This window comes from Anas platyrhynchos, chromosome 18 (assembly GCF_047663525.1).
Source record: "Anas platyrhynchos isolate ZD024472 breed Pekin duck chromosome 18, IASCAAS_PekinDuck_T2T, whole genome shotgun sequence".
NCBI classification, from domain to species: Eukaryota; Metazoa; Chordata; class Aves; order Anseriformes; family Anatidae; genus Anas; species Anas platyrhynchos.
The window spans coordinates 3,012,828-3,256,620 of NC_092604.1; the positions used below are offsets into that span (position 1 = coordinate 3,012,828).

At 53.0% G+C, this 243,793-nt stretch overlaps 17 protein-coding genes across 31 annotated transcripts in view; 2 read left to right on the plus strand and 15 right to left on the minus strand.

Annotated features, from left to right (window-relative positions):
- Positions 1–4,169, minus strand: part of LOC106015462 (POU domain, class 5, transcription factor 3) — a 6,058-nt gene extending 1,889 nt beyond the window's left edge. Inside the window, exons 1-3 of the mRNA XM_027470873.3 lie at positions 3,454–4,169; positions 1,025–1,136; positions 574–704 (exon numbers count right to left, since the gene is read on the minus strand). Coding sequence (XP_027326674.2) covers positions 574–704; positions 1,025–1,136; positions 3,454–3,975 — 765 coding nt within the window. The 5' untranslated portion in view covers positions 3,976–4,169. The remainder of the gene's footprint in view (positions 1–573; positions 705–1,024; positions 1,137–3,453) is intronic.
- A 4,311-nt stretch (positions 4,170–8,480) lies between these two features.
- Positions 8,481–38,341, minus strand: NPDC1 (neural proliferation, differentiation and control 1). Of its 3 annotated transcripts, none has more exons than XM_027470874.3 (9): positions 38,181–38,341; positions 21,181–21,324; positions 12,904–13,011; positions 12,415–12,591; positions 12,202–12,268; positions 11,626–11,710; positions 11,395–11,474; positions 11,173–11,269; positions 8,481–10,375 (listed from the first exon to the last, which is right to left on the minus strand). In XM_027470874.3, the coding sequence occupies exons 1-9, from the start codon at positions 38,266–38,268 to the stop codon at positions 10,298–10,300; spliced, it is 924 nt and encodes a 307-aa protein (XP_027326675.2). In that variant the 5' UTR covers positions 38,269–38,341; the 3' UTR covers positions 8,481–10,297. The 3 variants fall into 3 exon arrangements, with proteins under 3 accessions (XP_027326675.2, XP_027326676.2, XP_071881561.1); XM_027470875.3 differs by having other exon boundaries at positions 21,181–21,321; positions 38,181–38,336; XM_072025460.1 differs by lacking the exons at positions 21,181–21,324; positions 38,181–38,341 and adding an exon at positions 16,969–17,171.
- Positions 38,342–40,959: 2,618 nt separating this feature from the next.
- LOC101790852 (lipocalin-15) lies at positions 40,960–43,375 on the minus strand. Its single transcript, XM_072025183.1, has 4 exons — positions 43,092–43,375; positions 42,185–42,250; positions 41,394–41,504; positions 40,960–41,167 (listed from the first exon to the last, which is right to left on the minus strand). Exons 1-4 carry the CDS (start codon positions 43,135–43,137, stop codon positions 41,043–41,045), a joined length of 348 nt encoding a protein of 115 aa, XP_071881284.1. The 5' UTR covers positions 43,138–43,375; the 3' UTR covers positions 40,960–41,042.
- Positions 43,376–47,006: 3,631 nt separating this feature from the next.
- LOC139999037 (olfactory receptor 2A25-like) lies at positions 47,007–48,290 on the minus strand. Its single transcript, XM_072025364.1, has one exon. It carries the CDS (start codon positions 48,252–48,254, stop codon positions 47,238–47,240), a length of 1,017 nt encoding a protein of 338 aa, XP_071881465.1. The 5' UTR covers positions 48,255–48,290; the 3' UTR covers positions 47,007–47,237.
- Positions 48,291–61,031: 12,741 nt separating this feature from the next.
- Positions 61,032–64,553, minus strand: LOC101800358 (extracellular fatty acid-binding protein-like). The gene is made up of 7 exons (XM_005014793.5): positions 64,394–64,553; positions 63,933–64,072; positions 63,201–63,271; positions 62,684–62,794; positions 62,107–62,208; positions 61,814–61,839; positions 61,032–61,202 (listed from the first exon to the last, which is right to left on the minus strand). The coding sequence occupies exons 1-6, from the start codon at positions 64,478–64,480 to the stop codon at positions 61,814–61,816; spliced, it is 537 nt and encodes a 178-aa protein (XP_005014850.1). The 5' UTR covers positions 64,481–64,553; the 3' UTR covers positions 61,032–61,202.
- A 1,066-nt stretch (positions 64,554–65,619) lies between these two features.
- Positions 65,620–68,487, minus strand: LOC101800226 (lipocalin-15). Its single transcript, XM_027471041.3, has 6 exons — positions 67,860–68,487; positions 67,179–67,318; positions 66,899–66,969; positions 66,520–66,633; positions 66,007–66,108; positions 65,620–65,893 (listed from the first exon to the last, which is right to left on the minus strand). The coding sequence occupies exons 1-6, from the start codon at positions 67,953–67,955 to the stop codon at positions 65,868–65,870; spliced, it is 549 nt and encodes a 182-aa protein (XP_027326842.1). The 5' UTR covers positions 67,956–68,487; the 3' UTR covers positions 65,620–65,867.
- A 386-nt stretch (positions 68,488–68,873) lies between these two features.
- On the minus strand, positions 68,874–71,696 carry LOC101800035 (lipocalin). Of its 2 annotated transcripts, none has more exons than XM_038165044.2 (7): positions 71,518–71,696; positions 70,423–70,562; positions 70,182–70,258; positions 69,876–69,989; positions 69,545–69,646; positions 69,324–69,349; positions 68,874–69,026 (listed from the first exon to the last, which is right to left on the minus strand). In XM_038165044.2, exons 1-6 carry the CDS (start codon positions 71,614–71,616, stop codon positions 69,324–69,326), a joined length of 558 nt encoding a protein of 185 aa, XP_038020972.1. In that variant the 5' UTR covers positions 71,617–71,696; the 3' UTR covers positions 68,874–69,026. The 2 variants fall into 2 exon arrangements, with proteins under 2 accessions (XP_038020972.1, XP_038020971.1); XM_038165043.2 differs by having other exon boundaries at positions 68,874–69,030.
- Positions 71,697–74,324: 2,628 nt separating this feature from the next.
- Positions 74,325–77,879, minus strand: C8G (complement C8 gamma chain). 2 transcript variants are annotated; one of them, XM_027471038.3, is made up of 7 exons: positions 77,689–77,871; positions 77,231–77,370; positions 76,589–76,659; positions 76,172–76,279; positions 75,375–75,476; positions 75,050–75,088; positions 74,325–74,604 (listed from the first exon to the last, which is right to left on the minus strand). In XM_027471038.3, exons 1-7 carry the CDS (start codon positions 77,818–77,820, stop codon positions 74,591–74,593), a joined length of 606 nt encoding a protein of 201 aa, XP_027326839.1. In that variant the 5' UTR covers positions 77,821–77,871; the 3' UTR covers positions 74,325–74,590. The 2 variants fall into 2 exon arrangements, with proteins under 2 accessions (XP_027326839.1, XP_027326838.2); XM_027471037.3 differs by having other exon boundaries at positions 74,559–74,966; positions 77,689–77,879.
- Positions 77,880–78,446: 567 nt separating this feature from the next.
- FBXW5 (F-box and WD repeat domain containing 5) lies at positions 78,447–91,470 on the plus strand. Its single transcript, XM_027471045.3, has 8 exons — positions 78,447–78,779; positions 80,834–80,991; positions 81,556–81,730; positions 82,634–82,782; positions 84,170–84,650; positions 87,204–87,351; positions 88,567–88,779; positions 89,440–91,470. The coding sequence occupies exons 1-8, from the start codon at positions 78,587–78,589 to the stop codon at positions 89,684–89,686; spliced, it is 1,764 nt and encodes a 587-aa protein (XP_027326846.1). The 5' UTR covers positions 78,447–78,586; the 3' UTR covers positions 89,687–91,470.
- A 436-nt stretch (positions 91,471–91,906) lies between these two features.
- TRAF2 (TNF receptor associated factor 2) lies at positions 91,907–118,713 on the minus strand. 6 transcript variants are annotated; one of them, XM_072025469.1, is made up of 12 exons: positions 117,802–118,145; positions 116,779–117,309; positions 115,646–115,866; positions 114,975–115,053; positions 114,474–114,572; positions 106,950–107,111; positions 104,079–104,153; positions 102,252–102,326; positions 101,152–101,529; positions 100,028–100,205; positions 96,425–96,573; positions 91,907–95,673 (listed from the first exon to the last, which is right to left on the minus strand). In XM_072025469.1, exons 3-12 carry the CDS (start codon positions 115,831–115,833, stop codon positions 95,455–95,457), a joined length of 1,602 nt encoding a protein of 533 aa, XP_071881570.1. In that variant the 5' UTR covers positions 115,834–115,866; positions 116,779–117,309; positions 117,802–118,145; the 3' UTR covers positions 91,907–95,454. The 6 variants fall into 6 exon arrangements, with proteins under 6 accessions (XP_071881570.1, XP_005014844.1, XP_027326847.1 ...); XM_005014787.6 differs by lacking the exon at positions 116,779–117,309; XM_027471046.3 differs by lacking the exons at positions 116,779–117,309; positions 117,802–118,145 and adding an exon at positions 116,461–116,712.
- A 480-nt stretch (positions 118,714–119,193) lies between these two features.
- EDF1 (endothelial differentiation related factor 1) lies at positions 119,194–122,617 on the plus strand. The gene is made up of 5 exons (XM_027470843.3): positions 119,194–119,318; positions 119,601–119,652; positions 120,697–120,857; positions 121,389–121,482; positions 122,043–122,617. The coding sequence occupies exons 1-5, from the start codon at positions 119,241–119,243 to the stop codon at positions 122,102–122,104; spliced, it is 447 nt and encodes a 148-aa protein (XP_027326644.1). The 5' UTR covers positions 119,194–119,240; the 3' UTR covers positions 122,105–122,617.
- Positions 122,618–123,720: 1,103 nt separating this feature from the next.
- On the minus strand, positions 123,721–135,613 carry MAMDC4 (MAM domain containing 4). 2 transcript variants are annotated; one of them, XM_013095021.5, is made up of 29 exons: positions 135,358–135,613; positions 134,598–134,711; positions 134,330–134,503; positions 134,042–134,167; positions 133,656–133,801; positions 133,449–133,533; positions 133,057–133,191; positions 132,674–132,817; positions 132,022–132,116; positions 131,573–131,731; positions 130,793–130,877; positions 130,129–130,278; positions 129,865–129,978; positions 129,502–129,633; positions 129,198–129,328; positions 129,013–129,118; positions 128,546–128,662; positions 128,146–128,280; positions 127,860–127,990; positions 127,530–127,746; positions 127,124–127,261; positions 126,842–127,002; positions 126,610–126,700; positions 126,319–126,465; positions 125,768–125,902; positions 125,363–125,490; positions 125,163–125,277; positions 124,625–124,800; positions 123,721–124,033 (listed from the first exon to the last, which is right to left on the minus strand). In XM_013095021.5, the coding sequence occupies exons 1-29, from the start codon at positions 135,395–135,397 to the stop codon at positions 123,986–123,988; spliced, it is 3,675 nt and encodes a 1,224-aa protein (XP_012950475.3). In that variant the 5' UTR covers positions 135,398–135,613; the 3' UTR covers positions 123,721–123,985. The 2 variants fall into 2 exon arrangements, with proteins under 2 accessions (XP_012950475.3, XP_071881569.1); XM_072025468.1 differs by having other exon boundaries at positions 126,842–126,963; positions 135,358–135,609.
- A 3,558-nt stretch (positions 135,614–139,171) lies between these two features.
- Positions 139,172–140,866, minus strand: PHPT1 (phosphohistidine phosphatase 1). The gene is made up of 3 exons (XM_027471075.3): positions 140,658–140,866; positions 140,344–140,468; positions 139,172–139,623 (listed from the first exon to the last, which is right to left on the minus strand). Exons 1-3 carry the CDS (start codon positions 140,821–140,823, stop codon positions 139,531–139,533), a joined length of 384 nt encoding a protein of 127 aa, XP_027326876.1. The 5' UTR covers positions 140,824–140,866; the 3' UTR covers positions 139,172–139,530.
- A 334-nt stretch (positions 140,867–141,200) lies between these two features.
- AJM1 (apical junction component 1 homolog) lies at positions 141,201–149,295 on the minus strand. 2 transcript variants are annotated; one of them, XM_038165046.2, is made up of 3 exons: positions 148,944–149,294; positions 146,373–146,446; positions 141,201–144,705 (listed from the first exon to the last, which is right to left on the minus strand). In XM_038165046.2, the coding sequence occupies exon 3, from the start codon at positions 144,641–144,643 to the stop codon at positions 141,386–141,388; it is 3,258 nt and encodes a 1,085-aa protein (XP_038020974.1). In that variant the 5' UTR covers positions 144,644–144,705; positions 146,373–146,446; positions 148,944–149,294; the 3' UTR covers positions 141,201–141,385. The 2 variants fall into 2 exon arrangements, with proteins under 2 accessions (XP_038020974.1, XP_038020975.1); XM_038165047.2 differs by lacking the exon at positions 146,373–146,446 and having other exon boundaries at positions 148,944–149,295.
- A 9,735-nt stretch (positions 149,296–159,030) lies between these two features.
- RABL6 (RAB, member RAS oncogene family like 6) lies at positions 159,031–215,855 on the minus strand. Of its 4 annotated transcripts, XM_013095019.5 has the most exons (16): positions 215,589–215,765; positions 211,631–211,671; positions 208,688–208,822; positions 201,671–201,718; positions 194,941–194,993; positions 193,291–193,382; positions 192,282–192,422; positions 191,050–191,155; positions 185,827–185,930; positions 176,115–176,473; positions 173,760–173,922; positions 166,878–167,090; positions 165,766–166,111; positions 163,796–163,967; positions 162,079–162,128; positions 159,031–161,132 (listed from the first exon to the last, which is right to left on the minus strand). In XM_013095019.5, coding segments are annotated over exons 2-16 (2,178 nt in total). In that variant the 5' UTR covers positions 211,632–211,671; positions 215,589–215,765; the 3' UTR covers positions 159,031–160,937. The 4 variants fall into 4 exon arrangements, with proteins under 4 accessions (XP_012950473.3, XP_012950472.3, XP_027326877.1 ...); XM_013095018.5 differs by lacking the exon at positions 211,631–211,671 and having other exon boundaries at positions 215,589–215,855; XM_027471076.3 differs by lacking the exons at positions 208,688–208,822; positions 211,631–211,671 and having other exon boundaries at positions 215,589–215,855.
- A 1,240-nt stretch (positions 215,856–217,095) lies between these two features.
- On the minus strand, positions 217,096–222,377 carry AMBP (alpha-1-microglobulin/bikunin precursor). Its single transcript, XM_005014781.6, has 10 exons — positions 222,180–222,377; positions 221,137–221,279; positions 220,920–220,996; positions 220,282–220,395; positions 219,728–219,829; positions 219,483–219,520; positions 218,744–218,822; positions 218,496–218,663; positions 218,159–218,335; positions 217,096–217,232 (listed from the first exon to the last, which is right to left on the minus strand). The coding sequence occupies exons 1-10, from the start codon at positions 222,285–222,287 to the stop codon at positions 217,201–217,203; spliced, it is 1,038 nt and encodes a 345-aa protein (XP_005014838.2). The 5' UTR covers positions 222,288–222,377; the 3' UTR covers positions 217,096–217,200.
- Positions 222,378–237,590: 15,213 nt separating this feature from the next.
- NRARP (NOTCH regulated ankyrin repeat protein) lies at positions 237,591–240,213 on the minus strand. Its single transcript, XM_013094986.4, has one exon. The coding sequence runs from the start codon at positions 240,048–240,050 to the stop codon at positions 239,706–239,708; it is 345 nt and encodes a 114-aa protein (XP_012950440.2). The 5' UTR covers positions 240,051–240,213; the 3' UTR covers positions 237,591–239,705.
- Between the last annotated feature and the right edge of the window lie 3,580 nt (positions 240,214–243,793).

Here is a 243,793-nt window from a genome sequence, read left to right on the forward strand (position 1 = left end):
TGGCTGCAGAGGTCTGGGAGGGATGGCAGGCTTTGTCCCTATGACCGTCTGCCAGCACAGACTCTTTCTGATCACCAGTGCAGAGATGCAGTAAAAGCTCAGACTTCACTGCTGAGCTTCACCCCACTGCAACTGGGGTCATTCCCAGCATCCTACCGCTGATTCCCCACCTGCATGGGCAGAGGAGATGGACACATCTTTCTGCATTACATCCCATCCCTCCAGCCTGCCCTCAGGGAGCAGTGAGATGCATCTCCAGCTCATCCCAGACTCCATCAGTAGCCAGCTGCTCTGAGATGAGAGCTGCCCCTGCTGTCACATGGTGCACATGGGGGAATTTGGGCTCCCACCTGACTGGCTGAAGGGTCTACTTAGCAGATCAGCAGTGGGCTGAGTACTCCCCTCCCTCTCGGGACCAAACCCATGGCTGTGAGAAAGGCAGTGAGCCACTGCCATGGCAAGGGAAGCCTGCTCCTCCCCTCCTCTCCCAAAAAGCATGTGTGCAGGGCAGGAGAGGCTGCAGCTCACCTGTCAGCACATAAACCAGACACCCTGCCCTGCCCAGCCCCATACCTCCTGCATGTTGTCTGTGTTCTCTGCTTCATTGAGCCAACGCTGTAGCAGTGGCTTCAGCTTGCACATGTTCTTGAAGCTGAGCTGGAGCGCTTCGAAGCGGCAGATGGTAGTCTGGCTGAACATCTTCCCTGCACGGGGAGGCAGGCGCTGTTATGCACAGCTCCCTGAGGGCAGCTGCCACCCCCAGCAGCCCCCCAGGGCTCCTCAGGGACCAGGCACCAGGAAGGGCATTTTCCCTGCTGGTTCAGCACTCAGAAACTCTTCAGAAACAGCTATTGTAAACCAGTTCATTGGTGTTAACAGCAGCTTTAGCAAATACAGGCTGGTGCTGGCCACTGCTTTTGCAGGTTGTTATGTAGCAAAAATCTCTTTTGCCCAGGTGACCTATCCCCCCATGTTGCCCTTTCCCCCCCAACAGGTATGGGGAGAGATGTGAAGAAAAGCTTACCATAGAGAGTGCCCAGAGCCAGCCCCACGTCAGCCTGTGTGAAACCCAGCATTATGCGCTTGTGTTTAAGGTCCTTGGCGAACTGCTCCAGCTCTTCTGAGGTTGGTGCATCCTGGCAGGGAAAAGCAAACTCAGAGGGAAAACTTGCACCCACCTGGGCTAGGACTGCAAAGAGCAGAGTCCCATCACTGGGGGGGGGAGGGGGGCAGTACAGGCCTGGGATAGGGACGAGGGGTGGAGATCCCTTGGTAGCACTGATGCACACCTGCGGTTGCCACCTAGGGTTGATGGGGTAGTGGCAGAAAGGATTTTCCCCAACCCCCAAACAATGGACTCCACTGGGCTCTAGACCCCTAGTGCCCTCGCCCCCCCCCCCACGCCTTGCTCCACACAGGAGCACATGGAGAAACCTCTGGCCCTTTTCTGGGACAGAATGCATGACGTGGAGCACCAGAGCCCCGAGGTGTGGGACGCTCTGCCCTGAGGTGTGGGCAGCACGTCTCTTCTGCCTGGGCTCACACCCACAGCCTGACCAAGGGCACCACAGACCCACAGGCAGCTTTGGTGATGTCCCCAGCATCATTCCTCTACCATGCACCCCACAGCATGTCCCCTGGGATGCAGGGCAGGCACCAGCCCCTCTCCTGGCTGAGCCCAATGAAGAAGAAATGACTCAGATAAAGTGAATTTTGAAAGAACATATGATTTGACTGGGTTTCGAGCACAATTTGCAACAGCCAGATTTCACTTTTGGAAAGCTGCTTACCTAAGTGCTTCACTTCCTCCCTGCAGTACAGTCTTGAACAGCTGTAGTGGGCATTTTGCAATCTTTTCACCAATTTTCACATTTGCCGCATTTTTCATATTTTACATGCATGCCTCCTGCTGGCCAGTCTCAGCTTTTAATTGCTCAAGTACATCGGCAACAAGAAGCCCAAAGCATCCCTACCATGGGGCACTCCGAGCCTCTTAGGAGAGAACTGTTCCTTCTGCCTCAACACAGCACAGGACGTGAACTGCAGGGCGGGCAGGAGAGCTGTGCCCGGCTGTGTAACACACACACCAGTACCCCACGGGCTGGGCTCCAACCTTACTTTGCCACTTACAGAGCAGCAACTCCGTGCAAAAACAAGAAACCCACACCAGAAAAATAAAAGCTCAGAAAAGCTTTGAAACAAACCACATCATCGTTGCTGCTAACCCCAGAGAGTGTTTGCTGGGAAGGATGCTTTTACATCACGCCACGAAAAAAAAAGAAATCCCCAAATACAACTGCCAGTCACGCTGCTAAATGAAGGTGTCTCCCCTCACCGGGGGCAGCCAGCAGGGCTGCTCTCGTCCCAGTGATGCCCGTGGGCGTCGTGAGTGGGCGCAGCCCCGCGGGGCGCGGTGCGGGGCAACCGCGTGCTCCCTCCCCGACCGCGATGGTTGGAGGTGGCCGCGGCGACCGGGAGCTGAGCGGGGCAGAGCCCCGGGCCCGACCGCGTTGCGCTGCCCCGGGCTCCCGACCAAGCGGAGCCCCCTCTTCTACAGCAGGGGCTTGAGGGGCGCTGGGCGCGGCAGAGCGCCGCCCGCGGGGCCACGAAAGCGTCTTGGTTGCTCTGAAGCACCTCTCCAAAGGCCGAGCCCTTCTTCCCTCGCCTGCCTGTAGGGGTGAGACAGCCCTGCAGGCCTGCGTGGCTGCCCCCGGTCTCTGAACTGGGGGAAGAAGGCACGGGGCTGGCTCCGCGGGCAGAGAAATGCCCCCCGGCCCGGCTGGCTGCCACCCTGGAAGTCTCCTCCTTCATCAGCGCCTCCCTGACTCCACGGGGGTCACGGCCGCGCTGAGGGGAGAGTTTGCCAGGCACAGGACAGATTAACGGGTTCCCACCCTGGAGCCCCGACCTGAGGGCAGGTTTTCTGCCGTCCCATCCCCTGACCTCGGGCCGACCTCCGCAGCCGCTCCGCACGGCTACCCAGAACCTCTCCCTGCAGATGTTTCCTCGAAACGTTAAAAGACCTCAAAGGTGTACTTACGCCGCAAAGCTGCACTTGCGCAGGCCCCGAGGACAGAGGGAGCTGCGATGCCGGAACGAGAAGGTGCTGCCGGCAGTCGGAGCCCGGGGACCCGACGGCTGCAAGCGCTCCCAACATCCCCGCCCGCCGGGGCCGCTCATTCCCAGCGGGACATGGGGACGGCGTCCCCGGTCCCGAGGACGACTCACCCACGTCTCGTTCCGATAACGCACTCCAAACCCGTCCCCGCCGACGGCCGTCCCGTCGACAGCTGCGAAGTCGGGACAGCGAGTCGCCCGTCCCGCGGCCGGGGACCGTCTACGAAGACTCGGAGCGCGCCGAGCACGCGGCGGGGCCGGGGTGGCGGGCGGGACGGGACAGCCGTCGGGGGGCGGCGGGGCCGGGACGCGCAGGGGAAGGGAGCGGGGTCTCACCTCGTCGCCGCTGTCGCTGGAGTGTCCGCCCTCGCTGGCGGCGCCGCTGGAGCTGCCGCTGCTGCCCAGGCTGGCGAGGCCGCCGGAGCCCGGCTGCAGGGCGGCGGGGCAGAGCCCGTGGCCGGGACCGGCGGGGAAAGGGGCGGCGGCGGCAGCGCTGGGGAAGGGCGCGGCGGCGGCGGCGGCGGCGGCGGCGGCGTTGGGGGGCGCGGGTCCGGCCCACGGCGGGGCGGCCCAGGCGGGGCCGCAGCAGGGCGCGGCGGGCGGCGCGGCGCGGGCCTCGGGGGAGCCCTGGCGGCAGGGCCGGCCCGGGCGCGCCTCCGTCTTAGCGGGCGGCCCCGCGGCCGGGGGCAGCCAGGCCCGGGCCGCCGCGGCGTCGCGGCCGCCGTCGGGCTCGGCGGCGAAAGGGAAGAAGAGCTGCTGCGGGGCCGCGCCGTCGTAGCCGCCGCGCGGGAAAGGCGGGCCGCCGTCGGGCAGGAGGCCGAAGGGGGCGGCCGGCAGCCCCCCGTCCGGGCTGAACATGGTGGCCGCGGCCTAGGGCTCCATGCGGCGCCGACGGGGCTTCGGCTCGGCCCGGCCGCCGCGCTCAGGCCGGGCGCGGGCCGTCGGCCGTTGCCTCCATGCTGCGGCGCCGACGGGGCCACTGAAGGCGGCGGGGCCGAGCCGGGCCGGCCCGGACCGTATGGAAATGGGCCCCCGCCCCATTGGCCCCCGCGGCGCGGCCCCACCGCCGGTGGGTCGGGCGTGAACTTGATCCCTTTGAGCCTTGAGGAGGGGGCAGCGGCCCGGTGGAGCAGGCCCCCACGTGCTCGCTGCCGCTGCTCGCCGCCATCGGGGCGCCCGTGAAGGGGGACAGCGACGACCCCAGCCCCGCGGGCAGGGCCGTACCCTCAGCAGCTCCTCGCCGGGGGCTCGTCAAGTGCAAGGGCGGCTCCGGAGGGGGCTGCTTTGGGGACGGGGACAGCCGCAGTGGTGGGAGCAGAGGCTGGGGCAAGACTGAGGCTTTGGGGACGGGCAGCCACTGGGACACTGGTGCCTTCGTGCACCGTTTGTCCAGCCCCTCCACCTCTGCAAGGATGTGGGAAACAGGATCCAAGTGGCAGCGCTTCCTGGGCAAGGCTGGGCATTCCCAGCTCCCTGACACCGTGGCGCGGCTCTGCTCTCCCTCACTGTGCAGTGGAAGGCTGTGCCGCGGAGGCAGGCTAGAGGCCCCAGAGCTCTGGGTGTGCCTCTTGGGCTAATTGCAGCCTTCGCTATCGGGCTGATCTACTCCACAATGGACGTGCTTGATATTTTCTCTATCTCAAGGGCTTTCCTTTCCTTGCAATGGAGTTATTGGGTCCCAGGTCGAGACATTTCCCCCTTTATTCCCTCCTCCCTGGCAGGAGCTTCCCAGGATGCTCCTCACAGCCTGCTCCTGATGGTCAGGCTCAAGCTGGGATGCACCTGCCCCATGGCAGCTGCTGGGGCCAGGCAGGGCCAGCCAGGCCTGGGACCTGCTGACCTGCTGACGGAGCTAGGGCAGGGGCAGCCTGATCCAATACCTTTCCCTGTTTATTAACCCGGATTACTGGGAGCTCTTGTTTAGCCTCTGCAGTCTCACACTTGAGCTATGCCAAGGAGATAGGCTTGAGGAGCACCCTCCCTATCACTGCATGCTGTGGCAGTGCTTCTGGCAGGCTGGTGATGAAAGCAGCTTGCTGCTGTTTTTTTGCTGCTGTTTTCTAATGCATGGTGGCTGAGCAGGGGTAGCTGCCCAGGGCTAGCACCCACAGCACCAGTGGCAGCCCATAGCCCAGCACAGGGCCCTGCTACATGGGGGGAGTGGAACTGGAACCACCCCCTTCTAATGGTTTTCATATAAGTGAAAAAATGAAAAAGTGAGGCGGATTTTGGGCTCTTCCTGAGTCCTGCTGGTTTCACTGGGCATTTACCAACCTGCCCCAATCCTGCAGTTCTAGAAGAGGACAGCAGACAAGGAAAATGACCAGGAAAAACTTGAAGGATGCAGAAAGCTAGTTGGGGACATGGGCAATCCTGAGTGAGTACCGTGTCTGCAGGACCTGCCTGGGGTGAGAAACAACAGGTGAGAATCCTTCCCACCAGTGCCCTTCAGTCTCACTGCTGCCCCAGTCAGGGCTGCAGGTGCGTGTTTCAGCCCGGCGGGTCCCACAGGCAGGGCTGCGGAAGTCTCACTGCGGGACTCCAATCGCAGCCATCAGCCCTGGCTCCTCCGGGCTCCAGCTGCGGCCCCAGGGTTTCAGAAGATGCCTCGGCTGGGCAGTAACTCCTCTTCCCTTTGATTTATTGTTCCTGGGCCGGGCCCCCTCCTCCTGCCAACCTGATCTTTCTCTCCATCCCCCCAGGAAGCAGCCCAAGCCTGCTGCCCGCCAAGGCCTCAAACACATTCCTGCTCCCTTTCATATACAGGCGGAGGGGAAGGGAGACGTTGACTTTGAACTGGCCCTTTGTAGGAGCAGGGCCCATTGTGGCGGTGATGGTTTTAGCTGGGGGATGTGGAGCGAGTCAGTGGGGTTTCTCAGTGTCCCCTGTACATTTCAATAGGGTGATCTCTGGGGCTGCGTAAGGTGGGGGTCAGTGTGTGCCAGTGGCTCGAGCTCAGCATCTCTTTGCCCTTTCAGGGCAGATCCTCCTGCTCTGTCCCCAGGCTTGGGCTGCAGCCCATCCTGGCAGGCCAAGCTCTGTGATCAGCCAGAGATCACTGGGATCCCACTAGAAAAAGTTTACTGGAAAGAACTGTGCGTGTCCTCCCCAGCTCAGTAGGATAGTAGCAAGCTGGGGCAACAGAAATGCAGAAACATTTGTCTCTTTCCTTTGCTGGGTGTGCTGGTTTGGCACCGGTTTGCACTGGTTTGGAGACAGAAGATATTAAAATATGATATGAGATAGAAGATCATATGAGATATAAGATCATATAAGATATGATCAAAGATAGTGTTTTATTCACTGTCAATCCACAACACAGCTGTCAGTTCTGTGCTGGATGCTGCAGTTTCATGCTTAGTGCAACCAAGGCAGAGTCATATGGTAGGCTGCAGCCCTGTACTGGTGGGGATGCAGCACAGCTAGACCCAAACATCACCATTTACACACCAGAATCATCGTGTGTGTGTGTGTGTGTCTGTGTCTGTGTGTGTCTGTGTGTGTCTGTGTGTGAAGCACAGCTCCTCCATGCCACTGCAGTTTGCTTGGCTGCACCAGAAGAGGTGCCAGGGCCAGGCATGCAGGGCCAGACAGGAGAGGGCTCTCAGAGATGGGGAGTCTGTGCCCTGGCCTGTGCCTTTGGGAAGGGAATTGTGACTGAGGAGAAGCATGTGTCCCACAGTGGTAGCAACCTAGGAGGCACAGCTGGGGAGAGGCTGCAGCCTCACATGCGGGTGGTGGGTTCTCAGGCTGCTAGGGTAAGTGTTAGTGGGCTGGGACCTTTCTGAGCTGAGCTGTGCAGCAGCTCTGCCCTTGTGTGCCCACCCTGCTGCCTCTGCTCAGCAGGAGCCCCTGCTCCCTGGGCTCTGTAAGCTGCTTCAGTCTCGCTGACTCCAGGAGGACAGGCAGGAGGCTTGGTACTTACCAACCCAGCTGAAATGGAAGTCCTGGAGGATGGTTTGGTCCAGAGCTGTGCCTTCATCAAAGAGAACCCTGCAGTACAGAGCCTGGGGTATAATTTGGGTATCATCCACATCACTGCAGTACCCAAACCTGCCAGCCCTTCCTCCCTGCCTTTTTACAGGTGGGGAAATAGAAGCACAGGCAGACGGACTGAGCACAGACCCTGTACCTGGCCGTGGTCTTTCCTGGGATGTCTGCATCATGGAAGTGATGTCCCAGGACAAATGAATCCTCTGTGCCCAGTCATGCAGCAGAGGCATGACTTCCTGGGGGACATGGGGCACCTGCTACTATGGGGCCCTGAGTAAGGGGGTCTTCCCATTGTAATGGGCTACAGGAGGAGCAGCAGGCTCCTACTCAAAGCTAAGACTTCCCCCAAAACTGGGTGTGTTCTGAGAGGCAGTTGGCTCTGAGAGCAAAGGAAAGATGAATCTGGGGACCTTGGAGGGGGTGATCATGCAAGGGCTGTGTTTTCCTAGGGGTGAGCCCTGGTGGGGCTTGGTGAGCAGGGCAGTGCAAATGATGGCCCTGCGTGCAACTGGGGACCCCGGTGTCCCCCATACAGTGTGCACAGGTCAAACACGCCAGGCTGAGACTTGGCTGGGGACCCAGCAAGTTTGGGGAGCCTGGCATGGTGGCAGGATGTGGGTAACGCTGGCCAGGTCCCCAGCCATGGGGTGGCCAGGACAGCCATAAGCAGGCACAAGCAAAGCACCCTGACAGTACTGGTGGTTCAGTGATGAGTCAGGGAGTGACCCGCCCAGGGCTGCACAATAGCACCCGACCCTGCAGCACCGAAACCTGGAGGAGACGAGATTCTATCAGTGTGAGGGGGCTGGCATGATCAAAGGGCTGGGAACTCCTATGGCTACACAATGGCTGGTGGGAGGGAGCACCGATAGCCCTTATCTGCCAGCCCCACTGAGGTGCGAAGGGCCCGGCCCTGGGGGGTGAGAGATTATCAGGATGGGAGGGTTTGCCCTGGGTGATTTAGGGCTGGGTGCAGGCAGACACAGCTGGGGGCTCCCACTCAACACCTCTCCAGGGAAATCTGTCCCAATGGAGTGGATGTTCTGGCAAACACATACATCTGAGAAGCAAGAAAGTAAAATGGTTCTTGCTGGATCTAGGAAAATCCCTGGGCATGGCCCAGAGAGTTGGCTCCCTGAGAGTTCTGCTGTTAGAGCAAGAGGGCAGGCAGTTACTCTTGCTCTCTCGGGGAAGATTTTGGGATGGGGGAATGGCAGCTGCCCTCCCTGCCCCTGGCATCCCCTCCTCCCCAGAGGAGACCCCCCCACACACAAGGGTCCCAGCACAGGACCCACATCCAAGCACCTGCAACAGAGCAAAGCTGCAGCAGGGCACAGCCCGCCTAGCCCCACAGCACACACTCACATGGGTCTCAAACATGGTTGTTTAATAAAATTTCCTTTTAAAATAACTACAATCCATACAACAACAATGGTCTTGGGGAGAGGGGCAGCAACCCACATGTAACAGCACGGCGAAGAGAAAGGATCTGTGCAGTGATGACTGCTGCCATTGAGCCCTGTGGGGAGACAACCCTGCACCTCCACCATGCTAACACAGGGCCACACCACTGTCTCCGCCATGCCATACCTGCTGGGGGGTGGCTGCGCTGGCAACAGCTCCTGCACTTGCAACAGGCTTCCCTTGTGCAGCAGGTCATCGGTGGCTATGATGGTCCACACCAGGGGCTGGACATGAAAACATCTGCAAACTCATCCCAAGCCCTATGCTAGAGGGCTTGCAGCAGGGACACTCTGGGACTTGGAGCATCAGGCTCTGAGCAAGGATGTGCTTGCAGCGACTGGCAAGAGCACAACTCATCCCTCTCCTGCATGCTCCACCCAGACATACAGACATGGGCAGAGTGTTCAGATGGGGCTCTGGACCCTAAGATGGACTGGAGGAGACTGTCCTCTGCCATGATGGGATGTCTGGAGAGAGCAATGGGCCAGGGTATGTGGGGATGCTGCTAAGGACATGGGCTTCACTGGGCAAGGGTGTGGGTTTGGACAAGGGCAGGGGCCAGGGGAAATGCTGGCATGTGGAGGGAGCATTTTGGCTGCTCTTGCTCTGCACTGGGCAAAGCTATGCTTGCCCCACTGTTCTCACTCCAAAGGCTCTGTGTGGCTTGGGGAAGCAGTGCAGGAAAGACATTGTGACTTGCTTACTGCTCCTGGCCGTCTGTGTTCCTGCCCTTCTCTCTCCTTCCTCCTCCACAGCTACACAGGTTTAAAACCAAAATACTTAACCCCTTCTGATTGTTCACTGCATTGATGCCTGGGGTGAGATCCCAGCAAGGAGCAAGGGCCTCTAGGGAATCCTCCATCTCCAGTGGGCACAGCCAGGGCATGGGGTCCCTCAGGCCCTGTCACCTTACTGGGAGGGGGGTTAGGGTGTGCAGTGGCACCAGGACTGCCAGGGCCTGCATCCCAGGGCCTCTAAGTACCAGCCCCAAAGAGGAGACAGTGCTGGCCCAGGGACCCGGGCAGACCCCCTCCTCCTGGCCAGGCATCACAGTGTGGCCTCTGTGGCGGCTGAAGGAGCACCGCGGGGAGCAATGCCTACAACCTGCCTGAGCTCCCTCCTGCTCCTGCCTTTTGCTAACATGGCTGGGGAGGAGGGGACTGAGCAGGTCCTGGTGCCAGTCAGCGCTGAAGCTCCCAGAGATGCCATCAACTCCTAGGAAAGTTTCAGTCCCTCCTGGAGGGGCTTTCAGCAGTTTGGCCCCAGCTGCAGCTGACTGGCAGCACCCACTCCTCTGGGCTGTCCAGGCATCTTCAACACTGTCAGCCCTGAGCCTGCTCCCCAAATCCCTCTCTGATCGTCCCCAGCTGCATTGGGAAACAGCCCTTAGCCCTCCTCAAAGCACAACACAGAGGCAGCGCCATGGCCCCGATGTCACTGGCACTGATTGCCCTTGGGTGCCCTGCAGGGCTGGTGCGTTCCCCGGAGCTGGAGCAGCGAACAGATGGCAGGGACGCGATCACATCGGCAAAGAGGACAAGGACGCTGGAAACGGGGGCGACCCCCCCTCCCATAGCTGTTAGTGGGTGTTTATTGGGCAGGCGTCGAACAGTCTGGCAGAGGGACCTGTGCCCCTCGGCCCAGCATGGGCGCCTTGTGGCGCCTGGGCCGTGCCGTTCCGCACACAGTCCATAGCGAGCTTGGGTGTGGGAAGGGGGGGATGTTACTGGTGCAACTTGGGGTTTGGGGGGTGTAGGGACGAGTCGTCAAACAGCGGGTTCCTCACTTCCATTTCTCCAGTCTGCAGAGTGGGATGGAGGGGAAAAGCAGAAGGTCAGGGCCGTGCTGTGGGGCTGAGCCTCCCCATCCCATGGGGCTGGGCCTGGACCCTAGCCCCAGGGCACAGCCCAGCAGCACCCGAGGGTGGGAGGCCATGGCCCCCCAGCTGGAATCCTCTGGCCAACCCTGAACAGCGGTGGGGTGAGGTGCTGGGCTGTGGGCCCAGAAACCCGTACCACAATGTCCAGCAACCTGGCTGGCAGGAATGGGGTTCATTGCCCAGACTGCCATCAACTGCCCCTTAATGGGCCTGTAAAGATGTAATGATGACCCTTAATCTGGGCCCTGATGGCCGGGCTCCGCAGCCATTACCATGTGAAAGGCTCCTTCGGGGCCTCTTTGTGCTCTTTGTACCCAGGGCTGTTAGGAGCTGCCCTTCCCCAGGGTCCCCTTCGAGCTGCAGGGTCAGAAATGCCCCCTCTGGGTCTGAGAGGTCACAAGCCAACAGGATGAGCCACCCCTTCGCGTGCCCATATCCCAGTGCAGCAGGCTATCCCCACTTCCCAGTCCCAGCCCCTTCTTGGGGAGCCCTGTTCCTGCCCGTTGGAGTCTGGTGGCCTGTTGGGAGCTGACTGGGAGACAGGGAGAAGGCAGAGGGACTGGACCATTTCAGGGGCTGATGAAGGACAAGTTTAAAAGGCTCTTTGTGATGAGCCACACATCCTGGGCATCTGATTGAGCCCACCCCACAGGCACAGGGTCCCCCCAGTGCACCCTGCAGAGCTCACAGGTGCCCCAGCCATCCCGTGCCCACCTTACCGGAGCCAGCCCAGGGCACTCGTACACAGTGAAGTCTCCATCCTCGTTCTCCTCATCGGATGATGCCGAGTCTGGCACCTTGGGCTCCTCTTTATGCCTGTGGAGAGAGGTTGCAGAGACACCACATGTCCTCATCACAGGCTATTAGGATCCTCAGCCTGTGGCATGGCTGTGGCAGCTCTGGAGCTGCTACAGCTTTGTTTCCAGGTAAAGGTTGCTTACTTCTCCATGGAGAGCATCTGCTGCTTTTGGTGCTGGTAGTGGTACATCTGGGCACTCTGAGCCAGCGTCTTGTCCCCAGGCTGCAGAGAGAGTGATGGCAGCTGTGAGGGCAGGGCTCTGGAGAGTCCCGGGCCCACGGCAGCTACCTGGGGGGGGGGGCCTGCCACGTGGGGGGACATATGCCTGGCCCAAGCACCAAAATCCCTGCAGGAAGGGAGGTGGGCACCTTACCGAGATCTTGTCATAGGGGAGAGGGCTGGCCGTTCTCTCTGCTGAGTAGTCTGCTTTCTGTGCCAGCCTGACCTCCTTCTGCAGCCTGGCGATGGGAGAGGACAGTAATGTCAGGAGTAACTCACAGAGGGGAGCCAGTGGTCCTCCTGGGGGCCCCAGCCCTCCCACACAGATCCCTGTTCTCTGTGATGGTACCTGTGACCAGCTGCACACTTAGGCCAGGTGGCTCTGCCACTGTGTGGGGACCTGGTCACAGCCACCTCCATCCTGCAGGCCATGGGTACACAGGGAGCTGGAGATGAGCCACCAGTATGCCATGGGAGTCAGCACCCAGTACCAAAATGATGCTCACAGCATGTACCAGTGCTCTCAGGAGTCATGGTCTATGCCTGGCGTGGGGGTGTCCCACCACTGCCCTCCAGCACAGACCCTGGTGGAGATGGGCAGTGGCATGTCTGCAGTGGGACAGCTGTTACCTTTACTCCAAGACTTCCCCACGCCCTGGAGAACGGGAAACGAGCTCCCCAGGAACAAGGACACTGAAGGACTTGTCAGCACCAGCAGGTTTGTGCTTACCTGCACCAGCAGACTGCAGCCACAATCAGAGCAGAGATCCCAGCCACTGTGCACACCACGATCAGCCCTGTGGAGGGGACACTGGGGTGAGCCGCAGCTGTGCAGCGCCCACCCAGCATTGCCCAGAGCAGTGCAGAACCAGCGTGGCCACTGCCAGCCTATGTTTCCCAGGTGAGGGTGTGAGACCTCCCACATCTGTCTTGCAGGCCTTACCAAGCACCACGTCGTCATTCGAAGGGATGGGGGATGCCTCCACAGGATACTTCGTTGCTGCAGTGCTGGTAGAGGTGGAGAGGGTGGCAGCTGCCTTGCTGCCAGCTGGGCCCCTCCGCAGAAGCTCCTCTCTCAACCTGCTGGGCACTCGCTGTCTCCCAGTGGTGGCTGGGGTGGCTATGGGACAAAGCTGGGTGTGAGCAGAGCAGCATGCCTGGTGCCCAGCTGCACGCCTGAGAGGGATGTAGTTAGGGAAGGCCTGGCCCAAGTCACTCAGGGCCAGGAACTGGGGAAGCAGGGGACATCCCTGCGTGGGGAGGAACAGCAGCCTCCTCCAAAAGCAGGGCTGTGCAGCGCCTGGTGGCTCCAAGCTGGCACTGTTGTTCTGTCCCAGTCAGCCAGGGACTGGCAGGAAACTTGGGTGTGATTTCCTGCCCCATGAGCTCCCCAGTCCTGAGCAGGACTCTACTGACTGGAAGTAGCACTTACTCCTGGGCTTGCCATCCTGTAGTGCATGGGGGCGAGTAGCGTCCTGCCTGGCCAGCACGTCTGCCAGAAGATCAATTTCTTCCTCTAAGCTGGGAACAGACGTCCTCCCTACACCAAGAGAGACACGTGTGTGAAATGGATGCCCTGGGACAAGAGCCATGGAGTCACTCCTGTTATGTAGGATGAGAGCCCAGCCCAGAGACCACACTGAGCATCTGCCTGAGAAGGGGCTCACATTGCTATTTAGAGTCCATCCCCAATCCAATGTAGCTCTCTGGCACACTGATGGTCCCAAAGCTGAGAAAGCTCCTAACCACTCTTTGTAAAGTTTTCATGCCACAAACTCCAGAGGCTGCATGTCAGGGAGCAACCATCCACAGCCACCACCACCTTAATGGAGGAGCCCGTGGTCCCTGTGAAGTCCCGCAGGAGCAGTCAGCCACCAGCATGTGCTGCTCAGGAGCCACCATGTGTCCCCCTCCATCACAGCGCAGAGCACAGGGACACAAGCCAGACTGCAAGAGGCACCTGGAAGCTGTTCCTCTGCTGTGGGGTGTGAGGGACAGCTCTGACAGGGGCAAGTCTCAGAACAGCTGCAGGCCCAGAACTACCAATTCAAGGCCAGTGAAGACACACCTGAATGCTGGCCTCAGTCCCAAACTTTCCTGTACACATCAGGGGTCTTGGAGTCACCCAGAGGGCTAGTGGCTGGGGGAGGCTGGGACCGTGCGTGCAGACCCCTGCTGCTGCGGCTTTGTGTTGCATAGGGCTGAGCTCCTCCTCACCTCCACGGGACTCACAGGTCACTCAGCCCCTGCCCAGGCAAGTGTTGTGCTCTGCTTCCTGACTGCCACAGGCTTCTCCAGTCCCATTAGCAATGGGGTAGTGGCCAGTTCCTCCCCTAGCCCCACGCCCTGTGCAGCGGGAACCACTAGGTATCCCCAAGGCCTTGGTGGGGATTTCATGGTGGGGCAGCCCTCAGCTATGTTAACCTGACTTGGTGAGGACCCGAGCCATGAGCAGTGTGCCACCCGCAGCATGGGGCATAGGCAGGTCCCTGCCAGCCTGGCGGTGCCCACCTGCAGGGTGATAACACAGACTGGCAGAGCAGGAGGGGAACCACCACCCCATGCTTGCAGTGCCAGGCAGAACGTATGCTCACGCATATGGCTTTTAACAGGATTAAACTCAACTTCAAAGCTAGAAGACATCCCTGCTCCTGCTGCCTCTGCCTCTCAATTGCTGCATTCAGGCTGTCCCCAGTGGGAAGCCCTGGAGGGTAAACCAAGACATACAAAGGCGACATGGTGCAGGCAGTTTCGTTCCCAGATAATTCAAGGTTATAACAATTACAGCTCCTCTGGAATTTGTCATCGCTTTGAGTGTTTGGAAATAAACACTGATTCCCTCCTAGCCAGTCACAAAGACCCCTCTGCCGCCCCCGCCTACCCCTGTGACTCAGAGCTGCTGTCTGTCTGCCCAAGCCAAAAATCAGTTTTAAACAGAGACACCGCAGGTCAGACAACCTTAACCCACAGGAAATGAAACCATGGCCAGGGCTGGTGCACCTCAGAACAGGGAGGTTGTGTCTCTGCACCAACATGACCCATTTAACCTGTGCTCAGCCAAGGGAGGCAAAGCCCTCATCCTGCCTGTGCTAGCACTCGCCATCATACGTGGAACCTCACTTCGGTTGCTTTCTGGAATCATGTGCTTTGCCAGGTATCTCAGCACCTGCTTTAAACGTGCACGCAGAAGGCTCCAAAATTAGTATGAAGAGCCACTGATCTCCCTGCATCCCTCCACCCCAGCTCCCCAGGAACCTTCCAGCCCAGGGCCCAGTCCCTGTCCCCATCAAGGGATGCTGCAGCTGGAGCATTGCACATGCCCATTTTGCCTGGCTCGTACACCTAGATTTCCACTGCCAAGGCATTTTGCAAAGTAGCACAAGCTGTGAAGGCAACAGCATGAGGTTTGGGTTCGTGCCACCAGTGCCAGGATGAAGAGGTTAGCATTGCAGTGCCAAGGTGCTGACATGTGGCCAGGCTTCCCTGCCAAGAAGGGGCCAAGCCGGACAGCCCCTGCATACCATGGGGACAGCCCTGTGCCCCACAGGGACAGCCCTGTGTGGGCTCTCTGCCACATTTAGGACAAGGACTGTTTCCATTCCAACATCAGCTGTGCCAAGGGACTCCAGGGAACAGCCCTGCCTATGCAGTCCTGTGGTCACCTTCAGGCTTAGGGAATCTGAGCTGTTATTTGTGCCTCTGGTAACGGGGTGTGCAGCCCATGTCATAGTTGTGCTGTTGCCCTTTGCCTTGGGCAGATGCTAAAAAGAAAAAACAACAAAATGCTGGAAGAACCATAAAGAAAGGGATGAAAGCAGCTCCTGAGGTGCTCTGGGACACAGCGCTCAAACCCTTTCCAATGTTTAAAGTGGCACTAAAATCATTAAAGCAGATTTGCCATTTGCTCATTTTCAGATTTGCTAGGAGATTCCAGGTCAGGTGACTCACCTGCATTAACCAGTTTTATTTCTAAGTTCCCTTTCAGCTGCTAAAAATCCCCATACCCCTATTTCACTTGGTTTGAAATGAATACAGACCTTTTCATTTTTGGCCATTAAATTTTAAAAGCATTTAATTTTAATAGCAGCAGAGATTTTCCCCAGTGATAACCATGTCTGCAGCATTTACAGGGCATGGCAAGCAACAGCATGGCACTGACGAAGGATCCCACTGGGCACTGAGAGCAGTAGAACTGCTGCAGTGAAGCCCCAGACCAGCAGCTGCTCCCCAGGTGATGGAGCTGTAGTCCCAAACCTGCCCTGCTGCACTGGCACATTGGGGAGACCCCATGTAGGGCTTCAGAGACCCCACCTTCAGCCCTGCCCACAGCTGGTGCCATGCAGTGGCCCTGCACCACAATTTGGGACAACCCTGTATGAGGGTGAAGGCAAACTTGGGGGCTGCCCTGTGTGTGGAAGTTCAGGGGGCTGGGATGCAGGGCAGTCTCTGGTAGAGTTTGCTGAAACTGAGGACTGAGCCTTGCTGAAGCCCAGGGGTGGAAACGGAGAGGCCAGGGAGATGCATGGGGGGTCATCAGAGAGAAGCATGGCCACAGCTGTCCCTAGCACCTGTGCCAGCAGCTGAAAGCAGCACCCACAGAGGAGGGCAACCAGGTACGCCCCCATGTTGCTGTCATTCCAAGGAGATACTTGCCATCCCATGCGCAGGCTGTCCTGCGAGCCAATACCTTGAGTTCCCCCAACGAAGCAGAGTGGGCATGCTGGGCAGGCAGCAGACATGCAGCACGCACCCAGGCACAGGGTGCACACCAGGCAAGCCCTGGGCTTGCACGGGGTGTGGGTGCCCTCTGATGGGGGCTGCCAGCACCTGCCTGCAGGCAGGCCCAGCCGGGCTGGCACGCAGTGCTGACAACCCCAGCCTGGGGCGCTCCCTGCCCGTGGTCTCCTGTGCATGACTCTGCAGCGCGCAGGGGTCTCACCGTGTAGGGTCTGAGTACAGCAGAGAGCAAGAAGGGACATGTGCAGTCTTCTGCTCCAGGTGGAGGAAACCTGGCATTGACAGTGTAAACATCCCAGCCCCCATGGGAAGTCATAAAATTTTTACAAATCCACTTATTCACACCATCTTGCTCCAGGTAAGCAGATGCCTTCCCAAGTGCAGGGCAGTGCAGCAAGTGGGGCTGGCATCCCCCCTTCCCCTCTTCCCAAAGCGCTTCCCCCAGCCTGGATGGGCTCAGCCCCATCTCTGCCAGACCCTGCCCTGCTGCAAGCTCTGTGCTGGTGGGGTTGCGCAGCAGCACGCAGCAGCAGGGACCTGACAGTACAAGCCACGTCTTGCAACCCTCAACACAAACCCACCACAGCATGTTCAAACGGCACATGGATTCAGCCCTGCTCTTCCCACAGTGCACTGGCAATCATCTGGGGGCTCAGACCCCATCACAACCCCGAGGTGACCTTGGAGCAGGGAGTGCCAGTGAGGAGCAGGCAGTCTGCTGCAGGATGCTCCACAGAGAGTCCAGTGCACCCCATCTCACCTCTGTGCTGGTGCTGCGCTGGGCACACCAGGACGCCCATGCATGCCATCACCAATGGGAGGAACACGCGGCTCACGTGCATCATCCACTTGAGACCCAAAGCAGCGCGTCTTGCCCTGAAAAGCCAAGCCAGCAGCACACACTGCTGCTCTCAGTGCCGGCCTGGCTGCCTGTGTGCATGAGTGGGTGCGCCAGGGAGAAGAGCCCTGGCTCCTGCCCACACTCCTGCCGGGAGCTGCAGCCAATCATGGGAATGGTGCTGCAGCGAGCACCGCAGCAGCTGGGATCCCAGGATCAGCGTCACTGGCAGTCGCAAGTGTCTCAAGGATGCCTAACCATTTAAAGGGGCTGCCCACACTGCGTGGGCAGCCCTTTTAAAGGTTTAGGCATCCTTGAGACATGGCAACCACCCTGTTTCCAAGCTGGCATTGTATCTTCCCCTCCACAATGCAGATATCACAGCTCCTCTGCATCCTTGCAGAATCTCCTGGCTGTACTGAGAGAGCTGGGAGCTGCTGCTTGCTGCCAGATGGAGATGGAGGGTCAGTGCCCAGGATGCAAAAGCAGCCACAGAATTGGTGCCTCCCTGCCACCCACTCTACAAAAGGTGCTTCAGGATGCTGCTGGTCCCCTGAATGCTAAAAGAGGATTTGGGAGGGTAATAGTTTTCTTCCACACCTTTGCTGCAATGCCAGGCTGGCCTGCTGCAAAGGGCTGAAGTGGGAGCCAGAAGTTGGTGGTGTTGCTTTAAACTGCAGCTGGAACAATGCTGGCAGCAAGGCCAGCAGAGGCACCTACAGGTTTACCCCCAAGGAAAGGATGCTGCTGCAGCCCTGCATCTCCTTACCAATGCTGGCACAGAGCAGGGTTGCTATGGAGATGTAGGCACATGTGCAGCCCTTCCTAGAGGGAAATTCACTCCCAAGACTTTACAGAACAAACCTCAGCCCTCTAGGAGAGCCGTTCAGCACCCCTGGAAGCAGAGTCTTTGTGTGGAATACCTATCTGTCTGTCGGACCCCTGCTTGCTGCTGAGCACCAAGTCCAGACCTCATCCCAGCACCTTCTCACAAGCACTTGTGTTTCAGCACAGTCCATCCCCTCTGACTGACAGCCAAAAGGCAGCACAGAGCCAGGGCCACTTTGCTTTGGTTTTCTTCCCTCTAATTTAAGGGGTGATCTTTCTACCAGGAGGTTGATGCAGGAGGTAGGAAGGATTGCCCCCTGCATGTCTGCATGCAGGAAGCACGGGCTGGGGAAGACATCTGCAGATAAAGACAGATGAGCCATGGGCTAGGGGCAGGGAGCAGAAACCTGTGCCAGGAGCCCTGTGCTTGAATGCTGCCCTGGAGGACTTGCCTGCAATGGCTGGGTGCTGCCACCTGCCAGGTCCCCACAGCCTTCATGTCCACACAGGTCTCACCGCCTTAACAGCACTACAGCAGGACCCCAAAGGTGCTCAAATGCACAACAACCAGAACTCAAACCATCCCCCTGGATGACCCCATTCCTCCACAAGGCAGCATGGATTTGGGGGAGCTGGCTCTGGGTCCTGCTGCAGCTCAGCCCCATGCATTGGGCCCTGCCAAGGCACGGAGCAAGCCAGCAGTGGCACGGTCCCTGCACTTGTGGGACAACCAGGACCCCTGGCCCTCCCCATCTCCCCAAGGGAGCCCATGCAACCACCTGCTCAGCCTTCCACAAATCTGGGGCCATTCACTGGAGGCTCGCTCCCCTGAATATTTCATGGTACTGCTTGAAACACAAACACTGCCATAGATGGCTCTGACTTAGGAGGTGCATGAGCACTCATCCTCCCCACCTGCTTGCCTGTCTCCTGCACAGCCTGGAACCACTGCTGTGGTCTGTCCCAGGATGTGACAAGCTGCCCAGAAGATTTTGGGTGCTTCCCTGTCCCTGGGACTGCTATGAAGGGCCGTGTCACGCGCTGTTGTGCTGTGCCAGCAGGGATGTTGTGTAGCAAGCCCCACCATGCCCCAACCCCTTGGGCCAGTGCTGCAAGGTGCCACCATGTACAGCAGCTGGGTGCCAGGAGGGACCCTGAGCTCTGCTGGCCATTGAAAAGCCCCCAATCCTTTAGCAAGAAGGTTTAGGGGCTGAAGGAGTGAAAAGCAAGTGAAAAGGAGTGGCTGGAGGAACACACTGGTTTGCAGGGAACACTCTTGCCCCTGACTGCAGCAGCATGACAGTTCTGTTGCACAACAGTTGCTTCAGTGTGGCTCTGCCTCCACCCTGCATTTCCCAGGAAGTTTCTGTGTCACACCTGTGGCTCCAGGGACCTGTCCACAGGGCAACCACAGGCACCCAAAGTGCCTGGCAGGTAACTGCGGCTGCACAGCAGGATGCTGGTACCCAGTGATGCTCTGATAAAGCTGCCCTTCCTTCCTCTGTATTGTTCCCAGCTGCATTTCCAGCAGCACTTTCCATGGGCAGGGGTCCAGCTCTAGTTGGGGAGCACTGCCACCCACCAAACTGCACTCACACATGCACCAGGTGCACGAGGGCCTGTGCAAAAGCATCTGGCACACAAAAGCCAAAACATGCCATGTGGCAGTGCCATAGCAGTGCAGAAGCCCCAATCGCATACCCAGATCATCCCCAGTGACACCAAGCAAGCAGTATGCGTGGGCACTGCCAGGTCCTGGCTCCTTCCCAACACAAAGAGGCTGCTTGATTTTAGTAAAAGCAAAAATAATTGGTTGGAGATGTAGTTAGAGCTTTATTTTGCCTGTATATTGAATCTGCAAGAAAAGCCATGGGGGCAGTGGTGGGGACAGAACAGAAGCTTGAAGCTTTCCAAACCACACAGAGTCAAAGGTCACCCTAGACAACTCACATACCTGGCTCCACCTGCACAGGCTGTGCGGGAAGACGGGTGTCTCTGTGCCGTGGGCATGTTGGGCAGATCCAGGGTGCAGAGTGCTGCATGCAGCCACGCTGGGAGCACCTCCATGTGCCACAGCACAGGGCTGAATGGCACTGGGATTGGGCAACCACAGGTTCCTGCTCCCTGGGGATGCTGTCATCATCTCTGCCCTCTGCAGAGCAACTCAGGCTGTGCCACAGCCCCATGGTCTCTCCCAAAAGGAGCAGGGGGACAAGGCACCCTGCAGCCCGCAGTGCCCTGCGCACAGCTGGACAGGGCTCTCACCCAGCAGACTTCATGCTATTGACTCAAAGCCTCCACATGCGAATGCCAGGCTGTTAAAACGTCATCAGAAGAGATGGCAGCCCAAAGCAGATCCTTGTTTCCATCTCACTATGACAGCTGCTCTGTGAAGAACGGTCTCCCTTGCTGGCTCCACATGCAAATGGAGAGGCAGGGATGGAGCAGAATGGGGAGGGTCAAAGCAGCACAGGAAAGAGCAAAGGTGAACTCTGCCATGAGCTACCATGAGCTGCAGCACTAAAGAGCCCAGGCCAGGCTGGGGGAGCCTTACCACACTCGGTGCCTATGGCACATAGGGGCCTGAACCACAGGCCAATGTTACCAGGACAGTGTTACAAACCAAGGTGAACCAGGTATTTAAAATCCAAATGCCAGCACAGATCAGCTCTGGATTGGGTGACATGGTTGTTCTAGCTGTGGGCACCTGCTTGCATCAGGTCTGTACAAGGCTCTGTGCACCCAGAGCCACTACTCTGCTGCTGCATGGCCTGGGCCTCTGTGCCACCACCTCTGCTCCTCCAAAGAGCCCCCACCCAGCACAGGCAGCACGGGAGCATCCCTTTGTCCACCCAGGCCTCTTCTGCCTCTGGGCCCTCAGGTGGCACCCATGGGTCCTGGCAGGGCCCTGCAGCAGCTGTAGTTTCCAGCACTGCCATTTGTGCTGCTGCCAGCCCAGCCACTGTAGGCCTGAGTGGCTGGAGGAAGGTGTGGAGGGGAGGGCAGTGCTCTGCACACTTGCTGCCAGCTCCAAAACCACCCTGCACCTGCGGCAAGGTGGGGCTTGGGGCAACACAGCAGAGGTGAGGCTGCCCAGGTGCTGGCAGGGACATGGCTGCAATGCAGTGGGGGTGGCAGATGATGGGCAGCAGGGGTCAGAGGTGGGGTCACAGGCCAACAGATGCAGTCCCAGAGCTGGGGCCACAGGCAGGGACATGGGAACTTGCCCCCCACCAGGGCACGGGGTGGGTGTCCATAGGGCAGGCAGAGGCAGGCAGGGGTTGCAGGACGGGTGTATGGACGTACCGCTGAGTGAGAGCTTCTTCTGGACACATCGTCCCTTGTCATCCTCCAGGAACTGGGGCAGGCAGGGGCCGCAGGCACCTGAGCCTGGTGGGCAGAACTCCCGTCGCTGCAGGGTGCAGTCCAGGCTCCGGGGACATGGCTCTGCTGCAGGACAGGAAGACACACATCAGGCAGAGCAGAGGGGTTGGAGGTGCCCTTGGGCCAGGCACCTAGTTGGCTCGCAAGCTGTCCCTGACCAGCACTGCTGCCTTCACAAACCACAGCAATTAAGCATGTGTTCTAATGATCAATGCAAGCTGGCATCGAGGCAGAACTGGGCAGGTTCTGCTCCGTGTACACTGGGCACAGTGGGATGGGGGCAGCACAGCTGGCCTAGCCCTGCTCTTCACCTCGCCATGCCCAGATGTGCCCACCCGTGAGGCACTGTGTAGACACAGAAAGGTTGGCCTCACAGAGATGGATGCCTGGCTCAGAAAGGCACCGAGTCCCCAGCTGGCTCAGAGCAGCAGGGGGCACCCTGCCACTGCTCCTGGGTACCACCGCTGTGGAGGTGACCCTGCCGTTTCCCCCCAGTGCCACCAGCTTTCCATAGGGCCCTGCGGGAGAAGGGCCAGGCCCAGCTGCCCCCCAGCCTGGTTATGAGTCAGGCTCCCAGCACCATCCCACGCTTTGGGAGCCATTCCTGTCATCCCTTGCATCCCCAAAAGCACCCAGCTGCTAGGGCCATGCTAGGGAATGTGCCCCCTGCCTGCTTGTGGGGATGGCAGTGCCAGGTCAGCCCTGGAGCAGCAGGGTGCTGACTTCAGGAGTACCCCATGAGAAGGGGAACACCAGCTTCTGGGGCTTTCCTTTGCGTCCCCATCCCTGCAGCATGCCCAGGACGAGCACAGGGCAGCCACTGCTGCACCCAGGCACAGCGCAGCAGAGGACTCTGACACAGGATAAAGGTGCCAGAGCTACCTGTGCCTGCATCACTCGAGGGCCACCAACAGCATCTCTGCCCCCCAGCGGGAGAGAGGCGCCAGGTGTGCTGTCACCCAAAGTGTCCTCGCCGTGGGGCTGTGTGGTTACCATGGCAGTGATGGCTGCTATGGCCCTGCACTGGCCTCCTGTTACCCCCTCCACGCCCTGTGGGGCACCGCACTAATCGCTCTCAGGCTGGCAGAGCTGCCATCTCAATTTAACGAAGGACGGCAGAGCTGCCTTTGCTGCAATGGTTTATTGTGCAGGCGGTGTTTTCTCAACATCTCCAGTGAGGCCCCATTAGGACAGCAGCCTGATCCACTGAAGCCCAGTGCCGTGCGCACAGCAGCAATCTGGTGTGATTTGCTCAGGGTATGCTCCTGCACGCCACGGCTGGGAAGAGGCTGGAGGCACTTAATGCAGATAGTTTAAAAGCATTAGGAGCATGAGAAGCAAGTCATAGCTGCTTCCAGAGCTTGATAATTTCTTCATTAACAGAAGAAAGCAACAGCCAGACTGAAAAAACGAAGGACAGAAAGCAACAGGGGAATCAAAAGTTTCAGAAGGCACACCTCTGCGAGAAGGCAGCAGCGAACAGCTTGCCCCAGCTGCTAGGCACAGGCACAGAGCAGGCTTCTGGGTCACAGGGACCCCTGTGCCTGCAGCTGGCCCCTCAGACACAGCACAGGGCTTGGCCATGCAGAGCACTTGTGAGGTGAATTAATGTGCAATGGAAAAATAATTGGGTCTTTAAGCACAGGAGCTGGACTTGGCCTGTCTGCTGCTTGCCTGCCCTGGCCTCCCTCTGAAGGCCACATTCATTTGACTTAAAATCACACACACACAAAAAAAAAAAAAAAAAAATCAGCATCTTAAGTGTAGGAGGTTTCAGGGCAGCAGAGCCAGCAGCCTCGAGGATGGGGACACCCCGCATCCCTGCAGGGTGACACCCAGTCTGAAATTCAGGTGACTGCTTCCCACAAGGGCAATAGGAAGCCATGGTCCTGGCATCCTCAGCCAGTGCCCAGCAACCAGTTAAATAAAACTCAGCCTGCAATATATAAAAGGTCGTTATCTTTGTTTGAGGAACAAGCTGTGCCTGTGCAGCTGTCACGGGTTGGGATTAGGAGTGAGACAGACAGGCACTGATCTAATTAAGCTCCCGATGTTCAATCAATCACTGGTTAGTGAGCAGATATTGCCATGTGGGCACACTGTTGGGGATTGGGGTCCCTGTTCTGCTGTGACAGCTCTGGGGCCCCATGAGCCCTCTGAAACCCTGCCCTGTGCACCAGCAGACAGATGATGGGGCGCACCTCCTGTTGCAGGGTGAACTGCCAGGATAGGACCCTCTGTAGCACTCTGTGACAACCTGGCACTGGCTGAGCCCCCTGCACGTGGACCCTGAGGCAGATGCCCACGCTGGCAGCCTCAAGCATGCACACATACAGCACGCGCTTCCTGTGTGCACCGCAGTAACAGACGTGGCATGTCCCCATGGTCACACCTTGGCCTCAGGCACAGAGCCCAGGATGGGGTGGGGAGGTGAGGCCCAGGCTGGCCCCAGGGTACAGGGACTGCAAATTGCTGCAGCTCTCCTGGCCACAGCACCTTCCCAAATCCACAGCACCCCCTGTCATGGACACTGCACAGCCATGCAGCCTAGCCTGCAGGATGGTACAGGCCAGCTGCCAGACACACAAGAGGAGCGTACCATAAAACAGTACCCAAAGCATGGCCCAGAACACCATGCCCAGATGTGCTGAGGAGGTCTGGGGGTGGGGGATGCTCCATCCAAGCCTCCTGTGCAGACAGAGCAGTGAGAGGCAGATCTGCCTCTAGCTCAGTGCAGTGTGGGCAAAGGCAGCACCTGACACTGGGCTTTGGGCTGGGACAAGGTGCCTGCCATGCTGGGGAAGGCTCCGTGGCTCCCCATAGACAGAGGCACATGCAGGAGCTGAGCCTGAGGACAGCCCTGCTGCCAGCCTGTGCAGGAGGGCCAAGCAAGCTGGCACAGCCAGTGTGGAAAAACAAACATCAGGGTGAACATTAGCTAAGAGCCTATGGGACTGGCCCTGTGCATGGGAGGAAACGCTGGTCTGAGAGCTGTGTACACACACACACACACACACACACACACACACACAAACACTCACACCAATACATTACCCGGGCTGGTAAGCTCAGCACAGCTCTCCCAAGCCCTAAGGACCCATGTCAGAGCCCCCAGCTTCCACGTGGGGAGAACCATCCTGTGGCACCCGCTGCCACCAGCCCCAGGGCAAGCAGCGCACCTGCCGCACTGTCCACCTCAGGCCAGTCTGAAGAGGTGCTGAGCTGCTGACACTTACGGCCCCGAGTAAAATGTTTTTTGACATTTGTGCCAAAACACAAATATGAAAAAAAAAATCAAGGAGGACATCCGGGTGACAATGGAACACAGGAAGTTCCCTTGGTGTTTAAGTCCAGCAGATAAAAGTTAACGTAAGAGGGAAATTAATTAGCACTGAAGGCTGGTATGAGCACTCACACTGTACACAGGTGACACCCAACCTCCCGGGCTAATGGGGCCCCAGCCCCAGCGGCAGTGCCAGCAACGTGAGCATGCAGTGCATGCACTAGTGCATCAGCTATGGCAGCTGTGTGGTCAGGGGGGCTCTCACCTGCCTCCTGCCAGGAGCAAAGCCACCCCAGGGCCACAGGTGAGGAGGGAGAAGGATCCGGCCCTGCACAGAAGCAAAGTGAAGCCCTCAGCAGGCAACAGCTCCCACCCTGTGGCCTACCATGACCAAGCTGAGTCATGGCGACACTGCAAGGGGAGAGACTGGGACTCCCTGGGGACAGGGGGCAGGTCTTTGCTGCCACCAGAGCAGCATAGCTGCCTTCTCTTCACGTCCTGCAGGAGCCACTGTGCTGGGATGGTCACATCTGGAAAATGCAACCCGTGGCCTTGTCACTGCCTGGCTGGGCTGCCGGGGGTGCTGCTCACCTGCCAGGAATGGGGACTACTTTGATACAGCCCCTAGAGACCTGTCAGAGGCCAGGAGGCAGCTGCTTCCTGCTGGAAAACTGCCAGTGCCTCTGCAAACACAGCCCAGCAAGTTCTCAGCAGGTCACTCCTCCTCCTCCTCCCCCAGCCAGGTGACGTGGGAGCTGCTCTGAGTCTGCTCACAACCTGCCTCCCTCATCAGTGTTCCCAGCAATGCTGCTGTGAGCTGGCACCAGTCAGGGCTTTCCTCCCAGAGCCACCTCTGCAACCCGCTCTGATGGCTGAGCTGGCCCTGAGCAAGGGGGTGGGCAGCGCTGCTGCTCTGTGCCGCAGACCATCAAGTGCTGGTTCCCACTGCAGCACTGGTTTGTCCGCGCAAAAGGGGGAGAAATGGCACAGGAGCTCCCATCCGTCAATGCAGAGGCTAACACTGCTCCCAACCCTGCTCTGCTGGGCCATGCTGGAGGCTGCAAATAAATCAACTTGCAGCTTAAAGCACTTGCCTGCCTCCTTGTTTGGTGGGTTTGTTCAAGCAACACCACCACAGCACTGGGCTTCCCCAGCCTGCATGCCTCCATGAGTGGCTTGCCTCAGGGCTTTCAGCTTGTTTGAGTTTTGTCCTCTCCAGACAGGCAGGTGCAGAGCTCTGGCACAGGCTGTCCCCCGAGCCACAGCCAAGTGACAGCCCTGCAGGGCTGGGCAGCCACAGGTGGGAGAGAACACAGGATTTGTGCCAGCTGATGGCTGCCTGTGCCAGCCTTGCAGACATCGAGATGGGCTCCTGGAGCTGTGTCCCCCTCCAGATGTGTCAGCTCCAGGCCCAGTGACAAGGTGCAAAGGCCAGGGCAGAGATGGGCCCTGACTCCAACCCCCCAGGGTAGCACAGGGCAGGAGAAATGCACAGGGGACAGGCCACCTCTGCCTGCCTTGTTCCTGGGGTGGGCGCTGCAGCAAGGACACTCAGGGGCCTTGCAGCCCTCCTGCAAAACAAATTCCTCCCTGAAAGGCTCCCCTGTGTTTTCAGCCTGTAAGGGTGCACTCAGAGGCTCACCATGCTGCTCCTCAGGAATAAGCTGTAATGGACAAGGAGTGAGCACCCATGGGTGCTGTGGGAGCCCAGAGTGCCAACACGGAGAGTCAGAGCCAAACCCACCCAAGATGCTGGTGGGGATGCAAAACCTTCGCTATCCTCAAGCCACCTTGCCTTACTTCAGTTTTCACCAAGACCACATTACCTCAGAGCTGGTCCCTGCAGAGGCACCACTTGCCATGCCCTGGGGCATGTCTCGGCAGCATCCCTGACATGCTGGGAAGGGACTGAATCTGCAGTACAGGGCTGTAGGGAGTGATCATCCTCCCTGAGGAGAGGGCTTTGGAGGAGTGGAAGAGGAGGATGGAGGATGGAGTGGAGATGGATGGGAGCAGTGCAGAGCGTGGAGTGGTGAGTTCCACACAGCACCTGCTTTGGACAACATATACAGTACTGCCAGAGCAGATCCTGACTACAAACACCTCAAAAACTCAATGAGCTCTTGTGTTCCTACTCCTCAGAACAGGGAAGGGGTAGCACCAGACATTCTCCCTGTGCTGAGCCGAAGGAGCAGTATTTCATTTAATTGCTACTAAAATACCTGACTGGACAGAAAAATTGCTATTCACCACCTTGGCAATTTGCCTGGCACATCAGGGAAACAGGAGCAGGATTAGATGGCACTAGGATGGATGAAAACAGCTCCTGTGAACCACAGCTCCTGGCCCCACTGGCCCTGCTGACTAGGTGAAGCTGCTGCTTGCTTGGAGATACCAGGGCAGGGCCAGAAGGCAGCGGTGGACGGGGACCTGGGACCCTTCTTCCCTGCCCCGCAATTGCATTGCCTGCAGCAGGTGGGCTGGCAGCTGCCTGGGGGGCAGGACCCTGCTCTCCAGTGGCCACAGGGGACCACTGCTACCCTGAAGAGCCATGCATTTCTCATGGGAGTGGTCGTCACTGCACCGAGCCTGTCTGAATTTAAGAAGAGATTGGACTGTGCACTTAGTCACATGGTCTGAACTTTTGGGTAGACCTGTGCGGTGTCAAGAGTTGGACTTGATGATCCTTAAGGGTCCCTTCCAACTCAGGATATTCTATGATTCTATGATTCTATGATCACGCCTAGGCACATGTCACACCTCACCCCTTCCAGAGCCACACAGGTCTATCTGCCAGGTGCATGGAATGAACTGGGGACACTGAGCCAAACAAGACCCCATCCTCCATCCTGTAGCCCTCTCACTGCTTCCAGCGGATCCCTAGGCAGCTCCAGCCCCGTGGGGGCTACACAGCACCAGGAAGATCAGGCATCTCCTCCCCACCAGCTCTGCAGCACTGAGGCCTGCCTCCAGCCACAAGTGATTTGCTTTACATATTCAGGAAGAGACTAAAAAAAAAAAAGAAAAAAAAAAGGAGGAGAAGAAATAGATGTTACATGCAATTTACTTGGTGCAAGCCAAGCATCATGTATCATGTACTGCATGCAGGAGACATTCTCCAGTCAAACTGATGAGGTACTCTTGGTGTGGATGGAGTTAGGGGGGAGTTGAACTCCCCTACACTGGGGATACCAGGCTCACACTGGTGTCACCCCATGCCAAAAAGAACTTTCTGTACTCTGCAGCTTAGAACATCCACCTTTGTTCTGTTTTATCAGGCTTTGCTCAAGCAAATACCAATTTATTCATTTTCCTTTTTTTTTCTGCGTGGACACTGAAGTTTGGGGGAGGGTAGACTGTCCCACAAGCTGCTGCCTGCAGGTGCTCCCCCCCGACAAAAACCCGGCAAGGGGCTGCCATGGATGTTCTCCTGATGCTGCCCAGCAGCAGCTCCATGCCCCAGGCCCCATGGCTCCAGCCAGCACAAGCAACAAGGCCCAAGTGCAGAGAGCAGTCAGGTGGGCAAGTCATAGGGCCCCACCCAGGGAGACCCACTCTTGCACCCTGTTATGCTCCAGGACAGCATTGTGCAGTGCTGCAGATTCTCACTGCGCTGGGGGCTGCACCAGCATCGCAGGGGATGGGCATCCCTTGCACCACTGCACGGCTTCACGGTGCTGAGCATGGGCCCTACCAAAGCCTCAAGCAACTGGACTTCAGTGGTCCCGCTCCTCTCCTCCCAGCACTGACCAGGCAGGCTTGGGCTGATGAGCAGGGCAGCCTGCTGTGCCACAGAGGCTGGAGAGGTACCAGGGCACAAAGAGCAGAACCTTAACCACTCTGTGGTGCTGTCGCTGCACCAGCTGCTGTGGGAAGGAAGCAGAGGTAAACCCATCCACCCTGACTGAGCACCCGAGGAGCTGCCAGACCAAGTGCAGGCATGGCCACAGCATAGAATCATCGAATACCCCGAGCTGGAAGGGACCCATAAGGATCATCAAATCCAACTCCTGGCACCACACAGGTCTACCCAAAAGTTTAGACCATGTGACTAAGTGCACAGTCCAAATGCTTCTTAAATTCCAACAGGCTTGGTGCAGTGACCACTTCCCTGGGGAGCCCGTTCCAGTGTGCGACCACCCTGTCTGTGAAGAACCTCTTCCTGATGTCAAGCGTAGACTTCCCTGCCTCAGCTTGACACCATTGCTGTGGGTCCTGTCACTGGTGATTAAGGAGAATAGGTCGGCACCTGCCCCTCCACTCCCCCTCACAAGGAAGTTGTAGACCTCAATGAGGTCTCCCCTCAGCCTCCTCTTCTCCAGGCTGAACAGGCCCAGTGACCTCAGCTGCTCCTCATACGTCTTCCCCTCTAGTCCGTTCACATCTTCGTCACCCTCCTCTGGACACTCTCCAACAGCTTAACGTCCTTTTTGTACTGTGGTGCCCAGAGCTGCACACAGTGCTCGAGGTGAGGCCACACCAGTGCAGAGTAAAGCGGGACAATCACCTCCCTCGACTGACTATCAATGCCGTGCTTGATGCACCCCAGGGTATGGTTGGTCCTCCTAGCTGCCAGGGCACACTGCTGGCTCATATTCAACTTGCTGTCAGCCACAGCCCCCAGATCCCTCTCTGCAGGGCTGCTCTCCCGTGTCTCGTCGCCCAGTATTAATGTATAGCCGGGGTTGCCCCATCCCAGGTGCAGGACCCGGCACTTGCTCTTGTTAAACTTTATGCAGTTGGTGATCGCCCAGCTCTCCAATCTGTCCAGGTCTCTCTGCAAGGCCTTTCCACCCTCAGCCAAGTCCACAACTCCTCCAAGTTTGGTGTTATCAGCAAATTTGTTCAGAACACCTTCTAGTCCTACATCCAAGTTGTTTATAAAAACATTGAAGACGGCTGGCCCTAAAATGGAACCTTGAGGGACCCCACTAGTGACTACCAGCCTGATGTGGCTCCATTTACCACAACCCTTTGAACCCTACCTGTCAGCCAATTGCTCACCCATCGTATGATGTTTTTATTTAGCTGTATGCTGGACATTTTGTCCAGTAGGATCCTATGCGAAACTGTGTCAAAAGCCTTGCTGAAGTCCAAAAAGATCACATCAGCTGTTTTCCCTTGATCAACTAGATGGGTGATCTTATCATAAAAGGAAATCAAATTTGTTAGGCATTTGTTCTCCATAATTTTACCAGGCACTGATGTGAGACTGACAGGCCTGTAATTGCCAGGGTAGTCTTTCTTGAAAATTGGCACAACATTTGCCAACTTCCAGTCTACTGGGACCTCTCCAGATTCCCAAGACAGTTGAAAAATAATTGAGAGAGGTCCTGCAACGACGTCAGCCAGCTCTTTGAGCACCCTGGGATTAATCCCATCCAGACCCATGGACTTGTATGGATCCAGGTGGAGCAGCAAATCCCGCACACATTCAGGGTTGGTTGGGAGTTTATCATTCCCACTGTCACGGTCCTCCAGCTCCGGGCACCCTGAGCAGGCACATTGTGCACATGAGTGTGCTTTGACTGCATGTGCCAGCACAGCTTCTAATAAATCCAGGAGCAGCAGGGCCATGGTTAAGCGCCACTGTGCCCACTGAGGCCAGATGCTTCCCTCCCACATCTTGCTTGCATCCCACACCTCCAGGAGACATTTGGAAGCCTTTAGTAAAGATGCATCAGGCACGATTTTGCTGATAAAACGCCCTCTGGCAGCTTGGAGGCAGCAGCACAGGCAGCTTCACTGCGTGTGGGGTGGTCTGTCCATCCTGCCCGCACTGTCTGACCCACATGCTGGCACTGGCCTCAGCATTCCCTACAGACCCTGAAGCCCTGCAGAAATGGGACCAGTGACATGACCAGTTATCAACAGGTCCCAGGGGACAGGTGGCACAAGCCCTATAGTACTGTAGCAGCAAAACCAACCCTTATGGGGCCCTGGGCAGGGAGCCCACCCATGCCAGCGCTCGACTGGACATGCACGGTGAAAGGCAAACGGAAAGGCCCGTGTCACCCTGTCCTGCCCTCGTTCAGCTGTCACACAGACTGCACCCACTCTGACTCAGCCCGCGGTGAGGTAGTGACAGAGCTGCAGGAGAGCTAGCCCTGTGGGGCTGGGGACACAGGGGGGCTTCCTGCAACCTGGGCAGGAGCTGGACCTGGCCCCAGGCCCTGCAGGAGGCACAGCCGTGTCCGGGGTCTGCCTGTGGAACACAGCACCCTGGGACTCCAGGGTGCTGCAGACAGTGTCAGAGCAGCAGAGGAACCACATGGAGATTTCCTTTGTTTTTTTATCCCCCAGGAGAGGCAGACAGCTCAAGCAAACCTCCTAATTTCCAGCCAGGAAGCCAAGAATTAGCGCTGCCGGCAGCCAGCCCCACGCCGGGTCACATTACTGGCAGACTACCGGGGCCTTTCTCTCTGATGGCTTAGCAGGCAGCTCGGAAATAATCCCTGGCAGACACAAGATGATGAGCTGCTCAAACCAGAGCTTCTCCTCCCACTGCCCCACGGCACACCAGAGCTGTCAGCCCTGAGCAGCACTCCCCAGCAGCCCCAGACTACAGAAATGCCCCAGCCTCAGCCAGGTCCAGTCAGCACCCACGGTGCTGCCTGCATACAGGGCCAGTGCCACCTTCCCTACATTTTGGCCTTTGTTCACCTCCATCCCCCAGGAGGGAAACCAAGGCTTAGGAGCACGTCAGGAGCACCGTGATGGGCTGGGCTGGCTGCCAGAAAAGCTCCCTGTTGGCACGTCACCCGTGTGTCACCTGCCTGGGCTGGCAGGGCTCAGCCTGCAGAAAGCAAACTTCCCTCCTGCTGCTTGAGCGAGGGCTTTGCCTGCCCTGTCTGTATTGGAGAGGCCTCAGAAACGCTCTGCTGGGCACACTAGCAGGCAGCTGCTGCCTTACATTGTGCTGGAAACAAAATGGAGCAACTGGGATCGCAGTGCTTCACTGATGGGAAGGGGCAGGACATTAAATATTACCTGCTCTTGGCTGCATTTTCTTCCTCGAATTCAAAGCAGACAATGGAAGGAAATGGAAAATGCCCATGTGGGAACAGGACACAACACAACACACTCCAGTAGCCCACGTGCAGTCCTCAGACAGGAAACAAAACATTTGATCAGGGACTGTCAAAGCCTTTTGACATCCATTGTCCCAGAATCTCCAAAGGCCCCAGGCTCTGCTTTTGCAGAAGCGAGAAAGGCCCCACATGTGTGCAAAGTAGCTCCTGGAGCTTCTTCCCTGACATGGGCCCGAATAAACAATGGCCTGGTGACCAGGGTGTGCCCGGCTCTAGCCCCGCACCACTCCTGTCAGGGTGCCCGGAGCACGCAGCGCTGCCTGGGCCAGGCACTGAGCTGCCCTCTGCAGTGTGAGCCCAGCTGTCCCTCCCAGAAATGGCCACTATGAACGCTCCCAGCACTTAACGGCCAGTTTCTTCTCTAATTGCAATTATCCTTAGTTCATGAAATGGCTAATTATAGGCTTGCTGCCTCTGTTCAGTGCTCTTATTACCCTTGCAATAGCTGTTGTAGATAAAACCACACTGGGCTCAGGCATTGCTGAGAGAGGCGATGTGGTCCTGAGGCCAGGCAGGTAGGGAGCAGTGCCCTCAGAGAGCAAGGACACGAGAGACAAATGCCCCGTTGGTGGCACCAGTGCCGGGGCCATGCCCTGGTGCAAGTGGGTCCAGGCAGCAGTGACCCTGAGGAGCACCTGAACTGGTCAGGTATCAGGGACCACGTGCATACTCCTGTAATTAATGCTCAGCAGAGGACTGATGGCAGCTCCTGTGGTCAGGGACCAAGAGCCTCACGCCTGGGGAAGGGCTGCCCTTCCTGTCCCCATCACCCATCCCACCCTGTGCCCCCTCCTGTCCCCAGTGCCCCTGCCATGCCATAAGCATGGAGCAGACATAAGCCGATTATGTCCCTTAATACTCTGATGGCCTAGAAAGGCAGTTTCAGGCAAATGTCTCAAACTCATCTTTGTGTTTGTGCTGAAGAGACTCGTGGAGAGGGGGAATCAGCTCAGCAGGGGCCTCAGCAGCACCAGCAGCCTCCTCCAGCAGAGCAGCCATGGGATTACGCCAGGGTCTTGCTCCCAAAGAGCAGCACACTGAAACCAAGCCATCAAGGCTGCCCACAGACTCCAAAAGCTAAACCCAGGTCCAGAGCAGGGAGCTGAAGGCACCCAGTGCTTCTGCCCCAATGCCTGGGGCTTTGCCCTGCCCAGCCCAGCCCCAGGGTGCCCTGGCAGAATGCTGAGGAGTGTGCAGGGCTGTGAGTCCCCGGTGCCAAGGTCCCACTGCCCTGCAGACTGGCTGGGAGCAGCACCCGTGGGGCCCTGACTGGCCCTTTGGGACAGCACTTGGTGAAGTTGCACATTTAAGAAGCATCTCCCTGCATGGCCCCAGCCAGCGCCTCCCCATACCTTGGGATGTGGTGGATGCAAGACCCTGCCCTGGCTGAGGCAGGGTGCAAACATCATGTCCAGGAAGACACACTATGAGGGTCCCCTCAGCTACAGCAACAGGAGATGACAAAGCAACTTCTGGAGCAGGGACCGGGACCAGGGTGAGCACCAGTGTGTGGTGCTCACAGGACAACCCCAGCGCAGTTTGTCCTCATGCTCCTTCCTGCCTCCAAAGAGACATGTGGTCTCTGAAGCGTTTTGCCTCCTTTTTCGTGGCAGGAGACCAGGTCTCACAAGGGTGGTATTTGCCTGCGCTGCGTGGAAGCCAAAAAGGGAGCAGGAGAGTCACGGCATCTCTCCCATAAAGCCCTCTCAAACCTCTGCCTTGGCAGTGAAGGGAGCTGGCTGCATCAGGAATTGCGGTGAGTGGGGGCATCAAGGAGATCAGGGGCGTCTTCCCACCCATTCCCCCTCCCCATGCCTGCAGACCCTTGTCCAACAATGCTCCCCAGAGCAGGCATCAATCCACAGAACCCTTAGGGTGCCTGAGCACCTCAGTTCCTGCTCCCCCTTTGCTACCACACCTGGGCAACCCAGGAGGAGTCATTTCTCACAGTAGGAGCAAACTGAGCATCCCAGCTCCCAGGGACACATGAAGACACACATGAACTACTGGGCTGCACCATTGTGTGCCAGAAGATGTCTCAATGCTCAGCCTAGGGGGGGTTAACCACAATGGGGTGGCTGCACACCGCAGGGATGGTCAGCAGTCCCCAGTCATACCAGGTTTTCAGTTGAAGTGCCATCCACAGTACAGGCATAGAGCTCCTCACCGCCAAGTGGGATAATTGACCTCCATGACCAAGATGACTCAGATGAACTTCTCTGCATCTCAAGAAAAAGCAGGGAAACCTGAAAGCCCCTGCTCTCTGCAAATGAACCCAGCTGCCAGACACAGCAATGCAGGGACCTGCAGGATGTGGGGACTCAGAGACCATGCCTTGCTCACCCACTGTGCAAGCTCTTGAGAAGCTCTCCAAGACAGAACCGTCACTTGCAAGGAGTGAGGAGACAGTGATGGGTGCAGAACTGGGCACAGGCTACAGCCCACCTTCTGCATGCTCCCAGTTTCATTGTTCAGGATCAGCTGATCCCACAGCCCTTGGGGAAGCCTGCAAGTGCCCAGCTCCTTGGCACTTCTCCACAGGCACAAGGAGGACAGTCCCCTAGGCCAGCAGCCTTCTCTGCCCTGACCCCACGGCAGCTCCCTCCCCACCAGGGTAATTGCAAAGCAGACAAATTAAAAACTGAGCAACTGACAAGCCTACCGTATGGTGAGCCATGAAGGCTTCACAGGGCAAAGAGCCAGGCAGATAACTCCTGCCTTGTTTTGTGCAGCACGAGACCTTGAGAGCTCCCTGCACCACCACAGAGCTGGGAAGCTGCTATCAGTAAGCATGTTTGTGCTCTCACCTCCATCCCCACAGAGGTGGCACCAGGAGGAAAGGGAACAAGGAGCTTGCAAGTCACACCCATCCTCCCAGGAATGTTGGGCCAAATGGGTCACTTGGACCCGAAACGACCACTCATGCTTTGCTTAACAGCGTCTTTGGGCAACTCCTATGCAAGCTGCTGGCTGAAGCAGCAGGGCTTTTTTTTTTTTGGTCTTATTGAAAAGAGGTTCTCTCCTGCCATCTGATCTGGAAAATCTTTTTGTTTATAGTATTAATAGATCAATTCTGGCAAACAAATTTCTCAAGAAGGGGTGAGAAGTCTTAATCTTACTAACGCTCCAGGAAATGGAGCCAGAAAACTAGGTGAGGCAGCACAAGCATTTCTGCTAGAAGCTGTGCACACTGGATAAAGAGACACAGAAAAAAAAAAAAAGCAAAACAAAAGAGTACTGGCTGTACCACCTCCAAAGCCAGCTGCTGCCTCATCTCAGAACAGGCCCTCAGCACGACAAGGATGTAACTGCGCCACATGCCATCTGTGTCCTGTGAGACGCCATCTACTGCAGGAGCCTTTTGGTCACAGTGCAGGAGGCAGAAAAATCTGGGGAGATGTCAGCCTGTGCCTGAAGCAGCAATCTTGAAGCTGCAGAGCCGGGGGACACGGGTGTGACGGTCCTGGACCTTCCCCTGGCTCTCTCCTTGACAGGGTCTGGCACCACCCACACGGCATGGAGCAGGAGATGTTGCTGGGCCCTGCCATCCCCACCTCACAGACATTTCCAGAGCAAGCAGAGCTTTACCCAATCCTCCCAAGAGGGGAAATTTAATAACGGAAAGAAACACCCAACGCTTCCCCTTCCCAGCTGCACTTGAGGAAGAAGGCAGCAGTGCCCACAGAGTCCCCAGCTGGACACCAATCAGCTGTAACCTCCCCCACAGCAAGCAGGGGACAGGACCAGCAGAGGGGACAGGACAGGGCAGAGTAGAGACACTCTCCAAGGCTGCTCCAGAAGAAACTAACCCAGAGCTCTTGCTGCGTGCCCACATCCTGACCTCCCGGTTGCTGGGTGCCATGCAAAGCTGGCATCCTGGCAGTGGGATGCTGCTGTCAGCATTTCCAGGCTGTAAAATGACATTATTGGAAACAGTGCAAAGAAACTATCCCTAGCCTTTGCTTGGGGGAAAGCCAAAAACCAGCAGAGACTCAGGCTGAGTCTGAGGACACCATGCTGCAAAGCTGCTGCACTGCTGTGGAGAAACCTCATGGCAGGCACCTGCATCTGGCCAAGGCGCACACCCTCCCTGCAGCACTGGCAAGGGCAGGCAGCCACAGCCCAGAGCTAACACAGGGCACCACTGGCACACCTGCCCAGCCTGAGCACAATGCACTCAGCTCAGGCCTGAGCAGAAAATAAGAGCTTGAGTAGTGCCCCCCAAATTACACCCACTTGTGCTGAGAGAGTACAACAGCCCAGCTGACAACCCCTCTCAGCCTGCACTCACCTCATCTCAGGGAAGCTGCCCTCTGACGGGGCAGGGATGGGAGGGGAAACTGCACAGGTGACACCAGAGCAGCCCCCTCGAGAGGTCCCCCACCTGCATGGCTCTGCCAGCACGCCTGGCCTGCCCCAGGAAATGTTCCTTGGAGGATACCTCAGGAGGGTGAAGCTGCTGCCTTGAAGCCCACAGTAGTCTCAGATGAACCACCATGGCTTTGTAATGGTCTTAAATTCAGAGCCAGCAGATTATGCCAGATCACTGGTGTCTGACCAGAGCATCTGCAGAGCCACCCAGACCTCATTCCTCCTTCTGCAGCATGCATCATGGTCCCCAGGTGGCTCTGCTAACTGTGATAACCCTGCAGGGTGATACGGGGCTGCACCCAGCCCTGGCCTCCATGTGTGGAAATGCCACGCATGCAGCAACCACACGGAGGGCCTGCTTAGCCACCCCAGCACAGAAAGGTCTGAATGTTTTGAACCACTGGGAGATTTTCAAAAATTGCACCACCCAGAGGGCCGGTGGGAGCCCAGTGGGGTCATGCCGGCACCAGCCCATGCTGCACTCCTGCCAGCATCCACCCCGTTGCCAGCAAGAACAGTGCCTGCCCATGAACAATGCTGGGAGCAAGGAGGCAAAGCCTGGCTCCAAGCACCCGAGTGCTTTCTGCAACCAGCGAGGCAGAAAGCACCTGCCAAGAGAAACACTCTGTCCCACACACAGGGACAGGGACACCGCCGGCTTGGGGTCCTGCCCATGGCAGCCCTGCACAGCCCAGCAGTGGGCACAGAGCGAGGGACAAGGTACGTGCCAAGGGCTGGACCTGCACACATCAAACCCCACGAAGATGCATGTTGTTCAGGGAGACGTGCCAAATGAAACTCCAAAACAAAGCAAAGCCCCCTTAAGAAAATAGAAAGCAGGCCAAATGCAGAGCTGCTGTGAGGGAAATGAAAGCTATGCATTTTCTCTTCCCCTGTAGAAAATCATAAATGCCTGCTGTCAGTATGTCAGCCCTGCAGAGTGGTGGTGCTTCTTGAGGAGAGTGGTTCTTCTGCCAGGTGAAGTAAACAGCAAGCTCCTGCGCTGTTGGTGTAGCAGAGGGCAGGCAGGCGACTTCTCTGTGCCTGGACTGACGCATCCCCATGATGGCTCGGTAAGATGGCTCAGTCATTAGAGCAGCTTTGTTTGTTTGTTTCTTTTTTCAATAAAGACACTCCACCACAGCAACAGCACAGTGTCTTCCCAGCTCCCTCATGCTCTGCTTGGCCCCACACAGTTCAGTTTCTGTTGCCAGTCTGGGAACAGTCCCTATACCTGCGGGCACCTCTGGCCTCAGGGCACAGCCTGCACCAAAGGTACCAGTTGTCAGGGCCTTGCCGGAGGTACCCAAAAACCCAGTGGGGAATGCGATGTGCTGTGCTCCCCCTTGCTGAGCCCCATCCCCACACCTGGGCTTGCCCAGTGCCTGCAGCAGCTCAGCCAAGAGTGAGGGAGCAGAGGTAGTGGGGAACAAGTGGCTGAATTCACCCTGTCCTTGGGCTGGCTGTGCTTCAGCGCAACAGCGGGAGAAACAAGAGCCTGCAGGACACCACGGAGGAGACCAAGGGACATTTTCCATCTCATTCTCACACCTCGGGAAGGCACGGTCCATCGCTCTGCACCTAACATGGGAACCCTGCAGGAGGACGCTGGGAACCCCTGACTCAAGCAGAGCTGCTTTGCCAGCTCCACCGCTCCCAAGGCATCCCTTCTGCAGCCCAGCACACCCCGGGGGGAGTGCACATCTCTCAGCTGTGCACCCATGGCTTCAGGCCACCGAGGTTTCCAAGCCAGGCACGGCGGAGCCCAGGTGCGTGGCACCCTGGGAAGCAGACACCGGCCTCACGAGGCGTCTCGACCCCGGCCCAGTGGGTTTCAGAGCTCGTCCACCCCAGGACCGCGAGAGGCCCGGCGGCACCTGCGGGCTGCTGGCTCCCCGCCCCGGCTTCGCACCGCCCGCTGCCCCTCGGGGGGGGGGGGCACAGCCCCTGCCCCGTCCCAGGGCCCGCCCCGGCGGGGGGGGGCACCGCTCCTCCGCGGGTGCCCGGCCCCCGGGGAAAGGGGGACGAAGCCGGCGGCCGGGTCCCCGGGGAGGGGGCAGGAGCAGGCCCGGCCAGAACGGCCCGGGGACCCCTGGGCACACGCAGCGCGGAGCCCCGAGGCGACGCGGACACGGACGCGTTGGCGGACCCGCAGCCAGGCCGCGGCGCGCACTCACCGGCGCGGGCGGCGCGGGGGCGGCAGGCCCCGAGGGCGGCGAGCAGCAGCAGCAGCAGCAGCAGCGCTCCGCGGCGGGCCGCCACCATCCTCCAGCGGCGCGGGCGCGGGCGCGGGGCTGCGGGCGGTGGCGCCGGGCTCGGCGGGGCGGGGCGGGGCGGTGCCCCCCCCCGCGGGGCGGTGCTGGCTCCGTACCGCCCGCCGCCGGGCTCGGCCGGGCCGCGCCGCTCAGCGGACGGCGGCCGCGGGGCTCGGAGCGGCGCGGCTCGGCCGGGCGCTCTGCGGGGCGTGGGGCGGCCTGGCGGGGTCGGGCCCCTCGGTTCCATCACAGCTTGTCAGAAATGCGGTCCGCACGCGGAAGGAGAAGGCGTGTGGGGCGGAGATGCCGTGCTCGCAGGGTGCCGGGAGCCGAACCCGGGAGCAGAGCTGAGGCAAAAGCAGCGGGTGTCGGGATTAAGTTCCTGCCCTGGCCCCTCAGAAACCACATGAAAGGGGGCAAGGGGTTGTGAGATCCCGTGCATGGGGATGACAGAATCACAGCATGGCTGAGGCTGGAAGGCACCTCCGGGATCCTCTGGTCCAATCTGTGCCCCAGAAGGGCCTCCCAGAGCAAGGTGCCCAGGACCATGTCCAATCCATTTCAGACATCCCACGACCTCCCTGGGCAGCCTGTGCCAGTGCCCTGTCACCTGCACAGCACAGAAGGGCTCAGAGGGAGCCAAGTCCCTGCTTCTGCCCTGCATTGTCCCTGTCACCAAGGGACAGAGAGGCCAAGCTCAGACTCAGGTGAAGACCCTGCCAGCTCCCCCCCAGGTGCCTCCCCTGCCCTGTTCCATGCATTGCCAGAGCCAGTGCCCCTGGCTGCATGCCAGGACTGGCGTTCCCCAGGTGCGTGACAGTGCCATCTCCACAGCAGGGTCCAGTTGGGATCCCCTTGCCCACAGAAATGGGCAGGTCCCTGTGCTCCAAAACTGACCTGGCCCTGCCATGTCCTCCCAGCACCTTACTCCTACACAGGACTCCAGAACTCCCTGACTACTGCTGTTTTCCCCTCTCTTTGCATGAAGGAAGGAAGAGGCCCTGCTTCCTGCTTATGTGACTTGGTTAATTGGAGTCTCCTAATTTCTATATTTCAAGCATTTAGCACTATGTAGGACTAAGCCTGAGGAGTTGCAGGCCAAGAAACATCTGGTGAGTGACAGCTACCCGTAATGACAGATGCTCTTGCACCCACCGGAGGCTCCACCAGTTCATTTGCTATTATCTCAACCTTGTTCCCTTTCCCTGCAGCAGGGTGTTTTGGGTCTGATCTGAAGAGGTCTGAGATGGGGTCTTCAGGGCAGCTCTGGGAGCACCCCCAGACTGGTACAGCAGGGACCGCAGGAGGCAGCACTTCTCCGGTGGGGTTAGAGAGCAGGGGATGGAGTCACCAACTAACCGGGAGCCACTGAGGTCATGGGATGGGAGGGGATGAGGTGCTGGCTACTGGTGGTGTGAGGAGCACAGGGACCAGGGCTGCAGTTACAAAGCTGATCTGGGCCATGAGTCTGCAGTGTGGCTGCAAAAACAGGGGCCAGGACATGGAAAAGTCACCACTGCCAAACGGCTGAGATCAGGCAATGGCTTTGTCCACAAGTAAACCCAGCAAGTGCCCAGCCAAGCATGGGAGTGCTGGGGCCAGGGCAGCCCCAAACAGGGGGATGCACAGGCTGCTCTGCAGGCATAGCACTTCAGGAGAGTGGTTTGTGGGGGCCAAGCAGGGATGGTAGCACAACTGCTCTCCTGCAGACTGAGAGCCCTCCTCAGCCCCTCGCCCCCTTCCCCCCCCGCCCCGGGAGGGGCCTGAGAGTGATGCTCTCTTGGGGGAGAAGAATGAGCTGCTGAGGCTGAACCCAACCTCAGGGGGTTGCAAGACCCTGTGCGGTGAAAGCCTGAACCTGGGCTGACCCCATGGCTGGCCCTGTTGTGGCAAGTGCTTGGACTGCAGACCCCCAAAGGTCTGTTCCTGCCCGGACTGGAACTGCCCTGTGATGCCCTGGTTCTGTTCCCAGTCCGTGGAGCAGTGCTTGCTGTTTGCGAGAGGCAGACTCCCAGCAGCGAGGCGGCCCCAGCTCCAAGGGCTTGTCCCATTGAAAGCAGCTGCTGGTTCCCAGCTTCTCAAAACTCAGATTGAGGCCACATCTGTTGCTATTGCTGAATTTCAGATCTTACAATTTACTTGGCTAAAAGCTTAAAAAAAAAAAAAAAGAAAAAAATAAAGAAAATTGTATTTTCCAGCTTTTATATGGTGCTAAGTCTTTCCCCAGGAGCTTTTGGGCTGGGGTCAGTTTTGAGCTGATTGTGCATAGTTGTGCTGGGACAGGCTGTGCTCCCAGCTCAGGGTGGGTGGGCAGGAGGACACTGGGGCTCACCCAGCAACAGGATGGAATGGTTGAAGCTCTAAGTCACCTACTCTGATGGCAGGGTGCACTATTCTGGAAAGAAAACAAGGAATGAGGCCCACCTCCTTTCCCACAGAGAAAACTGAGGAGTAACGTGGCACACAGGAGAGCTGCTCAGCAGATGTACGGAGGGATGCACAAGCTAAAACTCCTGCAGACCCCAGTTTATCGCATTGTTTCTGCCTCACACCCTGTGTACTGCCTGCAAGGGCTGCACCTGCCCCAGCTCAGTGCATGGAGCATTCCAGGGCACCACCACCCTTCTTGACCCATTCTGCACTGCGTGAGCCATAGTTATCAGTGGTCTGCAGTGAAACAGCTGTGGGGAGGTGCCACCTTCCCCCATCCCACACCCCCACTTCAATGCTGCTGTGTGCAAGAGCCGAGTGCACAGGACCCCACTGGGCAGGGAGAATGTGGGGTCAGGTCTGCCTCTTGCTCTTACCGGTCTTGGGCAGTACAATCATCTGCTCCTCAGAAAGCCCCATCTGGCTCATGGTGTCTCTGAATTTCTTTAACATGTGGGGTTTCGCTTCAGCATCCCTACCTGCAGGGGACAGAGTGGTGGCTGCAGCCTGGCCAAAACTGTCCAAACCCTCCTCCTTCCAGGCATAGAGAGGCACATCTGGGTGCCGTGTTCGTGCCAGAGCAGACAGTCCAGACATCCCCAGAGTGACCAGGTGAAAACTTTCCTGCAGTTCCCATCCCACTTACTGAAGGGTCTGCCCCATACACCCCTTGCCTCCCCAGCTCTTGCTTTCTCCAAGACTTACTGTAGAGAAACAGCACTGAGATGATCCGCCCCTGGTACTCGCGGTCACTGAGGAGGAGGATGTGGTTGCTGTAGTCCGTATCTAGCAGCCTGCAGCTGGGGACATCTTCCTCTGCAGGAGAAAGCAGAGGGATACAGAGCTGGCAAGGAGAGAGCTCCATGCCCCCTTGCAGGAGGCAGGGAGATGTGAGAGGACTGTGAGCCATGGAGGGACGCATTAGGTGTGGGATAGGGAGGGGTGAGCTCTGGGCATTGCCTCCCATTGGGCACAGGCTGAGCGTCCCCATGCCCAGGGCTGCCAGGGTTCCAGAAGTTGCCATGCAAGGCTGTGTGCAGCTTCTCACACATCTTGCCTGCCTCAGCCCCATCTTGCACCCCCTCTGCCTCCCACACCCAAGCTTCTCCGCCCTATACACCTGTACCCCTCCTCTGCACCCCCTACCCTCTGCTGTAACCCTCTCCAGCACACTTGTACACCCCTTATACACTCCCTGCCGTATTCTGTTCCTGAAGCTAGCACCACTCCCAGCCTGCATGGCTCCGGCTGCCACAGGCTTTGCTGAGCTGCTGCCGTGCTCCCCTTTCTGCCTCCAGGGAGGCTCCCTGCACCTGCTTGCTGGCACAGCATGGGATCCCCATCACACCAGCCTCATCCCCAGTACTGCCTGTTCCACTCTCTGGCCGTGGGACGTGGTGGTGTCCAGCTCTCAGCTGGGCTGTCTCCATCTCAGGGTGTTCCCGTGGCCCCAGGACCAGCCAGGGCTGCATCCACCAAGAGTCAACAGTTCTTACCGTGGTTGTGAGAAGTGCCACTTCTTTCCTCAAGACCATCATCAGAGCTCCTAAACCCAGAAAAGCCTGAAGAAAGTCATTTATTTAGTCCTGAGAACAAAGAGTACTTTCAACATCCAATCTCTGCAAGCTCTCACCCCTCCAGTGGGCCCTTGTGGTACTACATTGCACCATGAGAGAGTCTGGGGCCCCCCAGCACTACACCCAATCTCTTGCTGGAAGGAGGTTAGGGCCCTCTCTGAGGATGCTCCTGAACAACCTCTCCCCAGATTAATCTCTTCTGGGACACCTGGTAATGTGGCTCCATTGTATGGTACAGAAAAAGGACCCTTAAATCCCAACCCTAGCATGATCAGTGGAGAATGCTGGCGAGCTGGAGGTGTGCGGGGCTGGGCTCTGGGACAGGGGAGATGGAGGTGTTCACAGGTCACCCAGGAGGCCTGGTGCAGACAGCCCAGGGCCCTTTCCCATCACTCTGGGATCGGGGCATCTCCCAGAACCACCGCCAGGCCACAGCAGCTCCGTGGCTTGGTGGTGACAGGTGAGCTGGGCATGGGATCAGGGCCAGGCTGCGTGGCAGAGGTGTGCTGGGGGTCTGCTGAGTGGCACCAGCCCACAGTGAGGGCTGGGCTTGCCTGGGGAGAGGGGAAGGCATCACAGCATCTCCATTAAGGGACCTCCCTTGGCTACGGGGTCTATGCCAGCATCATCCTATGCTTTGTGACAGGGAATCCCTAGCTCCTGCTGGTCTGCTCTGCGGTGGTACATATTATTGCCTGCATGCGGGGCAATAGCCCAACTTGATGTCAGTGCCACAGAGGGTTCCTGTCCTGGGGATGACTTAAACCCTGCTGCTGGGTCAGGAACAGATCTCCCAACTCTGCCCTTGTGCTCCCCTGGTACTTACAGGAGTTTGTGTGTTGACTAGGTTGATCATTTTTTTTTAGGACCATTATCCTCTGCTCACATCCTTCAGGGCTGGGGAGCAAGCAAAGACCATCAGACTCTGGCTTATGGCATGCAACCCCCTCGGCTTTCCCAGTGCCCCTTTAGCTGGAGCAGCTCCACCACATTTCCTTTGGTCTCCTCAAAAAGTGGCTCAAGAGGTCATTTGGTTGCTCTAGCCCAAGTAGCTGCAGGGAGAGGCAGGAAGATGCAGCTGGGGCTTGAGCTGAGACAATTCCACTCAGAGACAAGGCACACCTAACAATGTCAGGGGTGGCTGGGCAGAAGCTGTCAAGAAAATGTTATGATTTTCATCCCTCATCATCCAACCAAGACTGGACTCCTTTCTAGGAGGAAGAGGCTCATCAATCTGATTTTTTTGGGGCTGACTGAAGAGGTAATGTGGGCTGTGTGGCACCCTCTAGTTAGTGCTAAAGAAAAGAAGAAATTAATTTTAAAGCATGTGAAGCCACATCATTCTTCTCCACTGGGAAGAAGCTTGGTTGAATTTGGCCTCTCTTTTTAGGCACACAGAATGACAAGTGAAGACAATCTTGCACTGGTAAAGATAGATTAAATAGAAAAATGTTTAAATTTTCTTTGATTTAGTGACACTTCTCCAATCCCCTACACAGCCTGGTAGTGGAGCAAAGACAATAATCCTAAATCTTTGCTCTCACTGTTCACTTAGAGGTGCTTTACAAACACCCATGGATACACTGATTCTTTGGCTCCACCTGCAGCTAGAAGGAGCAAATCTCCCCCACCAGGCCAGAGGGTTTACTTGCACAGTTCCTTGCTCCATTTTTGCAAGACTAGGCTGTACTTTAAGTCTGAGTCAGCAGCAGGAGCAGATGTTGGACATCTCCTGCGTGGGCACATAACACAGTAGCCCCTCTAGTCTCACTTCTGTAGTCTCCAGCCACATGGCAGATGTTTCCATGTCCACTGTATTTTTCTACTTTTAGTTAATCACTGTTCAAGGTTGGAGGATGGAGGCCAGCTCTTGGAAACTCTGCTCCATGCACGCAAACAGCACACGTGTTACCACGTCAGGAAGCAATGACCTCCCCCAGGGGACCTATGCAGTTCTTCCTATGTTTTTTGAAGAACTCAAGAGCTAACTGAGAGGCTTTTTCAGAGCAAAAAGGAAAGGAGCCCATGGTGAAAGCCATAGCAAATGAGATTTTGCAGTGCAGCTTACCCAGAAATTAAAGTTGTTATGATTATTTCACCATTCTGTTGTGGTTTTACAGTGCTCACAGCCATCTTCGCATTTCTCTTGAAGTCCTCAATCCAGCTGGAGTGGGAAGCTATGGCAATGGTATGCCACTTCCCAGCAAGCTAGAGAGAATAGCTCTACACTCATTAATACAAAAAACAATGGGAGGTTCAGGGATAGAGCAGGAAGCCCCTAAAGCCTCCTCAGCTTAGGCTGCTGATGGGGTAGAAAAGCATTTCTTCTGCAATGCAGAGCAGTGGTCTGCCATAAAGAGCTAACCAGATGCAAAATCCACTAGGACAAACCCAGGTACTCAGTAATACTCACTAGCCATCTGACTGCCCCATGAGGGTGCTTAAGCACCCAGATGTTATGATTGTAAATGCCAGAAAGCCTGAGGGACTCTGACTCCCAGCAGGAGCTGGGGTCCTCACAGAAATGTGCAGGTGGGCTTTGTCTGATCTCTGCTCCCTTACGAAGGCTGTATCCAAGCAAGGCAGCTTCCCCATCTTCCACCATGAGAAAATTCCCTCCAATGTCATTACCTTCTCTGCATCAAAATATTCCTTCTGAGGGATTTTTGCCTGGGCCTGCAGCACTGACAGAAGCATCAGCTCCAAGAGCAGGAACATGACCTTCATCTTCAGAGCTGGCCTCTTTCCAAGCACAACCTGGCAGCCATGCAGCACACCTGTGAGGACGTTGTGCTCCATGGGGACCTCCAAGCTTTTATGCTTGCACAGCTCCTCAGAGGCAGCAAGCAAACCTGTCTCTGGCCACACGCATGACGGCTGAAGACATTGCACAGATAACATCGGCAGCCGTGGCCTCAGCTGGCACTGTGTTTGTTTTTGCCTGCACCCGAACAGTGTGTTCCTGCCGGGTCTGGCACAGGGCGATACGCTCAGCTCTGCGGCCAGGGGCAGGGAGAAGTGGGGAGGAATTCCCTGCCGCTGACAGTGTCTGCGGGACCAAAGCAGGAAGCTCTGCAGAGTCATGCAGAGCCCCAAAAGGCACCTTCGGCACCCTTGGGTGCATCCCACCTAGTCCCATGGGCTTCAACTTGTCTGGTTTGCATATGTCATCCTGACTACATCCCTAAATCTTCCTTTGCTGTGGGTAAATCTCCACTCCCCCAGACTATTTTTGCTCAGATGCATTGTTCTAGAGCAGTGATCTCCACACTTTTTTAATCATACACCCCTCGCACTAAAAAGCTTTTGAGCATATACCTCCAATATAAATATAGTTATTTACAAATTACATACATGTAATACTACTGTACATTATAGAATATATTAAAAATGGAAATTAAGAAAGGATGAGATAAAGATGATGTTTTAAAACAGTATTAAAATATTTTATTTATTAGTCGTACAAAAATATTTTCTTCCTTTACCCCAATGCATTGTCTTGCACACCCCTGGAGTGCACACACTCCACTTTGGAGACCATTGTTATAGAGAAAGCAGAGATTTTTCCCAAATAAATAAGTATGATAAAAGGGAAATATATTTATTTTATCTTTTGTAGCAGACATTGGCCAAACATAGAGCACACTTAGGACTTGTGGTGCATGACCCTTCCCTGCCCCATGGGTTCTTCATCATCTTTTCCCTGTCTGTCACCTCAAGAGATGCATACTTGGCCAAATATGAGAATAGCTGTAACTGGCAGGAATAATTGTGAAAATGAACCCTCCTGGGTTTCAGCATCAGTAGCAGGGGGTGGATATCTGGCTCACATGTCCTGGGGACCATGGGTGAAAAGGAATATGCAATTCCCCTTTTATTGGCAAAGGAGCAGCCAATTTTGTATCTGTCCTGCAAACTGGATTCCCAAATTAGCTCTCCCTTGATGGTGTGCTCTGGGAGGGTGTGTCACATCCTTGCCTAAGCTGGATAAAGCACACTGGGTTCTGACTGGGAAACTCTTGGTTCCACCAGAGGAGGGGTTGCTTCCAATCACAGGAAACCATTTTTTCCCATAATTTCTGCTAAATAGGAGCCTTACAGAAGCTTGCAAAGAAATCACAGCCCAGCATTCGGCTGAGGTCCAAGAAGGATGTGAGGATGTTTCACTGTGCCTGTAGGCGTATCTTCTTGCACACAGTGAGATACGGTCACGGTGTTCTTCCACATCCCTTTATTTGTGGCCACCAGGCAACGCCTTCTCAGCTCTGTGTGGTGCCAAGAGCCCTGTGCACTCTTCCTGAAAGCACATCATGAACCAGAATAATCTGCTCTCCCAGGCATGTTCAGGTGCCACCTACACTCCTGCCTTGTCACCACCATTTTGCATGCGGAAACAGATGTCTGTTCCTAGGATTGGCTTTGATTCCTGAAACTACAAAGATCAATCCCCTGATAATGGTTTTCCTACTTATACATATTTTATTGCATTAAGAGAAAGACATCCGGCTCTGCAGTGTCTGCAAGTCCAGCCCAGACAAGATTATCCACCACTTAGCAGGAGATGCTTACAGCAGGGCATTACTGCTGCACTTTGCAGTGTTTCACCTCAGAAAGAGCTTTGCTTAGGAATAAAAGCTCTTTCCAGGAAGCCTGACAAAACCTCAGTGCAGATAAATGATTAAAAAACAAACAAACAAAACAAAGCAAACAAACAAACAAACAACAACAACAAGGATAACCAAGGACACCGTCACAACAAAGGCATTTTGTGGAGGTTCAGTACTGCTTCTCGACCTGGACAATACCTATTTCTTAGGAAAAAAGTTCACAGAATTGTTTTTTTTGGGAGAACTGTGACCAAGACCTAATGGTTTTATGGAATCCCCTCCTGGTCTATTCACATCTCCAGAGGTCACCCTTCTGCTTGCCACTGGTCCAAGAGAGCCCCACTGTCCCCCATCATCTTGGGTCATCAACAGCCAAGCTCCATGCATGGTGAAGGCAGAGGCTGTTCTGCAGCCCTGCCTGTGTCCTTGGTGGATCTCTGTGACAACGCTCTGTGCAGGGCTTTTCTGATGGCCCCCTGCACTTCATTATTTCTCAAGCTGTAAATGATGGGATTCAACATGGGGGTTATGATGGCGTACAGCAGGGCGAGGACCTTGCCCATCTCCTTGGAGGTGCTGGAGTGGGGCAGCAGATAGGCAATGGCCCCAGCACCAAAGAACAGGAACACGACAGTCAGGTGGGAGGCGCAGGTGGCAAAGGCCTTCTGCCTCCCTGCTCCCTTCTGGAGGACAGCCCAGAGGATGTGAACATACGACACGAGAGTAAGGAGGAAAGAGCCCATGGCAATAGTCCCAGCCAAAGCATACAGGACAGCCTTGTTGAAGCGAGCATTAGGGCTGCAGGACACATTCAGCAAGAAGGGTATCTCACAGAACAAGTGATTGATCACTTTGGACCCACAGAAGTGTAGGTGGGCTGCGAGAAAGGCCTGTATCAGAGATGAGAAGGAGCCACTCAGCCATGAAACAGCCACTAAACAGTGGCAAATCTTCTTGCTCATGAGCACTGCATAGTGAAGGGGGTGGCAGATGGCCAGGTACCGATCGTAGGCCATGGCAGCCAGGAGCACACACTCAGAGCCTCCAAAGCTAAGGAAGAAATAGATCTGTGTGATGCAGCCCGCAAAGGAAATGGTCTTCTGTGATGAGAAGGAATCCTTGAGGATCTTAGGGAGTGTGACAGAGGAGTAGCAGATATCCAGGAAGGAGAGGTGGCCCAGGAAGTAATACATGGGGGAGTGCAGGTGAGCATCCAGCCAGACGAGGTTCATTATGAGCAGGTTCCCCAGCAGAGTCACCAGGTAAATGAGCAAGAAACCCAGGCAGAGGGCCACCTGTGCGTTGTAAGTACTGGAAAACCCCAAGAGAAGGAATGAGGTGGGGCTGCTGAGATTTCCCCCCTGCAGGGATTCAGAACTCATCTACAGGGAGAGCAGGAGGACGTGAAGGACAGGTGGAAGCAGGGTGAGCACTCACCCCTGCCGTGGGATGTCTCCAGCGTTCTGCTCTGTTGTGTTGTGGGCTGAAGCCATGACACAGCCTCTGGCAACCCTCGCAACTCACATCGGGCTCCAGGGGCTCTGGGATGGGAAATGTCTATGGGGGAAGGTGATGAGTTTCAGCCCAGGGGGGTTCAGTCCTCAAGCCAACCCTGCAGGAGCCCACACCTGCACGGCCATGCCCATGTTCCCACTGCCCCGTAGCTGTTTCAGCTGGCACAGGGGCAACTCTGGCCCAGTGCTGCCAGTGGACTCTGGTAGAAACCTGACAGACCTGGCTGAAATGGTTCTAGCTCTTCAGGTACTTGTTTGAAGAGCCCATGGCACAGCAAAACCACTTCCCTGTGCCTCTGTCTGAGCTGGGGCAGGACCTGGTGATGAACGGGACAAAACTCTGCATCACCTGAAGAACACCTGAGAGCAGGGACATCACCACTGTAGTCCATAAGGATCCCAGGAACTGTTAAATGAGAACAAACAGGAGCAGTCCCTCTCTCCCCTTCAGGTTTCCTGGGCTGTACCTGGAGTGTGGTCTAAATATCCCCAAAAACATGGCAGGTTCGACTCTGCCTTGCTGAACTATTGCTGCCCTTCATAGTAGCAAGGTGTGTTTACATTGTTAATGAAAACATAGAAGGACCACAGACTGTGGGAGCACATCTCATCGTTCTGCTGGAAAAACAAAACAAAACAAAACAAACAAACAAAAACCTCAAATCAAAACCAAACCACCTTTAAAAGTTACAAAGACAGTGTCTGATTGCAAATACGGCACTGTAGTCTCATGAGCACCTTGAGAAAGCACTGTAGGGAGGGAATTCTGAGAGATCACAGGACCAGAAAGGCATCTGAAGGTGATTGTGTTGTTCAAGTAGTTTGAGGGTGGCAAGGAAAAGCAGAGGCACCAGCCTGCAGGAAAAGGGAAAGACTCTGAATCTAATTAGAAACTGGAGTTCAGGGATACAGAAGATATTGAGTGCGAACCTAAAACTACTGAATTCTTAGGAAGAGCAGTAAGGAGACAATCAGTGATTTATGCTCAAACTTGCAAGAGGCAGTGTGTCACTGCTGGGGCTGACAGGGCAGTCACCAGGTTGTTGCAGAGGGAAGTGTGGGAGCATCTTCCAGGAGCGAGGAAGAGGTGGGTACCAGGCTGAGAAGGCTTGAGCTCCATCAAACAACATTGCAAGTTCTCTGCAAAAGACAACAAGGACATCCCCACAATGCTGGGGATGAGCTCCACAATGTGGAGATTCAGGGATGGGCTGTACGTTTGTCCTGGTACCCTGCAAATGGGCTGGATATGTACTTTGGGAGGGAGGGAGGTGCAGACAACCCAAAGTTTGGTCCCACAGGCAAGGCTGGAGCACTGGAACAACTGCGAGCTTCCATGTACATGCTCCTCCTAATGCAAGGAGGTGATCCATCAGGAGGGGAGAATCTTTCAGGGATCCAGGCTGGGAGAAATGACGTATCAGGCTATGAACCACAAAGGGACTGGTGGCTGAAGAAAGGCATGTACTCTCCATGCTTTGTGTGGTATGTGCTGTTAAACAAGGGCAGAAAGCAGAGACAGAGGAAAGGGAAGCAGCTGTAGGGATAAGTAGCTTGTGTTCATGAAAGGACCTGCCTGACCAACCTCATTCTGGCTTGTATTAGGAACAGTGCAGCCAGCAGGACCAGGGGGGTGATCATCCCCTGTACTCTGCTCTGGTAAGGCCATACCTTGAGTGCTGTGTTCAGTTTTGGGCCCCTCACAACACAAAGGACATTGAGACCCGGAAACATGTCCAGAGAAGGGCTACGAAGCTAGTGAAGGGCCTGGAACACAAGTCCTGTAAGGAGCGGCTGAGGGAACTGTGGGTGTTCAGTCTGGAGAAGAGGAGGCTCAGGGGAGATCTTATTGCTCTCTGCAACTACCTGAAAGGAAGGTGAGCTGGAGGTCAGCCTCTTCTCACAGGTAACCAGTGATAGGACTACAGGGAATGGTCTCGAGTTGCACCAAGGGAGGTTTAGTTTGGAAATTAGGAGATATTTCTTCTCTGAAGGAGTGGTTACACATTGGAATGGGTTGCCCAGGGAGGTGGTGGCATCACCGTCCCAAGGCGTGTTTAAGGAAAGGTTGGACATGGTGATTAGGGACCTGCTGTAGTTGGTGACATTGGTAGTAGGGTGATGGTTGAACCAGATGATCTTGGAAGGCTTTTCCAACTTTAATGATTCTATGATAAGAGCAGGTGGGAAAATGGTACAGCCAAACAAAAGGCTGGTCTCTTCTAGCTCAGGAAGAGCAGATGATCCATAGGAAATAATACAAATGGTTGTGGCTTCAGGCAAAGCTGGTATGGAGCAGCTCAAACTGCTACATGGAGCATCCCATGACAACAGATATTCCTGGAGGTCAGTGAAACAGTTGGTGTAACCAGAGCAGACAATAGAGGATGCAGGAGGAGAGTGCAAGAAAGTGAGATGAGGAGGATGGGTAACACAGCACAACACATTGAAAGGCACCATCAAAACATCTTCCTGGGTCCAAATCACCTTGGGAAGAAGGGAAAGGAAGGTCTGCCCTGACAGATCCCTCAACCAGACTGGGGCAAGAACAAAGCCACAAGAGAGAAATTCTGCCAGGAAGAATAACTCCTTGGAGAGGGGAGGCTGTAAATCACAGTCTTGTCTATAACGACCATTCCAGAAAGCCTAGAATCATAGAATATCCCAAGCTGGAAGGGACCCGTAAGGATCATCGAGTCCAAGTCCTGGCACCACACAGGTCTACCCAAAAGTTTAGACCATGTGACTAAGTGCACAGTCCAAACGCTTCTTAAATTCCAACAGGCTTGGTGCAGTGACCACTTCCCTGGGGAGCCCGGTCCAGTATGCGACCACCCTGTCTGTGAAGAGCCTCTTCCTGATGTCAAGCGTAGACTTCCCTGCCTCAGCTTGACACCATTGCTGTGGGTCCTACCACTGGTGATTAAGGAGAGTAGGTCGGCGCCTGCCCCTCCACTCCCCCTCACGAGGAAGTTGTAGACCTCGATGAGGTCCCCCCTCAGCCTCCTCTTCTCCAGGCTGAACAGGCCCAGTGACCTCAGCTGCTCCTCATACGTCTTCCCCTCTAGTCCGTTCACATCTTCGTCACCCTCCTCTGGACACTCTCCAACAGCTTAACGTCCTTTTTGTACTGTGGTGCCCAGAACTGCACACAGTGCTCGAGGTGAGGCCACACCAGTGCAGAGTAAAGCGGGACAATCACCTCCCTCAACTGACTATCAATGCCGTGCTTGATGCACCCCAGGATATGGTTGGCCCTCCTGGCTGCCAGGGCACACTGCTGATCAGGGCACACCCCTGGGTATGTCATCTCACATGTTTTTACCACGTCACAGCATGAAGTGAACTGATGGGGTTCTGGTACCTGAGTGGCTGGTAGAGCAGGGGTGTTGGACCAGCTGGCCTTCAGAGGTCCCTTCCAACCTCAATCATTCTGTGATTTTGTGATTCTAGCAAGCAAGTAATGTATGTGCACTGAGGAGGACATTTGGAATTAGTGGAAAGTCTGCAAGCAAAGAAAAGATCTCAAAATGCAACAAGAAAACTCTATAGTGAAAGACGAATGAGTGCAGGGAGACCATGAAAATGGTGTGCGGCCTTATGAGGTTAATATACGTGCTTCAGCCATATATTTGAAGGAAAGGCAGCCCTATGGCACTTCTCAGTTCACCCAGACCCAGAATCGCCCAAACCCAGTTTTCCAGGAAGACGATTTATAGCAAAAGTGGGGTTGCAAGTGACAACATGAAGGTATGGGGACAGCAGCATCAAGCAGAGAGGAAAGTCCTCAGAGGTTTGTTGAATACCAGTGGGGCTGCAGGAAGGCTGCAACTGAATTTAGGAAGAATTAATGCCGCTTCTCCTTCAGTGAGTATGCAAAGCATCTTTGTGAGGACAGCTACATCTGATAGGAGAATAAGAATCCAGCACTGGACATTTGCAAGGTTTTAGAGGAAAGAAAAGTTGAAGTTACAGTAAAATGTAACCCAGGCTTCCAAGGGGAGATTGTACCCAAAAACCCATCTGTCCAGCCCTTGGTTTCTCCAGCAGTGGGAATGGCACAATTGTCACTTTCCTGGATCTCAGAAAAAGATGTCTAAAATCCCATGTTAACCTTGAGAGGAACAGGGGTGAAGGGGCAAGGAGCAGTGGGGAAGCTCCTGGGAGACCTGGGGGGGATATGCTGGCCCCACTGAAGTTGTTCCAGAGCAGAGCACCATGCATTGTGATGTGCTGGGAAATGGGAAGCCATGAGCTGGGAGTTGCCGATGAGAACTAGCTGGGCACAGGAGCTCTGTGACTGTGGAGCAATGTGCTGGCCCACAGGGATATCAGCAGGACACCCAGCAATCTGGCCAGCCCAGGATAATGACAAATCATGAGTGTGGCAGGGGAAGGCAAACTGGCTGTGGGGACAGGAGGAAAGCTTTCCAGTCTATGTGCGAAAATAGTGATGCTGAGATATGTTAGTGAGACCTTGCCAGGTGGTGCGTAGGGAGCCCGCTTGAGGAAGAGGGAGCTGTTCTGCCATGGCACTATGCCTGCAGAAGGGAGAGCCCCTGGGGAGCACATGTTGCGATGTGGTCAGCCTGGAGCAGCAAAGCCCAGCAGGGAGGCAACTGCTGCATGGGGGAGCAGAGCCATTCGCTAGAGCATGCTGCTGTGGGTGGGCCTGGCACGGACAAGCCTGTGTCAGCTAACAGCTTAAACCCAATTTCAAAAATGATTTGTACTTGGGAATCACATCCTTAGTTCTAATGCACCAAGATTTGGACAAGGAGTCAAGGTGCCATGTGGTGCCTTCTCATACGGTTTAGACCCCACAGTGATTACATACCAGCGTAAATACAGGAGGAGTTTTGGTTCCTAAATGTTTGACACCAATTAAATCTTTTCATTTTACCTAAAATAAATATGCTCTGACTGTAAGTAGATGTCCACAGAGCCTTTAGTGTCAGTTTACTGAAGTGGAGGTAGAAAACTACATGCCTGGAAGTTAGCACAAAGACCAGAAACCCCCAGCTCTCTCCCTGCATACCACGGCCCTCTGCCCCCCCACACCTGGGAGCATACCCAGGCCTCCGGTCTCCCCAGAGGATCACCACAAACCAGCTTGGCTTCTCTGGCACTAGTTGGGATATAAGTGGCATCTTCGTTTCATTTTCCAGTAACTGTAGGGGTTTGCCATTAAGTTTGCTGATCTAATAGCCATTAACTGGATGATCAGCCAGTCACTGGAAGTGTCTGTTTGCCTTTCTGTTAATTACATACCTTTTGATTTCCAATCAAATCTAATACAAGACAAGTGAGCTCAATATAGAAGCTGATCAGTGCTGCTCTTTGTGGAGCACACACCAACCCTATGGTCTTGCTGAGTTTGCAAAGCTACATCATGTCAAGACTGGGAGCAGACAGCAAGCACTGTGACATAAGCAAGTGACACATCTGCTCCCAGGCAGAGCCGTGTTTGCAGGAGGGGCAGGGCTCGCCTGGTGCTGTGAGCAGGCGAGCTGCAGCGGTGTGAACTTTGAGACATGTCCCAGGCCCCTGGGTACTCAACAAGCCACTGGGCCATGAGCAGCACTGAAAGGGCCTGCATCTGCCAGTCCTGGGAGAGGGCGACAGAGCAGAGCTGGCCTTGCAGGGCTCTGCATGGGGCGAACGCCGGCCCTCCTCGACCCTACAAGCTGTCCTGCCCTTGAGCAGTTCCCCCCACATCAGCTGGGGACATGAGAGGACCCAGTGCCTGTACAGCTTACCTTGAGAAGATGCTTCTTCTCCTCATGCCAGGTGTGTATGGTAGCAAAAGTGGTTTGGGATGCCAGGGTGAATTCAATATACCCCTTGGAGGCACATGGGAAAAGATCCCCTGTTACAGCAGAGTCCGTAATTGCTCATGCACAGCCCCTTGAGCCATTCCTGTTAGGATGTTGTGGGAGCAGGGAAGCACACTGCGAGTGAAGACAACAGAGTCCTGTGGGCAGTGTCAACCAAGAGCACCCCCATGAGGCAGCCCCAGCCCTCCAGAGGCTGGGCCTGGAGGCAGGTCTGAAGCTGTCTGAACGTCCCAGCAGCTGCAGGCTCTCAAAGGGGTGGTCCTGTTGTGCGGCTGGGGTAGTGCTGTAGGCAATGCAGCCCAGTTGATTCAGAGACACCTGGGAGCAAGAGCTTGAGTCTGGAAACATGTCAGTTTTCCTCACTTTTTTTCCCTCACTTGTTTTCCTCACTTTTGCAACCAAGAATGTACTTCCTGGCCTTCTTGGATAACCTTGGTTTCTTCTAGACAAGCTGGTCTGGATTTAAGAGTGATATAGGGGGGGTCTAGCAAGTGCAAGGTGTGTTGTTTCTGTGCTCAAAGAAGCTGTTCAGAGACCTTTCACCTCTGAGAAGTTTGGGACTCTGGAAAGGAGGTTTCCCCCCAGATTCACCAGTCTTCAAAGGCCAGTGTGGGGCCTGAGAACATCCACATCTTTGAAGTTAGGGGAGTGATGGGGAAGCTGGCCAGGAACAGGAGCATCTCTCTCTGACACAGCACTTCTCCCTGCCCCAATGAATGCCCCAAACTGGGCCTTGCTCTCCAGATGTGGTCTCACAAGTGTTCCTGGCCACTCTTTGCTAACCCAGAAGAGGATGCACTCGGCTGCCTTTCCTGCAATGGCACCCTGAAGATTGATGCTCATTTTGTTGATGCACAGGGCAAAGCTGCCATCTCACCCACAGGCCCATACTGCCCTGTTGCTTGCGGCTAACCTCTCAAGAGGCAGTACTTTGCATATGTCTTGGCTGAACACCAGGAGGTTTGTACTACCCCATTTTGGGGGGCTGTTGAGGTCTCTTTGAATGACAGCCCTATCTGCCAGAACAGCAGCCAGTCCCCAGAGCTTTGTTGTCCCCAAGACGCACATCATCATTGACAACGGACATTGCTTGGAGTGACACATCTTCACACATTTCAGGAGATGCTGGACCTGGCAGGTTGGGAAGTCCACAGTCATGTGGCTCACCACCCTCAGGTCACCCAACACTTTGCATCAGCTGTGTTGGGTCAGCTAGTCATAGAGCCAAGGTATAAAGTCACATCCTGAGATGACCCAAGTTGAAAATAGCTACGTGCTTTCAACAGTGCACCTGGAGGAAGCAGGAACACCCAAAGTCTGCCATTTTTTCTGTGCCAGTGTCTCATGAAGCTATGGCCCAAAAGGGCACCTTGCTGCCCCAGCAACAGTGAGTTTTTTCTTTACTTTTAACAGGTCTCAGTTGGTGTCATTAAAAGTTTCTGAACTTCTGCAGTCTCAACTTCTGAAAAGGCTCCAAGGGCCTTGTTGTGCCACTGCAGTGCCTGGAGACAGGAGCTATATTTGCCCCTTCCCAAACTCAGGAACAAAAACAGTGTTTATTCTTCTGTTGGGCTTGGACGCAGCACAGAGGTGTCTTTAAGCAGTAATTAGCAATTTAGAGGTGACTCACCCCTCACCCATGAGATTTCAGATAGTTGCTGCCTATGCCACAGAGCCATTGCCCATCAAGGCAAGACCCCACAGGGGACAGACCTCAAGACCAGGGTGCTAAGGAAAGGCTCAGCTGGGCTGGCACCAGATCCCAGGTACAGTGGCAGCCCATCATCTCACTTCATGCAGTCCAAGATGGACAGACAAGATCTGACAAGATCATGCTGCAGTAGTGACTCCTGCTGCAACAACCATATTGCCAGCTGACAACAGCGGTGCCAGCACCAATTGCATGCAATGGGACATCCACAAGGTTCTAACACAGATCCTGAGCTTCAGGGGGAACCTGATTCATGGGGAATCAAAGTGCTCTTCTCAATACGGCGAGTGCTATGCTTAGAACCAGAGATGCTCCGATACATTTACATTTTATTTTTAAAAGGGGGAAAAAAGTAAAGTCAAAAGGGTTAAATGTCACACGTAGCACAGAGATTGTTTATCTTTGCTCTGAGCACTTAAGCTGTTATTAGAAAATACAAACCTTAAACAAAGTCATAAAGGGAAACCAGTGCATTAAAATCAATTTAAAGAAGCTTGTTGGAAATAAGAGAAATGTTCTTAAAATTGCATCCATATGAAGACAGTAAAATGAACTCTAGGAAGTTGATTAGCAACAAAACAAGACAAGCAATGAAGACACCAAAACTTGTCCACTTGCTCTGAGGAATAACATCTGCACTTACATATAGTCTTTTCTTCAAAGGCTCCCAGAACAGGAATTGAACATTAGGATCTGTTTGACCAGTAGCTGGTCAGATTCAGATTGAATATACAAAGAAAATAAACTGATGGAAAAGCAAAGAAACTTGGCAATTGCCTTGGATGAGAAGGATCTTTGTTTGAACCCCAGCCTAAAAGATCTCTTTTAAAAACACATTAAAGGGTCTGTCCAATCAAAAGAGAAGTCCATTTCAGTAGTAAAACAAAGGAGATGGCATTTCCAGTCAAAATAAATCAAGTATGAATTTCAAACTTTTCTCTGTAGCATGTCATCTGCTGCTTATACTTGCATTTGGTACCACTGGTTTTCACCAGAAAGCTAGAGGAAGTAAATATTATGCCAGATTTTAAAGAGGTTCTCAGAAGTAAAGAGACTACAGATAAGTAGTCCTACTATGGAGGCACATGCTTGTAAGGCACATGCTTGTAAGAGCTGTAATACATGGCAGAACTAATTAATGCATGGTCAAATTACGTCATAAGGGAGGTGGAATCCAACTTTTTCATGGGAAAGTCACACCCCACAAATATAATTTCTGGAGGAGTCAACAATATATGAGTATTGGACATTCCTTGGTAATCTGGGAAGGGTTTTTGTCAAAGCCTGTGGGGGATAAACTGCCATAGATGGGGAGGAAGATCCTCACCTGCTAAATGAGTGGCTGAGAGAGAGAAAACCAGTCAGTTTTCCAGGGGATGAAGATCACCCCTGTAGCCTCATCAACACGTGCTAATGCACATGCTGGCTGGTGTGATACCAGGTGACCTAGAAAGGACGCTAAACATGTTGGGGGCAAGGTCTGCCCCTTAGCAGGGCAGTAATGCTGAGGTCCCAGAGGAGCAAGTGTCAAGGCAGTGACACAGGACAGAGCTGTTTTGTCCCATCCCAGGGCTGGTTCTCAGCCTGCTGCTGCTACACAGAGAGCTCACCATGCTGACGGTGGATCATTAAACATCTCACCCACATGCTGTAGGAGGTGAAAGTGGCAGATGCAGCATGAGGAGGAGGTGTTAGGTGTGAAGTGGGGAGCAGGAAAAGGCACTGTTCAACTCCAATGTCTCACTCACATCTTCAGGGCTGGGTAGAGGTCCAGATCCAGTCACTCAGCCTAAGCAGGGGAGGGAGAGAGAAGGATGAGAGGCACAGCACAGGTCACTCCAGCTGGGAAAGTGAGGAAGATCTGGATCAGCACAAAGAAGATGAATAGGGAAGCTACTCTCCACAGTACCAGCAAGCACTACAGCCATTGGCTGTGAAGTCTCCAGAAGAGCTTCTCACAAATGCAATGCTCAGCACCTCCTGGCTATTATGCACACGGGTCTCCCTTGCCCCACCACCACTCTGTTCTCTCCCCTGAGAGCCTTCCCCACCAGCTGGCACCTGGGCTGAGCTCTGCTGCACCAATCTGCTTCTAAGTTCAGGGTGCTGCCAATGGCCCAGGACACCTTTAGACAAATTCATGGAACAAAGTCCCATGGAAGTCATTAACTATGTAACAGTATCTGGCAAGGCTTATTGTGAAAATAAAGTGGGGCAGGTATAACCTCCTTTTTGCCCGTCCCCTGTGCTTCTCTTCGCCCCTGTATCTGCCTGTAGCTGAAGGCAGGATCTGGGAGGGGATGCCTGGTGCATCACAGCTGCTGTAGGTCATGGCAGGGCAGGGCAGGAGTTCTGCCCTGGCACCCAGCACCCCAGCTCCCAGCATGGAGCTGCCAGGATGCTCAGCACCCGACTGCTGAGCAGCACTGGGCTGGGGAGGACATCATGGTGAAAGCTCCCTTGGTACAGCAATAGGCTAGATGAAGGCGGGGGGGGGATGCAGTATGGACACCCCACCCGTCTACCCCCACCCCCCACTCTGCATGGAGGGGTGTTGCACCCATGAGAGAGTTAAAAATGCAGCTTGTGTGCAGACCTGCTCTGGGTGGCCAGTCAGGCATGGAGAGAAAGCAGACAGGCGAAAGGGAAATGGAAAGCACCGGTGGCAGGGAGAAGTGATATCACCACTGTCTGCCTGGACAATGTCCACACATGGCAGGAAGGAAATATTTGGCTGGAACACGATGTGGAAACACCGGGACTCCCTGTCACACAGAGCCCTTGGCGAAGGGCGGTGCTAACTGCAGGATGTTGTGAACCACACGAACAAATGTACTGAAAACAAGCCTGAGGCAAAGCTACGTGTGGGAGCAGCATTCTAAGGAGCACAGCAGATAGCAAGTTGTTCCTGTCCAGGAACAGTTGTTCCTGTTCAGACTGGGCAGGGAGAAGTCCTGCTGGAAACACTTGGCTCCTTCCCAAAGAGGATGGAGATGAAACTGGCTTGGGAAGTCCCAGCAGGCTCCCTCACCCTGCCGCTGCTGGGACGCGACCAGCTCTCGCCCTGCTTAACACCAGGATCAGGAGGGGAAGTTTCCCAAATGTATTTTCCCTGTGGTGGGGAAGGAACAGCTGAGAATATCCTGATGGGCTCAGCACTCGGACAGAACTTGCTCAGCATTCTTCCTACCAGCACACAGCAAGGAGGCAGATTGTAGGCTGAAATGAAAGGCTGTGTTGCCGGCAAGGCTGGCCAGGAACAGGCAGTGTAGAAAGTCAAGTGGAGAGGATTTCTGCACTCTGCCACACCTCAATGCTTGAGTGAACACGAGATGCTGGCTCACAAGAGCTTTGCTGGGGGTATGGCTTGTCCTGGGTGGGTTGCTGTTTTTCATATGTGGATCTGGGGAGCTGAACAGAGCAGGAAATTCCAGCATGTGGAAGAACAGGATGAATCAGGGTTTCAGAAGTATGAATCCAAAGGAATATGGCCTATGGAGACAGGTCTACCACCACCAGTTGATCTTTCAGGGTGGGCTGTCTGTGTCACTATCTCTCCAGAGCAGCCCTCAGTGGAGCACAGCCCGTGCACAAGCTCTACAGGGACGGCAGTATGAGGAGATGGCTCTCAAAGGATGGTGAGGTCCAGCCCTGTGTCTGGGACTTGAGGGAAGCCCAGAGTTTGACTAGGGTCATGCTGCTTCCAAAAGGGACCTGGACAAGCTAGATAAGTGGGACCATGTGAACCTAAGGAGGTTCAAGAAGTCTAAGTGCAAGCTGCTGCATCTCGATCAGGGCAGTCCCAGACATGAGTACAGACTGCAAGAAAGCACTGTGGTGGTTTTACCCAGCTGGGCAGCTGAGCTTCACCACTCTCTTATTCTCTCCCTCCTCAAAGTAAAATGGAGAAAATGCAATGGAAAGGGCTCAAGGGTTGAGATAAGGACAGGGAGATCACTCATCAATTATCATCATGGGCAAAACAAGCTTGGCATAAGGAGATTAATATAATTTTTTATCTATTACTAGCAGACTAGAGCAGTGAAAAACAAAAACAAAACAAAACACCTTCCCCCATCCACCCTTTTTTCTATGTTCTCCCCCCAAGTGGCTCAGGGGAATGGGGGATGGGAACTGTGCTTCTCCACCGCCACTCCTACACCTTCACTCTCTGCCTTCACTCCCCTGCTCCACGTGGGGTCCCTCCCACGGGATGCCATCCTTCCCAAACTGATCCTGCATGGGCTTCCCACAGGCAGCAGCTCTTCAAGTACTGCTCCAATATGGGTCCACATCACGGGGTCCATCGCCCAGGAGCAAACTGCTCCAGCATAGGTTCCCCATGGGCAGCAGCTCCCCCCAGATCCCCTGCTCCTGTGGGGGCTCTCCATGGGCCACAGCCTCCTCCAGGCCACATCCACCTGCTTTTTCTGACGCTGCAGCTCAAAGGGGACCCTGGGGAAGAGCAGCCCCTAACAGCCCTAACAAAGAGCACAAAGAGGCCCCGAAGGAGCCTTTCACATGGTAATGGCTGCAGAGCCCAGTCATCAGGGCTCAGATTAGGCCTGCAAATCCAGAGGGGTTGGAACCAGATGATCTTTAAGGTCCCTTCCAACTCAAGCCATTCTGTGATTCTATGCTTTGGGGCTCACAGGGTCATGCTGCTTTTCTGGACTCGGATCCAGAGGCACACCTTCAGATATCCCCACTTCCCACCAGCCCTGGGAGCACTGCAGTCAGGGGGCTGAGAGGGCCTTGAGCCTTGTCCCTGCCCTGGCCCAGCCTGAGCTCGTGCATGAGCTGGGCTTCAGATGACCAGGGGGCTGCAGTCACAGCAGGGTGAGCAGAGGAAAGGTCATTTGGAGAATGGACATGGCCACAGGTCCTCCACCCCTTGCCTCACCTCACCCTGGCTGTGGTCCTGCTCTAGGAGCCAGCCCAGCCCCTTGGGCTGCTGGGCTTCGAGAAGGCGCTTGCTTGGGTGAGCTCACTGCATTATCAGCCCCTGGTTGTTCTCCAGCCACCAACCCCTTGAGGACAACAAGGGGCAGCACATCCCCAGACACTCCAGATTCTCCCCAGATGCCTACAACAAGCTTTTGGGGGTGGGTTCTCTTTATTTGGTTGAAAAGGAGGGACCATGTACTGGAGAAGCAGGAGATGCATCAGAACCCTGAAGAGGGACAGCAGAGCAGCAGCCTGGAGCTTTGGCACATCGGTCTTGCCTTGCATGGGGAGCAGCAGCATTATCCAGTCATCCTGTGCCTCCTAGAATACAACCAGGAGAGGTGGGCTCAGTATTTAAGGTGGGGAGGCCAACAGAGTGGGCAGGGCAGGGCTCTCCACCAGGATCAGTGTTTCCTCTTCCAGCTCTCCCCAGGTCTGTAGGCTTCAGCCATCACCAGGGATGGGTTTCTAGCATACTTCCGCAAATGAATGTGCACTGGTGTGGTGGAAATCATGTGCTAGGTCTGTCCAGTGGGCCAACAACCTCTACGTTTTGCATGGTGAGATATCAACCCAATTTCTTGCTAGTTTTGCTGATTCACCACAGTGAGTTCCCTTTGGTAAGAATCAGCGTTTTGGACCTTGCTGCTGGATGAGCTCAGCAGCTGTTTCTCCACTGAGCTGGTGGGTTTTGGTTCAGGTGTCCTTGCCCACTGTCAGGCAGCTGCATCTCCATCAGGGGGCCCTGTGCCCACTGCTGCAGAGCAGCTCCAAGAGAAATGGTCCTACCTGGGTGTGACTGTCAGCACACGTTCAAACAATGCGGTCCCCAGAGTAGCGCGAGGAGTTCATGGTGGCCCTCACTGGGGCACCAAGGGGGAAATTTTCAGGTGAGGACATTGCAAATGCTGTGTCTCACTGCAACAACTCACCTATGGTTCATCGACTCTGCATTCATCTGTGAAAATAAAGAGAAAGGCTGAGTGCAGGGCTGTGGTCTGGCTAGTCCCATTTAGCACCCACAGAAAGAGGCAGACAACCGGAGATGGACTTGAGTAAGGCAGAAGTCATGGCATGCCAATCCAGAGCACCCCTCACCACTGGCACTCTCCTGGCTGCCCACCCCATGCAGCAATGGCAACGACAGCCAAACAAGCCCCTGCAGCACATTCAGGTTTCCCATAAGGACTGAGCCAGTCTGAACACGGTGCTGGGCCATGCTCACCCTGGCTGGGCAGCATCTTGATCATCTCGTCGGTGAAGCTCTGCTCCTTGGCAAACCTTCTGAACAGTGCCATGACTGCGGGGCTCACCTCTTGTCTTCTGCCTGAAGTCAAGGACAGGAGTTAGGTGGGTGGAATGCATGATGACCCCTTGGGGGGCAGGAGGTGGTGGTGGAGTTCTCAGGGAGCAAGGGACCTCCAGCTGAGTGCCTGGGAATGTCATTCACCTTCCCATGTGCCAAGACAAAGCGTATGGGCTGGTACCAGTGTCCCCAAGCACCACAGCATCTCATCTCCTAGTTCCCATCTCCACAACTTCTGACCTTCCCTTGCAGCAGGACCCCCACTCTTTGCTCCATTTTGCCAAGAGTCTTACCTAAGGCTGTGGACTCCTGGCACAGAGCAGAAGCCTGAGACCCAGCCCCAAACTGTAGCCCCTTTCCCCTACTCCCCCTCTATGTGGGGCCAAGCAGCAGCACTGCCCCCCTCCTGCACCATAGCTAGCACATGGGCAGGGGTGATGCAAGGTGTCCCCAGGACCCCTGAGCCCTCATCCTGCCAGTCAGACTGGACACATACTGTAGAGCCTCAGCATGTGCAAGGTCTTCCCATCCTTCACCCTAGTTGCAAAGATTACTGCGTAGCTCTTGTAGTCTGTGTCCAGCACCTGTGCCATTCTATCGCCTCCCTCTGAAAAAGAACATGGAGAAAAGTGAAAAATTAATTATGTTCCCCTGAGAGCTCCTGTAAGAACAGTAAGAGTGTGAATGCCTGTGAATGGAGCCAAGGAGCCTGACCTAGCCAGACTCTATTTCTGCTGCACCCCCACTCCTAGATTGTCCTCTTGGAAAGGCTCCTCCAAAAGCCTAGGGGAACCCACAGATGATGGCACAGCAGAGTGACCAGGGATGGCCACTGCAGGCGGCAGAGCAGCCTAACCAATATTGGACTAGCACTTGGGCTAGGGTCAGGGGAAACCACTGCTGCTTTGTCCCCTGGGAGCAACCATCCACAGTCCTGCTGCAGATTGATCCTGCATCAGCCAAGTGAGTGAGGGATGCACCCCTGCCCCTGCCAGGACCCTGTCCTCACTCACCTGAGACGTAGACTTCTCCTTCGTCACTGGTCTTCTTGAAGATTGTCTCCCGTCTCCTACACCCCTCTGGTCTGCAAGGCAGGGAAGGACACTTTGTCGTGAATCCTCAAGGCATGCTCAGAGCCAGCTGGCTTTGTCCCTGCAAGAGGCTAGGGCATCACCGTGCCCAGCTGGTTCCCTGCCCTGGGACAATGGCTCTGGTGTTGTCAGCTCAAATGCATGAGATGCTGTTAGGGGAGGGGGTGGTATGGCTGAGGGGGATGGATGGCTGCCATTCCCACAGCAATGGGTGCCTGGGCTGCCAGAGCAGGGTGCTGGCACCCAGGAGTTCTGTGGGTCTCATGGACACTTCCTTGCTCTCACTCTGATCTGGTGGGATGAGGCCAGCTCTAATGAGGAAGCTCTGTGCTGTCCCTTATCAGCATGCAGCTGGGTGGCTCAGCCTCCATGCTGGGACCCTGCCCTGTGCTCACAGTGCCACCAGGCTGCCTGGTCTGCCCTGTGCCCTGTGGCTGCTGGGTTGCTGCTTCTACTGGACAGTCTGGGGCAGCACCGGGGCACCAGGGTCTCCATGGCCCAGCTATCCCAAGTTTAAACTTGTGGCTGCTGTCAGCTGGAGTCCCTGATTCAGCCCCTGCCCAGGTCTTTTGTGGTGCTGGCTAGAAGTACCTGGATGCAGACCCAGGGAGAATCCTTCAGTAAAGCCCAAGGAGAAAAGCATCTGGCACTTACGTGACAGCTGCATATGAGACCTTCAGCTTGTCCGGCCCCAGGACAGAGAGGCTGGCCATCACCATCTTCAGCCTATCCTTCTCACGGAGGTAGAATTCAGAGTTGGAGGCCAGAGCAACGACGTACCATTTCCCTGCAATCTGGCAGCATAGATGGGCTGTAAGTCCAGAGAACCAGGCAGGACCTGTCCCTTTTTGGGGGCCAAGTGGCCAGGACACCTGCAAACTCCCACAGCACCCAGGCCATGGCACCTGCATCCCATCCGGGCACCTGCAGCATCCCTGCTGGATCCTTCTGCTGGGGCTGGGTAACTGCCCTCACCTGTGTGTCCAGTGCTCATAGACAGCGGAGCCAGCAGTGGCTGCAGCATCCCCAGCCACTCCCAGCCTCTAAATACTGCTCCTGCCCCCACCCTGGTGACCAGAGACCACGCTTCCCTCCCCCGGGGTGCTGCATGTCACCTTGCTCCTGTCCAGCCCTGCAGCTCCAGCCTCTGCACGCAGCAAGCAGAGTAGGGCCAGCCCCAGGCTCAGCACCACCGTCCTCATCTTGCGCAGCCTCCTGTAGCGTCACCGTGGGACGGGGAGCAGTGCCAGGGCTGTTGGCTTTATAGCGCTGTGCTGCCCCCGCCCCGCGCTGTGTGCTGCTGTTGGCCTGGGGCGAGGTGGTGGCTTGGGAGGGCTGAAACCATCCAAAGGTAAACAGCGCCTTACAGAAGGAAGAAAGTGTTGCAAGCCCCAAGGCGGGATCTGAGTAGCAGGGTTGCAGGACCGCTATTGCACCACAGACAAAAACGAAGATTTTCCCGTATTTTACGTCTCTTGTGAAAGACAAAAGTACTTCTTGTTTCCCTTGCCAGGAAGAGCAGGGAGGTCCTTCCCAGCACGTAGCCTGCGGGCAGCACTGTCACAGCAGTGACCCTGCCCCTGTCCCCAGGCTCGCCCAAGCCTGGGTGCCAGCACAGGGTGCCAGTGACACAGGTTCCTGTCACTGTCGAGCATCCCCTCCATGCCAGGGTGCACTGTGCCCAGGCTCCAAAGGGCTCCAGGGATCACAGCCCCAGGCAAGTCCGTGCTGCCTCCTCACAGCCCGGTGCCCAGGCACTGAGGGATTCCCTTTCTTTGGCCATTTGCTGGGGCCTGGGGCGGGAGGGGGGGAGGGGAGAGGAGGAGGAAGGAAGGGGGCAGGGGCTGCCTCCATGCTGCCGAAGGAGGGGGACTGGAGGCAGGGCCCTGCCACCCCTGGGGCTCATTGCAGCATGGCTGGAGGGCGCTGGCAGACACCTGTGGGGGTCTCTGAGCAGACATGGCACGGTCCCACTCCCACCTGGGCAGCTCTGAGTGCCCTGGGGCAGGGGCTGAGCAGGGACCTGGGTGACCTGGGGATGCGAAGCCCATAAGGATCCAGAGCCCATGCAGCAGGCTGCCTGCTCAACCCGCCCTGCTGGGCTGCCTGGTCAACACCGTTAGTTCATTCCCTGCCCAAATCCTCAGTGGTACCCCCAATGCACCTCCTTTCCTAGCCCCTGCGCGCACGCACACACACACACACCAGTCTCCACGCTGTGCTCTGCAAACCATGAAGCAAAGGAGCCCCCATACTGCCCTGTGGTTGGGTCCAGGGCAGCTGGGCTCAGGGTGTCTGGCAGCACCCTCAGTCCTGCCAACAAAAGCAATGAGTTCTGGGGCAGCTTCTGCACCTGTTTATTTCAGCAGGAGAGGTGTGCTCCTGGTATGGAGCAGCAGGTCTGGCAGAGGATGGGAAGGGGCACCAGGGCCGGGGGGGGGGGGGCGGGGGGGTAGCTGAGCCTGGACTCCACCAGCTCTGGAGGACACTGCTCTTGTGTCAGCCCCTCATCTGCAGGAAGGCAGGACAGACAGACGAAGGGTTAGCAGGGACTGGGGGGCTGTTCAGCCCAGCTTCCCCTGGCCACGCTCATGCGAGAGCCTTGGTGCACTGATCTGTTAAACCGAAAGAGAGGCGTGAGTGTGCTCCCACATGGAGAGCCCCAGGCACCTGTGGAGCCTCCCGGTGCAGAGGGAACATGCAGGCCAACCCCATCCCTGGCACTCACCCGACTGTGGCAGGATGGCCAGCATGTCCTCAGTCAGGCCCACAGTGTGGAAGAGCGCTTTAAACTTCTGCAGGAACTGGGGGCTCACATCTGGCTCCCTTGCTGCAGCCAGACACCCAAGGTGAGTGAGGGGGCCCAGCAGGCACAGGACAGCTGCCGGGTACCCCATGGCCATGCCAGGCTGGCAGCAAGGGGGTACAACCCCCACCTCAGATGAGTGAACCCCCCCCCAAGGCCGTGTACCCACCCACCCCGATCCGAGCAGAGCAGCTGACAGCTCTGGGGGTCTGCAGCCTGACCAAAACACTGCAGGCAAGGATCTGGGGGAAACCAGAGTAAACTGGCGGTGCAATGTTTCATTCACCCCAAGGTGAATTCCTGGGGTGTGGCTCAGTGCCAGCATGCTGGGGTGCTGATGCGGTGGTGATGAGGAGCACCAACCCTGCCACCCACCACTGCCCATGGCCTGGCCCAGCCCAGCCCCGGGGTGCCCCTCCCCGCTGCGACACCCACTGTAGAGCTGCAGCGTGGTGCTGGGCTCCTGGCCGCGGTCCCTCAGGGTGTACACGATGGCGTAGTGCTTGTAGTCTGTATCCATCACGCGCAGGTCCGTTTTTTGTTGATTTTCTGAAAGGACCCCATCCAGTGCCCGGTCAGGTGACGCAACACAGGGCCCTGGCCCAAATGTGCCCCACCTGGGGTCTGGGAAGTGAACTGCTGTCTCTGAGCCAGCAGCTGTATGCAATTTGGCTGAGCTGCTGCTTGGTCGCAGCCTGACCCTCACCAAGTGATGGAGGCAGAGGGGCCAAGCCCACCTCCCACTGTCTCCTGGGCACAGAGGGGACCTGTGCCGCCTGCCCTGCATTTTTGGGGTCCCTCTGCCAACACTTACCTGTGCTGGTGTAGTGCCCTGCCTGCCCACTCTTCTGGAAGAGCAGCTCAACCTTTTTGCATTCTTCTGGCCTGGAAGGAGAAAATTGGAACAGCAAACAGAGCTCGCAGCCAGCGTGGTGGCAGGATGGTGTGGCAGGGCAGTGGGATCTGCGGGACTATGCTGCCCACCCAGCTGCAGCCACAGACTGGGCAGTGCCTGGCCCAAAGGGGACTCCACGAGCACCAAATTAATCTGCAGCAGAGCCAACCACAGCACCACAACAGAGCTGGGCACTCACAGGGGGAAGATAGCCTCCATAGCCAGGTGCCCCTCCGGCGTGAAGCTGATGGTGGCAATGGACGACTTCATCTTGTCCTTCATGCTCAGGAACACGGGGCAGTTGGAAATGGCAGCTGTGATGTGCCACCTCCCTGCAAACTGCAGCAAGCCATCACCAACAGGGTTCGGGAAAGATGTGGGGGACCTCCCACCTGCCACGGGGGACCTGTCACATGCCATGGGGACCTGTCTTCCCATCGTAGTACCTGACAGTCTGTGGTAGGGGAACTGCCTCCTGCTGTAGGGACCGGCCAAGACTAACATGGGGACCTGCCACCTGTTTATTCAGAGCACTGCCTGTCCTGTGCTAGGGTGGTGGCATGGAGTCCTCCCCATATTCCCTGGGAAAGCTCCACATTTCTGGCACCATCGCAGCCCCAGGGTGTATCCCTGCAGTGGGGCCACCACTGGGAATGCCCAATGTGGCAGGAGATGGACTAGAGTTGTCCAGGACTGACCTGGTTTTGCACAAGCATCCATAGTCTTGCAGCAACAGCCCTGGAGCAGACTAAGAGCTGGGACTGGGGGGTGGTTGGGGGTGCCCAGGGGTGCCCAGGAACAGGGGGTGCCCAGGGACGCAGCACAGTCACCCTGCCCCAGCCCAGACAGGACTGGCCAGGTTGGCACCCTGTGCTGTTACCTTCCCCATGTTGAAGTCCAGCTGCACAGGGACCTCGGCACCTGCCCTCAGCAGGCAGAGCAGGGCCAGCACCAGGCTCGGCAGCACTGTGGTCATCCTTGCTCCGGGGTCTGGATACGGGCTGGAGAGGCTACAGTCCTGCCTCTTCTAACACTCACCTTTATAGCCCCCACTGCTGGCAGCAGTCCCTGCCCACCCCCTTTATGCAACAGGTTACACAAGAGCACTGATAACTCGTACCCGTGTTAGGTGACAGCATTGGCCCCTTCCCAGTTTAATTACCCAGTCCCGACTGAATGCAGCCTTGTGTGAGACCCAGCACAGAGCATGTTCAGGACTGGGCAATGTCCTGTGCTGGTGGGATGTCCAGGGATGGGGACATGGGCACAGAGGGTTTCCTCACCACTCCCCTCCTGGCTGTCATGTTCTAGCCACAGGGTCTGGCTGTGTCAGGATGGATCCTGTCTCAAGGAGGAGGGCGGTTGGGCTGGGGCTTTAGCCTGGGGTCAAGCTGCGGCCCAGTGCCCTTGGGAACAGACCCTGCTCCTGGGGAGGGTCCAGGATCATGGCTTGGGGACCGCTGGGGTGGCCAGGACTGAGCTACATCTGACATTCACAGACATTGCTCTGGTTCATATCTATCACCCCCTCTCCCTCCCCAGTTTTGGAGACAACCCCCCCCCCCCCCCCAGTCACCCATTTCCCCATCCCCATGCTGCCAGCCTGCTCTCTGGAGGGGAAACTGGGGCAGAGAAAGCAGAAGAAGAACTGCCCAGGGTGATTGAGAGGGCAGATTGGAGCTGATCCCTGCAGCTGGTCCCAGCCCTGGGAGCCTTTCATCCCCAGACAGGACAAGTTTCATGGCCAGGCAGCACCCCACAAGCACACATGGAGTCTGAACCCAGCAGCCTCCCCCTGCTGCAGCCCCCTCCCCACAAGCCCAAGCAAGGGAGACCGCAGGAGAGCCCATCAGGGTGCCCCTCCACAATGATCCAGAAGACGTGTCCAAGGAGCTGGTGTTTTATATGGGCTTTAATGGGGGTGAGGGTACAGGCATGGGGTGCAAAGCCAGGAAGTGAAGGTGGATAGATACGGTGCTGGGGAAAGGATGGGGCAGCCACCAGCTTGCAGCGCTCTTGGAGCTCCGGTCGGCAGCAGCTGGTGGGTCTGCCTGGAAGAGAAGGGAGGCGAGCATGGCTGAGCTGGCAGGCAGGGGGCATATGGGGTGCTGGTGGCCCTGGCAGCCCCACACTGAGGGGGCAGGCACCCACCATCCAGGGCCACCCCATGGGGATGTGGTAGGACCTGCCGCAGGGGGATGGGAGATATCCCAGCCAGAGGAGCGGGGCTGCGGCTGAGAAGCCTGATGGGCTGGAAGAGGCAGGGGTTCTGCAGGATGGCAAGGCTAAGGGTACCCCCAGCCCCCCCAGAACTGGTCTGAGCCCCAGCAAGGGCAGGACTCACCTAGGCAGCCTCTGCCATGCACTTGTCTGCAGAAGAAAGAAAAGCAGAGGTCAGCCCCTCCATGGGGTGGGGACAGCATCAGTACCTGGTGTGAGGCTCGCCCCAGCACACCCCTCTGAGGACCCCCACTTCTGTCCAGAGGCACTGGGAGCTGAACCAAGGTGCCCAGACATGTGGGCTCCCCTCTCCCCACTGCCCCCTCTGTTTCTGTCTGCTCTTACCTGTCTGAGGCAGGATGAGGATCTCTTCATCCGTCAGGCCCTGCTCCTTGGAGAACTGGGTGAACCTCTCCAGGCGCTCGGGACTGAGCTCCTTAGTCCGGCCTGCAGCCAAAAGCAGGGTGAGAGGTGGCCCCTGTCCCTTGCAGGATGGCCCCTGGGCATGGGAAATCCAGCAAGGACTTGGAAGGGGCCAAGGAAGGAGGACCCTACCCAGCCGTGCCATGGGCTGTCCTGCTGCCCCCTCCCATGGGACAGATCCCCACCAAAACACTCTGAGGGCCCCATCTGCCAAAGCACAGGGGGGCTGGCATGGGGGCTAGCAAGGACATACTGTAGAGCAGCACCATGGTGGATGTGCCGGTGCTCTTGGAGATCTGGGTGGCCACCAAAGCGTACTCATCATAGTTGGTCTCCACCATGCGGATGTCGTGTTTGCTGCCCCAGCCTGCGAAGGATGGAATGAGCACATCTCAGCCCCCAGCACCGAGCCCAGACCCCACAGGGGAGCACAGACTCCTGCAGGGTATGAGCCGCCCTGAGGTGTCCTGGCTAGGGCAGGAGCACAGGCTGCATCCCAGCTCCATCCTGCCCTGCCAGAGGAGGTGCCAGGAGCCCCGCAGTGGGGTTGGATGCTCACGTGGGCTGGTGTAGCTGAACCGCCCAGGCTGCTCCGTCTTGATGTAAAGGCTGTTCTTCTTCTCACACTGGTCACCCCTGGGGAGCACAGCACAAGAATGTCAGCAGGGCTGGAGGAGGCGGGCGCTCAGCCCGTGCACAGCCCCAGGCATGGCACTGCTGCCCCCCTAGCGCCCACACATCAGCCCGGGAGCAGGGAGTGCCCAGAGCTGCCCCCATGTTCCCCTGCCGCCCGCTCGTACTTGGGGTAGGTGGAGTTGACTTCCAGGTTGCCATCTGCGGTGACAGTGATGACCGTGGTGCACATCTTCATCAGGTGCTTCTTGTCCTTGAACCAGTTGGAGCTGGAGGCCAGGCCAATGCTGTACCACCTCCCCGTGAGCTGCACATAACCTCCGCTCAGTGCTGGGCCAGGTGCCCCAGCCCAGGCCATCTCTGCCTTCCCTGCCAGCTTGGGCCTTGTGGCAGGACCGTGCCTGGAGTTCTCACCCCCCCAGGAGCTGCTACAGCCCTGAATGTCCACAAAGCCCAAGGTGAGCCCTGGTTAATGACATGCCTTTCACTGCCCACCACTCAGGGGTTTTCCTTCCCATTTGCCCTGGTGGAAGGACAGGACCACCCAGACCAGAAATGATGTTTGCATCTGTCCATGGCACAAGGAAGGGGTCAGGACCATGGTCCAGCCCAGACTGGGGCCAGCATGGACGTGCCTCCATCCCCATCAGCTCCCTGGGGGGGCCATGCCCCCCAGCAGAGCACCCCTGAAGGACCTGGCAGCATGACCCCTCCTACAGCTCAGTGGGACCCCAGGGCTCTCCTTGCTGTGTCGTGCCCACTGTGGAGGGAGGAAGGGTCTTGCTGGCACCCTGAGCATGCCAGTACCCAGAGGCTGGGAGGGGAGAGGGGTGTGTAGGCTCCGCCAGCACAACAGCCTGTGCTTTTGGGGGTCCGGGACTTGGGTTGGGTGGGCTCTGCTGGGGAGGGAGATCCATGGCCCACCTCCACACTGCCTATCAAACTGAGCTTGCGTTCCTCAGACCCCCTCCAAAATTCCTCTGCATCTATGGACACCCCACAGCACAGGAGGCAGGCTGGCCCCACATTTGCTCTGTCCTACCCCACAGGCTGGATCCTGGATCCTGCATCCCTAACAGAGCCAGCAAACTGAGGCCCCCAGGGACAGGGGAAGAAGACATACCAGGTGCCCTCCCTCCTCCCTGTACCTGGAGAGGCTGGCCCTTAATCCATCAATAACCCCCTTTCTGCACATTTTTGGGGAGACGAGCGTCCCGCACGCCCCAGCCCCCAAGCAGGTGAGGCTGGTCGGGCTGGGTCACCTTGTCCTGCTGGAAGTTGGCTTGCACTGGAATGTCGTCCTGCGCGTGCAGCGCCCCGAGCAGGGCCAGCCCCAGGATGCTGAGCAGTGTGGCTTGCATGTCCCCGGTGCCTGCTTTCCCCAAGCCGAGCCGAGCAGGAGCTGAGCTGAGCCGAGTGGGAGGTGCAGTCAGTGCTGGACTCTGCTGAGCCCCTATTTATGGGCAGGCAGTGCAGAGGTCCCGGGGGGCCTGTGCTTTGGGCAGGCCAGCCCATCTCCCCCTGTGCTGTTATGCAAGCAAGAGCAGGGGCAAGAGTTGAATCCAAAGGGCAGGCTGGGAACCTGCAAAAAATTCCCTCCTGTTGATATTACATGTTTGCCTTGGGATGCCAAAATGCTCCACAGCAAAAACTCAGCTTGCAGCCAGCTCACTGGCTGTCCCTGCCCCCAGAGCTGCAGAGTGCTAGGAATGGGGGGGAAGCGGTGCTGCCACCAGCACAGGCAGGGGGCTGGGGATGCCAAAGGGGCAGCGCTGGGGGTCAGGGCTTGCTGGCTGCCCGCTTTGCAGAACTCAGACTTAGAGAGGTGCCCAAGCAAGGCAGAGGGAACACCAAGTACCTACTGAGTCCTGATCTGACCTGTGGGACTCATGGGCACCTTTGGGTGCTCCCATGGGACACCCTCCACCAAAATCCCAAATCCCTGCATTGCCTGAAACAGCATCTCTGTTGCCATGTGCCGGGGTGAGCCCTACCAGGGTGCAGCTATGGAGCATCCTGAGGGTATGCTGAGGGGTGCTGGGGGACACTGCAGCCAGCGGGGAGCCAGACCACAGTTGCCAGCTCCCCAGCCAGAAGGCTGTGTCACCCCATGCCACCCTGCAGCCAAGAGGAAATGCGTACGGGACACCCCGAGCACTGCCAGCCCTTGTGCTGCGGGTCATCACTGGGTGTCAGCAGTGGTTCCCACGGGGCTGGGACAGGGCTGGCTGCACAGGACACAGCACCAGCCTGGCCGTGGTGCCCCAGGGCCATGGCTCTGGCAGGCGCTTGTGCTGCCAGCCTGCAGCTCTCCCTGCAGCATGGCCCTGCCAAGGATCTTTACATAAGGAGTGTGTTTTCACAACAGCTGTTTTTTCCCTCTCGGCAGCCCACCCTGCCTGACCGCCTGAGCACATTCCCATCCCCGCATCCAGCTGTGAGCCTGGCCTGCCCTGCACAACATGTGCTGGGAGCCAAGCTGGCCCCAGCTCTGTCGATTTAACAAACCAAAACAAAAGCGGATCTGAGTAGGACTGAACATCATGAGAGCAGGACAGAGCCGCTGCACGCCAGTCTCAGGCTCAGCCTTGGTATGAGCCCATCCTCAGCTGGTGTGGGTGCATGCCATGGGCCCTTGGGGTGCTGGAAGGAGCTCTATCCATTGGGAAGCAGAGGCACGGAGCACTCACGTGGGTCTCCACTGTTCTGTGCTGTGCATGGACACAGAGCTGTCCTGATTCCCTGCCAGGGTAGTATGAGGGGACCAAGGGCCCCCCTCACTCAGCTCTTTTGCGGTGGCAAAGCTGGATGCTGGCCCATGGCAAGCCCAGGAGCACAGGGGCACTGACAGCAACATGAGACAGGCAAAGCTACAGGGCCTGGGCATTTGCACCCTATAAACAAGTTCACCCCAGGCACATGGGCTGGGCAGGAACTCCATTGCTGTGCCGTGTCTCCACCATGACACAGGCACTTCTGGGGAGCAGCCCTGCAGCTGGGTACAGCGAGCTGTACCTGAGGGGCTGGGGACATCCAGACTGTGCGGTGCAGCAGCCTCAGAGGCAGCCGGGGGGGTCTGTACGCGCAGCTGGACACAGCTGCCCTACACGTGGGCAGCGGGGACAGTGGCTGGCTTCGGGTGAGTCACGCGGCAGCTCCTTACATAAGTCCCTGATAAACAACATGTGTTACCAGTTTCCACTAAGATTGCAAAATGCTGGTGCTGGGGGCGGGGTGCTGCTCCTACCCCAGGGGCTGCGGATCAGCCTGCTGGCGGGGGGTGTAGGGAAGGGGCTTTCCAGCTTCCTGTATCAGCAGAGATGGCCAGGAGCTGCTCTGGGGGCTGTGCCCCTTCCCCTCCAACCTCCCTGCCTGCACTGTGGTGGTTGGCACCACTCATCCAAACAACCCTGACTAGGCTGCACATGTCAGGCTGGGGGGGTGGTCCTGTGCCCCCAGGATTAACCCTGCGGCCCTGGGCCAAGCTCCTGCAGAGAACAGTGGGCTCAAGGGATGCCCCCAGCCTGGCCATACAGTTCAGCCAGGCAATGCTATGGGTCTGGCTCAAAGGGCAGCAGCCCCTTGGGGACCGTGGTCCCCAGTGCAGGGGCATGGTTTGTTTTACTGCCCCAGTGACTCTGGGAAAGGGAAGCAGGACTGCTGCAGGGTTGTGGTTTCCTTCCCTGGGGCCCCTGAGGAGAAGAGCTGATCCAGCACAGGTCCCCAGTGACCCCCAAGTCCTCCCAGCCTACAGCACCACGTGTGTTCCCCAGGCCATGCTGCCATGGGCTACTGGACAGTCTGGGCTTTTTCTCACTCAGCCAGGCTACACTACGGCACTGCGGAGTAAATCAGGAAAGGTCACTGTTCCTGCCTTAGTGTTGCATGGTTCAGCTGAGGTTCAGGGAAAGGACAAGGGGCTGTGGGGTCCTTGGGGACAGGCGGGAGCTACATGGCTCCCAGCACCACACTGACTCCGCCGAGGCCGTTAGCAGGGCGAAGCAGAGGCACCAGCAGGCTCAGCCCAGGGTGGAGGCAGTGCTGGGGCAATTGAGAGGTGACTTGCCTGTACACAGACCCTTTTCTTGTGTTTATTGGAGTCTTGCTGACTGCTCCAGGGCACTGGGGTGAAGGATGCAAAGCCATGGGGGGATGAAACAAGGTCAGGCAGGGGGGCTGCCAGTGCAGCTGGAGGAGCTGGGGTGCCCCAAGGGCTGCTGTACAGCAGCGAGGTCTGGCCAAGCCCCAGCTCATCCCTGCCTGTCCCTGTGGCTGTAGGCAGCTGGATGAGGTGAGGGATCAGTTCTGGGCATGTCCTGGCAACTCTGCCTCCATCTAGAGCTTCATTTCTGGAAGAGAAAGAGAAGTGCTGAGGGGCTGGAGGAGATGTTGGAGACCAGTGCCAGGGCTGGTGACTCACCTCAGCCCACCCAAGCACCAACAACCAGTGATAGAGCTGTCCCCAGGGACACGAGCACTCACCCCAGATTGTCCCCATAACAGAATACCCCATCCCAGAGCCTCTCCCCATAAAATGCCAGCATAGACCCCACTAAACTCAGCCTGACCCACAGAGGGGCCAAAATGGGCTTTGCTTCTCCAGGGTGCAGCCATCCTGGGTGATGTTCTGCCGCCTCCTTGCCCCACACCAGGACAAGGAAGGACTCCCCATCCCACGTCAGACCAGCACTGCTAAGGCAAGACCACAGGGCTGTGGCAGCAGGGGGCTATGCAGCCTGTGCCAAGGCTGGTGCATGCCAGTGGCCAATGCATTGCCTGGGAACTGCAGCTCACCGTTGAGAACGTGGAACTCGTCTGCAGAGTCACAAAACCCTGCAAGAGAGAGAGCCTGAAGCCATCACCCTGCCCAGTCACAACAGCCACACACCCCAGGGACACCACAGGCTACAGTCCTGTCCTTGCATCCTTGTCCCCTGGGGAGAGCACGGTGTGGGGACAGGGCTGTATGTGACATGGGGACACAAGCTGCTCAGACACACATAGATGTGCCTCCCCTCCCCATGCTGGTGGTGCCAGACCCCAAACCCCAGTGCTGGACCCTCCTGGTGAAGCCATCCTCGCAGGTGCCCCTCCTCCTGGGTGACCACGTGGCACCCACCGTACGTGGGGAAGTAGTAGGTCACATCTTCACTCAGGCCCACAGCCCTGGCGCGCTGCTCGAACTTGTCCGCAATGGCATCGCTGACCTTGCTGCTCCGTCCTGCGTGGGGAGGGAAACACCACCACCAGTCTCACAGCCCTGCCTGTCCCTGCTGCCAAGCCCCTGCTCCCTGGGCCTCCCACAGCCAGGCTTGGGGCCAAAGGGATTTTCAGCTCAGAAAAGACGGCTACAAAGCCCCACCACTATGAGAGCTGTTTCTGCTGGCATGCTGGGGAAAATCTGCAGCTTCCTGGGGTGAAATGGCCATTTGCCCGCCTGTGGAGCTGGTGCAGGCAGGCAGGGGGCCACAGGCAGTGAGTAGGCAGGCTGGCACCCATGCATAGCCAAGCAAATGTGTCCACTCGCCTTGTGGGATCTGCCCCAGCCAGAACAGGGGTTGCTGCAGGGAGACTGCCTTTGCTCTCCCCCTTGCAGCATTTGGGGACAAAACTCTCCACGTGGGAACAGGATCCCAGCCCTGTGTCTGGGTCCTTGGCAGCTCTGCAGGGCATCCCTTGAACACAGCATGGTGTCCCACCCCTGTGCCACCCAGCCCAGCTCCCCCAAGTCCCCTGGCAATCATGACCCCAATGGCTCATGTGTGCCGCATGTCATTCATCCCCCTCCCCCAGCACAGCATGGGGATCTGAAGAGGAAGCAGCCCCTTGACCCAAGCCCCCAGCAGTGTGACTGATGTGGGGAAGCACTGCCCTGCACGAGGCACAGGCATCCACGATCCCCAGATGCCAGCTCACCATAGAGCTTGACGGAGATGCTCCGGCCCTTCTGGTAATAGAGGATGGCATAGCTGCTGTGGTCTGTCTCTGCCACCACCACGTCCACCTTGCTGCCGTAGCCGCGGCCTGGGGAGGTTCTGGTTAGCCCAGGCACCGTCCAAAACCCTCACGTCACCGCCAGAGGGCACAAAGGGTGCAAATCAGGGCTAGAGCAGGTACATCCCGGCTGGGCTTTTGTTCCTCACCAGCAGACACCAGCCCACAGCACTGCCTGTGACAGCATGTGGCACTGGGACACTTTCAGACCCCAGAGGTGGCATGCAGGGAAGGCACCACGGGAGAGGACACCGGTGCCAAAGCCCTGCCAGGAGCAGGAGAGGTCCCAGCTCCGTGGTCTCCACGGCCTCCATGCCACCCCAGCCCAGTCCCTCTCACCCTTCAGGAAGAAGCGTCCACGCGCCCCAGCAGGGAGGTAGCGCTGCCTGATCTCCCAGCACATCCCATCCCTGTACGGGGAGAGAAGGATGTTGGTGCAGGATGGAGAGGTCCCTGCCCTTCCTGCTTTCCACAGCACACACTGGACGTGCTTTCTCCACTGAGGAGGAGATGGGAAAGGATGTCCGATAATCCACCAAGCCCCTCCCTGCAGCTCTGAGCCTGGCTCAGCCCATCAAACCCCGCTCAGCTGGGTCACCCCATGGCCAGGGAAGTGCCCACAGACATGGACCCACCAATTGTGGTGGCCTTCGAGAGCCAGTCCCTGACCAGGTGGCTGTTGAGAAACTGAATGCCTGCTTGGTGCCTCGGTTTCCCCAGGCTGGCTCCCTCCCACCCTGCCCAGCCTGGCCACCCCAAGCCAGTTTCAGGCTGGTGGCCACACCGCTTGCAGGCTGCCAGTCCCACCACAGCCAGGACTTCTGGCACAAAACATCCCAGAGGAGATCCACCCCCCTGAATTGTTCCAGGACGGCTCTCTCCCAGCCTGGAGCCTGTGGCCAGGCACTGGCCCTTCCCCAGCCTGCCTGCAACTATCCTGTCCCTGCTGCCATCCCCCCTGGAGCTGCCAGCATCACTCACAGCTTCTTGAAGGTGCTGACCACCAGGCTCTGCCCATCCGGGACAGCCACTGTCACCGCCGTGGCCTCCAGCTGGTAGCTGTGCTCTGCCAGGTAGCTGCAGCGGGAGGCCATGCCCACCAGGAACCAGCGCCCTGCCAGCTGCAAGGCACGGGGCTGGTGTCACCTGCCAGGCCAGCACCACGGGGTGCCACCGCCCCGCAGGCCTGAGCCCCCGCCGGCCTGAGCCCATCGTCCACGGCACCATCGCTCAGCACCTCTGCCGGCAGCTGCGCCCCGTGCCCCAGGGCGCAGAGGCGGCTGCAGGAGCCAGAGGTGCCGCGGGACGGCCCCCCCCTGGGCCGGGGCTCCCCGTGAGCGCTGCCGCCCCCACGCCTGCCCCGCGGGGCGGCTCTGCGGGCACCCCTGGCCCCGGGGCGGGCGGCGCTCGGGGGCCGAGCGGGGCGCCCCCGGCCTCACCTGGGGGAGGCTGAGGTGCTCCGCAACCGCCACCTTCTCCAGGGGGCTCTGCGGAGGGGGCGGCCGCCGGCCGTGCCCCCGCGGTGCGGCGAGGAGCAGGGCGAGGAGCAGCAGCGTGTGCGGGGCGGCCATGGCGCGGGCAGCGGCCGCTCTGCCGGGAAGCGGCGGGGCCGGGCGGGGGCCGGGCAGGGGCCGCGAGGGCACGGGGTCAGGGGGCACCGGGAGCCCGGCCAGGCCCACCGCGGCTGGTGGGGCCTCCCCGGGGGCGGCGGCAGGCAGGGGGAGGAAGGCAGGGGCGGGCACGGGGCTCCCGGGGGCGGCCGCAGCGCGGGGCTCCCGCCTCGACGGCCCCGGGCGGCCCCGCGGAGCCCCGGGCCCGAGGGGGGCGGGGCTTTGTGCGGGAGGGGGCGGGGCTTGTGTGGAACGGGGGCGGGGCTTCTGCGTAGGGGCGGGGCTTGTGCGGGAGGGGGCGGGGCTTGTGTGGAACGGGGGCGGGGCTTCTGCGTAGGGGCGGGGCTTGTGCGGGAGGGGGCGGGGCTTGTGTTAGACGGGGCGGGGCTTTGAGGAGGGGCGGGGCCTTGTGCGGGAGGGGGGCGGGGCTTCTGTATAGGGGCGGGGCTTCTGTATAGGGGCGGGGCTTCTGTATAGGGGCGGGGCTTTCCGGGGGGCGGAGGCGCCGCGCCGTGCCGGTTGGTCCTGCAGGGGGCGCGGTGCCTGGCGGCCGGACACCAGCGAGACGGCGGCCAGAGCGGCCGCGGGGCCGGGCGGAAGCGGCGCGCGAGGGAGGCGGGGCCGCGGCGAGCCGGGTCCCGGTGCGGGTCCGGCGGGGTCGCGGGGTGCCCGGGCCGCCCCGCTCCGCTCCGCCCCGCCCCGGCCGTGGCGGCGGCAGGATGACACGATGGACGCGGGCGGCGGCCCCCTGCTCCCCGACAGCGTCCTGTTCGAGATCTTCCTGTACCTGGACCACGCCGACGTGCTGTCGGTGGGGCTCGTGTGCCAGCAGTGGCGCGCCGTGGCCCGCGACGAGTTCCTGTGGAAGGAGCTCTTCTACCGCTACTACCGCGTGTCCCGCGAGGTGCCCCGGCACCCAGGTGCGCCGCGGGGCTAAGGCCGGGACGGGGGGGAAGGGGTGGGGGGCCGGGCCGGGCCGGGCCCACGGCGAGCGCCGCCGGCGCCTCCTGCTCGGGGCCTCGCGGCTCTGCCCCGCTCTCGTCCCGGGGGTGCTGGCGGCAGGCGCCAGCCGGGCCCGCTGCTTGCACGAGTGCGGGGTGCGCCGGGAGAGGAGCGGGGCAGCAGCGGGGCGGGCGGGGGCTGAGCCACTGCGCTGGGGCAGGGCGGACTTGATCCCGGGCTCTGCTCGCAGTAGGAAAATGGCCCATCCATTAGCAGGCGGCACTGGCTGGGGAGAGCCCTCGGCAGTCTCGGTGAGGATGATCACAGGTTTGCTCTCTGCTGCTGCTCTCTCTTGCTGAGGAGCAGGTGCTGAAAGCAGTTTGATCCCATCTAGGCAGGTAACCCAGTTCTGTCGCAACAGCTGAGACAGGTCCTGGGGTCAGGAGTTGTTGCCACCGAGCTGGGCCTGTCTGGGAATCAGAAATGCCCCTTCCCAGTGTGCTGCAGAGGCCCAGGAGGGCCGTGGCCCCCAGGATGTGTATCGTGCTCCCGGCATAGCCCATGGCAGAGAGAACCGGCTGCCTGCTCTCTGGCTACAGTTCCTACAGAAAGATAAGAAGCCAGGAGGACCAAGCAGCGAGGAACCTGTCCCCCTTCAGCAGGGAACACCAGTGCAAGAGAGCTGTGAGGAAGAATGGAGAAGTTGTGGATGTGACTGTGCAGGTTGCTTGGTTTTGCTTGTGCAGTCCCTGGAGCTCATTTGTATTGAAAATGTTATCTTTAGGTTTTATCTGAGGCTCTTTGGCCAGTCTCATTCGCTGCGTGTCTCTTGAATTGAGTAAGCTGACAGCTGCCTTGTGAACTGGGAGTGAACTAACTGGGAGTGAGCAGTCAGTGTAGCTCAGTAATGTGTTTGGGCACCTCCCAAGCTGTGGAAATCATTCTCGGGGGGGATGATGGCAGGGTAGGTGGGCAGTCCCAGGAGCTGGGGAAATGTCTTGCAAGCCTGCCTGGCTTGAGCAACTCTGTGGTGTGGTGAGTGACATCCAATGGCTCTCATAAGCATTGAGCTTGTTTGGCCAGATGGGATCTGTCCTGACTGCATCCCTGCTGGGTGTGCTGGGAGCAAGAGCCTCTGAGAGGGACGAAGCGCCCTGCCATGTGAGCAGTGGTGGGATGTGCTGGCAGCAAGCTGCTCCCTGCCCCAGGAGCAGGTGCCTCCTGGGGCTGCAGTGAGTCCAAAAAAAAACTGTCCTGTTGAGTGTAACTAGGAAAGTTGGCCTTTATCCATATAAATGTCTAACTCCTTGCTTCCCTGGGATTTGCTGCTGCAAGAACTCTGTAGACTACCTTATTGGGCACTTCATTAAAGATCTTCCTCTTTATTTATCTCTTTGCTAGCAGTCAGTATGACTTCTCTGAGAGTATTCCAGGCTCCTCTACTGCAGTACTCTTCTTCTGCCCTGACATTTTGTATCTAGTTCCAGTTCTTCTCTTTTGTTTCCCCTATCTTTTGTCTCATGAAGATGTTCTTTTCTGGTCTCATACGCCTTCTGAAACTTCTTTAATTCTGTGTCAGACAAGACACAGATAATCAGAGTGGAGCCCTGTGCCCTGAGGAACAACTTCCCTTTCATCACATGATAGATTTGTTTGCACTGTGCTGGAGCACGTCTGCAGTTCTGACTGCTGTTTCGTCATGAGCAAAGTTGTTGTTAGATAGCTAGTAGCTGTGCCCTGGATGTTTCTTGCAGTGACTGTAGTAGCTTGGAAAGTAGTGATATGGTGAGAAGTTGTGTGTTTGTTAGAAGAAAAGATTTTTCTTGTGGGGGAGAGTGGAGAAACTACTGAGAAAAATGTTAAGCTCTGCCAACACAACTGAAGCTGCAGGGACTGGAGCCACAGCGGAGCTCCTGGTATTGCTGGTGGTTGTGCTTTATTAAAGGCTGATTCTGCAGCTGCTGTGTTCAGCTCAGGTCTGTTGCTTCCCTGCCATTTGCATTCCTATCAAGTGTTCCTGCTTCTCTTCCAGCTGCTGTCTCCTGGTATGATGAGTTCCAGAGGCTCTACGACACCATCCCTTGCATTGAAGTGCAGGCTCTGAAGGAGCACAATGACCAGGTTTTGCACCTCAGCTTCTCCCACTCTGGCTGTCTGTTTGCCTCGTGCTCCAAAGACTGTACTGTTAAGGTAAGGAGGAAGCATCCCCTGTACAAAACTTTGTTTTGAGTTAGTAGGGTTCAGCTGTGAGAGTAGCATTCAGGAAGGCTGTGGGGAGGTGAGGTTTGACCAGGAGTCCCTGGACTTATTCCTTTTCCTGAAGGTGCTGAGTTCTCAATGCCACAGCAATAATGACTCTTTCAGTTGTAGCCTGGAAGGTGCTGCCTGGCTCTGGCTGCTTTCTAGGTGCAAACTGGTCCCGCCTTGGGTCTAACAGAGGTAATGACCTACTGCAGTCTTGCATGAGTGGTTGTCTTGAGAGAAGTCTCTCTCAACATGTTTAAACCCAGCTGTGGCGATAACTGTCATTGCCTGGCTGATAGAGAAGTTTGGAGAAGTCCTGCATTTAGCTGCTCTCCAAAGCTGCTGACCATTTTCCATCAAGGGAGCTGACAGGGAAATCGGGACTTGGAGGTGTTTACATATGGTCTTCAATAATTTTTTTGTTGCCTGGTGAAAGCTGGCAGGACAGGTGGAGTGGAACTGCCCTCTGGCTTCTTACAGCTTCCTGACTGTTCATTTATCTGTCTGTAGATCTGGAGCAATGAGCTGGACATCTCCCTGCAGCACAGCTCCAACATGAGGCCATACAATTGGAGCTACACACAGTTCTCCCAGTTCAACTCTGATGACTCCCTTCTTCTGGTATCAGGTGTCTTTGTGGGGCCTCACAACTCCTCATCAGGAGAGATTGCCGTAATCAGCATGGGTAAATACTGTCTTTCCCTTCAGTGGGGCTTCCTGGAATATGTAAAGTGGTGGGAGCTGGGGCTTCTTTCTTCCACTTGCTCTTTGTAGGCTGCGGCCCTGACCTCTGCTTGTCCTGCCTTCCACCATCTGTGCAAAGAGGTCTAGATCGCAATTCCGTAGGGTAAACCTTCTGGATAGCCGTAGGGATAACTCTACTCAGATCATCATGTCATCACCTGAAAGTGCAGTGTGGTGTGTGTGTGTTCTCATTCTATTTCAGCTCTAAGTAAGAGTCTGGGCAAGGCAGGAGTTGTCCATGTTACCAATTGTCCTGAAGCCACCATTTCTGACTCAAGCAGTGCTAGTCTTGCCCTGAGGTCTCATGTGGTTTGAGGCACAGTCATTCTGTCCTGCTCTACCTTTTCTGTTGCAATTCTGTGAAACCCACTAAATCTAGCTGTATTGTCTCTTGCCATCTCTGTTACTGTCCCAAAACCAAGGACTGTTGCTAAAGGCACAGCTCTCTTGTCCGGAAAGGCCCTAAGTCATGGCATGGAAGGATGAGAGTATGCAATGTGTATGACTTGTTCTTGTCCTTGGGGTGTCTGCTTTGGGCCGTGCTTGGAGAAGGGCTCTGTAGCTAGATTGCTCTATGGTCTGGCTCTATCTGGCTGTCCTTATGCTTTGTTTTCCCTGGTGCATGCATTCGCCACAAATCGCCATAGAAGAGAGAAATAATCTGCGTCCGTAGCAGTGCCTGGAGGCTGGATGGTGTTTGGGCAGTGTCTGCTCAGCTTTCAGTAAAGGTGCTGCATCAGTGCTGTAGGCTGAACCTTGAATCCACGTCCCATACCTTCTGCCATGGTTTTTCCAGGACCCTTGTCAGGAGCCACACCTCATGCTTGTTTCCCCTCCCTTCCAGAGAACTTCACTCTGCTTTCCAGGGTGAGGAATAAACCCTATGATGTGTTCGGCTGTTGGCTGAACGAAACCAACTTGATATCTGGCAATCTGCATCGGATTGGACGTATAACCTCCTGTTCTGTGCTCTGGCTGAACAATGCTTTCCAGGTAAGGTGCCTTTGTTCCAGCTCCACAGGCAGTGCAGCTTCCTGCTGGCTCTTGTGGGAGGAAAAGCTGATGAGTGGATGGGAGAGGGGAACAGTGGCTGAGTCCCCTCGTCTGCCCTGTTTATCTCCTTTGACTTGCCTTCTAAATATTGAGCTCCAGGCAATCCTGGCATGAAGTTTCTCCACGCTTGGTATTATGGTATGTGTTGCAATGTTCTTCCTCTATCCTCTGCTCCCATTAATTCCTGTTCCATTAATTGGGATGAAGACCTGAGTGGAGTGCCCTAGAGCATGTTTTGCTAAACAGGAGAACAGATGAACTGCAGCAAGGTTGCTGAGGTCCTCAAGGCTCCCATTATAAAGCTCAGCTTGGGGTGGCTGCAGCCTGGCATGTATCTGAGCAGTGACCATTCTCCTACTTGGCAGCTCATGGCATTGTTCCCTGGAGGTGGCTGGAAGGCTGGGTTCAGTCCTGCCTGCTACTACCGAGGTTTGTAGGCCAGGTGCTGTCTGTTATGCTGTGATGAGACTCAGAGATCAGTGTGTGCTGGTTCTAGACTGCTTGTTCATTTTTTTTTTTGCTACTTGTACTGCTCAGACGTGCTGCTCCTCCGTCTTACCTCTGTCCCAGTGTCACAGCCACACACCCTGTCCTACTTTTTTTTTTTTTTTCAACACAAACCTTTGATGCTCGTCCTAGGTGAAATTCCCTGTGGTAGCAGGGATCCTTTCAAAAAATACTTCTCTGTGCTGCACTGACGTTACAGCATTAACTCATCCATCTCCAAGAGGCAAGGAAGGACCTTGCCCAATTTGATAGAAATATTGAAGTGTGGTTGCAGACAGCAGAAGCAGTTAGGTAGGAAGAGACTTGCTTATTTCTGGGAGCTGATAATCCATCTGATGCTGCTGAGGGGCACATGCAAACTCCAGGAGCACTGAAGTCCTCTCCCTCTGCTTTGTGTAGGCTAGAGGGATGGCGCTTCCCACTGCACCTGTTTATTACAGAGACCTGTTCCTGAAATTCTTGTAATGCCACAAGCAGTGCCAGCTAATGATCTCAGGCAGGAAGGTGGGAGCAAGGCTGCCTGGCCTCTGAGTTCCCAGCTCAGCTGTTGTCTGCCAGCAAAAGCCTGGCCCTGGCTTTTTGTTTCAGCAAGCCCACCTCCAAGATGGGAAGGAATATAGCAGAGCTGGCCAGCCTCTTGGGCCAGTGCTCATGGCAGTGCTTAGAGATGCCCAGAGAGCAGTGCTGAGAGGTGCCAATGCGTGACTGGTGGCTGCACCATGGGCTCAAGTTCAGGGCAACATCTCTTAGTTTGAGCAGAGGATTTATGAGCAATGTTGTGGTGAACTGATTCCTGCTTACTTCTCTTATTTGCTCCCAGGGCGTAGAGTCTGAGAATGTGAATGTAGTGAAGAGACTGTTCAAAATCCAGAATCTGAACGCCAGCACTATCCGGACCGTGATGGTGGCTGACTGCAGCCGGTACGATTCCCCAGACCTGCTCCTGGACTATGAGGAGCAGCTGGCTGCCTCCTCCACCTGCCCAGTCTTTGATCTTGGCAGTGACAGTGAAGAAGAGGAGGCCAAGCCCAAGCAGACTCCAGAGCCAGCAATACAGGAATTGCCAGATGACGGGGGTGTGACAGCAGAGGACGGGCTACAGCAGTTCTTTGATGATATCATGGAGGGTCGTGTGAGGCCTGCCATGACTGAGACAGAGTTGGAGACCAAGGTGGCTGAGCTGTTCATACGCAACAGAACTAAACCACCTGAGGTGAACCTGCTCCCCACAGAGAGCAACAGCAAGACAAAATACTTAATCTTCACCACAGGATGCCTCACCTATTCTCCACATCAGATAGGTAAGGCTGTGGTATGAGCTCCAGGGCATGCCTGCCTTTGTAGGGGGGTGTGGGCTGCAGCTACAGTCCAAATCTGAATCTGGAAAAGACCTGTGTTAATTTGCCACTTGTTTGTGGTGACTGAGTTGCAGTTCTGCTCAGGCTGCCTTCTCAGTACAGTGCCAGAAGCTTTTGAGATGCCTTCAGTGACTGGAGAGAGTTCTCTCCCACAAGCACTTGCCTTGAGGTTGTTTTGTTGCTACCAGGCTTGACACTTGGTGATGCAAGAATGTCATGGTGAGGATTAAGCAGGAAATCAAGAATGATTTAACATTAATCACAAGTTGCACACCGGTAGGTGGGTGTGAAGGGCAGTGGTTGCCCTGATTGTGGGAGGGCCTCAATCCTAGCCTCCCTGTGGAGGTTGGAGAGGGCGTTGGAACACGGCTAGTCTGAACAGCTGGGAGTTCATGGATGTGCAGTTCCCCCAGCTCTGAGACTGAGCCCTGCCTGCCCGTGTCCTGCCTGCCTCCTGTGCAGCCCGGGGTGTACTGACCCTGTGCCACCTGGCCTTTCAGTGTTGGTGTGACCTGGGTGGTTGAAGCAGAACCAAAGGCTTGATGCAGGAGGGGTTTCACAGTGGATGATCAGCTGTTTGGATGGGTGTTTCCATGCCAAGTTGGAGCCAGGCTGCCTGCTAGCTCTTGGTGGGGTACCAGGGACAGTAACTGCAGCAAAATCCAAGAAAGAGCACTGCTGGAGACCTTTTTTTTGGGGTAGGACTTCCCTTGCTCATTCAGGGCACTCTTCCTGAGGCACTGGAACTGGGAGAGACTGAAGTTATAGTCTGCCTGCTTTTCAAAAAGCTCCTAAAGCCAGTTTAGTGGAAAGGACCAGACAGATCAGTAGAAATGGAAGGAGGGAAGGAAAGCTGCTTCCACACAAGAAGATTCTTCAGTAAAGCCAGGCAGTTTCAGTTCCTTTTGATGCTTGTGCAATTACGGCCTCTTTCCTGCTTCAGGCTCTTCTAACCCTCCTGTAACCTGGGCCTACACCAGCCCAGTAAGTCAGGGAAAGGCTGTTTCCAAAGCTGTAGACCACCTGGAGAAGAGTCACTCGGTCTTTGCCCGCCTAAGACAGGAATGCAGCCTGGACCGAGTGTAGCTGTGATGCTCTGTGCTCCTGTCCCTTGCTGGGGCTGCAGGCAGATGTGGTAGAGTTCAGCCTGGCCCTGTCCTGGCAGCACCGCGGCACAGCAGGTGGTCTGCCATGGCTCAGCCTCTGTGAGCAAGTTTGTGTGTCGCTGAACCAGCCTTTGTGCATTTGCTGCCTTCCCCTGAGGAGCTGGTGCTTGAAAGAGCTCGCTGTTACGCTGCCTCTCGCCAGTCTGCTGGGCTGGTGGTGCTGGAGGGAGCTGCGCTGCGGGTGCAGCTGGGCCCACTTCTGGGCATCGGCGCTATCTCACCTGATCTGCTGCACATGAGCACTTCTGCAGGAGGTCACTGTGAGTTACTGTCTCCCTTGTGCTGGTGGAAAGCTTGACTCATGGGCAAATCTGCCTGTTCTGTTGGCTCGTGCATGTGGAGATCACATAGCTGAGTTTGGAACTGGGAGCTTAGTGACGCCCAAGTGAGGAAGAAGATGCTGGTGAGCAGTGACAGTTGGGTGGGAAAGGTGAAGGTCCTGGGCTGCCCAGGTTCAACTGTGTGATGTGAAAGGCCACAGAGGGACAGTGTGGGATAACCTCCGCCTTGTTCCGCTGGGGAAGGGAGCTACAGTTAAGGGTGGTTAGCAGTGAGTCCCTCGGAGGGGCAGTGGGTTGGTCTTCCAATTTCTTTTGGGCATCCAGGGAGAGCTGAGCCTATGTGTGCCCAAGAGCTCCTGAGGTTTGTGGGAGGCCTCCAGGAATCTGTTGCATATGGTCTGTGTTTTGAACCTCTGCCTGGAGCTGGAAGGGAGAGGACTTTACCCATCTCCTTTTGTCAGGAAGTTCAAAAACTGAGTCTAGTTCTGGCTTAAACCCTTGTTCTTGGAGCTTTCCAGGCTGACCCCCAGCTGTGCTTGACAGAGACAGGAGGAAACCCTGTGCAGCCAGTGCATCTCACGGGCCTTCTCCAGAGTGGGTACTGGAGGAGATGGCCACGGCCCAATGATTCACTGATTTACAATGGGGTGGGTAAGGAGAACCTTGCTGCAACCAGGGTGCCTCCCAGGCCAGTGCAGCTTCCGAGGAGCACCATGGCCTGGCGGGAGGCTTGGGGCCAGGTGCGGTTGCACCCACTGGGTTGGCAGCTGGGCACTGGGCAGCTTGCTGCTTGGGGCTGAATGTGCCAGCGTGTCATTTGTATGCACTGTTCTGGCCAAAAGCACTGCTAGCGAGAGCCTGTGAGCAGCTGGCATGGACAGGAGCTGTCTGCCAGTCCCTCCCTTGGTCCCTGGCCATAAATGAGCCAGTTCTCCTTTCTTAGCAGCACAGAGGGAAGCCCCTTCTTGAAGTGTGGGGACTTCCATCAGCCCTGCTTATCTGTTGGCAGCACCCTGCTGAATTCCCTGATTCTCCTTTTTGTCCTCAAGGGATTAAAAGAATCTTGCCCCATCAGATGACAACTGCTGGGCCAGTGCTTGGGGAGGAGAGGCGCTCGGATGAGTTCTTTGACTCACTGGATCACGTCATTGACATCCATGGGCACATCATTGGCATGGGCCTCTCCCCTGACCACAGGTGAGCATGATGAGATGGGAGGCAAGCAGGGTAGGTGCTGCCTGCTGGTGTCATACACTGGAGGGTTTGGGTGACAGCTGTTTGGAGACTTTGGGGTGAATGGGAGAAAAATTACAGAGACTTCTCTGCATCAGGTTGGGGTGAGGTACTCTGCATTAGGGCAGGCTGCCCATGTACTGGCTGTGCAAAATGGTTAAAAAAAAAAGTCTCAGCAGCTGGGCCACCTCACTCAAATGCCTGCAGGCCGGGGTTGTCCCCAGGGACCTGTTTGTGTACATGCACATAGCTGACAGGACAGTGGTTACTTGTCTTCCCCTGAGTGCTGGCAGTGAATGAACTTCACCTTCTGGAGGATACGGTATGTGCTCTCAAAGAGCACGTGGCCCTGCTCTATTTATCCCAGACCTGGGAGCAGTTTCAGACCTTTGATGCTGGAGTGCTGCTGGCCTGGTGGCTCGAGCAGGGAGCCTGCACAGGCTACCTGCTACTAGGACCAATGCTTAGGTCCTAGTGCTGATGGGGTGTGTACATCTGAACATCTCCCCAGATTGAGGCAGGGGAAATTTAGGCTTGACATCAGGAGGGGGTTCTTCACAGAGGGGGTGGTTGCACACTGGAACAGGCTCCCCAGGGAAGTGGTCACTGCACCGAGCCTGTCTGAATTTAAGAAGAGATTGGACTGTGCACTTAGTCACATGGTCTGAACTTTTGGGTAGACCTGTGCGGTGTCAAGAGTTGGACTTGATGATCCTTAAGGGTCCCTTCCAGCTCAGGATATTCTATGATTCTATGATCTCAGCAGGAAATCTTTGTTCCCTCTGCACTGCTGAGCCCAGTTCAGGATTGGGACAGGCAAGGAGCCTTGGAAGAGCAGAGGAGCTGCCCCCAGCTTGCTCCTGAGACAGAGGGCTAGGCTGTCATCTTTGGAGTTGGTTTTAATGAGATGAAAGAGGCTCAACCTAGTCTCTAGGACCCATCACCACAGTTGTGGTGGCCCATTCCTTTCCAGGTGAGGCAGGAAATGGTTCATCACCCTGTTGCTGTGTTTCAGCCTGAATTTCAGAGAGCAAAACTGTGGGCTTTATAAGGACCAGGGCAACTGCTCATCCCCCTCCCTGCCTGCTTGTGCTGGGGAAAGGCTTTTACAGCTGGGGCTTCAGGAGCTTTGGAGTGTGTGTTGAGGCTCAGGATAACGTTTTTGCTCCTCTCCCCAAGATACCTGTATGTGAACAGCCGTGCCTGGCCTCGGGACTGCGTCATCTCTGACCCAATGCAGCCACCCCCCATCGCTGAGGAGATCGATCTTCATGTATTTGACCTGAAGACAATGAAGGAAGTGAAAAGAGCTCTCCGTGCACATCGGGCCTACACGCCTAATGAGGAGTGCTTCTTCATCTTCCTGGATGTCAGCAGAGACTTTGTGGCAAGGTGTGTGGTGATGGGGATGGGCAGGATCACACAAGGAGGGCCTTGTGTGTTGCACTGCTGGCTGGCTTGTGCAAGCAGGGCTGAAAACTTCTGCAAGCAGAGCAGGAAACGGGAGACTTGTAAAAAGCAGAGTGACAGAATCAAAGGGTGCTAATAAAGGTTGTCTGCTCTGGTCCTGTTGTGAAATCAGTGAGGAAAGAGGAAATTTTTGGCTGTGGCATGTTTGGTAGTGGGTGGTGATCTGCCCTCTTAGGAGCTGCAGGCAGCAGGTGCTGTAGGGTGAGTTGCAGGGATGGTCCTTACTGCAGCCCAGAACAAGGTGGGTTCACTGCAGGTGCCGTGGTGCAAGCCTGGCCATGGGTTCAGACACACAGCGTGACTGTTCACGTGCCTGTATTGCTTTGAAGGGCTTTTCTTGTTGCTGCTGGGAGGCCTCATTTCACTTCTGGGAATCCACCTCTGCCTATGGCATAGTCTGGGTCGCAGAGGGGATTTGCTTGCCCAGGTTGCATGCTGGTAGCTGATGGGACTGCAAATGGAGGCTGGGGCCTTTGGTTGGGTCAAAGCAGCTGCTGCCTCTGTGCAGAAGGAAGGGCGTGGGGGAAGCAGGTTATCGGGGCTGCCTGGGTGATGTCCTTACTGGTGTCTTGTCTGATGCAGTGGAGCCGAAGATCGCCATGGCTACATCTGGGACCGGCACTACAACATCTGCCTGGCCAAACTACAGCACGACAACGTGGTCAACTCAGTGGCCTTCAGCCCAGTGGAGCAGGAGCTGCTCCTGACAGCCAGTGATGACACAACTATCAAGGTGTGGCGCTCCCCTCGCACGGTGCGAATCCAGCAGGCCAGGAAGCCCAGGCCCAGGAAACTGCTCTTCTCCTGGCTCATGAACCAGAAAAGCTGAATCCAGGTTCACTTTCCCCTGCAGCTTTCTCACTGCAGCCACCTCTGGAGCTTGCAGAGCTTTGAGCCCTGCACAACAGAGACAAGCTCTGGGCACACCAATCCCATCAGCTGAGTCAGGAGGGACCCCAGTTGTGGGAACTGCTTCCTCCTCAGAGCATCCGATTCAAAGACAGAACGTAAGAGCTGAAGACCTGTTTCTGGGTATGGTGGGCAGCAGCCGGAGCTGGTCACTGCAGGGTAGCCTCCCCACAGCTTATCACAAACGCTGCTACTTGGTCACAGCTCTCTCTGAGTGAGCCTTGGCATCTGAGAACAGACTGAGGTGTGTCTCGAGGATTTCTGCTGTGTGGCCTGGAACGTGGCTGACCTCAGTCATGAGAGCTACTGGCTGCAGAGCACTTGGCAAAAGCAGTGGTACAGTGCTGTGCTGCCTTACTGCAGGACTCTTAATATACTAGTTTTATTAACGTTTGTTTGTCCCAAACCTCCATGGGTAACTCGTCTGGCTGCTGGGTGTGCTGAGTGCCTCCCCACACACAGTGTTATGGCCATGGAGGGCAGCAAGGGCTGAAAAGGTGATGGCAGCAGGGGAGGCAGTGCTGGTGCAGGGCAGGAGGTGCCTGGCTGCTGTCTGTGGCGTTTGGTCACCAACCAAATGGTGGTACCACCGGTTTCCAAATCTGAGTGGGGGAAGCTGGTGGTAACATGGCGCTGGCTTTGCCCCCACCTTCCTCTGCTCCATAGCAGTTAAATAAGCTATGGCATTGGTAACACGTTCATTCCAGAGGATCTGCTGACCCTTCCCAAGGCAGTAGCTGTGAGGATGGCTGATGTCACTTGGCTGTCTCATGGTCACTTCCCTCCTATGCTACTCAAACTGGCACTTTAGGTTTTCTTGGTATGTTCTCTGTGAATAGGTGTAGGCATCCACAGGTGAATGGGTGGAGGCACAGCCCTCTTGCCCAAAATGACATTTGAATAAGCTTCCTTCCACCTGGGTTGACTCCTCTTGGGTTCAGCGATCAGCTCCCTATGAAGACTCTTTTGAGGGCAGGAGCTGGCTTACTTTAAGCTATTTTGAACTCGTTGTTGTTTACTCCGTTGTCCCCGAAGCTTTTCTCTCTCTAGCAGGTAGCCAAATGTTAAGAGTCTAAAATTAAGCTCCTAATCTTGTCTTGGCCTAGACAGCATGGGCCCACAGCTCCCAGGGCCAGCAGTGACCCCAGGAGCTGCAATTACTCCTGGGAGCTGGGTTCCTGGCAGAGTCTGGAAGGGAGCCAAACTCAGCATGGGCTGGAGGAGCAGCTTCGGATCTCTTCTGAGCATGGGAGTGCCTGGGCAGTTGTCTGTGCCACTCACAGCCTTGCGTTGCAAACGTACTTCATGGAGGCAGTAGATACTGTCTTGATATGCACTGATGGCTTTAACAGCTCCTAAAGCCCTTGGCAAGAGGGTCTGTACCCTTCTTGCTCTGCCCCAGCAAGTGCCCATGGCTTTATCCAAAACCCCTGTACTCAGGTTTTCTGTCTTCGTAGGACTTCTAGAAACAAGGGAGTCCATTGTGTGCGTGTGTGTCTATGGGTGTGCACACAGGATCTGAATCCAGCTCTGTCCAATTACACATCAAAGGTACAGAGCCTCTACCTTCCTCCTCTCCTCCCCTAAGACAGTGAAACGTTTTTCCCCTTGGCTCAGTGTAGTAGTGAGCAAGGCACTGACGGTTTATGTTTGTACCAAGTTTTGCTCTTCACTATGGCATTGAATAAATATTCTGCTAAAGCATCTCTGCAATGTGAGTTTGTTTTTCCTAGTAGTTTTTTTTTCCCCTACTGAAGCCAGAATCACAATACTGCTCTGTCTGCTGCAGCCCCTGCAAAAGTAGCTGTTGTTCCAGGACAGGACAGGAGCTAGACCAGTCACCAGCGTCCTCTTTCAGGCTTTCAACATTCAGCCATTGCATCAGGCAGCACCTCTGTCTGCACGAATTGGGGCCAGCTGCCCTGTGAAAAACTTGCCCCTCCTGTGAGGGTACAGGCTTCCTGTAGTACCCATCGCTGCCTCTTCTGTGGCCGTGCAGGTAAAAGGACCTGGTCTAGTGCTACAGCTCCTGGGAGGTGCCCAGATCAGGCCTGCACTGCTGTGACTGTTTTAAGGTGCCCAGAATGAATTGAAGGCTGGAGCTTAGCACCCAGGAATTGATACAAAAAACAGCCTGGCCTAGAGGAATTTAACTGCTCTTTTATTGTCTATGCGTAACACCTTCACTGTGCCCCTCCATACAGCTGGTCCCCTGGGTGGCTGCAGCTGGTCCCTGTAAAGCAGGCATAGCACCAACAGTGCCTGTTCCTAGCAGCCCTGCAGCCTCTTGGGCATTTGAATCTTCAGCAGCCAAGCCTGGGGATGGGTCTCTCCACTATGGAACCGTGTCCCTGCTTATTTTGAATCAGCAGGGTTGCAGCATTCCTGCAGAGAGCCAGCAGCTTGAGAATGCAGAGCACAAAAATAACCTCCAGCCCTGCCTGAGGCAGTCCTGGCCCTGCCCTTCCTTTTCCACCATGGGCAGTGTTGGAGCCACAGCCTTCCACAAGTTACACAAAACTCTTCAAACTGCTTTTATTAGTGGTTTTCACCATATGGCATCCTCGAGGAAAAACTTATTTCACATTGACAGGCTAAGGTGGCTGTTCTCCAATAGCTGTGGTCAAATAGTGAAACAAACAAACAAACAAAATCCAGCTGTGCTTGGCGATAAATGCCCATCTGCTAGCCAGCCTCAGCATCACACCCAGGGAAGACGTTACCCTCCTACCGCAGTGCATAGATCGCTGCAAATGGTACGCGCTACAAATAATCCTGCAAACCCAAGAGCTAAAAAAAATGAAAAAGGGCCAGACAGCATTTTCAGCACCAGCCCTCCCTTTCCTCAGCCTTGTAGTAAGGGAAGGGAAACAACAGGGCAGGGCAAAGTTGCCAGCAGGCTCCTCTGCTTGTCAGCGCAGCCCAACACCCCCCCCCAGCCTGTGCTCCTGCTGGGTGCCTTTCCTGGCGGCTGTGCTGCCAGGCACTACAGAGCCAGACCTGGTCCCCCCACCCCCTCAGCCAGGGTTGCTGAGCAAATGCTCCATGAGCAAAGACACAGATTGCTCCAGATCAACACCCTCCCCCCCTCCCCCCCCAAATAATACACAATTTCAACTCTAAACTATTAGTGCTGATTTTCCTCCCCCTCTCCAAGCAAAGTGTGGGCAGGGACACTCCATGGGCAGCACAGGGCCTGGCCTCCTCCACAAAGCTCAGGCCTTGCTGTTTTTTTTTTGTTGTTGTTGTTTTTTTCCTTCCTCTTAAGGCAACAGAGTGAGGGTACCAGTATCCCCCAGGACAAGCTCAAAGATGGTTTTCACAAAGCAGTGAGGCTGCAAGCAGCAGGTGCAAAAGCATTCCAGGCCTGCTCTGCTCCAGGCAGACATCCCACACGCTGACCATCAGCACTTGGGAAGAAATGGGCAGCCCCTGCCCAACCCACAGCCCTCGCCTCTCCACAAAGCAGGGGCTGCAGCAAGGGGCCAGGCAGCGCAAGGGCGTGCAGCCAGCACCACGAGTACTGCTTGAAGGAGGAGGTGCAGCCCTGAGCACTCCCCTGGCCAGCTCCCTGTGCTTTGACTCAAGCCTGACTCAGCTGGAGAGGGACCTGGGGTCACTTTTACTTCCAAACCCAAATTGCTCCCCTTACCTTCCACTGCTCTTACACAAAGCAGTGATCCCGCTAGCCCTAGACGGGCTCAGCATGGTCCATCCAGGCTGCTGCTGGCTGCACCAGGCTGGGCAGGGGCAGCTGTGGGCCAGTGGGAGCTGGCTGGGGGCACTGCTGCTGGCCCAGCCTCCTGTCCCCTGCCAGCACAGCAAGATCTGCTCCAGGCCCCAGCCTCTGCACAGCTGCACTCTGGGCTAGGACTCAGCAGCTACTGCAGCAGGGATAAGATCTGCACCAGACTTCAAACAGGGGCTGAAAGGTCACCCCAGCACCCTTCCACAGGCAGGGAGAGCCACCCATGCTGAAGACGTGGCCCAGGCCTGGGCAAGTGGCTGCAGAAACGACAGTGTCAGCAGCAGGCAGCAGAGCGGAGCCTGGGGCTCCTCCACGGAGCACATGGCAGCGCCTCCAGGCTTCTGGCAGCTCCCAGCCAGGGGAAATTCACTCCCCCTGCAGAGCAATTGCATTCACAAGCACCAAGGGGGAAGGTCATTTCCCTCCAGACGGGCACAGCAGCCACTCTGCCTGCCCTCCGGGCCAGTGCAGGAGCTAGAGCTGACCCAGGCAAGTATAAGGGCTGGGGGGGGGATGCTCAGCAGCCAGATAGCCAACCAAGCATCTCATGGGTCACGTTTAGGCAATGAGATTGGAAAGCACAGGGAGAAAAGGCAGCGGGCCTCAAGAGTCCAACCTGGCTAACAGTCAGTCCAGAGTTACATGTGGCCACCACGAAGCAACACCAGAGGGACTCATTAGCCATGATGGAGGGAAATGACAGCAGTTTCTTCTCCACGAAATACAGAGACCGTCTCTGGGGTACAGGTGCAGAACATTTGCTGCTCACAAGGAAACAGTGTGAGGAAACCAGAAACAGCAAGGGCAACAGCACAAGCTTCACTCAGGGACTTCTCCAGCCCCTTCCAGTCTGACCCTGGTGGCTGCAGGCCCTCCAAGAGGCTGAGGGAGCTTGCCCTGGTGACCAGGAGGCCCTGGGCAGGTGGTTTCCAGAGAGGAGGGCATGGCCAGGGCTTATGCCCACACCAGGAATGGTGCTGGGGCCCGCGAAGGTTGCCGTGTCCATACTGCCATAGCTGCCCCATGACCAGGGTTAAAGCAAGCTCGTGAGCATCTGTGTGTGCCTAAAGATAGCTTCCACCACTGCACCCACCTCCCTCCAACACAATACTGAGGGACAGGGTCCCGCTAAAAGTCTGCCTGGGGCAGGCACAAGCGCTGCAGTCACCTCCTCTCCCCTGAGAGGAGGGGCAGGCTCCAGGGGACAGTCACTTTTGTTTTTCATCACAGGCAGCCCTGGTGCTGCCAGCCCATCCATTCCACACGCCCGGAGCACTCCCCCAGTCAAAAACCCAGCTACAGCTGGGCACAGGGTGCTGCTCCCCCTGTGCCACCTCAGTTCTTCCATGTGGATATCAGTGGCAAGAGAAGAGCAGCAAGCCAGGCAGCACCGCCCAAGCCCATCCTGGCAGACAAGTGCTGCAGCCTTTCTGACAGCGAGGCACAAACCAGCCCCTGCATGGGGCAGTGGTATTCCTTCAGCCAGCACTACGTTCAGGACCACAAAGATCTCTGACGAAAATCCCAGATGGATGAAGTGGTGCTCAGGCAGGCCAAATCCTTGTTTCACTACAGAGAGCTGAGGCCACACACTGAACTGGTAGAGCAAGATGCACTTGCTTCTGCTGGAAAACCAGCGTGGTGGCAGTTCAGATACCCAAGTCCCTGCAGGCGACCCCTGTACCATGCAAACTGTGAATGTCCACCCTAATTTCTTCTCGGGAAAAGTCTCTCTGACACCAGGGAAGAGGGTTCCCATCAGACACCTTGCTGCTGCTCAGCACAGAGAAGGTCCCTTTTTGTGAAGGGGCTAGGTATAGGCTTCTCCCCCTCTGCTTTCTGCCCCTTCCTCACTCCAAGACCTGCCTGCAGGGCAGCATGAGAGGGGGGTGCCCCACGAGGGCTGGCTCTGTGTTCACTGCTCCTGGAGGCGAGGAGGGCTAGAGGCCTGTGAGGTCAACAATGGCTTTAATAAAGATGGCATCATCACGGACATAGGAGTTCTTCGCTTCCATCATGGAGACGGGGCAGAACAGTGGGCACCCACTGGCAATGTTCATTTCCGTGATGGGTCGCTGGAAGGAGGAGGATGTCACATCAGGTCGGAAAGCATCAATGATGTGCTCCCGGTTGTTCTGATCCAAGAGCATCAGAGTTACCTGTGGAGAAATGTGACAAGACACAAGAACAGCTGAATAAAAAGGACAGTGAAACCCAGCCCAGTGATTTGCTCACATTAAACCTGTTAAACATTCACGTACAGATGCAACCATAAGCCACATTACACATCTACAAATCTGAAAAATGCCTGGAACTAGGGTCAGCACAGAATGTCACCTCTGACATTCTGCAGAAATGCTCCCCACATCCTGCCTTGTCACTGGAAACTTCTGTGTGGTAGCACAGGGCTGTCACTGACTGTGAAAGCCTAAAACTGGATGCCATGAAGCTTGCTACCAATACTCAACACAGCTATTTCATTAGGTTCCAGAGTATTCCCATCCCACTCAGGAAGAAGGTGGCCCTCTTTGTATCAGTAAGCCCTGGCTCAGCCTTCAAGCATTTTGCAACACCTGCAGGTCTAGGAACTGAGATCTGAACTTTTGATGCTGAGCAAGCATCAAAAGCACCAGCAGCAGCCACAGAACAGAGTCCAGAGATGACAATCTTCCCCAGTCCCATATTAGTGCAGAGGCTCCGCTTGCCCTCCAGACATGCTGTTCTCCTGCCACAGCCTTTGCTGTTTCACACGTCCTGCCCTGTAGCACACATGGTGCTTTCAGCGCAACAGGGGAATCCCCAGGGTGGCTGATGTCAGTAGGCCGGACGGCTGGTGCCTCACAGCTCAGGAGGGCTCAGAGCTTCAGAGTGGCACATTGCTAGGCGTGGCAGGCTTCATCCCAAGCCTACCTTCTGGTTGAAAGGCCAGCGAAGAAGAGCATCATTGGGTCCTTTCATCACCACAAAGAACAGGGACAGATGAGTCCCGCGCCCGGTGCCATCCCCGTTCAGGTAAACACGCAGACACATCTTGTAGCCATACTTGCTTGTGTAGAAAGCTGTGGCAAAACAGACACAGTGAGGGTGAGAACCAACAAAGCCTATCACCAGCAGTTTCCTCTGAACTTTGAGGACTCTACGGTTTGGATCCTAGAAGAAACCAGGCTGGGATCTTAAAACAAAATGGATATGTTCCAGAAAGCTACCACAGACAGACAATGGTCAGATGTGATTGTACACTGCCTTGGAAACAGCTAAGGCCAAGGCCCCCACAAGCCCCTCAACCCAGATGAGAAGCACAGTGCTGCAGCAGGGATCGCAGAAGCTGCCCATGAACAGTCTCTCCTCGCCCTCCTGCACTCCGAGGACACCTGAGGTTCCCTGGACACAGGTAGAGACGGAGCTCTGCCAGGTCCCTGTGCGATCCCCCCACACCCCGTTGTGCTGCACACAGACAGCAAATGCCTTACGGTGACAGCTCACCACAGCAGCCCTGACAGGTAAGAGTAAAAAAAACGCAGAACACCTGAGCCGGGGCAGAGCGTGCGTGGTTCTCACTGCACCCTCTTCGTAGCTAACTGCCTCTGACCAGAGCAGTGCTCCCAGATACTGGTCTCTTACTTTCAAACAATTCTACCAATGCCCGTGGTACCCTCCTGACTTCATGCAGGGCCTCAGAAGTGCGTACTGCCGCCAGCTGCCCCCTCGTAGCAACACAGGCCTGGGGCAGCTCAGCAGCACCCCGAGGTGACTGCCGCTGGCGCTTTGCATGTGACGTGGTGCATGTTTCTGAACGGGCACACTGGCAATGGTAGAGAGGCTGTGAACTTCCACGGGCCAGGCACAGAGGAGCAGAAAATCAGGACTTTGTCATGTGTGTCCGTACTGACGCCCCCAGCCTGCTTCCTCCGGGCAGCCCTCTCTCTACCTGCTTCCCCTAAAGTGAGGGGCATTGGGGCAGAGCCATCTTCTGCTAGTCCAAGCAGCTCATCCTCACAGCCCACCACCCATCAGCCTGGGGCTTCTCAGCACTCCTGTGACCCTGCCAGTGTGCAGACAGGCAGGGGACTGGGGGAAGGACACCAGCGGGAGCACACACACACACCAGGCCAGTGGACCAAAAGCAGCAGCAGGGACAGGATGCCCTGCTTCCCACCATCTGGGAGCAAAGGCAACGCACGTCAGAGGCAAAGGAGGATCCCAGCGAGCTGCCTGCTCCTGGCAGACAGCAGCTGCCAAGCAGGAGCTTCACCAGGGGCTGCCCTGGATCCACCCTTACTGGGTGGATTTGTCTTCTGAACGCTCACAGTCTGGGCCTTTGCAAAATCCTGCAGCAATTGTTTTCTCCTGCCAATGCAATTGAGAGTGGTAACTGTACTTTCTTCTATTTGTTTTAAAATAGATCTCATGTGGTATCTCCTTGGTTTTATGTTTTAATACAAAACCAACAATTATACTCATTTCACTTTTTCATCCCATTCGTAGCTTCCTCCTCCCAGCTGTCTCTTTCCCAGGCTGATAATTAATAGACTATTATTTCACTCTGCAAGAGGAAAAAACACCTCCACAAGTTTTTGGGTTTTGTTTAATAAAAAAACAAACAAACAAAAAAAACAACAACCAAGAAACATTGTTTGTTTCTCAGCCTAGTTTTCTCAGGTAAAACAGCACAGGGAATGAAAATCTCTCATCTAAGCACCACAATCGAATACAGAAGGAAACAAGGCCTTGTACTTTGCTCTTGCAAGAAAGAAAAAAAAAAAAAAGAGTCCTGCCTCTTCCATAAACATCCTTGTGTGTTCGGCAGAGGCAATCTTTACCTTCTAGTCCCTCCAGCCACGTACAGCACTTTCACTAGCAGACTATCAACCAGCACCACAAAACAGTGGACCAAAAGGTATTGTTTTTCCTTTGATTAAGTGCTTTACAAAAAGAGCCGAGACTGGCATTTGCCTGCTTTCACTTCCCTGGAGATTTACTGGGCAGCACTACACCACTGCAGGATGGGGAGCAGGCTGCACAAAGTGCCAAGGAGGAGATCACAGGAAACATGAGATGCAGCTCCAGGAGGAGCTCAGCGTTCAGTGCACCATCAAGCAAACATCTGGACAGAAGAAATATGCATTCAAAGGTCTCAACACCTTCTTCCTCCTCCCCAGATCCTCCAGTCCACTCCTGCCCTCCAGCCAACTCCTGCTTATAGCCCTCCACCAGCTGACTTGGTTCTTCACCCTAGGAAAGAATCCCTGTCCCCCAGAGACAACACCAGGTTGTATCAGCTCATGGAGGGTGCAGGAAGCCCAGCACAGTGAGCAGTGGAAGCTGGTGGCCAGAGGCCAGAAGGACGAGCTGTCAGCTCGGTCCAGACTCTGCCTCAAAACTGCAGCCTCAGGAGATGCTGAGGTCAAGAAGCTCTTGAGCATCATGCAGGAAACAGGATGCAAGATTTAAGGCCCTATCTCTAAGCCAAACAAAACAGATTTGAACCTGATTTATACATGCTAACAAGGAAGGAAGTGCTGCCTTTCTAGAACAGAGAACAGGGGTTTTCCACAGCTGTCACTGACTTTTAAAAGGAAATGCTAATTGCATGCACACAGTTTCAGTAGCAGTTTAGCTTAGTTCCCCTGAAAAGGGGGAATCCTTTTCTCCTTCAGTTTTTCATGAAAAATGACCTATACAGCCTTCACCCAGAAAAGATTTTTAAAATAGCTTTAAAAATGCAATTGTTTTTATGTCCTGGTCCAGCAACAACCTGATTTGTCATTATACCAGGAAGCAGGTACAGCATACATGCTCTTGGCTCACGTGCAAGTGGACATTTTGAAAAAGTTCTTCAACATGCTTAGATCTAAGCGATTCCTACTCAGGGAAACACAAACTCACCTCCTCAGCTGTTTCTTTGTGAGGCAAGCACCCCACCAAGCAATGAACTGTGTGCAGAGATGGTTTCATCTCACAGCTACAATCCTGAGAAATGCTTTCATAAGCAAACAAGCTAGATAACAACAAATTCTTTAAAGAGATTTTTCTTTTTTTAAAAAAAAACAGAAGCAACAAGGCTGGGCAAGTTCCACAAGGAGAGTCCCTTCCTGGAATAGATGCTCAAGCACTTCCCTGTGTATGGGATGGGCTTTATTTAGACACTGTCTTTTGCAACTTCGTGCTTTGTGCTCTAAAACGTATTTCTTCCCTCGCTTAACCAGTTTATTACTGGTTTTACTGTCTCTGGGTATTTTCACTGTAACTGAACACAGAGCTATTCTGGAACTATGATGTTTACCCTTTCCATTATGAGAAATTAAAAAGGTCTTCTGCGATAAGCACAGCACTTATTTAGCCCATTGCTTTTAAAATAGAAATAAAAAAATAAGTGGTTCAGATTCCCCTGGGAAAGAGGGAGAGAACAGAATTACATCTGAATGGCTAAGCATGTCACTTGCAAAGGTCACCATTACAAATCCCACACCCAGCTGAGGCACAAAAGGCTTTTGCTATTTTTCAGGCAATAACCTGGAGAGAAGATCGCAGGAGAGCGGCCTGTTATCGCCTCCTGGCGCTTCCTGGCAAAGTCTGTTATCTTCCAGATGAAAACACCATCGTAGGTGGAAGCTTCCATGCTGCGGATCTTTTCTTCCATCTCAGCCATGGCAAGATCTTTGAGCCCAATGCTCCTTTCCAGCTGCCGAACCTGCTCGGTGGGACACATGGTGCAGCCTGGTTAGACACGCGTTCTGCTGTGAGACCTAAGAAAGCCAGCAGCCACCAGAATCCCCTTCAGGTCTGATCTTTAGTGACAGACATTCTCCAGAAGCGACAAAGGGCCACAGGCAGGAGAAGATTAATACCATAAGCCAATTCACCAGAAGTTCCTTTTGTGTCCTGCCGTTCTGAAGACCACACATTAATGCTGTGTCTGAACTGGAAACTTTCTTGCAGTGAATGGAAAAATCCTCTCATTGAGCAGTTCCAGTATATAATGACCCAAAAGGTGAGGATGGGGGGGGAAAAAAGACATCTTTGTGACAAAACTAGACTGAGAAACAGAAGAACGTACACAGAGCCAAGAAGGTCTCACCATAGTTAATTGCTGCTAGGTAGCTGGGTTACATCTGTATTGGCAGATCTCATGCCGAGAGAGCAAAGATTAGCTATGAACTGCAAAATTCCCAGTCACCAAAACACAAGGGCAGCATGCAGCTGGGACAGTACTGGAGCACAGCGGCCAGGGCAGCTTCTTCTCTCTAGACCATGCTACGTACAATGCATCAGTGATGTAGCATTGATGACTAGGCTCCTTATGAAAGGTTTGGAAAGTGGTAAAGCCCACAAATTCCACAAGATTCAGTGAAATGCTGGGTACTTTGTCTCTCATTGGAAAACCTAAGAACATCTCAGTGTGCACATCATTTCATTACTAAGAGAGACCTGAATACTTTCTGCATGTCGGTTTGATTCCCATATTTTCCAGGAAGCTTTTGAGGGTTGGGTATGGGCACAAACAATATTTTAGTTCTATCTTCAGATTTATGGAGATTGAGGACTACATGGTGAAGTTTTGCTAACTAATAACATAGAAAGTAAACTGAAAAAGCTCTGCTCAGAGTGCTGGAAAGCCCTACCCAGTGGTTACATACCTTGTTACTCAGAGATTCAATTTTTTCCTGGTCTAATCGATGTTGCCGACTATAGGCTTCCGTTGTTAGAGACACTCTTTCCACCTCCCGGTTGAGCACGCAGACAATGTTCTCAAAAGTCATTGTTTTCTTCTCAAGGGCCTCACATCTTCCCAAGAGCTCCAGAGACTTGGAAAGCTCCATGGATTTGGAGAGCTCTGACTCTGAGCACAGAGAGTTTGCTGCCAGTAGTGGGGAGTTACTTTGTGATGAGGAAAGGACAGGAAAATGCTTCAGGTCTCCAGACCCACTCTTGAGGCTAAGCACAAAGCTCAGTAGCATGTACAGATGCTCCGCCAGACACTTGGTTTCATGTTCTGGTAGCCTTTCATTTTCCACCTACACGAAGAGAAATACATCCCATTCAACAAGCTCAAGCTATTTTGTCACCATCCACAGAAAAATATCCTCCTCGAGGCCACAACATTAGCTTTTAATTATAAAGGGAAAAAAAAAAAAACAACAACAACAAAGAAAAATAGTTTTTAAAAAAATGTGGTGTTAGTTGGTGGATTTTTTTTTTTAAAGAAAAGCTGCAATCATATATAATGATGGATGCTTAACATTTCCTCAGCTGCAGACACTGTTGTACTTTGTCTTCCTCCATTCCTTTGCAGAAGGGCTCAGATATACTTAATGACACCAAAGGAAAAACCCTCACATAATCCCCCTGAGAATGGATTTATATTAACATCACCAGTAAGAGCTACAAAAACTAAGTCACATGGAGAAACATGGCCTTGTTCAAGCTCTAGCAGGAGAATAAGACACTGTACACTCAGTTCTAAGCTTACAGCTGTCAGTGACATGACCACCAGGCGCCTCAAAGTACTCAGTGCGTTTCTCAAGAAGGTTTCCTTCTGTGTTAAGTTCATTTTCTGGTACCCAAAGTCCAGACAGCAGATGATGTTGGGCTGCATTTGCAAAGGGTTTAAAACAACAATTTGTTCAAATAGCTGAATACAAAGATCTGCAGAAGTCTGGGGTACAGTGGTCTGGAGGTTTTAACACTGAACCAAAAAACAAGTCCCTAAGATACACATGAACAGACAAACCCTTACCATCTCAGCACATCCAACAACCTTAAATCTACAAGGCACTTTACATTTGCCACAAGTCTTCACGTGGTCCTGAAACTAGAAAAGAAAGATAGCGTTAGACAGATCTTATGAGACCCAAGTAACTCCCCTTCTGTTTCACTGAGGTCTAGGAAACTGAAAACAAAGTAAAGAACAACCAAGCCATCACTAATCACTAGCTTCCAAAGTGTATGGTTAAACCTGGACGCTGCCCACCATTGGTTAGGATTGCCACTGTAATTTAAACAGAGCACTGACATCTGCAAGGAAGTTTTATTTTTCTCTAGGACTAGGAGGTCCCACCTCTCACCTACACACACCAGTAAGAAAAAGAAGATAGCACAGATACACATTATGGATGCTGAGCAACGAGCTTCATTGAAGAAGAGGAGGGATGAGGAACAACCTTATGAAATAGGTATCCATTTACACGTGCACAATTCATGTAACCCTGGTGGGGATGTGCCACAGTTTGATATTTTTACTTCCAACTAAGCATTATAAATCTGAGAACAAAGCTTTCTGATGGTCCCGCCTGAGTATTTATAGCAACTACTGCAGATCCACCTCTGCAAGGGAAGGTCCTCTGCTGCATCCAGTACCTATTTGCTGGAGTACGTAGGCACACTACACCTCGGCCACCTCACATCCGGCAGCTGTCATGAAGAACGGAGGCTGAGGCTGGATATTTCTACAGAAAAGCGCCAATAATCCTCTAGCCTACAAGATGACTCCTTTGGGTTCCCACACAATGTGTGACTAATGCTAACAAGCACTGGCACACCATCATCTTGTTTTTGATATATCTCATCATTAGATATCAGTGGTGTATTCTGAACAACAGCTTCATTCCACATTTGACACCTACGTTTGCCACAACAGATATCAACTGAAACTGTTTTTAAACCACGTTTAAAAAAACTTCTAGATCCATCTGGCTTGTTTAATGAGTCAGGTTACTCAGTTATATGCTGCAGGACTAGGGCTACAATTTCTGCAGTTAACAGAAGTTTGGAAAAAGATAAAAGAGGGAGTTATCTTTTAAACAAAAAATAGATCATGTATGGGAATCTTACAGGCATAAGCCTACTCTTTGCTGGGCTCCAGCATCAGCCTGCAGACAAGCAGATCATCATCTGAAGATCACAGCACAAAGTCCTTTATTACGCTGGCTATTTTGAAGAACTCTTTACTCATCTTTTTGATGCTTCTATGTCCCCTGCCCTGCTACAAAGGTCTTTTGCAACTGCACTATTAAAAATATTTGCCCACAGCAGGCAGGACCATTTCAGATGAATGTGTTTTTTGAAGATGTTTTCCAAAACTCTGATTTTCAGACTTTTGTGCCTTGCACTGGGAGCCAGCAGCATAGATGCCCTACTAGATACAGATTCATTTACACGATTAATTAAATTTTTTTTTTAGCTGGAGATGGCATTGCTTCCCAAGATTTCACTAGTGGTAAAGATAGTCGCTTTACATATGAAAAAGCTACCCTTTAAGCCCACAAGTGTGCTTTTCCTATGGAAGTTCTGTACCTACACATGGTAAATTCAGAAGTCATAGGAAGATTATGTTAGCAGTATTAACACTGAACTACAAGTGCTGACTAGACACCTTTCCCAACACCCTACCAGTATTTTCAACTTTATGGAAAAGTTGGATTTGTACAAAATGCTGACACCTAGTTGTTCTCCCCACTCCACTTTCCAACAGTCCAACAGTTTTCCTCCGAGCCCTGAGAAGCTCTGGTTGTAGTCACCCCGGACCCCAGACGCCATCGCACAGAGCTCCCCAGCAGTCAGATACCTTCTCTCTTGGAATCTTTTTCTTCCCACAGCCTTCACACGTCAATGGAAACTTAGGGCAGACTTCATCGTGAGCCTGTAAAAGAATCAACAGGAGACTATTTGGTCCTCTAAATAAAGGCCCCAATAAGGTTACTAACATGAATACAGCTCAACAGGCGCAGTTCTGTATTACATGAGGGCTGTCCTCAACCAACTTATCTCGAATTTTGGTCATGCTGGAAAGTCTTTTTGCTGACTCATTTCTGCAATCACCAGGCTACCAGAATTTTGGGTGCTTATATAGCCTTCCAGGTCTCAGCCTCAATTTAAGAAGTTGCTATAATAATTTTGAAAGAAAAAAAAATCAAATTACTATTTTGATGGACAAGATAATCAACAGGAAGCTCAATTTATGGCTTTGGCAGGAAAATACACGTTCAAGCAGGTTAAGTGAAGTAAGACACTATCTCAGCAAGATAATTTGAATAATTTTTCCACTGTAATGGTTATCAGTCAGCTGAAGTATGAACCCATCACCTGTCATGTGCTGAGCTGAACTGATAGAATCTTCACATTTGGATCAGTTCAACAGAAAATCATTTTTTAACCAGAAAGAAAAAATAGTTCAAAACAATTTCACTTAACAGTCCCTGCACATAAGCACCCACACCTGTAGCAAGAGCTCACGACTTGTTTTGTGGCCAGAGAAGGTGAATAAATGATCGTGGCAATGTGATACGCTGTCCTCTGCAGATCCTAGGGTCAGCAATACCAGCTAAAATGGGACTGATGGAACATGCCTCTGCTTTCTGTATTATTTCCATACTACTTAAACCTTCTCTTTATACACCACCCAGTTGAAACAAGTGATACATTTTGTTTTTCTAATTAGGGAACCAGAAAGCATGTCTTGCTTTTCTATCCAAAGTTACGTGAACTTTGACACATCATTATAAATGCCATTAAAATGTAGTTCAAAATTCAGATTAAAAGATAAGCATATTTAACTATACCCCTGTGATAGCAACAGAAAAAAATATTAAATACTTATAAACTAGTTATCTGAAACTAAGTGCTTTGAAAACTTGGTCACATTTATTCTTTATTAAAACAAGTTATTCTCGGAGGGGGAGGGACATGGACAAACTGTTCTGTACTGTTACCACATCAGAAACTGGAAAGTGAAACCTATTAGTGGCTCAGGTTTGGCTTGTTAGTTACTCTCTCCTTTTTATACTTTAAATGAGTAATCAGAGTCAGAAGTATCACTGCTCTGTCCCTGGAAGAGTGACTTCCCAGTCTCTGCATCTCAACTGGACGCACATGGACAGCCTGGATTAGCACCTGCAGAGGAAGCCTGAGGCAAAGCACATTCCTTCATCCCCCTTGCACAGAGGGGTTGAACCCTTTCTTCTACCCACCTCCTGCTCTCATTTTCTAGAAGCACCAGATAGCATCTTCCCCATGACCCACAAAATGCTGGCATGAGAACAGACGCTATGGTCTGGCTGGAGGAGACGTCACTGCAGATACAACTATTTAAGAAGGGGGTATTTAAAACTTGCCTTCTCCTGTGCAAGCTGCTATGTGTGAAATTATCACCTCCTCACAAATCAGCCTCTCCTTGCTCTCCCCTCTCCCCACCTCCCTGCTATTCTAACACACCACGTAGCATTTACCTCCCATTTTGATGCCAAGTTGCACCACGATAATAACATACCACATACATGCAAATCTGAGATGTGCACTGAGCTCACAGTCAGAGAAGGAAAGCATTAATTAAACAGCACTGCACAGCTAAACTGCACATGCAACTGGTCTGTGTGTAAATTGCTTAAGGCACCCAGAAACATGTGCTCCAGCCAGCACAGATCCAAATCTCTCGACAAACATTTTTATATGAAGAGTTTAGGGCTCCTCTGGAATCCCCTACTTCTAACTCCTGTCCCTGCCCCTTCCCCACAGGTGCCAGAGGAAGGTGCCCACACAGAGACGAGTGGATCTGCTCAAAGACACCCACCCCACCCAGCAGCTGGGGCAGGGGCTGGCACACAAGCCTGAACCGCAGCACTCCACTCCCTCAGGAATGGGGCAATCCTCCTGTTTACAGCTCTCCCAAACCCACATCCATGAGATTTGCTGCAGCAAAGACAGGCAACTCTGACAGTTAGGCATTCGCTACAAATATTTTAGGCAGCTTTGGAAAGCCATCACTGCAAACATGCTAGGTAAGAGCAAAGTTGTTTTTTCACTGTGAACCTGCAATGAAAATCAAGTTAGATAGGGGCAGGAGAGGGGAGATGACAATAAAAGAATTAAAGCAGAGCTGAAAGACCACAGCCTGACTCAGACCGTTAGGACTATTTCTCCAGCTACCTCAGCACTGACTTCACCCACCAGTTGGAAACCAAGGCTCAGACTCTCCTTCAGGTCAGGCCCCAGCATTCAACAGCAGCGGGGAAAAAAATGTGGGCAGAGTTCACAGTCTCCATAGTAACACCCCCTTCCCACTCAACTAAAACCAAAAACCTCTGGGTGATCTTGCAAACTGGACTTCCCTCCCTAGAAATAAACAGCAAGACAACCCAGTGACACTGACGTACAACACACCAGTTACATCTCCATCAGAACAGGTGATTAGGAGACCACCTGAGAGACTGGAAAAATCAGGTATCACCACCTTTGGAAGGAGCACGATAACGTGTGAGCATCTGCTCATGGTGCACATGCTTGCAGGTGACCATTGCAGCTGCTCGGCACAGTAACACCTACCCCTACTCCTCTCCAGAGCAGCACAAGTGGGCTGCAACAGAGACATCCAGCACTCTTCCCCTTGCCTCTGGGTCTCATACGACTATGCCTGCCTGTGTGCGTGCTGTAACTCTCGTACCTTAATATCTGGAAAGTAGAAAAGCGATTTGCAGTATTTGCAGTTGAGGTTTCTCTCGGGGCACTCCCGCTCAGAGTGGCGCTCCTTGTCATTCAGTGTGATCATTCCCTTACATGCCTGGCACTCAATCAGCAGGAACGGGCAGTTCCCCTCATGGCAGCTCTGTGACAACAAGAGCAGCACATTTCAATACAGCTGTACAGAAAAGCGCAGACACACAGAGGCAAAGAAGCTGGGTTTAGTAACAGCAGCTGACCCCTGGAGGATGTAACGATCATCTGCTAAGGAATGCCAGGATGAGCTGCTCTGCTGAGCCTGTGTAAATAAGACAAAAGGGAAAACTGCAGTTTAATCTGATTGCTGCTCTGTGTCTCAAAGCTTTGCTAAACCTGAACTACAGAGGAGGTAACTGATGAAAATTATTATCTCTGCATCATGGTGACAGAAAAGGATGCGCATCTACCCTTGGCTGCCCTGCTCATAAGCTGGCATATTACCACAAACCTGTTTTTATGGAGGTTTTTCCCCTGTACTAGGAAATCCATCAGCATGACACAACGCTTCCCCTCTGGCTAAGAGACAAGGCAAGCAGCAGAGAGTAGCAACCAGCAGCTGCAAGATGCCTTTGCTGGAGCCTCCCTCCCAACCCCCCAGGGTTATGGGCACAGAGCAGGGTGGCCAGGGATACCGGATACACAGAAGGACAGGCTTGGTGTAGGCTATACTACTTGGCTCTTTTGCAAAGTCTCCCACAGGTGGACATCGCTCAGTGAGAGCCAGTAGCACCCTCAGAGCATGAAAACAGCAACAAGAAGCATACACAAAGCTGAAAGGCTTGGCAGCAGGGCGGGCGCACCTAAGAGGAAGGAAAATTAACAGGAATGCAGAGGAAAAACAGCTGTAGGGGAAGTGGCACAACAGAGCACTGCCAGAGCTTTCAACAGTCACAAGCCCAGATGCTAGCACACGGGCCTTTGGCATCTTAGCCTGGGTACAAGGAAAAGGGTGAGCCCACAGCTTTGTAGAGAAAACACTGAAAATGGGTCTCCAGGACCCAGTCTGTGATTCACAGTGCCAGGGGAAAGGGAGCTTTCTGAGAACATCGCACCAGTAAATGCCAGACACAAACGGCTCCCTTTGCTCAGACACACTGCTGAGAGAACAAGCAAGTCCACTTGACATCACAACTAATTAAACCTCAAAGAAACTATCAAAACCACAGATTAAGTCAACACCAGTACCACTCAGAGCTCTGAACTAGAGTTAAGCATGCACGTCAGCGAGGGAACTGGGAACCATCACAGCCTTTACTCTGCCGTCCAAAGCCTCAGCCTTCATCTGAGTTGAATACAAAAATTGGCAGAAATGATGTCATGGGTTTCGCAGAGCCTTGCTCACTTCTGGTTTCAGAATGAGGACCTCAGTTGCAGAAGAACTTTTGCTTTCAGCATTCTGTTATTTTATTAATCAGCTTTTAGGACTGATTAAACAGACGTTTGATTTAGGCTTTCTTTGAAAGAATTCAAGGCTGCATTTCTTGCACTGAAGGAGCTTGTAAAGCAATAGCAGGGTTTGAAGAAAGTTGAAGGCACAAGAAACTTCTGAAAGCAGCAGCAGGTTTTCTAACGTATCCTATGACAGACTCTGTCTTTTCCTACTTGCTTTGAACTATGCAAGTACCAGTCTCTGGGATACTCAAGGACGCTTTCTTCAAATTCTTGTGTTTTGCAATCTGCACCATCCCAGAGGAATGACTTTGGCAGGGAGATTCTAGTCTGAAATGGAGAGGCTGGGACTCAGAACAATCTAGAAAAGCCCAAGCCTGAACCTGACCTGGTGTCGGTGTAATCTGCTCCTGGGTGGAGGTGCAGACACTGCCCAGAGCATGTGCAAGGCTGTCAGTCAGAGCTGCTGCATCGCTGCACCCCTGCTGCAGGTATGGTCAGCATGGCTTTGAAACAAAAAGACTACATCCGATTGCCAAGGAATTTACGAATTACTGCACTGGGCTGTTACAAGTCTTGGTAAACTGTTGTTTGACAAATAGTGAGGTTCAAAGGAATTGGAACATGTGATCCAGAGATAACTCCAGGCTACAATTACCAGTTACAGGAGCATGAAAAGATCGTCAGGATGTTCTGTTCATATCTAACAAGGTCACTGCTTAACAGCAAACCGTCACCGGGGATTGGATTCCAATCATGCCGCCATGCTAACGATGCCAGGCACTGGCACATTCATAGCACTACTTTGAATTCACCGCCAATATGCAGTTCTGGCAGCCAAATTGCCATTAATTAGCAGCAGGAAAGCCTGCAGTATTTGACAGCTCTGCTCTAAGTATACTAAAAACACTGACCATGCCAACCAATTTCCAGACCATGACCACACACGAGATCTCCCCCATCCTTTAAGCAGTATTTTCACCAGCATGCAAAGCTTCACCTTGATCTCTCACATCAAAACTGACAGCTCAGGCTGAAATCTCACTGGTTAAGGGCATGGTTAAGACAGGTGATATTCTGCAGGACACAGGTGGTGAGCAAAGGCAGCGCAGACACTGTTCCTCTCAGCCGAGGCTGTGCCTAGCAGAGCGAAGGCACAGGCCTTGCACAGAAGGGCTGCTACAGCACAAGGCCAAGAACAGTCCGGGCACTCACAGAAGGGCACAGATGGCTTTTGCAAACTGTAGAAGTCAAGCCCATGGTGAGCAGCTTGATCTCAAACCCAATCACTTTATCGAAAAACCTGAAACTGCCTCTACCCTTTAAACAAGGGTGCACGCATGATCATGGCTTTGGCACCTGCCTGATGTCTGGAACCCAAGGAATTCCTGTCTCCAAAAGCTGTGTTCAAACTGAGGCTTCCAAGGGGCTTTATATCAAGGCTTCACTGGGACACATTACCCTCCTCAGCTTCAAAGTAAGCAAGTTACAGCTCTTTGTTTTCAAAGGGGCAGATGTTAAGCCTGTTAATTGGGTGGGCCACCACAACAAGGCTGAGCTGCTTCTTGGGGCGAACACGGAGAGCAGACCCTCTGCTGGTGGGGCTTTCCAGTCCCCTCCCACGCGCTCTCTCGGGCACTCCCCGTGGCTTACCTCCCACCACGCAACTTGGACGGGAAGCTGCCTAACGTCTGGGCAGCCAGCCACAGAAACTCCACTTCAGGGACTGCAAGGGAGGCCAGATTTTGTTTGTGGACCTCAGCTCCAGCTCTAGAAAGTAAAGGTGTATCGAGCCCTTTTTGCTAAAACAGGAGGTCCTTTATATCATCTTTATCTGCAAGTACTGTAGAAAATGGATCCTCCCAGGAGAAAGGGATCTGGGCCTGGAGGATACTGCTGAACAGGCTAGAGCTGGCTGCAAATGACCCTTCAAGACCACACTGTAACTTGAAGCCAAAATCTTCAAAAAAGACAAACACCATTCCTGATTTTATAAGGAACTCTGGTTACTCTGGCACAGCATCACCAAGTATGCTTGCCACAACACTTAAAAAGCTGTACCTACATAGGTAACACTGCTATAAAATATTTAACATTACTTTTCTGAGGCAACAGCAACCGGGCAAAGTAGTTTCAAAGATCAGCAGCTCTGTTCCAAACAACACACAAAAACCTGAAGCTGAAGTTGAAAACCACCAACAGAAGCTATTAGGGCGTTCTTAGGGACACGGCTGGAAAGAAGGGTCATAAAGCACCATGAAGGAGGAGACTCCCAGCTCAGGGCCCCCAGAAACATTTTCAAGGAAGGACAGTTTTCCCTACACAAAGCGTTCCAGGTGTCCTTCATCACCTCCCAGGGAACTGTAGGAGCACAGGAGAGGAAGGAATTCCCAGGTACCTAGTCTTCCTGATCCCAGGAAACCATGGAGCCCTGGAGGGGCTGCAGGCACGCTCTCCAACACCACGGGCTTTGGAGTACTAGCACTTAAGTTCTGGGTTTTGCATCTTCCACAGCCTTTTAGGTTTTGATTAAAGGGACCTCTTCAAAATCAAGGTGACAATTTACTACAAGGAAAACACATTCTCCAGCTTGGGTAAGGACAGACTATCACCACGGGTGACAGTCAGACTAGATGAGCTTATGTTTTACCAGCACTCCCCCCCAGTGAATTAATATTTAACTCAGCTAAAATACAGCCACCAGGATTAAACTTAAGACTGTAGTTTTCCTCCTTACACAACTTATACAATTTAATTTCCTTACGTCTCAAATAATTCTGTACTTTGTAAGAAATTAAGCTAAAAGCTCTGAAGTTATAAATGAAAACAACACAGCTGACCACGTAACACCCCTCTGCAGCCCTCTCCTCCCATCCCAGCCCCTCCTGCTTGGCCTGCGGGTGCTGAAGCTGCCTGTTGGGCTGACCTGCCAGACCCGATGCCCACCTCACTTGGCCAGGGCGGCAACGAGGGCTGAGCAGCCACCAGGCAGCGCGCCAGACCTGCAGGTACTGCAGGCGGGGGCGAGGACAGGGAGCCAGGGGTGGGGAAGGTGAAAATAAAAGGCATGTGAGAACTGGAGACATTTTGATAAAATGGTAGAGAGGCAACCAGAGAAAAGAAACACGTGTCAGTGCTGAGGAATGAGAGGACTTAAGGCCTCCACTTCCAACAGAGGTGTTTGCATTGTTTCCTCAAACTCCCTCTACCTGGATATCACAGGATGTTTTCTTGGTCTTAGAATGGGCTACTTTTAGTTTCTGCAATCCTCCTCAGATTTTCCACCTAAATCTAAAGGCTTCTGCCCGCAGCCTGCCGTCCTTTATGTACATTCAGGCAGACTTATCAGGAAACCAAGATTCCTTTATCAGGAATCAAGAAAATATGAAAAGAGGTTAGAGATTAAAAGGAAAAACCCCTCCAGTCCCACCATAAAATACTTTATCCAAATGCTACTAAATATTTACAACTGCATCCAGCAGTCAGAAAAATGCATTTGTAAAGCCAGACATGTTCTAAGCACGTAAATATTTTGTATGCTTTGCACAACTTTAAGCAGAAGTGCAAGTCATGTCCAAGCAGATTTCACTCTTTCAGTTTTGTATGTCCCTTTGAGACTTGAACTTTGGGAGCCTGGACAGAAAGCAAAACCGAGATTAAATAACTTATTTATTTAAAGTTGAACATATAGAACTTTTCAGCTACAGAGCATTTTTTTTTCCTTGCTCCTAACTCTGATAACATTAGCAAACCAGAAGTGACAGTATTTCTTGATTTGTAAGAGAACAGCAGCCACATAAGTCTCTCAGTACCAATACTGCACAATTTTTAAATGAGCAAACAATGATTTAGCTCTTAGGGACTTTCCATGTCCTGTCGGAAATAGCACAGCAAGGGACTTTCCATAGTGGGAGCGTGAGCTGCTGCAGGACGTTACACACATTTCTGGCTACAGATGCAACTGTACAGCATGAGGCAAACTGCAAAGATGAGCTGACACCAAACCAACGCAAAGCTAGTAAGTCTACCCATAAGTCATGGTTTAACATCAGTTCACATATGCTAGAGGCTCCAGGCTAACACGTTTGTCTGACAGCTCCTTTCCCCAGTACTCCTCAGCCACAAATACCCCCACCTCCCCAGCTCCCGACCACACGAGGACAGCCAGGCTCGGTGAAATGCCACAGCTGTTTTGCAGGCAGCTGGGAGGAGAGGTAATACCAGCCTGACCCTGCCTCCCCTCACCAGCTCCCTGCCAAGAATTAGCTTTTCCAGGGAGGGCCCAAAACAACGTTTCCCTTGCTAGCACAGTCTGCACTGTGCTCAGCAGCAGGGGCAAAGACCCCCAGGACAGACCGAGCTGCACTGCCAGCATCCCAGCCCCACGCTAACGATGGCTATAGCAGCTGAGCACGGCACCACGGAGCCACAGCCCAAGAACTCCAGAGTAGCCCAGAGTGGCATCTCTTGGAAACACTTCTCTAGCAAAACATTTCTCAGGACCTTTTGAAGATTACACAGAGAGTGAAAAACAAAGTGCAGCCTTATCAGCTCAGACTCTCTTAAAACAGTTGTGCACAAGAACCCAAAGCACTATATGCACACACCCTTGCAAGAAGAGAGACTTAGTTTGTTGCCTCTTTCACTTTTCTCTTTCAAGTACTGGCTGGACCCAAGCCTGCTTTTGACCACATTAAGAACCTTTGGCATCTGATGATTTTTTTGCTGCACCCTGAAGAACTTATCTTCAAGACTTCTTTTAAATCCAGGAGAAAAAAATCGGAAGAGGTCATCAGTCCTTTCCATCAGTCACAGCACCCTGACGTTAGCACTGCAAGCTGCTGACAAATGTCATTTGGTTTAGGCTAATGGAGATCAGCTCACTACAATGACCATTTTGAACACTGCAGCAGGCACGAGAACTGTGCATTAAAAGCACTCCTCAGTTTTCTCTACCGTGCCGGTGTTAAGCTTTTAACCTGACATTTCTTCAGCCATATGCACACACACCATGTGCCACTTGCAGATCTAAGAAAAATGGGTTCAAAGCAGAAGCATTTAACATCCTACTACCTTTTGGACAGCACTGTAGTGTGAAAAAGCTGAAAGCTTGTTGAAAGCTTTTCAACAAGAACACAAGGAAGCACAGGTGCAGGACACCCCTCTGTTCCCAGGCTCAGCAAGCCAAGCAGAATACTCAAGCACAACCCACAGTTGTGCTATCTCTTCCTTGCAAAGGCATTGCTAAGAGAATCCAAACTGAGCTTAAACCTTTTCCTGATACACATCTCAGCCACTACCAAAGCTCTACAAACAACAGGGCAACAATCTTTTTACCTCAGGCTAGTGCTGGAGGGAAAAAAATGTTGATTCCTCTTATCTCAGGCTCTTCACATTCTTCCATTCCAGTATGGATGACAAAACTATCCTTCAGGAGCACCAAAACTTCACAGGTGAATAAACGTTGCTCCTAACTGCCAACACGTTTTAACAATGCCATCTCCATAGCAGTGTTGACTTGTTGGAAAGCACAGAGAAGCGTGTGGTTCTCTGCAGTCGTCAGAACACAACTCTCATGTGGCACATTAGCTGTATACATGCTAAGGACCAAATAAATGGCCTGTGCCATCTGAAGAAGGCCTGAATTAAAGAGCTGATGTGCTCCCCAGGAAGAACAGGGCAAAATAATTCCAAAGAAGAGTAGAAAGCCATTCTGTCCAATGGTCTGGTAGTCCAGAGCAACTCAGAGTGATGTGTGGCAAGACAGTGAACGATACCCAAATTCACTGTCCATCTTCTGCAGATACTACATGGCACTGTAGCAGCCAGAAGCAGCTGGCTGGAAACCGGATCACAGACAGGCCACTTTCCCCAAGCTCACAGGTTGGAAATAGGTTGTAGGTTCACATAGCACAGCAAACTTAACGCTGTCGTTATGTGGCACAATTTCTTGACAGCTGTTCCACCATTACTGTCAGCATCAGCAGAAAGTAAAAACACCTGAGTTTCCCCTAACATTGCACATACACAGAGGAAAGAAAGAACACACAGACATCAAAAGCCTTCCTTTGATATTTACCTCGTATTCCTTAATAGTCCCCTTCCACGTGCAACCATCATTAATACAGACAGCAGGCAGACTTTCCACCTCCCGACGAGCTGCGTTGTCTGGGAAAGCCTGCAATGGAAAAAACAAATCAACGACAGAAATTATTGAGGGGTTGCAGTCTTGATCCAGTCTCTTCATTCCTTATTATCAATTCTTAAAAAAAAAAAAAAAAAAAAAAAAAAAAAAGACTCCTCCCAAGCCAGTTGCCACATTACATCCTCAAAGGTGTGCTAATGGCAAACAAACCTTTATTACAGCTTTTAAGTAGGCCACTGCTATATTAACATAACCTGGATTTTAGAAGCTGTGGAGTCCCCCATATTCATCGTAATTCTCACTACTTAAGAGAACGTTTCCTAAAAATAAGGGAATCTCAGAATTTGTGCTTTAAACAGAAACCACAAATGGTATTAACAACATCAGTGAGTTTACTTTAAAAAAACAAACAACAAAACATGCAATTTTACTTACTGAGCTTGTTTCCAAAACAGAAATTCCTTCTTCATATATCCCTTCCTGAATACAGCTTGCACACTTTTGAGGTCCAGAACTAGCAGATAAAAAAATAAACATGTAAAAAAATGAGGCCAATTGCTATAATAAATAATAGTAGATTCCCAGTAACTTAACAAAAGGAAAGAATTTTCTTATTCTAAAGACAATACATTGAGCCTTTGCTCAAGTGTATTTTGGACACCCAATTCCAATTTTTTCTTGTCTTATGATTAACTGTTCTACTCAATTTCATTCAAAGGCAAAAGAGAGATAAAGCACAAACTTTTCTGAAAGTCAATGTGCTTAATTTTCCTCACACGTGCCACCATCACTTTTAGGAAGTTCCTCCAGTAGCTTTGATGAAGACTGAAGGCCACTTCAGTGATCCACCTGCACTGATCCACCAAAACTGCAAAAAACAACCCAGGAGACTCTGGAAAAATTAACTTTGAATCAACCCCTGGAACAACAAAAGCAAGTCAGAGCTTACACACTCCCTTAAAGAAGGGGCCTGATGCAGACTCTCAAAGATTAAACACAGCTCCTTCATTGAGATAGCCCTGAAAATAACGACTTTCATCTCTTTTTTTTTTTACTTCTGCTTACTTTTAAGCACTTTGTTTTTAGACTGAAGGCACTGAAGTTACCTTATGATTTTCTTCAGACAATAAGAACAGTAGCGATGTCCACACTGAGCTTGAAATGGCCTCCTCAGAATGTTCTTGCAATCCGAACAGAGGTATTTCACCTCCAGTTTAGTTCCCAGTATCGCCCTTGAAAATCCAGGCTGGTTTAGATCCAAAGAGCCTGGTGGAGTAGAGTTTGCTGCTGCCATGTGAACCAAGAATTCCGTCTGTATATCCAGAGCCTGCAAACAAAAATATTTGTCCCTGTTTGCCTGTCCCCGCCTGACGGGGATTTCTCACGCACTCTCCCAGCAGCGCCCAGCCCGGGGGCCGGCAGCGGGCACAGCGCTGGGAGCCGCGAGCTCGCCCCCGCCTCGGCAGGAGCGAGGCAGCGCCCCCGGAGCGCGGAGAGGCGGCGGGGAGGCCCCGCGCCCAGCTCCCCGGGACGCGGCCCCGCCGGAGGAGCCGGGGCTCCCGGCCCCAGCGCTGCCGCCGCACCGGGAAGGGCCGGGCGGCCCGGGGGTGGGGGGGGTGGGGGGGGAGCAGCGAGCCCAGGGAACGCCGCGGCCCGGCGGGCGGAGCAGCGGCCCAGGGTCGCGCCGCGCGGGGCAGGGCAGGGCCGGGCCCCGCCGCCCGCCTCCCCCCGGCCCAGGGCCGCCCCCCGCAGCCCCGCACTCACCGGCCCGTCCGCCCGCGCCCCGCACCGGAAGCGGCCCCGGGCCCCGCCCCGCCGGAACGGCGCCGACCCGGAGCCGGACCCGGAGCCGCCGGCGGGGCGGGACGGGGGCCGCGGCGCGGAGCCCCGGAGCCCCGTCCCCGTCCCGCCGCCCGCCCACCTGCGCGCAGGGCGCCGCCGCCCGCCGCTCATCCCGGCCCGCTGCAGCCGCCCGCCGCTCGGGCATCGGCAGCGAGAGGCGGCCGGGGCGGATCCTGCCGGGCTCCGAGAGCCGCCGGGGAACGCGGCGGTGAGCTCCGCGCCGGGGCGCTGCCTGCGGGGGGAACGCGGCGCCGCTGAAGGCCGCGGCAGCAGACGCTCGGCTCGCGTTCCCAGCCCGCAGCCCCCTGCAGCCCGCCCACGGGGGCAGGGAGCCGCGGGGGATTGACCCGAAGCCCCCCCCCGAGGGCTGCGGGACACGGGGCGGTCTCGTTCTCACCACGCAGGGGAATTCAGTCGACACCGGGGAAATCCTCCTTGGTCAGCACCAGGCGGAACCGGCTCGTTGCTACCCTCTAAAGGAATGCCCAGAGGCCCCGGCACAGTCAAGGTGTTTCTCCCAGATAGTCCTGGCTGCGAGGACAGCCCAGGACTGGAGGTTAGGGCAGCTCCCCGTGCAGCCCTACACAACGCTGAGGGCTGAGCTGGTTACCGGTGAGTTTGGGGAGCCACCAGCTCCTCTACATTGCCCCACTGACTGGAGCAAGCACGTGCCCTGCCAGTCCCTCCAGCACCCACACACATCTGCATGTGGCTCAGACATGTGCTACGGTGAGGTGCCAGCTGCAGGGCTGGTGGAAACCCTCCTGGGGACTCCTGTGGAGGACTGGGGCCACGTGCTGGGCACTGAACTGCCACCTGCCCAGCTCTCTGTGGACGGCAGAGCTGCGCTGGTGGTGAGCTGCAGCCCACGGTAGAAGCCAGATAGACAAGGGCAGATGCTGATCACGATGTGAGGAAGGGAGAAAACCTGGGGAGTAAGGATGAATGTTTCTGGTGAGTACGGAAAGCAGAGCCTGCTGTGCTCCCATCCACTTCACAGGGCCAAGGCTGCCCCATGCGTTCAAAGGCTTGCATGGATGCCACGCACCCCAACCCCAGGCAGCAGGCTGACATGAAGTTACCAACTACCCCACAACACGTTGGCATCCAGCACTAGCAGGGGGCACCAGTATGCGGCTCCTCTCGTGATGTCTCAGCTGCCCCATGCCACTCCAGAAGCGTGCACAGAGGCAGGGAGATGCAGCCCCACAGCACCATCCTGGGCTGGCTGCGGTCACCCCTGAGCATGACCAGAAAAAGGCACAAGAGCCCTTGGAAGACATGGTATGCATGAGACAGAAGAGAGCTGGTGGGGACACACCAGAGGACACCTCAGAGGGAGGGCAAAGCCTAGGAAAACTGACATTCGGCAGAAACTTCACAGCTCACCCCATCTCTGGGTGTAAGCCCTGGGTCTCACCTGGTGTAAAGTGGGAGGGCTCTGCTGAGGTCAAGGCCACGAGCTGTGTCCCCGTGCACGCGACAGCACTGGGAATTTGCACTATGCTGTTCCTCCAGGGCAAGCACCGCTTTGTGCACTCACTGGCACTGCTTCAGTTCTTCTGTTGCAACGTTCCTTTTCTTGCCACAGCCGCACTTGTCTGGGAAGTGCAAGCGTAAAAAACTCCACATTGCTAAAGTTCTTCACCAGTTTGTGTAATCCGGTGAAGAAAATCCCCTTCTCCATTTCCTGTACAAAATGTGACTCTGACAGGAGTGCTGAGGGCAGGACATGTTGAAATAGATTCCTGTAGAGAAGGAACTTATCAGCAATGACTTACCTGAGCTGCTGGCCCAAGAGGGGACCCAGCCAGGACTGCTCCAAATAAACTCGCTGCTGCAGTGCTCCGTTTGCCACCACGTGGCCAGAAGCAGAGCTTTGCAGTAGGGAGCACCCCCCCTGCCATTCCCCAACGCGCTCCTCCCCGCGCCTCCTGGGCCGCAGCAGCCCAGCCTGATGCAACGAGGGAGCAGCCGGAACGGCAGCGGGAAGGGGAAAGCCCCGAGCACCGACACGGCCCCGACTTCTGAGCAGTGCCCAGCCCGGCCCCTGTCTGGAAATCAGCTGCTCCCGCCGGGCTCCGTGGTGGCGACAAGCCCTGAAAGTACCGCCGGGGGGTTTTCAGCCGCCCCCCCCCGCACCCCGTGTTTCAGAAGCGGTGACTGGCACCGCGGGGGCTTCCCGGCCGCCCCGCACGGCTCTGCGGATGACTCAGACGGAGCTCAGGGATTTTATCACCCCGGAGCCGAAAGAGCACGGCGCTGCCGCACCGCCGGGGGCCCGCGGGCTCCCCCCTGCCGCGCGGGGCCCGGCCCGGCCCAGCCCAGCCCAGCCCGGCCCCCGGGAGGCGCCGCTGCGGCCGCCGCCGCCCCTCGGCCCCGCCCCCCCCCGCCGCACGGGCAGAGCCCGCTTCCGCCCCCCTCCTCTCGGGCGAGGCTATTGGCTGGTAATGCGACTTCGGCCAATCACTGCTTGGCACCGAGTGATTGGCAGTTACAGTAGCCTCTCAGAGCGCACAGCTGGATGCGTGCTCGCCTCCAGCTCGGGGTGCGTTAGCCAATGAGATCCGCGACCGCGTTGATCGTTGGGGTTTTGTGCCTATGAGCAGCGATGACGTCACACCTGCCAGTGCAGCGCTGTTTTTACCGAAGCCCATTGCGGCCCCCAGCCCCGCCCCCTGCGCTCGTCCCGCCCCCCTGCCCGGACTGGCCGCTTTCCCTGACGGACGTGAGCCCGGCCCTATCGGCGGGCGCGGCGCCTCGGGGGGGCGGGCGGAGGGCTCGTGCCCCGCCCACTCGTTGCCGGGGGCGGCGCGGCCGGGGCGGCGGGTGCGGGGTGCGGGGTGCGGCGGCGGAGCCATGGCGGAGAGCGACTGGGACACGGTGACGGTGCTGCGCAAGAAGGGCCCCAGCGCGGCACAGGCCAAGTCCAAGCAGGTCGGCGGGGCGGCGGCGCGGCCCGGAGCTGTGCCCTGGCGGGGCACGGAACCGGCACCGGGCGGGGCGGGGCGGGGGCGCCCCCGCGGCCTCAGGGGGCCCGAGGGGCGCGGGTCCCGGCTGCGGCCCGGCCGCCCTCCCCGGCGCCCCCCCCGCCCCCCCCCCGCCCCGCCGCGGCCCGGCTGATGCAAGGCTTGGGGCGGGGCCTCCCGGCGCCGGGGCCTCGCGGGGGCGGCTCTGCCCGGGCCCCCCCCGCCGACCGCGGCCGCTTTGCTCCCGCAGGCGATCCTGGCAGCGCAGCGGCGGGGCGAGGACGTGGAGACCTCCAAGAAGTGTGAGTGCGGCCCCCCCGCAGCTCTCCCGGCACGGCGCGGCCCCTCCCCGCAGCCCGGCGTCACGCGGGCAGGAGGCCGGGCGCGGGGCCGGCTGCTGCGGGAGCGGCCCGGGCTGGCGGCGGTGTGCGCGGCGGTGCCTGCCTTCGGGCAGAGCTGGTAACGCGTAATCGCGCTCTTTAAGCGCCTAAACGAGGAAAGCGCGAGTTTGAGGGCTCCAAAGCCCTCGAAAGAGTCTTCGCAATCGCACGACTCAGGTTAAACTCCCCGTTCCCAGTTATTTCTTTTGTTGATAACATACACTTAACAATCTCGGTAACTGTTCTTTTTTCTTGTAGTGTAGCAGTTAAAAAATTCTGTTTGCTGTCTGATACAAGTCAGATGCGGTATGGAAAAGATGATGATGCTTGTAAACAAATAAACAAATGACCCTTGAACAGGGTTTAGTCAGCTTTTTTGAGACACTGGATTTCAGGGGCTGGTGTTAGAGAATGGACTCAAGCTATAACCAAAATATTCTGACTACGTGAGGTAAAGCAACAGCATATTTTTGAACCTCAGGCTTTCTGCAGAGTTAAATAGTGTTACAGTTTAATTCTAAACAGCAACAGAAAATTGACTAAAAGCTAGTTCAGTGCTGCCTTGTAACTGAGCAAGCAAGGTACAAGTTCCAATACTAAATCCTCCCAGCTGTAGCAAAAACTTCTATGTATGGAGTGAAATTTGAATATTAAAACCCCAAGCAAGAGCAAAAATTTGCATAGCTGGAATGAAACTCAGATATGAAGTAAAGAAAGGGTAGGGCTCTGAATGAGTGTTTAGACATCAGCATTTAATAGGATTAAGATAACATTTTCCCTGAGCTGCAGCAGGCAGGCAAGATCTGGTTGAGGTCCGTGCTGATGTTGGCACGTTAAATTGTTGAAAACTTCCTGGGATCCTGGGCAGCTGGGTGTTCAGAAAAACTGCTTTGATATTTTTTGGCACAGCTCTGAGCCTTACTTTGTTTGTTCTTTTATTCTTGTTGTTGTTGCTTTGAATGATAGGGGCAGCAGGCCAAAACAAACAACACTTTATTACAAAGAACACAGCCAAGCTCGACCGAGAAACAGAAGAGCTGCACCATGACAGAGTTCCCCTGGAGGTGGGCAAAGTAATCCAGCAGGGTCGGCAGAGCAAGGGCATGACGCAGAAGGACTTGGCCACAGTAAGTATTGCCTAGTGCTCTCTGGGAATTAATATAGGTAGGCACCTTGAGGCAGGTGAAGATGGATCTTTTCCTGTATCTCCATGGGTATCATGAGCAGGAAGTTTGAATATAGCATCTCTGTTGTCTGACCTCCGAGAGAATTGAGTTACGTAGGCTTAGGGGGTTATTTGTGCAGCTGTTACAGCCAGTGAGCTGGTAAGAGGCTTCGCCATCAACTCAGTGTGGATGTGAGTTCTTTTGTACTGTGTACAGAAGTCCATTGCTTTACTAATGAGCAGCAGTATTTAGTGTTTTTCCTCCTGGCAGGCTAAGAGAAGTCTGTCCAGGATGAGTGTTGCCATCACTGTGGCACTCAAATAGTGAAGGGAGGTGATAGAGGGATGATGGAGGAAGCCTGGAAGTAGGCACTTTGTCTTCTGATCCTGGCATAATTAGAGGATGCATCTTTTCTATGTGAGTACTGGGGGGCTGGTTCTGAACATCTACTGTGTATGGAGCCAATGTTTGAGACACGTAATGTCTTTTCAGAAAATCAATGAAAAACCACAAGTTATTGCTGACTACGAATCAGGAAGAGCAATCCCCAATAATCAGGTTATGGGCAAGATTGAAAGAGCCATTGGTAAGTCAAATAGACTTCAAAAATAATGACAGTGTTTTCAGTTTTCTCAATGCCTCAACGTTTCAGTAAGAGATGTTTTTGTTTAAGTTGTTTACACCTACAGTCAGGAACAAGTGCTGACTGTAGGCTGTTATGGTTGCTGTGTCATTAAACTGTGTGCTTTTAAGATCTGGAACTGTGAACTCACAGCTCTTACTTGCCTTTGTTTTCCATCTTTGTGGGTGTCTCTTTGCCCCAGGGACCTCTCTTGTATACATTCCCTCCCAAAATCTGTGATATGCTATGTCCCTAGAAGGTCTGATGGTAACTCAGGAAAGTATCTTGCCACCACTAGAGTTAATGTGGGTCTCCTACACCTGTTCAAATACCAATTTCTAGGAACACAGTCAATGCACAAGCAAAATCAGAGTCTTTTCTGTAACTTTCTGATGCTGCTACAAACTGAAGTAGGATTCTTCCTAAACCTGACTCCCCTGCCTTCTTTTCTGGACACTCTCTTCTTTAGAGGTGAATGATCAAGTGCACAGCAGCTGATGGTTGTTTCCTTTGTCTTATTCCAGGCCTTAAACTGCGTGGGAAGGATATTGGAAAACCACTCGAAACTGGCCCCAAAGGGAAGTGACAACAAAGCCTCGAAATCAGTTTGTTCAGACTGATCTCGTCTGGCTGGTTCTCCTTAGCCACCAGAATCTCTCTTCGTATTGCCAAGCTGAACAAGAGGGTTTCAGACTTGCTTTGGGGGGGGGAAATCTGCAGAATCTGTACCTGCTGTAAAAAGGCAACCTTAAAGAAGCGTTTGTCCTGATTTTGTTTTTCCTTCCTCCTTTCCAGAGATTGAAGAACTAAACCCAAAAAAATACTGCATCTAATTTGCCACAAAACATGTGTGTCTTGGTGTTTAGAAGCAGCTAATGTTAAGACACTTGGGGTGGCCTGAAATGTGATAATTTAATTGGAACAATTTTTGGGAAGGGTGGGATATATTATATATAAATAATTTGGGAGAGTTGAGGGTTGATCAGTGTCTGCATTTGAAATGATGACTCAGTCACTGCATTGCAATGACGTTTTTTCTTTGTTCCTTCCAGCCTGTTTTAAAGAGATCTATAATAAAGTTTGATACCCTTCAGTTGCATGGGGTAGTTGCTTCATGCTTACCAGCTGGTAGTAAGTTTTTGTTGTTGGCTATGACTGGTGCACTTCTTCTGGAAGTGCAGTGGGACTACCTGGAGCATCTAGGGTAACAGGTGGTGGTCACAGCCTTCCTAGCCGCTCTGCTTCTTTCCTTGTTGCAGCTTTGGCTTACATCCCAGAGATTAAATCAATACTGTGTTTTTATCTTGTATGGAGAAGGTGAATAGAGTCTTTGGCATTGTACAAAGCAAGACCACTGCAGAGACAGTGGGGCATTTATATGAAGCCAGAGCCCACCTTATATCCTCTTTTTACCCTTCTTGTTGAGTGCTGCCAGGATGGGAGCTGTGGTGGAGCTTTAAGGATTCTGCTCAACATGACTGTGTGGCATGACTGTCCTTAAGTTGGATAGAGCTGAAGGGAAAATTAATTGTCTGTAGAAGGACAAGAGGAAGAGCAGGCTTCTGCCACAGATCACGTAAGTGGCATGCTATGTTCCCTTCAGCCAAGCTGTGGCAGTTTAAAAAGACTGGGCTTGCTAATGAACTGTTTACCTCCACAGAGGCTGAAGTGGTTTGTTGGTGCATTTATTTGGCAGACTTGGCAAGGGCTTGCTTGAGGTGATAGTATTAAATTGTTCTGTAAGCTTGGGGAAGGGGGCATTTAAATTTTAAATTGTTATTTAGATTCAAATTATGAGGAGTCCTCAAAACAAGTATGGGCCATCCTGTGGGGGGTGAGTGCCTATACAGCTGGGGCCGAGCTGTTGGCTGCTGGCAGGTGTGCTGTGTGGTGCTGCCCACCCTGCTCCCTGCCCGACTGCCTCCACCCAAAGCCCCCGCAGCCCTGCCTTGCTGGCCAGGCACTTCTGTGCCCTGGGAGCTGACAGGTTGTGCTCTTCTTCTTAATCCTGGGAGAGGGAAGCCGCTTTTGTTGGACGCAAGCACCCATCCCTGGAGGGGTGCAGGATGGTGCACTCTGCCCCCTTCCACCTGAGAAATGGGCAACTGCCAGGACCCTGCAAGGGGTCCTGCAAGGACGACTGGTCCTGGCCCAAGAAACCCCTGCTCCCTGGGTCTGTCAATGCACAGGCACGTCACGGTGTCTCAGTGTGTTACAGAAAGCTCATGTTACAAAAGACAACAGTGCTTTTCCCGAGCGCAGCATTGGAGGTAGTGGAGGAAGCATCTGTGCTGTGTCCCTGGGGCTGGTGCCCACTGCAGCTCCGCAGTGTGAGATGTTGGACAGCGAGGGCGCCTGGAGCTGGGCAAGGCTGTGAGCTGGACGGAGCGGGGGGTTTGCTGGAAGGATGCTCTGCCCCATGTGTGCCTCGCAGGCATGAAGAGGTGAAAAGTGTTGGCTTATTAATTCAATCTTCATCCCTCTCTTTCTGCACTGGCGATATAATGACCTTGTCCTGTAAAGAAGGCTCAATGTGAGCTGGGTCCAGTAAGTGTAGGCTGTCTAATAGGAAATCCAAGGACTTCCAGGTTGTGGAGGGGATAACCCATACACCAGCACACAAAACTGCCCAGTGAGTCTGGGTGGGCTTCTTGTCTTTTGAGATCAGCCTTGGTATGGCTGCAAGAGATCAGTGGCTCTGCTGGGGACAGCGTGGCACCAAGCTCATCAAAAGAAACTGAATGTAGTTTAAGCTCTAGGTTTGAAGCTCCTGGCTACAAGAGGTTGAGCAATGTTTGCATGACCCACTCTCCAGCAGGGCCCTGGGGAGGAGGATTGCAGCCTCAGCTGTTTCTGTAGCAAACACCTGATCACAGCAGCAAAATATCTAGGTCAGCCCTACAGCTCTAGGGTCACTCATTTGCCAGTGACCAGATAAGTTGCTGAGCCCTTTGCACTTCTCTGATGTGTTAGCAGATTGCAGGCTCACTAGGTGCCTGCTAGAATTTGCTGAGCTTTTTAAGAAAGGCTGTTTTTGCTGTTGGGGGCAGCTGGGCAAATGGGATAGTCCTGCACCCTCACCCTGAGGGCCAGGGCTGCTCCTTACATCTCGAAAAGTGATGTTGTCGAAGCCCTGCGGAGTGCTGCTCTCTGCTGACATCCTGCTCCCCTGTCCTCTCCTCTTCAGCAAGTACCAGCCACTGGCCACTGCCAGTGCCAGGATGATGATGACCAGCAGAATGCTGAGCACCACTTCTGCCACAAAGCCACGGGAAGACTTCTCTGCAAGGGAAAGGAGATGCTGCCAGTCTCAGACACCACTGGGAAGAGCTGGCTTGAGCTGCGGCCAAAATGCCAGCACCCTGGGTGGCGCAGGATTCACATTCCCCCATTACACTGTGCCAAAGGCAGCCTGCATCCAGCCTCTGCAGCTGGAAGGACTTGTGGCCAGAGGGAACCCTCCCTGCCACACAAAGCTGTCTCATACCAGCACCCTGCCCAGCTGCCATGGGGAGGGTCAAATCCCCTTCTCTGAGGCTGGAAGCAGCTGTGTGCAAGCTGTTTGTGCCCCTTGTGCTCTGGGGGCTTGTGGAGGCCACAATCCCAAAGAACACAAGATACTGTTGTTTGGGGCAGCCTCACACCTTTCCCCTGTGTGTCCGGGCTGGAATCACAGCCTCCAGTGGTACTGTACTCAATATCATCTAGTGCCACGGTCCCCTCCATTGGCCATATCCGCGTGGTGATCTCAAAGATAATCTGCAAGAGAAGACAGGTTGTTGGGCGTGATGCACAGGGAGAGCAACCAGCAACCTGGGATGGCACCCAGCGTGGCCCCACTCACCTGGAACTCACTGGGGCTCTGCACAGGCACTGTGCCGTTCTGCCAGCCCCGGCTTGAGTGTCCTGCCATGGTCCAGGCTGTGCGCTGCCCTGATGCACTCTGCAGCCTCACCCGCAGCTCCCCGTCAGCTAAAACGTGTGGGGTGTGAGGGGTGTACCCCTGTATCAACGATGGCTCAAAGCTCACAAGAGCAGCCAGCCCCTCCTATCTGTGCCACCCTCTGCTGTGACAGCAGCACCCAGCAAGACACACACACACACACACACACACACACACACACCCCCTGGTAGGGAGGGGGTTTGCAGCCCCGTGGCTGAGCCCCCAGCCCTCCCCCCCCCCCCATGGGCTGAAGCCATCCTCTGCAGGGACAGCACCTTCTGCTCAGCCTGCTGGGGCAGCACTTACAGAGGTGCTCTGGGATGTCCATGTGGTACCAGAAGCGCAGGCAGGAATCGGCAGTGGCAGGCAGGTGCTGGCTCTCCAGCTGGGCAGTGGTGCCCCCTGCCCCCAGCACGCGGGTGTCAAAGTGCACATAGTGACCTGGAGGGGCAGGGACAGAGTGCAGGGTGGCCCCTGTCCTGCAGCCCTCCCAGTGCCTCCTGCTCCCCATGCTCCTGAGACATGCCCTGAGAACTGAACCCCCAGTCCTGCTTCTTGCTGCCTTTGGGACCAAGCCATGCGGATGCCATGGAGCCCACCATGTATAGGGCTGGGGCCCACAGTGGAGCTGTGCTGTCATGTGGGTGGGCATCTGCCCCTCATGGGGTCTGTTCTGCCTGGTCTCATACCAGTCCAAGTCTGGGGCAAGGACAGAGCTGACAAGGGCACAGCTTTTAGGGCTGGGATGAAGTGGAGGGGACATAGATGGGTGACCTCCTCCATCCCCAGCTCCTCCTGACCCTCCCAGCCGTGCCAGGGCACCCTTGGTTGGGTGGGGGCTTAGTGGTATCTCCTACCATTTTTTGTGCCCAGAGTGTGATCCTGCTCAGGGCCGGGGTATTTGGCCAGGGGAACCCCACTTTTCCAGCCCCAGGCGAAGCTGTGCAGGTGCTCATCAACAGGGCTGCTCCAGCCACACATGTCCAGCTCGAAGTCACAGGATACTGTAGGAAATGAGGGCTGAGATGCATGCACCACTAGATGGATGGTGGATGGGATGGGCTGTCCCTATCCCCACAGCCACATGTCCCCATGGGGTGCCTCAGACCCCAGCCTGGCCATGCTGCTGCCAGGGAATGGGCTCCTACCTGGCTCAGGGCAGGCTCCATCCGACACATGCAGGTCATCCAGCGCGATGTACCCATGGTCACCCCCGGCTCCTACCACTTCAAATATTGCCTGTGGGGAGGTGGAGAGTGGGGACACGAAGGTTGGCAGCTGCCATGGTGCAGGCAGTGTGCTAGAGCAGTGTACCCATCGTCACCCTGCTTCCTCCTGCAGCTTCAACCCTGCTGGGAGGTGCCCTGGGCCCTGTCTCACCTTCCAGTCCCCATCCGCCTGGACAGTGGCTTGGCTGCGGTGCCAGGTGTCCCCTTCCATTGTGCTCATGCTGAACAGCTTCCTCAACACCCCGCTGTCCTCCACAAGGATGCTGAGAGACCCTGCCCAGGGACCCCCCGCGAGGCTGGATGCATGCTGTGCTGTGGCATGGTGCATAGCAAGCACTTGGCCCCCTGGTGCCTACCCATCAGGAGCTGCCCCACAGGACCCAAGCATCCTGTGCTGACCTGCGGTACTTGGCAAGGGGCACATGGGGCTCACCTGGGTCTCCAGTGCTCAGCTGGTACCAGAAGGCCAGGCACTGGGCAGGTGCAGAGGGCTGGTATGGCGCAGAGGTGAGGGTCGCCTTGTGCCCCATGGGCAGGGAGCCCTTGCTGGTGCTCACCACCATGTAATGCCCTGGTGAGAGAGAAGCCCCTATGCTGTGACACTTCCCCTCCCCGCCCTTGCCCGGCCCTGCTGAGGGTCACTGGGGAGCCCTGGAGTTGGGAAAATGGGTTTGAGGAGCCCTGAGGTTGGGGAGTGCTGTACTCAGTGCTTCTGTTATGCTGAAGCAGCAGCACAGTCACGGTCTAGGGGATGGAGGGGGCCTAAGCCCTGTGGCCATGCAGGCAGCAGAGGTGAGCAGGGCAGCTCCTCAGACCCCATGAAGCCGTGGCCCCGCTACCTGCAGCAGTGCCGGTGGTGTGGTCAGCTGAGGGGCCAGCGATGGTGCCGGTGCTGTTGCTCTGCCGCAGCCATGTCGGCTGTGTGCTGCCCGTCAGCCCACAGGTGTCTGCCTCAAAGGAGCAGGAGAGCTCGGCTCCACAGGTGCCCTCTGTCACCAACAGGTCATCCAGCGCTGCATCACCCACAAAGCCGTCCCGCAGGGCCTCGAAGGCCAGCTGCCACCAGGGGCAAGACAGCAGCTTCAGAGGGGCCCGGCCTGCGCTCCACAGCACAGGGACCCCCGCACAGCACAGCCCCACGCCGCCAGGCACCCGCAGGCCTCACTCACCCGGTAGCGTTTCTGTCCCGTGGCAGGGAGCGTTGCCAGTCCCCGGTGCCAGAGACTGCCCTGGGTCCCCCGCTGGGTCCACAGCACCGTTTCCTCTGCTCCCTCCAGCTGCAGCTTGAGGTTCAGGGTGCCTGGGCAGAGGGGAACATTGAGGAGTTGGCCCCAGTGCCCAGGCTCACTGCAGCACTGCACAGCCCCAGGTGCCCTGTCCTGCACCCCACCGGGACCCTGCACTCGGCAATATCCAGGCTGGAGCATCCTAGTGAGGATGCGAAGGGCCACGTACCGATCTGTGGGCCAGCCAGGCGGTACCAGAAGGTGAGGCAGCGTGGGGTGGCGGCAGGCTCCTGGTCGTAGGTGATGAGCTGTGCACGCTGACCACGGCTCCATGGTGCCGAGGGGTTCGCGGCCAGAAAATAGCCTGAGCATCAAGAACAGCCAGGGTGGATGGGGGACAGGCATGGGAGCTCTATGCTGCACCCACCTGTCCTGCCCTCACTGTCAGGGCCTCATCATGCCCCCAGTCCTAGGTCTGGGTGCCCCTGGGCTGCCTTGGCTGAGCCCGTACCATATGCAGGGGGACTCAGTGCTGCTCAGGGTGTGCAGGGCACATCCCACCCTGGGGACAGGGGGCTGCAGGGTCCCCCCAGTTGGCCAGGCCCCCAGGAGAGGAGCTGACCCCTTACCAGAACCAGTGGTGTGGTCAGAGCCCTGCCCCTGCCCTGTGCTGTGGACCCACTGGAAGTCGCTGGTCTGATCCTGGTACCAGCCACACAGGCCTGTCTCGAAGTTGCAGGAAAGCTCTGGCCAGAGAGAGGTGACCATGGTGAGGGTGGTGTGGATAAAGAACCCTGAAAGCAAACAGCTACCCCAAATGTCCCTTTACCCAGCCCAGCACAGCTGCTCCCCCTGCCCCACTCCCCAGGTTCGCCCCATGCTCCTGGGGGTGGCAAATGTCAGGGGGCAGGATGTGTGCTCTGGGCCAAGGGCTCACATGGCTGCGGCCCTGTCCCTGGGGGGGGGGGACGACAGGTGAGGATCACCTGGCAACCCCCAGGTAGCAGCACCCACCTCCCAGTGGCTTGGTGGCTCTGAGCAGGGTCCTCTCCTGCCCACCATACCCAGAGGAAGGCACCCGCATGCTCTGACATACCTGTGGCCCCTGGGGGCACCACATTGGGGTCACACTGCACAAATGTCACGTTGTCAATGGCAGCGTCTGCTTGGTCCTGCAGGTCCACCAGCCCCAGCAGCTCGACCTGGGGGTGGCTGCGATGAGCCCCGGGCTGCTGGTGGCACCAGCACTGCCTGGGCTGCCACTGGCCAGGCTGGTTGTACCTGGAAGGGCCGGGCCCTCTCTCCCAGCAGGATGTGGACATGTCCCCAGGCCATGCTGCCGTGACCCCGCACGTGCCAGGCCAGGTGGCTCATGCCTGTGGTGTGGTCCACGACGCTGACAGCGAGGAAGCCTGGGCATGAGAAATGGTGCTGGGGGCACAGGTAACCCACATGGCCATCACCCAGCCAGCCTGCAGCTGCAGGGAATGGGGACACCCCCAGCTCCAGGCAGCATGATGGGGGACAGCAGGGCTGGGAAAGACAACAGTGTCTTACAGTTGACCCCAGGCAAGGCAGGGGCTACCTTGGGGGCCGCTCTGGATGTGGTAGCTCATCTCCATGCTGCAGGCCAGGCCAGAGGGGCCCAGCAGAGGCGTGCGTGCCTTTGCAGGAGCCACCATTTGTCCTTCTCCTTCCTGGAGGGCCAGGAAAGCCCCTGGACAAGGAAACAGCCTGAGGGGTTGGGGCAGAGCCACAACAGAGCACCCCCAGCCAAAGCACCCTGCTTCTAGCACTCTGCCTGGGCACACCACCCCAACCCCCTCCCACAGTGGCTTCCATCTGTCTGAACAGGAGGAGGAACAGGGGCAGGGGGGTCTGCACCCTGGGAACCCCCATGGTGCTGGGGACCAACGAGCACCATTTCAAGCAGTGGAAATCACCTCACCTGCTCCCGCGAGGGCGATGGCTCTGGGCTCGGTGGCCCTCTGTATGGCCCAGCGCAGCCGGCCCACACTGACATCATGCCAACCTCCGTCCCCTTCCTCAAAGGTGGTGGCTCCTGCAAAACCAAGCGATCATTGCTGTGGTACCATGGAGCTTCCCAGGCTGCCCCAGCCCAAACTGGGGGTGCCCTGGGCCCCCTTGCCCCAGCCTCACCGTGACTCTGGGCATGGGGAGCTGGGTGCCAAGCTTCTGCCCACAGACTCACCACAGAGTTTCTCATCGGAGCCATCAGTGCACGTCTTGGCAAAGTCACAGGCCAGCTCGCTGCTGATGCAGCTACCATCATCGCAGGTGAACTCCCCGGCCATGCAGGTGCTGGCACGGTCCTGGCGTGGCAGCGCCGTCGGAGATGGATCTGATGGTGAAAGCCCCAGGCTGGAATGCAGTACTGGCAGGGTGTGAGGCCAGACCTGGGTCCAGGCATTGTCCCAGCGTTGCCCCTTCCAGCTGTAGCCCCACCAGGTGTCCCCTGGCAGCACAGCCCAGCCATGGCAGCACAGTCCTGTGCTGGCACAACCCTACTGGTCTGTCCCCACAGACAGTCAACTCTGGCCCCAAGCATCTCCCTAGTTCCATATGTCCCCCAGCCCTGCCTTGGTGCTGCCTCCAAACAAAAGGGACCTGGTAGTTGTCAGTGGTCTCTGTGTGTGATATGGCTGAGTAAGGAGGATTTGGGGCAGGGGTGTCACAGGTGCAGGATGAGGATACCAGGCACTCCAGGCTGTGGTACCCAGGGCAAGTGCTTGCTACGTTGTGCCCAGGATGGCCACCATGATAAGTAGAAGACAGGCAGACCCTGAAGCAAGTCCTCTAGTGATGGTGACATGGCCAGAAGGCACCTGGGAGCCACAGCCCACATCCAAGCTCACCCAGATGTGGAGTACAGCCTGGAGACAGGATCAGGTCATCGATGGCCACAGTCCCTCCACTTCTGGCCACCCCCTTGATCAGCACCTGCAGGGGAGCACCATGCCAGCAGGTCAGCACAGGGTCTTGCACAGCACAGAGGGGCTGTGTGACACTGCTGGGAAAGGGGGGAAACTGGGGAGCCATGGGATGGGGGACACCCAGCCCCTCTGATCGGCTAGCACTCGCACCCCCAAGGAAGGGATCCACAGGAGCAAAGGTGATGCTGTGTCTGCAAGGGGTGCATGGGGTGGGATGGCGAGGCGTGGGCAATGGTGCTGCCCTTATACGTGCGCCATGGCCTGTGGCTGCCCAGGGGTGCCTCCAGAGTGCCCTCCACAGGCAACTGGGAGAGGGTCGGGTCATATGGGTGGCCATGGGGGACAGCAGATGGGCTGGGGGAAGATGTTGGGTGACATGGGGTGTGTGAAGAATCAGGATGGTCCCTGGGTTTGGGGGCATTTGGAAGTGGGGGACACAGGGGACACGAGAATGGTATTTGCCACCACCAGGAGGCCCAGCTCTGGCCTCTGGTTCCCAGTCCAGATACTACCCCAGGTCCCATGGGTGCATACTGAGGGCCCACAGATCAGCCAACCTGCTTGGCGGCAGCCCCTTGCCCTGTGGAGCAGGTGGAGGCTGCCCTGGGGTCGGGTTTTCAGGGCTGAGGTAGTGTCACAGCAAGGTCCCTGGGCACAGTGAGGCTCTGGGTACCCAACTCACCCAGTACAGCCCCAGCCCACCTTGAAGCTCTCTGTCACATTGAAGTCCACTCTCTCCCGGACCCAGCAGTTGCCTGTGTCCCCTGTCCTCTGTCTCACCAGTTGCTCAGTGGAGTTGGTCATGTAGGAGATGCTGAGGCTGTTGGTGGCTGAGCCATGGAGGTGGCAGTACAGCACAAGCTGGAGCCGGGGAGTGGTGGTGAGCAAGCCCTGAGAGCTGAGAAGGAGCACAGAGCCCCCACACCCCGTGGGATGCTCACAAAGGTGGGGCTGGAGAAGCTCAGTGCTCCCAGCAGGTGCTGGGGATGCCACCAACCACCCCCAAACCTGCTGTTCTCCCCAGGCTAAGGGCCAAGGCAGACCTGGTCCCATGTGGTGCTCCCTGCAAACAGGGAACCCATTCCTCACCACTGGCATGCCCATGGGACTGCTGTCCCCTGCCCTGCACTCATGCACCCACAGTGACTCACGTAGCAGGAGCTGTTGGAGGAGATGATGGAAGTGCTCATGCTGGCCGTGCTGCTGGACCCCGCAGCTGAGGCACTGCTGATATGGAGGAAATAGCCTGTGGGAGACACGGAGATGGAGCCAAGTGGTTCCAGGCATGCAGGTACAAACGCAGAAGGAGCAGGTGTGGAAGCAGAGGCTGGGGAGGCTGGGACCAACAGGCAGCACGTAGAGTGCCCTGTACAACCATTCCCAGCTTGTGCCCCATGCCGCCCTGGCCCTGCCATCAGAACTTTCAATTTGGTTCCCCTGGTGTTCACCAAGGAGCTGTTTTCCTGCCAAGGCACAAAACAGAAGAAAACCAGAGGGCCCAGGAGAAGACAGCCAGTGCTGCCAGGAGCAGCAAGCTGCTTATCAGCGCTGACTTGCTGCAAGGTTTTCCAGCCATGCTTGCAAAACTTCTCCCAAGGGAGCCATCGGGTGTTTGCTGTTTACAGAGGCTGTTTTCCCAGTGCAGCCTCAAGCTGAGCCTAGGCATGCTGTTATCGCAGGGGCCAGAGGGCACTTCCGTGCTGGGGCCAGTGACACCAAGGCTGGCAGGTGGCTGGATTCCCCAGTGTGACATCCCAAGGGCTGTGATGGGGCTCATAGGAGATCCCACTACCCAACATGTACCTGCTGCGCTGTTTGTGCTGTGGTCCCGGGTGGGGATGCCGTATGTGGCACCCAACTTCATGCTTGTGTTCCTCTCCCATGTCATCTGTCCAGCCTCCACCCAGTTGCAGAAACCATTCTCAAAGGAGCAGTTGTTGAAGTTCTCTGTGGGGGGAGCGAGAGCAGTGACACACAGATGGGGGCCCAGCGCTGCCCAGGCCGGGAGGCCCCATGGCTGTCTGTGTTGTTTCCCCATGACAAAGCCTGCTGGGTGAATTAGTCCTGCAGCTGTAAAGCTCCAGGGCAGTGCTGGAACAGCCCTGTGCCATCCCATGGCCCCACAGGGTCAGACCCTCTGCCCATCCATGCCCTCCCCCCACCCCCCTGGGGCTAGAGATGCTCACGGCAATGCTGCGCAGTCTCATCCGAGCTGTCCCCGCAGTCGTCAGTGCCATCGCAGAAGCGGTTCGGTGCCAGGTAGGAGCCCTGGCTGCATCTGCTCTCCTCCGCCCCGCAGACCTGCTGCCCGGGTGCTGGGGCTGTGGGACATGGTGTCAGCACCTTGCTGGCCCCCACAGGGAGCTCAGAACCCCACTGTGCTGTGCTCCCCACTCTGTCTTTCCCTGGGTTGCTCTCTCCATCCAAGGTATGGCTTCTCTCTGCGCTCTGTGTGCCCTCTCTGGGGCAAGTGACCCCCGAGACACCCTGGGCAGTGGAAGAGCTCGCATAGAGCACAAAGGCTGAACCACCACCCTGGGGTGCCATCCTGCATCATCCCAGCCACCACAAGACTCACTCTGCAAGCCACAGTTCCTGAAGACAATGTCATCGAGTGCCAGCACTGCCCCACACGCGGGTGGCTGCGTCAGGGCGAAGGTGAGCTGCAACAAGAGGTGAGGGCTGGGTGAACTGATCTGGCCCAAGCCACCGGTGCAGCCCCTGCTCCCGGTGCAGCCCATGGAGGCCAGCCAGACCCCAGCACCCTCCAGCCCTAACTCTTCACCTGGAACTGCTCCGTGATCCGGCCCGTGTACGCCACCAGCTGGTGCCAGCCCTCAGCTCCGTGCTGGGGGCTCTGCCACAGCTCCACCACCTTGTCCCTGGATGCCATGGTCAGGCGCAGCGTCGGACACGCTGTCTGGTTGAGCCCTGCAGGGAGTCCCAAGATGTGGCCTTTGGCAGTGGGCACCCCGGGGTGACCGTGGGATGACTCAGATCCTGACAGCTCTGGGGACCGAAGCAGGGTCCTTCCAGCTCTGCTTGCGGGGCATGGAAGAGGCGAGTAGGATGGCTGGGACCCAGCTCAAGGTGTCAATGGCTCTGTCCACCACTGCCCCCATGGTTGTTTCCCTGCCCTGGTACTAGTTGTGGGCACCCAGCTGCACTCACTGCTTCCAGAGAGGTGGTACGAGGCCCAGATCTCGCACGTGGCAGCCACGTCCTGCATCACGGGTGACCTGAGCCAGGCGGTAGCTGTGGCTTTTGCTGGTGGGGACACTGTCACCATGAACCACCCTGGGGAGGGCAGAGCAGATCAAGAGGCTCCAGAGCTGCAGTCAGCATAACTCCTGTGGGCGATGCCCTTGCACCTGCCAGGACAGGAGTCCTGGCAACCTCAGGGCACCCTCAGCCCAGAGGGGCAGTGCTGTGGGTGCCCACAGAGCAGCTCCCACTTACCCCTGTCTGTGCCCACGGTGTGGTCTGAGTGGAGCCCCGTGCCCCATTTGTCCAGGCTGGCCTGGCCCCGCACCCATCTGTAAGCTGTGGTGCTCACGTCCTGCCAGCCGCAGTCACCTTCCTCGAAATCACAGGTGAAGGGGGTGCCCAGCACAGTTGAGACCCCCAGGTACCCTGGGGACAGGGGGGTAGAGGTCAGGGCAGGGATGGGTCCACCCCAGGGAGCTGCCGTGCCCCCAGCTCCATCACCCGTTCACCAGGCACCCACCACACTGGTTCTCATCAGAGCAGTCACTGCAATAGCACACAAAGTTGCAGAGGTGCTCGGCCGTGCTGCTGCAGCTGTTGACAACAGTGGCCCTGCTGGAGAGGATGGCCCCATCTGTGAGAGAGAGGAAGGGGCTGAAAAACCTTGTGGAGGAGCCAAGTATGGGGCCACAGCAGGGGACACCTGTGCAGGATCCTCAGTTTGGGACCCTGCTGGTTGGGACCACTGGGCTCCTGGCAGCATTGTTCCTTGGATGGAACCCTCCACTGCCTGGGTGGGCTGGCAGCTAGGGCAGGGGTTTCGCCAGGGCCTGGAGAAAAGCAAAATCCCCCAAAGTCTGGGGTCCTGCCCTATCCCTGCCCACTCACACCCACCCTCAAGGTGGTTTGCATCTCCCACGACCACCACCACTGCCTATCAGGGCCACGGCATTGGCCCTGCCACCCTGCCACTGAAATGTGAGCACTTCCTCAACATGCTGAGGAAAGCTATCATAAACCCAGCCTGACGCTGACTTGTCCCTAGCAGCTCCAGCATTTGCTTGCCCCAGAGATTCCCTGTTTGACCTCCATGACCCTGACAGAGGGGTACCCCCCAGCCCCCCAAGCTGGGAAAGCTGCAGCAGTGCTTGGGAGAGGAGGGGGAGGGCAGTGAGCCCAACTCCCATGGGGCAGGGATGGACGGGACCAGAAGTTCTGTGGCCCCTTCGTGTCCCAAAGTGCGACCCAAGGCATGGCCCCCATGTGGGAAAGCAACTCACCCAGCAGCAGCAGGGCTGCAAGGAGCACGAGCCCAGACATCTCAGCCTCCGGGATACGATGAGGGCAGAAAGGAGGCAGGCGAGGCAGGGGCTGGGGGAGGCCACGCTGTGAGCCCCAGGCTGGAATCTGTTCCTCAGGACCTGCTGCACTCTGGACTTCAGCCCCGCTGTTATCTGTGCCGCTGTACAGCGCAATTGCATCAGGTGTAGTAAAACAAGGGGCTTGACTCTGAGTGTGAGTGAGGACACATGGGGGCGAGAACAACATCCTCACGAGGGGGAGTGGAGGGGCAGGCGCCGACCTATTCTCCTTAATCACCAGTGATAGGACCCACAGCAATGGTGTCAAGCTGAGGCAGGGAAGTCTACGCTTGACATCAGGAAGAGGCTCTTCACAGACAGGGTGGTCGCACACTGGAACGGGCTCCCCAGGGAAGTGGTCACTGCACCAAGCCTGTTGGAATTTAAGAAGCATTTGGACTGTGCACTTAGTCACATGGTCTAAACTTTTGGGTAGACCTGTGCGGTGCCAGGAGTTGGATTTGATGATCCTTATGGGTCCCTTCCAATTCGGGGTATTCGATGATTCTATGAGAAACCCTGTGCCCTCCATGGAGCAGCCACCTCAGTCAGGGCACCCTGTGTGCCACTCCCTCAGGCTGTGGGCAGGATCCCTGCTGAGCCCAGGAAGGCACCGAGCTGAGCGGGAGCTGCCGATGGGCCCCGGGCAAAGGAGGCATCAGGCTGTGGGGCTCCCCCAGGCAGAGCATCTCCCGCAGGGCTGAGCCCTCCCCTCCACTCAGCACTGGGGAGAAATGTGCACATACTCCAGCTGGGGCTGGAGGTGATGAAGGCACTGCAGCATCTTTCGCAGGAGGAAAGGCTGCAAGAGGTGTAGCTGCTCAGCCTGGAGAAGGCTCAGCATGGTGGGGGTGGAGACAAGGCAGCCAGGCTCTTCTCAGAACAGGGTGCCCTGGAAGAGACAGAACTATGAGAGCAAACTCTAATACATGAAATGCCATGTGAGTTTAAGAAAAAAATTGTTTATGGTGAGGGCCATCAAAACCAGAACAGGCTGCCCAGGCAGGTTACAGAGTCTCCATCTGCAGGAATGCTCAAAACCCCTCTGGGTACAGCCCTTAGCAGTCCCCTACAGCTGACCCTGCCTGAGCAGGGGTTGCACTAGGCTATCTCTGCAGGTGCCTCCAACCTCAGCAATTCAGGGGCTTGAAGGGAAGCTGTGCTCCTCCATCCTATTCACGCCCTCCTCCTGAAGGAATGCAAGACACAGACTCCTGATGGCGCTTGAAGGACTTTTGCCCTTTTTGCCTTTTTCACTACTACATTATACTTTCCCCATAGCCCCACATGCCTGAGTCTGTCGTACAATTGGTTAGAGACTCTCAGACATGCCTGGAGCCAGCCAGCAATTGGCCACTGCCCCAGAGCTCACCTTATCACTGTAGCCAATTTACTTTATCTCAATGTTGCTCAAGTTTTTGTTTCTGCCGTTTGTTTCCTCATTATCTCTAATTCAGGGACATGTGAAACATCACAGAGCCACCTCTCAATTCCTTTCCCACACCCTCCCAGGTTTTGATGTCTAACAGCCATTCATGTGCAGGGCATTGGACCCTGTGACCCACGACTGCTGGGTGATATCACCCAGGCCCTGCAGAGAGCAGAGCTCTTCACATAGAATCACAAAGAATAGCTGAGGCTGGAAGCACCTCTGGGTCCCTCTGGTCCAACGCTTGCTCCAGCAGGGCCACCCAGAGCAGGGTGCTCAGCACCATGTCCATGCAGCTTTGGAGACTCCACAACATTTCCGGGCAGCCTGTGCCAGTGCCCCACCACCTGCATGGCACAGAAGGGTGGTCTGGTGCTCAGAGAGAGCCTCCTGTGCTCCAGTTTGTGCCCACTGCCTCTTGTCCTGGCACTGGGCACCACTGACAAGAGCCTGCCTCTGTCTTCGTGGCATCCTCCCTCCAGGTATCTATACACATTGATGAGACCCCTCCGAGTCTCCTTTTCTCCAGGCTGAACTGTACCAGGCTCTCCCCATAGGAGAGGTTGTCCAGTTCCTTGTTTGTCTTAGGATGATCTTCCGTCTTGAGCGGGCCCAGTGCATGCCCTGGGAACCTGGGCTTGGTTCCTGGTGTTCTCCCCCTCCTACCCCCCCTCCACCCCCCAACTTGTATGATGGCAGGTTTGGACACCATCCTCCCCAGGAGACAGCTCCAGCCCTGAGCCACCAGCCATGCAGTGGGCCCTGCAACAACGCTGGGAGCACCCCCAGCCCAGCCCACGATGCCCATCCATCATTGCACACTTTTTCCTATTGCACATGAGAAGTTTGAAGCAGGACATGGGGCACAGGGACTGAATGTCAGGTCTCACTAACACTGCACATCTCCTCTATAGGACCCTCCTGACCAGGAAGGAATCAACTGAGCTGCTTTTCCAGGGCACTGCGCCACTGTGCTCCAGATCTGAATGTCAATGTCTTCCTTGCTTATAAAATGTGAGCAGGACTCTGTTCCTCATCTCTGATCACGTTTGATCCTTTCCTTGTGAGGGTGGCAAGACCCTGACTTAGAAGGACGCTTTATCAGGGAATGAAGGACAAGTTTAATGACATTAAACTAAAAAGGGTATACTTGTATATTTAGAAATAAGGAAGAAATTTTTTATTCTGAGGGTGGTGAGGCACAGGAACAGGCTGCACAGAGAAGCTGTGGGTGCCCCATCCCTGGAGGTGTTCAAGGCCAGGTTGGATGGGGCTGGGGGCAGCCTGAGCTGGTGGTAGGGGGGTTGGGCCTAGATGGGCTTAAGAGTCCGTTCCAACCCATACCATTCTGCGCTTCTAATTTCTGTCCACGTCACACACATCCCCTGAAAGCACAAACTGAGGAAGGCAGGGAGCCACACAGACAGCAGTCAGGATGCAGCTGGGCGCATACTTGCTGAAGACCAGTACTAAAAGCTCAGTCACAGCCTGGCCTTCACCACCAACCTCAGTCCAGCAGAGGGACTACACACACACAGCAGCACAGCTGAGTTAAACAGTGGCTGGGGTCAGGCCAAAGGCTTGCCTGGGAAGGTAAGGTTTCTCCAGCCCTGCCTTTGTACGAGACAGCCAGAGGGCATCCCGCCCCTTGAGCTCTCCTACCACCAAAGCCTCCAGCAGCTTTTCCCAGCCTTTCACCACCCCCATCCTCCTCACTGTGGAACTACAAGCAGAGTGCCTCTGGAAGAGCAAGCTGGGAAATGTTGAGGAGCAGGAGCCAGCGCTGGCTGCCCTTGAACTCAAGGAGGATGCTCCATCTCCAGGTGTCCTGCCTGGCTAGGAACAGGACATGTTCTTCCAAACCACACTCCCTGGCAGCTATGCCCTCAGTGTCTCAGAAGCTAGGAACAGAATATGAAGATAGATGTGCTCCATGGGCCACTGCTATCGCAGTGCTCCTTCTGCCTAGGGAGTCTGCGTGCCTGCTCTGCCCTTCCCTTACTCAGTCATGGAAATCTGTTGCCTTCTCCAAGAGGTTCCCTCACAGCTCTCTTTCTGGCCTGTTTTGCTCAGTATCCTCAGGGCTGGAGGACAGGCACTATTTTCACAGCCCACCCCATATGTCTCAGCTGCTCCCAAGGCTAATCCTGACATGCACCCTGCTGCCTCCTAGATGCTGCTTCCAGATCTCTGTAGAGATGGAAACGCAGGGGTTCATTCCCACTGTGAAGAATGGCAGGCCCAGTTACTCCCCAGACATGCAGGAACAAGCTGAGCCATGAACACACAGATGAGCAGGGCCAGTGGTGCTCCCCAACATGTTTAATCCTCATATACACGTGGGACAAATCCGTGCTGGGGGGAGGCCAGGGCTGAGTGCCCACCGGCTTCAGCCAGGTAAGGACTTAAACTGTAGGGCTTTGCAGCTCTGTGGCAGGGAGATGGGAAGAGTCCATGGTACATGGGAAGTCCAGTGACGGTGGAGATGGGCAAGTTCCCCTGGAGGATGGAAGCTCGTCAGTGCAGTGAATTCAATGCCAAGGAAAACACAGTGGAGCCCAGAGTGCTGCTGAGCACAGGGCCCCTGCTGCCATTTCCCAAGTGCTGGAGGTGGCCCCACCAGCTCCAGGCTGGTGCCAGTGCTGCTGCCCCACCAGATCACATCAATAGCCTTCGTCTGCCCAAGTGATCTCGTAGTCCGGATACTTTGCTTTCAGCTTCTCTGTAGTCACCGAGTGCTTTGCTCGCCCAAAGCCCTGGAAGAGGAAGGAGAATCCAAAAGTAAAGCAGACATGTTTATCGCTATAACAGCTTATCAAGTAGCTGAGACACCTCAGAGCAACTGGATGCTCTGAGAGAAACCTACAGCCATGGAAGATGCCACTGATCCCCTGTCTGTGAAAGGCTCGTTGGCTCCGATCAGTATGTGACACCGGCTGAAACTGTGTGCAGCTCAGCCTGGTGCTGGCTGATGGGCAGCACGGCGCCCGCCCAGGCACTGTGCCACCTCACCGTTCCAGAGCCATCCTGGGTGATGGGTGCTGGCAGAGCCAGAGCTGCCATCACTGACACCATTCTCAGGGTACACAGGTGCACGGCCTCCACCCTGAGCCCCTCGGGACCCACTCAGGAAGCGGAAACGGATCTGTGGAGGCAGCTGAGCACTGTCTGGCCAAGGTGGACCTGGCGCGGAGCCACAGGGTAGAAAACGTGGCTCCTGCAGGCACCCCCAGCTCAGGACGCACTCATCCGTGGTGCCTGCGCCTCGGCTCAGTGCTCCCCCTTTCAGCTGCTGCCTCATTTCACGCGGCAGGACCAGCGCGGCCATTTGCGCTGCCTCAGCGGCAGCCATTAGAAAGGAGGAGCCACATCCACGGGAAGCTCCTCGGTGCCGGCGTGCCCGTGTCAGGGATGCCCCGGCTGGGCTCAGAGCCGGGCACCTCCGGAGCCTGGCGCCGCCGGGCGGGGCCACTCACCACCGAGTATCCGTAGACGTGGATCTTCTTCTGCTCCTGCTGGTGGGAGATGCGGCCGCCCCCCAGGCACTCGCAGTCGAAGCCCTGCCGCTCCAGCTCCGCCGCCGCCTTGTCGTATATATCGGCTGCGGGGACAGCGGGCCGCGGGGTCAGGCGGCCGGGGGCCCGGCGCGGGGGCCGGGGCAGCGCCCGTTCCCGCTACCGGCACCGCGGGGCTCCGGGCGGGGCGGGATGGAGCTGCTGGAGCCCGCCTGCGGGGACCCCGGCCCGGCCCGGCCCGACTCCCGCCCCGCCCGCCCGCCGCCGCCCCTCACCGTGGTACTCGGCCCAGCCGTGGCCCCGCACCACCTCCTTCGCGGCCGCGGCGGTGCCGGCGTGGCGGGGGCGCACCCTGAGCAGCACGTACTTGAAGACGCCGCCGCCGTCGATCTCCACGTCCGCCACGCGCCCCAGCGCCGCCGCCGCCGCCTCCGCCGCCATCGCTCCCGGGCCGCCGCCAGCCCCCGCCCCGCGGCCCCGCCCGTTCCGCCCGTTGCGGGCGGGGCTCCTCGGGTGGGGCGGCCCCGCCCCGGCCCCGCCCCCCGCCCCCCGGCCGGTCCGTGGAGCCCCGCGGGCCGCCGGCAGCGCCCTGGGATGCCCCTCGGGCTCGGGGGGCTCCTCCCGGTGCCGCAGCGGGGCCCTGGGAGCCGCCCCCCCGCCCCCCGGGGACGGACGTGTCCCGGAGCGCCGGGCTGGGGCTGGGGCCCTGGGCACGGGCAGGGCGCGTGGGCAGGCGCGGAGGGGCCCCGGCCGCCGCACCTGGAGACCTGCCGGGTCCCGCGGGGCACCGAGCGGCAGCAGCGGTGCCCGGTGCCCCGCGGGAAGCCCCGGCTCCTGCCTCCCCCCTCCCGCAGCTGCCCCGGCCCAGCAGCCGGCAGCTCTGCGAGCAGCCCCCGGCAGCGCGGCCCCAGCAGCCAGAGGGTGCCCGTCCCACCGCACCCACGGGAAACGCCTGTCTACGGGAGGGGATAACCGGGGGCCGGGGGGGGGCCTCGCGCCACGTTCACATGATGTCATCCAGGAGGTTGGGGCTGGCCACCCAGTCCAAGGTGCGGGGCTCGGAGGCTGCCATGATCATGCACATGAACTGTTTGCCTGTCCTCTTGTCGATGGGGTAGATGGTGGTGGGGGTGAAGCGCTTGTTGCTCTCCACGAAGTCGCAGAGCTGCTCGTAGACGGCGGGGAACTCGTGCCGCAGGAATACGCCGCGGATGCGCAGCTCTCGCTGGATGTTGATGAAGCAGACCTCCCGCGCCTTGCGGCCCTCCTCGCCCTCCTTGTCGATGTCTGCTGTGCCGGGCGGTGGCGTCAGGATCAAGGTCTCCATGTCCCGCTCCTTCTTCGGGATCTTCTTCTCGGGGCTGGAGGAGGCTAAGGCCACCTTGGCATATTTCCTGACCGTTGGCACCTGCATCTTCGGAGACGGCCTCTCTGGCACTTTCTGCGCCACGGCCACAGTTACATTCAAGAGGAAACATTCATCAGGGTCATACTGGTTGCCAGTCTCCCGCAGCTCCCGGGCATAGTCCCCCAGGTTGTCCGAGTAGCTGTCCAGCTCCCGCAGGGACAGGTAGGTAGGGGACATGAGCAGGCTCTCCAGGCCAAACTGGAGGAAGTTCTCAGCCGAGCCCGAGTTGGGGAAGCCCAGGAAGAGCACACCGCGGCCTCGGGACAGGTAGCCCACCTTGGCGATGCGCGAGAAGGCCTTGTGCACCTCCGTGTTCTCCCGGCAGAACTGCAGCACGTGGCGGCAGACGCTGCCCACACGCCCATAGACGCAGCTTTCCTTGTGTGTGTCCCAGTCCTCGCGGCGGCAGTGCCGGGAGCAGTAGTACGTGTAGCAGCTGTGGCACGACTTGAAGTAGAGGCAGGCGTTGAACATGGTCTCCGTCCGCCGGCACTTGGCATTCGAGCACATCATCATGTCGTCCTCCTCTGCGCTCAGGTCAGGCGAGCAGTTCTCCAGCGGCTTCTCAAAGGTGCCGCTGGCTGGCGGGGAGGGCTGGGGGCGCGGGGTGCTACCAAAGGAGCTGGGACCCGGTTGCTCCTTTGTAGGCCGGAGCCCCTCAGGCACTCCAGGAGGGACCTTCCTCCCCTCGCTCCGCCGGGGTGGCCCCGGGGTACTGCTGCTCAGGAGCTTCTTGAGCTGCTCAGCAATGCTGTCCCTGTCCCCAGCATGGTGGCCCGGTGCCGGCTTGTAGTCGATAACGAGGTCGGTGATGAGCTCGTCCAGCTGCTCCAGACTACGCTGGCGTGCTGAGCCACTCTCCTTGGAGACAGGCTGTGGGGCGTAGGGCACAGCGTAGGGCGTCTGCTCCCGCCCCGCATCCAGCACATCCCAGCTGGCCGAGCGCCTCTCGCTCCTGCCCAGCCCGTTGGCACGGATGTCATTGTCAGTGATGGTGATCTCTGGTGTGACGTACCAGGAGCGGCCCAAGGGTCCACGGCTGCCATCAGCATGCATGCGCTCGAGGATGGAGCTTTCTGAGAGGGACAGGGCAGCGTAGCGCTTGGGTGAGCTTGACAGGTTGATCACCACTGGCTGCCGGCGCTCATCAGGGGATAAGGCACGGTGCTGCTCCTGGGCAAGTAGGTTCTCGTAGCTGCGCCCACGCTGCAGGGCGTCCTCCCTGCGTGCTGCAGGTGCCAGGATGTTGTCCCAGGATTTGGAGTAGTGCTGGCTGTCCCGGGCCAGCCGCGGGGGGTTAGTGCTGTAGCTGGCGTGCCAGGAGGACAGCATGGCCTCACGCCCGGCTGGCTGTGGGGCAAAGCGCGACACCTGCAAGCTCTGGTAAGGCAGCGTGCTCCGCTCGGGGCAGTACCAATCGCCAAAGTGCAAGGGCTGGGTGCTGCGGGGAGGGGGGCATGTCCGTGAAAGCATCTCCCGCTCACGGTACTTCCCGTAGTCCTCAGCGTAGAAGACCCTGGCTGAGGAGCCGAGGGCTGGGTATGTCCGGGCATCTTCAGCATAGACGGTTTTGATGGGGGTGCCACGGGGCGCATAGAAGCGGGGCTCCTCTCCATAGTAGGCATGGGTGGGTGCCTCCTGTACGGGGAAGCCCCGTGCCTCCTCCACATACAACGTCCGGGGTGGCACCGTGTGGACAGCGGCTTTGGCTGGGTCCTCTGCATAAAAGTGCTGCGGGGGGCCATGGCGCCCGGGGTAGGGGTAACTGGCATAGCCTGAGCTCCGCAGGGGAACAGCGGGGCTGGGGCACCGCACTGGTTCCTCCGCGTAGAAGAACTTGGTGGGGACGCTGGGGGCTGAGAAGGTCATGCAGCCCCTCTCAGGGTACTCCCTGAAGTCCCGTGAGGATGGCACCGGCACTGTCTGGTATGCCAGCGCCCGGGGGTCAGCCTCGTAGAACTCAGCAGGGTAGGGCAGGATCGGGGGCTCCCCACTGTAGGAGTCACTTGGAGTGGGTGTGCGGGACACGGACACCTGCCTGCTCCCTGGCACTGCCAGGCTGCGGGCAGCCCCAGGCGTGCGGGGCCAGCGCGGTGGCTCTGGCCTGCTGTGTGTGGCCCGCAGGCTGCGAGCGGTGTGCACCAGCACCGCCTCGTCTGGCTTGATATCCACCCGGCACTTGACGTGGGGGCTGGTGCCCACCTTGGTGCTCAGCCCCTCCTCAAAGCAGTTGCTGCCCACGCAGAGCGGGGAGATGCGGCTGACGCTGCTGCGCTGTGGCTGCAGCTTGATGGGGTGCACCTCGTTGGCCAGTGCCCGCAGGGGTACGTGGCTGTCACAGCGCGGTGAAGGCTCGGTGCGGGACGTCTCCCGCACCACCCGCAGGGCCTCCCGCCCACGCCGGGCTGGTGGTGGTGACGCTGTGACAGTGATGGGCACTGGCGTGAAGGTGGACTTCACCCGTGGCGCACTCTTGGACCGGGCTCGTCTCTTTGGCTCACCCCGGGAAGCTTCCCTGGTTGGCGGGGGGGCCCTGCCACCGTAGGGGTCCGGCTTCAGAGGCACGCGCCTGCCTGGCAGCCCCGGCGCAGGCTCGGGAGTGCCGGGATGTGGGCAGGGGCGCTCCATGGCCGGGGGCGTGCCCAGCTGCTCGTCCAGCGACTCAAGGAAGTCAAAGCTCCTGCAGTGACGTTTGTTGAAGGGCTGCGGCTCGCGGGGCAGGGAGGAGGACATGGAGGCATCACATCGTGGCAGGGGCTGGCAGACGATCGAATCCCCAGGGGCTGTGGAGGCCACCTTTATGTCTTGGTACACCGTAGACACCAGGATATCAGGTGGGTCCGTTCGTGTCATCTTAAAAGTGACACTTCTATCACCAGTCCCCTTCAGATGGCCTCAGAGGAAGGCAGCTGGCCCTGCAAGAGAACAGACAAGGTCCCTAAATCCTGTCGAGGATCTCAGGGGCCACGACAGCTCAGGATAAAGCCCCACAGCCCTTGGCTCGGGGAATTTCAGCCACCTCTTCAGAGCTGGGAGATCAGGGGTGTCTCAGCCTCCGCTGCTGCTTTTAGAAGGCTGCTCCCCGCTGCGGGGAGAAGCAGAAAAACACCAGTCGGAGAAGTTTGCAATCCAGAGCACAAATAAAGGACCAAATGCCATAGCACCTGCGGGTGCACCTGGGAAGAAAGAGCTTTGTGGCACTGCTGTACCAGCTCACTGTAGGGAGAGGAGGCTGCTGACCTCCGTGCCCCAGCTTTTGTGGCCAGGGAACAGTACATGGGGACCATCCTGCAGCATCACAATAAAGCTCAGAACAGTGGTTGGGGGACTCAGTAAGGGGCGGGTCTGTAGCAGATGGGAAATGTGTACCTGGCATCCCACCATGACCATCCAAGCAGCCAGGGGGGTCTGCCTGGACTGCACACCCTTGTCCCAACACACGATGCACCCAATCCCAGCACTGTGGGCAGCACAGCACAGCCAGCAGCATCACTCAGGGACAGGCACTGTGAGCACTCACCACACCCTCTGCCACTTCCCCACCAGCCATGGCTCGGAGCACCCCTGGGCTACCTGTGCACCTGAGACTCCTGCCAATAATCCAGCTCTGGAGGGGCTGTGCTCGCTCAGTGCCCTCCTGCTTTGTCCTCTCCCATGTCCCAGGCTGTCCTGAACCAGGTCATGTCTCTGCTGGTGGGCTGTAGCTCCTGTGTCTACACAGGACACAGGATGCAGTGCACACCAGGCACCAGCACAGTGCCTGTGGTGCTGCGAGCTGCTGCCTGCTGTGGGATGATCTTCCCAGCTGGGGGGGCAGAGTCCCCCACCACACATGTGACGGGGAGGCACATCAGCATGATCCTGACACCCCCAAAGTGACCAGGGAAGAAGACAAGGTCCCAGAGGATCTGGTGGGTTTTGCAGGGATGTTCATTGCAAGACCACTGAAAAATGTCTGCAGACTGTAACTGGTACCGAGTGTGCTTACAGCCAGCTTTGCCCACAGTGGGGCCACCCAACCATCTTTAACACTCACAAAATTTTTTTGGCCACCTGGCCAGGAGGCATGGAAGCATAAGTGTGTTCGAGCAGCTCCAGGAAACAACAAAGCTGCATGGCAAAGGCCATCAAAATGTGTTTTGCTTTGAACAGAAGCAGAGGACCACAGGGAATGTATTTCAGGGAGAAAAGGAACAGACTTTATTTGTCAAGCAGTAGTATCAACTAAGCAGAGATGTGGCAGAGGCCTTGGCTTCCTTGTAGCCTTCGTTTCCCACTTGGATAAACCCCTGTCTTGTCCTGAAGTCAGGGGACATGGATGCTAGGTAAGGGGTGAATCTGGGGGGCCGGGGGGGAAGGCAGCAGGGGACATGTCCCTGGGGGGAATGAGGAGCCCAGTGGCCAGGGAGAGATTGAGGCCAGTCTGGAAAAGGTCAGGAGGTGCCTTTGGGAGGGCCCCAGGGCACAGGGAAGCAGCACCCCCCTGCTGTGGTGATGCCAGCAGTGGCATTGGGGAGCCCATCCCCATGGTGTCAGGGCAGCTCACGGGCAGGGGATCGTGGCCTGTGGGCCAGGGTCCTACCTGGTCCGGCCGCAGCAGGGACTGGGTGGGTGGGCTGAGCTGGCCGAGGACCCTGTGGTGGCTCCATCCCAGCACTGCAAAATAAAAGAGGCACATGAGGGTCCCGGGAACTCTGGCCATGAGGGCGGGCAGTTGCTGGGGCTGTGGGGCAGAGGGGGCAGTGAGGTGGATCCTTCAACCACAGCCAGCCCCAGCCCTGGTGAGCCACTGCCTGCTCCCCCATGCACTGGGGCCACGGGCACTGCATTATACAGTGGGGCACGTGTAGGGGGGACACATGTTACACCTGCTCTGATTACACTGCAGGGGCACGTCCCCTCCCTGTCTGCCCCAGCAGCATCCCCTGCCTGCAAAGCCTTGTGAGGCCGTGCTGGTGGGGGAACCCGGGGACAGCAGCGGTTCAGTGCCGCCCAGGGTTGCTATGGTTTCCCCCAATTATTCCTCCTCTGCAAGGATAGCGTGGGTGCATGGGGAGGCTGGTGGGGCGGCTGCGCAGTGGGGGGCCAGGGGGAGCCAGGGCTTTGCAGCATCGCACGGGGAGCACCTGCAGCTTTGCGTGCTGGGGTCAGAGATGGGATGGTGATGCTGAGGCCATCTGTGGCAGGGACAGACACCGGTGTCACACAGGCCACCCTGCTCAGGTGGTGCTCAGCAGGGCCCCTGAGGAGGGCCTGAGCCATGGGGACAGCCGAGTTGGCAGGACTGTTCAGGCACCAAGTGCCTAGGGGTGAGCAGGGTCATTTCCATCCTCCCACATCCTGCATATCCCCAGCACCACTGCCCTTGGGAAGCTCCCAAAACAGGATTGCTCCCCACATGTGGCATGAATGGGTGGTACAGGGGCTGTGCAGTGCCAGTGTCTGTGCCCACTGCACTGCCCGGGCACCACAAGTGCTGCTGCTCCCTGCTTGCGTCCTTCCCCATGCCCACAGAGAGCGTGCTGGTGGTGGGCACAGCACTGAGCACCGCCACACACTGCCCCACACACATTGCCAGTGCGTGCTCTGTGTGTGCTATCTGGGCATTGCTCCACACCCGGCCTGCTGAGCATGCTGAAGTGCGCTGCATGGGTGCCCTGTTCGGGGTACACAGCCAGCACGCCCCCTGCCTGTGCTACGAGCAAGCTGCCTGCATGTGCACTGCACCGAGCACACTCCGGCTGCACCACCGCACACAGCGCGAGCACGCTGCTGGCGCACGCTGCGCTGCACTGAGCTCACTGCCTGTGCATGGCCCTGTGGCTGCTGCCAGCACGCTGGCAGCATCCACGGCCTCAGGTGCACTGTGTGTGTGCATGCATCAAAATGTGGCCCAGGAACCCTCTGCACTGCAAGTACAGGGCTTGTGCAAACCATGCTGGACACACCACCAGTGTGCTGCCTCCTGTGCACACTGAGCACAGCCCAGGCCTGCATGCTGCATGCATGCATCAGGAGGGTGCTGACAGCCAGTGCTGCCTGCACACTCTGCCCTGGGCACTGCCAGTGCACAGGTTCCACAGTGAGGGAACCCACTGTCCCCGGCCCCCATGCACATGTCAATTACACAGTGCTCTCTGGCCCCTCCATTTCCCTGTGCCCCTGCCCCCAGCTCCTGTGCCCAGGGCACCCCCCACAGCCCCTCTCTGGAACCTGTAGCTCCCTGCCCCAGCACCCAAGGGTGCCCCTGCACTCCCTGACCCACCTGCATGGCCTGGAGGGGGGAGGGGTGTCACCCTGCTGGAGCATGGGGACTCGGCCCCAGTGCAGGGCAGTGCCCCAAGCCTCAGCTCTGGTATCTGGATATGGCGCGAGTGACACCTGCCGGGCAGGGGCCAGGACCCCTCTGGCCACCCCGGTGTCCCCCGCCTGCCCAGCCCCCAGACCTAGCCCCGTTCCCTCTTGCAGGGGAGGGTGCTGGGGGCTCCCACCCTGGGGGGGCATCTGCAGATAGGCATGGCCGAGGGAGCCGGGGGCGTCGGGCACTAGGGCCGGGAAGCATCGCCGGGTCCGGTGTCCCCCCCGCAGCCGCTGTCACCCGCGTGGCTTTCAGGGCCCGGGCCAGGGTCCGGGGTGGCTGCGTGGGGCGGGCGCCCCGGCGGGGCTGGGGGACGCGGCCGGGAGGCTCCGGGGCTGCCCCAGGCGCTGCCGCCGCCGCTCCCCGGCGGCCCCAGGGCGGTGGCCCCGGGCACCCCCGCGCTGCGCTCCGGCGTCCGGGCGGCTCCGGGCCCGCTGGGCCGCGCGGGGCGCTGAGCTCGGCCCCGGGCGAGATGGGCACTGCCGTGGGGTGGGATGGGGGCACGGGGACGGGATGCGATGGGGTGGGAAGCCCCGGGGGGACGGGATGCGGATGGGGACGGGGCTGTCCTGGAAGGGGGCTGGAGATGCGATGGGATGAGGAGGGCGGGGGGGCCGGGCTGCGCTGCCCCGGAGGGGACGGGGGATGGAATGGGGATGTGGGGCACGGGAGAAGCGTGGGGGGATGCGATCGGATGGGATGGGATGGACCAAGGGGGGCGCAAGGAGACGGTCCCGGGGATGCTGAAGGCCCCGAACCTCCCCCCCCCGCCCCCCCGCTCTGTCCCCTCTTTACCTGCTCCGCACCCGCGGCCTCGGCGGCGCCCCTGCTCCATCCCCACCGCCGCGCTACACTCGGGCCGCCACCGCCCTGGTGGCCATGGTCCGGTCCGGCACGGCACGGCACGGCACGGCACGGCACGGCACGGCACGGCACGGCACGGCACGGCACGGCACGGCACGGCACGGCACGGCACGGCACGGCACGGCACGGCACGGCACGGCACGGCACGGCACGGCACGGCACGGCACGGCACGGCACGGCACGGCACGGCGCTCCGCCGCGGCCGCCCGGCTCCGCTGCTTGTTTTCGCATAAATACGGCAGGCGGAGTTACCGGCCGGGGCCGGGCCGGGCCGGACAGGGGCCACCCCCCGGCACCGCCCCCCCCGCCCCCCGCCCGGCCCCGGTTCGGTTCGGCTCGGCTCGGCTCAGCCCGGCCCCATCCCCATCCCCATCCCCATCCCCATCCCCATCCCCATCCCCATCCCCATCCCCATCCCCATCCCCATCCCCATCCCCATCCCCATCCCCATCCCCATCCCCATCCCCATTCCAATCCTTTCCCCGGCGCGACGGGGCTGCCTCTGCCCGCGGCGGCCGGAGCCCCGGGGGGGGGGCACTCAGGTGACACCGCGGCAGGCGCCGAGACGGGCGGGCACCGTGCCCGAGGGCTGCCAGCGCACGACGGCCGCAGCGGACAGGCCCTGGCTCAGTGACCCCCTTCCCTCCCCGGCGGGAGGCCGTGGCCAGCGGCCCTGGCGCTGGGGACCCGCCGGGGTGGCCTGGGGGTCGCAGGCAGGTCCGAGCCCGGCGCCGCGGGCCTGTTGCCTGCACGCGTCTCTGCACAGCAGCTGCTTTCATGGGATTTGCTGCATTTCAAAATCCTCCACAGGAAAGATCCGTCCTCCCTCTGCTGCGGCACCGCAAGCATCCCTCTGCACTCTCGTGTGTCTGCGGCGAGCGGAGGAACACCAGAGTCAGTGCCGTGCCAGCAGCGTGCCCGCACACCCATGTGCACGCACACACACGCTCAGGCACACGCGCACATGGGGTGCGCTCGGAGCGGGAGCGCTGTCGGCTGCCGTGGCACGGTGCCCGCTGCAGGGAGCAGCGATGGGCACGGGCAGTGCCAGTGACTGAGTGCTTGCAGTTGTGCTCAGGTCTGGAAACTGACTCATGGTGACCCAGTGCAGATGTCCTTTCATGTGGTCTCCGGGACTGTGGTGGTGGTGCACAGGGACGGACAGATGGATGGATGGGCCCCTCACCTTCCCCCACTGCTGCTGAGCACCCAGGGGGCAGGGGGTCCGGGGATACACCTCCTGGCTGTACCCAGCACCTGTCTGTGCTGGTGGTGGCATTGCTGTGACTCCCTGCAGAAATGTGCCATGGGCACTTTGCCCCTGTGCTCCCAGGGGTGCTGTGGGGACAGCTGAGAGAGCTGAGCCCCAGGAATTCATTGCACAGATGAGCAGGGTGCAACGGCTGCAGATGCTGAGGGGGGCAGCTCTTGTGCGCTGCACAGGTGAGCAAAGCCCATTCTCAATGCAGGGCATCGGGGCCCGGGGCCCTGTCACTCCCCCTCAGCGTTTCCATTTTCTTCCCTGCGGGACACAGCGCTCATTTCGGCTGCTCCTGCTGCCCAGCTCCCAGCCCTGCAGCCCCTGCGGCCCCCGCTGCGCTGCTCCATCTGCTCCCCACCTGCCACCAGCCCTGCGCCAGCCAGCCCCATGCCTGAGCTGAGCCCTGATGAGGCTCGCTACACTGCCACTGCTGCACGTGGGTGCTTGGGCCAGGCCAGCTTGCAGCTCGGGGGGGGCTCAGCACCCCACACAGCCACGGGGATGGGTGTAAATCTGCAGCTGCAAAGGGAAGGCAGGACAAGCAAGGCAGTGCTGGCTGGGAGCCAGCCAGAAAGCAAAGGGGTAAAATCCATGTAAATCACCCAAAAGATGCGGGAGACCAAATGCTGTGGGGAACACAGAGTCCTGATGCAGGGGATGCTGCTGCCAGGCAGGTGCCGAGATGCCTGCACCAAGGGCACAGGGTCTGCATCCCCTGCAGTGCCACCTCTGTCCCTGCAGCTGTGGATTTGGGTGACACCTGCAAGGGCCAGGGTGGGTGGGAGTTCACAGTGGCTGTCACCCGTTCAGAGCCCCACGCTTTAGGGCTGTCACAGAGCCTTAGCTGCCCAAGGGCAATGGGGCTCAGTGGCGGTGAGCAGGCTGGACTGTGTCCCCATGTGCCCTGTGGTGAGGGGCAGTGGGACTGTCTCCTCCCCCCATGTGGCTGCTGTTTCAGGTTGGGAAATGCAGGGGGCTGTGACCAGCTGTTCCCTTGGCCACCTCAGGTAGGACCAACCTCAGTTTTGGGGGTAGGGGGCTCACCCCTAACCTGTACAGCCTGTGGGGAGGGGGGCATCACACCAGGCCTCCCCAAGGACCAGTCCACTGGGACCAACACGATGCAAAGCCCATAGGGCTGGTCCCTGCTGTGCCCCCTCTCCCACAGTGCTGTGGGACATAGGATATCTGGAGACATTTTTTCTATTTCCAGCCTCCCTGAACTGCCCCATTTACCCTGACTCTGCTGAGGGAGCTGCTGCTTGCAGGGGTCAATCCCCACTGCTCCGCAGTGTGCCGGACCCCTCCAGCCTCCACCTGCACCTGCGGGTTCATCAAGATGTCCCCGTGCTGAGTGCCACCAGGTCATCTCACCATGCATGGGGACAGCTGACCCAGCCTGCTGTGCTGGAGCCATGGGACAACATGGGGAGCTGGGAACGTGGGAGGGGGCAGGCGTGGGGACAGACAGGCAGTGCCCATGGGTCACCTGCCAGCCCTGAGGGCCACCCCTCCCACTGGGGCTGCCACAGAGCCGGGCACCTCCTTGCTGCCATCCTGCTGGCCCTGGTGCTGCGGCCACCGAGTCCCGCCACACCCCCAGCTCTCCTGCTCACTTTCATCAGTGCCTTCCTCTGACCGGCACAGCCCCGCAGGTGGCAAGGGAGCGACTGCAAAAACAGGGTGACCTAGCAGAGGCAGCCCCATCTCTGGATGGCAGGAAATGGAAAAATCTCAAAGGTTTTGGGCTTGGCTGGATTCACAACCTGCTGCCTGGCTTCAAGCCCAGCTCCCTCCCAGCTTGTGCTAGAGATGCAATATCCAGTTTGCTCAGGGCAGCACCTGCCACGGCAACAGCCCCTGAGGCCCCTTGGTGCTGAGCACCACAGCTTGGGGCAGGAGCTGGAGCACCAAGTGGGTGCCCTGAGATGCTGACCCAGGGGGGAATCAGGTGAGCAGTGCAGGACAGCCCTCAGATCTCCTGCTGGGGTGGGAGCTCTCTGGGTCCCAGCCTCCGGCACTGACTGACACGACGGAAGGGGGGACATGGAGTGTGGACATGGGGAGAGGACAGCTCTGGCCATGCCAGTGCTGGGCAATGTCACAGCTAGAAAGACCTTCCTGGGCATTTGTGAAATGCTGCTGTATTCTACCAGGATGGCCCAAGACTAACCGAGGAAGTGAGCACAGTCAGTGAGGGAGCATCCTGCAGCAAGGTGGCTTTTCTGGGAGCCCTCTGGTGTCAGGCTGGCAGCGGGACTGGGGCACTGGGTGTGTTGGAGCCAGGGGAACCCAGCATGGCCAGGTCTGAGGGAGCAAAGGGAAGTAGCACTGCAGCGAGGCTCAGAAAGAAATGGGAGAAAAAATAATTTGAAAGGAATTAAACATAGAAGTGGCTTCCATCTCTGTCTTGAGCACTAGCAAGACAGTGCATGCCCACCAGCATGGATGTACCTTGTGCTGAAGCTGCAGACCCACCAGCTGTGATGGACCAGGCAGCCAGGCCAGTACAGGTCACACCCCAGGATCTGTTCAGCGGGATGTGACAGGCTGGCATAAGCTACGTGGTAGGCAGGTCCCCAAAACGCCCAGCCTGGGGAGATCAGGGCCAAGCCTCCCTCCCACAGGCTGCCTTTGCAAGCCCAGGGAACAAGGCAGGTGAATCCAACCCTGTGGATGTTTGGGGCTGCCCCGGACAGCGTGTGAGCAATGTGGCAGATCCCCACATCACCTGGACTGGCAGCTCAGATATTCCCATGAGTTGTGCCAGGAAGGGCCGCACAGCCCCAAATGCATGGCTGCACAAAGAGAGGATGCGAGCAGCCCCTGTGTGGGCCAAGCAGCTCAGCACAGGGACTGCAATTGGAAATGACAGCGCTGTGTAGGCAGCCGCAAGCCTGGCCCTGGGGACACCGGTGAGATAGAGCCTGGCGTCAGGGTGATTGCACTCACAGGGTGATCGGTGAGAAACGGGGCCAGGGCATGACTCCAATCAAGCACGAGAGGCTCCAGCAAGGTGGGCGTGGAGATGGTTTCTGGGTCATGGCAGAAGGGTACTTGCCCTCCCAAACATGGCAGAAGCATCCGCACAACCCCAGCGCACAGCCTGCGGGAGCGGGTCAGGTTTCTGTACTGAGCATTCAGAGGTGATGCAGGGTCTGTGCTGTAGCCAGGACACCTGGTATGGCCTTGGACCAGCCTGGGACTTGCCTTGCACTTGCCAACACCACCAACACTGCTTTGTTTATTTTAGCAAATCCATTCCCTGATCCCCCTGAAGCCCATGGCTGTGGTACCAGCACAGCTGGGGCTGCGTAAGGCTGGCAGCTTAGGCACCGCTGTTGGGTGCTTTTCAGAGATTGGTCAAAGAGAAAATTTTTAAAGGCTCTGTTCAGTTCTTGCTGGTTCTCTGCAACTTTCAGGGCTTGTGTTTCTCCAAGTCACTGAACATGACCTCAGGACCCGGAGAATGTGACCACAAGAGCTGCCTGCAGTGCTCAGGTGCCCTAGAGCTGGTGAGACCGGTGGCAGCTGCCAGTCCCTGGCACTGTGTGATCCTGGGCTGCTCGCTGTCCACAAGTGCTGCCGACACTGCAGCGGCATCCAGCAGAGTGAGGGCTCCAGCGCCAGGGCAACAGCATGGGGATAGGGGCTGCAGCACCCCCTGCCATAGCCACCCCATGGGAAATGGGGCCATGGGCATCCAGTGCTGTGCCCCTGTGGGCCCAGGGGACAGTGGGTCTGGGGGCCTGTGTGTGATTCATGCACGGTACCGGGAAAGTACCAGGCGTGCTATGCACTGCTCGTCTCCCTCCCACACTGCTGAATTTACAGCAGGGATTAATATTTGATACCCTCCCTTCACTCCAAGCTAATTTTTCCCCGTCACCATCCTCGCTGCATGGGCAGCCAAGCAGGGCAGTGCGTTGAAGCCCACTGGGGACTGCAGCAGCCTTGGTGGGGCCAGCACAGCTTGGGGCTGGCAGCCTTCATGTCCCCTGCCCCATCCACAGGTGGGGGTGAGGGGGAGAGGTGCACAGGCAGGCTTGGGAAAATAGGGTTCCACGTTTGCTCACATCCCCTGGCAAGGGGCACAGGGAAGGCTCTCTCTCCACCACCTCTCGGCAGGCATCACCACCACAAGCTGCTGGGAAATTCCATTCTCCATGGCAATGTGGGGATGCCCTGGCCAGGACGGGACCCCTGCCCACTGCCCTGCCTGCCTGGCCCCTTGCTGATGCTCACTGGGCCCTGAGCCTCCAGTCTGGGGGTGACGCTTGAGTAAGGAACAGCCAAGCCCTGCCGCAGAAGCAAGGAGCTGGGAGCTGTTGGGCCTGGGCTGGCTGTGGTGGGGCTCTGCCCTCCTCCAGCCTCTCTCTTCTTCCCATTGTCTTCCTTCCCTAGCTGACACAAGGGAGAAGCCAGTCCTGCTGCCTGCCTCAGGGTCTAGGGACGGAGCTGCAGCCTGCCTTGCAGCCCATCTGGGTGCCCTCAGCCCTGCAGGCAAGGAGCAACCCCAGCAGGCGGTGGGAGCTGGGTCCTGGCTGAGCGTGCAGCAGCAGCGCACCCAGGGCCTTGCTCCAGCCCTCCCAAGTGCCACATGCCAGCATCCGCTGCTCATTACCCTCCTGAGACATCAGCTGCCCACCAGCCTCTGCTGTGATGGATGAACCAACCCCTTGTGCTGGGCTGGTGTCCCCTAAACGGGGCAGTGCTCAAGGCAGCAAGGCCGGGGGGAAGCCCCCTGTCCAACTCCTCTCGCTGGAACTGTTTTCTGCTGACAGTACAAGGGCTGTTTCTCCTAGCAGCTCCGGGGAGAAGCCTGCTCTTCTCCCAGCCGGCTGGCTCCTTCCTGCTGCCAGCCTGCACATGCCAGCACAGTCTCTGTCTGCATCTGCCTCCCAGGCCAAACCTCACGTACAGGCGGAGCTCCCGTGCTGACATGCTGCCCACCCGCACATGCCCGCCTGGAGCAGGACAAGGGCACAGGTGGGCTGCACACCAGGAAGGTGGAACTGAGGAGAGCGGCACCTCCCAGGTCATCCCTGCCACCTGGGAACACAACAGCCTCCTCCTCCCATCTCACCTCTGCTGCCAGAGGAGGCCACGCTGCCAGCCTCCCCTCCTTGTTCCCAATGTCAGTCAGAGCCAACCAATACTTGGAGGTAACTACAAGTTCATGGGTTTGCATGCTGGGTTGCGGCCCAACACAGCATCCTTCATACGGTTCTCAGCACAGCGTATGTGTAGACAAATAAAACCTCCTGATTCAACGTCCTGGCTTCCTGCAGGCTGCTCCACACCTGAACCTTTGTCAGCTACTTCACATCTCCTCACTTGGCCAAGGTCTGCCCAAGCCTGTAGGGCCCATGGGGCTCCAGTGCGACAGCTCTCTCCAGGCACCAGGGGATTGTTTCTCTTTGCTCAGCAACCTCTCTGTAAAGTGGCTGAAGGACAGGTCTGGATACTCACTGTGAGCCATCCTAGGGCCAAGCACACGTTGGAAGCCTGAGGTGCTGAAGGCTTGTTTTGGAGGCAAAACCACAAGTTAAAAAGGCTCCACCACTTGTCCTGGTATCTTTAAGCACCAGACTGAGCCAACTCTGGATTAATTACATTATGCTATGATGAAGGCTGTTGCTAGGTTACAGCAACTGGTCCCTAAGCCCATCCTACTGCAGGATTTCCTCAGAATCATTCATTTGTGAGCTCAGGGGCATCCCAGAAGGACAGGCAAGCACTAGGATCTCACAAGGAGCAGGGCCCTCAACTGCAGGGAAGCTGCAGACAGCACCGTCATTGCACATCTTGTCCCCAGCCCAGCCACCTGCCTGCCCCGTCCTGCACCAGCTCCTGTCACACTCCAGCTGTTTGTCCGGTCCCGCAGCACCTCCAGGAGCCTGTATGGCTCTCTGCAGAGCAGGCTTCCTCAAAAGGCACCTGCAAGTTCCCACATTCATTTCGCATCCTGATAATACCTGATCTTCGATAACCTTTTCATGTTCCCACCCAAGGCCTTGGCAAGCCAAGGGAAAACATGCTATGACCTTATGGGAGCAGCAGAAATAGGGTGAAACTGAATCCCCCAAAGTGCAGAATCATTGCACTCCTTGCACTTGGCTCATCATAAATCAAAGGGAATGATGAAGACCCAGTACACCAGTCAGCCAACTGCTAGCTGTGAGTCTGCCACAAGAAACAGCTGTGAATAAAGCCAGCACCATCCCAGGATGCAGCAGGAGATGCATTATATGGGAAACATTAAGTACAAGCCCTGGCACGACCTCATCTGGACTGGCACAGCCTCAGAAAGATGAACTCAGAGTGGAGCTGGTGCCAAGGACAGCCGCTAGAATGGCTGGGGGACAGCTTGTGCGGCAGAAGAGAGGCAGAGCTGGGATGAGAGGCAGAGCTGGGATACGAGCCCTGTCTGCACAGGACTGAGGTGGAGCAGTATTTAAACAACAGTGCTGGCAAAGGAACAAATAAGCAGAAATTGGCCCGGAATAAAATTGGATGGCAATTATCAGACAGCTCCTAAACCTCAAGGCAGAAGACTGACGTACAGCTTCCTACACGGGTGCTGGAAACTGAGCTGTTTTGGAGATGGTTGGAACTGCCATGACCAGTCCATCTGTCCTTGTGGTAATTTTCTACCTGGTATTTTGACAAAGGGATGGAGGAAGGCACAGGTTGGGTATGGAGAAACCTGGTCCTTTCAGCACAGACTGTGCCACACAGGGCCAGGTACATGGCTTGACAGCAGTGATAAGCAGCTTGATTCACTTGCAGGGATGAATTTTGTGACAGATTAACACAAGCAAGAGCTTTAGCAAGCAGGGATGGCCACCTGTTCTAAGGAGACTTGGGCCATCAGAAGGATGCTGTGAACATGCTGCCTTTGCACCAGATGAATCCGCAAGGAGATGATGTACAGCCACAGAGGAGTCAGACAGCTTCAGGCCATTCAGATGCAGGTGAGCTAGAAGGTCCTGCCGAAACTGGCTCCCAGCTGGAGAGCCACAGCGAAGTCTGCACACAAGGCACACTGCAAAGCCTGCAGAGATCAAAACATCAGCCTGCTCTCAGAGTACAACTTCACTTGTGTCTTGCCACAACAGCTGCATCAAGTCATATGCCAGAGACAGCCAACAGTGACAGGAACTGCTAACTGTAGCATAATGTTACCATTCCAGGGATGGGGATACCAAGGAACCCTCCCCAAAATAAATGCTGGGCACATAACTCCCATTCACATCTCAGATTAGCAGCACAGCACCAGCTATCCCAGGTAACGATAACCCTGTTCACAAAGCAGATATCCAGCCTCCCCCAGATGCCAAGTCCCTTCTCCTCCTGGGCCGGTGAGGCAGCCCAATGCTCAATGCTTCAAGCAAATGGAGGTTGCAGCTGTGACTTAGCAGCTGAGTGATCCTGGCTGGGAAGATACAGTGGGTGGGAACAGGACCTTGTAGTTACCTCTCATGACTTATCACGGATGGTTTGGCTTCAGATGGGCACAGTGGAAGCTGAGATTTAACTGTACCATGTCAGAGCACCCCATGGGATCTCAGTCCCACAGCAGTATGGAGGCAGGGGAGCAGGCAGTGCAGCTTTCAGACGTGTGCCTACAGTAGTAGCCCTCGAGGCCAGTGCTGCCCTTGCTGTACTTGAGAACCAGGCCCTTCAAACCGTCAGATTACACAAATTTGCACTTCTCCCTCCTGCTGCTCTTTACCAAATGAGACTTTATACAACATGCAGCTCTGGCCAGAGTTAATCATAAGAAATTGCAGCTCCTCAGTCTTAAGGTCTTGATTTTTTTTTTTGGATGACTGATAAACCCAAACAGATAAAAACACACACTGGTAACTCTAGAGATACTCACAGGATCTATTTATATCAATGTGATCCTGCAGAAGCTTCCCTACAGTTACAGGCACGTACACATACTTCTTATATTTAGCTTTTTTGAAAGACTGGGCATGGGTGAGCCCAATTCAGACAAGGTCTATTTCTTTCTCTCCTCACTCACGCTTGCCAGCGCTGGATTACACCTTACTCTGTAGCTTTAACTAGTTCAGCATTTTCTGGAAAAGGGATAAATCTAAGCCTAAAAAATGCCTTTTTGCTGCTATTCTTCTCCACACTCCCACTTTACCCACTACATAGGATTTCTCTGGCCTTGCTGTCAAAGCCAAAATATGCCACATGCCCTCCTTGGTCTCTAGTGTAAGTAAAGAGAGCTCCTATATCTGCTTCTTTTAAAGGAGAATTTTGGATCAAAATGATTCATCTTTGCTTGTTTTTGTCTCAGTTCCTTGTGTTGACAATGAACCTGAGCTGCAGGGAGTGTAAAGGCTCCTACTGGTAGTCAAATCTGGCCCAGGTGAAAAACAAACCAATGCCAACATAAACATTTCTAGGGGGCTCAGCGCTTGTTCAACCTTCTGCTAACCCATGAGCTGCATTCTCAAGAAGGCTGAGCTGAACAAAAATGCCTTCTCCTTTACGTGCTGTATGAAACAACAGCTCTCTCAGGACAGACCTCAGCTTTGGGAAAAAAAAAATCATGGTTTTTAAGTTCAACTCTTTCTGAATGATTTTTAATTTAGCACCCCTTTCCACAAAGTGTGAGAATGCAAAAACACGAGGATGTGACAGAAGGCTGTCCTTTTGTGAAAGAATCCTGGAGGGACAAGCAGCTCATGGGCCTGGGCAGACACACCTGCAGTGGAGAAGAAGATGTACAGAGGCAGTTGTACAACAGAGCTTTATAGTCAGAATGGATTTTTTTTGATGCAAAATGGAACATGACCCAAAATCTTTACAGAACAGAAGCGCTTTCAGGAACACAGCCAGCTGAAGCTTGAACGCCTGCCTGTCTTCTCACAAGAGAGGCCACAAACTTTGGTTGCGTCAACTTTTTCCTCTCCAGGCGTGCAGAGTTTGAATTGTCCCATGCAAATTCCCCACAGTGTCACAAAAAATGTAGTAATGTTCAGAGAAATAGTGAATGCTAATGGAAAACAGACCTGAACAATATACTGCTCATGCAGCAAACTTAGTTCATTTTATAGGGAAACAGTTATATGTGCATTTTGGGGGCTGGGGAGAAGAAAAAGAAAAATAGAACAGATAACTGCCTGCTGTTCAAGACAACTCCGAAGTGGACAATGGATCAAAAGAACACCTTGCTTTGTGGGGATGTAGTAGCAAATACCAGCTTGGATACCACGGCTAACAATTCACAACAGAAAGGGGAGGGAGAACAAAACCAGACCTCAGATTAACCTGGATGCAACAGGCTAATGGAATGCACAGAACCTGGAGGGAGCTTCACTGTCCAAGCTGCAAAAGGGACCCAGAACCAAAACAGAAGTGGGTATGGAGAGCTAACAAACTCCACCAAACATGGTGGTGACTCACTGAGACACAGGCAAGTGTGAACAGCTGGCCTGTAGTGCCTATCCAACTGCAGCCTGCACTGCTCAAGAGGCACCAATCCACAAGTTCAAAGCAAAAATTAAGACTTCCCAAACTCATGGGATAGGAGGAGGCTCTCCAGTTGGGGCAGGGAAGGGCAGCACGCTGGCTGTTGGGAGGCTTGGCCCAGTAAACACAGCTGCGATATTGACAAATTGGACCAGGAAAGGTCATCTGAGCTACAGTGGTTGTTCCTCTCAGTGTAGAGAGGCGGTTGGTGCTGTACAGCCTGACTGTAAAATGCCTGAGAAGCAAATGCCTTGCCATGCTAACGCTGCTCTGTAGACAGTTCTGAAGCTCTGGATATCTTCATTTCCATGAGAGTCATGTCCCTGAGAGGTACCAAAAGGAGGGGATTCTAGTGTATGCAAATTCAAGGGTGGGAAATGCAGAAAAGCACTGTTTTTTCCCTCTCTTCTTCAAGTTAGCTTTGCACTTTGCATTGTTTTCCCAAACTGCATAGCAGTTTACATGTAGTGTCTGAGACACTGGGGCCACGGAAATCAATGGGGCTTCATGAATTCCAACAGCAACACCAGTGAGTGCTAATTAAGCTGCTGTGCAGAAAGGTCCCTTTCAAAGGACTCCAAAATCACACACACGCTCTCTCTCTGGTCCTGTGGCTGCTGTTTTATAGAGCTGTATCATAGCATGATCTGCTTGATTTAAAGCATCAACTGCTGGGTGGAGCAATGGCCAATACCACCTTTCTCATTAAAAAATAGGAAGAATAAAAAGTTAAAGACTTGAGACAGGCGAGCACAATTGCATTCATGCAGCATGTTTTGTTGCACTCCTCTTAATAAGACAGGAACTTCAGGTGTGCAGGAGTGGCATATAACAGGGGTGGAGCTGGAAGCAGGTCCCTTTCACCCCCACACCCTGCCAGCTACCAAACAGGGCATCTCTGGAAGGAGACAAAATGACAGCCTGGAAGTGGGCCTGGGAACCATGCCCTAAACCTTCCCCTTACTCAAGTACATCTCAGCTGCATTTTCTTTGTGTAACGAACACACCAGAACAGCACACACAGATGTAAAGCTTTTGTTCTGCCAGATCTGTTTTGAGTGAATACATGGCAAAAAGCTTTACACATCTGCATCTGTCCTGGTGTGACCTGTAAGAAAAGATGGAGACAACCACAACAGAAGAGTCCGCTGCATGTACAGGTAGCCAGCCTACAGCTCCTCATAGTCCCCACCTCCTCGTGGCTTGCTCATGCTGGCTCCTCCTCCAAGAAAAGCCTCCAGTTCATCTATCTCATTGTTTTTCTCCTTGCTTCTCTTCTTCTTTTTCTTTTTCTCCTCTTTGCTCTCCTCCTTCTCTTTGCTCTTCTTGTGTTTGCTTTTCTTTTTCACAGACTTTTCCTCTTCCTGCAAAATGAGAAAATTGTAATTAGTAAATCCTCTGAGCATGCCAGTAACCCAGCATATATCACCCTGAAACTTGGCTCTGATGGGAACCTTACTTAGGGAGAAGCATCTACCACCAAGGCTGGCTGGGACCCTTCTGTGAGTTTGGACAGAAGAGAAGAAAGACCATCTGTTTTTTATGTAGCAATGTGTCTGTCAGGCAGTTTGTGCCTGACAATACCACATTACTGGACAAGCAGAAATGTCACAGATGAAGCCTCCTGCAGACTTCCCTCACTGTCTCTGAGATTAGCTCTGACTGGGATCACCCTCTGTTTGGAAAAAGCCATGGTGCTATAACATACTCCAATCAGCAGAGATGCCTTGCTCTAGTTAATTCTTCATTTTACAAACTCACACACTGCCTTTTTAAAAGGCAACTGTTCTAAAAGTTTGCTTTTAAGCTGCAAAGTGGTTAATGGTCTGCAGAGCCCATGGAGCACAGCTCTGGCTGCAGGATGCCAGAATGGAAGGCAGTCCACCCAGTGCACAGAGCACACTGTAGGTAGCTACCCCTTTCCTTGGCTGCTAAACAGTATCACTGAATCACAGAATCGTCTAGGTTGGAAGAGACCTCCAAGACCATCGAGTCCAACCTCTGACCTAACACCAACCAGTCCTCCACTAAACCATATCCCTAAGCTCTACATCTACATGTCCTTTAAAGACCTCCAGGGATGGTGACCCAGCCACTTCCCTGGGCAGCCCGTTCCAATGTCTCACAACCCTTTCGGTAAAGAAGTTTTTCCTAATATCCAACCTAAACCTCCCCTGGCGCAACTTTAGCCTGTTCCCCCTCATCCTGTTGCCAGGCACATGGGAGAACAGACCAACCCCCACCTCGCTACAGCCTCCTTTAATGTGCCTATGATATATGGCAGATCAACTCTGAGGAATTAAATAGTACCTCTTTGCTTTTCTTTTTCTTCTTCTTTTTCTCCTTAGAAGCATGTTTATCTGTTCGAATAAACAAACAAACAAAAAATATTGTTTTAAATCATCACAAACCACAAGCCATGTGATTCTGCCCTGACCTATTTCTCAGAACAAAATGCTGTCCTGAAGCCACATGCAAAGGCAATCCTTATTTCTCCGGACAAACTGTGACTCCTTAGAAACTAACACAGGTTCCAGCAACAGGTCCTAATTTGACTAGATGTAGCTAGTTTAATTATGACCATTATATTGTCTATCTTATTTTGTGTTATGAACACCTGGGTCTTTACTGTATCACAGCCACTGAAGAAACAAATACAGGGACCAGACCTGCAAACTGGTCTAAAGGCCAAACTGGGCACCAGACTATTAATTCCCGAACTGAAGAAGAGCTACTGGGAACAATTTGCCTCTGGCCACTTAATACTTGAAGGCATATGGAAATCCCATTGGAGCAGACTAGCAAACTAGTACTGGTTGTTCAAGCTGCGTATGGAAATTATGTCACCCTGAGGCCAAAGTGCCACTGTTGCAGTTCTGCTCTACATCAGTGGCTATTTTCACTGCGTCAAATGAGCCCCAGAACCTATCATTGTCAAAACATTTGTTCCAGGCTATCGTGGCTGATAGCTCAGCCACTGATTTGACTCCTGAACTTCCACTGACTTTGCATAGACTCCTTGAACAGCAGAGTACTTATTTGGCTTTACATAGGAGGCTTTGTAGCTGCACCACTTTTCACAAGGTGGTATTTGATACCTATGTAGTCTTTCCCTCAGTTGATATGTAAATTCAAGTCAGCCATTGAGAACCCTAATTGCTGGTCAAGCTCCAACTGACTGGATTACCAAGGTATGTTTTTATACTTATCCCAGAGAGAGGAGATAGGAGGAACCCACACTGGATTATTAGAAGTGCTAAATGGAAGTTTAATTATTGACCTCGGCCTCTGCAGATACACTTCTACCTATTCCTAGTTGTGCTGCTCAGCAACAAAAAATCACAAGCCAATGAAACCATCACTGCCTGTAATACCTTACTTATACTTCTGTAATACCTTTTCAATGATAAACCTCACTTAAGTCACTTCTGTCTCCCCTTAAATTTTTAACTTTTCATCTTTCTGGGTGACATCAGGGACAGATGCTTTGCAGTAATGCCAAGAGAGCAGAAATCATTTGCACAACTGAAATTTGTTCCCTCAGAAGACTGAGGGAAAATAAAAAGCCCAAGGAGTGCTTAGGTTATAACCAGAAACTCACCCCAACTTTCCCCAAAGTAGAAGAGGAAACTGGCAGGGTAAGTCCAAACATTTTGCTCACATTGATCCAAATTCTCGAGGAGGTGGACAGTGCAATGCTGAGCATCAGTTCCCAGGCATGCAAAGTTAAACAGGAAGCCTTACAGAAGCAGCTCGTGAAAGATGTGCTCCTGCTTCCAGCTGGGACAGAAATAATACATGGCATATGCCATACATGAGGCAAGTTCTCCCAACCCCCATGGGGAAAAACATAAAGTTATTTATGTTGTGTTAAACCACATTAAAGACTCACACAGGGCACTGCATGAAGTTGCATGGTATTTTATTTAGTGCAAATTGGTTTGCTTACACCCTGGAACCACTTTGGGAAAAACAAGACACCTGAAAAACAAAATCAGCAAGAGTGGAAATGTGGTGTGACCATTACCTTCTTCACTGCTCTCCTTGGGACCAGTTTCTTCCAAACCCAAACCAAAGAGATCTGAGTCATTTTTCAGTTTAAAGGAGTGGACTGTTGATTTCACAGGCTGGGGTGGCTTTGCCAACGAGGCATCATCATCAGATATTTCAGAGAGATCTTCCCGGACAGGGAATTCATCCTAGAGACAAGAAAAGACCAACAACGCAGACAGGTCTTTCAAACAAAAATCTCTAAATATTTTGTATACAGAGATGTCAGCATGTGCGGAGGAGGGAAGGAAATGGTAGCTGAACTGAGCTGTTATTGCCTGAAAATCAATGACTATGATACTGTAAGCTCTATTTATTTCTTGCTACAGTAAAATGGCTAGATAGCATTGATCCTGGAAAGCACACTCTGACAACTTATCATTCATGACACCAAAATCAAAGACTCAACTGTGTTAGCCCAACAGCACCAGCCTTTACTTGCCCTGGTGAGGCACCTCTGTTTTGGGGAAAATCAAATCTAAATAGCTGAAAACAACTCCAGATTTGACAGACAAAACCTTCCTGTGTAGCTCTGGGGGGTCTTGCACATCAGAGGCAACATGCAGCAGGGCCAAGAAAGCAGTCTGTGTTTGCAGAATAAATCTGTTCATCAAGTCAAAAGGGAATGTGCTCTCAGTGAAAATTTTCCTCTTCAATGTGGGCAGAATGCTGCAGAGACTAGGTATTACCCCCCAAATCCTTTGCTTCTCTGCACAATGGGAGTGGAAATGAAGTTCAGTATTCTTCTGTACATGCAACTAATCCTCTTCAGAATTTAACCTTTTCTTTATATCCTCCAAACTGACCACAAACACCTCACTCTGCTGATGATTTAGGCAGTGTTCCCCTCCTCCTTGCTTAATGGTGGTGTTTTTACTGCTTCACCTTACCAGTACACCTTGTACTTGAAAAGCATTCATAAGTTCTGAAGCATCTCCCTAACACTGTTGCAACAGCAAGTTCTCTCACAAATCCCATTTCTCATCATCATTTGTTACATGTACCATCACAGTTACAAAAAGTAAACTTACTCCAAATAGTTTTGCTTTTATATTAAGATGCCAGGAAAAGCAGGTACTAAAACACTAAACGAATGGAAAATTACTTTATAAAAAACAACATGACCCATACCAAACAGTGAAAGAAACTGGGACAGCTGTATTTACTGCAGGTTTGTGGAATGATGCAAACATATAAAACACTCCCAAAAAACAGCTGGCCTAGACACTTGGGGTACCTGGGGTACCTCAGAACAGCAACTGTCCATCCCAAATCATGACTTTCAGTTCCTACAGAGATTGTTCTGCTGGCTGTGAGTGCAGATCACTGAAATCACCAGTACCTAGACTCACAGCAGCAAATTCTTATGAGCACAGAGAAGATGCTTGCATTATCTTGGTCTATAACACACAAGTCTAGGGACAGGAGCCGAAGGGACTCCTGCTCACATATATCATAGCCATTTTACAGCTAGCCTGGCTATAATGGAAAGGTTGCCCCTCTTCTTGGGTAGATTTTCCTACTTCTGTAAGGAGCTTTGCCAAGCAAATTTGGCATGGCCTTTAGATTGCTGCATTGACTCTAAGGAGCTCACTTTTTCTCTCTCTCTAGCATGCACATGCTTCTACATATTAAACTTCATGTGAAAATCCACCAGCTTAGTATTTCATACTTTCCACACTACTTGACCGACCACACTCTGGATTTACTGAGAATAAACAGCACGTTAAAATCTGTGAGCACAAACCTTGTTGCTGCATGGTTTCACCAATCACAGCGTTAGTGGGTTTGTGCTTAAATCAATTTCTTCAGGTTGCTTAGCACCTGACTTGCTGTGACTGCTGCTGAGAGACTGGCAGAGCAGATGAAAGCTCTGCTCAGTGAGATGCCTCAACACTTCAAGCTCAACTCTGCAGCAGTGCACGGTGATTCTTGCATATTATTTACCATTTTCTTCCTCTGGCTGTCAGATTCCTCACTTTCAAAGTCTGGGTCATCCATAACAAATGAGAGCATTTGAGTAGCTATTGGTCCCTCTTGATCACTGTCAGACTCCTCAGGCTTTTCCTCTTTGACCACTTTCTGTTTGAGAGCATGTCCTTTGCTTTGGGAAGTGGTCTTTGGGGCCTGGACTGCTGCTGGGGTGGTGGCAGCAGCTGGCGTACTAGTGTTGAGCTTGCTGCTGCTGTTTCTTTCAGACACAGAATGTGGAGGTAAACTGTCAGGAGGCTTCAGGTCAGTTGCTTTGGTCAGTACTGCTTCACTCTGTGGTTTCACAGAATTTCTGGAAGACCTGAGAAGAAAAAAACAAGTTGACAGAGCCTGTCCACACAACCATTCTGTGAGTCTGTGAAGCAAAGCACAACGACCAATTAATAGCTGAACATGCCTCAAGGGCTTCAATGTGCATCTCAACAGGAGATGTAAGAGATGTAGCTCATCCTGTGTGTGTCTGTATGTGCGTTTGAACACAAAACACTCAGATGGTGAAAGTATTTCTGGCAGTAAGTCAAATGCTGAATGTTCTCATGTCTCTGAGAATGCTGATGTACAGGTGCCTGCATTGGTGGGCCAAATCCAATCATCCTACCCACAGTGTATGATATGTGGAGAATATGATTCAGTTCATCGTTCTCCAGCACAGGATGTGGTGAATGACTTCCACTCCCACTGCAAGACTTGATACCTCTGTCCTCCTCACACTGCTATTAACAGACTTTCAGGAGCTCAGTTACAGTCTCTTGTTCAAACTTGAGAAAAAGGCTGGGCCATCCCCAAACAGAAACGTACCAGTGACCAAAGGAACACAGTGCTCAAAAGCACACTACAATACAGCTGCATCACACCTAAAGTAACAACAGCTACTAGTACCACAACCCCCCTCAGAAGATGCTGCATAAAGCAGTTCCAGCTCAAGTAAATCCAGATTCAACTTAAAGATGAAGGAATGGGCTCCAGAGATACCATGATTCCACAGAGCTGCACAAAAGTCAATGGCAGGACTGAGAAGAAGCCCAAGTTTGCCAGCACAATCCCACACTTCAGGATATGTTTCATACCTTTTTTTTTCATGTTCTGTGTCAATGCTTTCATCAGGTATGGGTATGACCTTAGAGTCCTTAACCTCTTCCTCCTCCTCACTGGACAGGGTGATATTCTTGCTGGGCACTCGCTCTGTTGCCAGCACGGGTCTGCTGGGGATTTTGTCATCCAGGTCTAGATCATCTTGGAAACCTGCGACCATAGGGTTCCCCCCAGGTGCCTCTCCATCACTGCAAAGTAGACAATGATTAGACATAGCACCCTGAAGACACGGTAGGAAAGACATGCCTCCCCTTGAAAGCACAGTGCCACTTGCCATGCTTTTATAGCCAATTTCAGGCCTACCTTTCCCCTGTCCAGGGCAGTTCTGCTGCTGTCTTCCTATTGTGTGCCCCCAGCCTACTGCCCCATTCACGCTGGACCTGCTCCCTGTAGGCTACAAGGGTGACACAAGCCCAGTACCAAAACACGTCACAGAAGGATGTCACACAGTGGCTTTTACTAATCAAGGCTAAGATGAGTAAGCTTTAGTGCTGTAGAGCAGCCTGTTTGTTCAACAGGGCCTCTAACAGAACATCCCTGGTCTAACATAAAAGGATCAGCCAATTGAAAAGTGGGAACCACCTGTCCTGATGCCCACATCCTGTAATGAAGCCTGATCATATACTGCCACTACTATGGAAATTCACTTGCAGCTATTAGCTTCTTGGAATGATTTCTGTTTTTCTGGTGTTCCCTGAAGCAGGCAGCTATTCAGACACCATAACCACGCTTTAACATTTCCCAAAATAAATTAACCTAAGGACACACTTTTAGAGCTAAGAGTCTGCCAGGCTCCATGAATATGATACAGCTATGTATTCAGAGTCATTTTGATAGAGCTTCACAGCTGAAATTACCAGCTGAAAGGTTCTTGTCTGGATTTCCCCAGGACTCAACAATTTTAATACTTTCTCATGGATTTACTCAGGTCAGGAATATAGATATTTTTCAGTCTCAGCTGATGAACCTTTGTGTTACCTTCCCCCATTCTATTTGCTTTATCTGCAACAGATACTCAGTTTCTTCCTGACAATCTACTGTGTATGATACCCACTCCACCGTCCTTTTGACTTGATAAGGACTGTACAAACACAGCATTTACTTTTACACAGAGATTTTAGAGTCATGAAAGGAACCACCAAAAACTACAATCTTCAATCTGGCAGATGGTGCCAGCAGACAGCCAGCACAAAGACACAGTGGAGGATGCTGTGCTGATGGGATAAGAAATGCCAAGGCCTAACACAGTCCACCTGACTAGTACTCACTTGGGCTCTTCTTATGGCCAGGTACTTTTTACACGTTAGTTTTAAAGAATAGTGCAGCGTTTGTGACAACAGTGTAGCATTTGTGACATAAGTGGCACTATGCTTATCACAACTAGCACAGTGACTACAACTACTGCTTGTCTGGGTAACAGCATTAAGAGCAGGACTAACATCCGTTCCCTCCTGCTTTCTATGTTGAGTCCTGAAATGCACCTCTGCTTTCAGGACTCAGAGCTCAGCTCCCAGCTAAACAGAAGCAGGCTGCTTAAGAACCCCTTCATTATTAACACTGCTGCTCTCATACTGAGCCAGAAAGGAGGGACACAGCCTGTCCCACACAAAGGAAAAGAAAATTGCTGTTCAAAGCAGCCTCCAAGTGAGAGATTTCTGAGGTATGTAAAACACTGGCAGTGTTTTTTCTAGAAATGTGTTGAAAAGAAAATGGAATCACACCTTAAAAAACAGCAGCATATTATCTTGAACAAGTGACACTGTATTTCTGTAACATGTCACCACTCTATTAAGCATAAGACTGTTCCTATTGCCACTGTCCTTCGACTGCACACCATACTCGACTTGCAGCTTCTAAAGCATTCCCAGTTTGAAGAGAACGTCTACGCGTGTACACACACATGCAAAGTGGGTCATCTCCCTTTGCAATGAATACACTGCCTCCCTGTATAACTTCCACACAAATCATTAAGCGACAGCTTAAGAGCAAAGCAAAGAAGTGAATATATGTCAGGAAAATCACTGCTGCAGTATAAACAAGGCCTCACAATGCAAAATTAGTACCAGCTTGTGGTCCTGAGATTCCAGCTGGAAGGAAGTCAGAGCATGCAAAAACAAGCATATTGCACCACTCTTGCCAACACCTGATACACTGCCAAGCCTGCATTAGTGTTGAGCCAACATGTTTGCAGGCACAGGTACCCACCAAAAATGACTATGCTCATGGAGGTCTGTATGAGTTACTGACCAAAGAGTGCATCAGGGTTTCCTCAGAGTGAGCCCTTCATCATGTGCGTGGAACAGCCCCTGGTGATGAAACAAATCCTGCTGCAGTCTGAGCATATGCTCTCAAACCTCACTTGACAAGTATCCCACCAGCCCTGCTGTACAGCTAGTGGATCCAGCCCCACCAGGAGCCATCAGAAGCCTTTTGCCACATTATTTTTTGAGGCTAGAGAAAGAGGAAAACAGGGTGAGCCTGCATGGCTACATTCCAGGAAATGGGGGTCTTCTAGTGTGCACCAAACAGTGCCCTCAGGTCTCCTTGCTTTGTCTAGCACAACTGAATACCACTATGTATAAAACAGAGGTGATACAAGCAAAGAACCAATTAGAAGTCCTTTAGATACAAGATGTCTAATCAATGCTTATGATAAATATCTAGTGACATGGAGAAAACTCAACAGCAATTCTGTTAGAATCAGCATAAACTTGCTTTCAAATAGACACCTGCAGCTTACCCATGGACCCAGGACAGCCTGAGCCAGCAAGAGGGAATGGGACAGTCCAGAGTCAGACTAGATCCTCTGATGCAGTCACATACACACCGGCTCTTGAGTATCAAGCTAAAAAGCAGCAAAATAAGTTCTGAAGAAGCAAACTGGAATAATTGCACTGCCTTCCTAATCAACTGCTAAGGAAACTGATTTGGTGAGTTCTTTTTACTGCAGGCTGGAGAACCATAAATGCCATTAAACAAAGTGCAGGACTCCATTAATCTCTTAAGATCTGCACTGGGATTTGGCTATAAGAACACCAAGAGACATCAGTACATGTTGAAAGTCTGAGCAGTTGTCTGATCATTGGGCAAGAAGTTCTTTGTTTCAGAGGCATGAGCTCTTTCCTTGCTGCTAGCATGCTTCAGAAAAAAAAACATTTTTTCTAACATCACTGCTCTGTGTCATCTCTTGCTCCATTGTTTAGCGAGCTGTTATGGAATACAAAATGAGAGAAGTTCACATAACATCACTGAAAACAATAACCCTGAATTCCCAATGTAACTAAAATGTATGAGAAATACCAAAATTTACAACCTCTTCTTGAAGCTTAGAAAGGAAAAGCAAGCAAGTTCTTATACATGGAAGCAAGCACAACACTGAGTTCAGGACACGGTTCAGTTACACACCATCCTGCTTCTAATAACAAGAAGTAACTACTTCTGCTTCACGTATGAAATGCACTGTGCACTAAGGGCTTCTTATATGAGCTAACTGAAAGACTCCTGCTTACAGACAATAAGAAAATATATCTTATTCAGGTAAGAGAATTAAGTCGAGGAATATTTAACACAAAGCCCATTTTCCTGCTCTGTCTTACACGGTTCTTCAGTTTAGGAGATTACACTCGGTCCTAACACACCCAGAAGAAATGCTGGCAAGCTGTGTAAGCTTAACACTCAGATCTCTGCTTTAAAATGTTCAGGAAACATGAATGCATCTCTCTAGAACGTTCTTAGGCTTTGTTCCTCACTCAGATTCAAGGGGGATGCAACTTCTAGTATGTCTGTTTTTTAAAATCAGTGACATCTCTATTAGGTTTCACAGAACTGTTGTGTTCTTTAGGTCCGAGATAAATATCTGCAGCAGCAGATTTTGTTGCAACTACAATAATCTACTTATTGCAGTAGAGGATAATTATTAGGGATTGTGCTTACAGAACTCTTATGCTGCTCCTGTGCACTGTGGGGTTTTAAGTGGGATCCTCAATCAAATCTGTTATTGCAGGTGACGGACAGAATCACTTAGTGCAGCTCTGAATTTCAGCATGCCTGGTTTATTATGGTAGGCCTTTTTTGGCAAGTAACAGAACGTAAAATTGGCAGACAACCAAGAAAACTGTGCAAACTATGTAAGAAATCAGAGCAAGACATGGATGCCATGCTGCAGAGAAGTGTCAAGCACCTGAAATCTCAGGGATGTGCTGCAAGGTCTTCTCCCATGGAAACAGAGCTATTCTAATAGTAGATGATTACCACTGTTCATCAAAAGATGAAGCTGTGAATGAGTGTTCTCTCTGTGCCCAGGGGAAGCCCAAAGGTAACTCTCTTTTTGCCCCAACCAGCTTGTATGCCTGGAAGGCTACCAAGACTGGGGACAGAACACAGAAGGGCTTCATAACAGTTGAGAATGCGACAACTCTACTGGCAAGGAGCAGAGCTCATTACACAACTGCTTGAGATGTTTGGGTTTTGTACACCTATTTGCTTCCAATAACTGATGCTTATTAGAAGAGAAGCCTGTGCTAAAGATCCAGCGTCCTTCCCACAGAAAGAACTGCAGCTAAAAAGCTCTAAGGGCACTCCAGGACCCAGTCCTTCAGCAAACCCCAAGAAGGTCAGGCTTGGCTCTCCTGACATCTCTTTGTTGAACTTCTTATGGTCGCTAGTGGGGTCCCTCAAGGCTCCGTTTTAGGGCCAGTCCTCTTCAATGTCTTTATAAATGATTTGGATGTAGGACTAGAAGGTGTTCTGAGCAAGTTTGCCGACAACACTAAACTTGGAGGAGTTGTGGACTCGGCTGAGGGTGGAAAGGCCTTGCAGAAAGACCTGGACAGATTGGAGAGCTGGGCGATCACCAACTGCATAAAGTTTAACAAGAGCAGGTGCCGGGTCCTGCACCTGGGATGGGGCAACTCTGGCTATACATACAGACTGGGCGACGAGACACGGGAGAGCAGCCCTGCAGAGAGGGATCTGGGGGCTGTGGCTGACAGCAAGTTGAATATGAGCCAGCAGTGTGCCCTGGCAGCCAGGAGGACCAACCATACCCTGGGGTGCATCAAGCACGGCATTGCCAGTCAGTCGAGGGAGGTGATTGTCCCGCTTTACTCTGCACTGGTGTGGCCTCACCTCGAGTACTGTGTGCAGCTCTGGGCACCACAGTACAAAAAGGACATTAAGCTGTTGGAGAGTGTCCAGAGGAGGGTGACGAAGATGTGAACGGACTAGAGGGGAAGACGTATGAGGAGCAGCTGAGGTCACTGGGCCTGTTCAGCCTGGAGAAGAGGAGGCTGAGGGGGGACCTCATCGAGGTCTACAACTTCCTCGTGAGGGGGAGTAGAGAGGCAGGTGACCTATTCTCTGTAAACACCAGTGATAGGACCCTGGTGTTAAGCTGAGGCAGGGAAGTCTACGCTTGACATCAGGAAGAGGTTCTTCACAGACAGGGTGGTCGCACACTGGAACAGGCTCCCCAGGGAAGTGGTCACTGCACCAAGCCTGTCTGAATTTAAGAAGCGTTTGGACTGTGCACTTAGTCACATGGTCTAAACTGTCCAACTCCTGGCACCTGTGTGGTGCCAGGAGTTGGACTTGATGATCCTTATGGGTCCTTTCCAACTTGGGATATTCTGTGATTCTATGATAAAAATAACCCAGCTTGGCCATAGCTGCAAGCAAGATACTTTGTAGGCCAGCATGTTTCTAGCAACTACTGTTTTTTTTCTTATTTTTTTTTTTAATTTTAAACAAAAAACATCTACGTATGTGTTCTACTGTCATAAGGGATGGTGATTCAGGCTGACCTGCATTAGGCAGGCACTGAGCTTCACACACAGCACTGATTTCATGTTGTTGTGGTTGAACCAAAGAACACTGAATCATAACAAATATGTCAAAAGATGCAGAATCCAGATTCACAGACAAGCTGTGTAAGTGTTTAATTACTCTCTTAGTTAATCCAGTGGTGATGACAAGAGGCAGCAGGCATAGACTATTCTAAGCAGATGGATATAGAGCCTGAGAGTACTCTTGGGTCACCTCTCAAATGACAGCCTGCTTTCAGACAGCTTTGCTGAACATCCTCTTGTCAGAGCAGCTTGGTATACCACAATCCCTTTCTTAGATAAAAAAAAAAAATCTAGGAGAAAAAAATAATAAATAATAATAATTAAAAAAATAAAATCCAGCCTCCATAAGCTCAGCTCTCTCCCATTTGAAGGATACTGGGAAGGGACATTAGAAATGGACAGAGGAACAAGAAGGCCTTCCCTAAGGCTTTTCTGGAATCTGCAGGCAAGCACAGAGAGACATTTCCAAAGGAGCACAGCCATCTCCATCCTTCCTTCCAGAATCCTGCTGAGCCATGGAGTGCCCCCAAGAGTCCTCCAAAAACCACAGTCCTCCTCATAATGCCTCCAAAATGGCAGTATCAGGCCATGAAGGAACCTGTCCATTCTTCGGGCCTCTGCAGCGGCAAGTTGTTCAATAGGCAAAACAGAAAAATCCTGCAAAGTGCACCAAGTTCCATAAGGAAAATACCTCAAACGTTTCATCACATTGGTTAGAACGGAAACCCTTCCCGATAAAAAGCAACCCATGGGTTTATCACTGGTCATGAAATGAAGACAGCAAAACCAGGAAGGTGATAACTAGCTTTCACTGCCATTCCCCTGATTCCCAGGAAGTAGTGTGTATCATTAAAAGGGAGACAGTAACAGACAGAAAGGAATAGGGGCAGCTAATTGCTCTGCAGTCCCTTTCTGAACAGTTGTAATGGGTTAGCTAGGCCTGAGCAATTATTCAGATTGCACATCCTGGTACATCCCTGTCTTGCTCTTGCTCCACCCTCTTTCCCTTACCTTTCACTATCAATACAGTGTTTAGTCTGTAGTTTCCCTTTGTCCTTCTGTGGAACTGGGTCTTCTAGAAAGCTGTGATCCAGGCTGTCATCAGGAACAAAGTCCTCCACACTCTGTACTTTTGTAGGGGCTTCAGGACGGGAAGGAGGAGTAGCAGCAGCATCTGTATTAGCAACAGTAGTTGTAAAACACTGAGTTCACCACAAGCAAGACAGAAGTTTGATTTTTACATATCTATCCTGTCCAGGGCCCCTTCAGCACACAGATAACAGCCACAAAGCAGGACCTCAGCTATGCAGCAACGGAAGAGGAAAGCTATGAACAGGATACAGAAACCAGTCCAGAATCTCACATGAAGTCACTCACAGACCTCGTGCAGCCACTGTGGTTTACAAAGCACAAGGTTGATCCAGCCTCCTAGATGAGTCTGAAAATCTCTTTAGAATGGTAGCTGATTCTGCTGTACAGTGAATACCACAACTGACTATACCACAACCAGATTTTTGTACTTACACTGTATGCATCACTCCTGTGTTATGTCCCTTCATTATTCTTTCACCTTTTCCAGACTGTTCAGTTCACTCATTCAGTTCCTCTTGCTTTTTAAACTGTATCTGTCAAAGGCAGGATTGTTCATACTGTGCTTTTAAATGCCCTATGTTACCAAAAGCTCTTGAGCTTTTGCAAATAAAAATAAAGCTACTGCAAATAAAGATTTGCTTTAACACAAATTATGTGTAGACACACCTTTACCTATCATCAGGGTATCGGGACAAAAGACACTTGAAGTCTAGAGAGATTAATATTTTCAGATTTGCAGTATTAAACCTTTTTCTTCCGCCTGGACTGCACTTCACACCTAGGCTCTTTTGGGTGAGCAAGCTTTCTATATGAATATAGATTTTGCCCTAATAGCACAGCTTTCAGTTTACTTCTGCATATGAAAAACAGTCTTACTAATGTCACTGATTGTCTTTGGTCTAAGAAAAAACTCAGCCAAAAGAATTAGCGCTGCAAGACTTCAATGTAAAGATTAAATAACAGCTCCCACAGAAAACACCAAGTATTACTTTGTGATAGTGATTTTCAACTGCTTTCCAATTAGCTAGTCCCTAGGCATGTTCCTGTAGAGTTGCAGACCCTTGGCACACTACATAAATATAACAACAACAGATCACTTTTCTCCTTGCTGCTTTTTGCAACCCTCCTAAAAAGCACTCCAGAGACCCTAGGACTGCAGGCCACAAGCCTAAAGAGGTCTTGAGCTGGATTTGGTGGTAGACCACTAGCCTTTTTTATACATATCAATATGACCAATTTTTTTGCCAACAAGGCATTTCTAACATTTTCTCCTCTTTAATTGTTTGTTTCTGGATAGGAAGAGTCATAAACAAACTGGAATGGGTGTACTGTGTCATACCTGGTAACAGATTCAGGATGCAGAACACTGTGTACAAATCTAAAACTGAAAGATTTCAACATCTGAAACTGCAAATCATGTTCCCAGCACCTCCTCCTTTCTTTCTGTGGGTGTTTTGAGAGTACTGTGAGCTCTAGGGATTGACAGTTTGAGAGGGAAGGTATTTCCAAAGGGTGATTCAAACCATGTCACGCTAATAATTTTTAGGCAGTGCCAGCTCTGCAACTCCCGTCAGCTTCACAAACAAAGTGAATGTGACAGGCAAATTAAGGTCCAGATCAGTAAAAAAGAATGCAGCAAACCTCTCAATGCTTCTGCCCTGCAACTTCATCTAGCCAGGGTTTGGACTGAATGCTGTGCCACTCTGCTCCATTGTTTACTAGTGCTAAGGAAGAAATCAAGACCGTCTGAGGAGGAGAGCAGCCCATCTTCAAAGGAGCTTATTTCCCTGGAGGGGAATCCATTGCAGAGCCTGGACTTACGTGATCATTTCTGGCTGAATAACCTTTAAAACCAGCACTCTGCTGCTTGCTGTTAACACACAGGAGCCCCTTTCAGCTGCCAGACTTCTGTGAAGACAGTGCTTCAAATAGCTTCTCTGATGATTTTTCTTGCTATTCAAGAGGTGTATGTGCTCCTGCTAGGAAGCTGACAATTATTTTATTAGTGTCCCCTGGGTGCTTAGTACCTTCCTCATGAAGCACACTACAGCCCCTGTCCAGCTGGCTGAACAGCCCCTGTCCAAGTCCAACACAGAGACAAACAAAAACGCTGATCAGGAGAAAAGAAGCAAGTGACCATGTAGCTCTCCTTGGATGCGTTGCACAAAAACAGGGGCTAGGTTTCTCAGACAACTGTTTGCTTGGCCTCTCACTGTGGAAAAGCAGAAAAGAAAACAGAGAAACACCCATGGGTGACACCCTGTCTAGACATACCTGGCTGGGGAGGAGAGGGGTCTGGCGCAGGAGATGTCCCAAAAAGACGTGAAATGATGCTGCGCTTCGGAGGTGGGGCTGCAGCTGGAGGTGCTGGAGTGGTGGTAGCTGGTAGAGGCGTATGCGGCTGCTGAGCCTCAGGTGCAGGCACTGGTGAAAAAGATGAGGGGGGTTCAGGAGAGATGGCAGAGCTTGTGGAAAGAGGCTGTGGTGGCTGTGGGGTGCCAGGGCTGGAACTGCCTGTCGATGTGGAACTTGGAGGTACTATGGGTGACTGGGAACCAGAGGAAGGGCTTTGCCCATTAGTTGTTGGTGGTGACGTGTGTCCTCGACTTCGGGCTTCCATCATTTCAAGGAAGCTGCAGGAAGATAAATTACAAATATAAGTAATGGAGAAAACATGCCCAACAGAGTACAATGCTGTGCTGCTTTGACTACATGCTGAGCTGGGAGGGTACAGGCCTGCTTTCAGAGCTGCCACAACTCCCTGGGTCATGATAAATCTGGTTCACCCATGTGCACTGAAGTCACACGATCTGCATGATAGTGTGGAGAATCCCAACCTGTTCTGCACTGCAGGATGAAACCTACGTTTGTAATGCTGCTGGGAACGCCCTGGACAGATAGACTATAACAATGTGCCAGGGCTTGAAACTCAACCTTAAGTCAGTACTTGGACATATGCCTCTAAGGGAGTAAGTGCTACAGGAATGGCACATTTCTACATTCTGCAGAAGAGATCAAAGTGTTCAGGAAATCTTAAATACTATGAAAACATCTTCTTTCAGCCAAGAATGGATTTGTGAGGAGAATCCTTGAATTTAAAAACAAACAAAAAAAAAACACACACCAAAAAAAACCAAAAACAAACAAACAAAAAAAAAGCAGCTATCCAGAGGCTCAGAGGACTGACTGCAATTATTCTCACAACATGCAGATATATGTGCAGTCTCTTCCCTTGTACACACACGCCATGTGTGGGAGCCACTTGAACCAAGCAGCAGATGCTCTGAAGCAAACTGCGGTCCTGGTTGGATTCCTGACTCAAAGAGCATTAAAGCCTGAACAATCAGAAAGGGTAAAACGCTACATCCTTTCGAAAAATGAAACCAAGTCTGATCCTGCTGCAGCCTCCTTCTGCAGCCCATTTGGTTAACGGTCTTTTCACAAGCTTGATGAAATGAAAAGGCTTTTTCTATAGAATGGTCTCAAAGTAAGATCTGTTACGTGTAGCACGTCAAAGATATACAGATAGGATACCTGAAGTGTATCATGTATAAAATCTATCAAGTGTCATTGTCTTGCTTCCTTTCATTGAGCCTAATAAACTCATGTGCCCAGAGGCTCTAGGTCCAACTGCTTCTGCAAGACAGATTTAGTTGTGCTCCAGGCAATGAATATGTTGAAATGGAGACATGCTCTCAGAGCACGACCTTGTCCTGCAGGGAGTTCAGACAGACAGGCACCTTCACTGGAATGATTCTTAAGCACAAGCAAACATTATGGGCTAAAAGATTCTACAACTTCCTTGAGATATTTTATATTTTAAGGAGGAACCCAATACATGTTTATGAAACAAATTAATATACTTTATGTCCACAAGATGTCTGGAGCCCTAGTGAAAAACCCCAGGACGCTGCTAGTTAAAACAGAAAAAACAGCTAAAGAGAGGATAAAGGGCAGCACTAAAAAGTGGTATTTGATAGGAAAGAAGTCCTTGGTAGAGTTCCTCAAGAGATAGCCTTGAGATGCATTTTAGTATTTCAGTAAGTGGTACAAAGTCCATAGATATGTTCATGAAGTTGCAAGTAGTTCATCGATATAGAAGACAGGGACAAGACAGAGAAAGAACTGGATGACTGTGAAAAGCAGAAATGTGAAGGAATTCAACAATGCAAAGGAAATAGTCATCTGCTCAAAGACTAGGGAACAGGTCTTCTTGCTCCAAGTTCACCACGTCTGCATGGCTAGGAAAGACTTGCCTTGCTCGTCCCAGAAGACCAGGCCAGAAGACTACAAAAGCAGTGATGCCTGTGAGGAGCAGGATAGTAGCCAGGCCGTCACATGGCCCGTTCTCTGCGTCTCCCCTGAGACTGCTGTCAAGGCAGCTAAATTAGTGTTGTGCTAACCTATCTGATGCTTCCACCAGGATCTTGAGCAAGGCTTACATGTTTATTCTACTTATGCTGAGTACAACAAAACAAGCTTCCATCAGAACTGCAATCAGAGCATGCAACAAAGCATCCATTCCAGCATCCTCCCTCCCAAGGGACTCGTAGTTGGGGTGAGCTGTGCAACAACACAACCTGCTGAAAATGATGCATGGATTTGTCACATGACAAACAGAAAACACAAAGGATTTTAACTCTTGCACGTACAAGTACAGATGTCTCTGTGGAGACAGTATCCAGGTTTGTTTGGAAGGTGCACAATGCATTGTGCACAGACCGCAAGACTCTAACAGTGTATTTTCAATGCATGCCTTTCACTGTGCTGTGGGACCGAGGAATTACACATCACTCCTTTCTTGACAAGGTATCCCCCATGGCAGATTATGCACTGCATTTGTGGTGAAGGAAAGATAAACCACGGAAGGGTACCTGTAATTCAGCCCTTATCCAAATAAGTGAATGCTCTGAACCCACAAAATTGCTGCGGCGTGAAAAACTATCCAAGATGCTTCCCTGCACAGGATGTGCAGCTCTGCAAATCTACACCAGAAACATTGAGTGATAAATTCCATCAGCTCACCCCTCCAAGGTTGGATTCAGGGCTCCTGATGAGCTGAAGGCAGGATGGCTGAATAGTTCTGCTTCATGGTACTGATGCCTTCTCCCAAGTCCTGCTCAGGGTTAAAGACATACCTCCCAACTGTGGAGAGAAATGAATGCCAACTGATCTACATGCACCCCTATTCCTGTTTATAGCAACAGTGCTCCCAGCTGGAAGGCCTGCAAGCTTGGTAACTGCTACAGCCAGCATCCGAGGTACTGATGCCAGTTCTGCTTGCCCTCTTGGCTGAGCTGAGCTTTCTGGCTATGAGCAGCTCTGCCAGCCTGTGTGAGCACCTAACTCACCAAGGCTACATGCAAACAGAACTGAACAACTACTGCATTATTGATCACAACACTGTCCCGCAATCAAGGCAGCTGGGTGACTCAGGTAGGGTCTATTAAGACTATTGTGTACTGAAGACTGTGGAACAGGATCCTGTATGAAGTACATACAAAGAGCATATGTAGTCATTAGAGGATAAAGAATATTGAGCTTGAAGAGTATTTAAAGCTGGTCCCAATGAAGTGCACGACACTCTTTACAATATCAGGCTATTGAAGATTTACTGTACTTTGTTCTGTCAAAGCTACCCAGTTTGGAAACAACCTGCTTTGTTCTGGGCAAGTGGCCATCTCCAGAGGGAGGGAGGGCTGTGAATACCACCTGTTTCTCCTACAGAAACACACGCATTTTAAGAGCTGGAGGGAAAAAATGCTACACGATTGAAGTGTAAAGACTGTCATTCTTCCCTCCAGCTCAGCTAGTCTGGGGAGTAGCACACATGCAAGCTCCCTTCTGCACCTGCTCCTATGCCTTGCTCATCTGAAGGGCATAAGAACAAGACACAGCAAGATTATTTTTAGGAGAAAGGTACAACTGGTTATTTGGGGACAGCATGACACAGGCTCTTACTCCATCCAGCACAGCACCAAGGACAGTTCTGGCACGTGCTCTTCATGTCACCTTCCTTATCCTAAACTAGACACATGGGCCAAACTCTCTTGTGTGCCATGACAATAGAGAAATAAGCATGGTCTGATACCGGTTTTACATGTGCTGCATAACGCACCTATGCTGAGCTTTCATATTCATATCTTCTTCTGTGGAAGAGGTGGGTGGAAAAACAGCATACGTGAAAATGCTGCCAGCATGTTCTCAGTAATTTCCAGGGTGGAGGTGTCTAAGCATCCTCCACACTTCAAAAATACTACATAATGCATGAATACTTTCTCTGACTTTATGCACCCTCTTCAGAGGCACGATCATGGCTGTTTTAGGAACACAGCAGGCCAAACTTGTCACGTCTCTTTTTTCTCATATTCTATACAATCTGGCTATTGTGTTCCTTGTTGCATCCTTTTTGGCAGTCCTTTGTAAATGGCCTCACTTGAGATCTTACTGCTAAACAAGCAGTTTCATATTCATACTAGATTTTGTAGACCATTGATGCACAATTGATACACTCATGCTGTGACCTGCATACACTTGTTCTCATTTTAGAGATAGCAAATGTGCCATGTAAGTTCAGATGGGTTATCTGTCCACACCCACGTGGGCTCCTTGTTTGCATTTCAATCCTTCCATTTCAGGCTGAATAACAAGTCCATATCCTCAAAATCCCTGAATAATTCACTTGGTGTTGGGATTGTTCACAAGAGGAGACTTCTATGCAGTTTTAAAGATGAACATGATCTGCAGGAACAAAAACTCATCAGGGCCTGAGGTTAGTATTGCTCTGTGCACAGAACAAACTAAAAAAGGGTACAAAAGGACTCAGTCCTAAAATTGTCAGTGTTTGTATTCATTTACTATTGAACACAGGAGCAACCTGAAGCTTTCTGGGTCCTTGTTCTGTTTTGTGATCAACTTTTCAAATGGATTTCATATGGCAAGAAATACTATAGGTCATTTTATTAATTGTGAAAATGAAGATTAATAAAGCCTGTGACATCAATTTCATTGGCTTTATTGCATAGAAGGTTAGATTTCCACTTGTTCAGGTTCCTGAATGTGAAATTAGTTGTCAGCAGAAGCTGGACTGAAGCTGGCTGTCCAGGCCTGATGTTCCATCCCTCCCCTGATGTTCCTCAGGTTTTCCATTTGACACAAAACTAATGGAGCAGGACAATGCCCCTCTACATCATTCTGGATACACTCCACTTTCTCCAGTTCTCTGGCAAGATCCATGATGATAGGACCAGGTGAGATTACTTCTTAATGCAGCCACACAAAAAAAGTGACCTAGAGTCCCATTTAGTACACACTGGCTCCTGATCTGATAGGAACAGTGACTCACAGCAAGCTGAGACGATAAAGATAAGGGAAGGAGAAAAAAAAACAAAAGCGGGTTTACTTTCCTAACTGGTACTGTGCGCTTCAGCCTTTGGCCAGTGAGATTCCAGACCTGTATTTCAATACTGCTGGAGATAATGGAGAGCATCTGTAGCAGCAAGTTCTCCTGTCAGACATTTGGCACTACTCTGTACCACGGTTGTTGTAAACTTAAGGCCTGTGCTCGATGCATGAAAAACAAACCAGCAAATAAAACCCAAAACCCCAACAAATGCCTTTGTAGTAAATAAAGCTGTCTAATACAGGAAGCATGTTTCCCAAAATAAGAGTCCTCATTAGGAGAGAGCAAATGTCTTTCTACAGTCACTGTTTCATCATCTTCTGACAGGACAGTAGCACCTGGCTCTCCAGGATTACCTGACAGTGCAGATGCCAGTTGTACGGCAGCACTGAGGAAGCATCTAGGAGTTCCATCACTTGGCAGACAGACTCTACCACTACTAAAGTTGTACCCCAGATCATACAATATCTCAAATAATCTGCAGTTCAGTCTCTTTGAATATATTTTTGCAAAGCCTGACTAAAAGTTTGCTTGAGAGCTCTTAAACACCAACAGTAAAGTGATCTGAGAATTTATTTTTTTCACCTCAATTGTTCATAAATTGGATTTCAGATGCTTATAAATCAAACAATCACATAGTGGTTTATAGATAGTTTCCTGAAGTTTCTCAAAACTGATTGTGAGAGAAGATGGGACTTCTCACAACAAAAAACTTCAGTATTCCTTTTAAATAATTTATATTAATCTCAGGGAAAAAAAAAAAAGGTAATTCAAGGATAATTGAATCCTTAACCCTTGAAATAAAATTATGTCCTTTAATATTAAAAAGAAAATATTAGAAAAAAAATCCAGCAAAACATAAAAGTTCATCAAAACCACAGATTAGATTTACTTAACTTCTAAAAGCATTTCAACTAGTTCCTAAAAAAAATATGCAGGAAGAGCTTCCATAATTTCCTAAAAATACTTCTCCATGTGCATCTGCATTCAGTGAGGGAACAGACATGCTGTAACTGAACAAACAATGTATAAAAAGTTTCCTTTGTGAGAGGAGATAAGATGGACACAACATGGAAAAAACTGAGCATATTACAAATTCAGATGTCAGGAAAGTGATTGCTGTTTTGTAAGAATTCAGAAACTGAAAAAAGGCTGAATTTTTAGACACCACAGGGAAAGCACCAGAGCAAATGGTGTGGCAGGCAGACTAAGCAGAGGGAAAGAGCTGGAAGCCTCTAAACATGCATTACACAGGCAAAGCTCGGCCAGCAACTGCCAAGGGATCGCTTACATAAGCTGCATGAGGCAGTGTTGTGTGCCACCTCGTGTTTTCTTTGGGATACACATTTTAGAGCAATGACGTTTTGTCCTCAGGTACCCAGACACAGCAGGATGAAGAGTTCTTGTGCTCCTTCTGTTCTCACTGATCCAAATTTAGCATCTGTCATTGTGACAGAGCAGCTACCAGACATGCACAGGGGTGAATGAAATCATTGAGACAAGCACTGCCACATTGTAGGCTCCACTGCCTGATTTTATGTCAGCACAAGATGGTGAACGTAAGGAAAGCAGGAACTGCCTCAGATGAGGTGATGCAGCAGCCCCACTGCACCCAAGGCCTGCAGCCCCCAGTGCCTGTGGACACCTTCCCCTTGCTAAGCAACTTGTGGTGACTGACAGCAACACTCTAAGTACCATCTAAATCCAAGTAGCCAACACAAGGGTGGCACATCTGCTAAGGGTCAACAAGTTAAACTGCATGAATACATGTGCTGCAACAAGAAAGTGTCAAAGTAAAACACATCAGGTGCTCATTTTGACAACAACCACAGTAGCATGATAAACATAGTAATCTCAAAACCAGAGGATGGGCATCTGTCAAGCAGGGATGCGAGACCTTCCCAAGCCCTATTCAAGAGCACTGAAGACCTGCCTAACTAGCAAACCTAAAGACCTGCCTAATTAGCAAACCCTAATTCCCACCAGGTACTGCCGATGTGTCTACAGATACTCCACTCACCAGCTTAAGCAGCTTACCAAGAATCAGAACTTTACCCAAATCTGTGTTCCTTCCCATATGAGTGTGCTTATTTCTTTAAATCAGGACCTGGGCTGAAGGACTCAAGGTCAGGAACTGAAGAACTCCTGAAGGGATATAAAATATACATGTATATTTGTAGGGAGAGTATCCTTCCAACTCTGTGATAGAAGTAACCCCTTGCAGCTTATGTGCTTCAGAGGTGCCTCTGAAACAGACCTTTCATATCCAGCTGAGGCACAGAGAAAAACCTCAAAAATCCTCAAATAGCACTCTATTTTAGTCACTGTGGTCGAAGTAGATGGGCATGACATGGCCTTGTGCTTTTTTTTTAGGGGGGGGGGGGGGAAATCAGTGGCTCAATCCAGGAAGCATCCACAGATATTTTGAGGACCTTTCTGTAAAGAAGCATTAGTTTCTGAAAGCAAAGAACATTGGTGTGAGTATGCTGACAAGCTTGCAGTAGCTGAATTGAATTTGGACAGCTGCATGAAAAATCAGCTTGTTTGCTAAACCAGAATTCTAGGAAAAAGTCTTGCTTTTAATTTCCAAGCAACTCCTCTTCTCAGAGTTATCAGAGCTAAGGTATTTCTTTCACCCTGTTAAGACAGATATTCAACATAATAATGCAATTAGTCGTTTGCAGTTCAAGCCCTCCCCAGCAGCTGAACAGCAGTCCCTTGCTACAGCATTCTGTTCTGAAGCACAGGAGAGGGGCAGCTACTCTGCCTGTCTGGGCTGCGGGCATCTTTGAAGTATTTCAGGTGCACAGACCCCAACTCCTGTTCTTCCTGTGCTCACAAGCTGGTTTGGTAAAACAACAGGGAACTGACATATGGGCCAAATGGTTATTCTGGCTTTGGATTACCTGCAGGTGGCCCAAGAACTTCTACAGAGATGAAGCTTGCTACTACAGACTGCACTGAAAGCTCTTTTGAGGTTGTAAAAAGCAATAACATGCCTTTTGACTTGGTAGTGTGTACTGCCTGGACCAGTTAGGCCTTAGGATTCTAGATTCTGCCACATTGCAAATGATGCCTTTTTTAGTAATCACTGTGTGTCTGCATGAGTAAGTGCTACAGAAAGGGTACTCTCTTGCAGTGGAAGCACCCCAGTATTATAAAATGTTGTATGCTGGTGCGGTTACACTGGATGGGATGATCCAACGCAACATCTATCGCTGGAACTAGGTCCTCCCATCCCGCATCTGCCAGACCCATCTCTTGTTGCATCTCTTGTTGCTTCCATTAAGCTCTGGTGTTGAGCAGATGTTTCTCACAGCAAGCCCTCACGCCACTCATGTGGCAAAAGCTAATCCAGAAGTAGGTATTGGCAGATGTCAGTTTTCTGCTTCATTTGTGATCTGATTTGTGATTTGAATTGGTTCATGTGAGGGTCCAGTAAATACTAAAGCTGGTACAAGGGTGACAAGTGAATAGGTAGCAACATCTTCTTGTGTAAGCTTGGCACAGCTCTGCCAAGTCCTGATTCTTTTAAGTATTTTCCCATTACTGATACAGTATAAAAAACACTGGAAAATACTCCGATGGAACAGCCCACATAGCCCAGTCCTTTGAGCAGGGATGTCAAGAGAATTGCTGAAGGCATGAAGAAGCTATCCATTCCCTAAGGAAACAAATGAGGTGAATACTCTGGAAACAGTACTGCTTTGTGTGTATACAGACTATTCCAATGCTCTCACAAAGAGAAATACGCTGACCAAGTTTATGGAACTTGAAACTTGGTCTAAAAATGCTTATCAAAATGGCTGTGCATGAATATTTCATAATCATTGATTCTAACTTACAGCTAAAGATGCCTGTAAAGAATCTCTTTCCAATTCATTCTGAGGTTGACTTGACTTGCATGTTACAGTAATGAAGACCTTGCAATAGAAATTCATGGAAAATGTGCCAGCAATATAAAAATCTGAAGAGATTCCATCTCACTGTGCTACAGATATATTGGCTTTGCAGGGCTAACTCTGGAAAATGCTCATTTCAAGCACCAAGAGAACAGATGAGGCAGTGAATAAACACAAGGCAGGAACTAGTCACTGTTTCAAACCAGAAATGTGCTGAGGAGACTAGAAGTATTCAAAGTGAACAACAGTATTGTAGCTATTAATTTCTGCCTATCCCAAGATATGCAGTACACAGGAATGCAACAGCCAGAAGAAAAGGAATCAACTTGTGTGCTGAGCATTAGAGAAGTGGAAAATAACCCCTTTCTCCATTAGAGGCTGCAACATATTTATCTATAATCTCTTACCACGTGCTGCCTCAAGTTGTACCGCTCAACTCCACCTCCACTGCCCTCCCACAGATCACATGCTTGTAGGAACCAGACCCTTTGACAGGGATCCCAAAGTGCATGCTTTATTTCAGGAGATGCCACTTAAAGTAACATTTTGCAAGATCCAAAGAAATGCCAAATGTCACTCACAACACTTCAGTCTGACCACATGCCATAGCTGGGGCTGCCCAATATTTGTATGACACCTAGACTGCAACAAAACAGTTAGAAAAGATGGCTCAATGACATACAGTTCGTAGTTTTGATCTTCTGTCTCTTGCTGCACTGACAGCTCCTCCAAAGTTGCATCAATATCCAGCTGATTCGTCTCCAGCTGCCGTAGCAATGTCTCCCGCTGAAGAAAGGAAAACAAGCTGGGTCTGAGCAGGAAGGGTCATTGTAACAGATCTCTGTGTGCTCACAGGGTGCAGTGAGATCTGGTGTCAACACTCTACCCACAGCAATGAATTAAACAGGAGCTTTGGACCATTTCATGGTGTTCAGTTTAAATACAGAAGCATAATGGGAAACAGAAGTGGTAGCAAAAGTATGTTAATCCAGAAAGTCTGACTGTAAGAAAGCAATCTGTTCTGAGAGCTAAACTGTATCAGATACAGGATCACTAGTTGCATTTGAAGAACAGTATCAAATTCTGTGCAAAACAGTTGTACAACCAGTTCATAAATAAGCCCTTCTGGGAGCAGGACTCAGTGCAAAAACTCACATTTTTTTTTTTTTTTTTTAAATGTTGGGGCAGATGAGCAACCACAGCCTGTTAGCTCAGTGAAATTTTAGAAGCTATGGCCCTTCTGCCTTCAGTTGCTGTCCTGCAGATGGGGGACAAACACACCTGAGTTCATTTCAAATGTGAAATAAAGCAAGTAGGCTTCGCTTACGTAAAATATGTAAGTTTTTTAATTCAGTCCTTCCCTTTCTACATTTCCAACAGATTTCTGCTGAAATAGATTTTCACTGCTGAACAGAGCCAAACCACAAGTGCTGCTAGTTATGCCTCTGTGAGAGAAATTTAAGAAAGAAAAACAAAACAAACAAGCAAAAAAAACAAAACACAACAACACTGCACAACAGCAGCTGGGAGAGAGGAGTGAGAAGCAGCCCTGCAGCCCCCAAGGTCCGTGCGGCAGGAGGTGCTCCAGGCACGCAGCAGCAGTTCCCCTGTGGCCTGTGCAGGGAGAGGCCCCTGGTGGAGCAGGCTGTCCCCCTGCAGCCCATGGGTCCCCCGTGGAGCAGATCTCCACGCTGCAGCCCATGGAGGAGCCCCCGGTGGAGCAGGTAGATGTGGCCTGGAGGAGGTGTGCTGGAGCAGTTTGCTCTTGACAGAGGGACCCCGTGGTACAGACCCGTATTGGAGCAGTTCTTGAAGAGCTGCTGCCTGTGGGAAGCCCACACAGAATCAGTTTGGGAAGGACGGCATCCTGCGAGAGGGATCCTGTGCTGCAGAGTGACCATGAAGGAGAAGCAGAGATGAAGTGTCAGGGACTGACTGCAGCCCCCATTCCCCTGTGCCACTTGGGGGGAGGATGTAAAAGGGGGGGGGGGAGTTTTAGCTTCTCACTGTTCTAGTCTGCTAGGGATAGGTAATAAATTACATTAATCTCCCTATGCTGAGTTTGTTTTATCCACAACAATAACTCAAGTGATCTCCCTACTCGTATCTCAACCCTTGAGTCCTTTCCAATGCATTTTTTCCCCACCCCTTTCCCTTTGAGGAGAGGGAGCGAGAGCAGTCATGGTGGAGTTCAGCTGCCCAGCAGGGTAGAACTACCACACCAGGTAATTTTTATTCATCATATAACTATATGCAGATGGAAATTTGAGTTCAATTAAAACGTATACAAAGAACTATGAAGTTATCAGTTAACTTGAAATTCATTCATTGTGGTATAGACAAAGTTTCAGTAAAACATGCTATACATTTAAACTCGGTACACTAAACAGAACAGTACTAATCTGTACTAAGTGACTTTAAATGCTTGTATGGTTCCTGCATCCTTCAAGATTTTGGAAGTAACAAATTTCATCCTTTTGTATTATTCGTAGACTACAAGCAAAAATCAGGCCAAAAAAAGAGGAAACTATTCTGCTTACTTGTCCTCTTTCCTAACAGAAGTGAAATAAATGATGATCTAATTAACTGAATAAACAGATACAGAGGGAACACTGCTCTCCAGTGCTTATCTTATGCACTTAGGTAAGGGCTTTTATTAAACAAGTGATTTGACTTTCCTCATACTTTAGAAGGAAGACATACACCTGAGTTTTATCTATCTCAATTTTCACAGATCACAGTAAATTCAGAACTTAGATTTAATCGAGAGAAATTTGCATCTAACTTTGTAAAAAGATAGTTACTAATAATGGACTTCTAAATGCAAAAAATCTATTTTACCATGCTGGTATTAAAATATTAAAGAAGCAGATTATTTTTAGCAACGACCCAAAAGGAGGGAATAAATCATGTGCTGCAGACCAATGCTTTGGCTGAATGCCACTTTCAAGTGCTTCCTGGGAAATGGCAATTTCAGCTGTCTGCAATATTCTGTCACCTTCCAGTGCAGCACTCTGAAGGCCTGGGTGACCTGATCCTATTAGCAAATTATGTGGGCCACCAGCAGTTCCTACAGCTACACTGCATTCTCCAATTTGAGAATCCTTCCCCTGGAAAGGACCCGATAAATAATCAAAGAGCCCAGGCTGCTAGATGGAACTTGCTCCTTACTGGGGGGTTGAATTTCACCCACCACTTTCTTTATGAAAGATGCATAAAGGTAAACTGAACACAGGAACGTGCAACTTAAAACCAATGCACTAGATGCCAACACCACTAAAGGACATAGAGGAATGCCATACGTGGCCGAACAGCTCCACTTCCCCTGGAGAGCTGTGGGAGATCAGGTTGAGGAACAGAGAAACCTTGGAAGCTGACTGAGACCAATTAACTGGTATGTGCATTTAATTTTTGGCAGAATTCCTCTCCTTTTACCTACTTTGCTCCGAAGTACCAGGGAACTTACTCCTTTCTAGAGCCTCTGTCAAGTCTCTCTGAAGGTACAAACAGTACCTTTAGGAATTAAGTCTAGTTGTGACTTTCCTGCAAATTTAAACATCGTGTTGCACTGCTTGGTAATAAGGCCTGCGGGAGCAAGCCCTGGCTCCCAGCACACTCAAAGGCAAGATATCAGATGCCAACCAGGAGCAGCAAATGCCCAGAGCCAGCAAACCAGCAGCTACTGTGGAACAGCACAAAACTCTTCTAATAAACCTGCAGCAGAAACACAAACGGCACAGGAAAAAGTGTGGCATGTCTTGCCTGAAGGTTGACATCAAGTAAAGTCCCAAAGCTTGGGTGGCAGCAACCAAAGGCCTCTGAATCTGCGGTGTCACCTGCCTCCTCACAGAATGGCCAGGCCAGGAATCTCCCTCACACCAGGGAGGAAGGAAAAATGACCATCTTCATATGGGATCCTACACTGTGATTTTTATCAGAATGCATGGAAATACAGCTGCCTGCAATCCACATATGAGCACGTAACTACAGGAACATGTTTTTGTACTGCTTTTTTTAAAGGAAAAGTCAAGAAGCACCACTCTGGCAGCATAGAAAAAACGTTCCAACAGGCACAGCCAGCTTTCTCAACTACCACCTCCTATGTCAAGATGCAAAGAACAGTGCAAACATTTTGTTTACATGCACCCATCTGAATCTTCCCTTTCACATTTTAGAAACTAAGCTGTTCATGGAGAAGTCTTTTCATCATGTTTGTTTCTGAAGTGTTGAATTGCTTAATTACATTTAACAAAAACAGTAAAAAAGAACAAAAACAACACCACCACAGGATTAGAGAGTCTAATAACCAAGGTCAACCCACATGCAGCACCTGTACCTTGGATTCTGCACTACCCCCAGTGCCATCCCATGCCCACTGAACTGGAAATAAATGGGGGCTGGTCACCCCACTTCCCTCACCTCTCCTAACAACTGTCACTGACATCTTCAAATAGCTAAAGGCCATATCAGATTTATTTCTATTTCCCTGAGGACCAAGATCCGAACAAGAAGTTCTCTGGCTTTGAGGCTAATTACCTTATATAAGTGTCCTAATTACTTTCAGATTAATAGATCATATTTACTTATACAGAGTACATTTCAATGAAAGGTTGCCTAAGACTCTCATCCTAAAGCTGCTTCCTCGTAAACCGTAGTGCTACAAACACTTTGATATTTCCTGCTTACAATCGTATTTAGGAAAATCATTGCATATAGTGGCCATTAACAGTATCATATGAGCAATTTTCAGACACAAATCTAGCAGGAAGCCCATGCTAATGTCTTTGTCTCTTAACAACATTATTTGAGAAGAAGGGAGATTTATAAAAGTAACCTGGAAACTAATTATTCTGCATGATTTCCACAAGACATCACTTTACTGTAGAAACCAAGGTTATAAAAACAAACATGTAACCAACACACCATGCTTGAAGATTTTAGTCTTCTCTAGTGAGCAGCAAATCGGGTTTTAATCTCAGATTTTTAATACAGTTTTGACGAAAAGTTGTATTTTAGTTATTTTACTGGGTTTCTGTACATTTAGTTTTCTTATCCTGGTTCTTTCTAATGCATCTGCTCTGCAGACTTGGGATGTGGTAACACCCACTAACATATATAAGCTTATTCTGAACTAGCAATTCAGCTTGGATTATTTGTGTAAAAATATACACAGACATTTCACCTGCTGGTAAAAGATCATCAAGATCAATTGTCTGAATTTCTCCAAGCAGAAGAAAACTGTGATACAACTTCATATGCAGCCCCAGAAGCAGTAAGTCGCTGACCCCAAAGGACCCCTGTATGATGACATCAAAGGGTCCTCTTCTAAAGGACCATGGATGTGAATTTCACCCTTCCCATTCAGCCTTTACCTTTCCTCTTAGAAGGAAAAGGAGGCTCAACTATGACAGAGATTTGAGCCTTCTACCTGCTTGCACTGGATCCAAGCAGATCAGTTACTGTTCATCTCAGGACAAAGATTTTCAGCAAACACGTGGTATGAACTGAAGAGTTCAGAGACAAGACTTTTCTCATTCAAGTTTTAACTTACTGACTGACAACACAATTTAAATACAAAGTGTAACAACTACGCATATGTAACATTTTTAGTAATTACAACACTGGATGCAGTTTTCTTTGCAGTGATATTCACCTTGGAGCCTTTCTACGCAGGTAAGCGTTTTTGAATGAAAGAGCAAATATGAGCACTTTTGCAAACAGAGACATTTAAGTCACAGGCACCAATAGACTAATAAAATTCTGTTAACTACACTGTTACAAAAACAGAAGTTTATTCAGGATCCTTTAACAACAAAATATCCTGCATATAAAATCATATCACCTTAGAGAAAAATGAACTCTGTCCCACCCACCCTGAACATCATGGAAATACCATCTCTCTTACCTGCAGCTGCAAGAAGGGAATGTTGAAGAACTTGTGCAGGTACTTGAGTCCAAAGCTGTTCTTCATGGAAGACTCAGCATAGCGAAAATATGAGGAGCCAGGAGGCCTGTCTCAACCAGATATGCAAAGAGGAAATAAAACTTTGTATAAAACACATACATACACACAGATGAGGTACTTGCTAAATTCCATGCTGTGAACCAGCCCCTCAGCCCTCAAATGGAGGCTGGCATGTCATTCTGCTAGTGACTTGTTATTTTGTTTACAGGAAAATTCAGACTTTGTTCCTCCTGAAGGTGGCAAAAAAGCTGGATGCAGCAGTTATGTTGCATTGTCACAGTGCTGCTAGACTAGGAGATACTGCATCAGGACACTGAGCTATTGGTTCACTAAGCTGGGGGTTTGTAGATGTACAAGCTATTAATTTCTCACTGAAGGTTTTATTTTAAAACCACAAATAGACCTATATTAAGTCACCAACTCAAGCATCAAAACTGGGCATTAAACTCTAAGACATATATAGAGATAAATTTGAGAAGAAATGATTATATTACGGAATCCAGCCTTAAAACTGGCACATTTCTGTACACCTGACACAGTAACAGACAAGCAAGAGACCAAGAAAATTAAAAATTGCTTTAAAAACATAAAACTGTGTTGAAGGTACAATCTATTAACACCTGACCAACACGTAAAATTTTATATACAGGGCTCTGAGGTTCTCTGTTATATGGGAAAACCTTGCCTGTCTGGAAACAGTGGAGTACGATCTAGCTGTACCCAGAAAACGCTGTGTGGAGACGCTATGAGAGGAAGAGGGAGAAACACAGCTACACTAGCTGGCTTTCTTGTAGCAGAATTACGTGGAGTAGAAAACAGTTGTGTTGCAGGGAGAGAATTCTTTCACAAGGTAAGGAGTAACCAGAAAGGAAATGACCTCTTGGTAATAGTACTCCTGAAAGGTACATGCAGGCATGCAGTCATTGCTTCCAAGAATCTGCTAACAATCTGCTCAGTATGGGCTGCTAGATCAAAGGAGAAAGAGTCCATCATGAAAACTGAAACTTCTTTGTGAGACTCTTAAGAGTCACTGAAGCCTAGAAGCTAAGCAGAGGGTTGGAGGATGAACGTGACACAGATCTGAAACACAGCAGCAAGTTATCTATGGGTGATGACAGAGCAGCTGAAGTCTGCTCCCCTTGTCTGGTGACCATGGTGCCATCCCCAGTTACCTGTTCAGATTGTCAATGAAGTCCCGCACATCACCAGGTAGAATGACGCGGTGCTCCCCCATGTCTCTGTAATTCCCAAGCACGCAAACTGGAACGTGAGTTGGCACTTTAGGAAGCTCCCTCAGAATATAATTAAATGTCCTTCACCAAAGGAAAGACAGACACAGGCAAGTGAGGGTGAAACACCATTCTGTGAGCAGTTTCATGCACAAACCACGGAAAAAAATACAAAGTTTTTTTTTCCCCAAATCCCTCCAATACTGTGGCTTCACCCTCCCTCTAATGTATTAACTGTAAATATGTTTGTATCATTTTTTACTCAAAAATGACTTGACAAGTTCAATAATCCACTTCCACCAGAGACCACACATCTCTTCAAGTAATGTTTCTCTTAGTCCTATAAAACTGTGTGAGGTCACCAGATGAAAAACATTCCCTAACTTATGCTGGCAATGGTCTCACTGAACCATATAAAACCTTTACACGTAAGCTTGCGTTCTAAAGCAAAAACTCTTACTACCTCCCCTTTTAAATCTGTCTTCCACGTGACTCTCCCCCTTCTCCTCAGGTGAGCAAAATGGACAGCTCATTATTTCTATACATTAATGCAGCTCAGAGCATCCAAATAATCCTTACTAATACCCGTCTTCCTGGGAATTTCTTGCTATCTTTCTGTTTTCCCTTGTGCTCTGTAAAGCGGTATGTTTATAACACATCCAGCATATTTTGCACCCGTGACAGCGTTAATTATCAAGCCTCAGATACCAGCATATCAGAAACTGCAGTCCAGAAGCCCACAGGGAGACTGTTTGAAACAAACCCAGGAGTGGAGTATATTAAAAGACATGCCAGAAGATAAAGCTATTATTTTAAAGGATACAAGCTTGCTTTGACTCATTAGGCTGCATATCAGCTCTAGAGACCATCTGGGAATCAAGAGGTCTAGAAGTCATTTGCTTCCATTAAAAATGTGAGAATCACATAGCACGTGCTGCTGAAGGTGTCTTACCACTGTTTGGTAATGTCAAACATCATCACTACACCATTGCAGTTTTTATAAACATCCAGAAACTCTGCATCCAGAGCCATTTCTGACTCTGCCTGGGAAAATAAAGGCAAAAGAAGCAGTAAATAACTTGACTCGACTTCAGGATCATAGAGAACACAACTGACACAGTGCTGAACAGGCAAACTAACACTAACAGCCACTATAAAAAAATATCCACGGATTTCATGTCATCATCATTAAAAAACGTACTTGGTGGGTCACAGCTTCCACTGCCCACAGGACCAGGGTATGAAGCACCCAGCAGTCTCAGGAAAAAAAAAAAGACTGACAGCAAATGCTATATAAAACTCACTTGCTCCTCTTTCCACTGTGCCCCCAAATTGTGTACTGGCAAGGTAAGTCCATATAAGCTACAGGACAGAGTACAGAGAACTTGGCTCCTGTATTACATCTCTTCGTCAACACAAATACTGGTAAAACCAGGATGTAGTTTCAACTGACTTTCTTCCATGCAGAGCTAAAACAATACATTAGTAGCCAATTTGGTTTTCACCAAATTTAGACTGCACTCTGCAAAACACAGTGTGCTAGTCAGAACTGAACCTGTAAGGCTCCTGCTGCAATTTGGTACCAATAGAACAATTCTCACTCCTATTTCCAGGAGTGAAAAATGCACACACATTTGCAAAGAAGCAGCTGTGACATCTGTTCTCAGAGGTCTTTTCACATAAGAGAACATTTTTAAAGAAAATCTTTCCAATTTGATCACACAGATTGAGCAAGATTGGCACCCTGGTGAAACAGCTAACTCTTCACTGCCCTGACTCATCCATAACCGAGTGCATATCACTAACACCAGATTTTGCATCAATTTCAAGCAGTTTTCAAGTGGTTATTGAGGAAGTACCAAAACCTGCCCATGTGCTGAGTCCCAAATGGCAATGACACACAAACAGGAGTAATAAAACTCTTTAAGAGCCGCAGCAGTGATCATGCGATCTTTGCCTTTAAATTTACTTTCCTCAAGAATAACATCACATAGCTTTTTAAAGAGATACTACAAAAGTGCATCAGTAGCCCAAACGTGGTTTGGGAAACACGGGATTATGGTTTCCCATATGGCACTCTGTTCTACTGCAGTAGATCCAAAGGATGCACATTTGTGCAAGAGCCTCAAGGAAGCAACTCTATTTACTTTTGCACACCAGGTGGCACTTCTATTGCCCCTGCATCCTCTACATTTCAAAGAGTGCTAAAAGGTAATTGTTGGACCAGTTTTAAGGAGCAGCCAGAGACGCTGGCTGTTAAGTGATTTATTCAATGTTTCATGAGAAGTCAATTACCAAAAGACTTCCTGACACTGACTGCGTGAAAACAGGTACAAAGCAAAGAAATAAACAGCTGGGGAGGGCTCATTCCCAAAAGACAGAACTGAAAACAGCAGGAAAATTGTGAGAAGGGCACAACAGGGATAAAAAGCACAGGCAAAAGAACATCAGAGATCACAGTGTCCCTTATTCACCCTCTAATGCAGCATTAAAGCAGAAACAAATACAGAACTTAATTCTCCATAGACCAAACAAAGGTGAACAAGATGCCTCCTGCTAAGAGGCAGATGTCAGCATTCAAGGTGACTTCAAGGTGACTCACCTCCTGGGGGTCATTTTCCAGTTTCAAACCATCTCCTCGTTTTTTGCATTTTCCTTAAAAAGAATTGTAAAACAAACAAACAAAACAAAAAAATTATTACACTGGGCAGAGAACTCCAGGACAGGTCTGTGAATCCCTATGAAATCACAGCATTGACCTTAAAGCAGATTAAAATTCTACCATATGCCTGGAGAACAAGGAGGGGCGGGACAGGCATGCCTTGCTAAAGAATACCAGCTGGTCTAATTCAAAGATGAACAGGAAAAAAGTCTGTAGCAGCTTAAACCACACTCTTCACAGCATAAAGTTACAATGACTGATTACTACATGTTTCTGCATACTCCCTGACCACAAAGTGAGCTGCTCTTGCTTTAGCGTTGAAGGAGCAAAAGATCACAGGGCTGCTACAACTGGACTGCACAACCACATACTCAGCTTTCTGAGACGCTACGATGTCGTTGTACTATTACACTTACTATTACCTGAAGGAAGCAATATTGGAAATAAATGTGATCCCATATCCCATTAGGTGCTTGGGGCTGCCTTGTGACCCAAAAAAGAGCGGCTGGCAACTGAGATTTTAACAGCCAAACACAGAACTTAGACAAGGGAAAATACAAGTAAACTCGAATAACTGCGGTGAGGGGGCTGAAGAAGCAGAATAAAATCAGCCTATATATGCACAAAATGTTACAGTTGGATGGGTCAGATCTGGACATCACCACAGAAGTGAAGAAAGGAAATCCTCAAGAGGCATGCACTCAAAGCCATGTACTCTAGAGACACGCACACAAGAATAAGCTACAGAACAGACAAAGTTCTGATTAACCTCATAGGAAAGTGAAAGAGGCAGTCTACACATGTGGAGAAGATGCTAGAAAACTACTGTAAAGACTTCCATCATCTCATTGCCATAATCCCATCTTGAGGGATCTATACATTTCTCTCCAACTCACCTGCTTCCAATAAGGCAGATACCAAATTGCGGCCCTTATACTTAAAGGCCAGATCCCTTAAGACTTCTTTCTTTTCTGACAACTTCAATAAGCACTGAATACACTTACAGGCTGACTTTTAAAGTGCCACTGGCATTTGACTCAGCATCACCAGAAAATGAGTCAGTGTTTTAAATCTTAGGCTTCCTGACATTTTGCAGTAACATCAGTTATACTGTAATCACGTTTACAAATCTTAAAGCCCGGGACCACAGTGGGCAAAGAAGATGATGTATCAGTAACTAGCAGAGTGGCCACTGTCTAACATGATCTTCTGGTGTAGACAGTTGTCACTACCTGTTGCTGTGAATCTCAATATGCAAGAGCAAGCATATGTTCTTTCACCTAGCGCTGAAGAAATTTAGAGAAGACACAAACCATGAAAAAACTGTCCTTGGCCCCCAGGTGTTATTCAAATTAGTTACATACAGCAGCTTCCAGAGTTTTATCAAATGAACAGCACTGCACAGTAAATAACCCTGCAAAGTCTAGAGAGTTATGTTTTTCAGATATCAAGTATCTTCCAGATGTTAAAGACAGTAATTAAGAACTGTACTTCTGAATCAACTTTGTCCCAGTCTAAACAGTGATTAGTTAACTAAAACATAATGGTATGGCAGAGACTAGAATTTCTAGAAATTCACCCTGTCATTGACAACAGCAATGTTTGGCAGCTTGGATGCACCCACAAAACACTCCCATCATCTCTTAAGATTTTGCAATGTGGGGCAAAACCAGCTTCCATTAGCTATTCAACTCAACTGATGAAATGAACTATCAACTGACTAATTGTAAAATTTGTGGTTCTGCCAAATACTGCACATGACAACAGGGAAAATGTTTCTTTCTTCTGCCATGCATGTCAAGGAAAGGTAGTTATGAAATACAAAGTTCTAATTTTGTAGTGCTTCCCTACTTAAACCCAAATGAAGAAAATTTGGAATAGAAAAATCACCCCATCCAACACTCTCACCAGGTACTATTACAGAACTGTGCACACAGATGTCAGGATACACCCCCTCTGAACTCAGCGTTAGGCTACTGAAATCAATGTTGGTTGGTAGCGCTAATTATGAAGTTGATACACTTCTCTTAAACAACTTTGCAAACTACATTTGGTAAATATTGGTCATCTGTATTACCTGTTAGCTGTTAAGCAACTAGTGTCAGCTAAGAAAACAAGAGTTTGGGACATTTTTCTGAATGGAAAACTCTGTGGGACAATGTTCAACAGGCCTTGCACATCAGCTCTGCATGTGCTACAAGATACAGGAGACTGCAGGCACAACACCATGACAGTGCATCTGGGAGATGCTGCTGCACATCAGTACAAAATGCAGACATTTTTAAAATATTTGCAGCCCTAGTAGCGTCTTAATTTGCCATCTGAAAGTAGTAGAAATATTAATTCCAATCTTTCCCCATTCCTGAAGTTCATCTCCCTTGGGATACAAGTATGGGTTCTGATTTTTCCCAGTGCAACTGAAGCTGTGGGATGTCTAGGACATGTATACTTCCCCCTTGAATTAATTAATTTCAAGTCAGTGGAACTCATGGAGATTCTCTGAATGTCAAAGCATCACCACTTCTCTAGTTACTGCTAAATTGTGCTGGGAATGAACTGAATTTCTCATGTTAAAACAGAAGTCCAAGCAACCACAAATACCCATCTAGACCTCTTCACAGTTCACAAATCTCTCTCATCCTTAACATCCAAGTTGTCTTTCTATCCTGAACATATTTAAGACTGATGCTTAAGAATGAATATGACTTGTACACCTCTCCCTGCTTAGGGCTTCAAGATGTGCCAAGAGGAATGAGTAACACACGTGATGCTCCTCACTGCTGTAAAGGAGGTCATCTATAAAGGAGTAACAGAGCTGAAAAGCACGTGTATGTACATATTCATGCAGAGTGCCTATTTTTGGAACCAAAATTGCAAGATGAGCCAGAGAAGGGCATGGTGTATTTGATGTATGTACATTTGAGGCTGTAAAGCCAAGTGTACAAAGATGACCATGTGGTTATAGGAACAAAGTCCTGTGCTTAAGGTTGCATTGATGTGTGATCTAGGAGCCTCAGTTAGAAAACAAGGGTGTTCATATGGTGATTGCTCAGCTTCTCTAACTGGCACAATGACTGCTCCTTCTTTGCAGGCCTATCAGCAACACTAAAAACAAATAAGCTTCCAGCAGTGCCTTTAAGTCTACAGAACAGTTCCTCTGGATACCAGAAGACTGGATTCATGGCCAGAACGTGACAACCACTGCACCTCTGTGTACCATCAGATTTGTTGCAGGATAGCAAGGATTCAGTAAAACTTGCCAACTAATGTTGTCCACAGTCAGGGAGAGACGTTTCTGTACATTATTCCAAAATACACATTTCTAAAATGTTTGCATCTCCAGCATCATCTAATGACACCAGAAAATAACAGAAATATTCATTCTGACCTTTCCCCATTCTTGCAGCACACCTGGCAGGAGAGTGAAGGGGAAGGGAGAGGAAATCAATCTCCAATATTGGGTGAAAGGGTTAATGCTATTCTGCTGGCACAGAAAAAAATATGACTTGATCCCCTCAGTTCAGGTATGGAAAAAGACACAGAAACCAGACTAGCAGAAGTTACATGAGAGAAGATCAGAATTGGTCTTGAATCATCAGAATTTCAAGCAACTGCTTTGCATGCAGGATCTGTTACAGCTTTACAACCTGCAGCAGTTACACAACTTGCTGCAAAGCCAGAAAGATGAGTCAGGACTGACTTTTACTGATAGATATCTTCCCTATGTTCTTTTACTTCCAAGGGCAGCAAAGGAGACTGTAGTTACTACACATATTGGATAAAATTCAATACAATCCAGAGCTGGGGGCAAACTCTACTTGTTAAAAGAGTTTAACAAATGGCATCATTACACAAATGAGCTCTCTGAGCAGGCCTATGGAGAACCCAGCAGGCTGCAGATAACTACTCCTGTGAGTCTGCACATTTAAAAAAAAAAAATATCTGAGAGTCAAGAAAAATGTAAGAGAAGCAGTACAGTGTAATAACTGCCATTCTCTCTTGCTTCAATGCATTAACTGTCCTCACAGACTCTAAGCTTTCACAACAAACCTTTTCCCCTTACTTGCAAATTGACATCTTTATGCTAAACAAATGGCACCGATTCACCACCATTCATCAGCCAGGCAGGACCAACAATGCTACTTCCTGCATTCCTAACACAGACTGGAGGGAAAAAAAAAACAAACACATTGCTGAACTAACAAGGACAGGGAGGCACAATGTTGGTAAGCGCTGGGAAAAATGCAAAATAGTAAAACCACAACATTTAACTCAGTGCAAAAACGTACAAGAAGCTTTTCAGGGTGCAGCTTACTGAGTTTCCCCATACTCTCCTGTACATACTCACACTGAGACATAAAGAATGGCAGTACTGCATAACTGAGAAGAAGCTGAAGCTGCTTTATAAGACTAAAGTTGAACACTGAAGTTTATGGATAGATCCTTTAGACAGACAGTCTAGGAACATCCCTGCATCAGACTTTCAATACAGGTTTTTTAACATCTAAATTTAAATAGAGGTCTCTTGATTTTCTGTATCAAGGAACAGTTGTTCCAAGACTGGAAAAGTGGAAAAAAATTTAGCCTGGAAAACTATGCATGTCAAAATGCATGCTCAGAAAATGCACTTCTGGCAGTTTAAAATCCAGCCTGATAAACGCAGCGTTCTGCACATCTCTAAGTATGCATGTTAGCCAGGGTCTTGTAGGCAAAGGAAAAAAAGGAGGATTGGTTCTCATCAGCACTATTCTGCAGCAGCACTGGATAGAAGTCTACTGTCTAGATTGGCGTTGCTCTCACCAAAAGCATCACGCAGGAAGATTTTTTGTCCTAAGCATACAAAAGAAAGAATAAAAATGTCATGTAATAACATTTTGATGATGCTTACATATGAGCCAGTTTTTAATGGTTAACCTGCACACTTTGCTGAAGTTGCATTTATCAAGAAACTGCAATGCTACAGCAATGGGAAAGGATTTGATTTTATTGTATCACGATACTCTGAAGTTTTACACTGCACTGATTGAGTACATTTAACGATATAAAAATGCACATCTGTGGTCCATAAGTAGAGATCTGAACAGAATGGGTTTCATCTCGAAAATAAATAGAGTCTCTTCAGATTTCTAATACATGTTCCACAGCCAGAAATGAAAGCAGTACCAGAAGAGCTGTTATCAACATCTGCTCATATCAAATCCAATCCATCTTGCCAAAAAAATGACAAGTCTCTAGTTTAGAAGATGACTCTGCTCTGAGAAGCTATTCACAGAAATAAATGCTGGAGCCACATGATTCCCAAATTAACTGTCAATCTATTCATACTGAAGCTGCAAGGCTGAGAGAAAACAGATGTTTTGCTTAAGATTCCAGCCCTGTGCATATTATCCCAGGATCTGAAAGCCAACTTGTCATCAGTTTGACTTCAGCAATACCTCTGACTTAAGTAAGGTTTTTGCCTACTCTGTGAAAGACCAGGGTTTAAAAGAATAAAATAATAAAGCTACCAGGGCTTTCATTTAAAGTTATTGGCTCAAGTTTAAGCTACAGGCTCTGCTCTGTTAAGCATATGAACTACAGATGCTATCTTAATTACCTTTTTGTTTTTGCTCTTTTCAATATCATTTAGATAACATGAAAAAATTACTTTCTCCCTTTCCCGCTCCCTATTGTATCTATCCTATTATTTTTTGGTGTTAATGCATGTGTAAGTTGCACATGTGGTACATCAGAGGTAGAACACCTTGGATGTAGGTCTACTGAGGGAACGTGTCAGGAGTCAAACCATAAGAGTTTGAAATTTCAATCACTGTTGTCAATAAATTTGAGGGAGGGAAGCACACAAAGAACAGACTTGCAGAGCATAAGACGCTCACCTGTAAAGCTGCTTTCATGATCCTACTCACACTTTAAACAATGAGCCTGTCTGGTACAGGAGACCTCTCAAAAGCCAAACAAAACATGAATTTGGGGCTACAGAATGGGCTTTAGGATTTACATCTGAGCTCCCAACCCACTGTAGTAACAGATTCCATTGCATTCAGGTTGTGCCTTCACATATGTCTACCATTTATTTAAGAAAATAGAACTTCATATATTGGTAAAAATTGAAAACTAATGAAAAATACCTTTTATACATCGTAACACTTTCATTGGCTAAGCATTTAGGACAGATTTAAGTAATCAGTTTCTCTTTCATCCTTTCCTCCTGCATACATTATTCACTGCAGGTAACATTTTACCAATTTTACAATACCATTCCTTTATAAAAGCAGCTTGGCAAGAATTTTATAAACAGAACAAAGAACTCAGTACCTGTGTATAAATATATATAAAACTATAAAGGAGAGAACATGAAGTTTATAGTAAAATTCAGAGTCTGATTACACTAAGCAGCAGACTATTCCATCTGTCACACAGCACATGAAACAACTGCTTCTAAATACTGGATTTTATCTAAAGTTCAAATTGCAAATAATGGGCTCTAGCACAGGAGACTCTTCTTTCCCTTCCGTATTTTTCCAGGAAAATCAATGTATTTCAAAAAAAAAAAATACAAACCTTTTTCTAAATAAATTAGAAGTAAATGGTACTTTTGATTCCATATAAATTCTTCATTAAAATTGAGAAAAAACAGAATCTCCAATAGAAAAGAACTTATGAATCTTACCTTTGTCAACTACATCCCATACTTCAACTTTAACAATATCATCAGTGGCTAAAAGCACAAAAAAAAAAGACAGCGTCAAAAAAATCGGTTCAGCAAAATGAGCAACACTCAACCCTTACCACACAGAGTCTAACCCAAAACTAGTACTGTCAAAGTAGATCAAAGTCAAAAGAAAACTAATTCTGGAGTTTAAAAAACAAAACAAAACAAAACTAAACACACACAACTAACACAAGACCTACTTTGGAAGGAACAGGCTGTAATCCAATACTGCGATATCTAAAAAATTTCTTAAAGATTCTTACTCGTATGACAGATTTCCTTCACATTTTATCAGAGATTTAAAATGTGTTATAAATATTTCATATGCATTTTTTATAACATACAGAGGTTCTCATGTTTTTTCAGAAAAAATATAAATTTAATTTGAATAATGTCTGGTCTGAAAGCAAGGCATACAGCTGAAAAACGAAGGAATACACACATTTAAAGAAAATCCATCTTACTAAGGCCATTTTCACGTAAATATTACAAAGAGTGCAGGCAGTCCAGCAGCCACAGAAATCCATTCTCTCTGCAAATTTCAAGTTGCACTCTATGAAAAATAAGGTATTACTGCAGCTTGTTAAGACGTAAAACTGCTAAAATCAGTAAATAATGGGCAGCAAGGTAGATTTGAGTTGCTAAAATTTGAAGCAAGACAAACAAAATTCTCACTAGAAAGACACTATGGCAAATACTGACAGCTAGCAGTTAAACTTTCAGTTGGCATGAGGGATGGGTAGCTTTGGTTAGAAATATATATTGAATCTGAATAAGCAGTCTGATCTTCACAAAGTTCCAAAACACAGTTACTTTTGGAAATGCTACAAAGTAAAGGTTGGACTTGGAGCAGCTCTGAACTTAAAGCAGCGGAACATGAAGATGATGGTGTCTGAGAGCAGAAAATAATCGCATAGCATGGCAAGAGAATTTAGCTAAGCGCCATTGTCCAGGTGGGAAACATTTCCCCTACAGAATTCACTGTTGGCTTAACTTAAAGGTTTCAAAATATTGTAAATACAGATTTTGAATGATTGTAAAGCTTGATCCTCTGCTTCTGGAGCAATATCCCTTCTTATTTTTATGTATAAAGGTCAATCAGCAGCCTGTCTTTTTCCTCATAGCAACTCTCACTTACCTTCCCATTTGCTAGCAAGGAGGCATGGTACAAGATGAGGAGGTATGCCCGGGGTCAGCCCAGCCAGTACACCACAGGCCCAAATGGTGCCGAAAACACAACAGGCATACAGCAGCCTGCAGCCTTACACCCTCTGCCCAAACCATAACACTCCCCAAATTCAGTCTGGCCCCATATATTTCTACAAACCAACAAATCGGGTAGGGCTCAAGTCCAAATACTCGTGATTACTCACCCAGCTGTATGAGCAGCTCTTTACACCCCAGACTGTGCATGAGGTTGCTCTCACTGGGGCATGGGATGCCTGAGGCCACGGTGCATGCGGGGTGTGCAGCCAGGCAGCGGGTGCTCAGGCACAGATCACCTATTTGAGTTCTGCCCCTAAGTTCATACCTGACAGCTGGGACTGGCAGTGCTGCTGCTGCCCCAAAAGAACGAGGGACAGACAGACCAGACGTGCCAAGTCAATCTTGGTGCCTTTCAACAGTCAAGACACTCTGCAAAGGGACTGAACATGCTTTCCCTTCTCAGGCAGCAAACCTTTCAGGGGTGCAGCAGGCATCCAGAAGGCAGTTTGATTTTTCCAGCAGCTCCACATGCAGCAGCACGTAAGCACTAAGAAGAGGTTTTTCCCAAGAAGTTGGAAAACCATTCCAAAATAGTCCGCTGGGGTGCCACACAGTGCTCTCCTAGGCCTAGTACCTAGTACTGGGACTTTGCTCCCAAGCTCCAGAGAACCCCACCTCCTTATGATAACGTCAATGGACCTTCAGTAATGTTCTCCTGGTGGGTAATGAAATCCTGCTGAGCAGCAGCACTCCTAGATAGCTGAGGAGTTGAATTGTTTGACTAGAAAAGATCTCTCTATATCCTTTTATCTGAGGGGAAGTGTAGAACTTAGCTAAGAAACTACCTACACAAGATGTAAGAAAATTGTTTTCCATGTTGGTGGTGTTTTTGTTTTTGTTTTTTTTTTTTTTTCCCCTGTTAGCACCAGTGCTTCTGCTGGCCAGTAGCCAGTAAGTTCTTCCTTTTCATCACCAGCTTCATTCCTGATTATCCTGAACACACAAGAGGATAATTACTTTAGTGTTGCTTTGCTGACTTTTTTTTATGACTCACACAGCAGTAGGAGCAGCATTTCACCCTAATGGATTCTGAAGGCATGTCGCAGGAAGAAGAGTGCCAATACATCATTTTAATTCTATAATTTGGATTAGCACAAGCCATAGATCAAAACACTCAAAAATTTTTCTACTCTGTTGCTATTTCGCTAAGTACTTTGTAGCCAGTGGCACATTAAGGCACTGTTCTCACAGAACATGGTGAAGAGGTGAGAAGACTCAATTGCAAGCGTTTATTTAAAAATAAGAATCATTGTTTTACGGGTGGGTTCATATTTACTCTCACACAATTACATGACTCATTTCATATTCTTTGGATCACAAATCATACAGAGCAGAGCAACTCTGCAATTCCACACATCCATCTATACGGCACTCAAAGCATTGGAACAAAAGTATTTGCTAATTTTTATTTCGGACTCCCTTTTTGAGGCTGACAAAATGAGAATAAAATTAAATGACTCCCATACCCTAAAAAAAACATACATTAGAGTCGGGAATGGTAATTCCTTACTTAGATACAAAAAATTCTGTAACAGATACAACTGTTATACAACTGTCACAGAAAAGTGATTTCGTTCACTCCAAGTTCACTCCATCACTTACAAGCATTGTAAGAATCCTTGAATATTTGACAGTGATATGATTAACATCTGTAAATATTTGCTGCCAACTACCTCATAACGTTTATTCAAGATAGCTTAAGAGCATGATCACAGGAAAAACAAAGTGTATTTTTCCTCTACAGATGAACTTAGCTAACAGGTTAGTAATTAGATCTGAGCCAATCTCTCAGAGCATGCACATCACCTATGGAACATTCTCTGAGCACGGAAATGTACCTTGTGTATTTTTTTTAAAAAAGGAGGTTATTTTTACAAGTATTAAGGTCAGTAAAGAATTTCCTACTGGAAATTATTAGTAAAAAATAATATGGTGTTTTATTGAGTGAGATAAACACAAATGAAAGGCACAATTTCATGTACAGTCTTCCAGCAAATTGCAACAGCTTGACAACACTTGGCCTTGAGAAAAGTTCATTGCCATACGTACACATTGCTGCCAAATCTAACCAGGAAGCTCTATAAAGATGCATCCCATAAATACTAGAATTAAGAACTAGAAATGACCTGCGGTTACCAACTGACAATAAAAGCCATCCTCATGTGTAGCTGTTTTCTACCCTGGGACCACATCCATGTTGAACAAGCCAGTGCGTAAGTCTCAGTCTCAGCTCACTAAAAGGCAATACAGACCCTAAAACATGCAGAAACACATAAGGTGAATGGATCTTTCTATACAAGAAGCAGCCTTCAAACATCTTTTTGCATGTAACTGTTCACAAACACAAAAAGAATTAGGCATGAATAAGCCTCTTAGAAATCAAAAGCTGTATTTACAAACAGTACTAATATTACTGACATTGATTAGAGAGGAAACTAAAATTCAGAGGGTTTTACCTGTGGTAATGCAGAAAACCACAATTAACATTCAGTGCAATCTTTAGACTTAGACATCTAAAAATAAAGTATTCTGTGTCTCAGTCTGGTCTAAGTCTATTTAGGCTAAAGTAATTTTGATTTTAGAGATAGCTTCCATCATCCAAACAATTCATAAGCTCTACATTCACACATCAATAACCAATGTATTGATATGCTGGAAGAGAAGAGTATGAGTGTGGGGGAAGGATGGCACAGCTGAAATGCAATATGCCAGACATTTCGATGGAGATGGATACCACTGCATGAACACTGCAGATCTGTCAACACCTTGCAAGAGTAGATAGGCAGAACATCCATAACATTGTACCCAAAATAAAGGTACTTTCATGAAGAAATGCAGAAGCTAACGAGCACACATTCGCAGCATGGCCATACAGCAGGTCCCTACCAAAGAATCTAAACACCTGTGACATCAGGCTTAGCTCAACATCAGATTGTGAATGTGAGAGAAAACCACTGCTGGACTGAGCAAGGACCTGTTTTTCTCCCCCATCCATGGCAGAGTGCAGCTATCCATCTGTGGTGGTTTTACTCGGGTGGACAGCTGAGCTCCACCACAGCCGCTCTCTCACTCCCCCTCCTCAAAGGAAAAGAGGGAGAAAAATACGATGCAAACAGCTCAGGGGTTGAGATAAGGACAGGGAGATCGCTAAATAATTATCATGATGGGCAAAACAGGCTCAGAGTAGGGAGAAAGTAAAATTTATTGCCCGTTACTAACAAGCTAGAAAAGTGAGAAACAAAGGAAAGAAACCAAAAACACCTCCTCCCCCTGAGCAGTGCAGGGGAATGGGGGTTGCGGTCAGCCTATAGCACTTAGTCTCTGCCACTCCTTCTCAATTGCCCTCTTAGAATCATAGAATCATTAGGGTTGGAAAAGCCCTCCAAGTTCATCTGGTCCAACCACCCCCCTACCACCAATGTCACCCACTAAGCCATGTCCCTCAGCACCATGTCCAACCTTTCCTTGAACACCCCCAGGGATGGTGACAGCACCACCTCCCTGGGCAGCCCGTTCCAATGCCTGACTGCTCTTTCTGAGAAGAAATGTCTCCTAATTTCCAACTTACACCTCCCCTGGCACAACTTGAGGCCATTCCCTCTAGTCCTATTGTTAGTTATCTGTGAGAAGAGGCCAACCATCAGTTCCCCACAACTTCCTTTCAGGTAGTTGTAGAGAGTAATAAGGTTTCATCCCCCAAAACCAACTAGTTTACACTACCTTTTGTAGCCCCTACATCAAAGTGAGCACTGTATTGTGAAGGACAGACGTATCCTACCTGAAACAGCCCCTAAAAAGCTGCTGCCCTGAACAAGCGGAGGGCAAAGGACTGAGGGGTCCTTCCCAGAGTACCAGCCCTACAAAAGCACTTTCTCCATCCCTTTTCTTCCCCCACAGCAGGCCAGCGCCATTGATACCTTAAACACTGAGCAATACAGGCAGCAGCTCTCCCCAGGCCCCTTGCTCCTGTGTGAGCTCCTCTCCATGGGCTGCAGCTCCAGCCCACAATTTGCTCTGGCAGGGTTCCTCTGCAGGCTGCAGCCTCCTCCAGGCCACATCCACCTGCTCCACTGTGGTGTCCTCCACAGGCTGCAGTGTGGAAACATGTTCTACCATGGCACACCACAGGCTGCAGGCGGACAGTCTGCTTTACCATGGTTCTCTCCACAGGCCGCAGGAAACTGCTCCAGCACCTGGAGCACCTCCTGCCCTCCTTCTGCACTGACCTTGGTGTCTGCAAGGCTTTTTCTCCTTGCTCTCCTCTCTCTCCTCTCTCTCCCAGCTACTATTCTGCAGCAGTTTTGTTTTTGTTTATGTTTCCCCCCTCCCCCTTTCTTAGATGTGCTCTCACAGAGGCACAAACAACATCGCTTATTGGCTCAGCTCTGGGCAGCAGCGGCCCCCTTACCTAACATGGGGCAGCTTCTGGATTTTTCTCGCAGAAGCCACCCCTATGGTCCCCTGCTACTATAACCTTTCCATGTAAACACACTATACTACCCTTATAAACCTTTTCCACCTGTGTCAAGAAGTGCTGACTCATGTGGCAGCCAGTCTTCACAAGAGCATGAGAATCTCCAGAACTGCAGTTACCAGCTCCCTGTAAACATACAACAGCAGAATCGACCTTCTCTCCTTGCACTGACACCTACAAAGCCAATAGGGATTGTGAGAATAATGTCCCTAGGCAGATGGCCTGTCAACACACCCTGGGGCTCCACGATCATTAACATGAGACTTTGGCATGATGGCATCATCCAGCAAACACAAATTTTATTGCTAAATTAGACAAAATGGTGGTTTTTTTTTATTGGTAAATTAGACAAAGCACCTGATGTTGTGCGCCTCAACTGTATGCTTTTATTTTATGTATAAGGAGACAGAGCAACTGCTTCAGAAAAAGAGGCGAAGTGGTGTGGATAAACTATATCTGATAGTAACAAACTGCTGACTTTTTTTTCAAAGCAACATCAGTCTTACAGAGCAAATTCATGCTTAGTAGTGCGTGCCCCAAGGCTGTGGCATTTTTGATCAGGAATCTAAAAGCTTGACTTTAACACCCTCTGGAACCGTAGTCTGATGCAATTTCAGTGCCTGCAGTGTCTTCTCCAGGCTAGATGCAGGGCTTTTAGAGCCACTTTACACTGCCAGAGCAGATGGGAAAGAAAAAAAAAAAATCACACCTCATCTCTCAAAAAAGCTACTGGTAAGATACTTCCATGTTTCAGTAAGTCAGCCTAGAGCTATTAGTACTACAACCATTTTTAAAACATCGTCATCACCAGTTAAGGGATGCTCTCTACATTTTAATCAGTGAAAGACTAGTTTACATCAAACTCTTCACTTGTACTCAACAATGTAACACCAAGCAGGTTTAGCCTCAGAGACAGATTTTCATAATAAACCTGTTTCCATTAGCAAGTCAAGCGTATCACAAATACTTCAAATCTTTTGGATCACCTACTAAAAACCTTCCTAGAACTGCAACTTTCAAAGGTCTATTTTTTCTCTCTTATATAGTTTGATTAAAATTATTGAAAATATGACTGAGAAACTGTGAATAATAAATTAAAATAAGAACAATGAGAGCTCACTTTATCTCCCAAGCATACACAGAAGAAGCAAATAAGGCTGCAGTGGAATTTCTGCCCCCAAGACATAGACCCGCTGTCCCATGACAGTGGCTCCTTCCACCCCCTTTCATCTTACTTTTGTAATTCCAGTGGATGCTGGTGACTTGGATCTCCTGAGTTGGAATATATTCCTCAATAAACTTCTTTCCCTGCAGTCGGTGCCAGAGTGTGGTTTTCCCAGTGTTCCTGTCCCCTCGGATAACAATTTTCACTGGGGAAAAGAGCAAGCAGATAAATAAAGTTGATTAAAAGCAAATCAAAGAATGCTGTGACGAGCATGTTAACTTTTTGTGAGCATTATTCAGATGTAATTAGTTCTCCCATATTACACAGGCATGATGGGTTTTGTTAAAAAGCATGAGACTCTGTCATTAAAATTAGTGTTTATTCAGCTACTCACACTAGCTCAGCAAGAAGAACCAACATCAAGATTGAAACTTCAGAATCTGCACAAGCTAGCTAAGTTGCTGCTCTTTTTGCCCTCCTGCATTTTTTCACCTGTAACCAGCCCTCTCTCATACCCTCTCTCTTTGCAAGCCTTTTATGTCAGGTTGCTTCTTCAATCACCTCCTCTACCATTCACATTTCTCCTTAAACACTTCTCATTCCTTGCAGAAATAATCACTTCCTAGAGCCAGTTGCCCCAAGTCAGCAAAAGCCCAAGGACCAGTTCTTAGCTGAGCTGAATTAGGCAGTGTCCCCTGTCCAGAGGTGTCAGTCTGGCACTGGTGCAAAAGTTCTTGCAGATGCTGTAGGAGAGCTGAGAGGCAGCTTCTGCTGAAGCCTTGACCATTTCTGCCAATGGGACGAGGCAGTTAACGACACGAGGGTCTTACCTGAAATCACCACTGATAAATTCATCAAGCTGCCTCTGTTGATTGCCACAGTTCGAGTCAACTTAGATCACAATAAATCTACTTTACATGCACTAGAAACAAGCTAGGCTGAACCAAAACAAGCACACCGCTCTGGGGACATAATCAGCTTCAATAACAGAAATAAAAACAAGAAAAACTGAATCTCTGTTGCTCCCCTCTGTGGCAGGAGCTAGGTCTTAAACATTTTTAAGGCACAAACATGCTGATGGCACTCAGCAAAGGCATTCTTAAAAATCGTGGTCTTAGGTACATAAGAACAGCTCTACTTCCACTGGCCTGCCTCAGGCCCAGCTGCCTAGGCCACCAGGCTGACCTAGCATGCCGCACACCCCTGCCTACTGCAAGGACCATCAGTCCATGCAAAATGCATTCAAGCCCACCCTGAGTAAAGAAGTGTCCAAAATATCTTGTCTTGCTGCAGGGCAAACAACGCATCTGCAGAGAGCATCGCCTGTACTGCTACCATAACCTGTACACAACCCAGCAAAGCAACTTCTTTAGCAACTAACACCATCGACTTCCACAGGCTACCCTAACATTATCTTGTTCTATCTGAAAATGGAATATGTTGTTTTCTAAATCTTCTGTTACATTATGGGACTTTTGTTTTTAAATACCATCTTTGTTTTAAGTGGTACAAGCCTACTGAGAATGATAAGCTGACTTGAACAGGACCAGAATTTTTATGCTTGCATCTGATACACAGGAGCTATTATCCACTAAAAAATGGGCCACTCAGAGACATCTAACGGCAGATTCAGGTGATTAGCATTACGTTATGCATCATCATTTGGGCAAGGGAATCTCAGACTGAAGGCTGCCTTCTGTTGTAACTCAGGAGTTACTGCAGGCATTTCAGAGAAAAATTTAAGAGTAACAGTGCCTGGAGTCTGTGGAAGAGGTTTGTCTGGTGAAATTCTGTGCTGCAGTTCTGCTATGCTACGGTTGCTGTTCTGCTCCCACCCACTAAGAGGTGTTGCTGTTTATTCTTTTACAAAAAGTTGCTTATTAAAATAGCAAAAGGGTAATTAAGATACAAAGAACAAAATATTTATAGAATGACTTCTTTTACAGGTACCAAAGCATCTCTGTAGAGACAACAAACCATTTCCTGCATTTCCCATTGCCCTGTGTGTTTTTTTTTTTCATTCTTACAGATGGGGAAACAACCAAAGGAGGATTCCTTTGATATTTCTTAATGAATGAAATGCAGCAAGTCCATGCCACACAAAGAATAAGATCGTTTGTCCCCTTTAGAACCTGAACCTTTCAAAATGCTCTCACTGCCTACCATAGAGAGATATTTAAAAAATCAGCTTCCTCTAAAAAGTACAGCACAAGACATTGACACAGTGAGTTTTAAGGGACAAGCAGACCCTTCCTCAGTCAGGCTGCTCTCAAGGTGCGCTTTCAGGACACCCACAGATGTCTCAGCTGTGAGCTCTTCCCCAGAAGGGGTCATCCCCAACTCCCCAGTTTTCCTACCGCTAACGCTTATGCAACTTATCAACTTATGCAGCCATTGTTGAGTTGGATCAAGAAACTGAACTGGCTGAAAACTAACCCTCATATTATTCATTTTCAGCACGCTCAGTTTCTTCCTCTAGCTCAAGTGCACAGCTGCATGAGCAGCAGGAGCAGTGCCGGCATGGCTGGGGGGGCAAGAAGATCACCCTCACCCCCCAGCAGCTACACTGAGATCAGCTTATGGTGCCTGTAGCAGCATGTGCTCCATTTGAACATGTCCAATGGCCCTTTTCAGGTTCAGTATTTTCTGTGTTAGGAACTCTCTCCTCCTACATAGTGTGTTAGTTTTCACCAGTTTTTGTTCATTTGTTTGCTTCTGATGATTGGAAAAGTGTTTAAAAATAAAGCAGGAAGAAGGCAGGTCGTATAGATCATTTTCAGCAAAACAAAATCAGTATCTGAGACTTTGGATGGGGCAGGTCTACTCAATGACAGACATCTGCAAGACAGGAAGAGCTGAATGAGCTTCAGGGCACAGCCAGCCAGGTAAACCACAGGCCCAGGCTGTGTCTGAATGTGACAAGACCAGCAATTATGGGTGAGGTTAGTACTGTTACCTGTGGGATGTACACAGTTGCTACCTTATTTTGATTTCTAGTTAAACCAGTACTTACTGCAAACAGCCACAGCCTTGTAGCAAAGACAGCAGAATTATCTGTGGGAAAAAGGGTAGGGATTTGGAATAGATAAAAACGTGAGGAAAAAAATGAACAGATCACTTCTCATTCCTTTTGTCACTGTGTCAGAAAAAATACAGGGATTTTAATTCTGCAAATGGGGAAACAGAAGCAGAGCAGCAAGGACACAGGCCTACAGACCGACTCAGGACTGGAAATTCCCAGCACTGCCCATATTCCTTCAGTATGCTGCAAAAGCTAAGGACTTCAGATCCCAGAGCAAAAATCCCTGAATATCTCTGCTAATAATCCCTGTATGAAGGGTCATAACCTTATTCTCATGAAGATGTTAGAGGCTGTGACTACAAGGCTGTAATTGGAACACTAAAAGCTAGTTCTGCCACAAAAACAATCAGACATGATCTACAGACACCCCCAAGCATAACTCCTGGGGAGAAAAGGCCAGACAGCAGTCAAAGCAAGTTTCCCACACGTTACACAAACACCTGTGACAGCAGTAGGAAAAAAAAGAAAAGAGAGAAGGTGGGAAGCAGCTGGAAGAGACAAGGTATTTCTTCTGGAAACAGTAATGAGTGAAAATATTTAACAAAACTACAATCAGAAGTTGGGAAGTACTATGCTAAAACAACACAAAGAATGTAAGGACTACAATGCTCACAATAAGGATGCACCATACTCATTAAGTTTTGTCTTTTAAAGCATGTTTTAGACAGACGAGTAATAAGAGGAGGGACCAGGGCAATTCTTGGAGCTACTGACTATGGTAGCTCAGCAGCGCTGCATGTTTACGCCAGGGTGATGCCCACAGGGAGGACAGCAGCGGGTTTTATTGGGTGGCATGCACGTTAGACACATCTTTCAGAATAAAGCCCAGAGCAGAAGGTGCACTTCTGGGAAATGGGACCACTGGATTGAAAATACAGCACTTCCACGTCTCCTGTCACCAGTCATCAGTCTGCAATTCCCAAGAAGCCTTCTCATCCATGTAGCCCAGCCAGAGCCACTCATTTCACCCTTCTTTGGTCAGCACTGCCTTATGTAAACTTCCATGTTTGAATAACCTGGAACTGGTAATTCCTTCTGTAATTTGTCTTGTAATTTGTTTAAACCAGCACCGTTTCCAAAGGAACGAGATCCACCTCTGCCTCTCTATACCGAGCCTGTTCACTCAGGCCTTTGTTACTCTCCTGGGGCCAGCACAGCTCGCTGACCAGCAGCAGCCCTGGTCCAAGTGCAAAGCTAGCCCAACCAGAAAAAAAGAACAAGTTTTTACAAAAATTGGTTCTCCATGCCGGGCACCACAATCTCACATAAACAACCAAGCCATTAAAACCAAAACTGGTACAGACCCGCTTCATTTTCATAATTTCTCTGTACCTTACGGAACTCTGGTGTTTTTTGGGCTATAGTATGTAAAAACAGAAAAGCTCCATCCAGACGATAAAGGGAGCCAATAAGGAGTGTATGCCGGGAATGACATATGAAAACACTTTTGTTTCAAATTAGGATGCCCCATGCAGAAAAAGCGATTGCTGACGAGGGCTGTTAGTGGCCTTTGCTCTCACCAGAAATTTAAACCTACCCACTCTGCAACTTTCTTCCTTTTGAAAACTTACCTGAGTGGGAGGGAGACCATCAACGCAAATCTGTTGACTGAGGCTGTTTGGTTATGAAACCTACTTGACAGCCATGAAAGCTGGCACAGCCCAGCCCGCCCCAAATCCCACAGGAAAGAGGCATCAAAAACCATGTGATAAGGCCCAGGTCCCAGCCATTTGCTGCCACTTTATCAGCAAGTGTTTTCAGCACACTTATATTTCTGGTAAGTAAATGGGCTACGCTTCACAATCAATAATGGACTGTGGAAACAAGGAAGTATTTCTATGGAACCAGTCATGACTGCACCCTTTGGTTTAGGGTTATGCAATTCCAGGGAAAAGGAAGAGTTTTAAAGACCCGTGTTAAAGATGGCTACAAAATGAATTTTGTACCCCCCTCTGTTCAATTCCACGTTTCCTAAGAAAGGAGCATTGATAATACAAAGGATATGCAGCTCACCCCTTTGCTTAGCAATGGCCCTTGCAACACCCATACCCTCACCATGCTGGAACTCACCCTACTGATCCAATGCCATGGCTATGAGGGTGCTTCGAAATTCTTTCATAACCCTGCCCGTATCTCCTACGAACATTATATAACTGTGATACAGGGGAGAGTTACTATGGAGATTGGAAAGCTTCCCTTAAGGCAGGGACAGAAAGATGTGGTTTTATTCTTGATATAAAACCAGTGATTAGAACACAAATCTTGATGAGACCATGCTCAAAAGAAAAAGCTTTCCAGAGGCTTTTGGTAATGAGACAAAAAGAAACAAAGCTACAGTTGGTGGCTTAGCTGTTTGCATTTTTGGCCCTGCTCTATTAATGACAAGCAGGTACACATCCACAAAGGTTAGGTGGCAATGCAGTTTGTCAGCACCTAATGAAGAGCTGTCCCTTTTTACTGTTGTGCCAGCAGGATGCAGCTGATCTGTACCGCATGCAGCACAAACGTTTGCTGTTGAAACATCAACTCCTTTCTCTTACATAATTCACAAGTTGATATAAGCAACCTGGTCTCAAACATTTCCCACTGAAGCACAAGGATATGTTCTGGTCTGTGGGCTCTGCTAAGCCTCTGCAGAGATCAATAGTCTTCAACCAGATCTCCAGGTATGCTTTGAACGGTGCAGTGCTGTATGCCAAGGTGCAATAGTTTCATCTTCACCCCTCATCTCTCACTAGAAATTATGTCCCTTAACAATGTGTTTTTCTTGTCATATTCACAATTGCTTGCTAAGACACTCATTTTCTAAATTAAGGACTTCTGGAATATCTACCACATGTGTTCTGGGTAAATGCAGCAAACGCTCTCCCCAGCAAAGCTGAGAGCTTCCAAAACTTATCAGATTAAAAGCACAGTCAATAGTGACAACACTAAAAAAAAAAAACAAAAAACAACACACCAAACCCTTGATGTGCTAATCTCTCCCTTCATTTACAATTTCAAATTAAGATACAGCACAAATTCTATTCCTCCATCACGTGTGCCTGCTCAGAAATTATTCAGTGCCACATTTACAAATCAGTCTCATTCCAAACTGCCACTCTCTCAGCTTCTTGCAGCCTGACTCCAGAGCGTGCCCATTCCCGCAGACGAGCTGATACTCGCAGCACTCTGTGGATGCAGATCTATTTTCAGCGCGAATGACAACTACTGTCCCCATCCCACTATTGTTACTTTGGGATGTGTTTCACATACTTACAGTGCCTTCCTGAAATACTGTATTAAGAGTAACCTTTACTGAGCTTCAGCAGAAAAAACAAAACTCTGAGTTTCAATACTGAAAGGGAAGAATTCTGAAAATGTTTCCTGAGAAAAGAGCAGGTGTATCAGTTGCAGAAACATAATCAGAATTAGATTATTTACCAAGGACACATAAAGGCATATACCACTCACCTTTTATTAAAGTCTGGCAGTGCAGAGCTTTTCAGCAGACCCTTATCATACAGCCGTTAGAGCTTAATTATAAATACCATTACCCTGGGCTGCAGGGAAGGTCACCCACACGCTCTTGATACTTTAACTGGCGGTAACCCATTTACAAAGAGCTCTCCCTGTGTCACAGTCAGCGTTAGGCATGCAGCCGTTCGGTACACCTCCCGCTGCCCGAGGACACCGCAGGTTCCCAAGTGCCACGCCGACACCTAAAATGTTGCCATCCTTCCTCTTCCCCCAGTTCTGCACGCTCTAAGGTTTAACTGCCAGCTTGGCTTTCGGCTGACTACCGGCAAAAGAGCCACCACGCCAACAGCGCCAGCGGGGGCCCTGGCCGCGGATGGGGCGGCCCCACGGGGCTGCCCCCGACAGACCCCGGGGCCGGGCTGCGACTCACTGTTATACTGGACTCCCTTGGCAAACCTCCTCTGCAGAGCCTGGTTCATGGACTGCAGCCCCGCGGGGATGTTCTTGTCTCTGACCGCAGCCTGGTCCGAGCCCACCAGCTTCTTCAGGGCCGAGAACATCGTTCTGCTCCCGCGCCTCCGCCACCGCCGCCAGGAAGAAGGCCGCCGCTCCGGGGCTCAGGGGCAGGGCGGCCCCGGGGGGGGCATAGGGAGGGGAGGGCAAGGGCAGGGCACGGCTCGCGGGGCCCTCAGAGCTCGGCCGGGGCCGCTCGGGCCATGAGGGGCGTCCCGGGCGCGGCGGGGCGGGGGGGGCGCGGCCCGGCACGGCCCGGCCCGGGGGGGGGCGACGCGGCGGGGAAGGGGCTCGGCCGGGCCCCGCCGTCAGCCGGGCAGTGGGCGCTAACCGGGCATGGCCCGGGGCGGCGGGCAGGGCACGGGAAGGGGCGGGCGGGCTCCTGCGAGGGGCTCGGGGGGGTGGGGGGGGCCGGGCCGCGTCTCAGCCCCTATGGGCGCCGCGGCTCGGGGCCGGGCGCGGGCCTGCCGCCGCCATCTTGCCTCTTCCGCCTCGCCGCCAGGGACGGAGCGCGCGCGGCGCCGGCTACGGAGGCCGGCGGGGGCCGGCGGGGCCGGGGGGGCGGGGCGGGGGCTGGCCCCGCGCACACCGGGACCCCTCCGCCCCCGCCCCCGCCCCCCGCCCCCGCAGCCCCTCGCACTGCTCCGTCTCCCTCCGAGCCCCCCGTGACCACTGCAGGGGCCCTGGTCCTGCCCCGTGACCCCCCCCGTCTCCCTGTGACCCCCCCCGTGCCCCCGAAGTCCCCTCCTGGGACCCCCCCATGGTCCCCTGTGACCCGCGAGCCCCACAGCCCCCTCCTGGGACCCCCCCCGTCTGCTCCGCCCCCCCCCAGTCCTCTCCCACAGCCCCTCCAGAACCCCCAGCCCTCCCCGTGATCGTTCCCCGTCCCTCCCAGCCTCCCGTGAGCCCGCAGCCCCCCACCCCGTGCCCCCCATCTCCAGTTCCAAGCTGAGGCCCAGGGGTGCCAGCAAGGCTCTGGGCTCTGAGCACCCCCAGTGCTGGGCTCCCCCTCACGTGTGCCAGGGCCCCCAGTGTCCTGGGGGGGCACAACCCACAGGGTCTGCTCACACCAAGGATGAGGCTCAGACTGCACAGCGAGAGAGCCTCACCAAAACCCGTGGTGCCACCGTGCCCCATCCGTGAGATGCAGCACTGATTATTCACCCTCAGGGAGGAACAGGTGCCTGGCCCCCCCATGCTGCTTCCTTCCCGTCTGCCCCCACCCAGCAGGACGTCAGAGCCCCTGGCTGCCCCTGTTGGCACCCCTGCACCATGCAGGTGGTGGGCAGCAGGACTGAGGCAGGGACAGGGGCTGAGCGGACAGCACCCAGCAGCCCTGCCAGGAGGGACACCACAGGGGAGGCCAGTGAGGACTCAACAGCATCCTCTGCCGCTCATCGCCGGCTCTGGGATGGACACTAGGCTTGTTGGTTACTTTAAAGACATTTACTGTTGAAGACATCTCCTGCACCACCAGGAGCTCATGCGAGGCCCTTGTTCCAGTGCTTGGTGCTCGTCTTCCACCCACATCAGTTTGACAGATGCAGAAACTCCTCATCCTCTGCAAGCAGAGCAGTGTGCAGTATGACAGGCAGACCCACAGACCCCATCCTCACACCCCGCCATGCCCCACAGACAGGTGGCAATGGTTGATGCTTCCTGCTTTGTCACTTTGTCCCTGCTGTCAGTGATAAGGGAAGCAGTCTGGACTCTCTGTACATCCCTTTGCTGTCCAGGGATGTTACTTCATATCCCACCTCAGTGGCATTAATACACTTTATACTGGTGACAAGATAATAAAAGATGGGTTCTGTCCTGAGACCCATTACTTTGTCCCCATTCCCCATCTGCTGGGCTCCCACCCAGCTCCTGCTGCTTGCCGTTATCAGTATCAGGCTCATGCAGGGCTGTGGCTGAATGTCCCTGAGCTCACTCTCTTCTGCAGTAAGATCTCCCCTGCTACACTGATGAAAATGAGAATGCTTGTCCATCTGTCCTGGGGGCAGAGCAGGCCTTTAGATTCTCCAAAAGGGTTTCAATATGGAAACCCTTGTGCTGACTAGATCTGGAGGCTCTGGAGGGCATCGCATGGAGGGTACACTCTGGGTGCACCCAGGGTCCCTATTTGGTGTCAGGGTCCCTTTACCCCTTCAAATTTTTCAGCTGCTACTCCCACTGACATTTCTGCCACCTCCACTGCTCCCGACTGCACTCTGGCCTCCTCGGGGCCTTTACCCCTGTTACCACAAACATTTTTAAGTTCAACAGCCTTGGTGCATCTGCAGCCTATACACACATTCCCCATGTGTGATGCTGTCTGTAGATTGATGATCTTTTCCTTGGTCCGTCAGAGGACTGGACCCAGGACAGACCCACTCCAGCTGCCGGCAGACCCAGTGCTCCTGGATGCAGTCTGGAGCAGACAAGATGTGCAGGCAGTGCCCACCCGCTTGCTGCCCCAGCCCCTGACACACTGCAGTGCCGTACCTGCCAGTGGAGGAGCCCCGCAGTACTCCTTGCACTCCTTCTCCGAGTAGAACTGGTTCCCATTGCCCTTGCAGCCTCCGTAGCTGAACTTGATGCACTTGCCCTGAGCCGCATCAAAGGCCCAGCGCAGCACTGGCTTCTGGCAGGGCCCCTGGACGATGGGCAGCCTGCAGGCAGCTGCAGGGAGAGGGGGCTGCGGCAGGCCAGCAGGACCAGGACCCCCGTGGACACACAGGGCTCGGGGTTGCACGCAGTCCCCTCTGGGGCTGGGGTGAAGGCCTCACCTCACCCACCCTCCACATCCCTTCACCCCCTGCCCAGCCCCATGCCTGCTCACCCTCAGTCCGGCACGCCTGCAAGCAGCCCTTCTCTGAGTAGAAGTTGTTGCCATTGCCCAGGCAGCCACCATAGAGGAAGGTCTCACAGGCCATGGAAGAAACATTGTAGAAGAAGCGGGAGAGCATCCCGCTGCAGGGCCCAGGGTCCCGGCTCAGCCGGCATGCATCTGCAGGTGAGCACAACACGCGTTGTGGCAGGACAAGGGGGCGCAGGGACGCCTGCCACAGCCCCTCTGCCAGGACCCACCTTCCTTGTTGCCAACATATGGGGGCAAGGGTCCCGCGGCTGAGCCCTCCTCAGGTGGCAGCACTGCTCTCCGCGCCCTCTGCTCCGGGATAAAGAAGCACAAAGCTGCTGTCAGCCCTGCCTGCCCTTCTGCCTCTGGTGACAAGCTCCCCTAGTGCCCCCATACATCATTCATCGGCCTGGGGTCAGTCGTGGCCTTCTGAGCCCTGTGCTCATCCCAGACATGGGACAGAATCATGCATTTTGGGTAAAGACACCCAAAGTGCCCTGGCCATGCCCTATGCCGGGCTGAGGACATGTCTCTGCTCCCACTGACACGGGGTGTTGCAATCTCCAGATGTATCTATCCTCAGCTGGACTGTTTCTCCTATGAAGTCCCATCCCCTCTTGAAAAAACTTTTAAACTCAACACTACAAGACTGGGATGTGCTGGATGACAGCAGCTGGAGCATTAGTAGGGCAATGAGCTGCCTCCCCCACTGGGGAAGGGAGTCTTCAGCCCAGCTGGAGCACTCAGGAGCAGGCAAAGGGCACAGAGACACCAGGCTTCATGTGCTGCAACTTCTACCCTACAAAAGAATCAGAGTCGGAAAGGGACATTGCTTTCTACTTGGAAGTGAGCCCTAGCAACACCTGATGCACCTGTGACCCCTGTCCTTGCAGCCTGTGCCCTGTCCTTGCAGGCAAAGCCCATTCCCATCCTTAATTCATTCCAGGAGGTCCTGGCTGGAGCACTCACCTCGGGGGCGGTGGCAGTCTCCTGGGGGACACATTCACCTGGCCCAGATGACAGAAGAGAAGATCAGCAGCTTGAGAGGGGTGGTCCCCTTTCTACCTCATCCCAACAAAGCTGTCATCTCTCCTCCCTCCATCCTGGCCCTCCCTTCTTCTCCCCAACCTTGCAGACCAAGAAGGAGCAGCCTCAGCACACCATCACGTCAGGGGCACAGGCAGCAGAAGAGGCACATGCCTTGCATGCATTACCTTTGTTGACCAGGATGAAGATGGAGTCCGCAGGGATGCCCATCTCCAGAGCCAGCTGCCGGAAGGCATCGGTGAGGTCCTCCCGCAGCTCTGGGCTTCTCCCTGGCAAGGGCAAGGGACAGGCTGTCAGCAGGGTCAGCAGTGGCAAGAGTCTGTGTGGAGCCCCCAGCAGCCACACACCTGCAGAGCCCAGGCAGCTGCAGGCCCAGTACAAGTCCTACCAACCTCTCCTCCATTATTCTTGACCAGAGTTGGTCAAGGGCTTGGTTAACATTGTTTACATGTCTCCCAGTCATGAAAGACAGCATCTCCTGCAACTTCAGGATCTGGGTTTCCCAAGCAAATCTTGTTCATCCCAAATAACACTCTGGTTTGAATTGTGTGATGTGGCTCTAAAAGTGAGCCATAAAACTCAACCTCTTTGGTGTCAAAGATGAGCTGACTCAAGGCACCACCTCCAAAGCCACACTCAAGTCCCTCAAAGACAAGCAAAGAGTGGTGTTACTGAGCCCACCTAAAGGCCTACTTGCCCACAGTGCCATAGCCAGACATACCATATAGCTTCAGTGTGGTGGTTGAACCATAACTACTTGTCTTCTTCATCAGAATGACTGCGTATTCTTCATAGTTGGTGCGAAGCACATAGGACTTGATAGACACATCCCATTCTAGGTGAGACAGCAATACAGGGGGCATCATTCCTGCCCCTCAGGAAGGAACAGGTATAGACGACAGTGACAGAGCTGGGGGGTGAAATCAAGCAGCTAATTCAGGAAATTATGAAATTATTAGGAGGCAGGCACAACCCTGACACGCTTTCACCTCACCAGCCTCTTATTAGTTGAGGGGACTGGAATCCAAAGTTTGCAGACAACTGAGATACCATCAATGCTCCTTAAATGTGGCTGGTGGGAGCCTGTCCCAGATTGGGACCCTGGGGATGAGACAGATCTGCTGGAATATCTCATAGTCCTGTACCTATGCAGGCAGCTCTGAAACAGTTTCCCTAAGACCCTGTTTCCTTGTCTGGAAACAACCCACGCTACAGAGCAACCTCCTCTCCCTGAGCCCTGCTCCCTTGAACCACTTCCCCAGCCACCAGCTGTATCCTTTGAGGCCTGGCACTGATTCACATCCTGTGAGCACACAGCAGCTCTTAGGGCTCAGCAGGCCAGCAGTGAGCCCAACTTACTAGGATTATAGTAGGTGTATTTGCCAGGGGTGCTGGTCTTCTGGTACTCTCCTGAGATGTGAGTGCAGTCACCTTGCCTGGATGAAGGAGTAAAAGAATAAACAGCTTCAGGTCATCTCTTTTCCTATTTATCTTGTGAAAACTGTGCCTGGAGCAACCAGATTGCCCATGGCACAGGATCCCTGAAATCCCTGAGCACCCACAGCACTGCTCGTACCGCAACCTGGTGCTGATTGTGCTGATCTGGTCGGCACTGGGGCCAGGGCCCAGCACCAGCGTGCCCATGTTGAACTTCTCCTTGTAGTTCTTCATCCACTTGCAGGTGGTGCCAATGGCTACATCGTACCATTTCCCATACATCTGTGGGGAAAAGAAAAGGACATATCTGCCACACACCTCCTCCACCAAGGTAGGATATCCCATGGCTTTCTGCAAAGCTGAAATATTCACAACCAAGAAGCCAACTGGTGAGCTATGGTGAAAGGTGCTGGGGCCAGAGCTGCCATAGGAAAGTGACCAGCACTCAGCAGGATTTCCAACTCAGTGGTCACCCATCTTCCACAGCTTCCCAGGCTTCTATGCTTGGATCTCTGACAGCATTCGAGGGCTGTCTGTCAGAAGAGGTGGCAGCCCAGATGTCCCAGCTTTACAGCAGTTTCATGCTGAACTGCTGGGGAAGTGAGGGTCAGAGCTGGACTCCTGTTGCCCATGTGTGCTTACCACTGGGCAGGATACTGGCCCCTTCTTCCCTCCATTTCTGTCACTTTTACATGGGGGACAGGCAGTCCCTGGGAACAGAGTGGGGTCCCCGTGCCCCGGGCAGTGTCTGTGTGTCTCCTGTTCACCAGGAAGGGCGGCTGGTACCCAGCGGAGCCTAGACCCATGTGCATGTTGGGTATGCAGAGCTGGGCAGGGGACAGAGGTGCCTGCAGGAGACCTGGGGGGGGGGGGGGGCTGGAGGGGGCAGGCTGCATCCCACACACATTCTGGGGCTTCTGGTGTGCCCTGCCACAGCAAGGCACCTTAGTCTGGACAGATGAACAGACTGGGATTCATCTGCCCTGCCTGTGTGTTTGCTGGGGTGAGGCCATCCCAAGGGCTGAATCCCCCCCAGACCAGCACCCAGGGAGATCTGCGCTGCCAGCACCAGCCCTGCACAACCCATTATGGGAAATGTCACCCTTCTTGCTAGAGAAAAATGAAATAGCTTTCTCCCATCCCTACTACCCCCAATATCCAGGGACCGCAAGCCGCTGTTACCCGCTCAGCTTCAAAATTCTCCTGCACTTGGATGTCTTCATCCTGGTCCCCAATGGGGGTTCCGCTGGCCATGGCGAAGAGGAGGAGAGAAAGGAGACCCCAAAACATTGTGTCTGGTGGCTTCAGAGTGCCGCTAAGTGCCACCGCGCTGGAGGGATCCGTGTTTCTGCACTGTCCTCACTGCGCAGCCGCGTGACCTTCAGACCTCAGAGAACAGGGCCAGCGGGGCAGCCAGCCTGGCGGGGGCCGGGCAGGTAGACGTGGGGGCAGCTCCTGGCCCTGCAGACCTGGCCATGTGGCCTGAGCTCACCATGGCCCAAGCAGCACAGAGCCAAACATCCATGAGAGCTCCTCACCTCACCTGTTCCTACACCACCTCTTGGCCCACGCACAGACCAGGACCTGTCTTATTCTATGTTATGATTTGTATTCCTGCCCTGGGATCCTATAAGGAGCCCGGATGGTGCCCGCAGTGCTGGACTAACCTGACCCTGCAGAGAGAGGACCAAGAGGTCCCCAGCACGCATCACGAGCTCCTCGCTCCTCAGCAGTGCCCACAGGGAGCGGAGCCCAGCAGCCAGATCCCCTCCTGGCAGCAGGGCTGAGACTCTCCCTGGGGGTCCCAAGCGGGTGGCCAAGGCCTGGGGCGGGCGGGGTGGCACCCACCCTGCGCTGAGGGGCCTGGGGCCCGGCACGCATGGGTGGCACGGGCCCAGCGTCTGTCCCCACGACTGTTTGCCTTCTCAGGATGATTAACTGAAACCAAACAGCCGGAGGAAATGGCAAACAGAGCAAAGGGCAGGAGCCCCTCTTGCAGCCGGCCGGTATCTCAATATTTGCAGAGAAGGCCGAGAGCTGCAGGCACGCTTGCAGCAGCCGGCCAGACTTTCACCCCCTCCTCCTGCCGTCCCCAGGGCAGCGCTCGTCGGGCCCAGAAGGTGGCAGCACCGGGCGGGCAGCTCCGCCCGGCCGAACCCCCCGGCCCCCTCCGGGCCGCCCTCGGGAGCAGGCCGAGCCCTGGCCGTGCGGTGGCCGGACCGAGCCCGCCTCGTCGCGCGTCCCTCTAGGGGAGCCCGTCCGTGCCCCGCTGCCCCCGGCACTGCCGCCGCTAGGTGGCAGCCGGCGGCCAGGAAAAGCCGCGGCGCCGCCGGGCCCCGGGGCGGCCTCGCGAAGCCAGGAGCGGGGCCGGGAGGCGCGGGCGAGGCAGGGCCGCAGCGCGTGGCCGCGGGCAGGCTCCGTGCTCGCCGCTCTGCCCCGCCGCGGGCACGGCCGGCACCGCCCGCGTCCCGTCACGCTGCGGGCCCGGGGCGCGGCCAGGCCCCGCGGGTACCGCGCGGCTGCGAAAGGTGGGGAGCAGCACAACCGGCTGCGAAACCCAGCTCCTGCACATCACCAGCCCTGTGCCCGGAAAGGCTGGGGATGCAGTGCAGCTCGCCAGCCCCATGCTCTCCTCCAAAAATATGCTCCCTGTCCCTGTCCCTGTCCCTGTCCCTGTCCCTGTCCCTGTCCCTGTCCCTGTCCCTGTCCCTGTCCCTTTCCCCAGGGCTGTGGCCATGTTTGCACCAGGACTACTGAATGGAGGGGGATGGAGAAGCCCCACATGCTGCCGAGTGCAGGGCTGCGGTGGCAGCCTCGGCAGGGCACAGCTCTCCAGGCCCAGGGGTGCACGGACCCGGCATCAGGGGCCCCATGCTGGCACCAGCAGGCTGCCCTGGGGCAGCCGCGGCTCCAGCACTGGGGGCAGGAGGTGCCCACGGGGCCCTCCGGCAGGGCTCGGGGCCACAGGGACCCTGCGGGATCCGTGGGGTATGGGCTGCTGCCAGCTGGCAAGGAAGGGCGGCCAGCATGTTGGTTTCAGACCAGTTTGGACAGAAACCAAACGCAGGGAGAAACTGCCATGAAATTCCTGCGGAACAACCCCCCAACCTCACTGCTCTGACTCAAACCTCCCTTTTATACCCACTCAGTTTCAGGCCCCTCTCCTGCAGCCACTGCAGGTGTCCCAACTCTCCTGTGGCTGTCTGGGGGTTTGTGGAACATCAGACAGTCTCTGCAGGGTAAAGGCCACCAAGATTCAGTGTTCATCACTGGAAAAATGAGACACTAAGAGCCTGACTCCACTTCCCTCCTGCTCTCCAGCATCTACCATGATGGAGATGCCCCCTCAAACCATTAGAGGGGGCATCCCTGCCTCATCCTTCCACTGTCCCTTTGCAAACCAGTTGTTCACTGAGCTCATCCAGTCCCTTTCTGAACCTGCCAGTGTTATCTGGCTCCCCTACTCCCTGTGGCAACAAGCCCTGGAAGTTCAAAACCTGCTATATAATGAAGTTTTTTCTTTTTTATTTTCAACCTATCTCCCGCCAGCACTCCTTACTCCAAGGACTGCTGGAGTGTTACAGTTTCATGCTCAGCTTGTCCACCACCCTCATGATTTTGCAGGCCTCAGTCATATCTGCTCTTGGCTCTCCTCTCTCAAGGCAGGAGGTCTCAGCTTTTCCAGTCCCCTATCATACAACAGGCAATACATCTCATCAGTTGTTACAAAGCAGGTCCAGAGAAAGCTGACTACTCATTTCCTTGTTCAGCTGTGGAAACAGGAGCTCAAGCACACAGCACCCAAGGTAAGTCTTTCCAAGATTTTCTACAGTGTCAAAACACTTGCCATCTTGTTCCCAAGACTTTGCTGATTACACAGCAGTCAGTGATGATTACCAGGTCAGTGATGATTACCAGGTCAGTGATGGCTCCCAGCTCTGCTTCTGAGTCTAGCCACCTGTCCTGAGCTCCATGCCAATGCCTTGCTCTGATCACTTCTCCCTTGAAGCATCACCTTCATTTCTCTACACCAAAACTTACCTCCTACCTCTTCGTCCTTGTTTTTGTGAGGTCTTTTTGAAACTCTTTGCCACGAACAGTATTTTGCTATCCAGAAGTCCCCAGTATCGTCTGTGAACTTGAAGGTTATCCTGTTCACTCCCTTATCCAGGGGATGGATGAAGATGTCAGATATAAAACCAGCCCTAGAGCTGCCCCCTGGGGGACTCAGTGTCCTCCATCCTGAGGAGCGGCTGTTCAGCCCTACGTGTTGCTTCTGATTCTTCAACCACCTTTGAGTTCACAGAACAGCCATTCTGCTCCCACAGGAAGTTTGTTTCTTTAATAATCTCTGGTGTGGTGCACCATCAGAATTTTTCTGAAAATCCAGTCTGATGATGCCTTCTGGATCCTCTCTGGGACAAGGAGGAACACATGTTCCCCTTGCAGAAAGGGACCACATGCTCAGCATAGACCTACCTTCTGCATAGATTCTGCTTTCTAACTAGTAATAGAGCAAAAAGAGTCTACAGTTTTTAGCTCTCAGCATCCTCTTTACAGAGGTAAATGTTTCACCATCCACCAGCCTGCTGCCTGGCTGTAAGACAAGGTATCATGCTATAGCCAGCACCTCCATGGTTTAACATTTGTGTTCCTCCTGGGCATGAGCCATCTGTCTGGGATGACAGTTCATCCCACCAGTCTGGGCCTTCCTCTGTGTTTACTTCAAATTGTTCTGGCAATTGTCCTCTGAGCAACGGCTGCAGTAAGTGTGCCAGGCCTGGAAATCTCCTCACCACCTTTGTCCAAGAAAGAAAAACACCGGGCTGCTTCTCCTTGTGGCCTTACCACTCCAAAGGTCTCCTTACATCCTGGGCATCTCCCCAGACCCTAGCTGTTTTTCTGCTCTTAATGGATTAAGGGATATTCTTCAGCCATAACATCTTTTCTTGCACATTCATTTTTAGATTTTTAGTCTTTTGATTTCAGCTGATGTGCCACATTTTGTGGTCTTTCCCTCTCCTAGGCAAGATTTCTGTTTCTGAAACATCGGCATTTTCTGTAGCACCACCATTTAACTCTCACAGAACCGGGAAGGGGATTAGTCCTTCATTTTCCTTCTGAATTGTGGCACATTTTACCCAAGCTTCTCAGGCATGTGTAATACCCTCCATCTATCTCTAGGACCTTGAGATTTGGGGATGGGATATTGGGTAGTATTCCTGAATTCTACATAGTTCCTTTTCCTGAACTTCTTATGGGGTATACCTCTATCTCACCGCACTGTTAAACCTGGTAGCGCTGTGTTTTTCAGTATGGTGCAGTTCCCCCAGCATCTCTTCAGCCAGGTCCCAAACAATCAAGATCCAGCCCAGAACAGCATCTTTTCTTGTGGGTTATAGGTTCAAGGGGCTTCATTTGCTGCATCCACAAACTGTATCTCTACATCTTGTCTTATGAAGCCATTCTGTACATGGGGGGAGTGATGTCCCACCGTAAACATCCCACCTTGCATGTTCTCTGGAATCACTTCGTATTTCTAGATATCTTACCATTCTCATCATGTTCAATCTGAATTTTACATTATTTTTTTTTTAGTCTGGGATTTTCACCTATAAGGATTCCTTTATGCACTCTTTCCCTGCTATATTTTGAGTAGCTTCACACTACATAAACCACCTCCCATCTGTACCCCTCCTCTGTCACTCCTATGAAGCTGGCAGTCAGGACACCACTTGTTGGTTAGCCTCCTTCTACCAGGTCTCTCTTGGCCTATTGCAGGATGCTGCTGAGTGATGTCAAGTTCTTTGTTTCCTCTTATGCTTCCAGCACCACTATGAAAGCATTTGCAGTTCTGCCCTGGCTCCCAGGTCAGTCTCTGGCAGTGTCAGGGGTCATCAGCCTGCATTTCTGCTTCGTGCCCTTGTCCATATGCTCTCAACACCCTGGGCCTGGTTTGTCTCCCAGGTGCCTTTTTGTCTCCCAGACATGGTTGTGTTCCTGTCTACCTCTACCCAGGCTGTGGCCTGAGGAAGATCTCTGCTTGCATTTGATCAGGACTGGTCAAGTTACGTTTTTAAAACAGCTGCAGTTACGGCTTTAAAATAACATCTGCCAGGAAGGGAGTGGGGCTGCAGGCAAATGCTGAACCTGGGCTGGGTTTTGGAGGGTGGTGTGTCCTGCACCACTCTGCCCTGAGCAGCGTGGGCTGCAAATGCTCTCCACTGTGCTCCACAACCTTGTCCTTGTCCTCTTCCTCATCCTCTTTGGCCTCATCCTCATCCTTCTTCTCCTTTTCCTCTTCCTCCATGCCCATTGGCTGCTCCTTAGCTCAGGGGCTCTGCTCCTACCCCTAGATTTTTAGGTCCCAAAGCAGGCATCTCTCCTGCTTTGGAGGCTGGCCGACCCTGCCAGGTGCTGCCTGCAGCACCTTGCACTGGGCTTGCCAGTGGCATGCCAGCCAAGAGGGTATGTATAGGGTGGGTGAGGTGATGGGTCATGAGCCATGGTATCACATAAACCCGGGGATGCTGCCTTGTGTGCTATTGGTCACAGAATGCTTGGAAGCACATTATGGGCTGAGGATGAGCTGCAGGTTGAGAGCAGATAGAACCACCAGCATGGCCAGTATATCTCTGACACTCTTCAGATAGGAGAGTTTGAGTCTTCAGCAAAAGGAGCGCAAAGGCTGAACCAGATACCTCCCAGATTGCTCCTGATGAGTACAGGCTGGGACTGGCCCCAGCTCCGTCCTGGGCACTTGTGTCTTGCTTTCGGAATGCCCCCGGTATCCACCACCCATCAGATGGATGGCAGCCATGGACCTGCCAGTGCAGAGCTGCTCAGTTGCCAATTGGTGGCATGTGTCCCATGGCCCACGGTGGCCCGTGTCTCCATGCTGGTGCTCACCCACATCTAGGTGCATGGGACAGCAAGTGGAAGAGCAAGAGGGCTGCTGGGGTAGCAGGTTTCCTCAAGCCCCTAGCCCTGAGGCTGCACACATGCCCTCCAGGACATCACTGGGGCTGTCTGCAGGGGCAGTGGGGCGTGCACTGTTCTATGGGGCATCCTGCCTGCGCACCCTGGGGGGCTGTCATCCATCTGACTGGGGCGGTGGTAATGGGAGCAGGATCTCAGGGTGGTGGTGACAAGGCTTTGCCTTGGTCTGGAAGGTGTTGCAGCATGCTTGGTCCACGGTGGCAACATGCTGCTGTGTCCGCCCACGTGGGTGCCCACTCGCTGTGTCCCTGGCTGGAAGAATCATCCCAGACATCTCCATGCCCAGAGATCTGGGGACATCTGTCCATCTGCCTGCATGCATGTCTGCACAGGCCCTTCCCCTGCTGGTGGCCGTGGGGCTGTCCCCTCCACCTCCAGCCCTGGGGGTCCTCACCAGGCATGCCCGGGGGTGAAGCACCCCTGTCCCCACCACGGCGTGGCCCCAGCTGTGCAGATGGCTCCTCCACCGCGCCGGGTCGCAGCCTCCACCCTCACGTGCGGAGCTTTTTGTGTCCCTCCTGGCTGTGCGCTGGCCTCGCCCCATCCGTCCCCTCCCCACCACCGCCCGCGCCCCCCTCGCAGCCCCCACCAGAGCCAGCCACACACACAAGTGAACTTTTCTGCGTTTTCCAGCAATTAAAAAGAATAAAGCAACAGTTGTCTCCAGGCAGGGCATGGATCCTGGTGACCCTGATTTTCTGTGTGGCTGGGCAGGGTGAATGGGGCTATTGAGACCCTGATGACTGGCATCTCCACTCCAGGATTGTCTCCCCGTCCAAGTCCCCCTCCCCGCGCTCTCCTCCTCCCCACCTCCTCCCCGCTTTTAATTTCCTTCCTGGAGAGAGCTGCTCATCCCCTTCCCATTGGACGAAGGCCTGAAAGGGAATGGAGGAGACAAGGGAAGGATTAAAGACACTCTGCTTAGGAGCAGGCAGCCTGAATACGAGATGCACCGGCTGGGAAAGAATGGGGGCTTAGTGGGGCACCAGATCAGACCCGCCCCGCCGCATTCAGCCCACTGCATTCCTGCATTGCTAAGCAGGGCCCTTTCTCCCCAGCCAGCCCGCGGAGCCCGCCCCAGCCCCCTGCCCCACCTGCCGCCACAGGTAGACCTGCGTGGAGGTCCTGCCCCACCGGGGCACCCGCGAGTCCCCGGGGTCGGGCAGCCCAGCCTGTGCCGCTGTGTCCTGAGGCAGCCCTGCAGGGATGAGGAGGCAGCTGGAAGCCTGCAGCAGCTCTTCGGCAAGCCTGGAGGCAAGGCGGGGTGATTTAGGTCTCCAGCAGGTTCACAGAGATGGCTCGCACCCCAGCAGAGCAATGGGCCCCATCTTGCAAGGTTGGAGTCTGTAGCAAGCTCCACCATTTCAGCGTTCAGAGAAAGGCTGGAGCTTGAGCTGGTGTGTGAGGTGGGCAATTGCCCTCCTGGAGAAGGGCTGGGGTGTTTGCAGCCACAGCTTCAGCATCAGAGGTGGTGGTGCCCCACTGCCCATCAACCACATCCTCTCAGCTGTAGAAGACCCCCCAAAAAAACAACATGTATTCTTTGTCCTTCTCAGTACTTCCCATGGCCATGCAGTCTGAGGTGGTTTGCATTCATCGCTCCCACATCTAGCCATCAGCATGTGCATGATGGACTTGTCCTGCTCTGGTCGTCAGACTACTCCAAGGACTGGTCTAAAGCAGGGTGGATTTTGCTGCTGGGGCTGGTCCTTAGGAGGGGCTGGAGCTGAGTGAGATGGTGGGGCATGGACTCGGGGTCACAGTGGCAGTAATGGGACTGCAAGGGTACCTGTTACTGACCAAACCCATGGGAAGTCACCCAGGAGCAGGAATGTGCTGTCACATCTAAGGCTTTCCATGCCTCTTGCACCCTCAACACCTACTTGAGCCTCCAGGTGTCTCGTGTCAGGCAAGGAGCTCTGTGCGGGTGGAAGTGAACTACCTGGTTTGGAAAGTACAGGATTGGTGCCTGTCTCTGTCCAAGTCAAGGCTGGTTCAGTGATGGCAAAGCTGGAGCAACACATCATGCTCTGCTTTGTCAGTGTGCTGGATTGGGACTTCATGCTTGTATACAGGGGTTGCCAATGGTAGTATGGAAACACCTCTGTCCTTCATTAACTGCGACTTTGAGGCTGAAACTTTCTGGATGGAGCTGGTTTCCTTCACAGGATGGGAAGGCTGTTCTTGGAAACTTCTCTGAGTCCCAGCTGACATGCATACCAGAGCGCTCTGTTTTCTGGTGAAGTACATTCCAGGTGGAGCCCAGCAAGATGCCTCCAGGCCAAGAAGCTGGAGATCTGCAGTGTGGAACAAGAACAAGGTGGGTCAGCAAAGCCTGACAGCCTCAAAGCATCAGCTCTGAAGGCATCCCAGGGATCCCATGCTGCTAGGAGCACCCCAGGGAGCACCCTGAGGAGCCCAAGCACCACCTCAGATGGACAGTCCAGAGCTGGAGCTGAATACCACTCCACTGACCAAGCTGCACATGCTGGGTCCCAGTTATTGCTGCCTCCCCATGATTTAAACACACTTTTCAATATTTGGCACTAAAAGCCCCAAGTGCTGGTGTCCTATGACTGTATCAGAAACTTGTGACTAAAGAAGAACATTAAATCCTTCTAGAGCTGCATCTCCATTTCTGTCCTAGAAAAGAGATGAGAAAAATGTTTGTGCTCATCTATTCCTCCTCCAGGGAAGAGCCACATCCCTTCAGGTGCCACCAGACTCGACAGCTATGGAACCCACCTACATGGTCATCTGCGTAGGAGCACAGTGGGACCTGCAAATCCCCCCACAGAAAACAGTCATTCACCCCTGCTGTATGAGGCTGTGTGTGGTGTGTGGTTGCCCCATTTGATCCCCGATGGCTCCCATAAACAGGCTGTGACTTGTGGGGAGCAGTGGGGTCCCTGTCCTGGGCTGTGGTGGGAGAACCCCAGTGTGACCCCACAGCCTGGATTTGGCTCAGCTCCAGAGGTGGACTTGGCTCACCTCATGCTATTGCACAGTGGTAAGAGGAGATCCTCTGCATAGCACAAGCACCACAGCTGTGCCATGCAGAGGATCCTCCTCACCAAAATGGGCAGGCAGCAGCCAGCAGCAATCAGAGGTCCACAGGGACCTGGGGACACTTGTGGTCCTTCAGGCAAAGGCTGGATGTACTTGAGAGGGGCTGCGGTGGGGGCCCATGTGTTTCTCTTACTAGGGGTATGAGGGCTGAGGTCTTTGCACGATAAAACTGCTCTGACTCCAGGGCAAAATGGGCAAAACAGGTACAGACCCACCAATTTTGGCATGAGGGCTCTCTGTTATCAGCATGAGGCTCCTGGCTGGCTGGGTGAGCACCAGCTGTGGTCAGGCAGAGGTGGTGGGGGCTGGTGGGCACCTCATGGTGGTCATCGGCTCTGCCTGGCCTCTCCTTCCTCAACCATCCTCCAAGACCTCCTGCCCTTTGGGATCGGCTGTGGGACATCACCTGGGTGTTCCCTGCCCTGTCACTGCCTTCACACTGCCCAGCGCTATCCCTGCTGACAGTCCGGAGACACGGGGGGGGGGTTCCCACCTCCTAAATGGCCCCAACCCCCCCACTTCACCTGACGGAGGAGCCCAGCTGGGGATGCCAAGCTGTGACACTGGTGGAAGGACAGCCTCCCCCTGCCCAGTGCCCGGGGCCCTTTTGTCTCTCCAATGCCTCGAGTGGCAGCTCCCCAGCTGGCCGCAGCCGCGGGGCCTGCGCAGCGTGGTGGGTGCGAGGCCTTCCCTGCGCCGGCCTGCGTGGAGAGGGACCACGGGGCTTTCTCTTTAATGCAATGCTATGAATACTCGGGGTCTTTCTGCTCGCTGTTTAATGGATTTGAATGTGAAAAGGTGGTGGAATTGGGAAGAGGGGAAGGGGGGGGGAGGCCAGGCCTCTTTGTTCGGGGATGCTGCTCCAGCCCGGGATTTATTTAGCATTTGGAGGGCTCGGGGTCTTTCTCTCCTCCCCAGCCACTGCAAAGGCTCTCTCCCTTTTCTGCCTCATGCTTATTAGCATAGCAGCTGCTCTCTGAGAGGGGCTAGTCAAGAGAAAAGGATAGAGGCGTCCGGGAAATGAATAGGAGGGAAAAAAATAGCTTAAAAGGACAGGGGCTTTGAATGGGGGGGGGGGGGGTTGGAGCCGTGAGTGGAAAAGGGGACGGGGGGAGGCTCAGCTGAAAATGTGAGCAGGGTGAAATGCGAGGACCTGCTAGGGACAGCCGTGTGTGCGGGTGCTGTGCTGGGTCTGGGTCTGCTGCAAGACCCTGCTGCTCTCCATGGGGCATGGGATGGAGCAGCAGGGGAAGCCTCCACAGTATGCTGCAAACCTGTCCCTGGCAGAGCCTTCTGGCCACTCAGACCAAGTACTTTAGGCATCAGTGAAAGAAATCAGATGTGCAGGAGCACTACACCACTCTTGCATGCATGTTGCCTTGCTCTAGGTAGAGCCTGGTATAATAAGATGTCCCATCAAGAGCTCCCCAGCAAACAGGGCTGTGCAGGCAGGAATCTGGTCCTGTGCAGAAAAGCCGGGAAAGGTGTAGGCATATTCAGAATCCATCTGTGAAACTGCATCATGTATAACATTGCTTTTGACTGTGAATCAGTGAGAAGTGTTTTCCCATCTGGAAAAAACAAAACAAAACAAAACAAAACAAAACCAAAAACAACAAAAAAAATGAGACTGCAGTGCACTCCTGGGGTGAAAGGTGCCATTTCCAGGCAGTGGCTCTTCTCAGTTGTAGCATTCATTTAAAGCAAGAATTGTAGAATTCATTCAGGCCCCATGCAAAGGCTCAGCTTTGCACTGTCCAGTGCCCCACTGATGCTTTGCAGAGCTGACGGCCATTTGCCAACATTGCCAAGCAGGGCTGTACATACCTGCCTGGCTTGTTAACCCAGCTCTGCTCCATGCAGTGCGGGAGCCTGACGGCTCCCTCACATCAACATCCAAGGCTGCCGGGTCCCCAGCATCCTCCACACCTGGGCAGGGCTGGTGCCAATGGGGTGCATATCCAGCCTGCCTGGGTGCAGCATGGGGCTGGTTGGTGTTGGGCTGGACCAGGGACAAAGATGGACTTAGAGAGCAGGTGTCAGTGTTGGCTGTGGTGCTGTGGGCTGGCACAGCCGTGCTGGAGGAGCTGCAGTGAACAGCTGATGTCCAGGTGTCTGTGCCACTCTGTGCATCCATGGGCTGCCAGAGCTGCTGCCCAGGTCAGGCGGGGAGTGCCAATGGCGCAGAAAGGGGAGGCCCCTTCTGAGGAACCTCTTCCTAAAAAGCTGCAGCCAGAGAATGGCATCGTGTGTTGGACTCAGGTCAAATGAAGAGTTTCCAGCACAAGCAGTTGTCCCAGCAACAGTCCAAGCAAATTGTCCGCCATCCTGCCACTCACCCAACTGCCCAGCTTTCCCTCTGTCCATTCCTCCACCCATCCCTATCTCCATCCTCAGCCATTCTCCTGTCCCCTTGTCTCCATCCCTCATCTTCTATCTCTTCATTCATTCCCATGAATCCTTTTATCCCTATACAGTTATCCCTCCATCCTTTGTCCCTCCAACTGTCTCCGGCCATCCCTCCTGTAATCCCTTAATCTGGGCAGTGTTCTCCACCTACAGACCCAATCCCCAACCACTGTCCTCCCCAGAGCACACCAAACCAGGATGCTTCCCTGCTTGGGCATTTCATTAGTCAGCAAGAGAAACCTGAAAACACAAAGCAACCTGTAAATGCAATGTAAAACTACATTACACCCAAATCTGTTTCTTTGTGAGACTCAGAGGTCACCTCTCCCTAGTGAGCAGCTGGAGAGTTGCTGAGAAGAGATGTTCCTCCTGCCCACATGACATGGTGATGCAGTGTCATCCCCTGGGATGCCGGCTGCCGTAAAGGAGAAGTGGGGGCCACCCATGCGCTGCCCTGCCAGACCTTGTCACAGGCCTGGGAGCACTCCTGGGACAACACAGCCCACAAGCATGGAGGTCTTCAGAGTGCCAGTGATTTTAGGGCACAGAGGCTTGCAGGGATCTCACTGCAGGAATGGCATGGCCAGCTTTAGCCACAGCCCAGGAGGGACCTGGACCTTCACAGCCAAACGTGGCTCAGTCCCAGTACCCAACACCACAGAGGCTTTGGGTCACAGTAAAATGGGTTGAAACAAAAGCATCCTGTGGAACATAGGGTCCCATCTGATGTGCTCTGGACCTCTGACACTGCTGACAGCAGTTTGCTGTGACCACCCTACCACCCACTTTATGCTCATGCCAAGGGGTTTCACCCCACTCGTGGGGATCCAGTGAAGAAGGCATCAAGAAGTAGCAAAATGTTTCAGCTGGAAGGGAGAAGAGCCTGTCCAGCCAGACTGAGCTGCCGTCTCCTCCCCGGCACTGAACAGTAGTCAATTGTGATTTTTAAAAAGGTAACTCCTATTCGGATCTCCAGGCTGTGGCATTATCATAGTCATACAAATGCCAACAAAGCATCTATTTAAAATGTACTGAATTTTGATTACAGCCCGTCCCCTCTCGCTCACTCACTCGCTGTCTTTCTTTCTCATTCATTACTTACTGTGTTAAGCTCCCTGAAATTCAAATAAAATCCCACCTCCTTCCCCCCATCCATATGCGTTGTTCGATTCAGCTCTGATGTCTGGGCTTGACGAATGAAGGGGAATATAACAGAAGACAAAGCTGTCAAACTTCTCTGGGCTGTGTTGACTTCCCATCACCCCTGTGGACGGAGGGGAGACCGATCCATCTGTTTTGGAGTCAGTAGCACAAACAAAAGCAAAAGACAATGGCAGGAAGCACTTGAAAGTTCAAATTCTTTCTTTGGTTTCTCTTGGAACAACAGAACCTACGTAATGTGGCCAGCGGACAATAACATGCAGCCAGGGACACACAAAAATGCCAGAAGAATGTGCTTACGACACGAAATGTTCCAATATTTTTGTTTTATTGGAACAAAAATAGAAAAGGAAAAAAAAAAAAAAAAAGAAAGCCTTTGGAGTTCCTAGATTTCTTGGACTGGGTTTCTTTAGAGAGTGCTGCAAAGCAGGGCAGCTCTGGGTGCTGCAGCAGGGCCAGCAGTGGGGCTGAGGGCTCAGCCCAGAGTTGAGCACCGCCAGCCCCACTCTGTCCCTGTCCCCATACATAGCTCCACTGCACCCTTGGCCTCGGCGCTTCCCCTCTGCTCGGGGCCACCTGGGCGGCTGTGCACATGCGAGCCCAGGGCACAGTGTGGCTTCGCGGGTGCTGGGCTGGCAGCCAGGGGCATGCAATTTGTATTCACTGACCAGCCAAAATCTCCTGCAAAGGGGCTCCTGGAGGCCCCAGCCCACTCCATGGGAAGAGATTTACACAGAAATGCTGCATTTCCTTGGGAAACAGTCTTTTTGCTCATGGTTTGCACAGCCCGGCTGGCCAAAAGACACAGGAAAAGGTGCATGATAAAAAGCCCTGTGTTTCTCTCCACAGCAATAAAATAGCACCTGAATGATTTTTTTTTTTTTTTTTATCAGCAGTACTGTCTCAAACAGAGGCACTGTTGGGGATGGCAAGGCAGGCAGGGGAATGGGTATATGCGTGTCTCACTGCAGGGGCTGCCCCAGCACCTGACTTGTGCAGAGCAAAGCAGTGCCCACAGTCATAGCTATGACCCCACTTCAGGTTTTGCTCTGTCAATCCGGTACGAGCAAAGAACACTCACATCTAAGCTGCTACATAGTACCTTAAAGCTCACCCTGTCCAGTGGGCTCTGTGCCTCCAGAAAGTACCTGGGAGCAGAAAGATATTAGGGTTTGCCTGTTAGCGTGGCTCAGAACATTTTGAATCCTGCCAGCAGCACTCCAGCACCAGGAGGGCTTCAGTGTTTTGGTGGTGCCTTACCTGGGTGGGTCCCTGTCCCTTGCCCATGTCACACAGCACCCAAGTGGCACCAAACTGGTTCAGGAAGGCTGACATTTGCAGGACATTGCTTTTGGAGTCCCCAAGAGCCTGCACCCAACATCAGGCTGGGCATGGCACATGTTTCTAGACGATTTCTGGACATTGCCAGAGCTGTTACAATTATCTGTATGGAAAGAGCATGGTCCCTAAATTAACCTGGTGTTGGAGGCTTGCTGCGCCCTGCCCCCAATGATACAGGCATGGGGCTGCTGCTGTTTTTCCCACTTCCCTGTGCAGCTGAATCCTGCCCCAGGTGCCTCCAAAGGTGCAGGGCTCAGTCTGCCCTGGTCTACGGGAGAAGACTGGGGACACCTTTGGTGATGCTGCCTCTCATCCCACGGGGGGCTGCTGGAGTCAACGCTGGTCTGATGGCAGTGCCTGGATGCCGATGGCCCCATTGTCACAGCCCAGAGGCCCAGCATAGGCTGGGAGGGAACCAGGCCACCTCACCCGCCTCACTGAGGGCAGTAAAGAAGCCTAGGAGGGTTTCCGGATACTTAACCTGCCAGGCTGAGGCTACAGACCCCAAAACCACTGATCCAGGGGAGCCAATGCAAGCTGGGGCACAGGGAGCTCATGCCTCACTCCCCCAGGGCAGGGGCTGCTTTTGAGGCCCAAACCCCAAGCACTTGGCCTGGCTGTACCCTGAGCCAACACCCTCAGCTACTACTGAGGCTAGGATGGAGAAACCATCAGAGCCCCGGACACACAGTCCCCAACCCACCAGCCCCGCAAGTGTTCTTCAGGGATCATCAAATCCCAGGTGCAGCGCTGCCAGTGCAGGTCACAGTTACCTTGTGGGCCCCAAGGAGAACACAGCAGCTTAAAGGGAGAGCCAGGAACCCATCACCCCCATCACAGCTGCCACACAACCCCATGCATGGGAAAGAAACAAAAGACATTTTTTTTTTTTATAAAAAGATCAATGAAAAATTTATTTATAAATTTCGCACTCTGGGGCTACATGTCTATATCATACACTCAGGAATATGCTGTACTGTACAGACTTTATCCAGTTAGAAATGATCATATAGTGACCCACATACAGCTTCAATATAAGCCTAAAAATTCTTAACATTAATTAACATAATTAAAAAAGGTATTCGCATCTAAAGAAAAATCTACAGAAAAACTCCTTTCTGGAGCAATCTGTGCATCAGCTTCAATGTCTGCTTATTTCACTGACATTATCAATATATTCTTCTTACAAAAATAATAATAATAATTAAAAAGATGACTGCCATAAGGTGACCAGTCATGCACGAAAGAGCCTCCCCCACCTGCCTCTTTTCTTGTACTCCCCGTTTTGGCGTGAAGGGTCAGCAGCACTATGAGCCAACAAGGGGGGCGGGGGGACCCTCATTTCAATTTGAATCAATCTGCATCCCTTTTACTTCTCAAGATAAAGAGAGACGGGGTGTGGGGGTTGCATAGAAAATTGAAACTCTAGGGACTAAGAAGGGCAGCAGCTTTTCAGTAAAATACAAAGGGATGTAAAAATACATCAACTCACAATTTCAGAGCAAACCCCCTTCCCCGACATACAATTTCCAAAATCTCAGCGTGTCTAAAGCTCCAGGAAGCTGGAAAGGAACAATACTTTTCTTAAACTCACTCAGCAATTCACACAGGAGATTCACAGTCTTAATAGGTATTTTATAAAAATATAAATATGGGTTACATCATGTTGTCTTTACAACACTGGACAGAGCTCCCTTTAGACTGGGTTTATAACCAAGATTTCTTTTTAAAAATCCATCTAGAACTTGGCTTTAAAATACACTTTTTTAATATTATGTCATAAATGTTATGACATTTCAATGTGGCAAATCCATTTAGTCAAAAAATGTGCAACCATCTGGTAACAACAATAAAACCTCGCTAGAAAAGATATTGTTCCCACCCTGTAACTATTACACAGAAGCACCAGTGGAAGTGCTGGACACCACCTTCAAGGCTCACAGAAAAGACTTCAGCTAAGCAGTTCCTTGCAAGTTACAGCATTGACAGTAGACACTTGCAACAGGGATTTTTTCCTTTTTCTTCTTTGAATCTGGAGCTTTTTACTTATCCCAAATTGTTGAAGTGGAAGAAACAAAAACTGCAGGTGAAACCATCAGAGACAAAGCAGAATATTCAGTGCAATGGGAAATAATAATGGCAGACTCAAGGCTTTAGTTTTGAGACTAGGAAAAAAAAGCATATTTCCCAAACCATATTTTGAAACACTCACCACCAGCTTCAAACAAAAACCAGGCTCACAAACTTCACCCACAAATATATACACATACATGATAAATAGTTAAGACACAACCCAAAAAAAACAGCAGGTAACTATTTTTAATTGTAATGGTTTGGATAAAGGGAGTAAGAGAGGAAAGAGCAGGGAGATGGCAGTGATATGGTTGGTTTTAGTGCAGACAAACAGAAGAGGGATGAAAGACCAGGGGGAGAGAGGAGACTTCTGAAATTTTCCGCATTTTCCAAATGGATGTTCTTGTGCCATAGCAATAAAAAGCAGCATTGCGATTATACGTGCAGTCACTTCAAAATGCGGCTTAGGGTGGCTTTCTCTTCTTCCTCCCTTTCTTTTATAAATATATATATACTTAGACATATATATATATAATATAAAAGGCAGGTGACTCTACATACATCAAGTGAATCATTCTGCATTGAGAAGTGTTATCCAAGTTTCACCAAAAGAAAAAAGTTCCCAAACTATTTCTCAGTAGTTTTCAGGCATCTCTCTAGGCAGCAGAGAGCGCTCGCGCCCCTTTTCTGTGCAAAAGCAAATCCTCTGCCTCTAGAGTTTATTTCACTTTTTTTTTTAATATGAAAAAAAGTTCAGGGTTTACTAATCCTCCCTTCACACACAAAACCAGAAGGAAGGATTCAACGTCTTTTCCTGTGATCTCACGTGTGCTGAATGGATTCAAGAATCGGCTGAGGATGCAGACTTTCTTCGGACACCCACAAAAAAGAGAAAAAAAACAGAAAACCCAGCACACACACAAAAAGCAATCAGGCAGGGCGAGAAAACCAAGTCTGTCATATTCCAATGGAGTTGCCTCAAAAAAAAAAAAAACAAAACAGAACAAAAAATGAAACCGAGCAGTAGGAAGACACTGGGCGAAGCCTGCCGGAGGAGACGCGCGTCCCCCTCCGGGGCAGGGACGGGGCCGGCGGCTGCCGGGAGCCACCTGCCCGGCCGCTGGCGCCGACTCCCGGCGTGGTCGGAGCTGGCTCGGGGGAAAGCACCGCCCGGCGACGTGGGTGCATCTGGGGAGGTGTTGAAATGAATTCGTTTCTGAGCCAGAATACTTTAAAATCGAGGGACAGGCCACCACGGGTGTTAGAGGAGAGGGGAGAAAGGATTAAATATTACCGGGGAGGGAGGGGCGGGGGGAGGGGGGGGAAACAACCGTTTTAAAGCATCTGACCAGATGTCAAACTGAAACCGTGAATACTGTGAGTGCAGCCGAGGTAGATGGAAAAAAAAATTACAGTAGGAAAACAACCCTTGGAAGAAAAACAAAATTAGAAGCAGGTAAATGGCGGTGTGTTTGTTTGTTTGCTTTCAGTAAATCTTTGCGGGGCCCCAAATTTCTTTGCCAAAAAACAAACAAACAAAAAACACACACACACAAAAAAAAAAAAAAATCAAAAAAAAAAACAACCAAACCACAAAAACCACGGAGTCCGAGCAGCTTTGACATGTCAGGAAGGCGGCGGGGCGGCCCCGCGGCATCACCGGGCGCCGGCGGAGTATTTGGCCTTGGTGATCAGGTAGAGGACGATGTCCTGGTGGCCCCCGAAGGCGGCGATGTGCAGCGCGCTCCAGCCGTCGCGGTTGGCCAGGCGGATGTCGGCGCCGAACTTGACGAGCAGCTTGACGAGCTCCAGGTTGCCGTCGATGACGGACTGGTGCAGCGCCGTCTGCCCCTCGGGCCCGAAGGAGTTCACGTTGAACTCGCAGTTCGTCATGTTCTGCAGCAGCGACTGCAGCTCCTTGGTGTTGCCGCGCCGCACCGCCTCCTGGAAGACGCGCTGGCTCGGCGGCGCCGCGCACGGCGACACCTCGCTCTGGCTCATGCTGCCGCCGGCCCCGCTCGCCTCACGCCCCGCATGGACGGCGCCGCCGCCGCCTGGGCCGGGCCGCCGCTACCCCGCGCGGCCGGGCATGCGGGGCCGGGCTGCGGCGGGTCCTGGCCGCCGCTCCGCGCTGCCTCGCGCCGCTCCGCGCCCCGCAGCCGCCGCCGCCGCCGCCGCGCCCGGGCCTCTCTGGAGCGGAGCCGGCCCCGCGCCGCGCCTTTTACCCCCCCTTTTATTTGCATAACAATAGCACGGCCCGGCGGGAGGGGGGCGGGGCGCGCCGCCAGCTCGCCCATTGGAGCGGCCGCGCGGGGGGGGCGGGGAGAGCCCTTCCCCCACTGCCGAGCTGCGGGGGGGAGGGGCTGGCCCGGGGCTCCCCCGGCCCGGAACGGCCCGGACCCGACCCGACCCCCCCGCGGGCACGGCCCGGCCCCGTGCCTCCGGGCTGCAGCCGGCTCGGCTCGGCCCGGCTCGGCCCGGAGTAACCCGGCCCGGCGGCACGGAGCCTTCCCTCGCTTATCCCGCTTTGTTGGGCCCGGCCCGGCCCGGCCCGGCTCAGCACAGCACAGCACAGCCCGGCTCTGCTCGGCTCGGCCCGGCCCGGCTCAGCACACCCCGGCCCGCCTCGCTTTGCCCCGGCTCGGCTCGGCTCGGCGGGGCCGTGCTGGCCGCAGGCAGGGGGCACCCGCGGCCGAGGCGGGGGCTCCGTGCCGAGCCTGCGGGAGCTGCGCGAGGATTTGCGGGGCCGGGAGCGGGAGCGGGGTGCGGGCAGACGCGGGGCGCCCCTGCCGCGGGCTCCGCTGGGTGCAGCCGGCCCCGGGAGGCTCGGTGCCGCTCACTCGGTCCCTGGGGTCTCCTGGTGCGGGAGCGCTGTGCGGTGCGGCCGCTGCGGGGAGGCAGGAGCGTGGATACAAAATCAGCTCATCGGGCAAAAACGTGCAGGCGAGGCCGGTGCTGGGGCACTCGGGGCCTCCCGCCTGCTGCCCCCAGCCTCGTGCACTGCTGGGGACTGAGGATGGTGCACCACGGCGCTGGGAAGGATGGAGCCCCCCCGGCGCCCATTTGGCCCGGGGAAGAACAAATGGCAAAGGCTGGTGCAAAGCAGAGACCCTGCCCCGGGACCCCGCGCCCCCCGGGACAGCACATCCGCCTCCATGGGGCGTTTGGTCGGCTGGAGCAGGGCGGGAAGTGCGTGAGGAGAGGAAGGAGCGTGCCATAAAACACGGCGATGGCAGCCCCGTGCTGTGCCAAGGGCCCCCGCAGCTGGCCAGCAGATGCCAGCACGCCGGCTCTCACCTGGCCTTGCTGGCATGTTGCTTTGGGGGTGGAAAGGGACAAATCAGCCAGCTGCCAAATCCTGCCCAGATCAAGTGAGAGCTCTTGGATGGATTGCACTGTGAGCTCGGGGCATGAGCTGCCCCATGGTGTTTTCCCGTGGCTTTTCCCTGGGGCTGGGCGGACTGGGGCTGGTGCTCTGCTTGTTCCCTCACTGGGTCTGGCTTGTCTGTTGGAGGCAGGTGACCCAGGCTGATGGGGGCTGCGAGGCAGCAGCGATGCCACTGGCTCACCCAGCCAGTGAAAGCAGCTCTTGGCTTGGCAGCAGAAGTCAAGGCCAGCACTGAAGTGAGCACGGCCCTGCCTGACTCCGATGTAAGGGACCGACAGCTTCCATAAGGGACCACTCCTCTAGGTCTGTTCTTTGCAGCCAGTTCTTCCCAACCCTATCCCCATTTCAAACCTCATTCCATGCCTGTGCCCACCCCCATCTCTGTCACCATCCCATCCCCATCCCTATCCCATCTCCATCTCAACCGCATCCTCATTCCCATCTTCATCCCATTCCCATACCATCCCCCTGTATCACCCCCACATCATGCCCAGCTCAATCCCTCTCCCACTCCCACTTCCATTTCCATCCCATCCCATTCCCATCTTAATCCCCATTTCCATGCCCATCCTAATCCCTGTCTCAAATCTATCACCATCCCATCCTCAGTCCTATCTCCACTCCACACCATTTGATTTCCTCTATCCAGAGCTCTCCCAGTCACATCTTTTGAATGCGAGTGCATTGAGGTGCATCGCTCTATATAAAGGTGCCATATGGAAGTGCAACACAAAACTGAGGGTTTTGATGTGATCACAGTTGAGGTGGTGGTGCTGGGACAGCACAGTAGCTGCTGCTGCAGTAGGGCTGCAGCCACCCCCCCCCCCCCCCCCTCCCTTTTTGGTGTCCTGTGTCCCTTTTCTCAGGATATCTCCTGTACCACTGGGATGTGGAGCCCCCACAGCACTGGCAGGCACACCTCACTGCTGCATGCATGGCCCTGGTGGGCACCACCATCCCCTGGCACAGGACACAGTGGTGGCCTCAGGGCTTTTGAGTCACATCTGTCCCATGACAGCAGTGAGGAGACTTCCCCCTCCCTCCCCCCTCCAAGGATGGAGGCAGTGGCCCTGCCCCACATCGCCCCAGCTGTGGTGGCAGTGGGGGACACGAGTGGCAATCCTTGGCCTCCTCTATCTGGGGTGAATGGAGGGACGTGCCTGGAGCCGCTACGGTTCACAGGGGATTGTGGCTGCCCCGCACCCCGAGCTGCACTGAGGTCCTGTCACAGCCTGGCAAAGTGAGTGGCCCCGGCAGCGCAACCCCCGGGGAAGGCTGGAGCTGCATGGCCATGGAAGCTGCCCCACTCAAGAGCCCAGCAAAGGGAAAGCATCTGCTCGTGAGGCTGCTTCTGCCTGAGTTGAACGGTGCCGCGGCTACAATGGCAGGATTGTGACACCCAGGACACTTGGCTTGCAGTTGTGGACCAGGGTCACTAAACAAGGGTCACCATCCCCTGGGGTGCCTGCAGCTGGTGTCCGTCTGTCCCCACCGCGAGGGCTGTGGTCCCCCAGCTCCAGCACCACGGGGCTCCCTCCTCTCCACTCTGAGCAGAGGAAGTCTGGTGTGGGGTCTCTGCTGGCGCCAGCTCACCCTGTCCTTTCCACTCCTAAATATCCCAGGGCAGCTGATTTGGTGCAAACTGGCTTAGCATCTGCTATGGGCCAAATCCTGCAAGTTGTCAGTGCTCTAGCACTTTAGTGAGCCGTGGGATACTGAGAATTGCTCACACCTCCCGGTCTGGGACTCGGCCAGAGCTACGTCCTCACAAGCAGCTCTGCATTTGCCAGTGACACTGGTGAGAAAAATAACAACCCGGGCAGGGACCCAGTCATGCAAATATCCCTCTTTGGCAGGTGGGGGCAGGACTCTGCCTGGGAACGGGGCCAGGGAAAGAGGAAAAATAAAAAAAAAAAAAAAGAAAAAGGCAATTTTGAAAGCGTGCATTTCAGCTCCAATTTGTGTTTTGGTTTTGTAACCGGAGACGAGCCGGGTGCATTGCTGCGGCCCTCAGCAAGCCAGGCCAGCCTTCTGACACCGCTTTGGGTTTCAGGTGGCCAGACGGGCCACGGCGAGTGTGCTGGAAGGCCCCGAGAGGCATTCCTCTTCGCCCAGCACTCAGCAGTGCCTTGCAAAACCAGTAGTCCCACCCTGTGATTTATCTGCTCCTTTCTGAGAACAGGGGAAGCCGCAGAGAGCGCCGGCGCTGCTGCTGGTTGGGGGAGGAGGGGAGAAGCAGCCCGGTGCTGTAACGCATTTAGCGAACGGTCACGCAGAGAAACGCAGAGGCGTGAGACGTGACGACTGAATTTCCCCCTGCTTAGGAGAGTCTGGGGCGAGATGGGCAGGGACTGCT

What these genes read in the sequence shown, in the direction of transcription:
- NPDC1 (XM_027470874.3), bottom strand. Translation starts at nt 38,268, where the DNA reads ATGGTGGCGGCCCGCCGCGGAGCGCTGCTGCTGCTGCTGCTGCTGCTC. An exon ending in GCTGCAGTCTGCTGGTGCAG is followed by an intron (nt 11,711 to 12,201) that starts GTAAGCACAAAC and finishes TCCCATCGCCAG; the next exon opens with GCTGCAGAAGGAGGTCAGGC. An exon ending in TCCCCTATGACAAGATCTCG is followed by an intron (nt 11,475 to 11,625) that starts GTAAGGTGCCCA and finishes CTCTCTCTGCAG; the next exon opens with CCTGGGGACAAGACGCTGGC.
- LOC101790852 (XM_072025183.1), bottom strand. Translation starts at nt 43,137, where the DNA reads ATGGTCCTAAAAAAAAATGATCAACCTAGTCAACACACAAACTCCT. An exon ending in TAGTCAACACACAAACTCCT is followed by an intron (nt 42,251 to 43,091) that starts GTAAGTACCAGG and finishes GACTTTCTTCAG; the next exon opens with GCTTTTCTGGGTTTAGGAGC. An exon ending in TGGCACTTCTCACAACCACG is followed by an intron (nt 41,505 to 42,184) that starts GTAAGAACTGTT and finishes TTTCTCCTGCAG; the next exon opens with AGGAAGATGTCCCCAGCTGC.
- LOC139999037 (XM_072025364.1), bottom strand. Translation starts at nt 48,254, where the DNA reads ATGAGTTCTGAATCCCTGCAGGGGGGAAATCTCAGCAGCCCCACCTCA.
- LOC101800358 (XM_005014793.5), bottom strand. Translation starts at nt 64,480, where the DNA reads ATGAGGACGGTGGTGCTGAGCCTGGGGCTGGCCCTACTCTGCTTGCTG. An exon ending in GCACATGCTGAGGCTCTACA is followed by an intron (nt 62,209 to 62,683) that starts GTATGTGTCCAG and finishes CCTTGACTTCAG; the next exon opens with GCAGAAGACAAGAGGTGAGC. An exon ending in CAAGATGCTGCCCAGCCAGG is followed by an intron (nt 61,840 to 62,106) that starts GTGAGCATGGCC and finishes TTATTTTCACAG; the next exon opens with ATGAATGCAGAGTCGATGAA.
- LOC101800226 (XM_027471041.3), bottom strand. Translation starts at nt 67,955, where the DNA reads ATGACCACAGTGCTGCCGAGCCTGGTGCTGGCCCTGCTCTGCCTGCTG. An exon ending in TGGACTTCAACATGGGGAAG is followed by an intron (nt 67,319 to 67,859) that starts GTAACAGCACAG and finishes GGCTTGCTGCAG; the next exon opens with TTTGCAGGGAGGTGGCACAT. An exon ending in GGCCATCCTGCCACAGTCGG is followed by an intron (nt 65,894 to 66,006) that starts GTGAGTGCCAGG and finishes TCGGTTTAACAG; the next exon opens with ATCAGTGCACCAAGGCTCTC.
- LOC101800035 (XM_038165044.2), bottom strand. Translation starts at nt 71,616, where the DNA reads ATGCAAGCCACACTGCTCAGCATCCTGGGGCTGGCCCTGCTCGGGGCG. An exon ending in CCAACTTCCAGCAGGACAAG is followed by an intron (nt 70,563 to 71,517) that starts GTGACCCAGCCC and finishes GGTTATGTGCAG; the next exon opens with CTCACGGGGAGGTGGTACAG. An exon ending in CACCATGGTGCTGCTCTACA is followed by an intron (nt 69,647 to 69,875) that starts GTATGTCCTTGC and finishes TTTTGGCTGCAG; the next exon opens with GCCGGACTAAGGAGCTCAGT.
- C8G (XM_027471037.3), bottom strand. Translation starts at nt 77,820, where the DNA reads ATGGCCGCCCCGCACACGCTGCTGCTCCTCGCCCTGCTCCTCGCCGCA. An exon ending in TGGACGCTTCTTCCTGAAGG is followed by an intron (nt 76,280 to 76,588) that starts GTGAGAGGGACT and finishes GAACCTCCCCAG; the next exon opens with GCCGCGGCTACGGCAGCAAG. An exon ending in CATCTCCGTCAAGCTCTATG is followed by an intron (nt 75,477 to 76,171) that starts GTGAGCTGGCAT and finishes CTCCCCACGCAG; the next exon opens with GACGGAGCAGCAAGGTCAGC.
- FBXW5 (XM_027471045.3), top strand. Translation starts at nt 78,587, where the DNA reads ATGGACGCGGGCGGCGGCCCCCTGCTCCCCGACAGCGTCCTGTTCGAG. An exon ending in CTATTCTCCACATCAGATAG is followed by an intron (nt 84,651 to 87,203) that starts GTAAGGCTGTGG and finishes TTTGTCCTCAAG; the next exon opens with GGATTAAAAGAATCTTGCCC. An exon ending in GGCCTCTCCCCTGACCACAG is followed by an intron (nt 87,352 to 88,566) that starts GTGAGCATGATG and finishes CCTCTCCCCAAG; the next exon opens with ATACCTGTATGTGAACAGCC.
- TRAF2 (XM_027471046.3), bottom strand. Translation starts at nt 116,526, where the DNA reads ATGCCCGAGCGGCGGGCGGCTGCAGCGGGCCGGGATGAGCGGCGGGCG. An exon ending in AAAAGATTCCAAGAGAGAAG is followed by an intron (nt 102,327 to 104,078) that starts GTATCTGACTGC and finishes TTTCTTTTCTAG; the next exon opens with TTTCAGGACCACGTGAAGAC. An exon ending in TCCTGCGATCTTCTCTCCAG is followed by an intron (nt 96,574 to 100,027) that starts GTTATTGCCTGA and finishes GTTTTGCCACAG; the next exon opens with CTTTCTACACAAGCAAGTAT.
- EDF1 (XM_027470843.3), top strand. Translation starts at nt 119,241, where the DNA reads ATGGCGGAGAGCGACTGGGACACGGTGACGGTGCTGCGCAAGAAGGGC. An exon ending in CGCAGAAGGACTTGGCCACA is followed by an intron (nt 120,858 to 121,388) that starts GTAAGTATTGCC and finishes ATGTCTTTTCAG; the next exon opens with AAAATCAATGAAAAACCACA. An exon ending in CAAGATTGAAAGAGCCATTG is followed by an intron (nt 121,483 to 122,042) that starts GTAAGTCAAATA and finishes GTCTTATTCCAG; the next exon opens with GCCTTAAACTGCGTGGGAAG.
- MAMDC4 (XM_013095021.5), bottom strand. Translation starts at nt 135,397, where the DNA reads ATGTCTGGGCTCGTGCTCCTTGCAGCCCTGCTGCTGCTGG. An exon ending in CACCACCGGCACTGCTGCAG is followed by an intron (nt 127,262 to 127,529) that starts GTAGCGGGGCCA and finishes CTCTCTCACCAG; the next exon opens with GGCATTACATGGTGGTGAGC. An exon ending in ACAACATCACTTTTCGAGAT is followed by an intron (nt 124,034 to 124,624) that starts GTAAGGAGCAGC and finishes CCTTCTTTACAG; the next exon opens with GACAAGGTCATTATATCGCC.
- PHPT1 (XM_027471075.3), bottom strand. Translation starts at nt 140,823, where the DNA reads ATGGCGGCGGAGGCGGCGGCGGCGGCGCTGGGGCGCGTGGCGGACGTG. An exon ending in CGGCTGGGCCGAGTACCACG is followed by an intron (nt 140,469 to 140,657) that starts GTGAGGGGCGGC and finishes CTGTCCCCGCAG; the next exon opens with CCGATATATACGACAAGGCG. An exon ending in ACGTCTACGGATACTCGGTG is followed by an intron (nt 139,624 to 140,343) that starts GTGAGTGGCCCC and finishes TTCCTCTTCCAG; the next exon opens with GGCTTTGGGCGAGCAAAGCA.
- AJM1 (XM_038165047.2), bottom strand. Translation starts at nt 144,643, where the DNA reads ATGACACGAACGGACCCACCTGATATCCTGGTGTCTACGGTGTACCAA.
- RABL6 (XM_013095018.5), bottom strand. Translation starts at nt 215,718, where the DNA reads ATGTTCTCGGCCCTGAAGAAGCTGGTGGGCTCGGACCAGGCTGCGGTC. An exon ending in CATCCACTGGAATTACAAAA is followed by an intron (nt 201,719 to 208,687) that starts GTAAGATGAAAG and finishes TTGTGCTTTTAG; the next exon opens with CCACTGATGATATTGTTAAA. An exon ending in ATGGGATGTAGTTGACAAAG is followed by an intron (nt 194,994 to 201,670) that starts GTAAGATTCATA and finishes ATTCTTTTTAAG; the next exon opens with GAAAATGCAAAAAACGAGGA.
- AMBP (XM_005014781.6), bottom strand. Translation starts at nt 222,287, where the DNA reads ATGTTTTGGGGTCTCCTTTCTCTCCTCCTCTTCGCCATGGCCAGCGGA. An exon ending in CTTCATCCTGGTCAACAAAG is followed by an intron (nt 219,521 to 219,727) that starts GTAATGCATGCA and finishes CATCTGGGCCAG; the next exon opens with GTGAATGTGTCCCCCAGGAG. An exon ending in CGGGGCTCCTCCACTGGCAG is followed by an intron (nt 217,233 to 218,158) that starts GTACGGCACTGC and finishes CTCTGCTTGCAG; the next exon opens with AGGATGAGGAGTTTCTGCAT.
- NRARP (XM_013094986.4), bottom strand. Translation starts at nt 240,050, where the DNA reads ATGAGCCAGAGCGAGGTGTCGCCGTGCGCGGCGCCGCCGAGCCAGCGC.